A 241,769-nucleotide genomic window follows, 5' to 3' on the forward strand; every position below is an offset into this window, starting at 1 on the left:
CCCTCCGACACTGTCAGACTTGCAGATGCATGGACGAGTGGGCAGCAGTGAGTGACAAGCGGCACAGCCGCTCAGTTGACTCATGTGGGAGGCGGAGCTGTTCGTCACTCACTGCTGCCCGATTGGTTACGTTGGGGCCGCTGCATGCTTGGACATCCACTCAATCTGCTGCAAATCCAGCAATGGGCGGCCCGCAACATTACCAGCTAGAGCGGCCCGGGGGGCACATGGCACCCTTCCTCCTCGGCCCAGCCCACCCCTGAGTCCAGTGGTAGTGCTATATGTAATTCCAGTCCAGTAATACTGCTGCATAAGTCCAGTCCAGTGGTACTGCCATTAAAGTCCATTAAATTCCAGTCCAGTGATAAATCCAGTCCATTAAATTCCAGTCCAGTGATACTGCCGCATAAGTCCAGTCCAGTGGTACTGCCATTAAAGTCCAGTGGTGCTACCATTAACGTCCAGTGGTGTTGCCGTTAAAGTCCAGTGGTACTGCTGTTAAAGTACAGTGATACTGCAGTTGTGCATTTTGGGGCCCTGTTTTTCAAAATGCCATCCTGTCTGCCGCTGCAATGACACTTTTAGATGGGCCACTTGTTTGTGCCGCCCACTTGTGTTAGCTTAGCATAGTCATCCAGCTACCTTGGTGCAACCTTTGGACTAAAAACAACATTGTGGGGTGCAAGGTGTTCAGGATAGACTGGAAATGAGTGTAAATTAATGTTATTGAGGTTAATAATAGCGTAGGAGCAAAAACAAAACAAATTCTGCGATTTTAGCAGGGTTTTTTTGTTTACGTAAAATCATAAAATAATAGTACTTTAAGCTAGAGATGTTCACCCATCTCCTTTTTTTCGGTTTTGGTTTTAGATCTGTATCTCCCTCTGGTATTAGATCTGTATGTTGGTTTTGCCCTGTATTTTTTTGAAATCATAAAAAATGCTAAAATCACATAATTGTGGCCTGTTTTGTTCCTGAAGTATTATTAACCCAAATAACTTTCATTTCCATTCATTTTAATTTTTCAGTCCATTTTGATCACTCCACATCTCACATATTGGGTGACATTTAATAGGATGTGAGTTTTAGTTACTTTTCAAAATCCCACCTTATCGCACCGTATCGCACTTTTTGAAATCACATTTTTTTCTCCAAAACTGATTATTCAATGGGATGCAGTAATGTGCCCAAATAGTGGGGTGAAGTGAGAAGAGATGCTATGTGGTGCGAATTTATGACACAGTAATGTGCAATTTCCAGCGCAGGTCATGTGCGATTATCTGACCAACCGGAATGCGAATTACACTGCCTCTGCATGCCAAACAACCCCCTAACCCAGGGCTGGGCAACACCGGCCCTCCAGATGTTGATGAACTACATATCCCAGGATGCTTTGCATTAGTTTTGCTATGTGGCCATGCTGAAACTGATGCAAGGCATGCTGGGATGTGTAGTTCATCAACATCTGGAGGGCCGGTGTTGCCCAGCCCTGCCCTAACCTATTGGCCCACCTAAGTCCCCTACAATATCTCACCCCCTATATATAGGGGCACAGGTGCCATTTTGACCTTTGAAAGGTAGAAAGGTGATGAGGATGGACAGAAGAGGAGCAGTGTCAGGGAGTGCAGGTGGCAGAGGCAGCAGTGGACCAGTTACAGGCAGCAGCAGTGCCAGAGGAGCCACGGGGAGAGGCAGCAGAGGCACAATAAGAGCCAGCAATGTCAGAGGGAGAGGCAGCATACAAGTGTATAGTACATTAAATGGCATTGCACCCTATAAAATCGCATGCAATCGCATACAATTTTATGTGCGGTGCGATCGCATGCGATGCAATCTCATCACACCGCCCCAGGCCAGAGAGCAGTGAATAAATTACATAGTAATATCACATTGCATGCGATCGCATAAAATGCGATCGCATCGCATGCGATCACATCGCATGCAAAAATCGCACGCATCGGTGGCGTACGAATGTTAATTGGGCACCCAGCTAATACATAAGTAAACAATGTAGTACCATAGGTCAGTGCCACTCTCTTTTTTTCAATAGCAGGAAAAAAGTGTCTACCAAAGGTGTGCCCTAACCTCTGTATCTGTAGTATACTGGATGTGTAGCAAAAGCCCTGAGGAAATTCTTCCATGCTGGCCACACCTTCTAGACAGTAAAAAGTATTTATCACTTCCATAATCTTTCTCCAGTTACCGTAACCAGGAGACAGGTTGAAAAATATTTAGAGAGCTTGGCGAGTGCCAGAGTTAATTACACACTGGCAGAGGCTTTCTTTTGTCTGTCGGAAATATCAGATGAGTCACCATAAAAGATAATCTTAACAGAAATATTTAACATTTAACCTTAATACATAAATACATATTAGTTTTCAAATTCAAATCTGATCATGTTTCATAAAATGATTAAAGTCTTTAGCTAGTACTGATAATTAAGTCACCCATATGTTTTATTCATTCAGAATTCTTACGCTAATGAAATAAAGACTCGGACACAAATAACTTGACTCGGAGACAATAAATAATGACTCAGACAACTGTGTAAATTGGAAAATTAAGGTCACAGCCAGAATTTATTTAAACGAATGGCTGGAAATTTAAGGATTAATCAAAAGTGGCCCAAGAAGCATGGCCCTCGGCAATCGCCTATGTATCAATGCAAAAAATGGGCGTGGCCATAGCCACGCCCTGCGTAACCTAACTGAGTAGCTCAAATCTTCCCTTAACTGGCAGAGCACTGGTCCCTCCCTAAGATGGTGACCTGGTCCTCCCCTAAGGTAGTGACCGACTCGCCTCTCTCCCAGGGAAAATGCTAGCCAATTTCTGTCACGCTAATCTCTTTCAACCGAGGAGCCATGCTCTCCGCCCTCCATCACTCTTGCAAGGTCCTAAACCTTTGCACTTTTCCTTCGCCCTTCAATTTGCAAGGCCCTCAGCCCATGCAACTTCTCCTTTACCTCCTCCTGCAAGGTCCTAAACCTTTGCACTTACACAACAAAATTTTCTTACTTCGGGTGGGTGGGTGGGAATCCAAAAATGGCAAGAGGGATAATTTACCTCAGCCAAGACTTATATAACCTTCCAGACTCCTCCCCCCGCTCTGTCACTACTGGCTAACCCACCTGACCTGCAACCAACCAGCACCTATGACTAAACCACCAATGACAACTGCTCTACTAATTCTTACCACAAAAACAGGGTGCTTATTTCATCTCAAGCTTAGGTAAGCTTTCGATTCTATTAAGTCACCCATATGTTTTATTCATTCAGAATTCTTACGCTAATGAAATAAAGACTCGGACACAAATAACTTGACTCGGAGACAATAAATAATGACTCAGACAACTGTGTAAATTGGAAAATTAAGGTCACAGCCAGAATTTATTTAAACGAATGGCTGGAAATTTAAGGATTAATCAAAAGTGGCCCAAGAAGCATGGCCCTCGGCAATCGCCTATGTATCAATGCAAAAAATGGGCGTGGCCATAGCCACGCCCTGCGTAACCTAACTGAGTAGCTCAAATCTTCCCTTAACTGGCAGAGCACTGGTCCCTCCCTAAGATGGTGACCTGGTCCTCCCCTAAGGTAGTGACCGACTCGCCTCTCTCCCAGGGAAAATGCTAGCCAATTTCTGTCACGCTAATCTCTTTCAACCGAGGAGCCATGCTCTCCGCCAAAACGATGGCCGCCCCCGCAGGCCAGAGTCCGCCACCCAGCTAGAAATCCTCACAAACCCAGCGCTCCCAACAAGGCTGTGACAAACAACTTCATCCCTTCCTTATTCAGATGCACTCCGTCTGCCCTATAAAGCTCCTCCTTCTCATATCTGATCCCCGGATGCCTAATCACAAAACCTCCCATGCTCCAAATAAACTTGGACACTGCTGCATTTAGCTTCCTCCTCACCCTATCTAATGCAGCTCCTCCTTGTGTCCCTCTCCATACCCTCCTCGGAATCATCTCCGACCAATACAATCTCACTTCGGGCCATCTCTCCTTTATGCCCTGAAGATCAATCTTAATTGCTATAATTAATTCAACGCCTTTGCACGACCCTAAGTCGTTGCCACCTGCGTGAATAATCAGCACATCTGGAGCACCCCACTTCTTCTCCGAGATCAATAATAAGTCCCATAATCTAAACCAGGAAAGACCTCTCACCCCAATCCACTTCCCTCTACCAGCCCCTTTGGTCCTATTCTCATGCCTTCCTGCCCAATATATATATGAGTGTCCTACAATCCACACCCTACCCACCACATCAGCCGAACCTAAAATAAAATTATATAAGATAACCATTAGAAACTTAAATTACTTAACATAACTAAAGCAACTAGCCAAGGAAAGGTAAACTGAGTTGTTTAGGCTACCCAGATGGATGTGAACAACACAAAACCTCAGATTTTAAGAGGAAAAAAGTGAAACGCCATCCAATCCCCCTTTATAAAAGGCAGGCGGCTTATGGCCCTGGGTTACCTAAAAAACAAACTCGCCAGGAGCGCGCTCTCTATAACTTATCCCCCCTTATGTACGCCTTGAAAGCTGACGATCTCCACCTACCCAGCCGCTTTATCGCCTCCTCTGAACTGCCCGCAACCGCTGCGCAAGTTGCTGCCCCAATTCTAAAGGAGTGAGTACCATATTCCTCTTCTGGTATGCCCAAGGCCACTAAACACTTACCAAACACACTAGAAAATTGAAATTTAGTTAATGGCGTACCATCCTTATGCACTAACCACTGAGCCCCCTCTTTTGGCCTAACCAAATTAAATTTGCTTGCCAACTCAACCGGACAGATCCCTTTATTCCCCTCTGCCTTCAAAGAAATCCAGCGCCCCCTACCCATCTGATCCGTTTTTGATCTCTGAATCTTTATCAACACTAAATCGTTTTTAATCACCACATTCTCTTTCAAAACCCCAGACACCACACACGATTTATTTCTCGCCACCAACTCTCCGATCCTAAATGCCCCAAAAAACGCCAGCACGAATGCTAAACCAAACATGGCTGATTCATACTCATCCACTGCCACCCCCGAAACTGCCGTAACTAAATCCTGCAGCAACCCTTGATCTATCGGCCTTCTCAAATCTCCCCCTGCCCTCTGCTCCTTGGCCCACCCCTTCAATGCCTTAGCCAAAAGGAATGACTTAGTAGGGTCTTTTTGACCCTTCAATTTAGCGAAATAAGCTATTCCCGCCAAAGCCCCAGACATTGCAGCCCTAGATCTACCTTCCTGGTGGCAAGCCCAAACGAACTCTAACATAACTTCCTCCTGGCACTTACCCACACCCCACCTTGCTGTAAAAACCGACCACTCGTTCCAAGCCGCCGAGTAACTTCTCAGCGTACTTGGGGCCAAAGCCTTCATGGCTAAACTCTCGATGCCGGCTCGATGATCTGCCATAATTGAGAAGGACATGACACACCATCAATATCAGCTGTTGGCGCGAGCCTCCTGAACCTATCCCATTGGAACCTTGATAACGCGTCCGCTATTTCATTCTTTACCCCCGGGACGTGCCTTGCAGAGAAAGTAATATTCTCCTGCAAGCAACGCAGAATAAGATGCCTAAGTAAACGCATCACCCTTGGACAATCCGACCTCTGATTGTTGACTGAATGAACTACTCCCAAATTGTCACACCAAAAAACAATGCTCTTGTCCGCAATCTGCTTAGCCCATAGCTCCACTGCCACTATTATTGGGAAAAGCTCTAACAGTAACATACTAGCAGTAAATCCTTTCACCCTCCAATCCTCCGGCCACTCCTCCGCGCACCAGTGCCCCTTAAAATAAGCTCCGAAACCTATTGCCCCAGATGCATCCGTGAATAATTGCAGCTCGTCATTTGCCACCGCCTCCTGCCAAATCCTAACTCCATTAAAATCCTTCACAAAACATAACCAAACTTTTATATCTTCTTTTAACTCCGCAGAGATTCTAACTTGATGATGAGGTTTCCTAACCCCGGCCGTAGCCCTTTCCAATCTTCTACAAAAAACTCTGCCCATTGGAATCACCCTACAGGCAAAATTTAACAAACCCAGCAATGACTGCAACTGCTTTAAAGTGACCCTTTTCACCTTTAAAAAATCCTCCAACTGCCCCTTCAACCTCGACACCTTTTCCTCTGGAAGCCTGCAAATACCCACTACTGTATCTATCTCAATGCCCAAGTAAGATAGCTTACTAACGGGCCCCTCTGTCTTATCCTTTGCGATCGGCACCCCCAGCACCCAAAACAATGCACTGGTTGAAAAAAGTAACTCGCTACACACCTCACTATCCGCCGGACCTATTAACAAAAAGTCATCCAGGTAGTGGGTAACCCCTTGCTGCTTACAACCTGCCTTAATACACCACTGTAGGAAACTGCTAAAACGCTCAAAAATTGAGCATGAAACCGAACAACCCATCGGTAAACATCTGTCTATGTAAAATTCTCCTCCCAACTTAAAACCCATATATTTAAACGATTCCGGGTGCAAAGGCAAAATCCTAAAAGCTGATTCCACATCTACCTTAGCCATCAAAGCTCCCTTACCGAAACCCTGCACCAAGCTTAACGCATGCTCAAACAATTCATAGCTTACGCTACGAAATTCCTGATCTAACGCCTCATTCACTGAGCCCCCTTCTGGATAAGATAAATGCTGAATCAATCTATATTTCCCAGGCTCTCTCTTAGGCACCACCCCCAGCGGAGAAATACATAGATCCTCTATTGGTGGTTCCCTGTAAGGACCCACCATTCTGCCTAAGTTTACTTCGCTCTGCACCTTTTTCTTAACCACCTCTGGGAAATCCCTAGCTGACTTCAGGTTCCTGTTTGCCGATGCAATAACCCTATCTACAACTGGTAAACGAAAACCCTCTGAAAACCCTTGCAACAAAAAGGCTGCTTCCTCCCTAAGAGGATAGAGCCTCAACCACCTCTTTAACTCCTCAATCCTAACTGGCGACTCCGCCTTGCCTATTGCCAGGCCCAGTCTCTCCTCTCCCAGCTGCTTGCCCCCTTGGCCTTGTACACTCTCTTGCCTGGTGGGCCCCACTGCATTGCAAACACACGTGCCTGTATCTACACCCTGCTCCTTTTGAGCACTGCCCGTTGTTATACGCATAGCATTTTCCCCTCCCGGGCACACTGTACCCGGGCCTGTTAAGAAAAAACTGCCTTCGCCCCCCCCCTACTTCGCCCCCACTTGACCCCCTCATTTGTTGGGTAACTTCCAACCACACCTCCACGTCCTTAAATCCCAAACTAAAGACTTTCTCCCCATCCTGCTTTTTCCTAAAAAGCTCGTCGTACTGCCTCCATGCATTAACCCTGCCTGTTGAATACATGTTATGTATTAGATGAAAATACTTAAACATATTCATATGCTCCGATGGCCTGGTCTCAGTGTAGCATGCTGCAAACACGTAAGCCCCCGCCAGCCAGTTGGTATAAGACCTCCTAGCCTCCTCTGCTGCCGGGCCTTTTGCCTTGGCCGCATCCAATTCCTTCTTTGCTTCATGCGTTATAGCAAACATGTCCACGAACCGTCCCTTCCTAATTTTGTCCCTGATTTTTGACCTCACACCCCTTAATATGGCCGTGTTAGAACAATGCACCGCGTCACCCGATGCATCCGGACCTACCCTGGCTGCGCTGCTAGCTACGCTCCTTGAACCCCCTGCTCCCTTTTTCTTTCCCCTAATCTTTTGCGCAAAGTACTTCATCAGCTTGCGCGGCCTACCATCCGAGCTGGATGAATCAGATGAACTGTCTGAATGCGACCCTTCCGCTTGCTGCTGCACTGAGCGCGAGATCTCACCTGCTCCTGATGTTGACGGCCCTGCCTGCTCCTCAGTTCCAACCGACTGTCCCACGTCGCGCAGTGCGCCCACTGCGACTTGACTCGAAGACTCCAGGACTTCAGATACGCTCCCAGGCCCTGCTCCATCCGAAATCGCCTGCAAAGGAATACTGACAGGCACAGAGCTCATAACATTCTCCTCATCAGCAACCAATGTGATAAACTCCTCACCGCCACCCTGCGCCCTGACAGGGTCCCCTCCCTGCCCTACTTGCTGAAGCGCTGCAGTTACCCCGGGTGGTGTGGCCTCTGGCACGGGCGGGGGCGGGGGCGGTGGTGGGGGTGGCACTTGAAAATTACCTTGGTGCATTGAGGTGATTACTCCCTGCTGCCCGCTAACGCCATAAAAGCCACCTGCAGCCTGCCCAAATCCCTGATTTACTGGCCAAAACTGCTGGCCCAGGTTACCAGGGACCGTGTTCACCCAAGCCTGACCCTGCGGTTGATAAAATGGCTGCTGCATGCTCCCCCACTGCGGCACCACTGGCCACTGCCCTTGCATCCCCTGCTGCTGGGCTGCTGTGTTAAAGTATGGGGACCAACTCCTGAACTGAGCTGCCTGTGCCGCTGCCACATTGCTCCCTACCTCACCCACTGCTTGCAGTCCTGCCGGCTGTACTACCGTCACCGGCCCCTGTACTAACACTGGTGCAGGTGGGGGCTGGGCGAAGCCCGGCAAAGGGGAGGACCTAACCCTAACAATGGGTGAAAAAGCACCTCTCCTTGACTGAGGTGACTGCCAATCGCTCACCCTAAGATCCCGCTGCCTGCTGGCAGGGGACAAGTTACTTGACTGCCCCCGCTGCTGGAAGTCCCCAGCTCCTGAAGCTGTGGGACTGCCCCTTGCCTGGGAATATTCTGTGGACAAAATGTCCGCCTGAGACAAGTGGGCGGGGCTAGCCGCCGTCTCTGTACCTCCACTGTCCGACCCGGATCCCCCCCCTAGGTTACTAGTAACCAGGGAAGGTGACCCCCTGCCCTGCGCCCCCCTAGCCAACCAAGCCTGCAGGCCGGAAGGCGAGGGGGACGGGCGCGGCGTGCCTACTCCCGCGGCCGCCATTACAGGTCCCTGTACCCCGGCAGAGCGCGCAGCCGCCCGCCCCGCCGAACTACTTCGCCCACGCGCCCTCCCTCTCACTCCCACCAAGTTAGCTGGGGGAGCGGGGGCCAGGCGCGAACCCCCCACCGCCGCCGCCGCCGCTGACAAGCGCGCTCCCCTGGAGACCTGGGAGGACGCGGCGGCCTGCAACGGCCTAGCCGCTTCCACCAGCCGCCGGGGAGGGGGCGCATTGCGGCGAGGGCGAGACATACCACTACCTACAGAAAAACTTTTACCTCACAAACCCTGAAAGAACCCGCAGGCGCAGCAAATGACTGCAGCAGCAGCCAGCCACTGGAGCGGGGAAAGAGGACAGAAAATTAAAAGTGTAAAACGAGAAGAAAGCTTTGCACAAAGATATAGAATAAAGAATATGCAACTCAGAGCGAGTAGAGTTATAGAAAAATAGCAATTAAATCGATACTTAGCCTATCCAGACTCCAGAGGGACCGCAATCTCCAGGGAATCCAAAAATGGCAAGAGGGATAATTTACCTCAGCCAAGACTTATATAACCTTCCAGACTCCTCCCCCCGCTCTGTCACTACTGGCTAACCCACCTGACCTGCAACCAACCAGCACCTATGACTAAACCACCAATGACAACTGCTCTACTAATTCTTACCACAAAAACAGGGTGCTTATTTCATCTCAAGCTTAGGTAAGCTTTCGATTCTATTTATGTTATTGCGGTTAGATTTACTAATTTACTGTAAGACAAGTACCATTTTGCATTTCTATTTTGTAATAGAGGAAATTTATGACTGGTATTGCAGTGCTTGAATTGTGCTTGCTATTCGCCATTATTAAGTTATAAATGTTGGTTTATTTTATTACTATTCTATTTATTAAGTTTCTTATATAGCGCATACATATTCCGCAGCGTTTAAGACAGTGGTTCCCTTTTTTTCTCATGTACCCCTTGATAAGGATTTTTAGTTATGAGTACCCCCTCCTTTCAATTTAAAGTATCCACATAACTTATGAGTGGAGTGGAAGTGAGGTGTATGCGTGTCCTTATGCGTGTTCTTATATAAAGGTGTAGTGGAGGAGTAGTGTGTGGTCAGGAATTGGGCCCCTCTGTGTCTGGGAGATGGCTGTTTCCAGGGTTCCAGCTAAGGCCTGTAGGATGAGTGCTGCTGCTTCCACCACCTATGTCAGCACGGGGCAGATAATCACTGATGTCTGAGGGCAGCATGGGTAGCTTCCAGTGGATTGCTAGTAGGGCAAAAGCATGAGGAGATGCTGATGATGCACAGCGGCATAACTATAGCACCACAGCCCCCGCCACCGTGGGGGGGCGCTGTGCATGTGGGGGCGCCGGGGGCTGCGGTGCTATAGTTACACCCCCCAATCCCCCGCAGACTTACCTATCTCGCTGGTCCCGGCGGCTCCGTTCTTCTGCTGAGGACCACCACAAAATGGCCGCCCCCATATAGTTCTCTGAAACTGTCTGCTGTATGGGGGCGGCCATTTTGTGGTGGTCCTCAGCAGAAGAAGAACTGAGCAGCCAGGACCAGCTCGATAGGTAAGTTTGCGGGGGATTGAGGGGGGGTTTGCATGGGCAACGGGGCGGCGGGGGATTGGGGTTGCTTAGCGGGGCGGCGGTGGGGGGGGCGCCCCCCCTAATGGAGGGAGGGCGCCCAAAACTTAGTTACGCCACTGATGATGCAGCAGACAGAACCAGAAATTATGCAATGTGGGTTATATCCACGGCAATGGGAGGCATCTTTTTCTTCCGTCCTTATTAATATTATGGTCTGTAGCACACCCCAGGATTACAAGTACCCCATGTTGAGAACCATTATTTTAACATTTTATCATAAAGATTGACAAATAATACATATACATTGAAAAAGGACATAATGTAGAGGTAAAGAGGGTTCTAAATCCGAGAGGATTTATTTGAGGTGCATCTTGTCTCACTCCTGTCACTCTGGGCCTTATTCTGGTCTGTGCGTACTTTCCCGAACTCTTTCGGATGGCGTTTTTTAGCCGTCTACGCATGCGTGGGCAACGCTATGCGCATGTGCCACGCAAGGTCTCCGTATTTGTACTCACTAATACCGTACAGAAATGTGCACCGCATTCACTCGGGAGATATGGGCGTATTAAGGGCGTCATTCGGAAGTACACAGGGGCGTAGTTTCAAAGTGGGCTAAACTGGGCGTAAACATGGGCGTACACGAGGGAGTGCAATAATTCTGGTATGCGTACATTCGGACAGCACACCGAATGCACATGAACAAAAAGGCAGGAAATATGCGGTCTTCATAAGCAAGTATTGCTTTGTGGACACCACTCGTCATGCGCTAGGCATTCGAAACGCCCAATCAGTACGGGCGCACCTCAACCAATGTCAGCTGCACACAATACAATCCACTCCTTTACTCATTACTCATTAATTACACTCTTGTGATTTCTTCAGTTGGAACCATTGCAGCTTAAATGGATCATTACTAAACACACAAATATATGCTGCATTTTTGACACACATTTACACTGCAAGCAATGGACAGGACTTCCTATCACTAATATAAATATACATGTCACTTGTACATTTACCAATAAAACCACACATTTGTTGATGAAAATATAAATTTATTACACGAAGGTCAAACACAAAATAGAAAAAGCATGTTTTTTGACACATGCAACAAATTAAAGGTACCATACCAGGAATGTATAAAAATAAATAAAAAGAAAACAATGTATTATTTACATACATAGCCACAGCAGAATCATTAGGAATACATCAGGTGGCTTCACAACAAAAGTATAGCACCAACACTTCAAGTACAGCACACGGTAATGGTAGCCGAAAGAGGGCAACAGGGGAACCAAACAAGACATTCGAACCGAGGGCAAATGTGGGTACCCTGTGCACGGGATTGGACACAGGAAGCTGACACACACAGCTAAATGAAAGATTTGGGAAGACATAAGGGTGGAGATTAATGCGGACACAAGTTCATTTGCGGCACTTTTTGGCCGTGGTAGGGCCCTTGCCACGTGCAGCAGCTCCTCGGCCACGGCCCCTTTGGGATGGTGGCCCAGGTGGAGCAGATGCTGGTGAAGGGGGGGATGGTGTTCCCCCTCTGCCAGCAGGGAGTGCTGGTGTTCGAAATGCACCAGAAACGACTGACATTAGGGCCCTATTGGTTGTAACTAGCTCCACCATAAGCTCATTATGGTGGAGGAGGAGGTCATTTTGGCGCAGGGCTTGATCTGCCAGCACCTGCAGGTTGGCAGCTATGGACTGATGGGTACCAGCCATGGCTTGCTGGGTGTCAGCAATAGCCTGCTGGCTCCCAGCTATTGCCTGCTGGGTGCTGACAATACCCTGCATGACCTCCTCGGTCCTACGCAGCCACTCTGATGCTAACTCTCCCTGCTGGTGAATCTGCCCAAGCATCTGCACCCACCTCTCATAATCCGGTGTGGCCGTTGGCTGCTACTGCTGCACATGGCTGCCACTGGTGGCAGGTGGCACTGACTCCTCCACCTCCTCAAGAGATTCTCGACCAAACGGTAGGGTTGCTGCTGAAAGAAAGAGAAACGTACAATTACAACACATTCCTGGCAAAATAGTACAAACCACTTATGCCATGCAAACAAATTACCTTCTAAAAGAGAAACAAAAACGTCCACTGGGGCCTCACTATCCATGGTGCTCACCCAACGGACCTCCTCAATTGCTATACAGCCCTCAGCCATCTCCTCCAGGGGGGTAAGCTTCAGGCGGCCTGGCATGGGGCCAGCCCCAGAGGTGTGGCTGTGTTCCCACCGTTTGGTCAGTTTCTTCTTGAGGTTGGTTTTAAAGTCGTGCCACCTGCAACCAAAGTTTACATATTACTACATGTCACTCCTGATGTTTGCTGTAGCAGCCATTGCAATCTGCAACAGTTTACAACATGTGCTTCATTACACAAAACTTACATTCTATTAAACTATAAAACCAACCCTTAGAAGATACATTCACACTCACCCTACAATAACTATCGACTAAGTGACATGGCAATCATGTCTGTTGCTCCTAGCAACGTGACCGACCATTTACCAACTCCATCTAACATCTAATAAAAACATTACTGGTCTTGTTCTGCTCAAATGTAACACACTTGAACTTGCTTCTTCTTCACGTGCTCCGCCTCACGAAATTGTGGAGCTACCGCATTAATCTCCACAGTTATGTCCTCCCAAATCTTCCATCTCCTTGTGTGTGTCAACCTGTCCTGTGGACACTCTATCCAATCCCGTGCACGGGGTACCAGTATGGCAAGCTCCTATGGTTCGAATGCCATGTTCCTGCTGCTTGGTTCCTCTGTTGGCCTCTTTCAGCTGTACTTGAAGTGCTGGCCAGGCTACTCTGTTGGGAAGCCACCTGCTGTGTTCCCAATGATTCTGCTGAGGCAGAGGATGGCCCAGCTGCAGATTGGGCATCTTTAGATTGGCCTGATGTTGCTGGGCCAGCTGCCTGCTCTTCTCCCACTGGCTGGTCTGTGGTGAGGGGCACATAGGAGGTGCTGGAGTCCAGGCGAGCCATGAGTTCCTGGTACTCTTGGTCTCCCTCACATTGAGAACCAGCCATGTTTGCAACAACATTTTGTTTTTCTAGCACACCTTTATATACTATTTCTGTCATTGGTGTACATCAGCCACACCCTGCGTTCTTTGCGGCAGCGTACACCGTGCGGCGCGTAGGCCACGCCCATACCAGCGGACAAACAAAAGTTCAAAACCAGGCATAGTTTCTAAGTCTGATTTTGTACTTATTGGCAGATTTGAACAACAATAAACACCTACAACTTTGGCCAAACATAAAATGTATATGTGAATGTTCATTTGTACTATGCACTTGTTTGTTATGTACAACAAATGACACTAACCCATTCCATATGTTAATCCACTCCACAACTCAGGCAATAGTAATCAGTGCTTGCATCCAAATCACATGTGATAGGTCTCTCAATACTGGCTTGATGCTAGGTACATTTGAATCCACATCTCTAGTGTGGGCCTGTATAAGGTAAGTGTTTACATGGCACCATGGCCTAATATTGGGAAAAGGTATTGCACTATTTGCTATGTTTCTGGTGTATTGCTTTCACACTAATAAGGCTGTCTAATTTAGTACCTTGTAGAGTTATGTGTAACTGGATATTGTTGCAAACTATTTCACCTGTTGTTTTCAGCCATGTTTGGTGAGTATAATGGTTTCCCAACTTCTTTCACCCTGTCTGTTTTGTAGATACTAAGTAATGCCAAGGTCAGCTCAGCAATGCCAACCTACAGCAAGTGTTGTTTTGCGATGCAATGTTTTAGCCGTTTGTTGTGGCGCATACACGCTGTTAATGTAAAAATGAACAATAAAGTTATTACCAAACATCACTGTGAACAACCAATTACAGGACATGATTGCTTGTATTGCGCCATTGCTAAGATGGCGGCCTACGGGAGAGCAGCCCCATTCTCTCCTGCGGAGCTCAGGGCACTGGTCTCCGTTATGGAGAATAGGCTGGGCCGTGCGGGGCCTTTCATAACAAATAGGCAGAAGCGCAGTGCTTATGCTGCGGCCCACCGCCGAATATACGCCCGCACCCAGGTGCGGAGGACCATCGCCCAGCTGGAGCGGCAGTGGTCAGACCTCAGGAGGCAACAGCCAGATTTGCTCAAGCAAATCAGGGCCAGGAATTGCTCAATGTGAGTGTTTACACAATAAATGGTCATTTTTACATGATTGCTTACATTAACTTTTTTAAGCCAATAAGGTAAACTGGCTGATCATGAGTTAAACATGCCATACACTATATGTGTGCTACTTCCTGTTTGACATCCTGTAATGTGGATATAATATGTAATTGTATAGGATTATTGTTTGTGATGCATACAATGGGCCAGATGTCACATCATAACTGCCATGTTACAGGCTGTGTTTGATAAAAGCCAGTAAGGAGCTGATTGGCTGGACATTTATCTCTACTTATCACCTTTGCATTTATTGCTTGTTAAGGCTTAATACATCTGCCCCAATGACCCCTAATTGGCACTAATGTTTCTTTTCTCCAACACAGCACGGCATCGAGCACGACAGGCCCGGGAGGAGGCAGAGGCGGGGCAGGCCCAGGAGGAGGTGACGGAGGAGATGGTGGAGGAGGTGGTGCCGGAGGAAGGGAAGGCGGAGGAGGTGCCGGAGGAAGTGGAGGCGGAGGAGGTGCCGGAAGAAGGGGAGGAAGTGGAGGTGGCGGAGGAAGTGGAGGAAGTGGAGGAGGGGGTGGTGGCAGTGGAGGAGGCCAGGGATGAGGAGGAGGAGGTGGAGCCGGAGGAGGAGGAGGAGGCCTGTGAGGTGGTGCAGGCGCCAGAAAGTGGTATGTATACATAATGAATCATTATTCATTTTTTCGTCTACTATTTGCTATGTAGCACTGGTGATTCAATTGTGTTTTACAATAGTATAAAGTCATAAAACAAACTGGGTACCAACAGACACACTTAGGGGTTAGATAGGGTGTCCAAACCATCCCTTTCATCCTGGACACATGTTAATTACACAGGTTCTGGGGATGGCTTTCAGCTCGATTTTAACTGCCACTGAACCTGTGTAGTTAATCTGTATCCTGGAATAAAGGGATGACGTGCTCATCTAAGGGTTACATGTCCCTGCTGCAAGCGTACAATCTGTAGGCTCATATAGGTGCATAGAGTTTACAGTTGATTGATATTTCTAAACTATATTAAGTATGGCATAAATGGAGTATGGACAGGCGTGGCTTAGAATGGAGTCACAAGTAGTCAGTGCCCCTGGGCCCTCCTCTAGCTAACCACCCCCTGTGGTTTGCATGTATTTTTGCAAACATAATTTTTGGTTGATTTTGTCTTAATAATGATTTTGTGCATGGGAGTGGGTTAGTGCTGCAGCTTCACCTACCTGCCATTATGACAATGATTTATGGAGCAGACCATCAGCAGCCAAGCCATGCATGATTGCACAAATTTACTGTGCATTCCTGAGAGTTGAGTAAGTCCCATGCCACGTTGCATCATAGAACAGACACTGAGCGGTTTTTGATGAGTTTTTATTGGTGGAGCTCATTACATGCTTCTCATAGCTTAGTCATGTGGGTGGGTTTGGATTCAGAAGGAGCACTATGACTGTGAGGTGTTCTACAGAGTAAAGGGTAGAGGGAAAAAAACAGGCTTTCCATTTAGTATGTATGCATCTATGTATAGATGTATGTGTCATATATATTTATATATGTCTCTATATACATATATATATATATATATATATATATACACACACACACACACACACACACATGTCACCTTGCATTTCTTAGATTTATGTATGACTATGTTAAATGTATTCATGATTATCATTACTAATTTTACACCCTTTAACATACCCACAGATGAGCCTACCCAAGCAGATAAGGGTGTACGTGGGGCCCTCCTCAGACTACGGGAACACCTGCACCTGGTCCTGGCGGATCTGCAGGACCTTACAGACCTGCTTCTATGATTTGGTTTTCCCCCCTTTTTTCATTTAAAAAATTTAGTTTAAAAAATGTATTGTTCATTACAGTAGAAGATATTTGTAAGTAGCAAAAGGTACATACTGAATATATAGCACTTCACATGATGTAAGGGTTAATGTCTGTAATGAATGTGGTAGTAATGTGTCTAAGTATGTATTAGGATTTTATTGATTCCAATTCCAAACAAACACTTTTTAATGAGGTTACCTTATTGCATAAGTGTGTCATGTGACCGATTTCGGAGTTCAGATAAGAGTGGTGAGTTTGGCGAAAATACACCGCATCGGTGCGTACGGCCAGGTTCCCGTCCGTTCTGGCGCGTTAAGACCGTGCAAACGCTGTAAGACCGTGCAGAATATGTGTGTGTCCACCGCACATGCAAGGTTTGGATGTCGTCCGTAAACACGCCCTGTTCTTCTAGTGTGAGTCCGTCCGTATGCGGAGGTCCGGTGGGCGTTTCTTCGGACGATGTCCGCACAGCGTGGCGTGCGGACCGCTCCGTAAGTTTTGGAAATGTACGCACCAACCAGAATAACCTTCTCTGTCTGGCTAGTTCTGATCTTTGGCTGCAGGCTGAGTCACTTGGGCAGGGGTACACAACTTTTCTGGCTCCACCACCCGCAGTGCTGCCCCCATAGCATCTCGATTGCTGCTTATAAAACATGGCAACAATCTCGCAGGTCTGTGCCTTAAGACCTTTCAGGTACTGGGAGCATGTCATACCATGTTCAACTGCTTCAGGCCTTTGGAGACGGGGCACACCATGAATACATTGTATGTTGGATGGCCAAAGAAATCACCCAAGATTTTTAGTGTGCACTGCAGGTGTTTACAGCCAACCCCATTGATACAGGTGAGTCATTGCAGGTCCCTTCAATTATGTTACCTACCAGCAGTGGGCTTTGGGTGGCCTGTTATATGGTGGGGCTGTGGGGGCTATGCCCAATATTAGTGCACACATTGCAGACTGCATCTGCTATGGGGGCTGAGTCTGCATTTCAAGTGAGCTCTACTACTCAAAAGGCTCCTTATTTGTCTAACATAACTACCCCGGTGGCATACCTGGTAGCAGCCATGGCTCCTATAATGACCACCGGTCTTATGGTAAGGGGACCAGTACATCGGCCACTGTATGTACTGGACCCCTTGGAGAGAGTCCTGTTAATGTAATTTATGCATTTTGCTGCATAGCTGATGTACTGTACTTGTGTTTTGTCAATGCATCATCATCATGGGTTGCATTTGGCCTCTCCTGCACCACCATTATCTAATTTAATTTTGTCCACTGTGAAAATTGTCCCCAAAAGACTCCAGGGATGTTTAGCTTAATTCTGCCTCAGTCTTATGTAGGGTACACACCACGACGACCCGCTCACCATGCACATTGTGAGCGGGTCGTCAGTGTTTCTTCAGACCCGCTCACGATGATGTGGGGGGGCACGACCCGCTCACGATGTGCACCGTGAGCGGGTCCGATCCAATGGCGACCCACACCCGGCAGTATGGTCGTTATTCAGATCCTACCTGCAGCAGGTAGGATCTGAATAATGACCGACCGACCCGCGGGACCGCGCATCGGATCGGTATCGGTCCACACCAGGACAGAAAAGGGCCCAATCACCACACAATCTACATCCAATTGGTCGGAATTGGATCTAGATTGAGGGGATCGGGCCCTAGTCGTCCTGGTGTGTACCCAGCATTACCCTGAGGGCTCATCAATTAACATTGTGAAAGATCTCTGTAGAGTTCATTATTTATTGGATGATGATTTATCTTATTTGTGGTCTTTTTAGTTTGGAGCCTTATAGATACAATTGATGTGGAATCCGCCTTTTGGTTGTTGAACCTGCATCCTGATTCATTAGGTTTATGGGTTTTAAGCAGAATTATATGTTCTATTTGAGTAGATGACATCCTATGAATTGCTGCCTACCAGACTAACAGTAGAAAAGGACACATCTGTAGGCGCGGTCCCTACTGGGTCTCTTTAATTCTACTGCCTGAGATATACCAATAGACAGGATATTGTTCGGAGAATTTGAGCGTGGTGCTGTTTTTTAACCCCTTCATGACAGAGCCAGTTTGTGCCTTCATGACAGAGCCCTTTTTTTCAAATCTGACATGTCTCACTTAAGTGGGGATAACTTTTTTTTGCTTTTACTTATCCCAGTGATTTTGAGATTGTTTTTTCGTGACACATTGTACTTCAAATTAGTGGTAAATTTGGGTCGATACAGTCTGTGTTTTTTTGTGAAAAATACCAAAATGTCGTGAAAAAATGGAAAATTTAGCGATTTGCAAAATGTTAAATTTTCTGCTTGTGAGACAAATAATCATACCACTCAAAATAGTTAATAACTAACATAGACCATATGTCTACTTTATGTTGCCATCATTATTTCAACTTCCTTTTCATTTTTTTGGACACTAGGAGGCTTACAATATGAATAGCAAATTCTCAAATTTTCAAGAAAATTTCAAACACTGATTTTTTTAGGGACCAGTTCAGTTCTGATGTGACTTTGAGGGACTTGTATGTGAGACACCCCCATAAATGATGCCATTTCAAAAACTGCACCCCTCACAGTATTCAAAACAGCATTTTGGAAGTTTGTTAACCCTTTAGGTGTTTCACAGGAATTAAAACAAAGTGTAGGTGAAATTTCAAAATTTCTTTTTTTTTGCAGAGTTTCAATTTTAATACATTTTTCTAACGAATACAGTAGATTTTACTAGAGAAATGTGACTAAAAATTGATTCCCCCAATTCTTTTGTTTTCAAAAATATCCTATATGTGGCCCTAGTGTGCACGTTGACCAAACCACAGGCTTCATAATAGAAGGAGCACCTACTTGATTTTGGAGCCTCCTTTTTATGAGATTTTTTTTTAGGCACCATGTAGGTTTCTAGGCACCATAAGTGCTAAAAGTTAGGAACCTCCCCCACAAGTCACCCCATTTTGCAATCTACACCCCTCAGGGAATTCATCTAGGGGTATAGTGTACATTTCAAACCCCCAGGGGTTTCACCAATTTTGGTACAACTGGGATGTGAAAATGGAAAATTACATTTTTTTACACAAACATGCAGTTCTGGCTCAAAATTTTTCATTTTCACAAGGAATGAAGGAGACAAAGCACCCCAAAATCTGTGCCCCAATTTCTCCCGAGTACGGCAATGCCTCACATGTGACCAAAAAATACCAGTTGGGTGCATGGCAGGACTCAGAAGGGAAGGAGTGTTTTTTGGATTTTGCAGCACAGATTTTGGTGGAATGAATGGTGGGTGCTATGTTGCACCAATACAGTGGAACCCCCCCCACAAGTCACCCCATTTTGCAATCTACACCCCTCAGGGAATTCATCTAGGGGTATAGTGTACATTTCAAAGACCCAGGGGTTTCACCAATTTTGGTACAACTGGGATGTGAAAATGGAAAATTACATTTTTTTACACAAACATGCAGTTCTGGCTCAAAATTTTTCATTTTCACAAGGAATGAAGGAGACAAAGCACCCCAAAATCTGTGCCCCAATTTCTCCCGAGTACGGCAATGCCTCACATGTGACCAAAAAATACCAGTTGGGTGCATGGCAGGACTCAGAAGGGAAGGAGTGTTTTTTGGATTTTGCAGCACAGATTTTGGTGGAATGAATGGTGGGTGCTATGTTGCATTAGCAAGACTCCCAAAGCACCAATACAGTGGAACCCCCCCACAAGTGACCCCATTTTGCAATCTACACCCCTCAGGGAATTCATCTAGGGGTATAGTGTACATTTCAAACCCCCAGGGGTTTCACCAATTTTGGTACAACTGGGATGTGAAAATGGAAAATTACATTTTTTTACACAAACATGCAGTTCTGGCTCAAAATTTTTCATTTTCACAAGGAATGAAGGAGACAAAGCACCCCAAAATCTGTGCCCCAATTTCTCCCGAGTACGGCAATGCCTCACATGTGACCAAAAAATACCAGTTGGGTGCATGGCAGGACTCAGAAGGGAAGGAGTGTTTTTTGGATTTTGCAGCACAGATTTTGGTGGAATGAATGGTGGGTGCTATGTTGCACCAATACAGTGGAACCCCCCCCACAAGTCACCCCATTTTGCAAAGTACACCCCTCAGGGAATTCATCTAGGGGTATAGTGTACATTTCAAACCCCCAGGGGTTTCACCAATTTTGATACAACTGGGCAGTGAAAATGAAAAATTACATTTTTTTACACAAAAATGCAGTTCTGGCTCAACATTTTTCATTTTCACAAGGAATGAAGGAGACAAAGCACCCCAAAGTCTGTGCCCCAATTTCTCCCGAGTACGGCAATGCCTCACATGTGACCAAAAAATACCAGTTGGGCGCATGGCAGGACTCAGAAGGGAAGGAGTGATTTTTGGATTTTGGAGCACAGATTTTGGTGGAATGAATGGTGGGTGCTATGTTGCACCAATACAGTGGAACCCCCCCCCACAAGTCACCCCATTTTGCAAAGTACACCCCTCAGGGAATTCATCTAGGGGTATAGTGTACATTTCAAACCCCCAGGGGTTTCACCAATTTTGATACAACTGGGCTGTGAAAATGTAAAAATTTAATTTTTCATTTTCACAGCTCAGTTGTATCAAAATTGGTGAAACCCCTGGGGGTTTGAAATGTACACTATGCCCCTTGATGAATTCCCTAAAGGGTGTAGTTTGCAAAATGGGGTCACTTGTGGGGGGGTTCCACTGTATGGGTGCTTCAGGGGTCTTGCTAATGCGACATAGCACCCACCATTCATTCCACCACCAAAAATCACTCCTTCCCTTCTGAGTCCTGCCATGCACCCAACTGGTATTTTTTGGTCACATATGAGGCATTGCCGTACTCGGGAGAAATTGGGGCACAGATTTTGGGGTGCTTTGTCTCCTTCATTCCTTGTGAAAACGAAAAATTTTGAGCCAGTACTGCATTTTTGTGTAAAAAATTAAATTTTTTTACACAAAAATGCAGATCTGGCTCAAAAGTTTTCATTTTCACAAGGAATGAAGGAGACAAAGCACCCCAAAATCTGTGCCCCAATTTCTCCCGAGTACGGCAATGCCTCATATGTGACCAAAAAATACCAGTTGGGTGCATGGCAGGACTCAGAAGGGAAGGAGTGATATTTGGTGGTGGAATGAATGGTGGGGGAGGGGGGCTGGCGCTGCGACTGGTGGGGGGTGGGAGGGGTGCTGGCGCTTCGGCTACCGGGTGGGAGGGAGGGGGGGCTGCCGGGTGGGAGGGGGGGGGGCTGGCGATCGGTGGTGATCGGTGCTGTACTTAACAGCACCGATCACCACCGATCACTGTGTTACCGAGCGACTTAGCCGCCGGTAACACAGAAAACGCTGCAATTGGCTGTTCACATTTGAACAGCCAATCGCAGCGATCGGCGGCGAGGGGGGGATGTCTGCTGTCAGGGACAGCAGACATCTCCAAACTGTCACCGCGTCTATAGACGCGGTGACAGTTCAAAGCCATGACGTATATATACGTCAACGGTCGGGAAGTACCTCCCGACCATGACGTATATATACGTCATATGTCTGGAATATCTATCTGTCTATATATATATATATATATATATATATATATATATATATATATATATATACATATATACATATATATATATATATATATGTGTATATATACATATATATATATGTGTATATATATATACATATATATATATATATACATACATACATATACATATACATATATACATATATATACATATATATATATATATATACATATATATACATATATACATATATATACATATATATATATACATATATATATATATATATACATATATATATATATATACATATATATATATATATATATATACACATATACATATACATATATATACACATATACATATATATATATATATATATGTGTATATATATATATATATGATTTCATTTTATTCCTTTTGAAGTTTTTTACATGCGGGGGGGGGTTTGAGCTGGGGGGGAGCGCTGCTGCTGCTCCTTGATGACAGTGACAGGGAGCGAGCCAGCGAGGTAGGGGGAGCTGCTGCCGGAGTGAGCGCAGCTGCCGGGCGGGTAGGAGGGAGGGCTAGAGCGGCTGCCGGGCGGGTGGGAGGGAGAGCTGCGGATCGGTGGTGATCGGTGCCAGCACCGATCACCGCCGATCCCTGTGTTACCGAGCGGCTTAGCCGCCGGTAACACAGGAAACGCTGAGATTGGCTGTTCAGATTTGAACAGCCAATCACAGCGATCGCCGACCGGGGGGGGCACCCCTGCCCCCCCTGGGCGACGAGGGGGGATGTCTGCTGTCAGGGACAGCAGACATCTCCTAACTGTCACCGCGTCTCTAGACGCAGTGACAGTTACAAGTCATGACGTACATGTACGTCCAATGTCGGGAAGTACTTCCCGACCATGACGTACATGTACGTCAAATGTCGGGAAGGGGTTAAAATACTTGGCAACTATGCATTTCTTCCCCTGTATTTTAGAACCAGCACTGGCTCAAAGAGCCCGGGGTTGGTTATGCTAAGGAGGGGACCCCCCCCACAGTTTGTTTTTTTAATTCTTTAATTCACTTTTACACACAGAAGCAGTGCACAAATCTGACTGATCCATGCATGCTTTTCCAAATATGCTGCACAAAAGGAGTTCTATTTGAAAAGTGTATTTTGAGCCAAAATACAGTTGTGTTTGCAGAAACAAATCTTGGTAAATATTCGTGTTGTGGTGGTGCCTATTGAAAGTCCTTCTGAGTTTGGCTGATGATGCATTGATTTGAACATGTGTGTTCTACTGGTTTTTTTTTTAAGTATATCTTAGAAAACTCAGCCATTTTCTTTCTAAAACTTCTTTTATATGTTTAATGTTTGCGAAATATCAGCTGTTTCTGATCATGAAACCAGGAATGTCATTTATACAGTAGCTGCCTGAAGGGGGTTTATATTTTATTCTCACATCAGCCACCAATTAGCAATGAGTTGAAAATATTTCACTCCCACCCATGTGCCTGTGATACTTGACACAGTAATAAACAACTTCTATATACCACAGTTCCCCAAATATTTTCAAAAATGTTATCTCTAAAAACATTAGGTACATGTGTAGTTTCACGGCGCCAGTATGGCGCAGTGCATCTGAGTCCCCTTGCGGAGCTCGCTTCGCTCGCCCACGCTGCGGGCTCGGTAGCTCGCTACGCTCGCCACCATAGGCGTGCGCAGCACATTTTATTAGGGGGTGCACCACCTATTGTGCATCTCTAACAACACCCATTGGGTGCGTCTAACGCCACCAATCAGGCGTGTCTACCATCATCTTTTGGCACTCACTACAGTATAAAAGTCTCTCAGCCACAACATAATCTCCTGCCTAGTTCAGTCAGTTTTTAATCTAATTACTCTCTGTAACAGTTCATGCCAATAAAGTCAAAAACATATATGGATGACACAGGTATGTAGTGATATGGTCTAGTACAATTAACAATGCAAAACACACATAATTGAATGATGGGCTCTTCTTTTAATAGAATACCGTTCTAAAAAGCAAAAGTCTTTGGTAAAAGGTATTGCTGGTTGCTAGCGGCAGGGAGTTGTTTATAAGGGCGGGCACAGAATTAGGGGGTGCCTGTGCACCCCTAACACTCTATGTGCGCACGCCTATGCTCGCCACGCTTAAAATCAACTCCATGCCAACATGTATAGTGGGGGTATGAACTATCCATGTTGGCATGGAGTTAAGTTACTTTTTTAACATAGTTTGTGGCGAGCGTAGAACCCGGAAGTATGCTGGAGCCGTGAAACTACACAAGTAACAAACATATTAATATAATTTTAACACTACAGTACTGTATAACAGGATTAGATTTGTTTGTTGTTTTTATTCTATGATACAAATTTCTGTAATACAGGGCTTGACATTTCTTAAGGTGGTTCGCGAGCAAATCAGAGTTTGGGGTCTAACAGCCAATCAGGTGCTAGTGCTAACACGGCTGCTCCTGATTGGCTGCTAAACCGCTAGCTCCGATTGGCTTGTGAGCTGGCTCAAGTTTTAAAATTGACACTTTGATACAGCCAGGTGGGTTGTTTTCTGCCCGGCTGCCATTACCGCACGTGCACCACCCGGGCAGCAGGGTGCACCTTTCAAATTTGGTTGCCTGGAACTAGAATCAGGTCACCATGGTGACCCCCCCTGCGGGATTTGTCGAGCCCTGTTACTGTATTATTGCTTTCAACTGTGTTGAAATACCCTTCTCATCAATTATTTAGTTCAACACAGGTGATGGCAATCATGCAGTAAGATAGAAGGCCAGGAGCAGAGCATTTTGTACTTAATGGAATGGGTCATTTTGGAAGGTATATAATATGGCAACGTGACACTATGCATAATAATCATTTCTATGTTTTTATAGTGTATGTTGCTCGCTTCAGCACTGCATTACTGAGTACAGCATTACTTGGTAAAACAAAAGAGTGGAAACGTGCCCTGATACTGAGCTAAAATTCTAGGGAAACAGTGGCAATCTGACAGTATAACCGTACTTTTGCAGTCTGAAATCCTAGGGCTATATTTGCATAAGCAAGCTTCACTATTTTCTTGATTTCAAAATCGGGACCTGCCAAAAAGGGGGAATAGCAAATGGATGAGTGGGCATAGCCTCATTTAAAGGGGCGTGGCCTAGCACAGCGACTCACCATTTTTATAATTTTCAGGGATGTACCCAGAACTCCCCTAGTCCGTGCACTCCCTCCCTCCCTCCCTTCACTGAAGATATGCAATGCACATAGCATCTTTTCACTGATCGCCGCCTGCTCTGCAGAGCAGAGTAGCAGTTACAACTGGCTCCCCCCAACTGCCCCCCCCACACCACACCACCACCACCACGGGAAATTGCCACCCATGGGAGGGACAGTGGGACAGTCTCCAAATAGCAGGACTGTCCCACTGTAATCGGGACAGTTGGGAGGTATGGGAAAGGCAGTAATATGTCTTCCCGCCTGCATGCACATATGGGTATCACGTCCAGGACCTGGGGTATGCTACCCTCTAGACCCCCTCCTAGTTGCATCCATGACATAACACATCAATCATTTATGGGATATATACTATAATGCATTTGTTTTAACCCATTATTTTAATTATTTAAAAGTGTGATTATTTTTTCTTTGAACTGGATTTTGTTTTCTGCAGCTACAGTAATGCCTGTTTATTTATGAAGACAAACAAAACTTAAAGCTTATATAACATGAAAAGTGGAATAAAATGAAACTATATACTAACTGTATACTCTTGTGAATGTTAAATCTATCTTTTCCTTGGCTGTCACCATATTGTGCTATTTTATCTAGCCTTAGGGGGATATTCAATCCCCCCGGGCTATTTCTGACGGGGTAAATAGCAGCAGGTGCCTTTTCAATACTGTCTTGTCTGACAGCATAGAAGAGGCAGATCGGCAGAACGGGCCTGACTTTGAAAGCATGTTTTGTCGATTACGGCCATGAATTGTCACGATCGCGGCCAAATCTCGACAATCCATGGCCGTTTATGCGGCCACGCCCCCTTTTCACCGACCGCCAAGCAAGCACATAGACAATAGACAATAGGAATAATCTGCTACTTATACAGTATGCAAGAAGATCTTTTATTATGAGATTTGACAGAAAAAATGACCAAACAGTGCTTACAAACGCCACAATACAGCATTTCACAATAGAAGAAGCACATGCCCTGCAATAATGGCAATGACTACAGTGTTTGCAATATAGGGGTAAAGATGAGTTGAGTGCAGTTCATGTGATATAGGTGGTTGAGCAAATGGGTTACTAAACACATTGACAATGGCAGTTTAGATGTTTATTTTTGAATAATCAGTAGCCCTAGATGTGTCTATATGGAGGAAGATGTACTAAGCCTTGGAGAGAGTACCAGCCAGTACGCTCCTAACCACTCCACAGGCTGTGCTTGAAAAGTGACAGGAGATGTTGGGTTGGAAGTTTATCTCTCTCCAAGGCTTAGTACATCTGCCCTCTAGTGCGGAATGGCAAAGGAGAAGTGAGCCAGAGGAGAAGTGGCCCATGACAACCAATCAGCGGCTCTGTATAATTTTATATTATGCAAATTATAGATGTTACTTCAGTGCTGATTGGTTGCTATGGGCCACTTCTTCTCTGGCTCACTTCTCCCTTATCACTGATTAATACATCTCTCCCATTATGCCATGAGAGTCTCTGTGGACATGTTTTGCTCTGTCTTTCCCTAGTTTTAATCACATTTGACAAAGTGAAAAAAATACTGTATTTTATCTGATGTTATTTAGTAATTCTGCTTGAAAGGAACAAGAACCCAAGAAAATATTAAGAAGGCTGAACAAAAGTTCTGTTGTGTGCCTTATAAACGCATGTGACAAGGCTCACATTACTGTGCCAGATATACTAAATCTGTTTGGAATGAGAGACGTCTTCCACTATAGTTCTTGGTTTTCCAATACCAGTATGGTTCATTCCATTCGTTCCTCCAGAGCCGCTTGAGCCTGATGTGACACTAGTGCTGTTTCTGGAAGAATACCAACTGGCCCGTCTGTAAAGAAACCCCATGATTAGAAACAATAAAGTAAGCACTCTAATGCTGCATACTGTATGTGTCTTCATACCGCTACATATGTGTCTTCAGTCATGGAGGCTTCAGTCATGCTAACAGCCCTTCTTGACGCACTAGGTGCTGGGCAACTGTGGCATTGAGCATATTTCTAGCACAATATTTGCATCTTATTTGCTTAAATAAAACATCTGGAGCAACAAAAATACATAGCTAGATGCAGTGATAAATTTATTGTGCAACATTTGTACATCTGTGCGTAACTACTGTAAGTCTGAATCTGCAATTGAAGGGCAACAATACAACAGACTTGTAAACCGACTTGGAGCAGCTCAGTCTTGCTCCATATAAAATATTTGCGCTAGGGGTGCGAGGACACTTCAGTATATACAGTATTTAAGTCATGGCCTAGACATCACTTCTACATGTGTATTTTCTATGCTTTTGCAAACCTCTGCTTTTAAGTGTGTTGGAACCGCAAATTTAAAATGTCAATGATATTAAAAAAAAAACTATATAAGGTAATTTTTTATTTACACCATGCGTTTTAATAAAGCCTGGAGAGATACCAGCCAATTCACTCCTAATTGCCCTGTTGCAGTCTGAGGGGCAGATGTATTAATGTCAAGCAAGTGAATCCCAAACTGTCATTTTTAAAACACAGGCTATATCATGACAGTTCGGAGCTGATTGTTGAGTGTTTCTCTTTGTTCCTTGTGCTTATCTTGTTTTAAGGCATACTACACCTGCCCCTGAATTTGAACAATGGCAATTAGGAGCTGATTGGTTGGTACTTTATTGCTCTCCACTTTATCTCTCTCCAAGCTTTAACAACTCTCCCCCTATATGTTTCCTACTGTAATTAAGCATTTTTAATGCTATATGTTATCCTGACCACTGTTTCATTGGAGAGTATATAGAAACCTAAAAAAATGGGAAGATTGCTTTATAGTACAGTCTTATATTCCCATCTGTGTGCCTAACTCTATATGACAACAAGAAGTGTCCCTTTTAAAGGCATTATGTTTAATTCAGCTAGATGTATCAAGCTTAAAAAAGTGACAAAATGGAGAGTGATAAACAACCAGCCAATCAGCTCCTACCTGTTATTTTTCAAACCCAGCCTGCAACATGGCAGGTAGGAGCTGTATCACTCTCCATTTTATCACTTTTCTAATCTTGATACATTTGGCCCAATGTGTGCTGACTGAAGAAATAAATCTATACAATGAATATAATTTACTGTACAACAACTAATTGCAAGGATTGATAGGTGGATACATACTGAATGTCTTCTCCATCAAGCAGATGTCGGTATGTTGCTATTTCCTTTTCCAGATGTGTCTTCACATCCATGAGAACTTTGTACTCAAAATTCTGTCTCTCCAGGTCAGACCTCAGCTCAGCCAGTTGCGCCTCAACATTGGAAATCATATCCTGCAGCTGAGCTAGCTGAGCACAATAACGACCTTCTGTCTCGGCCAAACTGTTCTCCAAGGCGGCTTTCTAATGAGACAACATGCATTAGCCAGGTAAGAACAGACAGAGGCCAAACTGTAATAATCTATTGCATCTACATATAGACTTCTTGGGACCCAGCACTAAGTTTTACTTTAATTTTAAAGCACCAACTTTATTCATGTTGGCATGGAAGTTCTAAGGTCAACAGGTGGAGCTAAATACTTCACTTGTGATTCTTTGAGGAGACATGGAAAACGTTAACTGTTGGTAGCTCTCGAGGACTGGAGTTGGCTACCCCTGCTTTAGAGCATAATATAAAGATGTACTTGCCATGCTGTTTTGCGTCTGAAGATCTATCTCCAAGTTTTGCGTTGTGTGTTTGAGTTGGAGGATTTCTGTGCTATGTGTCTGGAGCTGCTGAGCACTGCTGGACATCTGCTGGTTCAGCTCTTCACTCTACAGAGAAAGCACAAATACTTATATTCCAATGCAATACAGTAGCACTGCTGAGGGCCTTGTCTGCCTCTTACCTTGTCCACGAACCACTTCTCAGCCTCCTTTACGTTGTTAGCCATCATAGTTTCATACTGATCCCTTATTTCTGTCATAACTTTGTTCAGGTCCACAGCAGGAGCAGCATCCACTTCCACATTGACTCTGGCACCCAGCTGCGAACGTAGGCTGTTCACCTCCTGCATGGTCAGAGAAGATGATAAAAAATTACCACAATATTTCCATGATTGGGACTGTGATACAAGGCTTGGTGGGGCTACATGAGAGATGTACTAACACACCACTTAGCGTTAAGATAAAGCAACTCCTTATTCACCTGCTACCGCTGTGAGCCGGCTTTGGTAAAAGTTACTAAAAATAGAGACCTTTTTTGTAAAAAAAAAAATATTTACAAGCAAGCAAAATAATAAAAATCTCCTCCTGCTACTCTAGTGAGGGGAGGCAGATATCAGTCGGTAAATACACCTTGATGTTAACCTCTCCTCTTAGTAACACCTTAGAAACGTAGGTGCTTATTTATTAACATGGTACTTCTTTTGAAGATGGGTTGTTGCACATAATGTAGCATCCATTCAGAATATACTTTGTATTTATTAAACTCCATCTAGAAGATTATAGAACCTGATTGGTTGCCCGTTTTCAATTGGACTCCCATCTTAGTAAGTAAACCCCTTTAGCGCTTATTTCACTGCTAGTACCAGAGAAAATCCCTTCTCTAACATAGCCAAATTATACATTTAAAATAAATCTACTGCATCATTTATAGTTTATTGTGTTGTAATAAATGTGTATATTTTCATTCTATTTATCTTATCAAATAAAAAGCTACAGTAATTTTAGTCAGATAAGGAATAATATAGAAGGATTGCTGGCAAACATGTCATAGAAAACTAATTGTTGTAGTGGAATGCTGGGGATTTATTGATGCCATTTTACTAATACAATTTGTTGAATTCTATGGAAATGCACAGAAATGCAGAAAATGGGAAATATTCTACCTTTATTTATTTATTTCAGATATAGCAGAATTGGGCCTAATCAATGCACATGTTTTAGCATGTATGATTTCCTAGGTTACGGAATTGCTAATGTTAGCAATTAAAGCTACCGCCCTGTAATGAAAGAGATGCCCACCCAAATGATAGCAAACTCATTCTGTACATTTCCTCTAAACGGTCCCTTCATGTCAATCACTCTATGATTAAGGGCCTAATTCATGTATGCAAATACTTTAGTTTTCTAACCACTCCCTGTAAACTCCCCATTAACACCTCCAAGCAGTCACTACCTCTCAATCATTTTTCTGTGAAATCCTCATTGCAAGCAAAATCACAGTGGCATCTTGAGATCGCAGCACATGCACAGTCTTCCAGTAATTGCTTTGTTGCCATTGGATATAACCATGAATTAGGCCATGTAGACTTATAATCACCAGGGGCTATGAGGTCCCAGGACACTGGGATTTATTTAGAGTTAGGGGATTATTTTTCATAAAAGGAGCAACTTGCTCCTGGAACAAACCATGTTGCAATGTAAGTTGTGCAAATGTAGTTATTTTTTTGTGTGCAGGGAAAATACTGACTGTTTTTGCATGTAGCAAAATAACTAATACAAGGCAGCTTTTATATTACCTAGAAATGTTCAGCTCAGTTTATTTAGGACATGCCCTTTCTAACTATAAACCTCTGCACATTAAAAATCTGCCTTCTGTGCAGTATGGTTTTGTCAAGGTGAAAATTGGTCCTTTGTTATTTGTTCTTCACCATGAACAAGGCCCTGTATAGCATCCAGTTTCCTTCTTACCTCGGTATGGTTTTTCTTCAGGTAGGTCATCTCCTCATTCAGAGTCTGCAGTTGCATTTCTAGATCTTTCTTAGCCAGCTGCAGCTCATCAAGGACACGGCGAAGCCCATTGATATCGGCCTCTACACCCATGCGGAATGCTGCTTCATTTTCAAATCTGCCAGAATTTTTCATAATTTGGTCAGAATGATTGCAAATTAATACTGTAGAATATTATTGGCTATAAACTGTCGAACGCATCCTATCCTGCACCCAGGAGCTCTAGCAATGCTGATTCAGACTGCACGTATCAACACAGGCCATAATATTGACAGTAATACCAGCAATTATTATAAAATTAGGTTGCAGGGACACAATACATAATATGTTTGGGGTTCTTCTGGTTGGTTGCAAAAGCAAATTCCTTCTTTAATGGCCAAAACCATGTGCACTGCAGGTGGGGCTGATGTAACATGCACAGTGAGAGTTACATATGGGTGAGTTATTTTGTTTCTGTGCAGGGTAAATATTGCTTGCTTTATTCTTACACTGTAATTTAGAATTCAGTTTGAACACACCCCACCCAAATGTAACTTTGCACCTGTTACATCAGCCCCATCTGCAGTGCACATGGTTTTGTCCATTAAAGAAGGAATTTGCTTTTGCAAACCAACCAGAATAATCCCCTTTATGCAATTGTTTACAAAAACATAGAAACAAACAATTTGGCAATAAGAACCGGTTTCACCAGCAATTTGTATACCTTTTTGATAGCAATGTGCAATAAATCTATGGTGTCATATAATCTAAAATCCCATTTGTGTTAGGCTTTATTTGTTCACGTTATAATTTGAGCATTATAGAATACACATGATCCCACACAACATATTGGAACCTACTTGGTTTTGAAGTCATCAGCAGCAAGGCGAGCATTATCAATCTGAAGCAGGATGCTGGCATTGTTGGTACTTGTTTGCAAGATCTGAAAGATGTTGGAGAAAAAAGATTTGTTAAGTAGAATATTTACTGCTTGAGGGAATAAACCAATCTGAATAATGCTAATTATTGTCATATAGTAAGTTCTGTAGTGGACACACAATATTTTTTGTACTACATTTTGAATATTACGGTATAATCAAAATAGGAACTTTCTAAGACACAAAATTAAATTGTACCTTATTTTGAAGGTCCTCAATGTTCTTAAAGTATGGATGGAAATCAGGGGATGAATATGGGACCTGTTTGTCATACCACTCTCTAATATTCTTCTCCAGTTGAGTGTTCTCCTGTTCCAATCTGTGGACTTTGTCTAGATAGGATGCCAGTCGGTCATTTAGAAGCTGCATAGTTTCCTTCTCATTGATATTCAGAATGTTGTCACCTCCAGTAACATGTACACTACCAAGACCAAACCCGGATCCATAGCTTCCACCACCACCTCCAACAGATCCAAAACCAGAGCTTCCAGCATGGCCACCACCATAAGCTAAACCTAAGCTGACACTTCCAGCAGATGCACCTCCATAGCCTCCATATCCATGGGAACCACTTAGGCTTCTCCCGCCAAAGCTGCCATGAACACTGGGTGATCTGTAAGATCCACTTGATTGTACATGTGAAGTACGGGTTCCACTAGAACTTCCACATCCCAAGCCTCTCAAAGAACCAGAAGAAGATCTGTGGCTTTGCCTGACACTCATGATGATTTCAATCTACAAATGCAGTTGATGACAAATGCTTAGTACAATCTTCCAGATTGAGCCCTATTATATACCACTGCCAGGGTGTTGCCCACTAAGGGTCTACTCTCCTTTGGCAACATGTTCTATCACATGTGTGCAATAACAGCAAAATTATTTACCTATAAAACTCCTAATTTTGGGGTACCTGATTGCTTTTCAGAGAATTATATTTTATTTATCCTATAAAACAGGTCTATGCCACACCCGGCAAAGAAATAACATTTTATGGTAAAGTATAATATAGTTTTATTACATTGGGATGGTACCCATTCATTATTTCTCTGCTTACACTGACACAATGACGTATACAGTATTTCTTACTGCATGTACCTACCACCTTATTATCATTTATTTCAAACAATGTACATATACTGTAATAGCAAGTTTTTCTTTCCTTAATGTCTCACATGTTCCTACTGTATATCTCTTATCCTTGGTAGCCCTCTCTATCACTACCCACATGCTCTCTTTTTTTAATTATATGATTCTCTCTCTCCTTTACTTACAGTACCCCCTGCACATCCATCTCACTCCTACTATTTATCCCCTGTGCCTCTCATCCCAATATCCTCTTTCACCCCTATAACCTCTAAGCCCACTCCCTTTCTCTCCCTTGCACCTCTCACTCCCTGCTTCTGTAACTCATTCCCTGCTTCCCTCTCACACCTACACCCTCTCCCCTCCATGGCGGTCTTACCAATCCCACCTCATCTGTATAACTGACTCCTATTTAGCTGTCTCACTGAACCCTCAAATTGACCACAACATTTCCCTGACATGCCTTAAAACCAGTAGCCTACTTCCGTACATGACCCCTTGTTTGCCTCATGTGTTCCCTATTTCCTGTAAACAAATGGCAACACATAGAATAGAATCAACTTTATTGGCCATGTATATTTGTGAATACTAGGAATTTGGTTTGGATTGCTGTCAAACAGCCAGTTAGGTACAGTTAAGCAGTGACAGTACAGATATACATAACACATACAGGTGTGGGCTAGATGTAAAGCCTTGAAAAAGCTACTCTGCCAAGCGTATGCGGCTAGCGGTGTGCTTGCAGGGTGGCACATTGTAAACCATATAATACTGTATATGTAAATCTATGTGAATTATTGCAGAAACTGTGGTAACATATTCCTATATACCTGAGGAAAAAGGTACGCTATTTATGTAGCAAACTCTGCACGATTTGTGAGCGTTCAGCACCGTGCCTGCTACCAGAGAGGGTCAGGGTGCAATACACCGGTAAAACTGTGCCGCCAAAGCATAGCTTACCGTTTATACGGCAACTGACTGCAGACCCACTCACTCACTCACCAACTGCTATATATATGTGTGGTGTCTAATCCGGCATACTGCACCAGTTGATATATACACGGACAACCTTGCACTGACAAAGTGTGCTCGCCGTGTTTATAACAAAGAGTGTATTTAAAACAGTGTTAAGCTATGCACATATGCAATGTCTGATCTGGCACATCGCACTAGTTGAGATACACACGGACAATCTTGCACTGAATAAGTGCACCCGCCGTGTTCCTAACAATCAATTTGTATTTGAAATTGACATATCAACTGTGTTCATCTATATACATGTACTTTGTCCAACCTGACATATTGCACCAGTTGATACACACATGGACAATTCTGCACTCGCCGTGTCCCTGACAAATAATGTGTACTCTAAACTAACATATTAACTGTGTCCATTCACGGATTTATCCCCTTGGGAGCTGATAATCATTTGGGCTGCCCATAGAGATTTATATGAATACTCCAGACACATGTAGTCTGGACGTTATAACATTGCCGGACGAATGACAAATAATAAATTCCTCCCCACAACAGGATAATACAAAGAGAGTGAGATATTAGCCTTCTATATATTTAAACCAGTATATCTCTAAGACACCCACTCAAACTGATATCCCTTCAAATCCAGCACTTGAAACAAATTGTTGCAATTTTTCCTCTGCCAATAAAATAGGATACTTTATGTTCTTATAAGTTGCAAATAACTCACAGGCTACATAGCCAGTACTAATAGGGAATACATTTGAACACTGTAAACCAGTGGTTCCCAAACTGTGTGCCGTGGCTCCCTGGGGTGCCTCGGGACACATGCAGGGGTGCCCTGGGTTGTTGGTCCAGGACCAACTCAAATTATGAATGGTTAGTTATTTTTGAGCAAAACCAGTGCTGGTGGCTGCCAATCATAAAATGTGTACAAACAGAAGCAAATCCTGCCCTTTACCACATAACTGATCCTAAGAATCGCATATAAACCCAATCTAATTAAATATTTTTTGGGCCTAGGGGTGCCATGAAAAAATTCTGATACTCTAGGGTGCCGTGATTCAAAAAAGATTGGGAACCCCTGCTGTAAACTATGTACCATCAAAGCATCAAAGCAAAGCATCAAAGCAATTTCACAAAATAAAAATAGTCATTGAGACTACATCAATTTAAAAGGTTTATTACAAATGCCACCTGCTCGCCACCTTTTTTTTAAAAACACTCCATTGTCTTTGTTGCGTCCTCTTTTCACTCCGTGTTAAATGTGTTTTTTATATTTCGCAGCTTTCTTAATGAATACTTATTAAAAGTAACATTTTAAGCAATTAGGTGCACAACATCAAGGACATACTTTTCTCTCCTCTTGTGGGCTAGATGTACCCTGGGAGTTACAGACGCAGGGAACATAAATTCGCTGGGCAGTACATTGCAGCAGCCAGGTGGGTAAACAATAAGCTGATACAGTGCAGATGTACAGTGCAAAAGACAGGGGGGACACGGGTTACATGGCTGAGTGCACAGTTCCTAGGCAGCCATTTGCGGCGCCATCTTGCACATGCTGCTCACAGCAGAACGGCTCAACAGGCCATCTTCCCAGGAGGGAGAGTTAGCATGGGTGGGTGGGTGGTGGTGGGAGAGTGAGTCCAGGGGGCCAGGGGAGAGTAAGGGGTGGTGTTGGTCCGTGAGGCCGGGTTGAGGTGGCATAGCCATACCTCCTCCCTTTGGAATTTCACCCGAAGCTGGTGCAGACTGTCGGGGGGTGCCTGCAGGCACCACCCGAGCGATGTTGCTGCCTCAGGGGCTCTCAGCGCTAGGATCCTTCCTCCTCCGGGGGTTCCCTTGGGACGGTGGTGCTGCCACGCTGCCTCAGGGTCTCTCAGGGCTGGATCCTTCATCCCCTGGGGGTCCTCCATGCCGATGGTGCTGTTGGGGGCCGGCGCCACACTGCCTCCGGCTGTCCAATGCCAGTGCTCACTGCAGTTCTGCCAGGGGGGGTGCAGTGCTGCCCGCCTCTGGCCTGGTTGTGCTGCATCCTGTTCCAGGGGCTCTCGTCGCTCACTTCACCAGCCTTGCTGACTCCGCTCTACTCCAGCCTTGCCTCCTCCGCTCCCCTTCACCGCTGCCACGCCACTCCGGAGGCCGGGGGATGGTGGAGCTCCGTGGATGGAAGGTCGGAGCTCCACACGTGTGCGGCCATCCCCAGCCTCCACATGAGGCATTTTAATTTGACACCATCTGCAACTAATTGTGGCTTGCAGAATGGCATTCAATTAGAAGCAGCCATGGTACACATCTCCACAAAAGATTACACATTCTGCTGTTGCTCTCTGGAGAATGTGCTGTGTGTGAAGAAGGTGCTAGTCAGTGTTGGGACCAAGTAGGGGATCCCTTCTCTACACTGTGGCAAATTTAAAGTGTATAATGCCCAATTCCAATCAATATATATATATATATATATATATATATATATATATATATATATATATATATATAGTAGTAAGTCTGCATGAAGCAAAAGCTTCGAAAGCTCGCCTGCTACCTTCTGTGTTTGTACATGTGTGAGAAAGAGATGTAGTTTTACTCTCTGCCAACAGATGGCAGTGTTTTGGAGACTAGACATATACATTATATAGAGATTTTATATATATATATATATATATATATATATACATATATATATATATATATATATATACATATATATATATATATATATATATATATATATATAATCATGCATTTAGAGAGGCAGCAACATCTTGATGAAAAAAGTGTACATTTTAATCTTTATCAAAAAACATCAGCATAAGTGCAATCAAAAAAGATACTTTACAAAAGTTTAAAAGGAAGGAACAGGTACTTAGCATCCTCAAAGCTTCAACAACTGCATAGTGATAGTGCAGTACAGTCCCCTCCGGGCAAAGCATACAGGCGCCGACAGCTGTTTTGGTGCGCTTAACGCACCTTACATAGTTGCATAGTAGGTGAGGCTGAATAAAGACTTGCATCCATCTAGTTCAACCTATGTTTATAATAGATTATCCCTAGTTGTATAGTATGTTCCGATATTTTAAAGACAGATTATGTTACTTATTCGTAAACCGTGGATGTTTTTAACCAATAAATGTTTATCCAACCTTATTTTAAACGTATGTATAGTGTCTGCCGACACCACTTCTTCAGGAAGAGAGTTACAAAGTTTGACTGTAAAGAAATTTTTTCTTCTAGATGAACAAAATCTTTTTTCTTCTAATCTAAACTCATGCCCTCTCGTCCTAGATTCCTGTCTAGCAGAAAAAAAGTGTGTTTGACAATTCCTTATATTGGCCCCTAATGTATTTATACATATTGAGCATGTCCCCCCTTATGTAGCTTTCACATCACACTTTTAAAACGGTATATTGCCGTTTTTTTGCCTTTTAAAACGTTTAAGGCTGCAGTGTGAAAGTGTCATAGTTGAAATACCATTTAAAGTTAACTGGTATTTCAACTTGTTTAAAAAGCAGAGTCCTACCCGTTTTAAAGCCAATTCAGAGCCGTTTTTTGTGCTGTCTGAATGGCACTGAAATGGTATTTAGTAAAAAATAAAGGTTAGAGCACTGTGATAGGCTGTCCCTTGTCTTGTGTCCCTTCCCTGAACCAGGAAATAAGCTGTGGGTAGAAACGTGTTCAGAGGTTAAATGGCTTGACTGGTGATGTGAATGGTACTTAAACTGTATTTTTAAATGGTAATCTGCTGCAATATGAACACTAGACCCGTTTAAAATACCATTTAAAATTACAGTTTTTCAAAACGTTTCAAAATGTTTTATGTGATGTGAAAGCTACATTCAACGTCTCTTCTCTAGTGTAAATAGTCCCAGATTGCTTAATCTTTCCTCGTAGCTTAAATTCTCCATCCCCCTAATAAACTTTGTTGTTCTTCTTTGGATTTTTTCTAAATCTATGATGTCCTTTTTATAGTGTGGGGCCCAGAATTGTACTCCGTATTCGAGGTGCGGTCTAACCAATGATTTGTACAGAAGCATAATTACTTTTGAATCCCTAGTTTCCATGCCCCTATTAATACATGCTAGAGTTGTGTTGGCCTTTTTTGTTGCTATATTACATTGAGCACTACACCCTAGTTGGTTGTCTATTTGGACTCCTACTGTAGATCCTTTTCGAGTACTGAATTACCCAATTCATCCCCGCTTAGGTTATAATTAGCACACTGGTTATGTCTTCCAAGGTGCATGACCTTGCATTTGTCCACAATGAACCTCATCTTCCACTTTTTTGCCCACTCATCTAGATTGTCAAGATCATTTTAAAGCGTGGTGACATCTTCTGATGATTTAATAACTCTGTTCAGTTTTGTATCGTCTGCAAAGATGCATACATTGCTGAGTAACCCCATCCCAATATCGTTAATAAAAATGTTAAATAAAATGGGCCCTAGAACCGAACCCTGAAGCATCCCACTTAGTACTGGTGTCATATTTGATACGGCACTGTTCACGACCACTCTTTGTTCTCTATTACACAGCCAGTTCCCTACCCATCTACAGATATTTGCCCCTTATCCCAGTTCGTCCATTTTATTTATGAACCTCTTGTGTGGTACGGTGTCGAAGGCTTTAGCAAAATCTAGGAAAATCACATCTACTGTACAGCGTTTCCATTATCAAGGTTTTTGATAACCTCTTCATAGAAACCAAGTAGATTAGTTTGGCATGAACAATTTTTCACGAACCCATGCTGGTTATTACTGAGTAAACTATGAAGGTCTAAATATTGCTGGATACCGTCTCTTAAAAATCCTTCAAATAGTTTACCCACTATTGATGTTAAACTAACAGGTCTGTAATTAGCGGGATCCTCCTTTTTTCCTTTTCTGAATAATGGCACTACCTCTGCTATTCTCCAGTCTTTTGGTACCTTTCCTTATTATAGTGAATTATCAAAGATATAATGTAGAGGGGAAGCTAATTCCTCCCTTAATTCCATTAGTACCCTAGGATGAATCCAATCTGGCCCAGGTGATTTATTTGTTTTGATTTTGCTGAGCCTCAATATTATTTTCTCGGTAGAGAAATCAATATTGAGGTCCAGCTTGTTCCTCCCATTTGTGGTATGTGTGCGTTCCACAGTCTGATCTCCCTTAGTAAACACTGATGAGAAGAACTCATTTAACAGTTCTGCTTTTCCCTTATCCTCCGTAAAACTTTTTCCAGTGATATCGGTTAGTGGGCCTATGTTGTCCTTAATTATAGGTTTACTAATTATGTATTTGAAAAACTTCTTGGAGTTAATTTTGCTTTCAGTGGCTATGCACTCTTCATAATCCCTTTTAGCTACTTTGATTGCCCCTTTGCAAATTTTGTTTGATTCTTTGTAATTGGTGAATGCCTCCTCATTTAAGTTATTTTTATAGAATTGAAATGCTCTTGTTTTATTGTTGATTGCTGACCTAACTTTTTTTGTCCAACCATGGTGGCTTTTTTTTTATTGAATTTACCCTTATTTACTTTAGGAATGTATTTAATAGTCAATGATTCGAGTCCATTTTTTAGAGTATTCCACATTTCCTCAGCATTTTCCCTTCAAAAACCGATTCCTGCACAATTCTTTTTAGGGCTTCTCTGAATAATTGCCCTTTGTCATGGGCAAATGCTAGCCCAATATCATGATCTTAAATAGCCCCAAGACATAATTAATGGAATATCACTCACCTGCCATACTGTGTAAGTCGGCGCGTACAAGCCGCCATAAAACCGGAACAAGACTACATAAGAAACCGGATATGACGTGCACAAGCCTAACATAGTGTGGATGGCTGCTTGCGAGTTACCAAGGAAACGGTCATACACAAAACCGCTGCAGCATGTATATACTGTAGCAGCACAGTGCATTAAAAAGCAATACAAAAACAGGGAGACAGCAATAGTGCTGTTACTTACCCTACTTACCCACCGGTGTCCGGCACAGCCACTTGAGAAATTGCTTTGTTGGGTGCACTTATGGAAAGCAACATACACGAACAAGGATACAGCACTCCAAACTTCTTATAGCAGGTTATTTCAGGTTTAATATTAGCAACGTTTCAATAACAATGCATTATTTTCATCAGGAATACAAGAATGTTACAAGCGATTACCTTATATAGCGTATAAAGTAAATTTGAAAATAATACGTTTAAGTTTTCTTACCACTTGGTGGCACCTACCGGAACATAATTATTAAGAACAGTGCCTGCCCTGAGCAACAACTCCACAGTGTTATTTCCTTTAACACTGTAGTAAGTACAGTGGCTAATCCTGTCCTGAACACACACACACATTTTATTTAACTTTTCTTAAATGAGGAATTTTCATACACCGACACAGTCATGTTGCTGCAGCCCACAGCCTTAGTTCACTAATGATGATGATGATGATAATGATGACACTGACACAGTACTCCACATCCCTTACAATACAGACAACAGCATACCCTCCAACATGACCCATTCCATTAGGTAAAAAAGCTCTATTTCTGGACTTCCCTGCTAGTGGCAGTTGATGAGGTGGGGCTGCAGCACAGTCCAATATTCAGAAAGGGGAGCCACACCTAATGCCACCCCAAACATCACTGTCCTGGACTCACTGGCAATTGATGTGACCCCCCTCTTTGAATTTTGGACTGTGCTGGAGTCCAACCTCTTTAACTGGCACTGGCAGGGAAGTCCAGGAACAGAGCATTTTGTACCTAATGGAATGGGTCATGTTGGAGGATATGAATTACTAAATAATACAGATCCAAAACCAAAACACAGGGTTGACACCAGGGGCGAATTTAGGGGTCAGACCGCCCCTAGGCACAACATTTTTGTGTCCCCCCCCCCCTATTTTAATGTAATCATATATGTATATACATTGTTATTTATATATTTCATTCAAATTTAACTGTAGCCCACCTCAATATTTTTTTAAGACTGCTCACTGTACGGAGGACCCGAAGGGAGGGAGGCACTTATTAGTACAGTGATTAGCACAGTGTCTCCATCAGTCTCTCTCACACTGTGACTGACTGAGCGCAGGGAGGATCTGCGTGCCGCTCAGCTCAGCTGCTGGATACACAGCGGCCAATAGACTGTGTGTGTGTAGAGTAGCCAATGGGCAGGCGTCGGCAGCAGTGAGCCTGAGCCATTTCCAGATGGGAAATTTAACAGAATGTCAGCCTGCCTGCCGCCCTTAATTGGTGCCGCCCTGAGGCCGGTGCCTCATGGGCCTAGGCACAAATCCGGCCCTGGTTGACACACATCTCTAGTATGGAAGAGACGTCACTAGATTAGGTTGTGGAGGAGGGTGTAGATTCAAGTAAATTTGAACTTGGTTAATAATGAGAGTGTGAGACTGGGGGTCTGATTCAGACGTGTTTGTACAGGTCCAAATTCGACCCTGTCTCTGATGGTCGGGGACGCATGCGCATAGTCACTCATGCTCATGTGCAAAGCCCCAGAGCGAACGCCTTCGGCAAATTATTCACTCACTGGGGCCTTTGCTAATTAAGTGACAGGCCCCCTGCCGGTCACTGGGGTCTGTGTTTACCTGCTCGCTAGACAGCAAAAATATGCAGCTTAGCGAGTAGGTCTGAATTACTATCTGAGTGCTACAATATACACTATTTTAAAGGTTAAACTAACATCCACGTCAGGGGTGTGATTGAGAACTGTTTCATGACAAAAAGCTCTGTTTCTGGACTTCCCTGCTAGTGGCAGTTGATGAGGTGGGGCTGCAGCACAGTCCAATATTCAGAAAGGGGAGCCACACCTAATGCCACCCCAAACATCACTGTCCTGGACTCACTGGCAATTGATGTGACCCCCCTCTTTGAATTTTGAATTTTGGACTGTGCTGGAGTCCAACCTCTGTAACTGGCACTGGCAGGGAAGTCCAGGAACAGAGCATTTTGTACCTAATGGAATGGGTCATGTTGGAGGATATGAATTACTAAATAATACAGATCCAAAACCAAAACACAGGGTTGACACACATCTCTTGTATGGAAGAGACGTCACTAGATTAGGTTGTGGAGGAGGGTGTAGATTCAAGTAAATTTGAACTTGGTTAATAATGAGAGTGTGAGACTGGGGGTCTGATTCAGACGTGTTTGTACAGGTCCAAATTCGACCCTGTCTCTGATGGTCGGGGACGCATGCGCATAGTCACTCATGCTCATGTGCAAAGCCCCAGAGCGAACGCCTTCGGCAAATTATTCACTCACTGGGGCGTTTGCTAATTAAGTGACAGGCCCTCTGCCGGTCACTGGGGTCTGTGTTTACCTGCTCGCTAGACAGCAAAAATATGCAGCTTAGCGAGTAGGTCTGAATTACTATCTGAGTGCTACAATATACACTATTTTAAAGGTTAAACTAACATCCACGTCAGGGCTGTGATTGAGAACTGTTTCATGACAAACTGGTTTACCAGACAGTCCAATAAATGTCCAATCCACATTTTTTTAGCTAAAGAAGCAAAATTATTTTTTATGAAAATGAATGGTTACAAAATGATGGTATTTTTATGAGCTTTGACACCTGTTACTACTAGCTCTTATGGTTTTATAAGCTTCTCTCAGAAATGTATTTGAGGACTAGAGCAAGGAGCCAACCATTTGATAAAAGGTTATGGCATACTTTGTTATTTTATGTCGCATATACTGTGTTCTTTAAAAACGTTATTATTATTATTATTATTATTATTATTATTATAATAATTTTATTTATAAGGCGCCACAAGTGTGTACAAAGGAACAATACAGGGAGACAAAGCTTGGCATAACATTGAATAAATAACAAGAATACAGTACAAATAAAGAGCGCACAGTTCAATACACATTACAGCTTGGATATAAGTAGTGAGGACTCGATCAACATACAACTAGAGGCTAGAAGCCAATGATGGAGATGAGTATGCGGACAAAGATGGTCACTGAGTGTTGGAGTATAGAAGAGCTGTGAGTGACATGTGAAGAGAAGAGGGTTTTGACAACAGGAGGGAAGAGGGCCCTACTCGGAGGAGCTTACAATCTAGTAGGAGGGGGAGACTGACAGATTACAAGAGGTGCAAGCAAGTGGGTGGTGGTTAGATAGCAGGATGTAAACAGGCAAGTGGTCGGAGAACCATCTGGTTTATGCAGTGGAAGGGTACGCTTTGATGAATAGGTGAGTTTTCAGTGCCCGTTTGAAGCTTTGCAAGGTCGGGGAGAGTCTAATGGAGCGAGGGAGTGCGTTCCACTGAAGGGGTGCAGCACGGGCAAAGTCCTGTACTCTAGCATGGGAAGCAGTGATCAGGGTGGAGGAGAGACGACAGTCGTCAGCCGACCATAGAGGGCGGGAGGGTGTATGAATGGAGATGAGGTTAGAGATATATGGAGCAATGGAATTAGAGATGGCCCTGTATGTGAGTGTGAGGTGTTTGAAGAGGATTCTGTAGGGGAATGGAAGCCAGTGCAGATTTTGTTGAAGGGGAGTGGCAGAATTAGAGCGGCGGGAGAGGAAGATAAGCCTGGCTGCAGCATTGAGGACAGATTGGAGAGGAGCCAGTTGGGATTGAGCGAGGCCGGTGAGGAGAACATTGCAGTAGTCGAGCCGTGAGATGACCAGTGAGTGGATGATCAGCTTAGTTGCACTCTGTGAGAGAAAGGGCCTGATGCGAGCAATGTTGCGAAAATGGAACCGGCAAGAATGGGCCAGGGCTTGGATGTGGGGTGCAAAGGAGAGGGAGGAGTCAAGAGTGACACCCAGGCAGCGGAGTTGGGGAACGGGGGAGATGATGGTGTTGTTAACAGTGATAGAGATATTAGTAGGGGGCATAGCTCTGGGTGGGGGAAAGATAATGAGTTCGGTTTTGTCCATATTCAGCTTCAGAAATCGCTCAGACATCCAGGTGGAGATGGCAGAGAGGCAGTTGGAAACCTGAGAGAAAACAGTGGGGGATAGATCAGGAGAGGAGAGGTAGATTTGGGTGTCATCCGCATAGAGGTGATATTGAAGGCCAAAGGAGTTAATGAGTGCACCCAGAGAGGAGGTGTACAGAGAGAACAGAAGGGGGCCAAGGACGGAACCCTGAGGGACCCCGACAGGAAGGATAGAAGGTGGTGAGGTAGAGCCAGAGGCAGAGACTGAGAAGGAACGGTTGGAGAGGTAAGAGGAAAACCAGTTGAAGACTGTGCCAGAGAGGCCAATGTTTTGGAGTGTGTGGAGGAGGAGAGGGTGATCCACAGTGTCAAAGGCAGCAGATAGGTCCAAAAGGATAAGCAGGGAGAAGTGACCCTTGGATTTGGCTGACAGCAGGTCATTGGTGGTCACTAGGGCAGTCGCAGTGGAATGAAGTGGGCGAAAGCCAGATTGAAGGGGATCAAGGATGGAGTGGTCAGACAAGTAGCTGGTGAGACGCCTGTAAACCAGCCGTTCTAGCATTTTAGAGGTAAATGGGAGAAGAGAGATAGGGCGGTAGCTTGTGGGAGATAAAGGGTCCAGGTTTGGTTTTTTAAGAATAGGTGAGACCAGAGCATGTTTGAAGGGTGAGGGAAAGCTGCCAGTAGAAAGAGATAGGTTAAAGAGGTGAGCAAGGTGGGAGCAGCCAGTGGGGGAGAGGGAACTGAGGAGACGGGAGGGGAGAGGGTCCAAGGGACAGGTAGAGGGGGGAGAGGATGAGATGAGGGAGCGGACTTCCTCAGCTGTAGTAGGGCAGAAGGATGACAGAGTGGGGTCAGAGCCGGCCCTAGCCTAAATGATGCCCTAGGCAAGATTTTGGCTGGTGCCCCCTAGCACTGCCACTAGTTCCGCCTCTGACTCTGCTCCCCTTTACCAGCACCATCAACCCTCATCATAGCAGTCATCATTTTGGTGCTCCTACCCGCTATATTTTGAATAGAAATAGTGCACACATTTGGTGCGCAGCCCAAACAGGGAAGGGGCATGGTCACACAATTTTGCCCCCAATTCAAACTATGCCACACAGTAGTGCAACTTTATTCACATTATATAATTTGATGGTGTCCCTTATTCACGTTACATCACACTGTAGTACCACTTTACCTTATATACATTACTCCTCACATTATACCCTTAGAAAAAAAAATCTGAGAAAATATTGTATTTTAACCACCTCCATGGCCACACTGCAACCCAGCACAAAGCAGTGTGTGCTGGGCAGAGGAGAAGAGCTGCAGCTGCTGCTGTCACTTAAGGGGAGGGGGCCCAGGGCCACCACTGGGCCCTCCCATCAGACTTTGGCCTGGGTAATTTGTACCCCCTACCCCTTTCTCTCAGCACCCCTGATAATACCACACAGTAATGCCCCTTACACATGACACACATTATTAATGTCCTTATAACCATAATGCCCCTTACACATTATGCCAACCTTTATTAATGCCCTTCATACACATAATGACACACAATGCCCCTTACACATATGTTGCACATTATTAATGCCCTTATACACATGACACACATAATGCCCATTACACATATGTTGCACATTATTAATGCCCTTATACACATGACACACATAATGCCTGTTACACATATGTCACACATCATTAATGCATTTATACATGACACACATAATGCCCCTTACACATATACCGAACACTATTGCACAACCAACCCACCCGCAGTCAGCACTCGCACAGCCGCTAACACTGTGACCTCTGCTTCTGCTTGGATACAGATGTTTCCTCATACATCTTGTCTCAACAGGCCATGCAGCTCCTGGCCAGTTCTGCTAACGTTGGGGGCCTTTTTTGCTGAAAATTCGTCTTCTTTGCATTGTTATGACGAGCACACACAAGGAGCTTCCGATGATTAAAATGATATGTGGCATGCCTATATTCTGTGTGCGACTGTGGCTGTACCTGCATACGGAATGCTATGTTACAGTGATTTCCATGAATATACTATTTCATATGCAGATACAGCCTCACTCACACACAGAATATAGGCATGCTGCATATCATTTTAATCAGCAGGATCTGCTGATGCCCATAGGCATTCCAAATGCCCTAGGCAATTGCCTAGTTTGCCTATGCCTAAGGCCGGCCCTGAGTGGGGTAGTTGGGAGGGGAGGATGATTGGGGTGGGTGGGCAGCAAAGGGGGTATGGGAGGAGATATGATGTCGGATTATCTCGATTTTAGAGAGGAAGAAGGAGGCAAAGTCAGTGGCAGTGAGGGATGAAGGGAGGAGGGGTGGTGCAGGGCGAAGTAGAGTGTTGAAAGTTTCAAAGAGACGTCAGGGATTGGAGGAAAAATTATTTGGCTTTGGCTTAAAAATAATTTTGTGTTTATTTTTATTAACATAATTTTTTATTATATTCTGTAAAAAGCATAATGGAATGTTAACCCTTACTGGTATTCTACAGTATGTATATCAATGTATGAGTAATGATATTTTGCATGTAAGCATGATCTAGAGTGTCCTCTAGTGGATATACCCAACCCTGCCCCCTACTGTACATCTCAAGAGTACTACTGTATATACCGCAGTAAGGGGATGCAGTCAAAATATCGACGGTCAAAATCCCGACAGGGTCAAAATCCCGAATGGGTCAAAATACCGACAAGGACAAAATCCCGACATGGACAAAATACCGACATTTAAAATCCCGACAGGGTCAAAATCCCCACATGTAAAATCCCGACAGGGTCAAATTCCTTACATATAGAATGTACAAGTGAAACAGTCTACATGCCTTTCGGTCAACAGGTGCGAGGTCGACATGGGCTTTTTCACTGTTTTTTGAACCGACATGTGCCGACAGGCGGTATTTCATGCCCTACCATCCACTACGGCGTGGTGGGAGAATAAAATAGTGTGCCGATCGCAGCGAGGCACCGCGCCCGAAGCATTGCGAGCGGCTGCGGTTCACTTGCAACTGTGTCCATGTCGACTGTGTCGACATTCGGGTAAAAAAACAGTGAAAAAAACCATGTCGACCTCGCACCTGTCGACCGAAAGTCATGTAGACTGTTTCACCTGCAGATTTTAAATGTCGGGATTTTGACCCTGTCGGGATTTTAAATGTCGGGATTTTGTCCATGTCGGGATTTTGGCCTTGTCGGTATTTTGACCCATTCGGAATTTTGACCCTGTCGAGATTTTGACCGTCGGGATTTCATACCGAATCCCGCAGTAAGAACCTGGACAGGGGGTGTCAGGGGAATGTGTGGTTGTTGGCTCTTATCTTGTGCATTCTCATGGAAGTACTAAGATTGTAGCAGACCAGGCCACCCATGATGCCACAGAGGTAATTACAAAAGGAAGTCTTGTTCCCTGTAAACTCCATGGTGGTGACAGAGTCAAGCAAATGAGGGGACAACAACAAATATACAAGCAGACTGCCTTAAAATATGTGTAACTAACTGCTTCCTCATATTGGGGGGGCCATGGGCTAAGCAGTAAAGTGGAGTAATGCTATCTTGGAAGCTATAAGACAGTTCACCAACCATTGTCCTTCCCAGGAATAACCCATTTTTCACTCAGTATGTATTTTTATTTTATTTTGCCAATCATGGAGCATACAAGTTTTGTTATATTACTTTGTTACATTGTAAATCCACTAGATGGCCTCAGCTACAACTAAAGAAGAACTGATGGCTGAATAAGCACAGAGGTGGCATACACCCCCGAACAGGGGCGAATTTAGGGGTCAGGCCGCCCCTGGGCACAAAATATTTGGCCGTCCCCGCCCCATATATACATGTGCGCAAACACACCCCCCCCCCCCCCCACACACACACACACATAAAAAAAAAAAAAGAAAAAAATCGGCACATGCCTGCGGCACGCAAACTGTCCCTCCTGGCTCTGGGCAAATGTTGGGTAGTATGCAAACACGATAGATAGCTCTGGAACACAAGGAGACACACACTTTTAACATGAAAATGCATTAGCACTTACAGTTTTTTAATAGAAGGGTTTCAAACAGTTAAACTGTCTGCTCCCGACACATTCCTCTCCGTGCAGCAGCGTGATGAGAGGAGGGAGGGCTTGGTAACCTGTGTGAACTGCAGTGAGAAAAGTTCCTTGCCTCTTGTAAGGAACATAAAACACTAGTAGGTAACACAGTAGTTTTGTACAGCCTGACGCCTGTGTGGACGGACTCCGGAGTTTCCGGTGCAAGTATGTGAGCAGGCAGTAAATACTGCCTGTATGCACTGCTCGGATGGAGGGATGAGACTGTAGCTTCAGGCTGCCCAGAGTGTAACGTGCAGTAGCGCTGAGCGCACAGGCACAGTAGTGGGTAATAGTGGGTAATTGAACGCCAGCTACGTAAAAGTAACGGAGCTATCTAGGAACTGGAAGCCGTGCTGAGCACCGCATCTCCCTCGGTGCCGGACTGAGGTGGCTGGCCAGCTGCCAATCAAAACTAAGAAGTGACGCTGCCCCTTCCTTCCGGCGTGGTCGGAGACTGATGTGAGGGAGCATCCTGGAGGCAACGCTGCAGAGGTGCTCGAGCAGGCTGTGAGGGGGTAGCCCACCGTTACCTTGGCTACTGCACTCGCCAGCCAACAGCTAGCTAGGCTGATTGGCAGCAGGTGCCTGGCGGCTGCCGCCCATGACAGGTGCCCCCTCTAGGCCCGTGCCTCACGGGCCTAGTGACAAATCCGGTAGTAGTATGTAGATAGTGGGTGCGCTCTCCCAACATCAATTGTCATTAGCCCATACTCCTGGATGAGAGATGACTACACCACCTTTACGGTTGGGTTGTGCAGGTAGAGTTGATCACCAGCGGTGTAGGAATTGTGTATGGTGATGTTACCCCTTTCCCCTGACCATTCTTTAGTGCCGCCACCATCTATAGTTAATAGTCAAGTTGTCAATTAACAAATTTGACATTCATTTTTGAAATGCCAGCACTTGTGTCTGTGTCTTATTTTAGTGTTAAGTTAAGGTTTAAGTTTATTAAAGTGTAAGCATAAAGATAACCGATGGTGAGTTTACTGAAAATCTCTGTCAGACATAAACATTTTCAAACTATACAGCAACATATTCACCTCCATTTATCCACAAAATATTACATGATTACTGGCAGGATTTGACAGTTACTGTTCTTAGATGGTAATTCAGACCCCATAGTTGGACTGCTAAGTTGCAGAGCCTTGAAATCAAGTAATCTGTGTAAGCCTGCAAAAATCTTGCAAAAATATTGCAGCCCTGCAATTAGCTGCAAATCCATTCTCAACTGCTCACCATCTAATGATCTTTCCAGTGTGTGCAGTCTGCAGTGTGTGCATAGCCCAGGACTGACTGTAAATTGGTCCCCACCTCCACTATACCGCAACCAGCCACTACAGCACAAGCAGCCGCCACAGCAGGAATCTAAGAATGGGCTGCCTGAAGTGCCACATCACGGAGAACCCTACCCGGCAGCAGGAACTAACAGCGGCCAAAGATCCTGGGGCCAGATGCAATAAGCTTCAAAAGTGATAAAATGGAGAGTGATAAACAGCCTGCCAATCAGTTCCTGCCTGACATTTTTCAAACACAGTCTGTGACATGGCAGGCAGGAGCTGATTGGCTGGCTGTTTATCACTCTCCATTTTATCACTTTTGAAGATAGTGCATCTGGCCCTCTGTCTGTTAGCAGTAGGAACAGTCAGCGCAGTGTTATCTTTATTTTGAAAATTGGGATACGTTAGTGGATAGTAAAAGGGTCATGACCAAACCCCCTTTACCGATATGCACACCCCTCTATCTATGACCACACCCCCTGTACCAGTTTTTGAGTTGGAGATGTTGGAGGGTATATTGCAATTAAAAAAGGAGCTGGATTTTATCACAGGATGTCCTCACACATGCGTACCTATATTTATTCGGTACTTGTTTCCTATCTGGGCGCCCACGATCAAAATCGCGGTCATCGGGGGTAAAAATCGCGGTGATCGCGGTCATCGCGGTCATCGCGGGTAAAATTGGATGGTCGCGATGCCCGCGATGACCGCGATCACCGCGATTTTCCCATAGGGATCAATGTTAAAAAGGCTGATTGACCGCGATTTCACTGTAAAATGGCTCAATTGACCCGATTTGGCCATATTAACCCTGAATTAGGCCCAATTAACCCTTAAATGTCCCCCCAAATTTTTGACGCCACCCCACGATCGACGCCAACCCGAAGCGTGGCGAGCGCAGCGAGCCCGCGAGGGGCGGCGGTACGCGTCCTCCGACCTTTTCATGCCCTACTATCCACTAGGGCGTGGTGTGAGAATATAATAGTGTGGCGAGCGCAGCGAGCCACCGAGCCCGAAGCGTGGCGAGCGCAGCGAGCCCCGCGAGGGGACGCGGATACCTTCACTGTGAAGGCCGCGAGGGGACGCGCATAATTGTGAAGGTATCCGCGTCCCCTCGCGGGGCTCGCTGCGCTCGCCACGCTTCGGGCTCGGTGGCTCGCTGCGCTCGCCACACTATTATATTCTCACACCACGCCCTAGTGGATAGTAGGGCATGAAAAGGTCGGAGGACGCGTACCGCCGCCCCTCGCGGGCTCGCTGCGCTCGCCACGCTTCGGGTTGGCGTCGATCGTGGGGTGGCGTCAAAAATTTGGGGGGACATTTAAGGGTTAATGGGCTCTGTGGCCCATTTAACATTGATTCCTATGGCCAAATCGGGTGGATTGAGGCATTTAACAGTAAAATCGGGTCCATCGCGGCTTTTAACATTGATTCCTATGGGAAATCGTGAGCATCGCGTCGCGGGCATCGCGGGTACATTTATGGCCGGCCGCGACGCGACCGACACGATTTCCAAGTTTAACATTGGTTTCAATGGGAAATCGCGGGCATCGCGTCGGTCGCGTCGCGGCCATACATAAATGTACCCGCGATGCCCGCGACGGGCGCCCAGATAGGAAACAAGTACCATTTATTCTTTTTTCAGTGCAAACTTGCTTTAGGTTTGCCTTTTGCATAATGTATAATGGTTTCAATACTGAGTCACAGTGAGGTGCTATATGTCCTTGAAGTGTTGCTTGCCTATTAAAGTAATTCCATAGGATAACCCTTTGCATGAAAGAGAAAAAGACTTTAATAGGAATACAATGACATGGAGACAATGCGGAACCAAATGCATTTAACTGCGGTAGATTACAGGCTGTAATATATATTAGTATCATAATATGCAAAAGAACCCTGGCATAATATTATAATATTATCCTATCAGTGTCAGCATAGTGTTTGCCGAGTTGAGTCATAATGTCTGCACCAGGAAAGAATATGACAACAATTATATGAAATTGGAATCTCCTGGAAATATTAAACTAGAAGATAAATGAGAACGTTGATATTTGATCTATAACATCAGCCAAATCATGCATAAGACAAACAGTACCTAATAATTTACTTACATAATTTCAAACCTATTGTATTTAGAACAGACAGGGGGCCAGATTCTCTAAGCTTCAAAAAGTGATAAAATGGAGAGTGATAAACAGCCAGCCAATCAGCTCCTTACTGCCATGTCACAGAGTGTGTTTGAAAAATGTTAGCCAGGAGCTGATTGGGTGGTTGTTTATCACTTTCCGTTTTATCACTTTCTGAAGCTTAGTGCATCTGGCCCAGGGGGAGATGTATCAAACCTAGAAGAGAGATAAAGTGGAGAAAGCTAAATGACCAGCCAATCAGCTTGTAATTGTTATGATACAGACTGTGTTTAAAAATGACAGGAGAAGATTGGCTGGTTATTTATCCCTCTCCACATTTTCTGACTCCAAGATTTGATACTTCACCCCCATAACCTGTAAAAATATAATTTATATGGAGCTCAGTATATCATAATCATGTCTCATGTCAATGACATTCCGGGAAAGCATAAGGGATAACTGGTGATATCCATAAAGGAAGATGACTCTGGAGATAAGAGATTTTTTGTATCTTCCACAGCATCTCTCTGGAAGATTAATTAGCATTTGTTGTGATGCACATGACTTTTGACATGATGAGTCTGCACTGCATAATGTGGTCCTGGAGATAAGAGATAATATGTATAAGGTAGAAAGACCAATGGTGGTGAAATAAGGTAGACATAGATTCATGAAAAAGCAGCGCTAACAGTGAAAGACAGCCAATTAGTGGATAAAAATTATCAATTTAATACACAATAAAACAATATAATGATGATATATAAATAAATAGCAAGATATGGGCAAGGTGTTTGAATGGACCAAGGTTTGGGGGGACCAATGTTATATAAACCTGCACTACACAGTGCAGGTTCATATAAAATTGATCCCCCCAACCCTTGACCACTCGCTTTTCTAAGTGGCTGCTATAAGAGAACAACTCTGGTACTAGCGCTCAATTTTTAACTTCGGTTAAACCCTTTCCAGACATAGATTCATTGCTGTATAGTATATGCCGAAATACTGGGTAAGTGGTGTGTAGTATACCTATCCAACTGTACAGTATATAAAAAATACAGTATATTATAATATTTATTAATATTCTTCTCTTTTTTTGTAAATACATCTATATAATATGCTAAATAGAGATAGTTGTGGGATGCTTCATAGTTTTTTATGATAATATAAACTCTCTTTATTTCCAAAGGTTACAAGAATTTGAGTAATCTAAGCTTGGAACATTGATGACAAATTTAATTGGCAGTTAGAAGTTGAGTACACATACTATTGTCATGTTACTAAAATCTGTTACTAATATAATTATAAAATGTACACCTAATAAAGTCATTGGGTGGGATATTTTAAAGAGAAAATGCAATAAAAACCCAAATTTCAAGAGTTTTACCGCATTTTCCTGTGCACTAAAACCCCTCCGTCAAGGCACTGCTGTAGAGGAATTAGCCAACTTTTGCTGGTGATACCCTATAGAAGCCTATTGGCTTCTCTCTGCAGCACTGTGTGGGGGTCCCTCACGGATGTCCCCAAGCATGAACGGCAGGCAGCTCTGTCACTCTGTGTATGCACAGTGGGATTCCAAGGTCACAGACCCGGAAGTCCACAGACGGTGCTGCATCGCAACTCTTATCGCAAGAGGTGTCCTTTGCGTTACTAATCCCATATGTTAGTGCATATGCAATTAGTATGGATGCAATAACAGGTGATGTGTGGCGAAGAGGGGCAGAGGATGTTAGTACATCCTGCCCATTGAATACTGTTATTTACTAAATAAAGACTATGATTCTGTTGGATATATTCTTATTTTTTTTTTGTATTGACAATTGAGGGGTTGATGCAGACAACACAATTGTGCTTGATTTCCTAAACAACTACAATTGTGAGCATATACTAAGCGACATATTTATTCATTATGTGCCAGCACATTTTCTAGTTGTTTACATATGGCTTTAGCCTTCATATATATGCCCATAACAGTCATTAACAAAGCACCACTGAGTAAATGCCATTTGGTGATGATCTACAGATCCCCTGTCATAGCTTTAGTGCACTTACTGTAGTAATTTAGGTTCACATACATGGCTTAGGTCAGTGGTTTCCTAACTTTTTAAATCACAGTGCCCTAGAGTATAATTATTTGTCCACATATTTAATGATTGACAGCTCTGGTTTTGCCTATCACATTGGCCAAAAAATAATTTAGGGGTCTAAGCCTTGAAGAGAGTTAAAGTGAGCAGGGTTAAAATACCAGCCAATTAGCTCCAGTCATTTTCATACACAGCCTGTTAAATGTCAGTCAGGAGCTGATTGGTTGGTACTTTATCTCCATCCACTCTATTTCTCTCCAAGGCTTAGAACATAGACCTCTCAGTTTGGTACTGGATTACCAATCAGCGTCACCCCTGCAAGTATGGTGTGGGAAGCAGAGTCTTAAGTGATCAAGATTTTGGCAAACTTTGAAGATAGTGCAGATGTCTGCTTATTTTTAGAAGTTATTTCAAACACCTGTGAATTTTTAAGTACAGTAACAGTTTTCAGGAGAAACATGTAACATTATTAACTTACCAATGATGCCATTCAGTTGCTACTTGTTAGGACTTTAATGTGTTTTTAGTTATACACACACACACACATATATAAATATATATATATATTAATGAAAATAGATAGCTTCTATGCGTCAAACATTTATTTTATTAATTTCTGAAATGATTTTTCTATTTTCTTTCTGTTCGCACAACTAGATTTAAGATTTAACTAGCGTAGACTGTAAAAAAAAAAAAAGATTGATTTTTTTTTTGAGGTGAGGATCATTTACAACTCATTGTTTTCCCATGTAAATGATTGCGCCTTTAAAAAGAACGTCCAAGATTGTCTGGCATCCAGCACCTCCAGCAATCCCAGAAATTTACTTCTTCCCATAGGCCTGTGAAAGAACACTATGCATAGGCTCTCCAGAACCTACAGTACTGCACATGGGGGGGTATTCTCATTCACTCGGAAAGGCACAATCACTCTCTAATGGACAAAACCATATGCACTGCAGGTGGGGCTGATGTAACATGTGCAGAGAGAGTTAGATTCGGGTGGGGGGTGTACTTCAAATTGATATCTATATTGCAGTGTAAAAAGAAAGCAGCTAGTTTTTAACCTGCACAGAAACAATAAAACACCCAAATCTAACTCTCTCTGCACATGTTACATCAGCCCCACCTGCAGTGCATATGCTTTTGTCCATTAGAGAGTGATTGTGCCTCTCCAAGTGAATCAGAATAAGCCCCATGGTCAAAGTGGCAGTGAAGGTCATTGTTATGTGCTCCCTGGGCCCATAAAAACATTTTTAGATGTTTAAAACATGGCACATATACCATGTTTACAATTGGCAAAAAGGCCTAAGAAACTGCTGATAGAACACACTAGTGATTAAAATAATTTCACTTACCGTCTTTGCCTACTGCAAAATGCTGACCAGGAGCACTGAAAAATATAAAGTGTAATAGATACTTCAAAATTTAACATTCTGTATACAGTGCAATTATGAAAAGACAACTGTAAAAAAAAATCTAAAGCAATTATTAAAATACTTCTTTTCAATGGAAATCTGATTAATTTGCATAAAAAAAAACTAAAAACAGACTGACTGTACTGATACATTGTCAGTGTTGTTCATAGTTTTCTTGCATTATTGATCTAAAATCCCAATATATATTATACAAATACATACTGTATATCATGACCATCCAGAAGGCGTTTATACGTGGCAATCTCCATCTCCAAGTGGGACTTCTGGTCCATAAGGATCTTGTACTCATGGTTCTGACGTTCTAGATCGGATCGGATCTGTGCCAGCTGAGACTCCTTGTCATTGATTAAACATTGTAACTGGGCAAGTTGGGACCTATATGTAGCTTCTGTCTCAGCTAAAGTGCCCTCCAGAGCAGATTTCTAGTCAAATCAAACAGGTATCATTAATAAATAGTTGTTACTTGCTGAATACACGTTTTCTCACAAGACCCAGGAGTGCCAGTCCTTTCTTTCATCTATCGTCGATCCACCGGTACAGGCACCCGGGCAGTCAAACAGGAGGGGTGAGTGCCGGGCCGCAACCCAGATATATATATATATATCCGTAACACTGCTTTCAATGTAATAGTACTAGTTAACAGCCCATCAAAATGATATAACAATATAATAGTATTGTCAGCATCGGCAGCAGTAAGTGCTCCAACAAAACAATTTTTGTTGTCCTCCATCAGTTGCCATACAGTGGCCACAACCTCGCAAAAGTCTTGAATTCCTCCCATAGAGTTAAGGAGCAGAATTCACCTTTTACGATATATAATATGTGGCATATTGTGTTTTTTTTTCATGAATACAGTTAACATTGATAAACATCCTTACCATGCTAATCTGGCTCTGTAGTTCAATCTCCAATGTTTGGACGTTGCGTCTCAGGTCAATGACTTCACTCTGCACATACTGCAGTTGCTCAGAGCCAGAATCGACCTCTCCATTTAATTCTTCAGTCTACATGTTTGTAAAAAATAACTTGTGAGCTGGGGTCAGGGAAACTTTAATGTAAGTTACAAATAAAGGAAATTCATGTAATCCTTTTGAGTGCCAAGGGAATTTATCAAATTATAACCTGTAATGGTTACCTTATATAGGAAATATAATCTTTTTTTTTTACAAAACCTTATTTATTTGCATTTATATAACAAATGTGGGCGACGATTGCATTTTTAGTGGATATTTTGAACATTTCTTACAGAGATGTTGCCACACATAGGATTAAGACAAATAATTTATTTATTTAGTTATTTATTATTTACAAAACCAACATAGAGGTAGGTAATAGGTAATTGATAATGATATCAATTGCTGTCACTTGCAGATCTGTTATGGCGTGTACACACGGGTACAATCACCCTGCGATTCTGACTATATAGTCAGAATCGCATCAGTATCGCATGCAGATCGCAAGGGTTTTAACTCTTGGGATCCCACTGCGATCCCGAGTCTTGGCTGCCTTGACTATAGAGTGCAGATCTGCACTCTATAGTCAAAATTGTATGCCATCGCAAGCATGCCGTGCTATGCGTTGCAATCGCATCGGGGATCGCATCGCACGGCACATCTCACCATATGGACACACCATTACTCTGCTGCATGTATCTATGAGGCATTGTGGTTTTAGAATGCAGCACAGTATTTATGCACATCAAAGGCGTACCCTGCAGTTTGCAGGGCAAACAAACATATCCACCTGTATTTTGACTGAACTGTATGGAAAGCACTCACATGTACAGTAGAACTATATCTGAAATGAGGTGTTTCTTGCTAAGGAAATCTTGTGATAAGTCTATAATCATGGAAATATAACAATGTACAATGGGCCTGATTAAGTATCAGTTCCAGTTTCGCAAAAAAATTGCAACTGCAACTGGTTTCTTCTTCATTCAGCTGAGGGCCACCCAGCACAGGGTGGGGCCGCCCAGGACAGGTTGGGGCCACGCCGGACAGAGTGGGACTGCCCAGCATGCCGGATCCCTCACTGTGATGCAATTGCAAAAAGTTGCAACCGCATCATAGAAATGAAAGTGTATCACAAAATTGCCACTTGCTTGCGCAGGCGTTCGGCCACCATGTTTTTCACATGCAGCCACCACAAACTGCTGTGCAAATGGTCCAGACATGGCCGTGATGTCCAAACCATGCTCACTTTATGATGCAATGCTGCCAATTGCAGTCACTTAGACTGCGGTCATATTTGTGCATGCTTGCACCATATACTTAAAAATAAATTTTTTCACTATTCAGCGAGATATGCCAGGTTATCTCTGGGGACCAGGCTTGTATGGCTGATCAACCCCACTTACAGGACTCTTAACACCTAGTTTATGCCAAGATCAGTAGATGGTTTGTAGCCATGCTCCTATTTTAACATTACCCCCAACAATTTCAGGGCCCAACCTAACAAGTAGCTTTGTAAATATATTTTCATGCTCTGAACATTTATCAATTGTTTATCACAGTAAAAAGAATGAAAATTATTGAACATAATTCATTAAGAATTTACTGATACTACTATGTCATTCATAAACAAATATATGCCATGGGCTAAATCTGTAGATAAATTATCGTACAAAAAGCAGTGTTATTCACAGAATAAATTACGTACTCTTTGCCGGAACATTGTCTCCACCTCTCTTAGGTTTCTCGCCATCATGTTCTCATATTGCTCCCGGATCTCAGCCAATGTTTTGTTCAAATCTACAGATGGGGCTGAATTTACTTCTACATTGACTCTGGCACCAAGCTGAGCTCGCAGAGCATTTGCTTCCTGAGAATAGTGTAAAATAGATTCATTGATTATGATTTTGTCATTGAGGCTACATATAGAATGACAGAAAAAAAGATTAAGGGGGTATTTATCAAAGCAGGGAGACTGCTTAAATTGTTAGAGATAAAAAAAAAAAAAAAGCCATTCAGCTTCTGCCATGTCTGCATAGTATATCTACAAGTACTGCAATGTAATCTTTGGTGTTTGTGTAATACAGCTTTATATCATTTAATAGACCATAGATACCATTTTACCTCCTCTTGGTTCTTCTTTATTTGCTGCAGTTCATCCCTCAAGTTTTGAACCTGAATCTCCAGGTCACATCTTTCACGTTTCAGTTCTTCCAGGAGAATACGCAAGCCATTCACATCGTTTTCAACACTGTTACTTAGCTGACGCTCCATATCATACCTTATAGAAAAATAAATCTGCATTTCATATGTCTTCCATAGTCCATTGGTAGTAAATACGTGATGTTTAAAAACCTACTTGTTTTTGAAGTCATCTGCTGCCAGGCGCTCATTGTCAATTTGTAGTATAATACGAGCATTTTCCACAGTGGTAGCTGAAATCTGTGGAAGATACAGTAGGCAACTGTTAATAAGTTCACAATAAGCATAGTGTATAATGAATCACAAATTATGAGTAATTATGTCTATCCTGAAAAACATTGAATATACTGTAATGAAATAGTTTTACCTGGCTTTGAAGCTCCTCAATGGTTCTGAAGTAGCAGCTAAAGTCAGGCAAGGCACTGGGTTGATTCTTCTCATACCACTCACGAATGTTCCTCTCCAGCTGGGCATTTTCTTGCTCTAGGGCGCGAACCTTGTCTAAGTAAGATGCCAAGCGATCATTCAGAAACTGCATGGTTTCCTTCTCAGTGCCACTAAACAGACCATGACCACTAAAACTGTGTCCATGACTATGATGACCACCGTGAGTGCTTGCATGACCAAATGAAGCATGTTTGGAGGTGGAGATTCCTTTTCCTCCTGACCCTCCATGTACACTTTGGGCTCTGTAGTGGCTTCCATGATGGACTTTATGGGATTCCCCATACTGAGAAATATGGGAACCTCCATGATTGACATTCTGAGATCCTCCATGATTAGAAATATGGCGACCTCTATGATGGATTTTCTGGGACACTATATGATGAGATCCTCCATTTTGAGAAATATGGGATCCTCCATGATGGGTTTTGTGGGAGTCTCCATGATGAATACTGGATATTCTAGGTAAATGGCTATCGAATTTACTGCTTCCATGGTGTAACCCAGAAGAAGAATGAATGCTGTGGCTCATGATGACTAAATATCAGGAGTTTAAAAATATGTTCTTGATGTAATCGCTCTTCACTATGTGTTCTCAACATCTTCTGGTCCTTATATAGGGAACTATGGGAGGCTTTTCATGTGTCTGGCTTCATGTTCTCCTAGCCTTTATTTGCTTAGCTTTGGGATTTAACATTAAAGATTTTATGAGCTACTTGGAATACATCAATGGTTAGTAAAAGTGTTTACAATAATTAAATTCTTGCTGCCCAGTACATAAGAGAACCATACTCTCTCCACCCTGATAATATAACACTTTATCCATGCACACCTCAAATAAATCATTCAAGAACATGATTAAATAACAAAACTTTTATTGGAATGCATATGTAAGTTATACTGTGAGATATTCATGTAATGCTAAAATAGCTAAGACAAGTGTAATAGAAAATAAAAGTCCAGACGATATACAGGAATAATTGATATAGCTCAGTGGTTCCCAAACTATGGCCCTTATTCTGATCTGTGCGGATATTCCCGAATTCTTTCGGTGCGGGCCGCACGCATCGCTGTGCGGCAGCGTGCGGCCATCGTCCGTAGAAACGCCCACGTGTCCTCCGCATTCGGACGGAGTCACTCTTTAAGAACAGGGCGTGTGTACGGACGACATACAAACCGTGCGTGTGCGGGGGAAACGTACAGATTCTTGCACGGTCTTCCCGCACAAGCACGGTCTTACCGCGTCAGAACGTACGGAAAGCTGTCCGTACGCCCCGATGCGGAGTATTTACCCACAATCCAACACTTTTGTACTGAGTACACACAGCGATCACATGACCCACTTAGGCTATTAGGCAACCTCCTGAAAAAGGGATTGTTAGCAATTTCAATCAATTAAATGCTCATCTATACTGACCCACATTCCTACTACATTCATGACACACATTAACCCTTACAGCATGTGACCCTAACATACATCTATGTACACTATTTACATTTAGCTTATTTAAAAGATTTTAAACAAGTTACACATAAACTTTTGCATGTTAGAAAAAAACACGGACAACTTTGAACTTTAAATAACTATTTATTAATATAAATAACCAAAAATAAATTCTAAAATAATTAATTTGGGCCATCTATGAGCCGGTCAATTTCGGCCAAAATCTGCCGCATGTAGGCTCTAATTCTTAGGAGGGCCCCACGGCGACCCTCCTCTGCTTGGGCAGGCTCATCTGTGGAGGAAATTCAAATTGAAAAATGAATAATGATATTCATGCATACATTTAACATAGTCAAACCTACATTTTAAACATGCATTGTGACAGGTGTGTGTGTATATATATATATATATAGTGATACAACTCTGCCGGCACTCTAATTCCCAAATTTGCAACTGGCCCCGGTGCCCGAAAGAGTATACAATAAATATAAGTCCAAGATAAACGGCACTCAGGAGGCAGGATGGTGAAAGCAAAAAGGTGTATTCAAAGCATTAGGACAAGCTTTCGGGGTATTAGCCCCTTCGTCAGGTCAAACACCTACAGCAAATGACATACAGTGCAGGACATACCTTTATACTGCCACAAGTTCCCGCCACCAGCGCCACGCTGTGCACGCTCTGACCCCCGCCGGCCGGAAGCAGGAAGCACACGCACTTCCGGATAGACGCAAGTACTGGTTGCTAAGCAACCGCACAGCGCGTCATACCGAAAGCCGCAACTTCGCTGCTAACAGCCGAAGGGTACATAAGCAAGTGCATTGGGGCGCAAGATGGTTTATAACTGTGTCACTTTACTTACCAGACCCATAGAGATCCTGCTTCAGGAGGCCACGATCGTCCGACCGCGCACCAAAGTCTAGCAGGGATTCCAGTTGCCAAGCAACATGAGCGTCCCTACCTACTTCCGGTCGCCCGTCAGTTCCGTTCCTCCAGGAACATAGATCAATCATACAGGTCCTGGCAAGAAAAGGATATACATCTTAAATACAGTATAAAACAAAAACAAACAATAAAACATAAACAGTGCATATACAATCAAATACAAATTATAGTATCTAATCAAGAAGAGGATAAATATCAAATCAGACAGTTCCAATTTAATTTTTCATTTAGACCATTAGGGTGTATGGTATCAAGTTTCAAAATCCACCTTGCTTCAAGTTGAAGCAAAGCTTTAACCCTATCACCTCCACGCATTGATTCTTTCACTTGATCGATCATGAAGTATTTCAGTGCTGCCAATGTGTGCCCTTTGGCCTTAAAGTGGCGGGCGACCGGCTGGTCGACATCCTTACCACCCAAGGCCTGACCGATGGCTGACCTATGGAGGCCCATTCGCTCACGAAAAGATCGCGACGTCTGGCCTACATAGTATAGCCCGCAGGGACACACTATCACATACACAACATGTGTCGACCTGCATGTCAACACTGACCTGATGTCAAATTGTTTCTGGGTATGTGGATGGGCAAAAGTGCGGCATTTAATCAAATGACTACAGGTAGTACATTTGAGGCAGCTATGGCAACCTGGTGGCTTAAATGTAGTATTTGGGGCCCTTGGGATACCTACTCCTGAAATATCTGTGCGAACCAATCTGTCTCGCAGATTACGTCCGCGTTTGAAGGCCGCAATGGGCCGAGTATTACGGAGGCCTGGAAGATCAACGTCAGACCTAACAATAGGCCATAATGCTCGTGTTGCTTGGCCAATTACAGGGCTGGCAACAGTATACATACTAGACCAGGGGAGTGTATCCTGTTTCTTTTTAGTATTCTGTTTCAAAAGTTGGGTCCTAGGCATGGCCAGTACTTTAGCCTTTTGTTCCAGTAATATAGCCTCATTATATCCTCTTGCCAAAAACTTGGCAATGAGGGTATCAAGCCTCGCTGGTAGATCCATTCTATTGCTCATAAGTCTGGCAATCCTCATCATCTGTGACAGGGGTAGACTTTGTTTTAAAGATGGTGGGTGATGACTCGTGGACATCAGGAAAGTATTCCTGTCCACATCTTTAAAGTAAGCATCTGTCGAGATCTTACCATCTTGAATCAACACTGTCACATCTAGGAAATGGGCAACAGTTTCACTACATGTGAACGTAAATTTAATGGTGGACTCTTGTTCATTGATTGATGAGATCAATGTATTGAGCCGTTCCATGCCCCCAGACCATAAGATAAAAATGTCGTCAATATAGCGCGTATACGCCACTAAATATTGACTGACATTAGGATCATTCAAAAATAGGGTTTCTTCATGCTGAAACATAAAAACATTGGCATATGTCGGAGCCACTGCTGACCCCATGGCACAGCCGCGAAGTTGCAGGTAATAGCTGCCATCAAATAAGAAGTACAGTAGTTACGATTTAACGTTAAATGTAGCAGACACAGAAACAAATCATGGTTAAACAAATCACTACTCATATGTTGATCAATAAAACTTCTCATAGCTGAAAGGCCTCCTTCATGGGTGATTGATGTGTACAAACTGCACACATCAAGACACACCATCATGGTGTTAACAGGAACCTCATCAATGGCAAGCAAAAGATTTAAAAAACTTGTTGTGTCCTTCAAAAAGGATTTTTTTAGAGGGAGTAAGGGTTGAAGGAGGAAGTCCAGCAATTGTGAAGTTGACTGATACAGAGAGTTGCGTGCTGAGATGATAGGGCGTCCGGGTGGTCTATTGGCATCTTTATGTAATTTTGGAAGAGTGTAAAGGACAGGGATCACTGGATGGTCACAAACCAAATTGCTGGCTACTTTTTTGGACAAATGTCCATCAAGTACAGCTTTCTTCAGGATACTGCTTAATTCGATGGAATATTGTGCAGTAGGATCCTCTTTGAGCTTTTTATATACTTCAGTAGCCCCCAACTGTGAGTAGATTTCTGCCCTATAGTCCTGGATATTCTGGACCACAATGGCCCCGCCTTTGTCAGCCGGTCTGATGGTGATGTCATCGTACCGGCCTAACTGACTCAGAGCCATGGATTCTTCTCTAGATAAATTCTTAGAGACCATACCTGGTGCGGCCAAAAAACGATTGACGGAGTCGTCCAGTAAACGGCCAAAAGTTTTTAGTGAAGGGTTAGTCGAAGTTGGATCAAACTTTGAGCGGGACTTAGATTTTAAAAAGTTCACAACTGGATTAGATTCAGGTTCTGGGTGATGTGCCTGAAAATGCTCCTTCAGGCGAAGTTTCCTGAGGAATCTGTGATGATCACATTTCCAGGTGAATGTATCATGGAAATTCGTAGGAACGAACGACAGTCCTCTGTTCAACACACTAATTTCAGTGGGCGAGAGTATCCTGTCGGACAGGTTGAATACTAACGATAATTCTTCCTGCCGTCCCGTTCCCGAGGTGGATTTCTGCGGACCTCTTTTGTTCTGCTGTCCCCGGCGGGTGGCCGGCCTGTTGTGCGAGTAGGCTGGGAAGCCTGGCCTAAAGGGACATCCTGAGAACTCGTTGCCTCATCCGACTCTGAGATGGCGAATTCACTATCGCTCGTCATCAAACTTTGATTGGTACGGGTACGTGTACGGCCTTGGCCCGTCTTGGATTGCCAAGGTCTCCCACGTCTACCCCCATGCTCGGGTCTTCTTTGAGGATTGGGCGAGTTTCCACCAGTCAACCAGTGGTAAACGTGGTTTTCTTCATAATCGAGGTCCACTGTAATTTTTTTGTTCCTTTTGAATTTCAGAAGGTCCCGCTTATAACCTTCACATTGATGTTCCAGTTTTGTAATCCAGGACTGGTTGGCAGGATCTTCAAGCTGAGGTTTGAAGGAGAGGATAAATTCATCAATTTTGGTTTTAGCTGCCTGTAATTCACGGCCTGATTCTTCTATAACTAAAATCATCAGGTCCAGTGAGCAGCGATTCAGGATACCTATCCATTTACGGACAAATTCCGGATTGCGCCTCCCTATCGTGGGGGTATTTTTAACCCGGAATCCTCTTGGGATTTTTCTTTGTGGATAATAATCGGATAGCGAGGTTCCGTGTAACTGATAATCAGTTTCTTTCCTGCGCAATCTGAAAAGTTGATGGTAGATTTCTTCCATATTAAGTTTGGAATCATCTGTTGTTTCATCCTCCTTGAAGAGAATATTATCAATTTCAGCCGGTGTGAATGTATGAGTACCTCCTGGTAGCACATCGATCATGCGACATCCAGGGGCATCTACTGACCCCGATGGATCCATTTCTGGATGGGTGTCAGACAGTACACCGGCACCAATGAACAATATGCAGATAAAAGGTTGCTCCTGACAGTCCTTAAACAAATAGAACGTCCACAAAATAGTAGAGGTGCCTTGCAACAACTGGATACGATTCCTGTATAATTCAGGCTGGTCTCCAATATAGTGATACAACTCTGCCGGCACTCTAATTCCCAAATTTGCAACTGGCCCCGGTGCCCGAAAGAGTATACAATAAATATAAGTCCAAGATAAACGGCACTCAGGAGGCAGGATGGTGAAAGCAAAAAGGTGTATTCAAAGCATTAGGACAAGCTTTCGGGGTATTAGCCCCTTCGTCAGGTCAAACACCTACAGCAAATGACATACAGTGCAGGACATACCTTTATACTGCCACAAGTTCCCGCCACCAGCGCCACGCTGTGCACGCTCTGACCCCCGCCGGCCGGAAGCAGGAAGCACACGCACTTCCGGATAGACGCAAGTACTGGTTGCTAAGCAACCGCACAGCGCGTCATACCGAAAGCCGCAACTTCGCTGCTAACAGCCGAAGGGTACATAAGCAAGTGCATTGGGGCGCAAGATGGTTTATAACTGTGTCACTTTACTTACCAGACCCATAGAGATCCTGCTTCAGGAGGCCACGATCGTCCGACCGCGCACCAAAGTCTAGCAGGGATTCCAGTTGCCAAGCAACATGAGCGTCCCTACCTACTTCCGGTCGCCCGTCAGTTCCGTTCCTCCAGGAACATAGATCAATCATACAGGTCCTGGCAAGAAAAGGATATACATCTTAAATACAGTATAAAACAAAAACAAACAATAAAACATAAACAGTGCATATACAATCAAATACAAATTATAGTATCTAATCAAGAAGAGGATAAATATCAAATCAGACAATTGTTTGTTTTTGTTTTATTTTATTGTTTTGTTTTATACTGTATTTAAGATGTATATCCTTTTCTTGCCAGGACCTGTATGATTGATCTATGTTCCTGGAGGAACGGAACTGACGGGCGACCGGAAGTAGGTAGGGACGCTCATGTTGCTTGGCAACTGGAATCCCTGCTAGACTTTGGTGCGCGGTCGGACGATCGTGGCCTCCTGAAGCAGGATCTCTATGGGTCTGGTAAGTAAAGTGACACAGTTATAAACCATCTTGCGCCCCAATGCACTTGCTTATGTACCCTTCGGCTGTTAGCAGCGAAGTTGCGGCTTTCGGTATGACGCGCTGTGCGGTTGCTTAGCAACCAGTACTTGCGTCTATCCGGAAGTGCGTGTGCTTCCTGCTTCCGGCCGGCGGGGGTCAGAGCGTGCACAGCGTGGCGCTGGTGGCGGGAACTTGTGGCAGTATAAAGGTATGTCCTGCACTGTATGTCATTTGCTGTAGGTGTTTGACCTGACGAAGGGGCTAATACCCCGAAAGCTTGTCCTAATGCTTTGAATACACCTTTTTGCTTTCACCATCCTGCCTCCTGAGTGCCGTTTATCTTGGACTTATATTTATTGTATACTCTTTCGGGCACCGGGGCCAGTTGCAAATTTGGGAATTAGAGTGCCGGCAGAGTTGTATCACTATATTGGAGACCAGCCTGAATTATACAGGAATCGTATCCAGTTGTTGCAAGGCACCTCTACTATTTTGTGGACGTTCTATTTGTTTAAGGACTGTCAGGAGCAACCTTTTATCTGCATATTGTTCATTGGTGCCGGTGTACTGTCTGACACCCATCCAGAAATGGATCCATCGGGGTCAGTAGATGCCCCTGGATGTCGCATGATCGATGTGCTACCAGGAGGTACTCATACATTCACACCGGCTGAAATTGATAATATTCTCTTCAAGGAGGATGAAACAACAGATGATTCCAAACTTAATATGGAAGAAATCTACCATCAACTTTTCAGATTGCGCAGGAAAGAAACTGATTATCAGTTACACGGAACCTCGCTATCCGATTATTATCCACAAAGAAAAATCCCAAGAGGATTCCGGGTTAAAAATACCCCCACGATAGGGAGGCGCAATCCGGAATTTGTCCGTAAATGGATAGGTATCCTGAATCGCTGCTCACTGGACCTGATGATTTTAGTTATAGAAGAATCAGGCCGTGAATTACAGGCAGCTAAAACCAAAATTGATGAATTTATCCTCTCCTTCAAACCTCAGCTTGAAGATCCTGCCAACCAGTCCTGGATTACAAAACTGGAACATCAATGTGAAGGTTATAAGCGGGACCTTCTGAAATTCAAAAGGAACAAAAAAATTACAGTGGACCTCGATTATGAAGAAAACCACGTTTACCACTGGTTGACTGGTGGAAACTCGCCCAATCCTCAAAGAAGACCCGAGCATGGGGGTAGACGTGGGAGACCTTGGCAATCCAAGACGGGCCAAGGCCGTACACGTACCCGTACCAATCAAAGTTTGATGACGAGCGATAGTGAATTCGCCATCTCAGAGTCGGATGAGGCAACGAGTTCTCAGGATGTCCCTTTAGGCCAGGCTTCCCAGCCTACTCGCACAACAGGCCGGCCACCCGCCGGGGACAGCAGAACAAAAGAGGTCCGCAGAAATCCACCTCGGGAACGGGGCGGCAGGAAGAATTATCGTTAGTATTCAACCTGTCCGACAGGATACTCTCGCCCACTGAAATTAGTGTGTTGAACAGAGGACTGTCGTTCGTTCCTACGAATTTCCATGATACATTCACCTGGAAATGTGATCATCACAGATTCCTCAGGAAACTTCGCCTGAAGGAGCATTTTCAGGCACATCACCCAGAACCTGAATCTAATCCAGTTGTGAACTTTTTAAAATCTAAGTCCCGCTCAAAGTTTGATCCAACTTCGACTAACCCTTCACTAAAAACTTTTGGCCGTTTACTGGACGACTCCGTCAATCGTTTTTTGGCCGCACCAGGTATGGTCTCTAAGAATTTATCTAGAGAAGAATCCATGGCTCTGAGTCAGTTAGGCCGGTACGATGACATCACCATCAGACCGGCTGACAAAGGCGGGGCCATTGTGGTCCAGAATATCCAGGACTATAGGGCAGAAATCTACTCACAGTTGGGGGCTACTGAAGTATATAAAAAGCTCAAAGAGGATCCTACTGCACAATATTCCATCGAATTAAGCAGTATCCTGAAGAAAGCTGTACTTGATGGACATTTGTCCAAAAAAGTAGCCAGCAATTTGGTTTGTGACCATCCAGTGATCCCTGTCCTTTACACTCTTCCAAAATTACATAAAGATGCCAATAGACCACCCGGACGCCCTATCATCTCAGCACGCAACTCTCTGTATCAGTCAACTTCACAATTGCTGGACTTCCTCCTTCAACCCTTACTCCCTCTAAAAAAATCCTTTTTGAAGGACACAACAAGTTTTTTAAATCTTTTGCTTGCCATTGATGAGGTACCTGTTAACACCATGATGGTGTGTCTTGATGTGTGCAGTTTGTACACATCAATCACCCATGAAGGAGGCCTTTCAGCTATGAGAAGTTTTATTGATCAACATATGAGTAGTGATTTGTTTAACCATGATTTGTTTCTGTGTCTGCTACATTTAACGTTAAATCGTAACTACTTCTTATTTGATGGCAGCTATTACCTGCAACTTCGCGGCTGTGCCATGGGGTCAGCAGTGGCTCCGGCATATGCCAATGTTTTTATGTTTCAGCATGAAGAAACCCTATTTTTGAATGATCCTAATGTCAGTCAATATTTAGTGGCGTATACGCGCTATATTGACGACATTTTTATCTTATGGTCTGGGGGCATGGAACGGCTCAATACATTGATCTCATCAATCAATGAACAAGAGTCCACCATTAAATTTACGTTCACATGTAGTGAAACTGTTGCCCATTTCCTAGATGTGACAGTGTTGATTCAAGATGGTAAGATCTCGACAGATGCTTACTTTAAAGATGTGGACAGGAATACTTTCCTGATGTCCACGAGTCATCACCCACCATCTTTAAAACAAAGTCTACCCCTGTCACAGATGATGAGGATTGCCAGACTTATGAGCAATAGAATGGATCTACCAGCGAGGCTTGATACCCTCATTGCCAAGTTTTTGGCAAGAGGATATAATGAGGCTATATTACTGGAACAAAAGGCTAAAGTACTGGCCATGCCTAGGACCCAACTTTTGAAACAGAATACTAAAAAGAAACAGGATACACTCCCCTGGTCTAGTATGTATACTGTTGCCAGCCCTGTAATTGGCCAAGCAACACGAGCATTATGGCCTATTGTTAGGTCTGACGTTGATCTTCCAGGCCTCCGTAATACTCGGCCCATTGCGGCCTTCAAACGCGGACGTAATCTGCGAGACAGATTGGTTCGCACAGATATTTCAGGAGTAGGTATCCCAAGTGCCCCAAATACTACATTTAAGCCACCAGGTTGCCATAGCTGCCTCAAATGTACTACCTGTAGTCATTTGATTAAATGCCGCACTTTTGCCCATCCACATACCCAGAAACAATTTGACATCAGGTCAGTGTTGACATGCAGGTCGACACATGTTGTGTATGTGATAGTGTGTCCCTGCGGGCTATACTATGTAGGCCAGACGTCGCGATCTTTTCGTGAGCGAATGGGCCTCCATAGGTCAGCCATCGGTCAGGCCTTGGGTGGTAAGGATGTCGACCAGCCGGTCGCCCGCCACTTTAAGGCCAAAGGGCACACATTGGCAGCACTGAAATACTTCATGATCAATCAAGTGAAAGAATCAATGCGTGGAGGTGATAGGGTTAAAGCTTTGCTTCAACTTGAAGCAAGGTGGATTTTGAAACTTGATACCATACACCCTAATGGTCTAAATGAAAAATTAAATTGGAACTGTCTGATTTGATATTTATCCTCTTCTTGATTAGATACTATAATTTGTATTTGATTGTATATGCACTGTTTATGTTTTATTGTTTGTTTTTGTTTTATACTGTATTTAAGATGTATATCCTTTTCTTGCCAGGACCTGTATGATTGATCTATGTTCCTGGAGGAACGGAACTGACGGGCGACCGGAAGTAGGTAGGGACGCTCATGTTGCTTGGCAACTGGAATCCCTGCTAGACTTTGGTGCGCGGTCGGACGATCGTGGCCTCCTGAAGCAGGATCTCTATGGGTCTGGTAAGTAAAGTGACACAGTTATAAACCATCTTGCGCCCCAATGCACTTGCTTATGTACCCTTCGGCTGTTAGCAGCGAAGTTGCGGCTTTCGGTATGACGCGCTGTGCGGTTGCTTAGCAACCAGTACTTGCGTCTATCCGGAAGTGCGTGTGCTTCCTGCTTCCGGCCGGCGGGGGTCAGAGCGTGCACAGCGTGGCGCTGGTGGCGGGAACTTGTGGCAGTATAAAGGTATGTCCTGCACTGTATGTCATTTGCTGTAGGTGTTTGACCTGACGAAGGGGCTAATACCCCGAAAGCTTGTCCTAATGCTTTGAATACACCTTTTTGCTTTCACCATCCTGCCTCCTGAGTGCCGTTTATCTTGGACTTATATATATATATATATATATATATATATATATATATACACACATATATAACTATATATATGAGACATACACCTATACATACATGCATACATACTACATGGAAAGCCTGATTTTGGCCCTCTACCCTTTACTCTGTCAAACACCTCACAGTCATACTGCTACTTCTCAATCCAAACCCACCCATGACTAAGCTGTGAGAAGCATGTCACGCGCTGCACCAATCACAATTCGGCAAACAAAGTTCAGTGTCTGTTATATGATGGAGCCTGGCAGGGGAGTTACACAACTCTCAGGAATGCTCAGTACATTTGTGCAATCAAGCATGGCTTGCCTGCTGATGGTCTGCTCCAGAAATCATTGTCAGAATGCCAGTTAGGGGAGGCTGCAGCACTAACCCACTCCCATGCTCAAAACCATTACTAAGACCAAATACACACACAATTATGGTGCAAAACATACATGCAGGCCGCAGGGGGTGGTTAGCTAGAGGAGGGCCCAGGGGCTCTGACCACTTGTTACTCCAGTCTAAGCCACGCCTGTCCATACTCCATTTATGCCATACTGAATCTAGTTTACAAAGATCATTCACCAGTAAACTCTACTCACCCTATATGAGGCTACAGATTGTAGGCAAGCAGCAGGGACATGAAACACTTACATTAGCAAGTCATCCCTTTCTTCTAGGATACAGATTAACTACACAGGTTCAGTGGCACTTAAAATCGAGATGAAAGACATCCTCACAACCTGTGTCATTAATATGTGTCCTGGCTGAAAGGGATGGTTTGCCCACCCTATCTAACCCCAAAGTGTGTCTGTTGCTATCCCGTTTGTTTTGTCATTTTATAGTATTGTAAAAATCAATAGAATCACCAGTGCTACATAGCAAATAGTACATGCCAAACGGATAAATAAATCCTTATGTATACATACCAATTCCGGCCGGCTGGACAACCTCATCGGCCTCCACCTCCTCCTCAGGGGCCTCCAATGCCCCATCCTCGGCCTCGCTGACGTCCTCCACGGGTGCCAGTGCCTCCACAGCCCACCCCTCGTCATCATCAATTTCCTGGGCCCCCTCCTCCGGCCTCCCTTCCTGCGGCTGGTCCTCCAGGGCCACCGCTGCCTCCTCTTCCTCCATTTCCTGCGCCCCCTCCTCCGGGCTCCCTTCCTGGGGCAGGTCCTCGAGGGCCACCTCTGCCTCCTCCCGGGCCTGTCTTGCGCGAGCACGTGCTGTGTATGTGAATAATCAAAAAAGTGTCAATTAGTGGTAATTACTATTAAGCCTTATCAAGCTATAAATGCAAAGGTTAGAAGTACAGATAATTGTACAGGCAAACAGCTCCTTAGTGGCCTTTACAAAACACAGCCTGTAACATGGCAGGTATGCTGTGACATTTGGGCCATTGTAAGCATCACAAGCATTAATCCTCCCCAATAACATATTTTATGACCATTACAGGGTGTCAAACAGGAAGTAGCACTCATATATTGTATGCCATGTTAAACTCATGGATCAGGCAGGTTACCTTATTGGTTGAAAAATGGTCATGTCAGCAATATTGTATAATTGGCCATTTAATGGGTAAACACTTACATCGAGCAATGCTGGCCCGTATTTGCTGGAGCTTATCAGGCTGGCGCCGCCTTAGATCAGACCATCGCCGCTCCAGCTGTGCGATGGTCCTGCGCACCTGGGTGCGCGCGAATATGCGCCTGCGGGCCGATGCATATGCCTGGCGCTTCTGCCGGTTAGTAATGAAAGGGCCGGCACGCCCCAGCCTGGTCTCCATAACGGAGACCAGAGTTCGCAGCTCCGCGGAAGAGAATGGGGCTGCTCTCCCATAGGCCGCCATTTTAGGAGTGGCACAAATCAAACAATCATGTGCTGTCATTGGTTGATCAGAGTGATATTTGGTATTAACTTTATTGTTCATTTTTACACTAACAGCGTGTATGCGCCCGACCAGACGGCTAACCCATTGCATCGCACACCCATCCTAAACAGTGTAAAATAAGATGGAAACATATTATATCTAATCTATAACATTCACCAAACATGGGTATAAGCAACAGGTGAAATAGTGTGCATCTCTAGACACTTACACCTAACTCACTGATTATTTGTGGCTAAGTGGTGGACTGGATTGACATATGGAATGGGTAGTGTCAGTTGTACTACATAGCAAACAAGTGCACAGTACAGAAGTACATTCAAATATACATGTCATGTCTGACCTCAGTTGTATTTGGTCATTGGTGTTGGAATCTGCATTTAGCAAATAAATTAGACTTACTGAGTTTGCCAGGTTTTTTGGGAATATTTTTCCACACCAAGGGGCGGGCCGTATGCGCCGCACGGTTGACGCTGGCGTACGGAACGCGGCCGTACGGAACGCAGCTTGCAGCTGATTAACGCCAATTACAGAAATAGTATTTAAAGTGGTCCTAGAAAGGCTAACACTTGTTGCAAACATGCCAGGCTCAGACTCAGAGGAAGAGCAGGTGGTGCAGAATCTGTTGTCCCGCATGGAGGCCAACACCACCTATGTACCCCTCAACCCAGAGGACCGAGCTGGCCCATCAACAGCAGGCCAATCAGCAGCTGGGCCATCCTCAGCAGAATCATTGGGAACACAGCAGGTGGCTTCCCAACAGAGTAGCCAGCCCAGCACTTCAGGTACAGCAACCGGTGGGCGTGGCCGTGGCAGTGGCAGTGCCCGTGCCAGTGCCCGTGGCCGCAGTGGGGCAACACGGGAACCCACAACAAGAAACATGGCATATGAACCGCGGGAGCTTGACATCCTGGTGACCCGGGCACGTGATTTAATTGAGTGTCCAGCGGTGAAGTTGACACACACAAGGAGATGGAAGATCTGGGAGGAGATAACGGCGGAGATTAATGCAGTGGCTCCACAAGTTCGACAGGCAGAGCATGTTAAGAAGAGGCAAGTACATGTGTGTTACATTAGAGTAGTACAAGTCCAGTAATGTTTACATTCAATATTAGATCTAGTTGGGCAATGGGTGTTCACGTTGCTTGGAGGCACAGACATGTTGGCCATGACATTGAATTGATAGTTATTGGAGGGTGAATGTTTTTGTATCTGCTAAGGGTTGGTATGAAAAATGAATATAATGTAAGGTTGGTGTCAGTAGGCACATGTTGTATTATGTATCATATTGCAATGGGTGCTACAGCAAACATGAGGAGTTACATGTATTAATATGTACACTTTGATTGCAGGTGGCACGACTTCAAAGGCAACCTCAAGAAGAAATTGACCGACCGGTGGCAACACAGCCAGATCTCTGGGGCTGGCCCCATGCCATCCAAGCTGGAGCTCACCCCCCTGGAAGAGATGGCCCAGTGCTGTATTGCAGTGGAGGAGGTCCGGGGGGTGAGCACTATAGACAGCGAGTCCCCAGCGGAAGTGATGGCTTCTACTCTTGAAGGTAATTATTTGCCAGGCCATAAGTAGATGTTTTAAATGTTGCATGGAATGTGTGGTAATTGGAATTTTCTTGTTCAACAGCATCGCCACCGCTTGGTCAAGATTCTCTTGAGGAGGTTGTGGAGTCTGTGCCACCTGGCCCCAGTAGCAGGCCCGTGCAGCAGCAGCCGGTGGGATTGTCCGCGGCTGAATTGTCCATGTGGGGCCGTGTGCTGAATAGTATTGTGCAGCAGGGAGAGTCAGCATTCGAGCGGGTGCGTAGGGCCGAGGAGGTGCTGCAGGGTTTGACCACCAGCCAGCAGATTATTGCTGAGAGCCTGCAGGCTATGAGTGCCAGCCAGCAAGCTATGGCTGCCAGCCAACAAGCTATTGCTGGTAGCCTGCAGGTGCTGGCTGATCAAGCCCTGCGGCAAAACGACCTCCTCCTCCGCCATAATGAACTTATGGTGGAGCTAGTTACCAGCAATAGGGCCCTAATGTCACCCGCTTCGGGTGCATTACCAACGTCATCACTCCCTGCTGCCAGAGGGGGAAGAAGATCCACCCCCTCACCAGCATGTGCTCCACATGAGCCACCATCAGCCTCTGGCCGTGGACGAGGCACAAGAGCTGCTGCACGTGGCAAGGAGCCTGCCAGGGCCAAACGTGCTCGCAAATGAACTTGTGTCCCCATTAATCTCCACCGTTATGTCTTCCCAAATCTTCCATTGAGCTGTGTGTGTCAGCAGCCTGTGTCCAAATCCGTGCCCAGGGTCACCACTTTTGCCCGCGGTTCAAATGTCATGTTTGGTTCCTCTGTTGCCCTGTTTCAGTGTGCTGTACTTGAAGTGTTGGTGCTATACTTTTGTTGTGAAGCCACCTGATGTGTTCCCAATGATTCTGCTGTGGCTATTTATTATTTATTATGTAATTTTTGTCCTGGTATGGTACCATTTGTTTTGTTATGTATTTTAAATTTGTGCCAAAGTTTGTTTAATAAATGTTATTTTGGCCCCACAAATGTCTGTATTAATTTATACATGCAGAAGTGGCATGTGTATTAGTATTAATAATATTAATTTGTGTGCATTATTTGCAGTGTAAAAGTGTGTGACAAGTGCAGCATGTAATGTTCCCTTTAAGCTGCAATGCTTCCAATTGTAGCAGTGAGAAGCGTGTAATTAACAAGTAATGGGTAAAGTATGTGATTGTATTGGGTTCAGGTGACATTGGTTGAGGTGCGTCCGTCCTGATTAGGCGTTCCGATTGCCTAGCGCATGACCGAGTGGTGTCCGCAAAGCAAGAGTAACCTTTTGGACACCGCACATTTCTTCCCTTTTTGTTCGCGTGCATTCGGCGTGCTGTCCGAATGCACGCCTACCAAAATATGTGTACTCCCCCGTGTCCGCCCATGTTTCCGCCCAGTTTAGCCCACTTTGAAACTACGCCCCTGTGTCATTCCGCATGACGCCCATAACACACCCCTATTGCCCGAATGTATGCGGTGCACATTTCTGTACGGGATTAGTGAGGACAAGTACGGAGACCATGCGCGGCACATGCGCCTAGCGATCGCCACGCATGCGCAGACGGCTAAAAAACGCCATCCGAAAGAATGCGGAAAAGTCCGCACCGATCAGAATAAGGGCCTATGTGCTGTGGCCCCCTGGGGTGCTTCAGGACACTTGCAGGGGTACCCTGAGATGGTGGCCTAGGACCAAATAAAATTATTTATGATCAATAACACAGGCGAAACCAGTGGTGTCAATGATAACATGGACAAACAGTAGCAAATACTGTCCCTTACCATGTAACTGACCCTAAGAATGACATATAAACACAATTTACTTAATGTAATAATTGTTTTTGACTTTATCAATATTTAACATTTGGCCTAGGGGTGCCATGAAATAATTTTGATGATCAAGGGTGCCGTGATTTAAAAAAGTTTGGTAACCACTGCTATAGCTGTAATACAAACTCCTAGATAAGATGCTGATATAGACGAATACAGTGCTACAAATTAGTTTTATAGAGTGGTGTAAACAGAATTGATAACAAGTGTTTTTTTGCTAGCTATGGTTATATTTTAATGTAGATTGGTTGTTTAGAATTTTTTAATACTTGATTTTTCTAATAATCAGCATTACTATCCTCTATGTATGAGGTTAAAGCAACGGTTTTAATTGTATCTTAATTGTATCTTATTCTGTCTAAAAAAAACATCTTGTTTGATTGAGCAGATTAAAAGTACCTTATGATCTGGGAATAATTTAGCATTAATAATATATAATATATTTATTATCACATATAAACAAGTGAGGAAATTAAGCTGTTTTAATATTAAATATAACTTATTTTTATTATAATAATTGATGGTGCACAATCATTTCCCCCAAATATGTTTTAGGATTTAATAGAATATGGCTACCAAAGGTAAAAGAATGGTAGTCAATTGTTGTGTTCCAAGGTGCAAATATATGTGCCTTGTACTACATACATGCTATCTCAGAGTAGGCACACAGACAAAATACTAATGTGGAATGGAAATTTGTAAAGAAAGGGAGTGATTCCAACACCACCCGCTGGAGGAGTGAAAGCCAACCCCACTTCACTGACCAAATGCCCGAGCCGGCATGCAAATGGATGTGTTCGATGACACATCCATTTGCATGCGGGCGTGCGGGTGAAAATAACTTTGATGGTAGCCAACCATCGATTGATTTTTCGCCCACTCGCAGATCAAAGTCAGTCTGGTCTCACTTTTATCTGGGCTGGAGAATGGCCGAGAACATCACATGAAGTGAGACACATGCCTCGTGCAGGCTTTGCCATGGGCCAGTGTTTTTCTGGGCGCACCCACCGGGTTTTTTTGGGCATGCCCAGGAAACGCTGGGTGTTCCCATGTGACAGCCCCCTGCTCAGCCACTACCCGCTGCACTGTGTGTAACCGCCTCGGTAACTGTGATAATAGCCGAAGGCATTTGCACATCGGGTGTGCATATACGTATATCCACCGATATGCATGCGCAAACCCAAAACATTGGTCCCTGCAGCAAATTCAGGGACCGATTAAACCAGAATCAGGCCCAACGATCAGTAGCAGGTTCAAGATCCCAAAACGTCAAAATTTAGAGCAGCCAGCAAAAGACAATCATTCATAAATGTTGCTGAGATCAAATCAGAGAATTTATATTATTATTTGTATCCTTTATATGGCACCACAAGGGGTCTGCAGTGTCTTACAATGTGCATACTGTAAAAAGAAAAAGTATGAACAAAAATACAAAAAAAGACGGTGGAAAACATTGAAGAACATGGACAAGCAATAGAAACACGGCTGAATCAGCAATAAAGAAGCTTAAATAAGGATACAGTAGTTGGCTGAATCCAAAAGTTTGGTGCTATTGTTGGCAGTGGAGAGGAAGTGCCTCTTTGGAGCGTAGAATCTGAAAGGAAAATGAAGAGTTCCAGTAGTGGTAAGCAGCATGGGCAAAATCTTGGAGGAGGGAGTTGGTGTAAATAATCCTTTGGGGAATAGGCACCATTTATTTATGAAGCACAGTGGGCTGACAGGAGAATAAAGGTGAGATGAGGGATCCGATACGATTTCCCGGCGGTCGGGATCCCGGCGGTCGGAATCCCGACACTGGAATCCCGACCGCCGAAATCCCGACAAGGGGGGGGACATGGATCGCCCCCCCCTTGCGGGCTCGCTGCGCTCGCCACGCAGCGGGCCCGGTGCCTCGCTACGCTCGGCACGCTATTTTATTATCCCTCTATGGGTGTCGTGGACACCCACGGAGGGAGAAAGTTTCGGGATTTCGGCGGTCGGGATTCCAGTGTCGGGATTCCGACCGCCGGGATCCCGACCGCCGGGAAATCAACTGCATCCCGAGATGAGGTTGGAGATGCAAATATGAGATGATTTTTTGATGACGTTATACTGCCTTCAGGGTGAGAAAGTGTCTTATCATCTATAAATATGTCTAGTGTCTGTGAGTCTCTGAAACACTACAGTCTGCTGGCAGAGAGTGAAACTACATCTAATTCTCACACATGCACAAACACAGAAGGTAACAGACTAGCTTTCAAAGCTTTTGCTTTGAGTGGGCTTACTAGTCCTGGGAATATTTCTGAGGTGGAAACTAATGACTTGTGCTTTGAAGTAGAGGGTGGATTCAAGGATAACTCCAAAACAGTGCATGTTGAAGCTAGAAGAGATGGTAATGCTGTCAATAGATAAAGAAATTGAAGGAGGTACAGGCTGGCAGAGAGGCGCTCCATCTGACGGAGACATGTAAGCATCTCACACGCACGCATGTCCGCATCAGTACGGCACAGTACGGTGGCGGGGATTGCTTTCCCTGCCTGTCTCTGCTTCAGGGAGACAGGCAGGGAGTGGGGGGAGCTGACAGCTGGGTGATGCAGCCGATTCGCGGCAGGCAGTGGAGGGCTCCGACAGAACGGGGCACACAAGCATCTCATGCACGAGCACCCCCTTCCGTCGGCTGGTGGGTGCCGATTCTATCACCAGGAGCATCTCCAATGGGAGCTGCTCCATCTGTAAGACTTTTCTTAAGTATGGGAATTAGCTTAGTCTTAGAATTGTTTAAGAAAGTGCTGGGGCATCCAGGTGGAACATTTTGAGAGACAGCTAGAGATACAAGGAGGAAAGGTTAGGGGAGGAGAGTTATATCTGAGTGTCTTCAACATAGAGATGATATTAAAGGCAAAAAGAGCTGATGAACTCACCTAAAGAGGATACATATACTGTAGTAAATAGAGAATAGAAGAGGTCAAATAACAGAACTTGGGGATGCCTTTTAATAGTGTAAGTGAGGGAAAATGTGCAATCATTACAGGAGAAAAAGAAAGAGTGATCAGATAGGTAAGTTGACAGCTAAAGAAGGGCAATATCATCCAGACCCCCAAAAATGTTCAGAAGGGGGAGTACGGCTCGTGGTGCCAAAGGCAGCAGTACGGTCAAAGATAATGAGCATTGAGGATTGGCCCCTTGTCTTAGAATTAAGGTTTTAGTGTGGGCAGTTTCTGTGAAGGGGAGAGGATGAAAGAAGTCTAAAAGGGATCAAGCAGGGAAGGAGAGGAAAGAAATGTGGAAAGGATGATTAAGACAAGTTCCTCAAGGAGCTTTGAGTAAATTATGGGTATTGATGTGGCAGTTATTAGAGCAGAGCCGGCCCTAGCCTAAATGACGCCCTAGGCAAGATTTTGGCTGGTGCCCCCTAGCACCGCCACTAGTTCCGCCTCTGACCCTGCTCCCCTTTCCCAGCACCACCAACCCTCATCATAGCAGTCATCATTTTGGTGCTCCTACCCGCAATATTTTAAATAGAAACAGTGCACACATTTGGTGCACAGCCCAAACAGGGGTGTGTTCTTGCTGGGAAGGGGCATGGCCACCCAATAGTACCCCCAATTCAAATTATGCCACACAGTAGTGCCACTTTATTCACATTATATCATGCGATGGTGTCCCTTATTCACGTTACATCACACAGTAGTACCACTTTTCCTTATATACATTACTCCTCACATTATTCACATTATACCCTTAGAAAAAAATCCTGAGAAAATATTGTATTTTAAGCACCTCCATGGCCACACTGCAACCCAGCACAAAGCAGTGTGTGCTGGGCAGAGGAGAAGAGCTGCAGCTGCTGCTGTCACTTAAGGGGAGGGGGCCCAGGGCCCCCACTGGACCCTTCCATCAGACTTTGGCCTGGGTAATTTGTACCCCCTACCCCTTTCTCTCGGCACCCCTGATAATACCTACTGTAATGCCTCTTACACATGACACACATTATTAATGTCCTTATAACCATAATGCCCCTTACACATTATGCCAACCTTTATTAATGCCCTTCATACACATAATGACACACATAAGGTCCCTTACACATATGTTGCACATTATTAATGCCCTTATACACATGACACACATAATGCCCATTACACATATGTTGCACATTATTAATGCCCTTATACACGACACACATAATGCCTGTTACACATATGTCGCACATTATTAACGCATTTATACATGACACACATAATGCCCCTTACACATATGCCAAACACTATTGCACAACCAACCCACCCACAGACAGCACTCGCACAGCCGCTAATACTGTGACCTCTGCCTCGGCTTGGATACAGATGTTTCCTCATACATCTTGCCTCAATAGGCCATGCAGCTCCTGGCCAGTTCTGCTAACGTTGGGTGCCTTTTTTGCTGAAAATTTGTCTTATTTGCATTGTTATGTGACCAGGACACACAAGGTGCTTCTGATGATTAAAATGAGATGTGGCATAAATATATTCTGTGTGCGACTGTGGCTGTACCTGCATACGCTATGCTATGTTACAGTGATTTCCATGAATACACTATTTCATATGCAGATACAGCCTCACTCACACACAGAATATAGGCATGCTGCATATCATTTTAATCAGCAGAAGCTGCTGATGCCCCTAGGCATTCCAAATGCCCTAGACAATTGCCTAGAGTTTGCCTATGCCTAAGGCTGGCTCTGTATTAGAGTGTCAGGTACAGGGGTGGATTTTTTTTATGAATGTTACAGTCAAGGGAATGCTTGAATGTAGATGGGATAGTGCTTTATGATGGGGAAAGATTAATGAGATACTGTAGGTACTGTAAGATAGAATAAGAGGGAGAGGCCAGAAGGAATAGAATCAAGGGGGAGATGGAAGAGGCAAAGGATTGGATTGGGGCCATTACTTTATATCCATATACTGCAGAGAAGTAAGTCATATTTGGTAATTTGAATGGAGTAAGAGCAGAGGCGGAACTACCATTGGTGCAGCAGGTGCATTTTACCGAGGCCCCTGGGGTCTAAGGGGACCACTGATGCCCAGACCAGCACTGTTTTCCCCTGGGCCACCACACAGCCATTTTGATTAGCAAAGGGAGCAGGGTGGGCCCTACTGCCTGAGGAACCTGGAAAGCAGGGTTGACCATATTTGTGTGCATAGGAGAGTTCAGCGGCTTTTCGGTGCTTATGATCCTGCCTCTAATTCACAGAACTGTGAATTTTAATTGAATCCCTGCTGTCTGTGAATTAAAGGCAGCCCATGTTATGTAACTGGTGTTGTCAGAGCCTGCTTGACTGAATTCTAAACAGAGGAAAGCACTGGGGACAGGGACTCCTCTCACAGACAAGGCAGTGACTGCTGTGTTTCCACTGTTGGATATTATTGTTCGGGTGTTGATAGGACAGGATGACTATACAGATTGAGCCTCTCTCGTTAGAGCGGCTCATGGCGATGCGATCACCAACTGCCAGCCCCCGCCAGCCTGCACTGCCCCGGCCCCATTGACCAAAATGAGGCGTGCATGCACGATTCTTGGCAATGGAGAAGCTTGCTTGTCCTCGTCCATCCCTGTCCGCTGGCCACACCCCCTATCTAACAAAAGAGGCTCCATCTGTATAGTCTGTATCATCATCCTGTCCTATCAACACCTGAACAATAATATCCAACAGTGGAAACACAGCAGTCACTGCCTTGTCTGTGAGAGGAGGCCCTGTCCCCAGTGCTTTCCTCTGTTTAGTACTCAGTCAAGCAGGCTCTGGCAACACCAATTACATGACATGGGCTGCCTTTAATTCACAGACTTGAGTGGAAGAGTCAGATAGCATGAACCTCAAATTAAGAGAATTAAAGGGAACATTCTGAGGGCATGAGTTAGAAGAAGCAGCAGGGGAATAAAAGTACCCCTATGCAGGTGCATGCAGATCTTCCAGGTATGTGGTAGGGGGATTGGTATGACAGAATATGAGGTTACAAGAGGAGAGTGCAGCAGAAGAGGTGGTGTCTGATGGGATTCTGTGATGGCTAGAAGATGAAATGGCCATGAGTAGGACCGTCTTGTTACCATCATAGTTCACATTAGAGAGGACAAATGAGAGAGGAAAGAGTTAAGGAGAGAGACGTGAATGAGGATTCTGCAGCATAACAGTGAAATTGATGATTTGGAGCAGGGAGATGAAGATAACATTGGGATTATGCATGCTTCTGATCAAGGAAGGAAAAATGCCAGTGTTAGATGAAGAGGGAGTTTATTGTGACACGAGTGGAGGTAAAGGGCTATGGTGGAAAAGAGGTGAAGGAAAATGGAGTAATGGGAGATTAGGGGAGAATACCAGAGAATAGAAAGAGAAACATGGGAGGGGAGACAAGGGGAAGAGAAAAGAGGTGGCATCCGTTTGTAGAACAAAAGATAATCAAGATGCTGAGTAAAAGAGAGAGTTGAAAAAATAATTAACATTGTGTGGATGAGTGAAATAGGTGGAAGATAAATTGTAATAAAAAATGGAGACCTTGTGGTGCAGAAACAGCTCAGCTAAAATGTAACATTGCAGATAAATATGCATATGAAAAGAACAATGCTGATAAATATATTAGTACAACTGCAATAGTGTATTATGAACATAAATATTCAAATGAATTATGAATATATGAGGCCAGGAAGTGTTATAAAGTTATGCATACATTGCATGCTTAATATGCGATGAAGGCCAAAAAATGCGATACATATGGATGACCAGCGGTTTGGATGCCTGTGCTCAGAATACTGATGCCGGCATCCCGAAGGAGGGAATCCCAACAGTGGTCAAGTAAGTATGAGTGCCTCTCTCCTGCTGCCCCCCAACCCAGAGCCTCCCTGCCTGTAGCCCAGCCCTACCACCACCACCCCCTCCAGCATTAGCCTAACCCTCCCCACTAGTACCTAAACCTTCCTAGCTTAGTCCCTAAACCCCATATCCTTTTACTGAACCTAACCTCCCACCCTGCAGCCTAACCCTCTTTCTGAGTGCTTGACCGTAAGCCTCGCCGCAGCCTAACCCTACCCTTCCCCTGCAGCCTAGCCCTAAGTTCAGCAATAGTAACCTCCCCCCTCCATAGCCTAATGCTAGTGCTCCCCACTTAATTACTGTTCCACATCCTGGCAGTCATGCTTCCAGCATTCTCTTTGATGTTGGTATTCTGGCGTTAGTCTCTTGGCAGTAGTAGGGATGCCAGCATCGGTATCATGAATGCCGGCATCCAGACCACTAGGATGCTGAATGCATTATATATATATATATATATTATATATATATATATTTATATATATATATGTATATTAAAGATGAGCGGGTCCAGTTCTCCGGGATCCGTCAGATCCGAATATGGTGATCCGAGTCAGGGTCCGAGCCGGCTCGGGAGTTCCCGCCTGAATTCCGGACCGAAAACGAGGCAAAACGTCATCATCGCTCTGTCGGATTCTCGCAGGCTCTGGGTTCTATATAAGACGCACGCGCGCCCCGCCATCTTCACTCCATTATAGGAGTGAAGATGTGCTCTGTGCTCCGTGCCCTGTGCACTGTGCTGTGATTTATTTAGTGACTGATTTTTTATTTTGTTGTAAACTAGGTGCTGCAGTGCTCACACGTAGGGCTGCAGTGCTGCTGACTGTACACTCAGTGTACAGGGGCTGCACTGTCCATAATACAAGGGGCTGGGTCCAGTGTGTCCGGGGCTGTGTCCAGTGTACAGGGGCTGTGTCCACTGTCCAGGGGCAGTGTCCACTGTCCAGGGGCTGTGTACAGGGGCTGTGTCCATTTTCCAGGGGCTGTGTCCATTGTCCAGGGGCTGTGTCCATTGTCCAGGGGCTGTGTCCATTGTCCAGGGACTGTGTCCAGGGTGACAGGCTGTATCCAGGGTCCAGTGTAACGGGCTGTGTCCAGTGTGAGGGCATATATATCTAGTGTCCAGTGTGACGGCCTATATCTAGTGTCCAGTGTGACGGCATATATCCATTGTCCAGAGTGACGGCATATATCCATTGTCCAGTGAGACGGCATATATCCATTGGCCAATCTCAACTTGCACATCTTTGTATTATTTGCTCTTTTTTTGGGGGGTAGTTTATTAAACTGCCACCCTGTCTGCCTCTGCAGTGCCGCTCTGCTTCCAAGATGTGCCAGGTTGGAAGTGTAAGGTCCACATATATGTGATGCCCACTGCTGTCGCCTAGCTTAGTCATCCAGCTTCCTCGGTATAACCTTTTGGCCCAACTACAGTAAATGAAAACAATTTTGTGAGCTGTGAAGTTATCAAAATTGACTAGAAATGAGTGAAAATTAATGTTGTTGAGCTCAATAATACTTTAGGGGCATAAACAGGCCCAAAATCTGTTATTTTAGCAATTTTTGGCATTTTGCCCAAAACATCCAGATCCAAAACCAAAACCCGCAAGGGTGGTTTTGCCATAACCAATCCAGATCCAAAACACGAAGGGAGATCCAGATCCAAAACCAAAACCAAAACCCAAAAAAGTGCCCGCCGCTCATCTCTAATATATATATATATATATATATATATATATATATATATATATATATACTTATGCTCTAAACTTGGTAATGTAAAGGTCATACATTAAAACATTCTCTGTTTTTAAACAGTTAAATACATGTTTTGGATTTGAACAGTTACATAATTGCATCTGCCTAAACTTTCAAGAAATGACTTCCCTTAGTAGCACAAGCTATGAATCAAGTCTACTTTGATGGGCTAATGATTGGAAGAAATAGGGAGGAACAAGAGTTTTCTTTTTAGCATTTTCATTTTAATTATGCTTAAAAGACACTAATGATTAGAGCCATAACTGTGCATGCCTTTGTTTCTCTGAAGTTTCCAAAATAGCCAAATGGGTCTAATATTTATAATTTGCTAAATAGTATTGAAAACAAGTGACTGGGAGACGCACAGTCAGAGAGAAAATAGCAAAATTATATGCAACACCCTTCAATGTTAATGCCTATAAAAAGAGAACCATGTATAGTTACATTTATACTTGTCTTCTGAGCACGATACATTGATATCAAATCCGAGAATCCAGCTTTATCACCATGAGCCACAGCCAGCAGAAGCAGAACCATCCTTCCTCTGGACACTTCAAATCAAGTGTACATGTCAGCAGTCACTCTCCCAAACTCCCCAGCCATGTACCCTCCATTCACCATGGAAATTCTCATCTTATGCATCATGGAGGATTGCACAAGATCCATCACACAGCTCATATTGCTCATGGGGTGCCAAGCAAACCCAATATCTTCACGAAGCACTCTTCTTACAATCATGGATGTGGCTATGGAAGTGGACACAATGGCCATCATCACGATAACCACTTTAGCAGCCTGGGGAGCCACAGCGGTTGGAAGAATGAGGGTGTTTTCAATGTCAATGAAAAGGAAACTATGCAACTGCTAAATGACCGACTGGCTACTTATCTAGAGAAGGTCCGCTCTCTGGAGGAAGAAAATGCCAACTTGGAGAGAAAGATCTGTGAGTGGTACGAGAAAAATGCTCATGTTTCATTACCTGATTTCCAGCACTATTACCAGACCATTGAAGAACTCCAACAAAAGGTAAGTTAAATATCTAACATAAAAAAAATCCGCCCGTTGCCCCGCCGAACGTCCACCCCTCGCCGACCATTAAATGATTTCTCTACCCTTAAGTAATAAATGTCTGCCTAAACTTACATTTATTTCCGCCACAGATCGCCGAAAAAGGGGGTGGGTGCTGATGCCATGTGACATCAGCCACCTGCTCCAAACAAGCAGGCGGGTCGCCAGTGTTCCCAAGGGAACACACAGCATTTTCATGGGGATGCCCATAAAACATTGGGCATTCCCCTCCTCCAGCCCCCTGTCCGCCGAAGTGAACAGGCCGGTGAGTGTGAAACTTGCCAAAGCAGTTTGCTCCTGGGGATTGCACAAGCACATCTCCCCCCCCACCACCATGGGACACTGGGGCCGAATTGGACCCAAACTGATGGGCCAAATGCAGTAAGGATGTGCTTGCATAAGTGCGACTGAAGCAGACCTGAACTTGCATGTAGGCCTGTTGGAACCGGTGCAAGTACATATCTCCTGCTGCCGACCCTGGCCCACCCTCTCCCGGTGATTGTGATTGCAGCTTTATTGATTGGTATATGTTGTTTTATATAAAGGTTACTGTATGGTTCAGAGATTGTGTCTAACATACTGTATGTGTTTTTTTTTTACACTTTTTATCATAATAATATAGGGCCTAAATCCAATATGTAAGTGGAAATTGCCTGGTGATCACACTAATCACCAGGCAATAATCTCTAAGATAATGCAAACAGTTAAAAAGATAGGACACTCCTCTTTCTAATGAGGGTGTTCCATCTTTATAGAGAGACTTCAAGTCCATCTCCCCATATTTTTCATTCATTGTTCATTCAAAAGTAATTTCCCGATCCAAAGTCTAGCTGTATATACAGCAAAACCATTAAATTATTCCTCTCTAGAAGTCGCTGGGGATTATAGGTGATATTAGGGGGATTAAGCCATTGCCTCTCTGTCCTATATAATAATTTTTGATGAAAATAATGGTGGCTGATGGTAGTAATGTTAAGGCGACAGAATGTTTGACATCTTTGCCTGCCTATATGCCAAAACAATTAACCATGTTACTGCATTAGGTTGGGTGTCCTTAATAAATACTGTAGCTATAGAGAATATTATGTATAAAATAGCTTTTATAATAAACCTTTTTATTACAGATTTTTGAAGCATCTGTGGAGAACGCCAAGATTGTGCTCCAGATAGACAATGCAAGACTGGCTGCGGATGACTTCAAAAACAAGTAAGTAAACACATCTGCGTGTCCTACATTCAGGTGTAACACTGTCAGATAACCTCTGGGACATACAAACTACCTGGAAGTGTGCCGGAATATCACTAGACTGCAATAACAGCTTAAAAACTTCTTATTTATTATATATATAAAAAATGTACAGATACATCATGAATATTACATTATAATATTAATAATAATAATAATAATAAGGTACAGTATTTTGGATATTTAATATCAAAAAGTAACATTTGCCATCTCTCTGTTACATTGTTCTTGAATCAACTTGAACTACAGGAAACTGTGACAATAATTTGCTGGAAGGTAATTGTCAATACAAGAGACATCATGGCAGATATATTAAGCCTTCAAAAGAGATAAACGTAAGGGTGATAAAGAGTCATAAATGTCCAGCCAACCAGCTCCTAGTTGTCATTTTTCAAACACAGTGTGTAACATGACATTTAGGAGCTGACAGTGGTTGTTTATCACTCTCCATGTTATCACTTTTTGAAGCTTGATACATCCTGCCATCTTTCTCGGACTTCCATACCGGTGACAGGGGCTACAGCACAGTCAAAAATACAGATAGGGTAGCCAAACCAACTGCCACCTCATACACCGCAGTCTGAGGCTCACTGGTAGGTGTGGCTCCCCTATTTGACTTTCAGATAGTGGGGCAGACCCAACTCTGCAACTGCCACTGGCAAGCAAGTCCAGGAGCAGAGAATGTTGTCCCTCCTGGAAGGGGTCATATTGGGAGCTGTGCTGGTTACTATAGACAACATCTCCACTTTTCCTCTTTAGAAGGTTTGCTGCATCCTACCTTCAATCTCCTACATGTGTAATTAAGGGACAACTGGTATTGAAGATAAAGCTATTGATGATGTTACAGTTTGGAATATATGAGATCAATTCTGTATAATAATTATTCTTCCATAAATTGTTTCTTCTTATCACCCACCAAGATACGAGATGGAAGTCAGGCTGAGAAATTTTGTTGAGACTGACTTGAATGGATTACGCAAAGTTCTTGAAGGGTTGAACATAGAGAGAGGAGACCTGGAAATGCAACTTGAGAATTTACAAGATAAATTGCTTCAGATGAAGAAGCATCAGGAGGAGGTAATCTCATTACACTGAGAATTAGGCACACACCGTTTGCAATGGTTTTTCTCTAAAGTGTGGTCATTGTCTAGATCATGTTAAATAAATGTTATTATTAAGTAAAATACATTTCCTCAATACAGTACATATGATTTTCTAACTCTGTCTCCCCCCTAAAGGATGTCATCTGCCTCCGCAATCAGCTGGGTGCCAGGATCAATGTGGAAGTTGATGCTGCCCCATCTGTGGATCTCAACAGGGTCCTGTGTGAAGTTAGAGAGCAATATGAAAATCTGATGGACAGGAATCTCAAAGAAGTTGAGAGCATGTTTATTGCTCGGGTAACTGTTTTTATATTTTTATTGAAGCATTAAATGTCATGTTCACATACAATGTGTCAACAAATAATTCATACATTCACAAGCATTGACATACTATAAGTATAACAATATGTTAGAGTGGTAAATTACAAAGCATAGGCATTGTACATGGTAAAAGTTTACACCAATAACTCGGGAACAATTCAATTGTTTAAACATTTGGTGGTATAATTTGCTGCAGAATGACTTTCTTAATGTATATTGCATTTAGCCAGACATCTGCATTTTAACTGTGGCTTAATGTCAATCTTCTTTCAGAGTGAGGAACTGAACCGGCAGGTGGCATCTGGATCTGAGCAACTGCAATCAGTCCAAACTGAAGTTATTGACTTAAAGCGCTGTATGCAGACCCTGGAGATTGAGCTGCAGTCTCAGCTAAGCATTGTATGCTATAACTTCCTTCCAAAATAATTTGTTGTTTATTAATTAACATGTACTTATTTAATGACAGCATGCACTATTTGTTGGGAACAACCACAGTTATAAAACAAGACTGGGGGCAGCTGTGCTTAGGGGGGATGGGTGCATGAATTATCTGGACCTGAGAAGTATATCTCTGGCCAGGGTATTGTCCCAGTGATAATCTCAGGAAGATGGTGCTGCACATTGAAAGCAAGTGTCTTTACTCTCTAGTGAGATTGAAGGAAGATATTTATGAGTTGGAATATATTTGTAGACAAGTAAGTATTTGGACTTCCTCTCAAGCACAGCCCTCCCTACAATGTGTTTTCATGTCTGCATTTTTATTTTCATCTACTGTGTATGCCCTTTTTTTGTATTTGTCCTTTTTACCCTACTGACCATTGTGAATGTTTGATAAGAGGAGGAGAAATAAGAAGGAAATTAATATGATATTGTTTCAAAAATGAGGTCTATGTAATTATATTGTAGCATCACTATATACTGTAAGTGCAGTAATATCCTGACTGACAATTTGGAATGAATTTGTGAAAAATTGTGCATTTACTAGTTTGTAGTTAAGGTTCTTTAATCATGGGTGGGGTCATATTAATCTCTACAAACAAAGAAGCTAAGAATGACAATTATAGGAACAGTCTAAAAAAGATACCTATATCGTTGATGGGCTCCAATTGGGCCTATGTATAAATCCAGTGTGTAAGAAAACCACAATTGTTTAATAAAACTTTCTATAATTTGACAACAGAAATCAGCTCTTGAGTGCACTTTAGCAGAGACAGAAGCAACTTTCAGTTCCCAACTTGCCCAGCTACAAATCTTTATTGACAACGTAGAAGAACAGTTGTCACAGATCCGATCAGATCTTGAGCGCCAGATCCACGAGTACAAGATTCTTATGGATCAAACAACCCACCTGGAGATGGAGATCACTACGTATAAGCGATTGCTTGAAGGACAGGACATGCAGTATGTGAATTATTTATTAAGTTCAATCATATAATTTATAGGAGTTGTAGGAGCATAATATAACTTTATAATAAGTGTGCTTACAAGAGTAATTGATTATAAGATTTCTATATGAAATTGCCTATTGAAAATGAAAAAACATACTTTTGGTACCATTTAATTTCAATTTCATTTCAACCTACATAACATAATATCCAACTATAGAAACAAACTGAGGATTGGTTGTGTTCACGTGTCTAGAGGAAAGTACTGTATTTAAAGTGTTCCTTAGTTCCACAAGCAATTGCAAGAAGTCCTACAGTATTTCAGTTATGGGGTGTTAATTCAGAAAATATAGTACCTATTATAATCATTTTAATTGGGCAAATCCATATTTGATTGGTGTTACAAATTGATAAGAAAATGTAGGTATGTTTGACCAGTTTGCAATTCAGTTGCATTATTTCAGCCATATTTGTTCTTGAAATGCACAATTATAGACTACACGGTGTAATGCGGCGTACACATGGCTGTCGCATGGGTTGTTAAGTACTCTGACTAGATCGCTTAGAAATTACACACCCCAGAGAAATCTGGTCATTACAGATTGCTCAGCACACATCACTGGCACCAGCAATGTAAGCTGAGCAATATGTGCTACACTACATCGCTCAGCACAGAGGCTCCGTCACCCCGTATTTACAGTATGGGGCATACGTCAGGTCTAAATTTTTGGGCAACTTTTTTTTTTTTTTTTTTTTTTTTAATAAATGTTATTGAATAGTACAAATTTTTTACTTAGGCATGATCCAAATCTTTGATAATACTAACTGTTCAGGAAATGGGCAGAAATTTCAGTTACTGTTCTTTTGAAAAGAAAATCATATTCTCTATTAAATAATAAGAATTATTTGTACATTTCCCACTTTCCATTCATTTTAATGCATGTAATACTTTAAATGCATATATTTTCTGCAGCATTCCAGAACATCGCCATCATGACAAGGCCAGCAAGGACAGTAAGTATGGCAGTATTGTAATTAATCAAAGGAGTGTTTGATGTAGTAAGCCATTGAAAAAGGACATACATAATAATCTACAACATCTGAATAGTTGACATAAAAACATTGCTTGCAAGTACTTCAATTACATTGGTGTTTCACATAAATACTATAATGGAGAGGTTTGCAACAAATTGTATAGACAGGTTATAATTATAATATTCTGTATAATACGAAAATGTATAAATGCACCATTCAGTTGGCTTTGATGTTAGACTAGCCAATGAGAAACATTAAGAAAAAAAAAAGTGGAATGAGGTTGCACTGAACAAAACACTTACTGTAAGCATTTGTTTGTTACCAGTTATTGATATAGATCACATTCTACATAGTCTCATTCAATAAGACCCCTTTCACACTGCACAAATTATTGTGGGTCCAGCAACATGGCAACCTTAGTCCTGTTCACTTCTGTGGAGGAAACAGCAGCATCAACTCAGTGCTGCCTCTTCCCCAGCCCCCGCCTGACACTCCACCACTCAGCCCCTGGATGACGCTGCCGAGACCGATCTGTATCCAAATCCCAGGTGCGACCTGGCATTTATTAGTGGGACTGACCATCTTTATTCCCTGCCACATACAATATACACTACAATTACATTTTATTGGGAGCCAATTAACTTACTAGTATTGTTGGGGAATTGTGGGATGAAACCAGAGTATCCTTAGGAAATCCACCCATCACAGGGTGAAAATACAAAACCCACAAAATTAACATAGTAATATGTAGTAATTAAGGGTTTAAAAAGATGTTAGTCCATCGAGTTCAACCTATCTAACTTGTAACTACTGACTTGAGTAAGTCATATCTATAGGATTCCCTTAGTGGCAAAAAAATGTTCTACAGTAAGTGTAGGCCTAATAGTGAACTAATCATCTCCCAGTTCCATATGATTCCCAATCCTATATTTGAGCATACTAATCATATCACCTCCCAATTAATTATTCGGTGGGACTAAAACCCAAGCTTTTAATGTTGTCAGGCAGTAATGTCAACCATTGCACCAACTGTGATACAGTACATTATAACCTAACTTATTTCTTCATCATGAAGCATAAACAGAATTAGAAAAGCATGTGATTGATATGTTCTCTTTGCAGTATCTCACGCAATCAACCCAAAGCAACTCATCAGTTCCCATGAATCTGAGCATGGAAAAGGAGGTCAGCAAAGCAAGGAACATGGTCATAAAAGCAAATGATACATATAAACATAATAACTCACATACCAGGGAAAAATATGGCCATAAATGATATATTACTAGTAGGAGAAGATGGGCTTCACTTTCCTAGGCCAAATTTTAGTACTGATATTCACAAGGCCTATAGTTCTTTTAATATCTTTAATAACTTTAAGCAATTATAATATAATTAATGGTGAATTCTATTTTTAATGGTGGTTGGAACTGGGCAGTGAGCAGTGGGCACAGATAAGACATCCTCTTTTTAAATGCATGCAACCACCTGTAGTGTTCTGGTTAATCTCTAATTAATTATATATATTTTTAGTATAGTATTTACACATGAAGGGGGATATTCAATCTTTGGTGAGCACCTCCTGTCGGGGAGATGCCCTCCGGGCCCTATTCAATGCTGTCTTCCCCGACAGCATTGAGCAGGGTATCTCGGCAGAACGAGCCCGACATCACTAGCTGTCGGGCTCATTCTGCCGAGAACAGTCGGCTGCAGCTCGACTCTTCCCGGCCGCAACTCACGGCCACGCCCCCATCTCGCTCGACTGCCGTGACCCTCACATTGAATACCCCCCGAAATATATTTTCTGGGTTGTATGGTGCCATTTTCATACCATATTGATACACCATAGTGTTCTCAGACCCATACTACTGAGAAAAATCCTACAAATAGGTTGTCCAAGTCAAAATCAGTCTTGTCCAAGCTATATTTGGAAAATATTGTTTAGATTAGAATGATCTTGTCATGTACAGGTATGTACACTGAAGGAGTCCATTTTGTGGGTTGGACAAAAAATCAGAAAGCAGCAACAAGATCTGTTGACATGAGTAGTGCAAAAAAGAAAATGGTGCTGGTACAGTAGCTTGCTTTATCATTATTGTTCAAGCCCACAAATGCTGCCTCTATTGGGTTGGCCTGCAAGTGCATTATTTTAGGTTTGTTAACTCCCTATAATATTAAAGGCTATCAAATCTGTGCTGTTTAAGTTCTGCTATAGTATCTGTTTAAGTTCTGTTATAGATGTATTCCTGTATTTGTGTCAGTTATAACAGATGAAAATGTATAATATACTCAATATCCCTCAGTTATTTCACAAACTTGTCTAATGATGAGGCATCTAAATTTAGATGTACGTGCTATTATCCATCCATTGCTATCTTTTACATTATACATATTTGACATACGGTATTGTATGCTGTGTATACTTGTCGCATTTCATGAATAAAATATTTCCGTGCTTCTTGCAAATTGTTGTACATTGATTATTGTATAAGGTTCTTTGATTCGTGCCAAATTAGAGGGTGAAAGTTATGCTCAAATTCAAACTAGAAATTCAGTTAGGTGAGATTCGTCCAGCAAATCTGCCTGACACTGCTGCACTTTACGGCGGCAGGACTCTCTCTCTAAAGTGCTCACTTTTAGGCAAATCTGGTATTTAGCTAGACAGCCAAAGGGGGCATATCCGACCGCTGTGGCTGGCATTGAAACATTATGGCAATGACTGGTTCAACCAATTTGCATCTAATTGAGTTCCATGAATAAGACTTCATACTATTTTACAGAAAACATTACTTAGCTACAGTACTCAAAATATAAATATGCTTACTTTTTAAACATCTCATATATAAACAGCTCTTAGGACCTTATTCTGGTCCATTCGCAGGCAGGCGTGCATTCGCACGGGGCCGATGTTTTTGAATTGCGCATGCACATTTCTGCACATGTGCATGTGCTTAGTGCGTGCGTCCATGGTGACCAAACTGGTTGCTGGGTGCATGCACCCATGCTTGCAAATAGAGGGCGGGGGGACAGGGGACTTATGCATATGGGGCTTAGCATATGGGAATGCTTAAAAATGCTGGGCATTCTCATGCTAATGGTGCCAAGACAGACATGCGGGATGTCAGCTGCCCGCCCACTTCCCCCAAGTGTACACACATATGTAAGGTTGCTCAGGGGAACATTACATAAGCATACACCTTCCACATCTTTCTATGGTCAGCGGCCATCAAAAGATGTGGGATGGTCCTAGTTGTTACAACTCTGGGTACAGGTTTTACTTTGTGTATTTTCAGCATAAGATACCATTGCTGAGAAACAGATAAACGACACTACTTTTTGAGGATGTTTATCTCAAGACACTCATGCTGTCTTGAGATAAACATTGATATTGACAAAAAAAGGAATAATTGTGCTTAAATTTGAAGAAAGTAGAACTTGACTCAAACATTCATCATGATGTAATTATTAATAAAACTGTAACTAGTTAATTAACCATCTACATAGAACCCAATTAAACGTTTCTTCTAAGAACCTTGCTCTATTTGCACAAATAAGACAATACGACAATACTGACCAGCCCTTACAATATGTTCCACTAAGCTCCATATAGTAGAGGATATCTTCACTCCTCATGTACATTTGCTTTACAGCTCTTGCCCAAAATGATTGATATTTTCTTACTTTGAATATGATGCCATTAGAATTTGAACCATCAAGATGGAAAGTTTAGTTGGACAATGACTCCCTTCACCCTGTGTATAAAGTAATCTATTCATTTGTTAGTGGTGTGAAGGCTGTAATCAAATTTCCATAATGGCCAGATTGTTTGCCCAAGACTATTCAACACATTTGTTGACTATTACTGTCTAAATATGGGACCAGTGCTTGCCAGCTGGACATATATATTCAATGTGCCATGGTTTCCTCACACAAATAAATTACATACATAATATTGTCATTAAATGTACTAAAAATGTCTTGACGGACATCAGTAACCATTTATAGTTGTTTCATGTATCCATTAATTTGGCTTTCAACCTTTTTGTGTTAGCTCCATAGGTGTGGCTTATATTACTCTGTTGCACAGCATTGCAATAAACTTGTCACTTCTTCAACATTCCTCTGATCTTTCTTAAGCAATCACACAAATGTCCATAATAAAAATCACACCAACAACTAAATTAAACAAAATATGATGCTTGTGAATTTCTCATAAAATAGTTTTGCATTTTGAACGCCCCATGTGCTTTCTATAAAAAGGCACACATGGATATAAACACTTGCACCTAACTTTTTTCAAGAGGCTATTGTGCATTCTGTTGATTATCATCATGAGCCACTGCATAAAACCAATCCACTCTTCCACTGGATCTATAAAGGGAACCAACCATAAGTTCTCCAGCCATATCTCAACTGTCCATCACAAGGTCCATCATGCTGATTCACACAAAGTCACCCATCATGGTCAATCTCATGGTTCACTTCATGGAGGATTCCATAAAGGACATCATGGAAGTTCCCATTTTTCCCTTCATGGAAGCCACTATAGAACACCAAGTGTTCATGGAGGATCTGGAGGGAAAGGAATATCTGTTTCCAAACACACATCCATAGGTTCAGGATGTGGCTTTGGAAGTGTTCACAATCACAGCAGCCATTTTAGTGGCTTTGGTGGTCACAGTGGTTGGAAGCGTGAAGGCCTCTTCAATGTCAATGAGAAGGAAACAATGCAACATCTGAATGACCGATTGGCTTCCTATCTAGAGAAGGTTCGTTCTCTAGAACAAGAAAATGCCCAACTGGAGAAGAATATCCGAGAGTGGTATGACAGAAATCAGCCCAGTACATTCCCTGATTTTAGCTGTTACTTCAGGACCATTCAGGAACTTCAAGGCCAGGTAAGCTTGTTAATATGGTTCTATTTACACATAAAATTCTGTAATTTGAACAGTAATTACAAGTAATAAAAATGATAATCTAATTACAAATCAATATTTTATAATATTTAGACCAACTTTATTTAAAAATAGCACATTATCTCTAGCACAATAAAACTGCCATGCATTTTTGGCCAATAAGTTTTCTATATCAATTACATTATGACAATATCTGTTCTTGTGATAGTAATACTATTTTGCAACCTTTAAACTTTCTAATGAATAAAAATGACACTGATGTGACCTTAATTATTCTCAGTTCATCCCTGTCTTATCATACCACTTCTAAATTAAAAGCATATGTCAACGTTTCGAGCTTGCATGCTGGTGGCGATATCGGTGGTGTCTTGAGAAAGGCCGCCTCTGGCGCAGTCGAAACGTTGACATATGACCTGAACCTGTCGCTGTGACCTATGTGAGGAAATAAAAAGCTTTTATTGAAGTCCTGGTGACTGCATCCATGAATTACCCGCTGTATACATTTTTGGCTTTTTAAGCCATTGGATGGACACCCTAGGCAGCTGCTATTATTAGGAGGAGTGTGCCAACCCACATAACTGGTATATATATATATATATATATATACATATACATACACATACCGTTGTGGTCCGGCACTCCTTAATCCTTCCAATAATGCTGTGGTGCCATCATAGGGAACCCCAAAGGATCCCATCCATATATTGCACTTGAAAGCAGCACTCCAACAGACTTGCTAATTGTGAAAAAAATCTGACTTTATTAGTCCTATGCCATTACGGGCTAACACCCGTCTTCAGGGACACAAAAAGAAGGGTGTCCCTGAAGACGGGTGTTAGCCCGTAAATGCGTAGGACTAATAAAGTCGTTTTTTTTCACAATTAACAAGTCTGTTGGAGTGCCGTTTTCAAGTGCAATATATGGATGGGATCCTTTGGGAATTGCTTTCAAGGTCAATGTGTATATATATATATATATATATATATATATATATATATATATATATATATATATATACATATATACAGTGTATGTGTTGCCTGATGAAGGGCTGGAATAAAGGCCTGAAAGCTTGTTAAGAAAACTGAAAGTGCTGAGTCTTGTTTTCTAAAGTCCATTGGTGCCCGCTGGAGGTTGTTTATATATTGTTTGGCTGGAAGCACCGTGGCAGTTGCTACATGCAACTGCCACGGTGGCTATATATACATATCAAAAAGTGGTGAACCAACAATATGCTTCAAATGCTTTTGGTACTTATGTATTTGCCGGGCGCCCACTAAGCAAATAGCAAATAGCTTAGTGGGCAATTCTGCGTAAGAAAATCGCATGCAATGTGATGGTCCTATGTAATTTATTCACTGCTCTCTGGCCTTGGGCGGTGCGATGAGATCACATCACATCACATCGCATGCGATTGCACCACACATAAAATCGCATGCGATCGCATGCGATTTTATAGGGTGCGATGCCATTTAATGTACTATACACTTGTATGACATACAATGGGATTAAGGCACCCCCCACTATCCACGCCACCCCGAAGCGTGGCGACCGCAGCAAGCCCCGAGAGGGGACGCAAATTATGTTACATGTATTCCACGTCCACTCGCCACGCTTCGGGCTAAACAGAAAATGATTCCAAAGTTGAAACAATATACAATTTGCTAATGGTCAATTTCTTGGGTGGGGGGGTGGCGCGGTTAAATCTCTTGTGAGGTCAGTGAATCATATGGCAAGCATTAGTAATGTTAGGGGTGTGATTCAATAGGTGTCCACTTTGAGGAAATAGATGAATTATTGTATGCACACTACCAAGAAATGGCATATCTCCTCCACCATTGACTCAGCCCCCGCTGGGATTATAATGCAAGCCCACATCTAAGTAATGAGTACACACTCCTTTAGACATTATTTGCATATTAATCTGGATGTTTAATTACTTTTAGCATAACATTTTTAATCCACATCCATTTCTTTTATTTTTTCCTCAGATATCTTCAGCCACTTTAGAAAATACCAGGATTGTCCTGCAGATAGACAATGCCAGACTGGCTGCAGATGACTTCAAAAACAAGTATGTTAAATAAACATCTACACCAGGGGTTCCCAATCTTTTTCTAATCACGGCACCCTAGAGTATCAGAATTTTTCCACGGCACCCCTAGGCCCCAAAAAATATATATCAAATTAAGTAGATTGTGTTATTATGTGCTTCTTAGGTTCAGTTATGTGGTAAAGGGCAGGATTTGGTTCCGATTGTACACATTTTATAATTGGCAGCCACCGGCACTGGTTTTGTCCAGAAATAATTGATCATAAATAATTTGAATTGGTCCTGGACGACCAACCCAAGGCACCCCTGCAAGTGTCCGGAGGCACCCCAGGGAGCCTAGGCGCACAGTTTGGGAACCACTGATCTACACAGTTTGTTGAATAATAAGAAATAACAATACAAGTCTAAAAAATGTCAGCTTTAGTTGACTTCTTTAATACATTTATTCCTTCAGGTATGAGATGGAGTTCCAGCTTAGAAACAATGCAGAGTCTGATGTGAATGGCCTGCGTCGGGTCTTGGAAGAGCTGAACAGGGAGAGGTGTGATCTTGAGATGCAAGTCCAGAACCTCCAGGAGGAACTTCTGCAGATGAAGAGGAACCATGAGGAGGTAATACAGTAACTTGATACTTTTGAATTTTGAAACATTTTTACTACAACAAATCTACAGCATAAGTAAAGATACAATGAAACCTAAGAGAAAATGTATAAAATCTTCTATAGAGTTGAGAAGTAGACTAGTAAAGTTGTGTTAGCAACCAACCAGTAATATAGTTGTTTTGTAATAGAGACTTTACTTCTGTTATTTTTGTAGGAAGTGAACTCTCTACGTGCTCAATTGGGAGCCAGAGTAAATGTGGAAATGAACGCTGCTCCATCAGTAGATCTGAACAAAAATTTGGCAGAAATCCGAGAACAATATGAAAACCTGATGGAGAGGAACATGAGGGATGTTGAGAACATGTTCCTTCAAAGGGTATTGGAATGCTTTTACTTTGATTCAAATAAATAGGGTAAATGAGTGCTTCTCATATAAAAGCACAGTACATGGATGTCTGATATGGAAAAGATACAACTTCAACTTAGCATAATGTCAAGTTAGCATATATATGAGGCTAAATTCTCCTCACCTTTATGAGGTGAAGTACGGCCAGTGACCACTAGAGGCCACTCAACAGACCAGCTTACTCCTTAATGGAATGTGAAATCAAAAAGCTATGTTTTGAACTTCCTGGATATGGAGAGAGGGAGCTGTCAAGACAGAGATTGGAGGTAGTAGCAGATATTATTATTATTATTATTATTATTATTATTATAATTTTATTTATAAGGCGCCACAAGTGTTTCGCAGCGCCGTACAAAGGAACAATACAGGGAAACAAAACTTGGCATAACATTGAATAAATAACAAAAATACAGTACAAATAAAGAGCGCCACAGATCAATACACATTACAGCTTGGGTACAAGTAGTGAGGACTCAATCAACATAGAACTAGAGGCTTGAGGCCAATGATGGAGAGGAGTATGCAGACGAAGATGGTCACTGAGTGTTGGAGTAAAGGAGAGCTGTGAGTGAGATGTGAAGAGAAGTGGGCTTTGACAACAGGAGGGAAGAGGGCCCTACTCGGAGGAGCTTACAATCTAGTAGGAAGGGGAGACAGACATATTACAAGAGGTGCAAGCGAGGGGGTGGTGGTTAGATAGCAGGATGTAAACAGGAAACAGGCAAGGGGTCGGAGAACCATCTGGTTTATGCAGTGGAAGGGTACGCTTTGATGAATAGGTGAGTTTTCAGTGCCCGTTTGAAGCTTTGCAAGGTCGGGGAGAGTCTAATGGAGCGAGGGAGTGCGTTCCACTGAAGGGGTGCAGCACGGGAATAAGCCATCATTTTTACAGGCTTTTAACGTGTGTGTGTGTGTGTGTGTGTATGTGTGTGTGTGTGTGTGTGTGTGTGTGTGTGTCTGTATGTATGTATGTATGTATGTATGTATATATATATTATAAATATACTGCTCAAAAAAAATAAAAGCACTAACATAACACATCCTAGATCTGAATAAAATATTCTTATTAAATACTTTGTTCTTTACGTAGTTGAATGTGCTGACAACAAACTCGCACAAGCATTATCAATGAAAATCAAATTTATTAACCAACGGAGGTCTGGATTTTGAGTCACACTCAAAATTAAAGTGGAAAAACACACTACAGGCTGATCCAACTTTGATGTAATGTCCTTAAAAAAGTCAAAATGAGGCTCAGTAGTGTGTGTGGCCTCCATGTGCCTGTATGACCTCCCTACAATGCCTGGCATGCTCCTGATGAGGTGGCGGATGGTTTTCTAAGGGATCTCCTCCCAGAATGCTAAGATCTAGCATTGTCTTGCATTAGGAGGAACCCAGGGCCAACCTCACCAGCATATGGTCTCACAAACGGTCTGAGGATATCAACTCGGTACCTGATTGCAATCAGGATACCTCTGGCAAGCACATGGAGGGCTGTGTGGCCCCCCAAAGAAATGCCACCCCACACCATTACTGACCCTCTGCCAAACCGGTCATGCTGGAGGATGTTGCAGGCAGCAGAACATTCTCCTTGGCATCTCCAGACTCTGTCACGTCTGTCACGTGCTCAGTGTAAACCTGCTTTCATCTGTGAAGAGCACACGACGCCAAAGGAGAATTTGCCAGTCTTGGTGTTCTCTGGAAAATGGCAAACGTCCTGCACGGTGTTGGGCTGTAAGCAAAACCCCCACCTGTGGACGCTGGGTCCTCATACCACCCTCATGGAGTCTGTTTCTGACCGTTTGAGTAGACACATGCACATTTGCAAATTGCCTATAATTTCCACCTGTTGTCTATTCCATTTACACAACAGCATGTGAAATTGATAGTCAATTAGTGTTGCTTTCACAGAAGTGTGCTTGACTTGGAGTTACATTGTGTTGTTTAAGTATTCCCTTTATATTTTTTGAGCAGTATATATATATATATATATATATATATATATATATATATATATATATATATATATATATATATATATATATAATGTTAGCATTTAATTTAAACAAGACATCTAATGTAGGGGAAGCAATATGAGAGATTTCTTTCTTTTTATGAGTTTTTACAACTTAATGCCAAATTATTGACGTCATTGTGTATAATGTGAAATTTCTTAGAGTGAAGAGTTGAACCGCCAGGTTGCATCTGGCTCTGAACAACTCCAGTCTGTCCAAACTGAGGTCATTGAACTTAGACGTAATGTCCAGACCCTAGAAATTGAGCTGCAAAGCCAACTGAGCATGGTAGGTATCACTTAACAGATATAACATTGTCATACTTATGGAAGGATAGATCAACTGTAATGCTGCACAACTGATATCTCCATAGAAATCAGCACTGGAGGGCACTTTGGCTGAGACAGAAGAATCATTTGGTTCCCAGCTTTCTCAATTACAAGGTCTCATCAACGATATAGAGTCTGAGTTGACGAGAATACGTGCCGACCTAGAACGTCAGAACCATGAGTACAAGATACTAATGGACCAGAAGACACATCTGGAAATGGAGATTGCTACATACAAGCGTCTGCTTGAGGGTCATGATATCCAGTATGTTATAAAAGTTTTTAAACCTTTCCATTTATGGCCATTTGAGATGACCTTTGAACATACATCTGTAAAATGATTGACTGGATTTTTTTTTTCTTTACTTAAGCCTCTAATAACATTAGTTCTAAACATTTGGAAGGTGGGATTATAAAATCAAATCCATTCAATGAATAGCTCAATTTCTGTATTTGTTTAACTTATCCAATATCTTGTCTGTCTAACTAAACTGTTTTGTTTCTTTAGTGTTTCTGGACATAATTTCTCTAACACCAAAGAAGGTAATTTTTTTTTAACAATTATGAGCCTAATTTAGATGTGATCGCTGCTGTGTGAATTTGCAAAGGAATGCGATCAGATAGCCGCCGCCCAGGTGAGGGAAATCCCGCCTGGTGCAAATATGCAAATGACTTCCAAATGGATCACTGATCACATGCCACCTGAAAATCTATTCGCAAATCACTTAGCATCTAATGATTTACCCAGTCTGTGCAAGTGCATGTAACTCTGACTCTTTGCACAACTGTGCGACAGAGATAGTCTGGACAAGGCCAGAGCTGACGTCACACAACCTCCCTGAAAATGCATGGGCATACCTGCTTTATTTCTGACTCCCAGAAACAGACTATTACCACCCCCAAACGCTGGCTTCCTGTCAGTTAAGCTACAAGGGTATTGCGATTATATTCATCACTGCTTTTTGTTGCTGTTAGGCCTCGCGCATGCATGCTATGATCCATTCACTTGTGCAGTCTTTCAATAATACCATGTTCTCATTGCCGCCCCTGCAAAAACCTGAGTTTTTCTTGCCGGGTTTTTGGAGGGGCTCTACAGATCTCATTCATACTGCACCTTAGACCTGGGAAGTTCCCGTGTCTGCCCTGTTCACACTGCTTCCCCTGGTCTGCCTGCCAACAAGTGTGTGGAATCTAAGAGCAGCTTTGATAGGCTGTTGAAAAAGTAGCTTTGATTGGCTGTTTAAAAAGCAATGCAATGAGCTTGCTTTCTTGCATCTTGTGTGAAAAACCCGGGTCTAACCTGTTCACACTGCCATATACCCGTGTATTTCCCAGGAAAAACCCTGCAAAAAACCCATGTGAAATTACACCCGGGAATTTCACGCACACTCGTTCACACTGACACAACAGGAAATTACCGCTTGCCCTGCCAAATACACAGGTTTTTGCGGCAGTGAGAAAGGGTATTATTGATAGGATTGCAAATTTGCGCAACAGCGATCAGGTCTGAATAACCCCCTATATATATATGTTGTAGCCTATTTTAAACCTATTTTCGGCTAGTTTGTTTACCTAGTAAATAATATGTTATTTTTCTTATTTTACCCTAATTGAGCTGTTTAGTAGTAATACTGGCAGTGACAATGAATATTATAGCTGCAGGAGCAACAGCTTTTATTCATTTATTTATCTATTATTACTTTCTGAAAAGCGAGTTTAGAATAAAGGTGCCCATACACGGTCCATTTATTTTTATGCTTGTTTGACTAGATAGCATTGCATTGCATGTCATTTGCATGTGATTTACATGCAATTTGCATGCAATGCGATGGATCTACTTCAAAAAGTATGTGCAGCACATACTTTTTGAGCTGTGCGATGGGATGTGCGCACATCTCATCGCACCCGGCAATTGTACAATCTATGGGCATCTTAAGAAATGCCATACAGTATATACACTATATTCTAAATATTATTGCATATTATAAATAGTACTCTGAGGCTACACAGTATATGTAACTATTCTAATTGCATAATATAATAAAGGATACTATAATATATAAAATGTACATTAGTTTATTGCCAATACAGTAAGACACAAGCTTAACAAAGCATTGCCAAGTAAAAAGACAATACAAAGTACCTACTGTAAGGTAGAGGTTACATTTAAATACAGCTACAATTTTCATTTTGTAGATATTGAAGCTATGAGTTACCATAAAATGAATGATCCGGTTTGAAGGGTAGTTCAAAGGGTTAATTTTGTATTGATGATATCCTTATCAAATTGATGGATATGCAATGAAAAGAAAGTGCATATAGTGCATTACTTTAAAAACAATGAAGTTTAATAAGAATGTGCACTTACAATTTCATGGATGAATACAAGCATATCAAATAAAGCCCGGGCCACAACAGGAACAGGTGTCAAAAGGATGAGGCAGTCCAACTCTGGAAATTGTTGGCGCCGTCCTTCGTGACCACATGAGGTCCAATCAGATCATTCATTTTATGGTGACTCATTGCTGCATTGTGGGAACCTTCTCTGCTCTATAAGATCATTTTATTTATTATTTCATATGTATTTACACCAGGTGTTTTGTTGAATGCCAACCTTAATGTGATTTAAGCTGCTCCGAAGTAGTTGTGTGAGCACTATTATCACAAAATCACTTTGTTTTGCTATTTTGTAGATATTATAAATAGGTCAAAAAATAGCCAATGAGAAAGGATACAAATAAAGCTTATGCAATAAGTTTCCTTGGCTAGTCTGTCATCTAAGGACGTGTTAAACGTTTCCAAAATGTGGACAAGTGGGGAATCTGCCTTTAGCAAGCCATCAGCTTCTAAACAGCATTTACAAAGAACATTCTACTGCCTAAAGGAAAGGTAGAAGTGTATGGGTTGCTATGAGCAACTTCTATACTTCTTCACTCTTTAGATTACTTGACACATACATTATCTCCCTCTATACCTATGTGGTCATGTTGCTTAAAACTGCAACAAATCTAAGTTTCTAAATGATGTCTTTCTTTTCTCTTCCATACAGTTGCTCACCATTCTGTGAAAATTCTACACACTCCGGAGCACCTCCATCACACTAAGTGCCAGTAACTGCCACGTGAAAGGATTTACAAGACAGCTATTAACATGTCTTTGGATGATGGCTGAAATAATTCTATTTTTCCTTGGTTTTTATGTTTCCTTTCTAAACAAACTTATGGGTCCTTTTCTTCAATAAAAATCTTTCTATCTCATGCAGAAACAGGGGTTGTGGTCAAGTGTTTTTTAGTCATTAATGCTATATGCATATATTTTAGGAGATAAGTACTGTAATATCTGGATACATCTATAATCGCCGTGGTCAAGGCCAGTGTTCTCACAGAGGTCCTGAGAGATCACTCAGCACACACATTGCTGTGCAGCGCTGTGTGCTGAGCGATTCTGAGCGATACAGCATTGCAGCATCTCCCAGTGTGTAGGCCTTATAAAACTTGTCACTATAGGGTTGTGCATACCTCCCAACTGTCACGATTTCCGCGGGAACGTCCCGATATTCGGGGACGTTCCCGCGTCCCGCCCAGGGCCGCCATTGTCCCGCGGTGGGGGGGACAGTTGGGAGCCCCCCCTGCTTGCCGAGAATAGACGCTGTGCGCATGCGCACAGCATCTATTCAGCACCGACGAGCGGTGAAAACGGGGGCGTGGCCGGAGTTCACGTCACCCCGTGAGACCACGCCCCCTTTTCGGGAGCGCGAACGTCCCGACCTCCCAACTTCAAAAGTTGGGAGGTATGGGTTGTGGGTAGCGGTGGCCTCCAGCTTGCAGCGCACAGGAGAACATTTTTAGCGGACGCTAGTGTGCTTGGCGGCAGTGATATCAGAGGTGGTAGCAATGGTTGCCTTTTCTCCCCCCACGGTAGCTAGTTTAAATGTAAGGGAATGAAATAAACCAAAACAAAGGAGAAACAAAGGAGAAAGGTAAGATACTGGATGCTGAGTGTCACAAGTATTAACTGCACAGCGCCACCTATAGCTGTCAGTAAGTGCTCTTTCTTGGGGCAGGTAATGAATGTAACACTCAGCACCCAGTTTCTTCCCTTTCTCCTTTTTTTTCAATTACTATGTTTCCCTTTTAAAAATTCTGTAGGTATATACTATGCTAAAAGGCTCCTATAATGGGCAGGTGGCCACACCCCTTCCAGCAAATGGCCCCACCCCTTAGTGGGCCTCTGTGATTGCATTACCTTGGTGGGCCTTTCATGATCCAGGCCGACACTGAACACACTGCTCAACTGACCAGGAGTATTAACCCAATCAACTGAATGAACGTAAAGCTGTGTACCCAGGTTAATGTTGATCACACATGGCCAGATAACATGCCTTTCAGGCTGACAAACCTTTTATCTGACAGACATATCTATCAGAAATGATGAGCATACAAACTTGTGCCAGATGCACTAAGCTTCAAAGTGATAAAATGAAGAGTGATAAACAACCAATCAGCTCCTGCCTGACATTTTTCAAACATAGTCTGTGACATGGAAGTTAGAAGCTGATTGGCTGGTTGTTTATCACTCTCCAGTTTATCACTTTTGAAGCTTAGTGCATCTGGCCCACTATCTAACTGTTAGATGAGCTCAGTATCCGAGTGGTGTGGATGCTGGTGTTCACGACAGTGATGCCGACAGCCCAACTACCGACAGGAGACCAATAAGGATGCCGTTTCCGGCTTGCCTGACCATTGTTAGGATTTCCTCTATCTGGATGCTGGCAACAGTATGTATCTGTATGTATCCCCTCACAGTGTATAAACCACAATATTTAGGTTCCTTCCCAAGGTACAGAAGAAATGTGCAACATCAACAAAAGGAGTTCATACAATGCCTGATGCTTTCTTGTCATTTAAAAAAATATTGCATTAAACGGACAAGCTGAATGATTTGGCATGACTGACTGCTAATTAAGGGTCGATCATTTACATACATATTGCAATTATCTGGATAATCTGCAGCTATATTAGGTCGATCACCCAGATACAGTATCTGTTTTCTATATATCCAGCTTTAGTACACAGCAGAGCAATGATATCAGGGCCGGCGCCACCACTAGGCAGGACTAGGCATTTGCCTAGTGCGCCGGCCGCTGGAGGACGGTACTGAGCCGCTGAGGTACCATAAAGAGGTACCCGAAAGCAGGGAGCGGGGAGCAGGTGAGTCTGTGATCCATCCTCCCTCTCCCCTCTCCTATCCCACCCATGGCATGCTCCCTGCTCCCCCCGTGCCGCCCGCTCCCCACTGGGGGGATTTCAGCGCGGCACCACCTACGCTCCGGGGGGATAGTATCGCCCGCCGCAGTATCGCCCGCCGCACCATCCCCCCCCGTGCCGCAGTATCGTCCGCACCCGTGCCCCCCCCCCCCCCCCCGGCGGGCAGGCGGCGCGGTTTTTTTTGCCTGGGGCGGGCGGGGGGCTTGCACCGGCCCTGAATGATATCAATAATAATAATCTAGTGCATTTGGATTTGTAAGAAGTGGCCATGGAGTTATGTGCCCAAACTTAATATATATAATAGTGGTCAACCTATTGACTTTCAACCTAATTACTGTTGATCCTATGACTCATATATAATTATATCCCACCAACTAGTTCTTCTACTGTGTCACACTCGCTCTCTGCCCCCTATGACAAGCTACGCCTCACATATCACCCACCACTATGCTGGCCTGGCTACCCCCATCCCAGGCAGCCTTAAAGTCAGGAACTATGGTTTATGTAGCTATTTGGACATGTTTAAGCAGCAATCATTTACAAGGCAAAGCCATGCATCCTGCAACTCTCAGACCGTATTATATATGCCCCCAGATGTTCAAATCAGAAAAAACATAAATGTATACAGCAATAGCCAATTCAATGAAAATTGACTTCGGTAGTGGTAAGGACTCATATGTAATACTAACTGGGCTACAATAACCATGAGTAGGCTGCCTCAGACAGTATTACATTGTATGAAGTAGAGCAAGTAAGTAAATAAGTTTAATTTATATAGCGTTTTTTCTCCAACAGGACTAAAGTAGAGTATTGACCTCAAGGGTGTAACTACCATAGGTGCAAGGGGTGCAGCTGCTATGGGTCCCAGAGCTGAAGAGGGCCCATCTTTGATGTCTAACTAATATGTTTTACATACATTTATCACCATCAGTTAATAGGGGGCCCTTACAAACTTTTGCTATGAGACCTACTAATATCTAGGTAAGCCTCTGATTGACCTCTTCCTGCATTTGCCAACTACTCTTTGTGGAGAAAAGATATTCCAAAAAATAATACTCAAAATAATAATAATATTTTGGAATAATAGTGTAAACTGCTTGGAATGGACCATCTTTCTTGGTATTAAACAAGCAAACAAACTGCTTTGTGGGAGCCTTATTATATGGTCTCAGTTCATTGTAGCCCATTGTCTGTAATTCCCAAAAGCTCCTGAAAGCCACACAATGTGTGGTCAATGGGGCATCAGTTAATTACAGTCGCCCACAAGTTGGAGTTTGGTGCCCCTCACCCCAACATTCCCCTGAACGTATAATTTCAGAGTCCAACAGAGTGGTACCAGGCTCCTGGTATAGAGCCAATTAACTACAGGTACACGGCAGAGCTCCCTTGCATGAGCAGACCCGCTATGAACCACACAAATGCTGCTTTACATTCAGGTGCCCCTTCAGGGCTTGGTGCCCAGAGGCTGGAGCCTCCATTGCCTCTGGGAGTTACACCCTGGTCCTGATAGAGGAGCAAAGACACCACTGATGGACTTGTTCCTGCGGGTGTAAATCAATATGTTTGGCAGCATTTAACTTCCTTTTGTCATGAATTTCACCAATAAGAAAGTACAATTATCAGTTAATTTAATAATTTATATATATGTGAAAGCAATACTTGATACATTTTATGAATAACCCAAGTGATCTGAAGAATACAGCATTCGTTTACTTTACAATTTTTATAAAAAAAACCTCAAAAAGGTAAATGAAACTCATTTGTTTGATACACACCTCAGACAATACTTGATTTAAAGGGCGGATATTCAATTATCCGTGTTAAATTACCAAAGCTAATGGATACCCTGGGAGCTATGCAATTAGCCTCGATCACCGTCATTAACCCGGGATTATGCTTTGTGTCAAATGAAACTTATCTTGGATCCCAAGTGTTATCACATTAAAATGGGTAGTTGTTTGGCAGATAAAATAGGATAGACCGTTTGGCTAAAATCACCATAATAGCCTGCTTTTATTGAAAGAAATTGGAACCCTCAAACACTTTAAAAAATGATCATTTACATTTGCAAACAAAGATAAATTAAGCTAAGAAAATATGAGACATTTGGAACAAATAATAATTTTATAACATGGTGAAATTACAGGCAAATTGGTACATAAATGTGCAGAGGAAATTAGCCATTGTATAAACATTCCATGGACAGACAGTAGATTTTCAATAAAATAATGTAACTCCTTCCCCATCTATCCTAAGCAGTGGCAATAATAAGATAACACAACAAACACAAACTGCTGCACTTTCCTAACAATAGCTACACCTCTTCCCAGTAGCTAAATACAGAATTTGATAAACAAGACGGGAGAAATAGGAACTGTGCGCTTTTGGTTGAATGCAGAGTGACAATATATACCCAGGCAGTTGGTTCTAAAAATATATAAGGAGACACACTGTGATAAGTATCATGCAAAACAATTGAACAGTACTTCTCTTATTGTCTTTGTCTCCTCATACTGTATATTTTTAGAACCACCTACCTGGGTATATATTGTCACTCTGCATTTAACCAACAGCGCACAGTTCCTATTTCTCCCTTCTTGTCTATCAAGCTTTGGGGTCAATGGCCACTACATTCCCTAACAGATAGGCACAAACATTCTCCTATAGGTCCAATTGGTTTTGGTATATACAGTACACACACACACACACACACACACACACACACATTGTGGAAGGTCTGTCCCATATCCTCAATAGGCATGCAGTGGAAGCATGGGTGTGCCTTCGATTGGTTCCCACTGCGAGGGAGGTGGATCATATTCAGGAGAAGACTTTCCAATTGGTTAAGAATGAGATGAGGGTGCAGAACAAAGCAATGGGTGAATGGGGGAGTGATGGAGCAAGAGAGGGCAGAGCTAAGTGGGGCAGAGAATGAGTTGATACAGTATAAGCTGGATTCGTTATCTGTTATACTGAAATTACTTTATTTATTGAAATCTATGCTTGTAAGCCAAATTCAGATCATATGTATTGAAACAATCTTACTGTAACATCCCTCAAAAGACCCAGTACACTATATATCAGGGCTGGGCAACACCGGCCCTCCAGATGTTGATGAACTACACATCCCAGGATGCTTTGCATTAGTTTTGCTATGTGGCCATGATGAAACTGATGCAAGGCATGCTGGGATGTGTAGTTCATCAACATCTGGAGGGCCGGTGTTGCCCAGCCCTGCTATATGTACTAAATGTAGGTGCTGAAGCTAGATATTCTACTGTATATAATTGTCTTTTTGGATCAGGGGGCGCCGATTTACATTTTTTTCTGGTGGGTGCTCAAGGGGGCGTGTAATGGCAGAGACCCACCCCCCCAGTCCGGGACGGAGGCATATGGGGATCCAGGCAGCGCTGTAGTGGGGTCCGTCCCTGCAGTGCTGGAGAGGCAGCAGGGTCCCAGCAGTGGATGAGCAGTCAGCCGCCGGGGTCCCTGCAGCGGATGGGAACTAGTAGCATAGGGTTGTCGGCGAGCAGCGGGTGAGTTCCGGCCATGGCCGTGGGTGCTCATCACTCTCCATGGGTGCTCGGGTCCCAGAGCACCCACTGTTTCGGCACCTATGTTTTGGATATGTTGGCAGTTCTCTCATTGTAAACAATCAGAACAATCCAATTTATTGCTATGATGATGTCAGTGGCTGTCTAATCATTCATGATGGACTCCATTAAGGAGAAGTTGTTTTGTATCTCACATGTTTTTCTTTGTCAAGTTCCCTAGTATGGCTACATGGACCAAATAGGGTCTTCTTACTGGATATAGTTAGTAAAACATGGATATATTAGAAGTGCAGTAAAGAAATTTTTTATTTCACCAAGTGTCCAGTGTATGATGTCCGTGACCTGTCAATGGGCCAGATGCACTAAGCTTCAAAAGTTATAAAATGGAGAGTGATAAACAACCAACCAATCAGCTCCTACCTGCCATGTCACAGACTATGTTTGAAAAATGTCAGGCAGGAGCTGATTGGTTGGTTGTTTATCACTCTCCATGTTATCACTTTTGAAGCTTAGTGCATCTGGCCCAGTGTACCAGCAGGAAATCAGTCTGTCAGTAAATGCTGGTAATTGTGGTTCTGCAAATTACAGTGGGGTAGATGTATAAGGCAGTGGTAAGGGAGGAAAAGTGAGCCAGATGAGAAGTGGCCTATGGCAACCAATCATCTGCTCTGAATTATTTTATATTTTTCAAATTACAGATGTTACTTCAGTGTTGATTGGTTGCCATGGGCCAATTCTCCTCTGAGTCACTTCTCCTCCCTTATCGCTGCTTCATACATATATACATCAGAGATGGATGCAGTAGCATTTCACCTTTGAACACAGAGGCGGCGCTAAAATATGCTAATGTCGCTGGAGGTGCCTTTTGTATGAGTGCTGAATGAAAAATAATTACCCTCCCTATGTTTTTCCATCCCAAAGGAAGTTGTGGTAATGCTGTGCTTTAAGAGAGGAGGAGGCTCGTGTGCAGCTTCCTCCCTTCGATCCATCTCCTCTCTCCCAGCTGCAGCACCTCTCTGCGTAGCTGTGTAGAGGGCTCAGACTCTACTGCACAAGTGCAGGCCTCCAAAAAAATGTCACCGCGGACATTTATTCGGTGATTCCAGCACTGCTGCCTTCATCGTAGGGCTCCGAATGGGTACGTTTTATAAATGGTGCTGTGCGTCTGTGGGCACATTGCACCCATTATAAATGAACCTCTGGCAGTGATGGATATTGTGAAGCTCATTTATGCATGTGTCTGAACCTTTGATTGGACCATCATAGTTTTCTTTTTTAGCCACAGCAAATGCAAGATCTTTGATCACTTTATAACTGAGGATGATAATGATCTGTCTGTGAGATTACGACAGTAAAGTGTGATTGAATTTTGTATTAAATGTGAAAAGTGGAAAGGAATCTCAGGAAATGTTGCGGCAAGCATATGGTGGAGAAACAATTAGCCGTGCTTCAGTATTTTGTGGGTGGAGGCATGACTTTACATGCTGAAGGAATTACTCAGATTGGTACTCTTTACCTAGAACAAAGTTAAATGGGCCACAGAGCCCTAATAGTGCCCTTGAACTGTGAAATGGCCCCCACAATTGTTAACGCCACCCCACAATCAACGTCAACCCGAAGCGTGGCGAGCGCAGCGAGCCCGCGAGGGGCGGCGGTACGCGTCCTCCGACCTTTTCATACCCACACTATCCACGTCGGCGTGGAGTTGAGAATAGAATAGTGTGGCGAGCGCAGCGAGCCACCGAGCCCGAAGCGTGGCGAGCGGACGCGGATACCTTCACAGGTAAACGCGTCCCTTCGCGGGCTTCACAGGTGTCCGCGTCGCCATGGACACCTGGGAAGCCCGCGAGGGGACGCGTATAACTGTGAAGGTATCCGCGTCCCCTCGCGGGGCTCGCTACGCTCGCCACGCTTCGGGCTCGGTGGCTCGCTGCGCTCTCCACACTATTCTATTCTCAACTCCACGCCGACGTGGATAGTGGGGGTATGAAAAGGTCGGAGGACGCGTACCGACGCCCCTCGCGGGCTCGCTGCTTTTGCCACGCTTCGGGTTGACGTTGATCGTGGGGTGGTGTTAACAATTGTGGGGGCCATTTCACACTACACGGTGACTATTTGGGCTCTGTGGCCCATTTAACATTGTTTCCTATGTAAAAATCGCGGGCATTGAGGCATTGAACACTAAAATCGCGTCCAATCTCACTTTTAACATTGATCCCTATGGGAAATCGCGGCCATCGCGGGCATCGCATCGCACCCGTTTTTTAGTGCATTCGATGGTCGCGATGGTCGCGATGGGCGCCGTTCTAGGTAAAGAGTACCCTCAGATTTTGTTGGGGGCAGAGGCAAATAAGTGTATATATAAATATTATATATATATATACATACAATTTACCAATCTGCACAAAGTCTTAAAACATATATGAGTCTCCGTCCCAAATAGGAATATGGTGCCGCTTAACTCCAAACAAGGCTCTCTCAAGCCCCAGAATCGGGAAACATATAGGAAAAAAACAAAAGGAGCGCACAAATGAGCAATCGTATCAATCTTTACTTTAAAAAATGTAATAAGCTCACATACATCTCAATATATATATACTGTATATATATATATATATATATATATATATATATATATATGTATATATATATATATATATATATACATATATATATATATATATATAGTACACTTACCCCTCACAAGGTGGGATTCAAACCGGTACTCAGACTTTTTTAAAAAGAAATAATGGTGTTTATTCCATGTGCATGAAAAGCAACAATATCTGTCCCGACAGTCATTTCAACTGGGCTCAGCCAGTTGTCATCAGGGGAGATGACAACTGGCTGAGCCCTTGGGAGGGGGGGGGGGGGGTAAGTGTACTGGCTGAGCCCTTGGGGGGTAAGTGTACTGTATTTCTTCTTTATAGACCAATCACCGGAATTAATAACTCTGTGGAGTGCTGCCCCACTACCCACCATTTTATATATATATATATATATATATATATTCATACACTGGACTGTTGTATAGACTCTGGATCATAATGACAAGTCCATGATTCGTCACACGTCACAATCAATGTCCGGTTTCCTCTCCGACATTCATGCTCATTCAACTGGTCATCGTTTCTGTTTTATTTATTTTTAGGTTTTCAGATACCCACTTGGTGCACACACAATGTGCTGAATCCATTATAAAATTTGCATAAAGTTCACCTCCTGTCATTTTGCAACACTCAGCAGCTGGCAAGATGACATCTGTAACTGTGGTGGATGGTGTACCAAATCATACTTCAGTAGGTCACTGAGTTATTACTCTCTTTGTAGTGCTTAAAGCACCAAAATACTGCAGCACTGATCATCTCCACCATAGAATTGCCGTAACATTTTATGAGTTTCATTTCTGCTTTTTCCAAGTTTAACACAACATTTAATCACACCTGAAAACAAAAGAGTGGGGCTGAAGCGCTGCCTCTATGTGTGATGTTATAATGATGAGGAGAGAATTGGTTGGATGTAAAGAAATGATCTTTATTTGTAATATACAGGTATATCGTGCGTAATGTAGAAGGGTGTTGCCAGTAGTTACTGGTTTAGTCTTCCACTGTTTGTAGCCCGTCCGTCTGTCAGTGTTAAGAGCCCCAAGGGGAATGAGGGTGTCAACAGACCCCTTTACACCATAAGCCCAACTGGGTTTATGTCTCTTAGGCAGTTCACAAAGACAGTTCTAGGACTTGTTCTGGGTATAGTCTGGCACAAAGTGCTTGAATGGGGTTTCCTGCGGGAGTGTGCGGTACATGGGTGTCGGGATAAGCGAGATGCGGCGTCCCGCTTACTCGCTTCTAACCCTGTGTGGCTGGTTGCCGTTGTACTCGTCCGTGCTCCTGCCGTTGGTTTTTAATGCTCTACCCTTCTGTGGGTGCAGCCGCGCTTGGTAGGGGAGCTTGTCCGTGTGCTCGGGGAGACGCTCTGGTCCCCGCTTGGTTGTTGCCGCTGCTTGGCTCCACGGGCGCTAGTCTGGACGGGACTTCCGGGTCTCAGGTCTCGCGAGACCAGCTGTGATCCCCGCAGTGACGTCAGACAGTGCCGGTGCGCTCTACTCACGCCGGAGGAGACAGTGCCGGTGTTGGTACGATAAGCAGGAGCTGGTGCTTGGTGCTGATGTGTCTTGTGTCCAACGCGTTTCGGCCAGTAGGCCTTTTTCAAGGATAGTGTTGGTGCTTATCGGTCTGGGTTTTAAGGTTCTGTTCAACGTTAATTGGTTGCTGTTCCTGGCAATGTCATTGGTCCTGTGTTGCAGTGGGAGGCGGTATGCAAATTCCTCCCTTCTGATACGCTCAATTTGCGTGATGTGTGGTAATGAGTAGCCTGTACTGTGGGTTTTAACCCTTGCATTTCATGTTTGTTTTGCTTTGCTTAGTGCTGCAGTCTATGACATAGCATGTTAGTCTGTAACTGTAACATGCATAATCAAGTGTATTGCTCTCTGGGGTTCCCAGTTGCTATAGTCATGCTGTTTTTGAGTAGTGTTGTCCTAACTGCTGTGTTTATAGTTTAAACACAGCAGTTAGGACAACAATACTCCATTTGCATACTACTCGGAATTTGCATACGGCCTCTCACTGCAACACAGGACCAATGACATTGCCAGGAACAGCAACCAATTAACGTTGAACAGAACCTTAAAACCAAGACCAATAAGCACCAACACTATCCTTGAAAAAGGCCTACTGGCCGAAACGCGTTGGTCACAAGACACATCAGCACCAAGCACCAGCTCCTGCTTATCATACCAACACCGGCATTGTATCCTCCGGCGTGAGTAGAGCGCACCGGCAGTGTCTGACGTCACTCCGGTGATCACAGCTGGTCTCGCGAGACCTGAGACCCGGAAGTCCCGTCCAGACTAGCGCCCGTGGAGCCAAGCAGCGGCAACAACCAAGCGGGGACCAGAGCGTCTCCCCAAGCACACGGACAAGCTCCCCTACCAAGCGCGGCTGCACCCACAGAAGGGTAACCCCATTCAAGCACTTTGTGCCAGACTATACCCAGAACAAGTCCTAGAACTGTCACTGTGAACTGCCTAAGGGACATAAACCCAGTTGGGCTTCTGGTGTAAAGGGGCCTGTTGACACCCTCATTCCTCTTGGGGCTCTTAACACTGACAGATGGACGGGCTGCAAACAGTGGAAGATTACACCAGTAACTACTGGCAACACCCTTCTACATTACGCACAATATACCTGTATATTACAAATAAAGATCATTTCTTTACATCCAACCAATTCTCTCCTCATCATTATAACATCACACATAGAGGCAGCGCTTCAGCCCCACTCTTTTGTTTTCACTTATGACCCACAGGGGAAACGGGTAACCCCGGAGGCTAAGCAACGCCTAAACCCCAATAATCCAAGGCGAGCGCAGTATACACCCCAAATCATTTAATCACACCTCCCTGATGTAATCTCACAGACATGTCTTGCTCATCCGCCATGATGAAATGTACAAAGATCTTGTACTCACTGTGACCAAACAAAGAAGCCAACTGCAGTTCAACAGGGTCAGATACATGGATGTATGAGCTGCACAACTATTAGCATAGTGTTTCCATGTCTACCAAATAGACAGAAAATCAGAGGCAATGTAATGACTTTTCAATCAGCCCTAAAAAGTAGATGCTTCCTGTTGACTTATTTAAACTGCTGCTGTGTCCAAAGACACAAGAGCAGATCACTTTGGCTGTCTGTATAACCCTTAGGTTACTCAGAATAGCAAGCATTTTCACACAGCTGGGACCAGTGATTTTACATCCAGAGACACCGCCAATGGCCTCAGCAGAAAAAGGGGCAGACACAAACATATTTTCAGGAATGCTGGCCATTGCCGCACTTCCCCATCCAGTTTTGGGTCACTGCAATCGTCACAGACAAAGATCTGCACATGTGCATTACAGATCCTGCATATGTGCAGATCTGAAAACATTGGAGAGGTACCGAAACCATCAGGTTTGCATATGTTTCAGAATTTAGCCAACGGTCAAAATTTATGGTTAATGCACAGGTTCTCAAAGTCAGTCCTCAGAACCCCACAGAGTGCATGTTTTGCCGGCCTCCTCACAGAATCAAGTGAAATAATTAGCTCCACCTGTGGATCTTTTAAAATGTGTCAGTCAGTAATAGAGATGGGTCGTTCGCGAACGAAGCAGATCTTTTGGACGGATCCCATTAAAGAGTGAGTGAGCCGCCAGTTTGTTTTCCATTACAATGCATTTTCCTGAGCTCAGCACTGTCACCTGTGGCAGCTGAGATGTACTAACTCAGGAGACTGAGTACAGTGCTGCGACTGCAAGTAAAAGAAAGAATAACAAGGCTGCTGCTGCTAGGGATGGCCATCGCTGCAGACGCCATCGATGGCAAATCTGCACCCAGCCATCGATCAGTGTATGTTCTTATTTGTTCAGCTCACTGTTTTAAAAAAGTAAAGTAAAAAAAAAATGTCAATAAATGATTGTAAAACGAATTATGCTTCTCTATTATCAAATTAGCCCTTTTTTTCAAAGTTAGTCGAGGGCCCGCCTAAAAGATCTGGATCTTTTCACAGATTGATTCGCTGGATCGCGGCTCGTCTTAGTGAACCGTTTTGGCCATCTCTAGTCAGTAATGAGTGCACCTGTTGGGTGACTTGGAAAACATGAATTGTGTGGGGGCCTGAGGACCGAATTGGAGAATCACTGGGTTTGTGTATATTGTCTAGTGGCCACTAAAACCACTGGTGGTACCCATGCAATTTAAAACATTGACCAACCCAATCCTTATAATTTGTAGAGGTGAGTGATTTGTCCTTAAAAATATTCTATATAAAGTTCCTGTAATAGAGAGCAACTAGCAGAACAGATAATAATAACTTCAGGATGATGAGCAACAGTTTTGTGTATGTCTTTCACTGTAACATCAAACGACACTAATGACAGTGACTCGTTAAAATGCCGCCCACCACTCTATTCATATTTTAATGCTTTAACCTCTCCCTAGTATCAAAGTTTAATAATGGCTTTGACATATTAAATAATCAAGTGAATGCCAGAAATAAAGATTCACTGCTTTATGAAAATTGTCCATTTGTGTATATATTATTGTTACATTGTCCTAATGGGAGCTGGGTCCTCTTATACCTCCATGCCCCCTTACCTGTCAGCAGAAGCTTTGTTCTCCAGCCAGCACATGCTTCTGTTTGCTGGCTTGGCTGTAGTGATGCAGGGAGGCTGCTGCTTAGCAAATCTGTGCTCATAAATTTGCATAAGGGGCGTGGTCACACCTACCACATCCTAGGCCACGTCCCTCAAAAAATCAACTGGGCCTGACACAGCTCTAGTTAGTAGATGGACGATATGTACAATATCCCATACTATATATACACACTATTCTAATTCCCAGGCAGTAGTGGGCAGAAGATCATGGAAGCTGTATTTCAAGTGCAGCTACAGACTGGCAGGTTGAGGACAACAATCATTTCTAACATTTTTCTCTTGGGGAAACAATTTTTCTACTTTCAACTTCTTCGGTAATTGAGATGACTCTAACAACTTTTGTCGGCCCTAAAAGAATATAACAAACATAAAAACGCTGTAAGTAAAGGTAAATCTTTTTTTTTAAATAAACAAAATTTTAAATGTTTAGTGTGTAGTGTGGTGTATAAAATGTTTAGATATTATTTACATTATGTTACAAAATAAGTGTTTGTATATGACTTTTCTTTTTCCATTTTTCCATGGCAATGACAATACAAGTGATTCGCAAACATGGGTAATAGTACGTCCAAAGGGTTCTTGCTCTGAAGTTTGGGGGTACTTGAAAAAATGTTTGTACAGGTGGGGCACAAAGGCAAAGCAATATCCCAGGGATCTCTAGCTCCGTGCGTTACAGTAGGACATTGTTAACATAGGACCTAATTTAGTACTGCTCGCTAAGCAGCGGTCATTTGATGCTTAGCATGCGGCTTAACGTCTCCAACCACCCTGCAGAACCCCTCGCCCCCCGCGCCTCGAGATTCCCTCTCTAACATGGGAGGGGATGTACGCAAACACATCTTGCATGTGGCCAAAGGGGAGAGAAATCTTTCGATGGTCGCCGACCATCGAATGATATCTCTCCCCTTAGAAAATAAACTGACAAAGTGGTTACTTAAATTTCAAAATTCCAGTAATGCGCATGGTGAACATTAACACACTAACAGATAACTAACGATAACAAGGATTTAACACCAAGTATACTAACTGGAAACATTAATCTGATTATAACTAACTATTTATTATACCTCTTGTGGAACACTCATTAACCCTTGTACTATATCGGATATATGTAGGAGACTAGTCATCCCCGTTGGAGTACAATTTAGCGAATTATTGCTATTCATTATTTTTTTATTATATTGTTATATGTATAGTAATTTTTTGTATTCATTTTTTCAATTAATTGATTAGCCTGACATCATGAATATTAATATAAATTGTGTCTAATAGAATATCTATGACTCTTTCCTTAAAAATTTTCTTCTTTTTAAAAAAATAAAGAAAATGCCATGATTTTATCACAGTTTACTCCATTATTTGTCTATTTGTTTATTTGATTGTGGTTGATTATCCATGTCCAACTGCTGCTTGAATAAAGGACCAGTGTTAATATATTGGGGCTGTAAAAACTTTCATCTATAGCGCACAGCCATATTCTTGTTTGGTTTTCAAATGTGAGTCAGTTTGACCCTATCGCTCGTCTGCGATAGAGACAGGCTGATCAAGACTGAAGCTGAACTCACAGACCCTACCTTAACGCCTGGGCATGAGCTTTTTGTGACACTCACAGAAAATGTTCGGTTACCATCCACAAACATCAGATTTTGTATAGTCAAAGTGAGAGGGGATTGCACTGACGATCCATACGCTATTTCTGTTGCTGTTTGGGCTTACACATGCATGCTACAATCTGTACACATGCACAGTTCATTGACTGTACTGTACTGTACTGTATACAATTTTTTTCAGTAGACTGAAGAAAGGTTGCTGTTCATTTTGGGTTGTTCATTATTGCTACTTACCTTCGAATAAAGCTGATGAGGGTCTTGGTACACTGCAAAACAAGTGCAAGATTATCAGGAATTGTCTCATATATACTGCACATGTGTTAATCAGTAAAATATTGGTTAGAATACGACTAATGTTTCTACAAATTATGCAGCACTAATATTTGTTCCATTTATATAATTACTGCCTTACTTGGTCAACAATTTTTTGGTGGATCCAAATGTGGATCTGCACATTGGCCCTTATTCGGATCTGATTGCAGTACAAATTCGGTTGGAAAATTGGCAAAATCATGTGCACTGCAGGTGGGGCAGATGTAACATGTGCAGAGAGAGTTAAATTTGGGTGGGGTGTGTTGAAACTGAAATCTAAATTGCAGTGTAAAAATAATGCAGCCAGTATTTACCCTGCACAGAAACAAAATAACTCACACAAATCTAACTCTCTGCACATGTTACATCTGCCCCACCTGCAGTGCACATGCACAGATCTGAATAAAGGCCATTATGTGGAGTGTTTATGTTAAAGCAGTGGTTCTCAACCTTGGTCCTCAGGACCCCCTAACAGTGCATGTTTTCCATGTCTCCACAAAGAATCACAAGTGATATAATTAGCTCCACCTGTGGGTCTTTTAAAATGTGTCATTGAGTAATGAGTGCACCTGTGCACCTGCTGCTTGACCTAGAAAACGTGAACTGCTGGTAGTATTTGAGGACTGAGGTTGAGAACCACTGCCTTAAATCACATTTTATGGCCTGTCACTCCTGGGCTCAGCTAACAAGTCTTGCACTTTTTTTTCTGCAAAGCCAGGACACACCCAGCCCCTTTCTTTAAAAGCATTAACCATATAGTAGCAGACCACACTTTATCTCTCATAATAAGGCTACAAAATTAGCTAGGCAAATTTTTATCTGATAACAATACTGTACCTATTGCAAATGTAATGCTTTGTAAATATTGTGGGGGCACCCCAGTGGAAAAAATTGAGAAATACTGGTCTAAACATTCTTGTAAGTATACAATAGGTGTATGCCCTGAAAATACATTTTTGTAATATAACAGCACACTTAGGCAGGCTTTCCTACCCTCTCAAAATAACCGGGAGGCTCACGAAAATCGCATCCCCCTCCCGGCCCTCGGAAGGGTGGGAAAGCCATCCGACTTCCGCTGGACCCCCACATTACCCCTCAGCATCCCCCTATCTTGACAGTTAAATACGGCATTTGCAGGTGTACGGGGCTAAGAATATGTAAATCGCAGGTGAAGGGGCGGGGCTAAAAATATGCAAATCATGTCATTTAACCCTGTTCCCTCTCCGTACACCTGCAAATAGCGGCATTTCTAAGGACGGGGTGGGTCTTGATGACAGCAGGCTCTGGCCCCTCCTCCAGAAGCTCTGCTGAAGATCTTCTCTCCGGGCTTCCTCTCCTTGCTTCTCCAGTAGAGGAGAACCTAAAAGTCAGCAACTATGCACTTGCAGGTCTCCTGTACTGTACCTGGTTTGTTAATGACCCCTAGTGTGATTGTCTCTTTATTAAAGGTACAATATGCCCATTGTGTAGTTTTAACTATAACTCTTGCTAATTGACTGAAGCAAGTTTGTTGTTTATCAGGTGTTGATTCTTGAAATGGAGGGCACTTATGTGTAATTCATAACTCCTACACATACAACATATATTTAAATAAGACATTTTACATGCACAGTGTCTTGTTAGGTCGGAACAAATAAGTATGTTTCACAAAATTAAATAATCTATGTGCTCAGAAACCTTATGGGATTTATTTACTATGATGAGATGTTGCTATGGGCAACCAATCAGATTGTTTCTATTATATTCTAGAAGGTGTTAATACATTAGAAGTAGATTCTGTTTGGTTGCTATGGGCAACATTCCATCTTATAGAACTCAATAGAACTCCCATCTTAGTAAATAAACCGCTATGTGTGTCAACTACAAGCCAATGAGTTACGTTTTACTTGAACTATGATAATAATAGATTTTTCAAGTTGAATTTGAGTTCTAATTACATTATCTGCACTTGCAGAATACAGTCTATTAAATAGAATGAGTTACAGTATTGATAACTGTATCTGTTACAGCTATATACCTGCAGTACCACTGCTTAGAGTTCAGTGGTCAGTACTTTTCCTAGGTAATCAGTATGACAAATATGGTAGCTGTGTTCCTTTACTTGGCAATGGTGATGGCCATTCTGATTACTTGGGAAACAGTTAAATTAATACACAGAAAGGAAGACAAGTAATTAAGACATTGGACATGATTGGCACTTTATTTTTAAAGCGCCAGTTATTTACAAGTTAAAACCAGGTTGATTTTGCCTGGTCATTCACGGATGTAATCCCAGACCTGAGGTAACTCGGACCCTATTACATTTACCCCTACTTCAGTACACTAGAAATACAAAGATGTCTATTACAGTATGCTCTTTATATCTGTTTGAATTATTTCATTTATAAAAAGACTGTAGAGCCCTGCAGAGCTAAGCACATACTGATATCCATACAGCTGTGTAAACTGCACTGGATTGGTACAAAATCCCGACGCTGGAATCCTGACCACCGAAGTCCCGACAAGGGGGAGACGTGGATCGAAACACCCCCCCCCCCCTTGCGGGCTCGCTGCGCTCGCCACGCAGCGGGCCCAGTGCCTCGGCACACTAACTTGTCCACGACACCCATAGAGGGAGAAAGTGTCGGGATTTCGGCATCGGGATTTCGGCAGTCGGGATTTCGGCGGTCAGGATTCCGGCGTCGGGATTTTGACCGCCGGGATTCCGACCACCGGGATTCCGACCTCCGGGATTCCGACCGCCGGGATTCCGACCGCCGGGATTCTAACTGCATTCCAGCAGCACAAAATGCAATCCAAAAGTCTTACTACATTAGTCCCTGTAGGAGAAGCAATGTACAGTCAATGCATGGATTTACTTACTGAACATCTTGCTTATCCATCAGGAGTCGGTATGTACTGATTTCTCTTTCCAAATGCATGGTTTCATACATTAAAGCCTTGTGATCCTCATTTTGCCGCTCACGTTTGGCTCGTATCTGGGATAAATTTGATTCCACTTGATTGATCAAGTCCTGTAACTGTGACAACTGCATACTGTAACTGCCCTTTTTTTCTGTCAATGTGTTTTCAAGTGCCGATTTCTGTGGTAGCATTAACAAACAGTAGATTATTCAGAAAGGAGCAAATATAAATAGTAAAACAGACTCCTAGAACAGATGATTGTGATAATACACATAAACATTTTAAGTATAAGATTGCAGGTTCCAATAAATCAACTGTCTAGTAAGGATTAATCTTTCTTGACTAGACCAAAGTTTCAGAATCATAGTACATTATGGCCACAGGAATGACATCACTTTTGACAGAAACATAAGCATGACATTACATGGAGCATCACAAAAGCATCACGTGGAGCTCCAATCTCCCATCCGCGGAGCTCCACAATTCCCGGCCTACAGAGCAGAGTGGGGGAGGAAGCGGCGGTGGTGAGCAGTGTGGAGGAGGCGATCGGAGTGGAGCAGAGCAGAGGAGGCGATCAGAGGGAGGAGATGGGAGGAAGCGAGCACTATGTCCCCTGGCAACACCCGACCAGAGGTGGGCGGCGCTGCGCACCCCCCCTGGCAGCACCAGCGGCCCGGGGAACCCCCCACCCAGGAAATAAAGTACACCAGACGATCACCCTGCACAATGCAGTTGGGGGAATGACAGGACCTGCATCACACCAGCTATCACCCGGCCAGGTCAGGAGGCACATTGGCCATGGGGCCCCCGCATGACACCCAAAGGCCGGCAGGAATCCGGCCCCCGGCCGTGCACAGGATTTCCAGCCTGCAGCCCCCCCCCCCAGCAGGCCGTACCAGCTCAGCGGCAGTGGCACCAACCTGGCCTTATTGACTCCCACCCCCACACTGGCTCTCCCTACAGGAAGATGGCGCCGCAAATGGCTGCCTAGGAACTGTGTAGTCATTGTAACCCTGTGTCTCCCATGTGATAAGTGTACTGTCTCTGCTATAACTGTGCTGTCCTTGCTCATAGTGCTACCTACCTGGCTGCTGCAACAACCAGTGGAGCCACAGATGGCTGCCTAGGCGCTGTGCAGCTTGGCGGGTATATGTTCTCTATGTGCCACTATACTGTCCCTGCTTATATTGTTACCTACCTTGTTGCTGCAATGACCAGTGGCGCCGCTGATGGCTGCCTAGGCTCTCTGCAGCCTGGCGGGTATGTGTTCTCTTTGTGCCACTATACTGTCCCTGATTATATTGTCACATACCTGGCTGCTGCAATGACCAGTGGCGCCATGGATGGCTGCCTAGGCGCTGTAAAACTTGGTGGGTATGCATTTCCCATATGTAATGTCTTAATGTAATGTGTGTAATATCCTCACCCCCCCCCCCCCCTCATCCCTGCTTGATGCTGCACTGCAATCCACAAAAAAATTCCTAGTGTGCTCAAGCATACATGGCTAAGGCCAATAAAGTTGATTCTAGTCTATTCTATTACTGAAGAATGTGAAAGTATATGACAGTGGCATGAATAAACTGGAATGTGAAAGAGGTACTTTGTTAGAGGGGAATACGACAGAGGTATAAAATCACTACTAGGGATGCGACAGAAGGGTAGCTTCACTGTGAAATGTGGCATGGCATCGCTGTGAAATGTGGCAGGGGCATGGCATCAATGGGGAATGTGACTGAGACATGGCATCACTGGGCAATTTGGCAAGCTTTTTTTATTGCCATAACCCAATTTAAAATTCTCAACATTTATCTTCTAAACCTATGTATATTCTGAAAATGGTAATTATGAGGTAAATATATCACTGAAATGATATCATTCACATTGCATAATGGTTACAATGTCTTATATAGATGTACTATTTTCTTTTCCTACATAATATTTAATTCCAGATAACTTTCTGATACACCCTTACATGTCTCCCCACACACCCCCTATATACTGCATTTATTGTAGGCCCTCTCAGGTTTTTTTACCATGCTTATTTGGCTCTGGTGATCAATTTCCAAGGCTTGGGCAGTTCTTTTCAATTCAATAATTTCACTCTGTGATGAATGGAGGTTCTCAGGAGAGCCAGACTCCACTTCGGATTTCAGTTCATCACTCTGGAAATAAAACAAAGGTTATATGACCTATATAAATACAAGGGCTATTAGTACGATAAATTGATTTGTAGCCCATTCAGTCTCGATAACCTAATGTACATTTATGTCATGCAATGATTAAACCACTGGGATGTTAACTTGGGAAGCAGGTACTCAGCAGAGCACCTACCTGCAGTTGAGAATTTGGACACTATTTACTAAGATGGGAGTTCTGTTGAAGATGGGATGTTACTTTGGGCAACCAATCAGTTTCTATCTTTTATTTTCTTAAAGGTGCTAAATAAATATGAAGTAGATTCTGATTGGTTGCCCATAGTAAAAATCCCATCTTCATTAGAACTCCCATCTCAGTTATCAACCCCTATAAGTGATAATTGGCAAACTACGCATGTGTGAGAAAAACCATTATCTACAATATCACTATTATTGAGATGTCTTCTTGGATCCATGGGTATTTTAGGGTGGAAACTGTGAAGTGACCTACACTCATCTCAAAAAGAGAATGTATCACAGGTGTTTTATGGGTATGCCATGTGCTTTATCGATGTTAGGCTGCAGTCTTGTTTGCAGCACCACAGTCACAGTAGCCATATCTTAAGAAAGTCGGAAAGGAGGCTGTGGGCTAGGCAGGGGCTGCTTGTGGAGCTGATGTTACCAGTGGCAGTTGCAGAGGTGTTGCTGCAGCACATTCCAATATTCAAAAAGGGGAGCCACACCATATGCCACTCCAAACATCACTGTCCTGGACTTACTGGCAGTTGATGTGAACCCCCTCTTTGAATTTTGGGCTGTGCTGGAGTCCAACCTCTGTAACTGCCACTGGCAGGGAAGTCTAGGAACAGAGCATTTTGTACCTAATGGAATGGGTCATGTTGGAGGGTATGATGTTATGATTGATGGTGCATCAATGATGGAGAGGTCAATGATTTCACTCAATGATATGCTGCTTGCTATATTTTGTATTTACAGTATTAAGACTACTGGAAAGAAAATTATACCTCTTCGATAAATTGTTATATAAAATATATGAACCTTTGCCAGGAACCATTTTTCTGCTTCTGTTTTGTTACTTTCCATCAGGTCTTCATATTGTTCTCGAATCTCAGACAACAGCTTACTTAAATCCACAGTTGGAGGGACATCTACTTCCACAGTGACTCTGGCACCCAGCTGGCTGTAGAGGCTGTTCACTGTCTGTCAGAACACAGGCAAACATATTAATGTAATAGTGGTTAGGTAACCTATGACATTCCAACTATTGTAGAAGACATAGGTAGGGGCAGATGAACTAAAGCAAAAGAGAAATTACCATAAACACCTGAGAAAAGGTTGTTCAGAAAAAAATTGGTTAAATATATTTGATTTTACCAATTTAAGGACAGCTAATTTAAAGACAGTTTAAGGCTGCACATCAGAATGATGTGAGGTTATCTGTTCCAAAGGGCAAAGGGAACATCACCAAATGCATACACATGTGTACAATTCAGGGCAATACTGTGTGATTAACAGTATGACACCATGGTGCATGGTAATATACACAATATCGTCTGGTTGGCCGAGCACCATCTAAACATTGGCGAGATATGTAGCTGAAAGAGATAAACTACCATCCAGTCAGCTACTAACTGTCATTTTTAGTTACAGCCTGTAACAAATCATCTAGGCATACATTTAATAGGTTAGGAATTTTAAAATTGGAATCATTTTTGTCAGATTAAGTATCAGTATGAAGTAAATAATGTATCATCACATTTTGTATCTTTTATGTTGTGCACTTTTGCCCTGGTATATTACATCCTCATTCGTCTTCTTCTTATGAAGGATGTCTTGTTGCAGATTCTCATGCTGAAAATTTAGTTCATTAACTTCTTGTTTGAGACTCTCTAGGTCATGACGCAGGACCTTCACATCGTGTTCTATATCAGCTCTTAAGATGACCTCCATCTCATACCTTGAAATAAAGTGAAGATAATAAGGCAAGCATTGACCTCAGGTACTATAAGCAGTGCCAGTTTTTACCTATGGACTGCAAAACTCCAGCCACCCAGGTAAAATACACCACCGTGCGCAGCCTAAGTGAAGCAAGATGTAGTCTTTGTGACTAGCAATGACTTCATATTGGAAGTCCAACCTGCCATTCACCCAAGGGAGGTGTTCCCTCCCTCCGGGCTGCCTTTTTGGCTTCTATGGGAAGCAGCCGAAGCAGCCCATAGAACCAGGGGCATGCACCTAGACAGTACCTAGGTTGGTACTGCGCCCTTTCATCTGTGTTGTACAGGCCCGGGACCATGATTTAACTTTTATAAGCTTCTGCCAAAGCAGCCCATAGAGGCTGGCTGGGAGCATGAGCATGCACAGAAGAGGTCATTATTGCACTAGTCCCTGTGCCTGTCATCATTCTACAGGCGTCGGGAACGCGCGGGGGGGGGGGGGGGTAGGGTGCCAGTATCGTGGCCAGCGGCAGCTCTGCTCTTACTTTAAGGGTGGAGCTGCCACTGATTATAGGTATTTATTTATGAAGAGTCACAGCCCCATTATGCCAGCAGGTTATCCCAGAATTGCATATATTTATGTTCAGGGCTATTTTTGTGCAGGCTCCAGCAGGAACTGAGGCCATTATCCTAGTTCACTCTTTCAGACAAAATATTTCTTAGATGGACAAAACCATGTGCACTGCAGGTGAGGCAGGTGTAAAACCCCACCCAAATCTAATTATCTCTGCACAAGTAACACCTGCCTCACCTGCAGTGCACATGGTTTTGTCCATCTAAGAAATATTTTGTCTGAAAGAGTGAACTAGGATAAGGGCCTCAGTTCCTGTTGGAGCCTGCACAAAAATAGCCCTGTTTATGTTACTGTATATATTAGTCTTCTTTTTACATAAAAGTAAGATAAAGAGCAGCAGAAAATACGTTATATATGTTTTTTGGAGTTAAGCAAAATGTTCACAGGACTACAATGGTGACTGCAAACATTATCATCTACATACATATATATATATATATATATATATATATATATATATATATATATATATATACATATATATATATATATAACTATGGTGTCCGGGCCGGCAGAGCGCAGTGATGGCCACAGGTGAGACAGTCAGCAGGGGAGCTCGCAGGTGAGAGTTGTTGTGGGCTGATGAGGCGGGGGGCGGTTCTCTCTGCTTGGTTTGTGTATTTATATGTTCACTTGCACTGTGTGGATTGTTCCCTGAGGACGGGCTGCGCCCGAAACATGTTGGAGCCACAATAAATGTTTCTTTGCTTCACTAAATCCGAGAGTGCCGCCTACATCCATCCCAGCATCTACAAGAGCTTACTAAAGCTATAAGGAAGGCACCGGGTCATACTAAAAGACATCCATAGGAGTGCCGGGAACTTGGAATGATATATATATATATATATATATACATATACACATATATGCACACACAAATATATCCAAATGAGGTATCGTCAGGCTCTGATCAGACCAATAAACTGGATGCTGACACGGATGACATTATCAAGAAGTCTGGTGAGTGCATCTTTCTACCTAGGAGAATTGTCTGTATATAGTGTATATAGTACTGTGGGTGACTACATTTCTATTTATACTGCACCCCAGCAGTTACCATATTTGAGGGTGAGAGTGCAGGTCTCTTTTGTGTGTGTGTGTGTGTGTGTGTGTGTGTATATATATATATATCCATGAGTCTCCGGAACACTGCCATCTGCTGGCAGAGAGATAAACTACATCTCTTTCTCACAGATGCACAAACACAGATGATAGCAGACTAGCTTTCGAAGCCTTTGCTTGGAGCGGGCTTACTAGTGTTAACATATTTCTACAGTCTGGAATCTAAGGATTAATGTTACTTTAAAATGCAGTAGACTTATTTCAATATTGTTATCATGTGTTTATCAGGAAGTGATTACAATTAGAGAAAGTACTGTAACTTCCTAAATACTGTAGTTCTCACATCATTACAATAAGCAAATAGAATGTACAGTAGTAATATAAGGTAAGAGAGTATACTGTATTACTGTATGTACAGAAAAAGGGCTATAATAATTTCTTGGGTTTCAGTAGGACACATTATTGGGGGTAGATTTCAAAGATGTGTGTTATTTGTACTGATAATAATTATTTTGTGTATTGTTTTTATTTTATTTTATTAATATGGTTGTTGGTGTTATTAAAAGTCCCTAAAAAATGAAATTACTTTTACATATTAAAAAATCTTTTTACAATACTAGTATCACACTACGATTAAGAGCATTTACAAAGTATAAATAGCTTAAAATTAACAGAATCTATTTTCTGCTTCCTGTCTTATACAAAATAGTGCATCATTCTTTTGGTCACATTATTGATACTTACTTATTTTGGAAATCCTCTGCAGCCAGGCGAGTATTATCTACCTGCCTAGAGACCCTTGTGTTCTCCGTGGTATATTTGAAGATCTAAAAAATGTAAACCCCCCCCCCCCCAAAAAAAAAATATTAGACAAGCACGTGAGACACGTTTTTGAGTGTTCAGATTCACCATACATCTGGTGCAAATTGTTGGTAGCTCTACTTTGCAAACATAAATCTAGCAGTATATTTATATAAAGGGTCAATGTTGATTAAGTTAAATTAAAATAGATCTTATGTTGGGTTTGCAGGGCTAAAATGCACATTTACTGACATTCATTTTTATATTAATTTTTAAATGTTACAAAATGAGTGTTCTAGCCCTGGAAGTCCAACATCATCCAACAATGACCACTAGTAAATATACCCCTTGTGCGTGGAGGGGAGAGATGTTACCTTGCTTTGTTTATGCACTAGAGCCAGAGCTAGTGATGCGTTTTATGGGTGGGATGTTCTAACATCCGCAGCCCTCCCCCCCCCCTTCGCTGGCCACCGCATTCTTAATGATCGCATATGCTCTAACATATGCGATCATTAACGCAAGCAATGCAGGGCCGGTGCAGGACTTCCAGGTCTGAGACCCGGGAGTCCAGCTGCGCATGTGCAGAGTATGGCGCCAACCGCAGGGCATGCTGGGAGGGATCCGTGACGGATCCCTCACACAGCGCTGCGGTAAGAAGCCCATAGGCTTCTGCAGGGAATCGCCAGCTTCTGCTGGTGATTCCCTCCGCAGCGCTGCCACCTCGGAGGGGGGACAGAGCAAACAGAAATGCGGTAAAATCCCGATAACGGGGTTTTACCGCATTTCTGCTTTAGAGAATCTCCCCCAGAGTATTTTACTTTGTATTTTATGTTACTTATCTTTATTTTGTCATCAGCTGACAGTAGCTTTATTATGCCATTTTATGCAAATGATGTACAATTCTCACATTATATGTTAAAAACATACAACAGACACAATTACATATGTGTAATTGTGTAAAAGATTATTAACCCTTTGAGTACCAACATCTCTAAGAGAGATGTTGAAAATAGCCGCTTAAAAATGCCAGCGTCGCTTACATTTGTTAAATAAATTCAGATTTTAAAAAAAATGTGTAAAAAAAGATTAGATTTCATATAGAAGGTGAAACATTACAGGTCGTTATGATGAATAAAAATGTTTGCTTGGCAATTTTCACACCTATTTAAAAAAAGTCACTTGGCACTCAAAGGGTTGAACAAAAACAACATGTGGTGAACTTCACTGTGTATAATGTGTACATACTGTACTGCTATATAACAGATCTGTAACTTAAATAATTTTTATGCGCTTTAAGTGCTTTTTCTGATACATACAGTAATACAGTAACAACAATATTACTATCAAACTGCTGGGTTTTAAGTTACACATAGCTGTTACTGTAGCATTGTTTAGTCAATACAGAGAGGGGTCTTGGGATTCAACCAGCTCCTAACTGTAATTTTTTAACTGTGTACACACGGTGCGATTCAGGGCCACTTTGTAATAGAAAGTGACCATGAATCACACATGTACAGCCAAATTTGATCCAGATTTGATTCCGATGCACAGCCCTGCGGCATCGGGCTGTTTACAGCCTGAATTCACTGAAAATTGCTTGCTTCCCTTTGGATGCCACAAGCACTTTTTTATGAATTCCGGCCACCGTAATGTGCAGCCGCAGCCACGGTGAATCACAACCGTGAATCTCCGGTTGCTTAGTGCAAAGAACCCTTAGTCACAATGAATGGTCTGTCCAGGGCACAATGAAGGAACATCCTTATGAGTTGCTCTAAAATTAGACAATATTTTTAAAATAATGTTACCTTGTTTTGAAGTTCTTCAATTGACCCAAAATAATGACTGAAATCAGGCAACATCTGGGGGTGGTTTCTATCATACCAATCTCGAATCTTTCTCTCCAGATGAGCATTTTCATCTTCTAGTGTCCGCACCTTTTCCAGGTAGGATGCCAAACGGTCATTCAGAAGCTTCATGGTTTCCTTCTCATTGGTATTGAACAAATTGTGTTTCTTGGGTTCATAACAAAGAGACCTCTCTTTACCAAAACCCCCATGTGTACATCCAATGTCAGATACATTATTAAATGAATGATGTCTGGTGATAGGACTTCCCGGAGACTTCACTTGGAAACTTATTGGCCTCCAGGTAACAGCATTGTTGACTTTGCTGAAACCTCTAAGTTTAAGTGAATTTATCTGGGTGAGAATATTTGGCGACAGACTTCCCTTTAGTTTTTTAGGCTCAGTTTGCTTGCTGATGTTGCTCATGTTGTCAGAATATATCAGAGCTGGATAGTTTGACAGTACAAAGAATGAGTTTTGGAATTGAAGAGGTCTTTTAAGAAGCATGGTAAAGGGCGTTGAGAACAAAGCATCCTCGTCTTTATGGGCAATATAACATAATCATTGTCTTTCCTCATCTAGTAAGGGGATTTGTCAGACAGTGTAAAACATCTAAGAACATGGGGGCGGCTAGTTAGCCTGTAACATTTACAAGTTTCAGACGCTGCTTAGGAGATGCTGACACACCCAGCTAAGCAAAAAGGGAAAAACAGTATCACCATTAAAGGAAGCTGGTTAAATGTTCAAACACACCTGCAATAATATCCATAATTGATACACAGGTTTTTACACAAAATATATGTATATCTAAATTGTAGACCATAGGAAGGTGATTCAGCATAGAGGTGAGGCTAAATACCATTATTAGGTCTAAATTGCAGAAAAGTATATCTGTAATGATTTAACAGAAAGTTATAAATGTTTATAGTGTAATATTTTCACATTATGTTTTCGTTATTTCTTTAGTCTGTGGTTTTCCTTATATTTCTATTATTTGTCATACTACACATAAAATTTGTATATTATCTTCTTATTTACAATGGCTCCTCCCGTTCCTTAGTGGGTTTGTTCCTTTAATTACTAGCAATAAGAATTCTGCTGCTGCTGCCCTAGATGATATGCATGATAATGACCAGTTATAACAATATTTTCCTGCTCCCGTGCGCATTCAATGATATCCTCCACCAGCACTGCATGCACCATGACGGAAGACATTACTTGCAAAAGCCGTGCCACAGAAAGCACTACTCCATCCCCCACTTGCCATGTCCAGGATCAGGAAGTGTGTAGGCATTTGCCAATGCTGGCACCGCCATGCATGACCTCACTGGGCACACATATCGTGTAATGTGTACCCAGTTTCTCATAAGAATATGGTTAAAAATGAGAGTTCTACACATAATTTTAGATTTTTTTATAATAACTACTGTTCATCTATATTATTCTCTGACAGGTGCTTTTGGGTTCTTCCAATAGAGCACCACTTTATTTACTGATTTAAATTTTTAAATGTGATTTATTATACTTAATAAATAAATAAAATAAAATGGTTTCATATCACCAGCCCTCTCTCTGTGCCACTACAGCAGGCTGTTGTATCAAGCGGCACTTGGAGACTTGTAGCGGGTCAAAAACACCTAGTGGTTCAATGATCAATTTTCAACGGTCCTTTTCGTCAGGATACTGAATATGGTGCATAAATTGTCTAAATAGCAAAACAGAATCTTAGCCACTCCTCCGGTCTCCGTCTTCCACTGTACGACCAGGTCCGGCATCCTGGCAACGGGGGAGAGGAGACCTGTGGAACGCAAACAACAGTATTAGTCCAAAGTGACAACAGTGCAATATTGTGATCAACAAATATATAAATCAAACAGTGTATGTTAAGAGGACATGAACACATCTGTCCAGCAGTGGGTGGTCATGTCGCATGAACAATATATGCAAAACTGGGTTCAATAAGCAGTGTATATATAAAAGAGATAAATATGGTATCTAAAATTAAAAAAACTCAACATCAGGAACATTCTTGCCTCATTAACTCTCAGTTAAACAAAGGTATGTAACTGTTGGTAACCTTACCTCAGCTAATAGTCCTATTTTACCAGAATTACACAAAGTTTATGAGCCCTAGGGACTCATTCAGACCTTTTGGTTTAAGTATATCTAATTTGAATATCCACTTAGTCTCCAATTGGAGTAATTTTTTACCCATGTTTTCACCCCTTTTGCTGAGCGGGACATGGTGTACAATTTTATATTTGAGTGTTGCCATCCCATGTTTCAGGGTGGCAAAGTGGTTTGCCATTGGTTGTTCACTTGTGCCGTGTCGATACCCCAACTGTTCATACAGGATTGTGACTGCCGGATGTACCCCAACTGTTAATGCGGTACTGTGACTGCTGTCCATCCCCTAACTCTTAACACAGTAATGTGAATGCTGTCTACTCTTTATTATTATAAAAAATAAAAAGTTACAATAAAATAATTTTTATTTTTACATTTTTTTACTGTCTGTACCCCAAATGTTAACAACAGTGAAAAACCCCATGTCGACCTTTTGACTGTCGACCTAGCCCATGTCGACCTAATGCTTTGTCAACCTAATGTCATGTCAACCTAGACCCATGTCGACCTAGACACATGTCGACCTTGACCCATGTTGACCTTGCTGCATGTCGACCTAGTGGTGTAGACCCAATGTATGTCGACCTAGTTATTGTAGACCTAATGACCGTATCCCCTGTTAATACGGTACTGCGACTGATGTCCATACACCAATTGTGTATACGGTAATGTGACTGCCTGCCTGCCATATCCCTACCCTTTGTAAAGCCATAGTAAGTAGAGGTAGGGACCTTAACCATCTAGAACCCTCCTCCCTGTTAAGTAATTTTCAGCGCAATCATAAAAAGTTTTGACAAATTCTGAAACTCTAGTCCATTGTAACCTAACTCTGTTCCCTCTGTTAGAGCCAAGTGCTTGCAATCTCCACCCTCAACACCCTCATCATCAGTATCCTCAGTCATGTTTGGAAGTAGTCCTGCATCCAATAAAACAGGCATGAGTCCTCACAAATGCAATCTAGATTTCTCTTCACTAGGACATTAAAAAAAACCTAAATAGAGTCCTCCGAAATGCCGTTGGCCGACTGTCCAGCTATGACACTTGTATGCAGCAATTCTTCAACCATGCTTGCATATGCTGTTTACCTGGTATACTGTTAACTGCTACAAAAATAAAGAGAGACTTCATCTTATCCAGTGTATGTGATTCTTTGTCACATTTGGTGCACAAACAGGGACTTGCACCTCAGCTAGAATCTACACAAAGCAGAGGAACTTGGTTAAGACAGATACCTGTGTTAAAAACTAAATTTTTTTACACATTGTGCAGCTGGCCTGGGAGCCAGGAAAGGTTTTTTGGAGTGTGCCTTTAGTTAGTAACTGGTTAGCCTGTTCAACCTCCCCAGTTTGCGCCTATAGTGGAATAACAGGGCAACTTGGAGTTGATAGGGAGTTGTGTGGAAGTTACAGTAGCCAGCCACATCATTAAAAAAAAAAAATTGCCACTTTGAGTTAAGTAGCCAGAAAAGCAGGCAAATGTTGGCTTACACTGTTTTTGTGAGTCTGGTATATTATATTAAGCCTCCTAATTTTTTCCCTTAAAGGGGAAATGCTGGGTAATACAGTATGGAGAAATTACTGAAATGGTTCACTGAACTGGCTGTTGGCCAGCAGCATCTGGCTGAAAGGCAGCAAGCTCAGATGCAGATGTTTCATGAGGAATTGAAGGAGCTGAGAAAAGGTGGGCAGGAGAAGGAGAAATTACCGAAGCTCACTCCAGCTGATGACATTCCTTTGCACATTTGAGCGCACCACTATGCATTTAAAATGGCCTGCAGAGGATTGGTCTGATAGAATGGCTCGGTGTTTAACAGGGGATGCACGGAGAGCTTATATGTATAGGATGCATGTGCTTTACGTGTATAGCATGCTCCTACCCTGGCTTTGAAAGAAGGCCATGGAGTGGCAGGGCCCAGCAAAGCCCTGGCCAAGGTAGCCCAGCCGGCAAGGGCCTGGCTGTAACTGAATAAAACCTCTGCAGTGCAAATTGTGGAGATAGTCACTCTGGACCAGGCTATGTGGGTGTTAGACTGCTCAGTGTAGCATTGGGCCCTTCAGGCTGATCCCCAGACATTTTAAGAGCAGGTAATAGTGATTGAGTGGCAACTGATCCTGGGAGAATTGAGTAAAGCCAGGTCAGGATTCGTGCCAGTACCAAAGCCAAAGGCCCTGCCTCCCATGGTGTGCTTTAAATGCAGCGAGCCTGGGCATATGTGGTGGGACTGCCCAGCTCAAGGAGAGCTGATGGATTGCACTGTGGGAAAAGCTGATGGTCAGCATGGCTGCTGGAAGTGTATCCCAAGCATAGTCCACTCTGTTCCGGATACTAGTTCAGTTGGAAGGACGGGACATCTGGCCACTGGTTGACACTGGTAGTGCGCTTACCATTGTCACTGCCAATGTGGTTCCTCCAGGAGCTGATCAGGTGCTGCCTCCTATCATGGTATATTTTATACATGGCAACGTTGAGGAGTGCCCTTGGATGTACCTGCCACTAATAGTTCAAGGCCGGCCACTGAGGGTGGTAGCTGCTGTGACCTCCCGATCACCTTAATTGATAATCCTGGACATTGACTGCCACTGCTCCAAGAGCTGGGTACATGATATGACACTAACAGACAGTCAACTGCCAAGGCATCCCATGGGCCAGAGACTACTTAAGCTTCGCATCCGAGGGTGCTACTGCAGCTACTCAACCACCACAGGAAACAGAGGCTGACTCCAAATGGAACCTTGTTTTTGAGAAGATACAGCATGACTTTTGAAGAGTCCAAGGCATGCCAAATTGTACCATACATGGCACAATTAAACAAAGATGTATGTGGACACATCTGTATCATTGCAGGACTTTGGGCCAGAAAAACATGATGACAGCAATCTGGTACATGCTTTTGAGACTGTAAAATTGGTTAATGGTAGGATGGTTGCTGCTTTACCACCAGAGGGTGTGCCATATTTTGTGTTAAAAAATAATGTGCTATTTCATGTTACCACTTTTACAGGGGAAAAGAATAGATTGAGGGTATGGGTCATAAGGTTGACATCATTGGGTCAACATCATTGGGACGACCACTATAGGTCGATATGCATCAAGGTCAACATTTCTAAAGTTGGACATGGGGTTAGTCCGACAGGGTCATTAGGTTGACACATGCATTAGGTCAACATGGGCTAGGTCAACAGTCAAAAGGTCGACATGGTTTTTCAATTTCTGTTTGTCACAAATGTTGACACAGTCGACATGGACACAAGAAAGGTGCACCGTGTCCCCTCCAATGGCTCACTGTGCTTGCCATGCTCGCACCACAACCTAGAGGACGATATGGCATGAAATACCACCTCTCGGCACATGCCAGCTCAAAAAAAGGTGAAAAACTCCATATCGACATTTTGACTGTTGACGTATACCATGTCGACCTAATGCATGTGTCGACCTAATTACCATGTCGACCTAACCCAAGTCGACCTTGATGTTTCCTGAATGAAAGACATTGGTCACACCCTTCTCTTTTGGTTTTATGAAACTTGATACCAGTTCTTGTTTAAGTTTTTTGCCTTTTTGTAAATCATTCATGGTTTGTCTGTTAATAGAGGTCTCAAATCTTCGTCTAATTTTAGGATATGTTTTTTTCTAGAATCTTTTCGAATGTTCAATGTTTACTGTTTAGTGTTTGATCAAAGTGACCTCTTTTTTTTACTTTGAGGATTACTTGTTTTATATTTAATAATCTCTTGGCATTTGTTACTGACTATAGTTGGTTCTGCAAAACTTCTTCTTTATAGACTTTTTGTATAAAGGTGTCTTTCATTATGTTATTCTGTTCTGTTAAGGTGGTTTGGCTTGTACAGTTTCGAAGTAGTCTCTTGTATTGTCCCAGTGATATATTCTTAACCCAATTTCTATGATGATTGCTGTTTCCGTCAACAGGTTTTGTATATGTTTTGTGATAATGTTGTTTCCTTCTATAGCAATCTCTAGATCCAGAAAGATTACTTTTTTCTTACTCGTGAAGGTGGTGAAGTGGAGATATAGTGGGTTCATGTTTAGATGACTTTTGAACTAATTTAATTCTTCTTCAGCCCCCCCCCCCCCTCCCACAGATGAAAAACATTGTCAATGAAGCATTTCCAAAATATGATGTTATGGAGTTTTTTATTGGGCGACCATATAAAATTGCCTTCCCACCATTAGGATAAGAGGGTGCAAATGACATGCCCATGGCTGTCCTACACATTTGTATGCAGAATTCACCATTGTTCCAGAAGTAGTATATTTTCAACTCCTTCCATGATGAAATTAACTTGTTGGTTTGATAAAGATGATTTTTTGAGATAGTGATGAGTGTGGTTACATCTTTCTTGGTCTCTAATTGATGTATAAAGGTTTGTAACATCACTGGTTCCCAAGATATAGTAGGCTTTCCAGTCTAACTTGTCCAAGATTCGAAGAATATGAATCGTGTCCATTAGGTAGCACTGTTGTATGGATACTATGGGTTGTAAAAATGAATCTAGATTGCCGGCAAGTTGGATGAGATGGAATTTTTACCGGAGACAATGGATTAGCCAGGTGGATTTGTGAGGTCTTTATGTATATTTGGCAGACAGTAAAAGGTGGGTATTTTTGGATGATCGATTTTAATAAACTTGTATTTATTTTGATTTAGAAGTACTAAGGTGAGGGCTTCATCCAAATTAGCTGTCAGCTTTCTTTGGAAGTTTTCTGTTGGCTCGTCCTGTAAGACATAACTCGACATGAAAAAAAGAAACAATGAAACAATGTGCCAGCGCTGGCTGTTTTAAGAAAAACAATACGCGGTTCAAAAGATACAAATTTACAAATTTATTAATAATAACAACATCATATTAAAACACTAGCTAAAAGGTGAATCGCTCTAGATGGTGCTATGTAGCACTGTATTGTGGCATCACTTGCACAAGAATAATGAATTGAAAAATAGGCTGTATATTACCATCCCATTGCACCTGGTGGTATTTGGAGCCAGGGTATAGTGATATGTGTCCGCAATATGTCCTATAATTTCAAGGACTCAAGGTTCCCAATTAGGATGTCCTCTGGTTGTCATCTGGAAAGGATATAGGGACAAAGCAGATATCCCAAATTAAATTGTAGTCCAGGAATTCTTGAGGATCGTCTAGGGATGAATGGACACGTCACTTGTGGGAGGATGGATGCCAATCGTACAGCAGGTTTTTAGTGGTGCTCAACGCGTTTCCCCGGTATCACCGGCTTCATCAGGAGCAAGTATAACTCGACATGAACACTGTATAATTGTGCCACGTACCCGTGTGCTTTGGGCACGGTGCCTCGCTATGCTCAGCACACTATTATAATCTCCCTCTATACCCACTTAGATAGCAAAGTATGTAAAACCACCTTTTTAAAAAAAAAAGTGAAAAACTCATGTCCGCCTTTTCTATGTGGACCTATTGCTTGTGTCAACCTTTAGACCATATCAATCTAATATATGGAAATATGATACAGCGCTCGGGTATTACTGAATTTATTACAATGTTAAAATACAAATGATAAACAATACATTGCATATGAGAATTCTCAAAAATGAAAAAATAATAATGATAAAAATGTTTTAAAAAGGATTTTCCCAGCTAGCAATCAATAATGGGTCCAAATGAGTATTTTTAGTCCAAATCAACATCGGGGTGTATAATTACCATAAGTTATGGATGACCTTAATTGGAGTAGGTTTTCAGAGTCCCGGAAATTTCCCAGTGGTGGATTCCTGGATCTCTCACAATAGATGGAATAATGTACGGCTGGTACCAAGATGTAATGGCTGCAGATTCCAGGAAATCCAAAGCTATGGATACAGCAAAACTGGTCCGGGTATGGTGTCCTCTGCGATTGCAAGGTTTGAAAATGGAGCTGGGTGTGAGCTGGATGGCTCTCCAATAGAGTGCTAGAGCAGGATGTGATGGCTCAACGCGTTTCGGCGTGTTCACACGCCTTCATCAGGAGCTCATGAGATGATGCAATCGACGAGATTTTTACATTGGAATCAATGTAAAAGGCCCCAAAACCCCAATTTTAATTGCTTACCCCCCTCATGGGTGAAATGGCCCCCCCCATTGTTAACGCCACCCCACTATTGACGCCATCCCAAAGCGTGGCGAGCGCAGCGAGCCCGCGAGGGGCGGCGGTACGCGTCCTCCGACCTTTTCATACCCCCACTATCCACGTCAGCGTGGAGTTGATTTTATATAGCCCGAAGCGTGGCGAGCGCACGCGGAATACATGTAAAGTAGTCCGCGTCCGCTCGCCAGGCTTCGGGCTCGGTGGCTCGCTGCGCTCGCCACACTATATAAAATCAACTCCACGCCAACGTGGATAGTGGGGGTATGAAAAGGTCGGAAGACGCGTACCGCCGCCCAACGCGGGCTCGCTGTGCTCGCCACGCTTTGTGTTGGCGTTGATAGTGCTGGTGGCGTTAACAATGGTTATTGGGGGCTCACAATTTTTTATCTCATGGATCTCATGCATCTTATGGATGCATAAGATCCATGAGATTAAAAAATCGGGTCCATCGCTTTGATTGTATGCCTTAAGTACCTTAAACTTAAGGCATACAATCAATGAGAAGGGCGCCATGCTAGGAAAGCAGTACCAAACCCATTTTTGGAGGTTGATGGAGGAGGAAATAGTGGGAGATCAGCAACCTTAAAGAAGTGCTGAAGCTGCTACCACCAGTCATGACAATGATTGGTTTGTTAAACTGTGCATGTCCTGTATACAACATAAGGGTGGGTGGGAGGGCCCAAGGACAATTTCATCTTGCACCTCTTTGTATTTTTTCTCTTTGGAGCATTTCTCTTTTTTGGGGGTAGTTTATTAAACTGCCACCCTGTCTGCCCCTGCAGTGCCGCTCTGCTTCCAAGATGTGCCAGGTGGGATGCAGTTTAAATCCCGGCGTTCAAAATCCTGACGCCGCAATCCCGAATGCCGAAATCCCGACACTTTCTCCCCCTGTGGGTGTCCACAACACCCACGGAGGGAGAATAAATTAGTGAGCCGAGTGTAGCGAGGCACCGGGCTCGCTGTGTGGGATCCACGTCCCCCCCTTGTCGGGATTTCGGCGTTTGGGATTCCGGCATCGGGATTTTGAATGACGGGATCCCGACCGCCGGCTTTTCATGCCGAATCCTGCCAGGTTGGAAGTGTAAGGTCCACATGCATTTGATGCCCACTGCTGTCGCTTAGCTTAGTCATCCAGCTACCTCGGTATAACCTTTTGGCCCAACTACAGTAAATGAAAACAATTTTGTGAGCTGTGAAGTGATCAAAATTGACTAGAAATGTCTGATTCTCCCCTACTCTCCGGTGGCACAGTTGAGACCGATAACACCTGATTACTGTGTCGGTTGCCTTGACTGTGGTGGAGGCCGGTGTTGTGGACGCTGCGCTGGATGCCGACTCCATCTTTACCGCATTTTTTCCCAGCCAGATTAACACTGCTCAAGATTGCCTGGCCCCTGAGGTCTCTGACTGCATTTATATTTGCTGGTGTCTGCAGCTACTGGACATCTCTCGGCACTTGGTGGTGTGCTAGCCACCGCCATCTTCGTTTGCGGCCCCTCCCCAGCTGTACCATCGCAGCTTCCATTTCAAAAATCCTGCATGCAGTCTATTCCTCCGCTAACAGGCTTATTTCCCAGTTGGATGGCATGCAGGGAGTTGTCCCTTCTTTCTCCAGCACCCCAGAGAAATGTGTTGCTGTTCCTGAGAGAGTTATGCCTCCATGTACCGATCCTGTGGCCTTTACAGCTCCTGTTTTTGTTCATATTCTGGACACGTATTTTCATGTGGAATTGACCAAATTTTTCTTGCTGTATATTAAGAGTTTCCCCTCTTTTAATTTAATTTTATTATTTTTATTTTATTTCTATGTTGAATGTAGTGTGTAGCAGGCTCTGCTTCCAATTGATGTATGTGACAAGGCATATACAGTACATACCTATATTTCTTTATCTTCTTGGTCATATGTTGACACTACTATATAATGCTTCTAATAAGAGGATCAACCACTATACTATAACAAAGCTGGTGAATTTTGACTAGATGTGGTCATTGGCCAGAATTTGCCCCAGTTAGTCCATGTAACTGTTATCCTTATTGGGTTGGTGGGTGGTTGGGATGGGTGGTTTAGATTAGTATAGTTTAGTCTAGTTGTGTGTGTGTGTGTGTGTGTGTTTGTGTGTGTGTGATTTGTGTTATGGGATCCAGGTATGCCTATGTTGGGGTGTAGGTTATACAGGGTGGGGGGTTATGGGAAGGTTTATTTTGAGAGGGAATTTTATTTAATTTTAAGCTAGACATGTCACTGTCAGTATTTTATTTTGTTATCACATCCTGCTTGGTATATGTTCATTCTGATAATTATTTTGTACATTACATTATGCTAAGACTGTCACCTATTCACTCCTGATCTTCTATATTTTCCAGTTGCCTGAATGGCGCCTTCGGGCAATTCCGTTTTCAAAACTCTTCCAGGTATTGGGGGTTATTCTAGTTCACTCTTTCTTACAAAATCCTTCTTAGATGGACAAAACCATGTGCACTGCAGGTGGGGCAGATGTTACTTGTGCTGAGAGAATTAGATTTGGGTGGGGTTTTACTTCAAAGTGAAATCTATATTGCAGTGTAAAAATAAAGCAGCCAGTATTTACCCTGCACAGAAACAAAATATCTCACCCAAATCTAATTCTCTCTGCACAAAGTGCGTACATAAATAATAGACATATAGGATATAAAAAGTGACCCAGATGCCAACCCCAAATTTTTCTGACACATTTAAAAAAAATTAGGGTTGGCATCTGAGCGTGGGGGCCCCGGGCTGCTCTGGCTGGACTGTCTCAGGGCATCACAACTTAAATACACAGTCACTTTTTATATCCTGTATGTCTATTATTTATGTATGCACTTTTTATTTCACATACTCTCTACCTTCAAACATATAGTAGGGACCTCCATACTTATAATTTCACCACTTTACTATCACTATTCTTTATTGTGATGCCCTGGGGGGTCCTTAGCTGGATCGTGTTTCGGGGTTCCCTGCGTCCCAGGTGGTAACCCCAGAGTGTTAGGGACCTGCTCGACAAGAGGTGACCTGGACGATTAGTGGGCAGGCCAATATCACTGGCCAATGATATACCAACAACCTCTTATTATATATTATATTATAATGTAATGATAGCATAGTGCATTTGCACCCTCTCTCTCTGTGTAATACAATTTTTAACCAAGAGATGATCATAGAAGTAAGAATTTACACACGGTTAAATTGAATTTGTAATTTATTGTATAGGCCTCACATTTATTATCATGCATATTGTGCTGAGTGAGAAAATAAATACTGTATCATAACAAATACAGATGTAGTCACACTTATCGTGTCTCCGATGCAGCCGCACAGACACTCCCTTAGTTGCACCAGCTACTCCATATGCTGGGCTGCAATTTTTACATGTACAGTAAAGTAATCTTAATGGTTGTAGGTATGACTAAGATGCATGTGCATGCCAGCATGCACACACATTGCAGAAAATTAGTTGCACTCCCAACTACTGGCTACATCTGTAGTTGCAAACAAATTTATTCAATATTTTAAGCAGCAATGTTATCAGAAATACTTCATTTTTTTTAAAGTTTATCGAGTTAATAAATATCTTGCAACATGCATTTGAGCATATATATGGTGCTGTTATACTGCTTTAAATACTGTTTAGAAATAAATCAAGAACAAAAGTCTGCACCTAAATAGTTTATTGTGAAACATCATCTACTGTATAACACACGATACAATACGATAATAAGACAGACATTGCAGTCCTGGGTCATTCTATATCACGTCTTCATACTTATATGAAGCTCTAGTCGTGATTCCTTCTAAATCACAATGGCTTTACATAGTGGGAAACATTAGACAACTATTTTGTACTCCTGCTTATTAAGCCCTTTGGAAAAAAGGTACAATATGACATCATTAATAGAAGAAGTATGATCATTAAGGTACATGAGGCTGTATTGAGCTTAGTGGTTAGTCTTAGATTCGACAGCTGGTTTAAGTTTGTTTAATTTCAAATAGTTTATTGATGGTATTAGTGGGCCCAGTTAAACTATCATAACACAGGAAAGAGAAGGTCTTCTGTGATTTTTTAGCAGTGAGGGTCAAATTCTTCTCTGTTCCGCAGCATTCCGCTGCCACCTTCCTGTTTTGTGTTTTGTAACCTATCATGTTGTGATTATTTTACGTCAATTAAAAGTTATCAAGGCTCATTTGGGCAACAAAACATTGCTTCTACGCAGTTAATGGAGGCAAAAGTGGTATCTAAAGGGTCAACCTTCCTTTTGATGGGTGAGCTGTCTTTGACCAAAGTGGGACCTGAGCTTCTCCATTAAGGTTGGGCTCCAGTAGAGCTAGGCAGATAGAGGGGGGAGTGTAAGCTTTCACAACTCACTTTGCTTTGGGGGTTCAGCCATCCTCTGTTGTTAGTGAAGTACATCTTGGCTTGGGTTGAATTACATAATTCTTCATTAGGCCACTTGTATTGATATACAGTAGGAGCAAGTTTCATCTTTGCTCCTTTGGTCATGGCTAGCCATGGCTATTCTATTGTTCTCAGCTGCAATACGTATTGTATTGCAGCTGAGAACAATAGAATAGCCATGGCTAGCCATGACCAAAGGAGCAAAGATGAAACTTGCTCCTACTGTATGTCAAATTCAACAAAGCTCTGGAACCTTATTTAAATTATAATGACTGTTTAGTCTAATGTTGTTATTTCTGGTTAATGGTTTTGCTAATTATTATATCTACAGTAGGTAACTAATCCTGAAATTATCATTAAAGACAACATAGTTTTCTTACATAAAAAATGGTGATCTTTCTAACACCATCTTAAAAAGAGTTTTAAAAACAAGTAAAATCAAGCACTTAATTAGACTTTTGTACCAGCTACAGACACAATACAGCCTCCTATCTATAACTTCATCAGATATGTATATAATGAACTACTTCTCATATGATGTCTGCAATATTTTTCAACACCTGGACATTAAACTTGCATACTTGAGCACAAAGTGAACATAGTTCTCACAAACCATTGGATTTATCACATGCTATTTACAAACTTTTTGCTTAAGTCAAAAAATGATTGTTAAAACTTTAATTTAGTGCAAATCATAAAGTTATTGTTCAAATAATGATATCAGGTTCTCATTGTGATGGGACATGAGAGTCTTGATGAAGATGGGGAAGACCTATAAGCTTACAGTAACATTGTATTGGCTCACAATAAATGATGATGCTGTTCTGCATAGCAGGCCTCTCTTTTGGGGCTATCTTAACAGCAGTGCAGGCACTGGGTAAATCCGTGCACTGGGAACCCAACACACCCATTCGTTGGTATAAAAAATTTGTTGATATAAATAAATAAAAAAATCATAATTTTTTACCATCGCTTTAGTTCTGCAACATCTCTACATCTCTCCACATGCCTTGATACAGTGAATGGTCAGAACTCTGATTGGTGGATAGCTGCAGACATCAAACTCTTACTGTTGGCTGCAGGCTGGGAGACAGGAACAGTATTGAATGCTACCTGACCACTCAGATTGTTTGCAAATCACAATCAGAATTGGTGGACAGAATATTTTACCTGTCTCCCAAGAAACTCTGCTTGTACCAGACTGGGGGAGGGGGGGGGGAGGGATGGATATGTCCTCCAACCAAGCCCTTCCCTGTTGCAAAGTCCCTAAAATTCAGAGGCCCTATGTGGCTGCCCATATGTTAAGAAGGCCCTTTCCTCTTCCCAGTTCTCTCCTGGACAGCCACAGTGAAACCAGCAATCAGCACCTAAGCCAGTAATAATGGGCAACACATTTAACCAAAATTAGTTGGACTAATGCTGAGTTGCTAAGTATAAAATGCCTTCTTTTTAATGCTCATGACAACAAAAAAGGGCAGATGCCTACATCCTTGGGCATATCTTGTACGTTATGCTTCCTTATTCTTGGGGATGTGGAAGTGCATGCTCATCTAATTGTAAAATGATGCATGAACTGCATATAGATGAATGTGCATCTGTCAGAAGCCATATCGTTGACAGGTGCCTGAGGACTAGTGCACATACACACTGATGATGGTGATGTTGATGTTCTCCAGAACTAGCTAGCTGCTTCTGATTGGCTGATGACTTTACCTCTGAAGTTATGAAGTATTTTTTTTTTTATGTTTCATATATTATATGATTTTGTGAGCATACTTTTATTCTGTGCATTGCTTTTTTCATTTGTGCATGAAAATATAGTTGATCCTAGCTGTATTAAATAGTGCTTATTTTATGTAAATTAAACCTAGTAATAAATGTATGTTTTACAATTAAAATACATGTTAAACTTTTCTTGTGTGTGACCTGATAGGTGTACCTCAGTGTTTGCATGCCTTACATAATCCTGGCGCCTATACTACTGGTACAGGACTGGAAGCATCATCACATTCCTACAACTCAGCATGTGAGTAAAGATAGATTATTTGGGTAGCACGCACAGTGTAAGGGTTAGCATTACTACCTCACAGAAGAGAGGTCATGGGTTCGATTCCCACCATGGCCCTAACTGTGTGGAGTTTGTATATTCTCCCTGTGCTTGCATGGGTTTTCTCCCACACTTCAAAAATATACTGGTAGGTTAATTGGCTCTCAACAAACTGAACCCTAGCATGAAAATGTGTGTGTGCATGTGGTAGGGAATATAGATTGTAAGCTCTACTGTGGTGAACACATTTTCTCTGTAAAGCATTGCAGCATATATGTCTGCTATAACTGTTAATAAATATATTTACCTTTTTTAGAGATTATTGTATTAACACATAGTTAGCCCTTATTCAGATCTGATTGCAGTACACATTTGTTTGGAAAATGGGCAAAACCATGTGCACTGCAGGTGGGGCAGATGTAACATGTGCAGAGAGAGTTCAATTTTTTATTTTTTTTTTGGGGGGGGGGGGGGAGTGTTGAATCTGAAATCTAAATTGCAGTGTAAAAATAATGCAGCCAGTATTTACCCTGCACAGAAACAAATCAACTCACACAAATCTAACTCTCTCTGCACATGTTACATCTGCCCCACCTGCAGTGCACATGGTTTTGCCCATTTTCCAAACAAATTTGTACTGCGATCTGATCTGAATAAAGGCCTTACTGTAAGTGTCCAACTCAGCATTAGCCCCTATATTTATAAATGTATAGTTCTGGCTTATCAAATGCATTCAATTGTTTTCTATACAGATGGAGCCAGCCTCTGCCAGCCCACCAGTGCGACATATCCATAGTACTGGCGTAGGGTGTGGCTGGCGGATGTGGACGCGGGAGCAGCTATCTCGCATGTGCATCCCATCAGCAAGGCAGCATGGTGCGGGGATCGGGTGCTTCCCTGCCCTTCTCCACTTCAGGGAGACAGGCAGGGAGCGGGCAGCTTGCGGGGAAGAGCGGGCGAGACAGGCAGATGGCTGTAGGGGCTTCCGTCAGAATGGGGCACACGAGCGTCTCATGCGCTCTCTCACCCCATTCTGTTGGACTCCGGCGGAGCTGCGGGGGAAGGCGAATGGCGACTCTATCGCCAGGAGCAGCTCTAATGAGAGCGGCTCCATCTGTAGTTAACTTTCTTTTTCTTTCACAAATATGCAGCATTTTGCTACACATATAGACATAGACACGAGTGGACACTACAAGCATATTAGTACACAGATAATCACATAGTCTTGATTCCATTTTCTTTATGAGTAGCCCAAATATTCTTGTTCAACAGTTGGTCTCAGAGGGACATTCCGCTGCCGGGTGGGACTCGGCTGGCTGATTATCTGGGATTTAATAAACTCTTCATTAGTAGGTGAGGGGCATTTGTTGAAATACTATACAATTACATTTACATTTGTATTTTTTTCTTTTTTATTAATGTAGCGCCTACTGATATCCCTGCATTACACGTTATAGCAATGTATTTCTAAGCTTCTTCTGATTTTGCTAAAAGTATATGAAATAGGTGACATAGGGTCTAATTCAGATCTGATTGCTCATCTGCATATTTGCGAGTAATTAGCCACCGCCCAGAAAATTAACACCCGCCCTATTCAAATAAATTGCGAAATCCTTGCTATTTGCAATTAATTAACCATCGACTGGTTTTCCGAGTCTGTGCAAATGTGAGAAAGTCTGACCCTTCCACAACGCTGCTACAGAATCAGGCTGAATAACTGACTTCACACCCTCCCTTTGAACACCTAGGCAGGCCCAGAAAGTGGTAGGTGTGCTCCCACTAATGGTGACTTCCTGTCTGTCAAATTGCGAATGGATTGTGATTAGCTTTTCTTGCTATTTCTTTTGCTACCTTGTCTTGCGCATGCGAACAAGGATCTGTATGCATGCAAAGGAATTTGATAATCCATAGTATAGGAAATAGCGGTCAGGTCTGGATATCAATCTACAATATTACACTTGTCTTAGAATGCTTTTTTCCAGGCATGACAGTGCACCTTTATTATCAAAGAGCAAGAAAAGTTTCTTATATCTGTTATCACTTCTCTAACATCGTAACATCAAATATGGGTGCATTTTTTAGCAGATATATTTCAAGTGACATCTTTGTTTTAGTTGGTACCATTCCGGTGAGGGCCAAGGATGGTCGCATTCACAGGGAGCTCCGACCTCCGTGCTCCGATCCTCGGCCCCCATCCCATCCTTGGCCCCCGGAGGAGGAGAGTGCAGAGACAGTGGAGGGAGAAGCGTCTGGATGGTGGAGGTTGCAGAGGGGTACAGAGGAGGTGGAAGGGGGGCAAAGAAAGCACCAAGGACTGCTGAATTAACCCTGGTGCAGGACCCGATCATCAGCGGCCGCGTCACCAGGCTGCGCCACTCAGACAGGCGGCATCTGCGACGGCCCCGGCGAGACCGGGAGTGAGTGACCACCAACAGCAGGAGCTGCGGCATCTGCGACGGCCCGGAAGACCAGGAGTAAGTGACCACCATCGGCCGCAACACTAGGCCGCGCCACCCGGCCGGGACTGGGAGTGAGTCCTCCAGACTGCAGGAGCCCGCCAACCCCCCCCCCCCCCCGATGCTCCAGCTCCGGCCAAACTCGGTGAAGGTGGCACCCCCTTGGGAGCAGGTACTGCCTATCTATCAGCCCAGAGAGGGCCCAACTGCACCCCTGGCTTCACAGACTCTTCCCCCGGCCTCACTGACTCTCTCCCCCCGCCCCTGCCATCACGACCACCTACGCTGGCTCTCCCTCTGGCCAGGCCTCTGGCATGCTGCCCCCCCCTCCCCTAAGCCCCTCTAGAGGACAGCCTCTAGATCCATCCAAGCTGACTCCTATGGGTGCTGAAGGGAGATGGCTGTTGAACTGCTGCTGCCTGTGAGTAGCAATGTTAAGATGGCGCCGTTGAATGGCTGCCTAGGATCTGTGCCACTAGCCAGAACATGTACCCCGTGTCTCCCCTGTCGTGTTTTTACCTGCTACCTATCTGGCTGTGCAATCACCAAGTGGCGCCGCTGAATGGCTGCCTGGGTGCTGTACTGCTCAGTAAATATATGTTCCCCATGTCCGTGTCCCTCATCAGGATACATTTAGTGCATATCTGTATGTGTGATATATATGTCTGTACTGCCACTGTTTTACCTGTTCCCACCCTGGCTGTTGCAATCCAAAACAAATTCCTAGTCATGAGAGCCCTAAATATAGGTCAGCGGTTCTCAAACTGTGGGTCCTGACCCCAAAGTGGGTCGCGACCATCTCAGCATGGAGTCGCAACTCCATTTTGCTGACCATCACACTGATTAATTACTCAGTCAGTGATCCAATCAGTTTGAAAAATTACATTGAATTGCCTGTTGCTTCAGACCCCTCACATCACTTTGTGCCACCACAATACTGCCATGCATGTGCCATCTGCTGACCACAGGTGTGTGGTAACCTTCTGGTAACATGCTGGGGTCCTTTAGCAATTATTATTGTCTGATGGTGTCCCAGAGCAAAATAATTTGAGGAACCCTGATATAGGTCAATGATAGCCACTTTGTACTGTATTTCCAACTCAAAAGGACTGAAAGTTAGAATACAGTACCATTATTATACAGTACATTAGAAAATAAAATTAGGCAGCCTTAAGTGGACAGTGATTGTTGTCATTAGCAAAAAATGTGCCCATGAAAACTACAGCAAAGTGACTGTAATTAGTCAAGACAATAAGGACATAGTTTATATATCTACCAAATGCATCTTTCCTTTTTTATTTTTTAAGTTTAACTTATTAATTACAAGGGCTGTAATTAAGTAAGAACATGTTTTGCTTTTTTATTAACTACATCTATTGGGCCAAAACATTTATTATTACCCTACTAAAATTCTGCTTGATTTATTAGTATAATATATTTGCAATTGTTAAAGGAGAACTACAACCTCACTAACATTTACTTAAATACCAATTTCTCAAATTAGTAGTAACTGTAGTAGCCAAGTTCACAAGCTGTGAGGATACAGTAAGTATATGATTGTCTGCATCTGTGGTACGATTACGGGGTGGAAGATGTACTTAAGGTATGTTTATGAGAATCATGAGGTACCCGCTAATCGAGAAATATTGTGTAAAAATCTTTTTAAATATTCTACAATATTGTAAAAAACCTAAATTAAATGAAATAATAGCATAGTGTTCAAAAGTTATTATTACAGGAGTAGAAATGTGCCTAACATTTTACTTACCTCCTGGATCACAGGGTATGGATTCTTTAACACTGCAAAATATAAAATGTGAATAAAATGGTCACAAGTGCTTAGAACATGCTTTTGTGGTCATTGTGTTTTGCTCCTATGTCCCTATAGATTGTAAGCTTGCAGCAGGGCTCTCCTACCTCCAAGTTTGTCTGTTGTTACCCAGTTTGTTTTATCACTGTCTACTATTGTAAAGCGCAATGGAATATGCTGCGCTATATAAGAAACTGTATATAAATCAATAAATAAATAATTGTAATAAAGCCTTTTTTTACACCAGGAAATCTAAAACAGAATACTTGCCAGTGGCGTAACATAAAAATTTGCGCCCCTCAGCAGGAAAATTTTGTCGCCCCCTCCCACCCCAGTTAAGAAACAAGACCGCCCCCTCCCTCCCCAGTTAAGAGACAAGACACCCCCCCCCCCCCCCCAGGGAGCTGGTGGGGTGGTCAGTGAGGCACGGGGGTACCTGCAATCATAGAGGTCCCTGCGGAGCTGAATATTAAGTTGGCAGGGTTGTCATGGGTTTTTTCACTTTTTTTGGAGCCATGTGCCAACAGGCAGTATTTCCTTTCCTAACTAGTGCATGGTGGGAGAATAAAATAGTGTGCCCAAGGCATGGTGAGCTTAGCGAGCTGTACAAAGGTGACGTGGTGCACATTTTTAGTGTCCATGTTGACTGACAACATTTGAATAAAAAAAAGTGAAAAACCCCCATATGGTCCTTTTGATTGTCAACTTTCCCCAATGTCGACCAAATCCTTGTTTTGACATAATGACCATGTCGACCTAACCCATGTCGACCTTCAGTCATGTCGACCATCATGCATGTCGACCTTCGCCAATAGTGACTGATCACACAATGATAAGTCAATAATATGAATAATATCATTTTAGGAAAAAAACAACACAATGTACTGGTCAGTTAATTATAGGGGAATTGTTGCAGAGACACTAGGTTTAAATAAATTGTGAGTTCTATTTAAAGAAGTGATTGTTGGCTGCAAGGTGACCAACTGAAAAGCAGGAGCCTAGAGTAGTTGCAGTGGGGGTCACACATCTGTGCACCTACTGTTGACAAATATTGAATCAAATGTTGGACAATGTTTTAATGTAGTTCCAAAAGTGATATTAAATGGTTGGCATTGCTGCACTGGAACATTTAATAGTTAAGTGCGCAGTTGTAGAATTGCATAAACATATTTGCAAATATATTCAATGTATACTTTTTGCTCATAGCATTATTGTGCCGTGTTTGTGTTCAGTGGAAGCCTATTTTGTCACACAGACACAATAACATGTTACTTAGCCATGTGATTAATCATTTGTTGTGGAACCAGTGTTGTCTGTATCCTTTGCAGTGGCAGTTGGAAGCCTTGGGCTGCAGCGCAGTCTAAACCTACTATAGAGTAGCCATCAGTGGTGGCTCCAGAGGTGGGGCTGCAACACAGTACAAAATTAAAATAGGGGAGAAACACCAACTGCTAATGAGTCAGTCTGTAATGGCAGTTGGTGGTAGTTGCTATGCCTCCTTTATTGAATTTTACAATGTGCTGCAGCCCCTCCTCTGGAGCCTTCATTGATAGCCACACCTACTGCACCGCCAAACTCTCCAGTATGACCGGGACTAGTGAAAAATGCATTGTCTTGTGCTATTAGCTTATTAGCTACTGAGCTAGGTATACTTAAAGGACCAGATATACTAAATGGAAACTAAAGTAAAATCCCTATTTTAAGGGTTTTACCTCATTTTCCATATGTACTTAATACATCCGGCCCTTTGGTTTAATACATCTAAGGCCTAATTCTGGTTGACTCGCAAAGCTTCAAAGCTCGCAGCTTACTGAGTCCCAGAGTTGATGTCCCACTAAAAAAAAATGCCACCCCACCACCGCTGTTACCCTCACAACCATGCGAGGGGAAGTGTTATGAAAACACGTCCCCCTCGCAGGTCCCAGACCAGGAGAAATCATTTGATGACCAGCGACCATCTAATGATTTTTCCTGGGCTCGCAAATATAAGTCAGTGAGACTGACTTATATTTGCAGCCTCCGGAACGAAGACAGGGCCCGCAAGTGTGACTTCAGCCGCCTGAAGCTGCGGTGTTTTAAATGAATGCCAACATTATCTAGTTACAGAGATGCAAGCTGCACTGCTAGGTAGTGGTTAATGTATATTTTTATGCCATAAAGATGAGGGAACTATTGTAAAGTATTGTACTTACAGGTTGTCCTGTGCATCAAGTAAGCTTTTGTATGTAGTGATTTCCATTTCAAGATGGTTCTTCTGATCCATAAGATACCGATATGCTGAGTTTTGCCGTTTCAGTTCATTTAGAATATCCATCAGTTCAGCCTCTACTGTGTCAATCATTCTCTGAAGCTGGCAAAGTTCTGCACCATAATTGTTCTCAGTCTCTTTCAAAGACCCTTGAAGTGCTGATTTCTGTAATTAAATGATTTAGACACATTTTATCTCACTGTTTTCTATCAATTTAAATGAGAAATATAGACCAGAAGAAAAAAAGGTCCTTTGGCAGAGATCAAAATGCAGCCAATAAACATGGAAATAACCATGTGGGATAGCTGAGACAAAATGCACAAGTGATGTACAGTAATTAGTTTACAGTAAATTAACAGTCTACATTCGTATAAATATGAACACAGTTTATCTACTGTATATAGGTTACAGTATAGGTTATAGGAAAATCACCAATCATGTGGTAATGGAACCATTAGGTTAGTGGAGAACATACCATACTCAACTGGCTCTGCAGTTCATTCTCCAGATTCTTTACACTGCGCCTCAAACCAAGCATTTCAATTTGAGATGACTGTAGATTTGCAGAGCTTGACTGTACCTGGCGATTCAGTTCTTCAGTCTATGAGGACATGAAGAGTGCGGTATGAATTATTTCAGGAGGAAATAGTGAATTAAAATGTTTCTCTTCACTCATCCCGGTGACACAGCTCAACATCGTGATGTAGGAGGGTCCGAAGGAGCCAGGCACCTATGCTAAAGACTTGAGAGGCAGGCTCCTCCCTCCTGCATCCCGGATCTCTTCAGTTTAATTTTAGGTGCCCACCCAGTGGGTGCTATGCTGAAGGGCTGCTGGAGCAACCACGAAGAGAGCTAGCTAGGTTTTTTTTTTATTAATTTGACACTTTAGTTAGGCAGGCAACAGTGTGAGGACTATTTAATAAGTGGGTTGTCCTGGGCCCTGGGCGACCCCAAAGCTGGCTCCCTGCATAGGGGGGATCTTGGGCAACCGGCACCCCGTGATGCGCCCACCGTCTTGGATTGGGTTTCCTGGCTGAACTCCTATACAGAGGTCGCAACCAGGTACAGGAGCTCACATAGTGGGCAGTTCCATGTGATCCCTGGAGAAGGGGAGTCACGAGAATGGAGGAATCCTCTATAGGGAGCGGCTGACAGGGGGAGTTTAGGCGGCAATACCTGGTTCTCCCCGCTGCAGCAGGGACTTGGTCTCTTCCCTCACTCTGCACTTTGGAGCCTTTCTATCTGCACTGTGTGGAGCTGAGAGGAGTGAATTCTCACTGCTACAGAGTGGCTGGATTCCCTGAGGCGACGCTATCCCCAGGACCACAGAGGGCCCTGGAGCAGACAGCTAAGTACACTGCATATATTGCCTTGGTACTGACACCTGACTTATTTTGCACTGGGGGAGATTCTCTAAAGCAGAAATGCGGTAAAAACCCAGTTATCGGGTTTTTACCCACATGCGGCGAACAGAAGAAAAATCATTTGATTGTCACTCACCATTGAATGATTTCTCTTCCATTCGCTAATAAAAGTCACTGACTTTTATTTTGCGCAGAGATGGCCGAATTCAGGGCGGGTGCTGACATCGTGTGATGCTGGCTGCCTATCCCAAGCAGGCACCGAAACACTTGCATTCACAGGGAAACAGACAGCCATTGGGACACCGATGCTTGCCATTCCCCTGCTCCGGCCACCTGACTGTCTCCAGCACTAACTTCCCAGTACAAAGGGCTCAGCGAGTGTGAAATTCACCGAAGCCATGTGCTCCCAGGGTTTGCGCCCCAAAGATTCCCAATAAACACACTATGTTGAGTGTTGAGATCTCAACTCACTGAAAAAAACATTATTATTTATACATATATTAACATCATTTGTTATTTTATAGGATAATAATTGTAATATTAACAATTTTATTTATATAGTGCTCTTTCTCCAACAGAACTCAAGGTTAAGGTACATTTTACTGTAAAATATATGTGTGGTAAAATACATCAAAGTATTCCATGATCATATGGGTTAGTCTACAAATTTGTTTGTGGACCACTCCATTTGATGAGAGTCCTGATGCAATGTTGTCATTAATCTTTAATTGTTTTAAAATAAAACTGTAATGCCCTATGATCAGTTCTTTTTACATGGTACCACTCCTGTGAGAATTGTGATCTGATTGCCTGGGTGACATCATTGTCTCTCCATATGCGATTTCTGTCTACTTGACTGTAGACCACCTGAATTGGTACTGGTCTATACCATTTATTGGATATCCATTTCTATAGAAAAGGAAAGTACTTAAGAAAATCCCACAGTACTTCACTATTATGTCTTTCCTGTTTTTTCTTTTTTGGGAAATACTCCACACGAGATACATGGAACTTCAATGAACATCAGATGGACGCCTAGGAATACTCTTTATTTTGCATTGGTTTTGGTATTACTTGTTTCTTGCAGTATAAAAGCATTTTTAATACGCTATGGTGAACAATTTAGTGGAGAGAGAGATAAAGTACCCACCAACCAGCTCCATTTTTCAAACTCAGCTTGTAACTTGGCACTTAGAAGCTGATTGATTGCTATTTTATCTCCACCGATTGTATCTCTCTCCAGTGCTTAGTAGATGTACCCACTAGTTTACCAGAAAAATGTAACCTCAATACTCCTTAAAAGTAAATAATATCATCTCTGTTCACCTACACTGTATATAAGAACATATGTTATATGAATTTTTGTATGTTACTTGTATGTCTTACTGAAATATGTAATACGCTTATTGTGTTTACTTATAGATTCAATTGTGGTGTATTAGTGGAACAAAAGGGTTGCAAAATCAAACATACATAAATGATAATATAAAAAAGATGGGTACCCTTGCTTGATACATGACTTCAACATCTTTCAAGTTCCTCTCCATCAGGCTTTCATATTGTGCACGAATCTCCATCAACACTCTGCCCAGGTCTTCAGCTGGAGCAGCATCCAGTTCCACATTCACCTTGGCACCTAATTGACCTTGCAGGGAGTTTGCCTCCTAAAAACATCCAAATCAAATAACATATTGCCAATTGAAAATCTTTTTTTCTATACATTTGTTAAGGAGGTTTAGGAAACATAATTCAGGTTAATTAGTCATGATCTTAACATTTTAGTATAAGAGGACTCCAGTCAAAACAAATAATAATAGTCCTATACCATGAGTGTCACCCTGTCCCATCAGGTGCATTTTTTATTTTTAAAACTGTAAATGTGGTGTATCGTGTGCGTGTAACTTTCATCACCGGAGATTACTCTTACTCAAAGAACTACTTATTTTGGTACTTGTTTCCTAGCACGGCCACAATTGCGGCCATCGGGTGTAATTTTTAGTGGCCTGCGATGCGACCGACGCAATGCCCCTGATTTTTCCATTGAAATGCATTGAAAACAGTGAAAATCGCGTCGGTCGGGTCGTATGCGGCCAAAAATGCTTAAATGGTCCACACGCGATGGCCGCGATTTCCCCATAGGGAACAATGTTAAATGCCTCAATTTACCCGCGATGACCGCGATTTCCCATAGGAAACAATGTTAAATGGGTCAATTTACCCAAATCATCATAGGGAACAATGGTAAATGGGCCAGAAACCCCAAAAAACACCCCTGAACATTGACATGTCCCCCCAAAAGTATTTCACGCCACCCCGCGATCAACGTGAACCCGAAGCATGGCGAGCGCAGCGAGCCCGCGAGGGGCGGCGGTACGCGTCCTCCGACCTTTTCATACCCCCACTATCCACGTCGGCGTGGAGTTGAGAATAGAATAGTGTGGCGAGCGCAGCGAGCCACCGAGCCCGAAGCGTGGCGAGCGCAGCGAGCCCCGCGAGGGGACGCAGATACCTTCACAGGTAAACGCGTCCCTTCGCGGGCTTCACAGGTATCCGCGTACCCTCGCGGGGTCGCTACGCTTCTGGCTCGCTGCGCTCGCCACTCTATTCTATTCTCAACTCCACGCCGACGTGGATAGTGGGGGTATGAAAAGGTCGGAGAACGCGTACCACCGCCCCTCGCGGGCTCGCTGCGCTCGCCACGCTTCGGGTTCACGTTGATCGCCGGGTGGCGTAAACTACTTTTGGGGGGACATTTAAATGTTCAGGGGTGTTTTGGGGCCATTTACCATTGTTCCTATGATAATTTGGTTAAATTGAGCCATTTCACATTGTTTCCTATGGGAAATCGTGGTCATCGCGGGTAAATTGAGGCAATTAACATTGTTCTCTATGGGGAAATCGCGGGCATCGCGTCTGGCCCATCGCACTCTATTTTTTAGAGCATGCGATGGCCGCGATGCCCACGATTTTACACCCGATGACCACGATCATGATCGTTGTGGCCGTGCTAGGAAACAAGTACCCTTATTTTATAAAAAAGTAATCAAATAAAATGTACAAATAAGCATATACATTGTAAGTAATATGCAAGGGAGTGCATGCATATGGCCTAATTGCTTTATTTATCAAATAGACTAGGATTGTGGTAACATTGGAGCATACCTGGTGAATTTCGTGCAAAACTACAACTGAACCTGAATCAAGCCCAATGTTTATTTACTGTGCATTGCCTTATCTTATTACTGTCTGTACACACAGAAAACATAAGACTGGCTACATCTGCAAACATTACCTCTCCATGGTTTTTCTTCATTTGATTTAGTTCCTCCTGGAGCTCTTGAAGTTGCATCTCAAGGTCACATTTTTCCTTATTTACTCCCTGCAGGACATTGTTAAGTCCATTTACATCTGCCTGAACGTTATTCCTCAGCTTAAATTCAATATCAAACCTATTGATTTAGAAAGAAACAATTAAAACTATTTGAAAAATCCTTTCTAGAGCAGGTTCCACCAAATAAATGATAAAAAAACAAAGCTTTAAAACCTGTAGTATATTAATAGTCATGATAGGGACCATCAAATTCATTGTTGGCAAGCACTGCTGCAGTCTATGGGCGGGATGTATTAAAATACATCGCCGCCCTTCGCCCCCCCCCGCCGCGATGCCGCCGCATATGTACTAACATATGCGGCTGGCATCGCGGTGCGGTGACGGAGGCCCCCCGCGATACCTGGAATGTGGTGTGCGGGGGGTCTTCGTCACCTACCAGCCGGCTCCTGCATCCCTTAGCTGTCCCCGGCGCCTCCTCCTCCCCCCTGCAGCCGGAAGGACGTCCGGCTGCGTCACTAGGGGGAGGAGAGGTTTACCTTCCAGGGTCCAGGAGGACCCTTCAGGAAGGTAAGCCAGAGGGGAGGTCGGCAAGGCGGCGGGCGGCGAAAATAAGCCCATAGGCTTCTATAGGGTATCGCCACCCAAAGGTGGCGATACCCTTCACTGCGGTATCATTTTGTATACATAGGAAAATGCGGTAAAACCAGGGTTTTACCGCATTTTCCATTTGATACATCTCGCCCTCTGTCTGCAAGGGGTTGGGGGAAGAACTGCACTAGAGAGGGTTCCAAAGTTCCTAGTTCCATAATAAGCCACACTTGCAGAATCATCACAAAATATTTTAGGAAACAAAAAATGATATTGTCGAAAAAAATATTTTTTTTTCAATTTAAATAAATTTTCTGCCGATCCAATTTACCAGTACTTTCTTTTGTACAATTGAACAGAATCATGCATATTAGCTGCTATCATTGACAATATATACTGCTCTATTTTGTAAAGTACAGATAAATTTTATACAAAGCTTTCCTATAACATCATATCTTTTTATCAACTAACACTGTGTGACTGATCCTGGTACACATGGAAGTGCAAACGTAATTACAGTAACTGGTACTGTAGATATATCTGCAAACTGTGCCTGCGCAATAGAAGGATGTCAGTGATTACACATGCGTCGGATTTGTACTATGCACATAAACAGATATTGTAACTATGAACTGGTTTATCCATATGTTGATGAAATTTCCTTTTCTGTGAAATAGGAGCTTCTGGGTAGTGCTTATGTAGACGCACAGAACGGCTTCATGTAGTGGGAGTATTATGGGAGTGTAATAAATTGATATCAGGTGCAATCTATATTACCACATTATTGAAATAAAATGTAAAAATAATACTGCTCCAATCTAATACTGCTCCCAAAGAGTTTTTGGATTACTCAGTAACACAATATGAATAGTATTTATTAATAAATGTAAATAAAGAGACCAATGAAATAAAACATCAGATTATTTATTCTACACAATTTACAAATACAATTGATTACATAAAGCTGGCCATACACTTACTCATGTCCGAGATTTTGGGAGAATTTACCCATTTTTTTAAAGTGGCAATCATTCAAATTGCAAAATCAACCTGTTTTTTTAATGTAAATGATTTCCACTTTAAATAAATGGAAAAACGCTTCCAAATTCTCTCACTTTCTGATTCTCACCCCCTATTACATTTGGCCATAAATCTTTAGGTGTTTGGCCAGCTTTACACTGTAAAACTCACATATGTCACAATATTATTAGTAATAATCGCTAGCTCAGTTACTCAATTGATATATTGTCCTTAATCTGGGTGTCCTTTGGCTCTATGCTCCACCTACCCTTGGCTAATGAAGAAGAAATTGATATTAGGCCCTCCCTTACCGTAAAGGACAGTTTTATTGCTGAATACTTTTGGTATTATGGGAGTGTTGTGGGCTTGCTCAGAAAATGTCATACTCATTCAAGGCGCAGGAACAGTGCCTGCATGGATTGAGTGCAATTCCATATACTAATAATGATAGTTCCAGCTAGTATAGTGGATTGGAGAGCTATGTGCCATCTGAACCAGGGACTATGGGGGTTATTCAGACCTAATTCCTTCTCTGCCCATTTGCAGAGCCCAGTGATCAAATAGCCGCTACCCCACAAGAGAGAAATCCCACCACATGCAAGACTGTGAAAGGCCTGCGAAAATATCACAGATCGGCAAATATCTGCAAACCCATTAACAACTCACTCACCATTGAATGATATTTCTGGTGTGTGAAGTCTGTGTGTAACCCAGGACCTACTCAGCCAGTAACAGAAACAGGCTGATTGGGGCCCGGAGCTGATGTAACAGGCCCTCCCTGAAAATGCTTGGTTATGTCTGTGTTTCCCCTGACACTCCCAGAAAATGGGCAGATGACATCCACAAACACGGGATTTCTGTTATTTAACCTGATAACAACTTTCGATAAAAAAAGTCATTTTATCACTAGATGGCCTTGCACGTGCGTGCTATGATCCGTAGGGCATATGCAGTCATTTGATAATCATCGTGCCTGCAAATTTGCAGCCCAGTGATCATGTCTGAACAACCCTTTATGAGACTTTTGGTTATGATCAAGCATTACTTAAACACAGCATCAGCTTCTACTTACAGTTGGCAGAGGGTCTGCCGCTACTCTCCCTTTCCAAAGAGGCCCCCTATCTCAGTTCCTGATATATATATATATATATTATATATATATATATATATATATATATATATATATATTAAAAAAGTGTATGTTTGCCCCTGATTAAATCTACTACACGTTATACAGTTATAGCATTTCCATGTCCTTGTTCCTCTTAACTTCCCCATGTAATTAAAAAACTCACAGTTTTCTTACGCTTACTTGTTTCTAAAGTCATCATTAGCCCATTTTGCATTGTCAATCTGCAAGGCGATTTTGGTGTTTTCTACAGTTTCTGCAGTGATCTATAGAAAAATGAAGATAAAGTTATTATACATACATTAATAGAACATATTTCAGAAATGCAGCAAATGTGGCGGCATTAGCAATTATTTACAGTGTGCAGGTGTCCACATGCTCTGCAGGCATAGATACACATATAGACCCATCTGTTGGCTCGTCGGGATTGCACACAAGTCAGAACGTTCTCCACCTAAGGCTAATTTGGCAATATTGGGTGGGAACAGGGATCTTTGCATAAGATCTGCGTTTGTAGTTATACATGTACATTTGAAACATTGGGGTAAATACAATTAGATGCAAAATGGGTAAGTTGCCTTTGAAACTGAGTGGTAATATTGCCCCACAATTCGCCTTCTTCACTGTCTGATCTCATTCTGGACTGTTGGATATTTCTATGCTGCCATAGAGGGCTGCAAATACATATCCACAATGCTATCAGTACTGTAATTGAGGCAAACAGACAAACTTATTCCGGACACAACTAAGTCACATCTAGTTGGACTGGCCAATTGGTGTCACTATGAATCAGGTTCATAATCTTTAACATTTTTAAATAAATTCACTTACTGCCAGATTTACATTATTTATTTATTATTTATTTACAGTTTCTTATATAACGCAGTATATTCTGTTGGGCTTTTCAATTGGAAACAACAGTGCTAAAATAATCTGGGTAGAAATAAACCCACATAGAGGTAGGAGGGACCTGCTCGCAAGCTTACAATCTATAGTGATAATAGGAGGGATACTTAGGGATAGAATTCCATAGCATGGCAGTGTCACCAGATAACTAGACGGTCCTGATGTGATGCAATTAGATATGAATGCTACTGGAGGTTATGTGGGGGGTTCCTGAGTATGATAAGCTTGATTGGAATGGTGATTTTTCAGGGAATGCTTAAAAGTTTGGAGGCTAGACTCTTAATGTATGTGGAAAAGCATTCCGTAGGGTGAGTGCTGCCCAACAAAAATCCTGCAAGTGTAAGTGGGAGCGAGTAATGAGTGTGGATGAGAGATGCAGATCTTGTGCAGAGTGGAGAGGTCCGGTGGGGATATATTTTGAGATAAGCAAAGAGATATAAGTCAGTGTAGTCAGAGTAATGGCTTTGTATGTAAGTAGAAGTATTTTATATTGAATACAGTAATATACAGGCAACAAATGGAGGGACTGACAGAGTGGATCAGCAGATGATGAACATCTAGCCAGGAATATCAGCCTCGCAGCTGCATTCAAAATGGACTGTAGTGGGGAGAGTCTTTTCTTGAAGACCGGTAAGGAGACTATTGCAATAGTCAATGCGTGATATAATGAGTGTATGGATTAGAATTTTTGCAGTGTCTTGTGTAAGGTACAGACGAATTATGGATATGTTTTTTAGATGCATGTAACATGATTTAGAGACAGATTGAATGTGAGGAATGAAGGTCAGGATGAAGGACAGGATGACCCCTAGGCAGCGAGCTTGTGGAGTAGAATTAATTGTTGTGTTATCAACAGTTATGGAGATATCAGTTTGTAACTACTGTACTCTTGGCTGGTGGGAATATAATAAATTCTGTTTTGAAAATGTTAAATTTGAGGTGGCGAGATGACATCCAAGATAAAATATCTCAGATACTGAGATACTTGATACATTATCAATTAAATGCATTTGTTCAGTGTAATTATTTATTTTGGTGCAATATTGATATATGCGAGATAAAGTTGCAAGCAGGGTCATAACATTGCAGTCTAGGCAAACTTTCATCTTGGCTGGAGATGACCGAATTTGGGGTGGACTCTGACTTCATGTTACGTCAGTTGTCTGCCTCAAGCAGGCATCGAAATGCCTACGCATGCAGGGTATTTCCCTGCTCCAGCCTCCTACCCGCCCCCAATCCTCCCACTATGGAGTGAATGGCCACTCGCTCAGGGAGTTTTTATATGCACATACAGTATTCGTGCATATGCAAACTCTGACCATCGGGAACGGGGCCAAATTTGACCCATGATGAAGGGGTCTGAATCAGCCCCTTAGTATGGAAACGTGTTTTATGCCCAAAAATTGATTTCTAGTCTAAATATAAACCAGTTAAACAATATCAGATAACTTAATGTGTATGCAATGTGTAACAGTGTTGCTAATTCTTCTGTTTTTCCAGATGAAACACATATACTAAAAAATTGATGCATTCTATAGTACTTATATTTTTAAAAAAATTAATCGAAATTGCATTTCAAATAAATGTACTAAAATCAGATCAATTCATTATATTCTTATTTTACCTTATTCTGGAGCGCCTCCATTGTCTTTATGTATTGGCTGGAATCAGGAAGTGTGTTGGGGGCATTGTTCTCATACCAGTCACTGATTTTCTTCTCCAATTGGCCATTCTCTTCTTCCAGAAAGTGGACCTTCTCCAGATATGAAGCCAGTCGTTGATTCAGATATTGCATGGTTTCCTTTTCATTGATGCTGAGAAGGCCACTGCTTTTCCAACTTCCATTGCTCTCAGAGTGAATTCCATAGCTTCGATCATCATGTGGATACCCCGGATTCTGTCCATTGCCCAAATAAGAGTGAGTTATTTCTTTATAATCAACACCATGGTGAGCAATGGAAGATCTGTGGTGACCACAGATTCTCTCATGGTGGAACAGCTTAGAATGCCCATGGTGGAATTTTCTTCCTCCACTGAAAGACCGAGGACTTCCTAGATTGTCATGATTGTCAGATAATTTAGAGTGGACTTTTTTGAATCCACCAGGATGAAGGAAATAAGAGCTTCCATAAGTTGACACATTGGATGCATTTCGCGAAAAACTTTTCTTGACGTTATATCTCATTGCTTTAGAGAATTTGAGCTTAAAGAGATGTGTCAAGGCTGCCTAATAAGAGAACATATGGCCCATATTTATGGAATCCTTTTATATTAAGTATAAGGGTGTTGTGGAATACTAAATAATGTTTATAGGCTTTTTATAAGCATCTAATCCCTTTATCCCTCGTTGCTCACAGACTTGTGTTTGAGCAGCAAGTGACTTGTCATATAGAATGAAACATAAACTTTAAGGAAGGCGTAGAACATGTAATACATTTATTATTCTCAATAGTTTACATGTTTTAGGGTTATGTCAACATCTGGTAATTGCTTCTTGGAAGACTATGGATGATGGTGCAGTTCTAAACTCCCACCAAAGGTTCCGCTGTGTGTTGACTTTATGCTATTATTGGTAATTATGCTATTCTGTCAATTGAATGGTTAATATCATAGTCTCGCTAGTATTACAGCGCTTCTGTGATTGGCTTTGTTAAAATACCATTTTTTTTTTAAATCCAAATGAAACCACAGCACAATTCACGTTCACTCATTAATAATAAATCATCTAGGTCACTCATTCATTCCGATCCAATCCAATCATCTAAAGTACTGGTGCCAGATTAATCAAGCATGCAACATATTGTTGTTTTTTGTAATCATGTTGCCAGTCTACTAGGGTCCTATCAGTGTGGAGTTTCTATGTTCTCTCATTATTTGTATGATTTCCCTGGGTAAAATCCCACTCAGTCCAAAACATAATGGCAAGTTAATATGAGCAATCAATTGGATAGTGCTGCTCTCAGCTGCTTTGTGGTTGTGTGTGAATAACGATCAAAAATGCCGTGTAATGGATAAAGCATGGTTTGCTTAATAAAACAACACACAATCATGCATAAATTATACAATACAAGGGGTACAAATTTTTTGTACAATTTGATTGGGTGCAAATAAATTGGACACAATTAGCATACAATATAATTGATGATAGTAACAAGAAAAGTGAGAGATTTTAGCTCTGTTTCAATGTACAGTATGTGGTTCAATTGGGATGCGGTCACTTATTGCAGTTGTCCAAGGGTACTGGTGGGGGAGATGGAGAGTGAAGTAGCCTACAATCCAGTTGGTTACTGGGTTTGTGATGAATGGCAAGTTAATTGGCTCCCTTTCCAATAGTTAATATATAGTTAACATAGCAGCCATAAGCTGGCTTTCTATTTTTTCTCTATTCATCTTACCACATTAGGGGAAATGTAATAGACCGCAAATTATATAATTAAGCCACATATTTCTGCCATTCCACTATGTTTCCAGAGTGGTTATTGTTAATCAATTAATTAATTCATTCATTCATTAATAAAAAAGCATAGTGGGTTCACCCAAAAGTTCAACAAGCATGAGCGTTTCTGCCTAGGCTGGTAATGGAAAATCCTAGGTAGTGAGGGCACAAAAGAGTGGGATCCACACATATTTTCCATTACCAGTGCTAGGCATTATTAGCCATGAATGATGTCCCGCACTGTCCATGCACTATAAGCTTTGGCAAAACACTGCTCAGCACAGTGATATGTGCTGAGTGATCTCTGCTTAGGCAGCTCGCTCCGCACATTGGAACCGTTTCCTTGTGTACATGGGTCTTTTATCAAAATTGCATTGCCTGAGCAGTTTATATATCTATATGAACCAGCCTGTAACATGGCAGGTAGGAGCTGATTGACTGGTATTTTATCACTCTCCACTTTATCACTTTTTGAAGCTTGGTGCATCTGGCTCATAATGATATACTACTCAGCTTACTACTCATTATGACAAACATTTGGGTATGTTTATAACACAATGAACTATCCAATAACTATATTGAGTACAGTGTTTAGCGTGACAGTAATGTGTAATACATTTTATTGATTTTGTCATGTATACATTTTGAAGCAATGGGATAAAAATATCCTTGACTTTAACTGTTATGGTCAACATATGAAATATAAAAGTGTGCCTCCTATTACATTGCACTGTAGTTATCTACAGTAGTTCTGCAATGCAAAGTAAATTATAATGACATTTATCCTTTATACCCACCAGATTGCCAGTGTGTCAAAAGTGTGCGTGTGTTATCTTGTGAAAAATAACTTTACGTGTAGTAACACTAGTCCAATAGTAATGTATATAAATACATATACATGCATTAATAAAGCTCTCTGCTCCTCACTCAAGCCTTCCACACACACACAGCTCTTACCACTCATTCAGATCCTCCTGAAAATATAGCTATCTCACCACTAACACAGCTCTCCCCCTAGTATAGTTCCCCCCCTTAAAATAGTTATCCTCGCCTCATGTAGCTCTTCCTACCATAGCTGCCTACCCTCCTGCATTCTGCAGGAGACTCCCTGAAATAGCAGCAACCTCCCTCTCTCCCTCATAAGTCTAGCAATCTCCCTCATTTCACCTAGCCCACATTACACTGTTACATTTTTTGGGGAAAATGGAATGAGAAATAGATACATTTACAATGAATCATCAGCGCCATTTCCTAGCACTTTAGCAAGTATAGTAGCTCTTACTAACTGCTTTGGGGCTACATTTGGATATAAGTCATTTAAAAAGATTCCCCTCAGATGCAGTACACACCAACGCTTCTAGGTGCCACATTCACAATCTCTTTTCACAATCTCTCCATATATGGAACAAGACACGCCCTTTGGGAGGAGCATGACATGCCCCCTCATTGGGCTGCTTTGCAAAATTATATTACCAATTATATTCTCCCTGAAACTAGTTTTCAAAAGTATGCTTCCCACTCACTCAGATCCTGCCACAGAGCAAAATAAAGCTATTTATATAAATAGCCAAAAACAGTTATACAATATGCATAACAGATAATAAAATGCTATACAGTATGTCTATTAGTTAAACTTGGCACGAAAACCACATCACTCCTTCAGTGTTTCTATGGTATTGTTACCAATGTTCCCTAAAGTGCATACACACGGTGCAATTTTGATTATGCGATTTCCCTTGAACTCCCCGGAGGCCAGAACCAATGATATTGACTATATACATTGCAATTTTGATTATGTACATTTTTGACTGTATTGTACTATAGATTGTATACTTGCTAGTAACTTTTTTCTTGTGACACCAACCCGGCGGTGGCTGCATACACATGGTGAGATATGTACTACTGTATGTTTTCTACCAATACTGACTATGCACAGTAATCCATATCGGTAGTTCATATCATACCGTGTGAAAGTTCTCACTATAAAGGTTAAGCCTGCTACCCATAGATTGCCTGGGAGGATCCCATATGACCCCAATTTGCCCTGGAGAGATATGTACCATTTGGAGGAATAGATAACCCCAGCCCAGCTGTAAACACTCCATCAACCGTGAGAGCAGTGAATTTGACAGCAAACAGCAGGTGGAACATATTAATTCTTTATTTATTATTATTGTTATTATTATTATTTATTAACATATTCATATACAGTGCAGCAAATCCCTTTACACTTAACAATTGGAAACAGTGATAACATAAGACAAAATACAAAAATACACTTTCTGGCAGTGTGCAGTGGGAAAGCGATCAGTGGTGTGCAGCCTGCAGGTGCCTATCAAATATACCTTAGTAGACATTGGACATTAAACATGAGGGTTGTGGGGTGTACTACCTGGTATCGTAAGCAGGTGCTGCCAGGGGAGCTCCGTTAGTAGCTGCCACTTAAAGATGGGATTGTCAGTCCCATATACAAGGCAAAAATATACAAAGAAGTGGCGCTTGTTTGATATAAAAAGATCAAATGTAATAACAATCATTAAAATACATTAAATCACATACATAAACATAAAAGTAACAATTAAAAAGAAAACCACTGTGATGGTCGGACCAAGACATAAAATTTACTAAGGGAAAATGATTTGGAATCAGTATCTCAACTGTCGTTCTGCATGATGTGTGACAGATGAAAAGGATGTTTAGAGCATTTGTTGTATCCTAATGGACTAATAGTTACTCAGCGCCACTAGAGGATTCCAATCAGAGCAGGTCTCCAACTATCCACCTACCCAACCACAGCAGGGCAGAAGCTGCTGCAGCAGCCAGAGCAGGTCTCCAACTATCCACCTACCCAACCACAGCAGGGCAGAAGCTGCTGCAGCAGCCAGAGCAGGTCTCCAACTATCCACGTACCCTACCCAACCACAGCAGGGCAGAAGCTGCTGCATCAGCCAGAGCAGGTATCCAACTATCCACCTACCCTACCCAATCACAGCAGGACAGAAGCTGCTGCAGCAGCCAACGCAGTTATCTAACTATCCACCTTCCCTTTCCAACCACAGCAGGGCAAAATCTGCTGCTGCAGGCACAGCAGGTCTCCAAATATCCACATTCCCTACCCAACCACAGCAGGGCAGAAGCTTCTGCAGCAGACAGAGCAGGTCTCTAACTATCCACCTTCCCTTCCCAACCCCACAGCAGGGCAGAAGCTGCTGCAGCAGCCAAAGCAAATCTCCAACTATCCACCTACCCTTCCCAACCACAGCAGGGCAGAAGCTGCTGCAGCAAGCAGAGCAAGTCTCCAACTATTCACCTACCCTTGCCAACCATAACAGGGCAGGAGCTGTTGCAGCAGGTACAGAAGGTCCCAAAAATCCTCAATGAATAAGCAAACAATCAAGAGAAAAAATAACTGACTGGGGATCGATATCTCTGCCCATGAGTTGCTTATCAATTTCAGTTTTTAAACAGTTTTGTATAGTGAAGATGTTTTTAATTTAATTTAATGGGCCCTTATAGGCCTTTAAGGGTTCACTTAAGGGGGTCCATTTATTGTGTTGTATTCAGAAACTCATACACTTTCCAACAACATATCCCAATGCATGAAAACAATAGAAATAGCATGGACTCTTATGACAGCACCCTCAAGGGATCATCTGATTAAATCCACCTTCAAAACTTAGATAGTCCCTTAAGATGATAAGGTAGTGTGCAAAGTTTGAAGGCGATTAGTTAAAGTGTTCGAGGGTTATTGTGGAACATCCTTACACACACACAAACATCATTCAATTATACTTATGTAGGATTATAAAGGGAAATGCGATCTGCGAATTTACAAAAAAAAGTGAAAAAAAAAATCACAATGAGTTCTGTGATAATAACGCTAGTATCAGCTGGCGAATCACAGGGCTCACATGTGAATATGGGCTTCTGCACAGTTGTCCAAGGGAAACACAAGATAATCACTTCCCCAGTGTCTGGGGATCGCTGCTGTATGGTCATCCAATCCTCATTGAGCCACCCAGGACCTTCCTTTTGCATGTGATGTATCACACGTGACCCCATTTCCAGACAATGGGAGGGCAGGTCCAACAATCGATTCCGATCCTTTGCGCAAGAGACCACACTGAAATATGTCGACATAGCTAAGGCTACAGGGTTGGAAGGTCGACACAAGCACTAGGTCGACAATGGCAAGGTCGACAGTCCAAAGGTAGACATGAGTTTTCACCTTTTTTTGAGCCGACATGTGCCGACAGGCGATATTTCATGCCTTACCATCCACTTCGTGTCTGAAGTATGGCGAGTGTAGCAAACCATTTGAGGGGATGCACTACCCTTTTTACGGGGTCCATGTTGACTATGTTGACAAAAAAAACATAAAAAACTCATGTTATCCTTATGCTTGTGTCAACCTTCCAACCCTGATGACCTAAGCCATGTCAACCTATTTCAGATTTCGACCTAAGCCCTGTCGACCTTCAGTGATCGACCAAATGCATGTCGACGTAAATAGGGTTGACACCATGCCCCATACCCATGCAGCTGATATACAACTGTACCTGTCCTTTGCTTCAGGTGCTCATAACCCAATAACATCCCTACATAGCTGTTTACCTGGGCTGCAGGAGTGGGTGAGTGTCTGTTGGCTGCAAATGAAACGTTAAAAAACAGAGGTCACAGGACAAGACTGCAGCATAGCCTACCAACAGAACTTACACTTGGGGGTTCAGAACTACAAAACACTGATCAAGTGTGGAACCTTGGTGTTGTCCTCCTCAATGGCTTGACACTTAAACATCAGGGGCCAAATGTAATAGAGTGTGATTTTTTTTAGCACCAAATCGCACAAGTGACACGTTCGCTTTTTTCCCCAAAAAAAAATTGCACATGTAATAGGGCGCAATTTTTAAGGGTAGGATAGAAATTGATTGTGATTTCTGGGATTTTATTTAGTAATGGGAATGTGTGGATTTTTGTACAATGTTAAAATAAAACAGCGTGGGGTCTCCACTTCCAGGCATTACCTGCCCCATTTGAGCCAGTCCTGGTTCCAGAAATAGGGGAAAAATATTTAATTGGGTTCCCTCATATTTCGAAAACCAGCACCACGCTCTTGGACTAGTCCTGGTTCCAAAAACACAGGGGCCAAAAGAAGTAGAGACACCCTTATTTTTGAAACCAGCACCTTGCTCCAACAGTCAGTAGGGTAATGCTATAGCCAGGGACTTTTCTATATAGGTCCCCTGGCCTTTCCAATAACCCAATAACTGGTCCGTCCTGGTCGGGGGGCCCTGGGGAGTGGGGACCCCCAATAAAGACCCCAAGGCCAACGAAGGCCCTTGGTTGAAGCCCAGAGCTATCTCCATCATCCCCGGGCAGTGGCTTCCGGGTTGTTAGTAATTAAAGTGTTAAAGTTAAATAGTATCGGTTTTGGCTATGGAATTACAATTCCCAGCAAGCCTCCACAAGTACCAGCATGTGGGCCATTAAAGGGCCTACATGACCTGTAGTTCCTCAGCCGAACCAATACTACAATTAAAACACAAACACACCGTGAAAACACTCACATATAAATGCACATACTTACCTATGTTCCCATGTAGATCAGTCCCCTTTTCTAGTACTTATCCAATAGAGAGCTGAAGAACTGTGTAGATCTGTCCTCTTCATTCCGTGAAGGCATCCAAAGGGTTAAAAAAATCTGCATGACATGATCCATTTGGGCTAAGGAGTACCATGTGTTAACACATTATTAAAAAACAATAGATGAAAAGCTCATATAAACTATCACAATTATTTAATAAAATATAACAATAAAATCAGTTATAAGTTCTTCTGAGGAAACCGTCTGATCCCACGACGGAGAAACGCGTTAAGACCGGGAGGACCACCCGGCACTCACCTTTACCCACCACTTTGCTTCAAATCACCAGATTTATTTCCTATCCTCGGGGCCGATACCTGTGAGCAGAAGGGTGACCTGCGGCGATCCCGGACTTTACCATCCACAGGCTCCCCCGAGAGGTGTGACTCGCTCCAGACCCCGAGACCAAGTGCGGCAGGTACTCCGTCACTCCCACCGTTGGCTCTCTTCCCCAGAACGTCACGGTGGTAGATGAGACGGTACTCTTTACTTAGAACGGCGCCCACGATTTTGATCGTGGGCATCGTTAGTAAAAAATCTTGGGCATCTCGGGCATTGAATGCACTAAAAAATCGGGTGCGATGCGACCGACGAGATGCCCGTGATTTCCCATAGGGAACAATGTTAAATGTCTCAATTGACCCGATTTTCCTGTTCAATGCCTCAATTGACCAGATTTTTCCATAGGAAACAATATTAAATGGGCCACAGAGGCCAAATAGGCACCTTGAAGTGTATAATGGCCACCCGAATTGTTAACGCCACCCCACGATCAACGTCAACCCGAAGCGTGGCGAGCGGCGGCGGTACGCGTCCTACGACCTTTTCATACCCCCACTATCAACGTCGGCTTGGAGTTGAGAATAAAAAGTGTGGCGAGCGCAGCGAGCCACCGAGCCCGAAGCCCACCGAGCCCTGTGAAGGTATCCGCGTCCCCTCGCGGGGCTCGCTGTGCTCGCCACGCTTCGGGCTCGGTGGCTCGCTGCGCTCGCCACACTTTCTATTCTCAACTCCACGCCGACGTGGATAGTGGGGGTATGAAAAAAGGCCGTAGGATGCGTACCGCCGCCCCTCGCGGGCTTGCTGCGCTCGCCACGCTTCGGGTTGACGTTGATCGTGGGGTGGCGTTAACAATTCGGGTGGCCATTATACACTTCAGGGTGCCTATTTGGCCTCTGTGGCCCATTTAACATTGTTTCCTATGGAAAAATCTGGTCAATTGAGGCATTGAACAGGAAAATCGGGTCAATTGAGACATTTAACATTGTTCCCTATGGGAAATCACGGGCATCTCGTCGGTCGCATCGCACCCGATTTTTTAGTGCATTCAATGCCCGAGATGGCCATGATGGGCGCCCTTCTAAGTAAAGAGTACCGATGAGACAGACTTCTCCAACATACACCTAGCCACGCCGCTGGTTCACTATGGAGTGCTCCCGGCTCATTACCATCATCTGCCGGTTGTAGCACAGATACATCTATTTCCAACAGCGAGGCTGCTCTGCGAGTCACCTTTTCATCTCTACAAACCCCCCTCCGTTTTTTTCCCCCCAATCAAACATCACATATTTCCATAAACTTACTGGATGGACTTTGTCTTCTCATATCTCATCAAACTCAATTACAAGTTCCCCGCTACTGGACATAACATCATCCTTTAGTGGGTAAGAGCAACTGGACATTATTCATATAGCATTGTGTGGGGCATCAGTGATTGCCCAGTGGTCTATAACTATTTTATATCATATTGATTTTATTGTTATATTTTATTAAATAATTGTGATCGTTTATATGAGCTTTTCATCTATTGTTTTTTAATAAATATTTGTGCTTAATTCAGTGCGCTCTCTATAATTATTTGATTAGAATAATTATATCCCCTAGATTTTGTTTCATTGGATCCCCTGCTGGGAATCCATTGGGAGCTGCCATTTAATATATTGTTTCTTATATTAATTATTTAATTAACCACTTGCGCCCGATTATATATTACATATATATTTCCCCTTGTGTTAACACATTATGCTCCTTTACATAACTGACAGGGAACCCATAAGTATCCTGTAAATGAGTGCATAATCGTAATCCAGTGCTTATGTACAAATCAACAAGCCAGCTTCTTGGAACTGCATTGGCTAGGTGTGGGCTCTATAGGCCAGGAGACAGGGGGAAGAAAGTGAACACTTGTACTGAGCCCTGAAATTCACGGGGCCCCTGCCCATCAAAAATCTTAAGGGTCTAGTCCCTGTCACCTGACACTGACAGCAGTAGAAATCTGTCATGCAACCATCTGAATAATGTTTTTTTTGTTCTTTCGATACAGCTCATATGACATCATGCATTGGATTAGAGAGAAGCCAAGCTGATCCACTGCCAACCATGAAGAGGACAGTGTCCATTTCATGGGGCAGCATCCTATGCGGGCAATAGAAGGTAAGTCAAGGGCTGGCTGGGCTGGAGAGAGTTACATTGGTTGGAAATAAAGTGTAATGGGGGAAGGAGCTGAAAACACAATGGGATTTGTTGGGCCGACATGGGATGATGAGGGGTGTAATGATTCTAAACGTATATTTCTGTAAACAATATATATATTACAAAGCATTTATTTAGTGTTCAGCAATGATCTACTACTGTATTATCAGTTTGTAATTTTTGTGGTATTTAGTAACCACCTTCAAACTTTAGCACATAGACAAGCCTACGTTGTTCTCGAACCACATCGATCTGGCATATTTTGATATAGTTTCTGAATCTTTCTCTCACAGGGTTGTGTAGCAGTATGCATAATGTTGATTTGATGCCAGATATATCAAGCTTCAAAAAGTGATAACGTGTAGAGTGATAAACAACTAGCCAATCAGCTTCCATCTGTCATGTCAGAGGCTGGGTTTGAAAAATGACACGTAGGAGCTGACTGGCTGATTGTTTATAACTCTCCATTTGATCACTTTTTTGAAGCTTGGTGCATCTGGACCTTGGTCTTTTTACGTTCATGATGTTGTTACTTCATGTGTAAAACTGTTCAGCATCAGTAAAAGAACCAGGCACTGGGATGTACTAATACTTTTGTACTGTAGTTATGTTATCCATTGGGTTGGCTTAGCAAGCTTTTGCATATTGGCAACTGCTCCCTTGAATGTTTCAAGCCCTTTCATGCATTATACAGTAGGCACACTTGCGGAAAACATATTTAGTTGCGGAACCGTTGACCTTTAAGATCTTCACTCTATTGATAATAAATTGATATTTGTTATTGCTGGTATCATTATGTAATTATGCTTATGGGTTTTATCTCTTATCATTTTTTACAGTTCCATGAAGGGACCCTGATTCTCAGACACAACTCACATTCATACAGTATGAGAATTGCCATATGCAATTAGTGGGCTTTTTATCAAAATAAACTTTAGGAACTAATAATAAATTACTGTAAGTGTATAATTAGAAAAATCCTATTTGGCATTCCATAAGACAAATTATTTTGCCTCTATATGTTAAAGCAAGAACGTTGACTGTTAATGAGGTACTGTAGGAGCATTATTCCTATTAATGAATGTTCAAAGGGGTTGCTACAATGAGGAACTTGTGATTCAAATGTAATAGGGCGTGAGAATCAGAAAGTGAGAGATTTTGGGAGAGTTTTCCAATTTTTTACAGCAGCAATCATTTACATGGCAAAATCAACATGTTTTTTCCAGTGTAAATGATTACCGCTTTCAAAAAATGGGAAAACTCTCCCAAAATCTCTCATTTTCTGATTCTCACACCCTCTTTCATTCAGCCCACAAAAGGTATTGTATTGTCATTCCGGACTGAGCACTATGAATAAAATGCAGATGCATGCAATTATTGTATTTGTCTATTCAGTCCCTTTAACAAATATTGGCATTCGTGTTACTAATTATAAACACATTTGAACCCTCTAAGAGAAATAATCCTTATAAAAAAAACCATACTCAGCAAAGAACACCCTCATTTTTCATGAAACAAGAAAAGAATATAATTTATTAGAGAAGTTATAATAATGAACTACATAACTAACAGGAAAGTAAAATATTGACATTACTGTCCGATTTCCATCTTTATGTGATGCCTGAGCCATGGGGCTTGCATGAGAGAATTCTCACAGATCACATTCTCATCACAATAGTAACCTTATAAGGGGATCTCCATATTATACTGACATTCTGGACATATTACTTATACCACATACTATTTTCTAGAGTCATTCACTAGTTTACATGTCCTTGGTGCACCCTTTCAAGCTTTCATGTTTGGTTGAAAGAGATCTAGAAAACAATTTTAGCAATGTGAACTAAATATGTACATCAGTAGCCAGCAGGTGTCTGTAAAACACATTAAAAAGGTGGGTGCAATATAGAACAGAATTATGGGTTAAAGCACTACCTTATGGGGTGGGGTGTATCAAAGATCGCATTTTGCATGCAATACATTCCGACACTCATTTCTAGCATAGGAACACCAGTAGCTTGTGCAATTGCGAGTAAAATCACAAAGGACAGCTTTCCCAATAAGAACATGAGAGGCCTACTGAGCAATCCTTGTCCAGAAATTGCTACTGTATGAACAGAGGCCTGTGTTGTATGTAAGAGAGAACATAATTCCCACACTACTAAACAACACATGTTCTTTTACTATGCCGCTATGGCCAGACACATATCTGATACAACAGCCTTTGTACCCAATATACTGCTATTGATCACCAACATACAGTATAGAGAAAAATGTTCCCAACAATATGCACCCTCATTATAATCCAATTATTTAGTTTTATCAGGACACAAAGTAGATGCATTACCCCAAACCATTGGATGATGTGTAACGTACAATTTCAGTCTTCCTTTAAACATTGTATATACCGGTAAATAGAAATATTACTAAAAGAATCACTAAAGGTTAATTTGAGACATAGAGTATGACAGCAGATAAGAACCACTTGTCCCATCTAGTAGTTAGTGTCTGTTATCATTGGGAGAACACATGATTTTCTTCTGGTGATACTGTATAGTTGTGCGTTCTCCAATACTCAGTGTTCTAACACGATTTATGGCCTGAATGGTGGTTTCCTCCACTGTGGTGTCCTGCATAGTGATGGCCACCACTTTGGTGAGACAGATGTTTGCCACCTTGGGAACCAGAAGCGTGATGTACCATGCTATGACTGTGATGAGATCCTGAAAAGAAAATATGGATTTTTTAAATTTAGTACAGTATAGAATATAAAGTTGAGCTGACTGGAGGATCGATATTTGTGATGTTTGTTGATGGTATCATTAAAGCCTTCAAGGATTATATGGATATGGGTATATAATTATTTTCAAGTTACATTGATAAGAATAAAAAGAATAAAAACTAGTTGCATTAATTGATTGGGTTTAATCAGTAAATAATAGTTTTATTCCACTGACCATATAAATATGCTTATTGATGTTTAGGTGCATGGATGACATTCTTCATAGTGTACAGAAATTAGACTATACTGTACATGGAAAAGCAAGGCTGGCAGAATTGCTAAGACCTATAGTTCTACAACTACTTGTGAGAAACAAACTGTCTAAGCTTGTTCTAGTGTAATTTTCTAGCCAAGATCTACTTTCATTGGTCACTTCAATATTTAAGTTTAAATGATTTTGTTTCTTAAACTTACCATGCATACCATGGGCCATGCTATGTTCAGAAACACTGCAAAGCAAAGCAAATGCAAGTTAGTGTTAACGTGAGCACCTATATTGCACATGTATGGAGATGTAAGTTCATCATACTAAACAAAAATATATATTTGCAATTTTTAAAGAATAGTGTTATTTTTAAATCAGTGCCATACTGTATGTGTATTCTGTGTTTTTACTCTTGCAACATGCAAGCACTTAAAAATTGGATAAAACAAACTTGCTATTGAGTTTACGAGTGAATTGTGATTTATTCTGCTTTATAATGGAACATAATTTGTTCATATCCTATATGTAAATATACAGTATAACCATTTAATACAGTACATAGAGGATTGTTCAGCTTTTGCCCAGCATGCCCTGTCCCTCCCCATGATGCAGTTGCTAAATTTTGCGATCCAATAACCAAGGTACTGTAGCCTCTCTACAAAGGCAGGCGTTGGGTACCATGTTTTGGATGGCAATGGCTGTGTGTGACATTACGCAGCCACTGCTCATCCAATAGGACCCATCACCACCCACCACCATTACTTTGACTGCATTTGCAATTACAGAATGTAAAGGCAGTTTAAATCCTCACACATGCATGCAGCAGCATGCGTGTATGCGCAAAATTGCTAAAATTGCCAAGCGGAGATTTTAGCAATTAAGCGATGGGTACTGAATCAGGCTCATAGTCCTCAACAGATAGTTTAAGATATCATCAGTGACATGAACACACAGTTTAACCAATTATATTGCTTGTTGTTACCTAGATAAGACTCATGTTAGAAGGGTTGGTCAAGAATAAGTTTGCTACATATGTTGTATTTGAATATGTATTAATGGATATTGACACTGTTCTACTGTATTTACTTTATGTCATGGCCTTCAAGCAGTCGCTTATATGTGGCTATCTCCATCTCCAGGTGGGTCTTTTGGTCCATAAGCATCTTGTATTCATTGTTAAGACGTTCTTGATCAGATCGAATCTCAGATAGTTCAGACTGCATATTGTTGATCAGGCATTGTAATTCAGCGAGCTTAGACCCAAAAGTATCTTCTGTCTCAGCCAAAGTGCCCTCCAGTGCTGATGTCTGGAATATAGTTTATATAATTAACATGAATAAAATAAACTTTCTATATAGTCAGGTAATAAGTAATACGTTTTTATGAAGAACCTAATACTCATACAGTACCATACTAAGTTCACTTTGTAATTGGATTTCCAGAGACTGCATGTAGCGCTTCATTTCGATGAGTTCAGTTTCAATAGACTGCAGTTCTTCTGAGCCAGAGGCCACCACACGATTAAGATCCTCACTCTGGAAGAAAATGAAAAGGCTTTCTTAAAAATGGCCATTCTGTATGGGACATTTATACAAGTTTTTTTTTTTTTTTTTTAATAGTCTAGTTGGCTTTTTAAATAATTTTTCCAATATATAAAATATTATGGGCTGTATTCAATGTAGCCGGCGAGGGGGTTAAACAGCGGCAGGGATCGCAGAAAACAAGCGATCCTCGCTGTTTAACCCCAATGCTGGCCGCTCACTCTATTTAATGTTCATGGGGAATCCTCCCTGTCAGAGGACAGCGAGGGTTCTCCCAAACAGCAAGGCTCACGGCTAATGCAGGGAGCCCGCTGCATTTAGCCACAAGTCTCGCTGTTTCAGTGGCCGCATACACCAATTCCCTGTCGATCCAAAAATGGAGTGAGGGGGATCAGTTGAATACTGACTGGGCGAGCTGTGACAGCGAGCAGGAAGCCCTGCTTGCTGTCACAGCTTGCCCCCAGCATTGAATACACCCCTATATCACAAAATGTAATAGGTCAAGCCAAGCTGACCATCACTTTGTTAAGGAAGTTCTACTTGATAATTGCCCTCAATTTCAAATTAAAACCCTATGTTATTTATTTCTGGAAACCTATGATAAAGAGTTATAATTTAACTTGTTAACATATGTTGAAAACTCAAAAAATACATAGATAAATACAGTATTAACTTTTTTACTCATTTTCATGGAAAGGCCCATAACTAAAATACAGATAGAATCATAAAAGAATATCAAAAGTATATTTCAAGTTGATCACTCATGGAATTATTGGTTTGGCATTTGTTTTAGACAAAATTTCCCTCTAATGTGGGCCAATAATATCCATTAATTCTAAGGCAGTATTGATAAAAATGTATACTGGGACTATGTAAAAGTTTGTCATCTGATGACTACAATATAGTATGTAGGGTGAAGTGATTGTCTGGCCACAATAACGGTGCTGCATGTACTGTAATCAAATTTGGCAGGTAATGTGGGCCTTAAATGTGCAATATTAATGTATGGCCCTTTTGACCAATATCCAATATCATATATGCATTAAACTTTCTAAGACATACTTAAATATGTGCATATATGACCATAATGCTCTCTATTGTCAATTTTAAGTATTTTAAAAATCACAAAGGAACATGTAAAGATTGCTATGGAAATGAGGATGACTTACCCTTTCATTGAACATGTTTTCAGCTTCCTTAAGATTTTTCTCCATGAGGTTTTCATATTCATCTCGAATCTCTGACAGAGCTTCATTAAAGTCAATTGAAGGGGCCGCATTCATTTCTACACTGATTCTGGCACCCAGTTGAGCAAGAAGGGTGTTTATTTCCTACAATGACATAGGTATGTATATTAGAGTCAAATTATATGAATTACAGGATCCCAAAAACTCAACATATTTTCAAATATTTTTAGATTTGATAAATAACCTCCTCACTGTTGTTCTTCAAACTGTCTATTTCATCTTGGAGGTATTGGACTTGCATCCCCAGTTCCCAAGCTTCCCCACTGATCCCATCCAGAACTCTTGCCAGATTGTTTACATCCATCTCAGCATTGGTACTTAGAGAGCTTTCCATCTCGATCCTTTGAGTAACAAAACATGTATTATTTACAGGTAAATATATGCATAGCATTGGATAAATATATTTAAGGTACTATCAAAGGTGAAAAGCTGCTTCTAATTTTAGCTACATATGGAAATGTTTAGATCTACTGTACTTCAGTGATTTTCAACTTTCTTCAACTCATGGCCCACCAAACAAGATTTTAAAATTACCAAAACACACCATCAGACCCCCACAGGGAAAGACACTTTGGCCACCACAGGACAAAAAAAAACAAAAAACCTATTCACCCTTATATGAAGAAAAAAAAATAACTGGTCCCCACAGGTAACAAGAAGGAAATTCATTGGCTACACATGAAAACAAGAGACCAGTGAATAACAGTTTAACTGGCGGTGACTGCAAACTGGTGTGGACATGTCTAGGTCTGGTGGCACACTTGAAAACAGCTCAAGGCACACCAGTGTGCCATGGCACAGTGATTGAAAAATGGTGGTCTACGTGGAAGATAGTCTACTTAAAATTGTGGTCAATTATTGTAAATGTATAGAATGCTTACCATGCAATCAGATATTCAACACTGATTGTTTAAGGAAAGCAAGGGTCTGACTGACTGCTACAGGTTACCTGACAGTGCAAAGTTGAACTGTTAACTAATTATTGTGGCAGTAGTCATTTTGCGAATTGACATTGCATTAATTAAAAATAACTGGTAATGCTATATGTCAGAAAAACAAGGCACATTATATTATATTTTATTTGCAAAACTTACTTATTCTTGTAGTCATCAGCAACTAGCCTGGCACCGTCAGTCTGAAGCACAATCCTGGCATTTTCCATATTAGCCTCTGCAATCTGCACAGCACATTTTACAATATGTTAGCATTTATTTAATAAAATTTGTCAGCATTGATATGTCTCTGAATATATAAATACAATAGTTTATCAGTATATTAAAGTGTAGATACTAATACATAATTAATTATATTACTAGTCTACTAGGAACTGTATATGTTTTCACCTTTATATCATAATGTAGTTCCTTGTGCTGTGTGTGTTTTACCTGGTTCTGAAGTTCCTCAATGATTCTGAAGTACTGAGTGCCATCAGGAGGTGTTCTTGGGGGGTTGTTTGCATACCAGTCACAGATATTTCTCTCCAACTGGGCATTTTCCATTTCGAGTGAGCGAACCTTATTGAGGTAGGATGATAGACGTTCATTTAAAAGCTTCATTGTTTCTTTTTCATTTACACCAAACAGAGCATCTCCCATCCAACCACCATTGCCTCCAGTGCTACAAAAATGACCGTTATGACTATGATCCATATGCTTTGAAAAAGAAACTTCCTTTTTATGGTGACTTCCAGGATGAGATGTATGGTGGCCTCCATGATGCAACATGTGCTGGCCTCCACGATGAGACATGTGGTGGCCTCCATGATGAGACATGTGGTGGTCTCCATGATGAGACATGTGGTGGCCTCCATGATGAGACATGTGGTGGCCTCCATGATGAGACATGTGGTGGCCTCCATGATAAGACATGTGGTGGCCTCCATGATGAGACATGTTGTTGGTTCCATGGTTTGACATGTGGTGGCTTTGATTATGAGACATATGCTGACCTCCATGATGAGACATATGATGACCTCCATGATGAGACATATGATGACCTCCATGATGAGAAATGTGGTGGCTAGGATGAGTAGAGCTGTGGTGGCCTCCATAATGAGTCTTGTGGGAGCTACCGTGGTGAGACATGTGGGACCCACCATGATGAGGCATGTTGTGTCCTACATGCTGAGAGGCCACATGATGTGAGGTATGGTGGTCCCCATGATGAGATATGTGTGAGTCTCCATGGTGAGATTTGTGGCATCCTCCATCATCATGAGACTTGTGAGAGTCTCCATGATGAGACTTGTGGGAACCTCCATGATGAGACATGTGGGAGCCTCCATGATGAGTCATTTGGGATCCTCCATGATGAGATATAGCAGATAGACCATGATGGGAGATATGGGATCCTCCATGTTGGGACATATGTGAGCCTCCATGTTGAGACATATGTGAGCCTCCATGATGGGAGGTATGTGATCCTCCATGTTGAGACATGTGTGAGCTTCCATGATGAGAGTTATGTGATCCTCCGTGTTGGGACATAGGTGAGCCTCCATGATGTGAGACATGTGATCCTCCATGTTGGGACATATGTGAGCCTCCATGATGGGACATATGTGATCCTCCATGTTGGGACATATGTGATCCTCCATGTTGGGACATATGTGATCCTCCATGTTGGGACATATGTGAGCCTCCATGATGGGACATATGTGAGCCTCCATGTTGGGACATATGTGAGCCTCCATGATGGGACATATGTGATCCTCCATGTTGGGACATATGTGAGCCTCCTAGATGGGAAGTCATCTGACTTTTTGGATGATTTACACCAACACCACAACTTCTATTATAAGATCCAGCTGAAGAATTGCTGTGCTTGAGGCTGTGGCTCATGTTGAGTTGAGAGCTAGATCCTGCCAGCACCACTACTATAATGGTTGTCTATCCCTGTGTCTCCTTTTATAATATACAATGTGGGTGGTATATGTAAATAAACAACATTTATGGGCATTATTCAGGCATGTACAGTAACTTTTTTTTAATGTAGCATTAGGTTGTTCTCGGATTAGATTTTACTGTGTAATAAAAATATGTTAAACGTTGTTTATAAAAAATGTACTTCAAAGGGAAAATGTGCTACTATAATTTAATTGTGGTGATACACAATACAGCCAAATATTTAGTCATTTTTGAGAACCTGCTCTTTGTGTGAGCATTATGGACACTTTTGTGTTTAGCCAGTGATAACACCCTTAAAGACCATAATTATTGTTATAGATAAAAAATATACACAGATTGTATATATGTTCTTAAGTGTAATGGCTGTGATAATAGCATCATTTGGTTACGGAGAGAAAACTTTATTTTGACCAAAAAGTGTGAATTGCCATACATTGCTTTGAGATGTATACTAGTCCATGTCTTAACTGTACAGAAAATCCTGTCAAAAATATACTTTCCTTTGAGTCACACAGTCAATCATTAGCTGTAAATTAAAGCTAGAGGGGGACTGCAAATGTAAGCCATTTTGGTACTTATGTATTATCTGGGCTCCCATGTTAAATGCACCCCATTTTTTGATACCCCTACTATCCAACTACACATGGAGTTAATTTTATATAGTGTGGCGAGCGCAGCGAGCCACCGTGCCCGAAGCGCGGCAAGCGCAGCGAGCCCCGCGAGGGGACGCAGTCTCAAAAGAAAAACGGGAGCCCAGATATTACATAAGTACGGCCATTTTTTCTAAGGTGTTCTTTTTTCTCGTATGCAAAGCATACCTCCCAACTGTCCCGATTTTAGTGGCACCATCCTGTTTTTTGGAACAGTCCCATGTCCCGCCCAGGGCAGGCTGTGTCCCATGGTGGGAGGAGAGGGCAGTTGGGATACCCCCTGCCCAGCACTGAATAGATGCTGTTGCATGAGTATAGACAACGCCCCATTGCCGATAGGCCACATACCCACATACTTCAGATGTTTGGAGGTATGCACACAGTGACTAAAGTTGTGGCCAGCTGCAGCACATGCATGTACTGGACAACCAGACACACACAAACACATACACTTATATACTTATATATAAGTATCTATATACTTATGTATATACATATATTTATATACTCAGTATGGGCAGCACGGTAAGCATTACTGCCTCACAGTACTGAGGTACTGCCTCACAGTCATGGGTACAATTCCCAGCATTGCACCAAATGTGGGAAGTTTGTTATATTTTCCATGTGCTTGCTCTGGGTACTTTGGTTTCCTCCCACAATCCAAATATATACTGGTATGCTAATTAATGCCAGACCACATCAACCCTAGAATGAATGTGTGTGTGTGTGTGTACGGTTACGGTATAAATCAGTGCTTCTCAACCTCAGTCCTCAACTTGCCCCAACAGTTCATGTTTTCCAGGTCACTCAGCAGGGGCACTGGTGTCATTACTCACTTACACGTTTTAAAAGCTCTACAGATGAAGCTAATTATTATTTTTTTCTTTTACTTTCTATAATTTCTATATATAGCTTTGGCTTCCCATCACTAATATTTATTAACATTAAAGTTTTTTCACTGGTTTGTTGCTCTAGGCTTTCTGGCTTATGCTGATTTTTTGGGGGTGCCGCACCCTGCTAGAGATATAGCACTAGGGACCCAATATATACAGAAAAGCCTTGAAGATGGCTTGGGGGATTATTCATACATTTGCGCAAATATATGTAACCAATATCTCTGAATTCTATTATCATGTAGTGTTCAAGACTGGTTACTAATACCATTCAGTTAGCTGAGGGAACAATGCATTTTTTTATTTACCCAGTATTAACCCCTCCCTTTCATGCACCTGAATGGTATTACTCTATGGCAGTGGTTCCCAACCCCAACCCTGTCGAGCATTAGTGGTCGTCCTAATGACTGCCGACCTAGAGTCATACCATAGAGCAGTGGTTCCCAACCCTGGTCCTCAAGTACCCCCAACAGTGCACATTTTCCAGATCTCCACACAGACTCACAGGTGACATAATTAGCTCCACCTGTGGATCTTTTAAAATGTGTCTGAATAATGAGTGTAGCTGGTGGGTGACCTGGAAAACATGCACTGTTGGGGGTACTTGAGGACCAGGGTTGGGAACCACTGCTCTATGGTATGACTCTAGGTCGGCAGTCATTAGGACGACCACTAATGCTCGACAGTGAGTAGACACCCTTAAATGGGCAACATACTTAAGGTAGACCTTGACAGGAGGTCGACACAGGCAAAAGGTCAACATAGACATGGTCAACATGGGTTTTAATGGTATTAGTGTCTATGTTGACACGGACACCGTGTACCGCATCCCCTTGGCGAGTGTACCTTGCATGACTCATTGCACTTGCCATGCTTCTGGCATGGTGTCTCACTGCACTCGGCACACTATTCTATTCTCACTCTATGTCCACTTGGGTGGTAAAGAATGTACCAAGTCAACCTTTTCAGTGTCGACCATGTGTATGTCGACCTTTTGCTTGTGTTTACCTTCTATCAATGTCGAACATGAGTATGTTGACTATTTTAAGGTGTTGAACTACCCACTGTCGACCATTAGTGGTCAACCTAATGACTGTCGACCTAGAGTCAATCTATCATGAGTCCGGATACTGGACCTTATTCAGGGTCCAGTATTTAGACGTTTTCTCCTTTGTGTGCTGGAACAATTAGGGATCATGCAGATATCCCAAAGCTTGGGGGTCCAGATAATTCAGGAACGCCAGTGGGACAGGTCACAGAGTGGACAGGTCACACAATGTGGATGGATGATATCAGCAGGGTATAAAGTAGCTCAATGCCTTTCCCCGGATAATATACCCCCGGCTTCCTCAGGAGCAAGTGTAGACTGGGAGCCCAGTGCTCAGTTTTATAGCAGAGTGCTAATTGTTCAATTGATTCCCTTGTGTGTTAATTAGATGCTAGGCAAACTTCAAATGTTAAAAATTAAGAGAACCGTCTTAAAAACACTTTTCTGAACAATCTGATTAGTATAAGAAGCAGTATAGATTAAGAAAAGTGTTTTTAAGACGCCTCCTATACTAATTAGATTGTCATGTCGACCTTACAAAAACCTGCAGACTGTAGTCTCCCAGGAACTGCATCAGCCTCTCCATCTTGCTCAGTGCCATGTAGCTCAGCCCCTAGAGTTCAAGTAGCCTGCCTCCACTGAGTCCCATGTAGCTCTGCCCCCACCGAATCGAGTGAAGCTCCGTCCCTGAAATTTCCCATGTAGCTCCACCCACATGCCACCGGCTATCTGACTGGGCATCTGAGCGAGGGGAGGGGGGGCTCAGAAGGGAGCTGCTTTAGAGCCCCTCAGGTCGCTGGAGCCTTAAGGTGCCCACACACTAGAACGATTTTTTTGCAAATTGGCCGATTTCCGATAAATCGGCCGATATATCGTCCGATGTTTACCGATAATCGGTCGACAATTGGCCGATATCGGTCTGATGCGTGCTCCCGTGGATCTTTAGCTGAATCTTCTGATCTTACGTGCTGCACAAAAGATCAGAAGATTTAACAAAAGATCCATAGGAACGCACACGGGATCTTAAGAAAAATCTTTGGTGAAGACGTGCGCTTGCCTGAAATCTTTTGTCCAGGACGGACAAAAGATTTCAAGGCTAATTTATGCGCACATCTTACGATCGCAGATCTTTCTAGTGTGTGGGCACCTTAAGACAGCTGTCCTCTTTGACCCCCTTTGTTGTCAGGCCTGCAGTTCCCAGTCCGGACTATAATCCTGCAGTCTCCAACCAATTGTGAAAACCCTTACAGCTAGTCTCATGTTTTGCAGAGTCTCATGTTTTGGCCCTGTTTGGAACTCCTATCCCCTAACCCTCCCCCTCCTTAATTAGGCAGAGCCTAAACCAGTGCCAGGGAATTTGTGCCCTCACTGCCCTCCCTAAGGGATAATGGTCCCACAAGGAAGGGGTGTGGTCACACAATAGTAACTCCAATTAAAATTAGAACACACAGCAGCACAATCATATACACATCGCTTGTGGGTGCCCTTGATTCATATTAAATCACACAGTAGTGCCCCTTATAAACATAATGTCCACAGTTGTGCTGTCTCTGTCAATCCAGCAACTCACTGTCCATGTCCTTCAGCAGCTCCATGCCCTGTGCCCCTCCAACAGCTTTCCACCTCTGAGTTCCTCCAGCCCCCTCTCAACCTGTCTTCAGCATGCACAGAGCCTGCTCCTCTTATACCTTTTATACCCCGTTCTCATTGCTAGGCAAATTCCTGGGTCGACCCGGTAACTTACCTTTTAACACAGGGGTTTTTTCTCAGTGTGAACCCGTCAACACGTGTCAAAATTCACAGGTTTCCAACCCTGCTTTTTACCTGTGTTTTAGATCCGGGTATGCAGACACGAGTTGACCCATTCACACTGCACTTTAACCTGTGTTAAAAGGCAAATTACCAGGTAGAACTGCTTCACCCGGGAATTTGCCTTATCAGTGAGAACGGGGGTCCGTTGCTGCAGACCCCGGCATGCCGGGTAAAAGCCAGGTATTTCACATGGGTAGTGTGAACACGGCATTAGCGACTCTTCTTCACTTCAGCGGTGGTGATGATATGACATCACATAATCCGTGCCAGAAGAAGAAGCTGCTGGGACAGGCTTTTCAGTTGGAATTACTCTTCAGGGCTGTGGTAGAGGTGGAACTCAGCTAAACTCGAATACCTCCCAAGATTAGGCCATGCCTCCAAAATATTACCGGGGCCCAGCAAGCCTCTTGGCGGCACAGGCAAATGGTAATGGTGAGATTTGCTTTGTTAAATGGCAAAGGCAGCCCCCATTGGCTTTCTGTATGTAAAAGCAAGAATTTACAGCCTCTGAAAAGCATAAGGTTGTTTTGTTGTTTTTCTTTTTTTGGGGGGTGGGGGTGGGGGGTGGGAGTGGTTTACTACCTTTATCAAACACCATTTAATGTGTTTATGTACAGTATGCAAATACTGATTAATACCACATATTTGGATATTATATAAAAATGAAACTTATTAGTTTATTATAAACAACAGACCATACTGAGGCAATAATAACCTCTGTTTTTTTTTATTTTTTTATAATTTTTTTTTTGTACATTGCTCACCTAGTCACGGGTTCTTAAACTTGGTCCTCAGGACCCCACACAGTTCACGTTTTCCAGGTCACCCGGCAGGTGCACAGGTGAATTCATTACTCATTGGTAAGTTTTAAAAGATCCACAGGTGGAGCTAATTATTTCCCCTGTGATTCTGTGAGGAGACCTACAAAACATGCACTGTGTGGGGTCCTGAGGACCGAGTTTGAGAACCTGTGACCTAGATGAATCTTTAAATACAGTATATAAGGAGAGCTACACATGGAGCATATGGTTAGATCAACAGTTCCTGTAATGTGGTACTCTCCCCTGATCATGTACTTACATAGTTATACTGTGCTGTGTCTATGGTTAATACTACATATGTGCTGGCTCGGTTTTCAGAAAATCCTGCATACCCGAATTTCTGGTTTCTGTGAATCTGAGCCGTGCTCAGCTTTTCCCATCAGACTCAGATTCCAGAACAAGGCAAAATATTATCTACCTGGCATTGGAACTATTGTGTTTTGGAATTCAATATAATTCCCTCCTGCCAGATGCATAAGTTTGTCCCTATTGCCCGGAGGCAAGATAAATACTGGTGCCCCACCCCACCCACATACACCACCTTATATAAATATATGTATGCATGTGTGTATATGTATGTTATGTATGTATGTATGTATGTATGTATGTATGTATGTTATGTATATTATGATTAAAATAAAGAAAGTGTGACATCTATGGTCCTCCTGAGTGGTAGAGTCAACCACAGAAGTATATTGACAGCTTTGAAATAACTGATTAAAACTTGGAGAGGAGGAGAGGTGCCCCCTTTGGGAGCAGGAGAACGGCGGCAGATGACTCCATTGCCTCCCAGCTCAGATTCACACAGGATGCTGGTGACAACTGAGCTGACCGTTGACCTATGTGACTGTCAACTCCTCACTGATCCTGTAAGTACTGGCTGAGACAGATTGATGATAGGCAGTTAGTAAAACATTTATGCTTTATTTTTATAGTGCAGGAAGTTACATCTATATTGTCTAAGTGTGTCACACTGTACTTTAAACCTAAGTGTGTCACACAGCATATGCGCACACAGGGGGGGGGGGGGGGGTTTCTAAGTACCTAGAAACCACCCCCCACTCGCCGATTTATCAGTGCCTCTGACCGAGTTTAATTTATTTATTTTAAACGGAGCCTCAACTGTTGGCAGGTGCCTCCTCTTACAGTTACAGGCTGCCGCTGCTCTAGCTGAAGGTAGGGGGAGCTGCAGATGCAGAGTACAGCTTCTTTCAGGCAGGTCTACCTGTAGCTGTGTGAGAGAGCTGCCAGATGATGCAGGGGTTGTCCTCTGAAGCAACAGGCAGGTGGATGTGTTATAGGCTGTGTGCTATAATATTTATGCTGGTGTGCATGTGTATATGTTTGCTATGTATGTGTATATGCTGTATGTTTATGTGTGTATATATATATATATATATGTACTGTGTATTTGCTGTGTGTATACAAGAACATGCTGTGTGTACATGTACTTGCTGCGTGTGTGTGTGTCTATGTATGCTATGTGTGTACATAATGTGCTTGCATGCAGTGTGTATGTATGCTATGTTTGTGTGTCAGCAGTGTGTATATATGCTAAATGTGGTGGGAGTAGGGCGCCATACACAGGAGGGTTGATTGGGATGTATGCTTTATAAACTGCTCATTGTATTTTTTATTTGAATGTTACTCTTTTGAAAAAGGCAATTGAGTCCTGAGACAGCCATCAAGGGATTTCTGGGGAGTGACCCATATGCCCTAATGTAATGTCTTTAATACCTGAACGGTGTTTGACTGCTACCTATGCTGTTATATATTGCAATTGAGCGGAGCTTGTACTCTTTAAAATGTCACTTTTTGATGGATTCCGGTGCTGGTTTGTAAAGTGGATGGATCTTGTGTATAATATTTATCTGATTGGCACAGGCTGATTCTTTTCTGGGTATGAGTAAAAACCAGGAACCAGGAATGCCTGTGACACCTGTCACTAGGGAGAGGCGGAGGGAGAGAATAAAGCCTGCCTGTATGGTCCGGGCATGTAGCAACAACCGGAATGTAATTTCCATGTCCCCGGTGAAAGCTATCATAGGCATCCCCCCCGGACAAGACAATTCCTGGATGGTACACCCCCCCAGATCGGACACTATAAGTTCTGGAATGCAGCGTTTGATGTCCAGTCCGGCGTTCCGGGATCATGTCCGGGTCCGTGTTTTAACTAGGCCCTTATTTTCTGTTTTGTGCGGACTTTGAATCTGCTTTTCTATATATATATATATATATATATATATATATATATATATATATATATATATATATATATATATATATATATATATATATATATACAGAATAGAGGTGCGCTGTATCACCAATACAAACTACTTAAAAGGTGACTCTTAAATTCAATAGATCAGTAAATAAGTAAAAACATTTATTAGAAGTTTTCCCCAAAAAGTATAATTCCATCGACATTTTTTAAAATGTCACATACAATCCGCAGGCCAACGTGTTTTGTCCTTCAGGACTTCATCAGGGGCATTGAGTAAAATTCTAGAGGCAATGGTTCCTCTAGTAACAGTGGAGATGGAATGTCCATGAAACCAATATTAGTTTTGCAGTTATTAGTGCAAAAATGGAGGTAGTTAATGAACCACCTATTTAACAAAATGATAAAAAGCAGTCCTAGACTTTAGACTTCAGCAAGACAGTGGTAGGCTGTAAATCACTCCTGTCACAGATTTCAATAACATTTCTCAGTAGGAAATAAACAGTGTAGCACAGGTACTCTGAGAGCCAGATACACTGTATCTATAGGGAAATAGGAATTGATACGTAAGGATAGATACTGTATTCTTTATTGCATTGATTACACCAGAATGCAAGGTTCCGTGACTGGTTCTGGAATTTGATAAGCTTGCCTGAAGAGATGAGTTTTCAGGGAATGCTTATAGGTTTTGAGACTGGAGTAGAGTCTATTTGTGCTTGGGATGGCATTCCACAGAGTGAAAGCAGCCCGAAGATAGTCCTGCAATCGGGAAATAGAGCGAGTAATGAGTGTAGATGAGAGACGCAGATCTTGGGAGGAGCATAGAGGTCGGGTTGGAAGATATTTTGAGATAAGAGAAGAGATGTATGTTGGTATAGTTTGGTTTATGGCTTTGTGTGCAAGTAAAAGAAGTTTGTATTGAATACGGTAGATTTCAATGACAGGACACCAGCGTTGGGGTGGTAACTTGCCAGAGTAGGTTTCTGGGTTATGCACGCTGCACAAGATTGATGGTGATTGAGTTGCAAATGGTTTTGCAGCTATTTGTGATTTCTTACAAGCCATTCACAGCCTTGCACGTGGTTTTCACTCTAACGGGGCTGTGGCTATGCGATTACAGTGCTCTTCAATTATGTAAAAATGCTATCAGGAGAGTTGGTATGGATCATGATCATGATCATAACCCGGAGAGTTGGTATGGATCATGATCAATCAATGGAAGAGTGGGAGCAGCAACCAACTGCTAGTGCTGTGGCTGCTGCCAGTAATCATGATCATGCTGAAAAGTGTAAAATTGTAAAACACTGATATCCACAATTAGAAAAGTCTCTGTACTTAGATGATTTGGGCAGCAACGCTCATACTCATAGAATGTTAGTTAAATTTTTATAATTTTATTAGTTGCTGTCAGTGTATTGCATAAAACAGACAGAATTATCCAGTGTGCTGGAATAAGATACAATCATTTCCCCTTCTCACTATTTGTTATAGCTACTGTATAGGATTTGATGGTTTATTGCTGTTCCTACATTCAATGAAGCATATAAAGGGTAAAATTCCACCTGGTCAGTGCCTCTTGCTTCATGGAAAATTGAAGTGATCTTGACCACCAAGTTTTTTTTGTGTGAGCAAAACGTTAGATGTTTAAATTCATCCAATTGTAATGCTCTCACAATGCATTATCAGAAATGACGAATCCTAAGGAGAGTCTTAACTTGTGAACCATCTTGCTATGACATCCCTGAGATGTTATAACATGATGACATTAGTATGCCTCATGCTGAAGTCAGTGATACAGAGGTAGCCTGCTTGTAAATGAGCTGTCATTGTGTGTTAGATGTTGCTAATGCTGAAAATGGTATACCAACCCTGTGGGCTGTCACAGCCATGTCATCTTTAGCTTCACCCAGAGCTGGATGATGGCTCCAGGGGGCCCAGGGTACATAAGACAAGGGGCCCCCTAAGGACTAAATAAACCAACAAACACAGTAAACATACACCCTAAACAGATGAACAAAGCTAATGTATACCAAAATGCACACATAGCATGCTTACATACAAGCAAAACACACACACACACATATATACTGTACATATCATACATAAATAAAACACACATAACTGAGACACAAAAATGCATGCATTCATACACACACAAATACACACAACCATAGGCGTGCGCAGCCCATTTCCTTAGGGGGTGCACCATTGGAGGGGCGTGTTCATCACGCCTACTGGGCGTTCCCATTACACAGTTCGTAGTGATCCATATTCACATTACACAGCACAAACTGACCCTATTCACATTATACAGGGGTTCGGCAGGCGGTGTTCCACTTGCTAAGCAGCAAAAGATTGCTACTTAGTGAACAATCCTGAATCAGGCCCCTCTCTTCCCCTCACTGCATTCTCACACACAGCGCACTACTCCCTCACAGTATACAGTATGTCACACACACCCTTATTCACTTGTCCCCAGTCTCTGCACGCATCCCCTGCAGGCTTCAGCCAGGAGCCAGCCTGCCACAGTTCACTAGGTAGGCTGCAGCTTCACTAGTCCGTCTCCACTCTCCACCCCAGCACAGGACATGTCAGGGGCGTGGCCTAATCACGGACCTCAGTGGCCACGCCCCCTTTAAAAAAAACTCGTGCTGAAGGAGCCCAGCCACTGCAGCCAGGCCAGCGCAGGTACTGCTAGCCAGCCGGGGGAGGGGGCACTGTCGCCGATAGTCATTAGAGGTGCTGCAATTGTGCGGGGGGTGCCGGTCATTAGGAGGTGCCTGTGCACCCCTGGCACCCCCTGTGCGCACGCCTATGCACACAACATAAATACACACAGCATACATACACAACACACAGCATACATACATACATACATACATACATACATACAGTATAATACAAAACATACATACACAGCATGCATGAATGCATTAATTAATTAGGTATTACAATAATATGTAATTTTTATTCATAAGATAATGATCAGAGTATTTAAAAAAGGCAATTAATAACAACAAGTGTATTTAGCAATTTCAGACGTAAAATATATTCAATTTAATAACAGATCGGTAAAAAAGAACATAAGAGGTTATATACTTATACACTGGAAAGACTCAAAGGTCCTTGCAGTGCTCTGAGCAGGGGCAGATTGAGCCGCCGGGAAACCGAGTCATTTCCCGGTGTGTCAGTCCATATTTGGCCGCTTTCCACCAGACGCCGCTGTCTCCCCTGGCTGGGCCGCGGCCACTAACCGCAGGAGGGTGACTGGGAAGGCTGCCAGTGATGAAGATGGTGGCTGGTGGTCCTAAAGGAGAGCTACTGCCCATGCCCAAATGCAGCAGCTCCTCCTGTGGCCCTTTTGTGGTGCTTGAGACTCGTGAAGTCCTGCTGCCCAGAGTGGCAGTGCCCGGCTCTGTCTCCTACCTTATCTGTCCCCTTATCCCAGAGCCCGGATCTGCTGCTTGCTGCTATCAGAGCCAGGTTGGCCTCCCCTGCTGTCTTCCCCTGCCGCTACCAGAGCCAGACTGTCCTCCCAGCCACCGCCGGAGCCAGACTGACCTCCCTGCTCCCACTGGAGAGAAGCAGCCTGTCCCCCCTGGCCTGGTAAGTGAACAGCTCCTGCCGTTAGCACCCACCCCCTGACAACCTGTTAGCATTCCCCCAGCAACCTGTTATCACCCCATCCCCCTCCCAGGCTGCTCTACCGGGATGAATTTAATTACCAAACTGCCCCTAGCTCTGAGAAGAAGTAATTTGATCCTCTGGTTGTGTCCATTCTTAGTGGTGTATAAATTAAGGGAGTCCATATACCTCGCAAGATTAGGTGTACCGCTGGAGGGTATTCGCAGTCCCCAAATTTAGTGGTGTCCTCTCGATAGTGCGATAATTGTAATCCGAATATGTGCAGGTGGTGGTATCCAAGTTGAAATATTAGTCAACTTTCCAGACCAAATTCCAGGGATGCTGCAAATTAGAACCAATAAAATATGGGAAGTCCAATAACCTCAATAGGTCAAAACACAATTTAAAACAGGCAGGTGCTTCCTAACATGCTTCGTTGTCATCTGACAACTTTATCAAAGGTGTAGCACCCTGTGTGGAGGTTGGCTTTTTATAGAAAGGAAAAGACACTTTACATAATTTAACCAATTTACCTAATTGATCCATCAATTAAGTTATATGAGCATATTTCAGCTTATATAGTTAATATACATCATTCTCGAATAGTATGATAAAGGAGGCAGACCTATATCGTATAATTAAAATTCATATTTACCTTGTTTATAACAATTTTTAAGCTATGGGAGATAAATGACATACAACGCGTCCCACAGACACTGCACCGTGATCAGTGCCGTGGAGGGGACGGATAACTGTTCTATCCCGACAACTGTCATCCACTCAGGGTTTCAGCAGCGTTACCCAGCTGCCCGCTGACCTAGAGTCACTGTGATCGGTGTCGTGGAGGGGGGAGACGCTTGTCCCACCCCGGCATCTGTTGCTAGCCCGTGGTTGTAGCGGCGCTACCCACATGCCCGCTGATGAGCACTTGCTTATTTTACATGAGTACAGCAGCACTGTATTACAGGATGGTGTCACTTACACGCATATATTTACTGAGTGTCATATTTATACCGTTATCGTGAGTCTCATACCTAAATCATTCCAGTCCCATTGTGGTTTCATTCATGAAAGGAAATAAAATTGTATTGAGACATAATTGCAACAAATTGTATCCACCAGTATACTGTATATGCTTTTACTGTGTAACCTGTGAGTTCCCATCTGAGTAAGACTCACCAATGCACACATGAAATCAGTGATATATAATAAACTGTAGTGACACTGGACCCGCCCTACCAAGGACTTCTCATCCTTTTTTAAATACTCAGTTTTTTTCATGTTCCATATTGTTTTGAAATATCGCAGAATTTTCTTCCTGTCTCTGTCTTTTGTTAGCTTATTAAACTATCATCCTGTCTGCCAATGTTTCTTAGATATGTCTTGTTTAAGGTTGAACTTTCACATGTTTTGTGTTGCCCACTGCCGTCCTTTAGCTTGGTCAGCCAGCTAGCTTGGTGCCAGAGGCGTACCTAGATAATCGTGGGCCCCATAGCTAAAGTTTGTAAGGGCCCCCTATTTAGCAACTGATGGTGATAAATGTGTGTAAAACATATACTTAGACAGAAAAGATGGCCCCCCTTCAGCTCTGGGCCACATAGCAGCTGCACCCCTTGCACCTATGGTAGTTACGACCTTGCTTGGTGCAACCTTTTGGCCTAAACTGGATGAAAACCATATTATGAGCTGTGAGATGGTCAAAACTGACTTATATGACTGGAAATTAATGATATTGAGGATAATTGTTAGACACCAATTTGTTTGCTTTCTCAAAAGAAGTGTGCCATGATCCAGTGGCGTAACTAGATGTTAGTAGGCCCAAAAGCAAAAGTTTATAAATAGTTTCACCTATGTACAACCCAATGGTGAAAAATGTATATAGAACATGTTTATTTGACAGGGAAGGTGGGGCCCTTATCAGCTCTGGGCCCCATGGTAGCAGCGCTCCCTGCACCTATGGCAGTTTAGCACTTGTCAAAATGTTTTACCAAGGTACTGTATAAATCTTTATAATAGCAGCACATTTTTATACACAGTCTAATAAAACAGAAGAGCATAAATTGATAGTCATACAGAAAATATATCAGTGACAATGCAGTTCAAGAACCATCATACAGACAACAGAATATGGTTGCTCTGAAATGATTTTGTGTGAACATTTGAAATGTGTCAGATTGTTTCACTTTAATTGGGATCTTCCACAATTACATACTGTACTTTGCACCATCTTAAAAAAAGAAAAGAAAGATATTATAGGGAAAAGCTAGCAAAAAGAACATGGGAATTGTAAATACTGTGTTCTGTGATCTTAAGATGGACAATTCGTCATATATTTTTCCTGTACAATTTGATGTGTACGATTTCCTGCATCTCCACAAAAGAGTCCACATTATTAAAAAGCAACATTTTAATATGTATTTTCATTTTTAAACTAAAAGTGTGTTGAAGTTTCTTGTGTTCCATGTCTTAGTTAGAATTTTCTGCAAATCAAAAGCTTGAAGAACAAAGATTAAAGCAAAGATTATTACATCACTGAAGTCAGATAAGTTCTGCACAAATACATTTAGAAATATCTGTTATATGAGGTATTTCTCTCATCATTTATCCTGGAAAAATTGGAAAAATGAGCCCATCCTTGCTTCCCACTATATCATACAGTACAAGGTGGCAAAATGACAAAATATACAGTTTAATGTTGAAGGAAGACACCATGGGGACAAATGTAATAGGCAAATGCATTTTCTGGCAATTCTTTAGTAACTGGAATGTGTGATTTTTAAGGCAAAGTGCAATTTTTTTAGTAACAGTAATGTGCACTTTTTTTCTCGAAATGTAATAAAAATGGCGTGGGGTCCCCCTTACTAAGCATAATGAGCCCCAGGCTCTTTGAGCCGGCCATGGTTCCAGAATTATTATTTTTTTTTGGGGGGGGGGGGGGGCATTAAATAGGGATCCTCCATATTTCAAAAACCAGTACCGGGCTCTCGGACTGGTCCTAGTTCCAAAAATACAGGGGACATAAGATGTAGTGGTCCCCCTTATTTTTTAAACCAGCACCAGGGTAATGCCACAGCCATGGGGACACTTTTATATAGGCCTCACAATAACCCCCTAACTGGTCAGCCATGGCTGGGGTCCCTGAGGGGTCCCCCCAAGCCACCCAAGGGCCAGTGCTGAGGCTAACCCCGGTACCTCTGGGTGTAGGTGCCAGGTTAATAGTCATGAAAGGGTAAAAAAAGTAGTCCCAGCAAGCCTCCCCCACAGGTACTTGGATAACCAGAAGTACCAGCATTAAGGGCATTAAAGGGCCTGCAGAGACTTGTTGTTCTAGAACTAAACCAATACTTCATTAAAAATGCCAACACCCAATGACCCTTTGTGGTTTAGCTAAACTGCTAAGTTTTTTTCAGGTAATTTTACTTTTTAAGTACGGTGAGCTCCGCTTTGACTAACAGGTCAAGATCTATCCTCTGACAGGTAGAAGAGGATAGATCTACACTGGATAAATATTTAAGGTACTTGTGTAGTTTCACGGCAGCACTTCTCAGCAGATTGTATGCAATTTGTATGCAAATCGTATGCAAATCCCATGCGATATTCGATCTGCGATGTGATTTAGCACATCCCCACTATCCACACAGTACACGTCTTCCCAACCTGTTCATACCCCACTATCCACATTATTTTATAAAGTGTGGCGAGTGCAGCGAGCCCCACGAGTCCCGCGACGGGACATGTAAAACGAGCCCGAAGCATGGTGAACGCAGCAAGGCCCACGGGCCCCGCAAGGTTGCATGGACGCGTACCGTGTCCCCTCGCGGGGCTAGCTACGCTCCCCACTCTTCAGGCTGACGCGGATAATAAGGGTGTGCTAGATCGCATTGAGAATTGAGTTGTATGCAAATCGTATGCATATTGCATGCGATATTTGCATACGAGTTGCATGCAATATGCATATTATGCGATCTGCGGGGAAGTGCCACCGTGAAACTACACAAGTACCATATTTAATTCCCCCCAGCTCCCTATTGGACTCTACTGGACAAGGGGCCCAATCTACGTGTGAACGTAGGTAAGTCTACTGTGTGTTTGTATATATGTATGAATGTATGTATGTGTGAGTGCATGTTTGCATGTAGACATGTATGTATGCATGTAACTTAACTAATTATCTGAAGGATGTTCCCTTAATGTCACTATTATTGGTCATAGAACTATCGGCCTGATTTAGACCTGATCGCTGGTGACTGCAAGTAGATAGCTGCTGCCTAGACAGATAGAAAACCTGCCCTGTGTAGAACTGCGAATGATTTGCAAAATTAAATCAGATTGCTATCCAATTGCAAATTCATATGTATATCCTGAACCATCAAATTACTTTTCCAGTCTATGCAAATGTGATGATCATCTGTGACACTGGCTTCCTGGTCGAGGCCGGCACTGACGTCCCAAACCCTCCCTAAAATGCCAGGGGAGGTCTACTTTTTGGTGCACTCCCTGAGAACACAGGTATCCATCCCCTAAAGCTGGCTTCCTGTCAGTCAACCTACAGCCACATTGTGTTTTACGCAATATCTGTTACTATTCACCCTTGTGCTTGCTCGCTACGATCAGTACACATGCACAATCATTTGCTAATCACTCTATCTTTGAATTCGTTATTCAGCAATCAACTCTGAATAAGGCCCTATATACAGTATTAATTGGACGGTGGGGTTTATCCAATTAGGTGCTAGTCTATGAGTGCAGATCTGTTTCCTGAAACTCGCAGACTTTGAACAATCGCACTCACCAGAGAATTCAAATTTAATTTGATTACAAATCAATTAAAGATAAATTGCTAATCAAAATAGAATAATGGGGCTTTTGGAATAATAAACAGCCATTTAAAGTAAATAAATGATCCAAAGCAATTGTTTTTGGGTAAAATAAGGGCTTTCATTAAATTTGGGTTGAAATTTCAAATGCCTCATAAGTCATAAGGTAGGAGGTGTCCGTCCAACATTTTTATCTTAAAATAATAATGTTCCCTACTGTACCTGTTTACACCCTCAGGGGGTAGCAAATAAAAAAAAAAACTGTGAGTTTACTCTGACTGCTTTAATGTGAGTTTGTAAATGGACTGTGAAATTCATTTGCATTGCAAATTTTTTGTAAAAATGGCAACTTGCAGCTTGCACAAGGCGACTCAAATGTCAATATGAACACAACAGTATTGGCATTTTATGCTGTATGCCATGTCCGTCCAACAGATTTTGACACATGGCAATTTCGGGCTCCAGATGGGTCTTCTGATCCATGAGAAGTTGGTACTCTTTATTAAGGCTCTCCAGTTCAGATCGGATCTGCCCCAGCTGGTCCTGAACACAATTGGTCGTATTTTGCAGCTGAGCAAGTTCCGAAGCACGCACAGCCTGTGTCTCTGCTAAGACGTCTTTTAAAACTGATACCTAAAATACAAATTACATAATTACTATGATACTTACAATCATCGAGAATATCGTTTGTTAGAGCCAAGTTACAATATTTGTCTGTGTCTCCATCAGTGGTGCCACCAAAGGTGCGGCTACATTTTAGACTGGACTGCAACCCACTGGTCTCCAGTGAAAATGAAAATAAAATAGAGACTACCTGTATATTGCATAGAGAATTATCTATAAACTAGGTTTTTTTACATATAATTTGCAAAGAAGTAATACTTTTCTCTATAGAAATCATCACTTACATGAGGTTCTTGTGATCCTTAACCTTGCAAAAATATATATGAAATTGTAGTATTTTTAATAACAATTCGAATTGTGTAAAAAAAAAAGTTTTTGAGTGTGCATTTGCTGATAACACCAATCATTAAATAAGATTCCATTTTATTCTAGGAAAGTAATACCCCTTTTACACAGAGGCAAAAACCCGGGTTTTTGCCTTGTGGACCTGGGTCATTGTCGGTGTAAAAGGGTTAGTGAAAAAAAAACTTGGGTCCATTTTCCCAGGAATCCTAACCTGTCCTGACCAGGGTGGAACACGGGGACCCATTCACTGCAATGGAAAAGTGGCACTGGGAGATGCTCTCATCTCCCAGCGCCAGACCAGGACCCATCCCCGGGGACATCACCCCCTTGCATTATGCAGGGTCGGGAGGTGATTCTAAAGGGGTGACAAGCCAGACCGCACCCAGCTTGGAGCCGAGTCTAAAATCCCTGGTGCAACCCAGCTTTTTAGACTAAAAGAGGTATAAGAAAGTCTTTTTTTCCAGCACTGGAAAGTATATACACTTTGTAAGTGTAAGGAAAAATCCCCTCAGATGATTGCTCTAACACAATGGAAAAATATATGACTCGTCAGGAATATTATTTTATTTGATACCTGCCCTCAGAAGGATTGTTAGCTGTGGTGCTAGGGAGAAGGAAGTTGCTGGATGTGCAAGGTGAGGGGAGTCAGAGTTAGTGGTGCTCAGCTGCTGTGGTGGTGGGATGTAAAAAAAAGCCTGTTTTCTGGATTTTATGGCATTTTCATATGTACTAAGCACCATGGACATGCGGTGAAGTAAATGGCAAGTACCAGAGCCAGATATGCACACAATATATGAGCCATTGGGTACATGCCAGCATTGTACACATGTGCAGCAGTGTGTACTGCTGGAGATTCACTGAGTTTTGATAGGAGATGTGCAGAAAAGGTAGCCAGGTGAGGCACTGCCTCACCTGCCATAGACTTTTTACTCCAGCGTTTTGACTAGAAATATTATTACAATAATAAAAATAAGATTTTGTTTATAAATTATTTGTATGGTTGACATACTTTATCAATTCAAAATGCTGGCATATGCGCTAGTATGACAGGAAAGGCTGTGATTCACTTGCCTCACCCCACCGCACGCCAATGCTAAGCACAGGGCGGTGACATACCGGTGTGGAGGGTAATGTCAGCTTTTGCTGGCATTGCTATATAGAATCCTACAGGATGTTTACATCAGTCTTCCTTTAGTACATGCCAGCCTTTGTAATATAATTTGCTGTTAGTTGTTACTCAAAGAGATAAAGGCCAGAAAACAGCCATTGTCTATTTTCATGTGCTGTCCTATATTGATTTGATGAAGTACTGAAAATCCAACATACCATGTTCTGCTCATGATGCAGCTCGATCTCCATGATCATCAAGGCGTGCTTTAATTCCATGAATTCAGGGTGAACAGGCTGCATCTGATCTAAGCCAGAGGCCGCCTTATAAATAAATTCTTTACACTACATGACATGATACATAAGATAACAATTAAGATACACACAAAAGTAAGTAAAAATGCAGATAATTTTAAAACCACAAATTAGAGAAATGCTTTTCTTTAGAGATCCGAACCCACCCAAATTTTGCAGATCCAAACCAAACCAATCTTCTTCAGATTTTAAATCTGAATTTTAGGTTTTTGATTGGAAAAAAAGTAAATGATTTTATTTGTGTTTTTTTTTTAAATTTCAAGAAATCAAATATATAATATTCCCATTTTAAATACAAATTCAAATTAAATCACTTGGTGGTTTTTCAAAAATAAAATAAAACTAAAACACTATAATAAAATTATAACTACAACTCGATTATAATTAGGTAACCAAAAATGTTATTCCATTTACCCTCTTTTTATTCACTGACTTTACACTGGTGTTAGAGAATAGTTAGAAACTATTATAAGTCCATTAAACCCTATTATTTAGTTACCTTCTTTATGAACAATTGCTCAACTTCTTGACGTTTTTTCTCGATTAACTCTTCATATTGAGCTCGAATCTCACACAATGTTTTGTTCAGTTCTGTATATGGGGCTGCTTCCACCTCAACACTAACTCTGGGACCCAGCTGAGCAGTTAAAGCGTTTATCTCCTATAATATTAGATAACACATGAATTACACTTCATTTTGTAGGACCACATAAAATATAAAATGTTTTGCATGGAAAAAATTATTTCAATGGACCAATTGTCCTTCAACTGTGATATGAATAAATAGATTATTATTTGTATTTAGCAAAATAGTTTCAGTACATCACCCTTTCACTGTGTCTCCGCAGCTTCAAGAGTTCTAGTTGAAGGTTTTCAACCTTAGTTTGCTGGTTACTTGTTTCATCATTAAAGCTTTTCCATGTTTTTTGTAGACCATTGACATCAGCCTTAATCTTGAATCTCAAGCTAAGCTCCTTATCATACCTGTAACAAAATATGTATGTGTATAGACAGTCACAATACATAAGTTATGGGTGTAATTAAATAACATCTGTATGAAGAAATCCTTGCTTTTGGTAATTACAGCAGGAAGTACTGTATAGTACCCGGCTAGAGATTGTGATCTTTATTCCAGTAGCTATAAGCTTGAAACTAACTTCTGATTTTTGTAAGACAAAGCTTTATTTAGCTGTCTGTTGACAAGTATTTTTACTCTTTAAATGATTTAGCCTAGTTAATGTTTGTCATGCTACTGTGCTATTATGTATTTTTATTTATTTTAGATCAATTCATCTAACATGCTGTAAATAGTTATACTTTGGGTACAATTTTATAAAACAATTTAAATACAGCATCCTCCATACTGTATGCCACACCTTACTAATAGCCATAACAGTACTCAGCAACTCCTTTCAAATCTCCACTGCTCTGTGAACCAGCACAGGGCTTTTCTCCCTGACATGGTGTGTACAGGCCCAGATTAAGAGCCACATGGCAATGGGGCTGTAAATGATCAAGGTCCTATAGTGAGAAGCAGATAATCTGTGACCAGTGCTGTGTGCGTGTGTGTGTGTGTGTGTGTGTGTGTGTGTGTGGTCAGAACTATGTGGGCATGTACATCAGCCCCATTGCCAATTTGGGATGTGGTATGAGCTGCCGACAGGTAGGATTCCAATGGTTATTAGAGAGCTACACACTCACCGGGCGTTTTGCAGCGCGGAGGGAGGGCTGGGGGCAGTCTGCGGCATGGACGGGGAGCACCCATGAGAACGCTCAGCGTTTAATGGGCGCACCAATGAAAATGCTAAACATTCCCATGGGTACATGAGCGGACCGATGCCTGCCAAGGTGGGTGGCTGAAATCAGATGTCAGCCACCCACCCAGTCTGCCCGTCTTCAACCATCACATCAGCTATCTGCCCGTCTCCGACCAGACACACATAAACAGTTCCGACTGACTTTCATTTGCAAAGGCAGGAGAAATCATTTGATGTTCAGCAACCATCAAATGATTTCTCCTGCAACAGCGGCATTGTCTTCATTACACATCCCTTCACATGGTTGCGAGGGGAAACGGTGGCATGAGGGCGGGTATTCGGCAAGGTGGACACTCTGGTGCTCGGTCTTGGCAGCTTACCGAGCTATTCAGTATCTGATATTTTATCTCTGATGAAGCTGTAAGTGGATCCATCGAGAAATATGTTTGGTGCATTCATTTCTATCTCGATGCTATGAAGATTGCACCTTTCATAAACCAGCTTCAACATGAGACACAGCATATCACAAGGATTCCAGGACTTTTATACAACTGTGTAAAGGATCACCACCATACTGGGACTCCCTCTTCTCAAGCCTACAAATGTCCTTCTCCTATTTTTTTGAATAATAGAAGGTCTTGACGCCCTTCCTAACAGTTGCTGGCTAATAGCGTAGCAGCTTCTTCTTGAGGATTATTTTTATATTGCATATTCACTTATGTTGCATTGACTTACTTGTCATTAAACCCATCAAATGTCGTCTTGCCATTTTTAATCTGCAGAACAATACCTACTTTCTTTGTGGTAGCTGCAGAAATCTGTAAAACAGACAGGGACATAATATAAAATTACAATGCAAAAAAAACAAGTGAAGTCAGAGCACACATCCTGATAATCTTTACAGGAGCATTGTGAACTGTCCTTGGCCAAGCAACTAACTGTTACACCTGGCATTGCCAGGTCTTCTCCTTTCTCTTTCTCTACTTATCCCTCTTTTCTCTTTTTTTCTCTTTCTTTCCTCCACCCATCTTTCTCCACAAATCTCTATACCTACTTCTTTTTCTCCATCCTTCCTCCTCTCTTCCCATCTTTCCAGTTCTTAGGAAATCTATAAATGGTTTATGCATTCCCAGAATTATCCATTTAGACTTATTCTGTTAGATAAAAATTTCTTATATATTATTGGAAATATTCTAAGCAGTGTTGGACAGATGCATGAAGGGCCCAGAAAGAATGCAGTGATAGGGACCCAGATTTATGGGTGCACACCATAGGTGCTGATTCTGTGGGTGCTTGAGGGCCCAAGCACCCACGGAAATTGATGAGCACCAACCAGCTCAGCAGTGGCCCACCCGCCCATGACCCACTGCACTTCCCTTTATGTATTTTGCATTGTTGCCATAATTTGAATATTGGAGACAACTGTGCTGCGTAATATAAATCAGTATTATTTTGTGGCCATGCCCCTTTCTCAGGAAGCCACTCCCCTATATTTTTGGCTTGACCACCCACCAGCACACAGTCTCCAAAAGGGTTGTGCCAGCTTCCACAGAGGTCTGGCTAACTGTTCGAGTGCATGGTCTGGGTAACTTAATAAAGTTATATAGTAAATACTGCTAGTGCATGCATGATAATGTACCAGATTATTAAGAGCAATTCGCTGTTGAAAATACACCATAGTCCTTTGCAGTATAAGGTAACTGCAAAATGCATAATGTGTAATTCAAGTGTACAGTCTGGAACCTGATCTGTAGAGAAGGAGATGGCTCTCTAGGCAGTGCGGCACACTGCGGGTTTTGTCTGTACTACCTGTGAACCAGTCAAACCCTGGTTTTAGGTCTATTAGAACCTTTTTATAGGCTATGCTTTAACAGAGCAGATCAACACTTTTCTTTTTATGAAATTGACACTAAGGGGTACATTAACTAAGATGGGAGTTATATTGAAGATGGGATGTTGCCCATAGCAACCAATCAGATTTTACTTCTTATTTGTTTAGCACCTTCCAGAAGATAATAGATAAAATATGATTTGTTGCTACGGGAAATATTCCATCTTCAACACAACTCCCATCTTAGTAAATTTACCCAAAAAAGTGTTGAGTTCAAAATAAATGTCATCATCACTTCTTCTTACACACAGTTAAATCCTTAAATACTGGAAACACGTACCTTAAACTTATGGAGAAATTGTAATATTTGTAGACCATAGTTGCCTACCCTCCTGTATTCTGCAGGAGACTCCCTGAAATAACAGCAATCTCCCTCTCTCCCTCATTAGTCTATCAATCTCCCTCATTTCACCTAGCCCACATTACGCTGTTACATTATTGGGGAAAAAAGGAATGAGAGATAGATACATTTACACTGAATCATCGGCACCATTTCCCAGCACTTTAGTGAGTATAGTTGCTCTTACTAACTGCTTTGGGGCTCACCTACATTTGGATCTACGTGCCACGTTCACAATCTCTTTTCACAATCTCTCCATATATGGAACTAGACACCCCCTTTGGGGGCGGTGTGCAAAATTCTACTACCAATTATAATCTCCCTGAAACTAGTTTTCAAAAGTACGCAAGTATGTTCTAGACACAGTTTAGGAATATCATCCACAGTTCAGGAACTGTTTCTGCTATTTTACAGATATGTCATTTTATTGATGTCAAACATTTATTGATATTTACCACTTTGTGTATGAATTTTTTTATATATATATAAGCAATTTGCACCTGTGATAATGCACCAATCTAGAAGTCTCATAATGCTCCTGCCTAATACACCCCAATTGCTTCCAACTAAAAGAGTAGGTTGACTGCCATTTACTGACACATTCAGTGCGCCTCTTAAAAATCTCTTTATAAACCAAGTTTATTTAACACTTTCTATACAATAAAATGAGATCTCTATTCAGCGATCAGAGATTAGGTCAATAACCCATGAAGTTCCCCATATCATTAGATATTATATTTTGCAGCATTAACTGTCTGCCATTTGAGGCTACTGTATGCTATGGTGAACTACAATTTCAAGCATGTTCTGTGAACTTCTAGGTCAGTGGTAGCTACCAACAGTTCACATATTCCAGACATCCTAGCTGCTGCACAGCTGCACCCATTACTCACTAACACATTTAAATGATCCACAGGTGGAGACTATTGCTTCACTTGTGATTCTGTGAGGAGATCTGGAAAACATTAACTGTTGGTCAGGGCCGTTTCTACAGGCGGACAAGCCGTGCAGCCGCCCGGGGCGCCGTGTTTGCCACCACGTGACTGCACGGCTTGTCCGCCACTGCTAGCTGCCGGGGCGCTGCACCAGCTCCCCCATGACCCCGCCGTATCACTTTGCTGGAGCGCCGGGTCAGCACGGGGGAGCGCTGCGCTACTGAAGGGACACCTGACAGCCGGAAGGATCTCTCCCTGCCTTCCGGCTGTCAGTATGAGCAGGGGCGGAGCTTGACCTATGGACTCGGACATTGTAGCCCAGGCCACATAGGCGTGCGCACGGGGGTGCCAGGGGTGCACAGGCACCTCCTAATGACCGGGCACCCCCCGCACGATTGCAGCCACGCAGACACAATGGGGTTAGCGGTGGGCGCCGACGCCTGTAAAGGACAGGCTGTGTGTTTAGCTGCGCTGCGCTCTGCTCCGGGTCCCGGGACCTAGTTGCTGCTGATTGACAGCACCATATAGGGTGCCGGCGCCAATCATATCTGACACAGCAGCCTGCGGCTCAGTGACTGGCTGAGCACGCAGGCTGCAGGGAGAAGGAAGGAGGCGTGGACCTGCAGGTCTCTAGGAGATGTTGTGCACAGCCTGTCTGCCCTGCCAGGCATCTACATAAGTAAAAGTAAGGCACACTACAAGTACGGTATGAGTATATATATATATATATATATATATATATATATATATATATATAGTGTGTGTATATATATAAATGTATATACACACAAATACTGTACTTACATATATATATATATCTGTAGAGAAAAAACAGCACTCCCAAAAATCTTCAAACAACTGCTGGGGTGTCCATGTAACTCAGACCACAATCCAAAGAGGCCATATATATCCAAGGAGATAAAGAGCGCACTCACCAGACTTGAATTAAAACTTCAAACTTTTATTTGATCCTTTAAAAATTCCACAAGGCAAGGTCGACGTTTCGGGTCATCGCATGACCCTTTTTCAAGACAACAGACGCCTGGATCCCTGTCACACTGCTTCAGGGATCCAGGCGTCTGTTGTCTTGAAAAAGGGTCATGCGATGACCCGAAACGTCGACCTTGCCTTGTGGAATTTTTAATGGATCAAATAAAAGTTTGAAGTTTTAATTCAAGTCTGGTGAGTGCGCTCTTTATCTCCTTGGATACATATATATATATATAATCCCCCCTTGATCTTCCCAGCCTTTCCTTCCTTTGCCCCCCCAACTCTTCCTTCTGTCTATGCTGCCTCTCCATCCGTCAGTCTGTCCCCCAATATGGTACTTTGTCCCCATCTGTCTATCCCCCCCCCCCATCTATCCATCTATCTATCTATCTGTGCTCACCCCTCCTCTTGTCCATCTGTCTATCTATATTGTTTTATCTGTCCATCTTTGCCCCCTGTCTGTCCTGTGTTATATAATATGTAATGGGCATTACGGTGTGTGTCATAATGTGTAATGAGCATCACGTATGTCAAATAATGTGTAATAATGTGTAATGGGCACGACGGTGTGTGGCATAATGTGTAATGGGCAACACTGTATGTGGCTTAATGTGTAATGGGCATGACGGTCTGAGACGTAATGGGTATCATGGTTTGAGGCACAGCGTCTAATGGGTATCACGGTGTGAGGCACACTTGTTATGGGTTTCATGGTGTGAGGCGCAACATGTAATGGGCATTATAGTGTGTGGCATAACGTGTAATGGGCATCACTTGTGTCAAATAATGTGTAATGGGCATAACTTGTGTCAAATAATGAGTAATAATATGTAATGGGCATCACGGTGTGTGGCATAATGTGTAATGGACATCATGGTGTGTGGCATAATGTGTAATGGGCATCACGGTGTGTGGTGTAATGTGTAATGGGCATCATGGTGTTGGGCTTAAGGGGCATTATAGTGTGGCGTGTAATGGGCATTATGGAGTGTGGCGTAATGTATAATGGGCATCACAGTGTGGGACGTAATGGGCATCATGGTGTGGGGTGTATTGTGTTAAGGGGTGTAGTTTGTAATTGGCATCACGGTGTGCGGCATAATGTGTAATTGGAATTAAAGTGTATAATGATTTATGTAGCCTGTCATTGTTTGGGCTTGATCTCTGAGGCATACTAGGTCACTGTGTGGGCATTTAGGTTTTTATGTCACTGTGTGGCCTTTAGCCCGCCAACTTGAGTGTGGGAGGACAATGACCATTACTGCGGTAACCAATGTTTGGTCATGCAGGTTGCAAGAGTGAGGTGTAAGGTAATTGTTTTCCTGCTAGACCACGCCCTTATATTAAGCCACCCCCTTTAACTAAGCCACACCCCTTTTTCGCCGTGCGCGCCTTTGGCGCGCACAATTTAGTCTCTTTCACATTATGAATGGGGGGGGGGGCGCATTTTAATTTCTTTGCCCTGGGAGCTAAATTCTCTAGAAACGGCCCTGCTGTTGGTAGCTCTCGAGGACTGGAGTTGGCTACCACTGTTCTAGGTTTTATAGGCTTATAAAAGATTGCTTATTTTTATGTTATATGAATTTATTTCCTAAGACGATGGCAAATTTGCTGTAAGTACAAACATGTATGCTATTAGCAGTATGTTTACAAGCAATACATGTTTGCTAAATAGTCTCTGACTTTATACAGTATCCTGTACATGCATAATAAGTATTTTAGCTTGTTATTTTTCTATCATGTTTTCAGGAACCTGTACTATTTATTTACTCACAGTATTGCAATTTATTGCAAATTTTCTAATTGCGACACAGTACTTGCATTAGACATTATATTATTTCATTATATTATTAAGCCTTAGAAAGGTCTCAGAAATCACAAAGATATGAATAGAAATGACAGACAGGTTTTCAATACTGTATGTGTCTCAGTCTAAAATAATATATTGCATTAACTGTTTTGCATCCTCTAGTACAGACATCACCAAACTATGGCCCTCCAGCTGTTGTGAAACTACAAGTCCCATCATGCCTTGCCACAGTTTTGATATTTGGGAATGCTAAAACTATGGCAAGGCATGCTGGGATGTGTCATTTCACAACAGCTGGAGGGCCATAGTTTGTCCATGCCTGCTCTAGTATGTCCAAATATATTCTTTCAAAATAGTGTTTATATTTTGTTTTAATGCCATACCTGGTTTTGGAAATCCTGAATTTTCCGGGAATAATGACTTCGGCCAATGGTCATGCTTAGAGCGTTAATCATATACCACTCACTGATCTTCTTCTCCAACTGGGCATTCTCTTTTTCCAGAAAATGTATCTTCTCCGTATAAGATGGTCGCCTTTTATTTAGGCTTTGCTTAGACTCTTTTTCATTTAGGGTGACTTGCTGATTATTCAAACAACCACCATCCACTGTACAGGTACTTGTGTGTCCACGGTTTAAAGCAACACAGCTTGGATTCTTCTGAACATGCGAAGGTTTGCAGTAGTCATCATGCTGTGAAGTATAAAAAGCTCCATGATGAACAAAATGTTTTTTTCCAGAATGGGATACATGAGGTCCTTCCCGAAAAGAAGAAAGTTTTGGCTCATTCTGTTTGTAGACTCTTTCATGATGAGATTGATGAGAACCTCTATGACACATTTTAGTGCACATTTTTTGAAAATGAAAACGTGCATGAAAAATATGTCTGTCAGATCCAGCTGCAAAATAATTATGTTTCATCCTGTACACCGTCAGCAAATGTGTGTGAGCAGCCAGACAGGTTCAAATATTTCAACATTGTCAAATGCTTTGTGTCTGTAGTACCATTTTTTTATAACATGATCATCACGCCTCATAAAAAGTTGATTAGTGTTTATGGCTTAATACATAAGTTCTAACAATGAATATTCTTTAAAAAAAAGACTCATGCAAGGCAAGGTCACATGATTTTTACATTGTTACTCACCTGGCTGTTGTAGAGTCTGAGATTATCCAGTCAACTTCTTCAACATTAATAATATACAATATTTTATATAAATGTTCATAGTATATTTCAATAAGGGAGGATCCCTGTGGGGTGCTCTTGTCCAAATTTACAATTGTTACATTAAAACCTAAGGTTTGACGCTCATAAAATAGCACTGTAGGACACTTGTGAACAAGAAAATAGCATAATAAATAAGGTTATAAATGTGTCTATCACTGTATCAAAGACAGTAGTATGAAGCAGATTTTAACCAAATTTGTTTTAATATGAGTCTTGAATAATTTGTTACTGTCCACATATGTGTCAGGAAGGTATATATGATAAATATAAAGTAGTCAAACTGTCTGGAATGTACCTTATTATATATACAGGGTGAAATTTAATAGGATGAGAGATTCAAAAAGTGAGAGATTTGGCAAAAATCTCCAGTTTTTTTTAAAAGCAGCAATCATTTACACCTCAAAATCAATCTGGTTTTGAAGTGTAAATGATTTGCACTTAAAAAAAAAATGAAGATTTCTTACCAAATCTCTCACTTTCTGAATCTCTCATCCTATTAAATATCACCCTTTGTATACAGTAAGTAGGAAATTCTGGATTCTGACCCTAACCATCCCCTTTGGCAACATAACCCTACCGTCCCTTCCTGCAGCTTAACCTAGTGCTAGCTAACGCTAGTGCTCCACTCCAACCCTAAACCTAATAATAACCCTAAAACTCACTTGCTTGGCATAGAGGAAGCAATTGAAACCACACCAGCAAGTGCATTACCAGATGTGGTTGCAAACACTATGACCAGACAGATACATAGCATGGATGGCTGCAGGAAGATAATCTTGCTTCAGCCATCACTCACAGAGCTACCTCCCATCCCCCTTGCACCCTCCCCTAGTGTCTTCCATGTTGCCTATTACTGCTGAAGAGAGTGCATGGTAGTAGGACAAGTGGGAGTAAATGGGAGGAATCATTGCAATGGTCTCATGTTTTCCGATGGTGGTGATCTGATGTTTCAATGTTTGAAAATAAATTCATGTTGGATAAGTTTAAATTGGTGTTCACCTTATTCACTGATATTAAAAAAAACTATTACTAAGCGTTTTTTGTAAAAACAAAATTGTTAGTTTAGTGTTTAAGCATTGGCACTCCACAGTTGCATTCCGCAGATACTAAAGTAAAAAAATGCTCAAGCAATGAATTATCTCTTGGGCCACTATTAACCATAAGTAGTTAACCCCTTCCCGACATATGACGTACATTTACGTCATATGTCGGTTGCGGGGGAATCAAGCCAGCTCACGGAGTGAGCTGGCTTGAAAGAGAGCAGGTAATGGCTGTATATTACAGCCAGGCACCTGCTCTCACGGCCACGAGCGGCGAGTTCGCCGATCGTGGCCGTTTAACCCTTTAAGCACCGCGGGCAAAGCGCCCGCAGTGCTTAAATAGCTGATCGGAGGGGGGGGGCGCCCCCCTCCGGCGCCGATCGCGGCCCCCGCGGCGAGATCGGAGGGTGCCGATCAGTTGCCATGGTAGCCAGGGGTTTAATGTAGACCCCTGTGCTGGCCGTGTCAGCATTCCTATTACATCCTGCCTGAGGCAGGATGTAATAGAAAGTGCTGAAAATCACTATGTTCAGCCATAGAGCTCGATGGCTGAACCTAGTACAGGCGATCGCGCCCCCTAGTGGTCAAGTACACTAGGGGGCCTTGTAGTAAAAGTAAAAAAAAAAAAAAAAAAAAAATATTAAAAGTTCAAATCACCCCCCTTTCCCCATTTCACAAATAAAAATAAATAAAAAATAAAACAAATAAACATATTTGGTATCGCCGCGTTCCTAAAAGTCCGATCTATTAAAATATAACATTAGTTATCCCGCATGGTTAAAGGCGTAAACGGAAAATAATTCCCAACGCCAAAACTACGTTTTTTGGTCGCATCGCCTACCCAAAAAAAAATAACTAAAAGAGATCAGAAAGTCGCCCATATCCCATAATGGTATTAATTAAAAAGTACACTTCAGCCCGCAAAAAATGAGCCCTCACCCAGGTCCGTAGGTGGAAAAATAAAAAAGTTATAAGCCGCAGAACATGGCGACGCGACGCAAATTAGAAAAACCGTAAAAGTTGCTATTTTTTTTTTTAGTGGTAAAACATAACGAAAACTATATAAGTTTGGTATCACCAGAATCGTAACGACCCATAGAATAAAGATAACCCATCATTTTAAACGAACTATGAACTCCAAAAAAAGCGTAACCAGCGCAAAATTGTGGAATGGTGTTTTTTTTTTTTTTTTACCCCACATTGAATTATTTCCTGATTCCCCAGAATATTATACGGTATAGTAAATGGTACCATTACAAAGTACAACTTGTCCCGCAAAAAAAAAAGCCCTCATGTGTCTATATAGCCGGAAAATTAAAAAAGTTACGCTTATTTGAACGCAAGGAGGAAAAAAAAAAAAATTAACAAAAAAGGCAATGTCGGGAAGGGGTTAAAGGCTAAATTACAGTAGAAGTAAATTGGTTGAGCACACATTATATTAAATCCCCTTAATTGGTGTGGGCTTACAATTAAGTTACAAAACATCTAGGTGTGTGTCACCAAGATAGCAATTATAAGTTAAAAAAGAAAAAAAACCTATGCGCTATAAATATACATGTACAGTATATTTACTGAAGATGGTAACATAACTTTCTGATGATGAACAATGAGTTTAAATGGCTTATCATTTGTCCCTACAACTAAATTTGATCCTTTTTAGTGGCAAACTGAATGACAATTGAAAATCTCAACTGACAATTGAAATTACGTGAAATATTTTTCAAAAACCCTGTCTATTTCCTAGGATGAGCCTATATTCATTCCACAAAAGCTTTTGAGGTTATTACCAGGGTCATCATTTAACCCTCAATCATATAACGCCTCTATAAAACTTATACAGTATGTCACTTATTGATGAAAAACTTCTTGGATTGCGGCACACAAAGGATACAATTTAAGCAAGGATAAAAGGAAATCTCCTGCAAATAGCCAGGATCTTGTTTTCTGCCTGGCAGACAAGGGTGTGCCTTGAGTGATACCGTTCATGAGTGATTATAAAGCGGAGATAATGAGACAACTCAGTGATACTCATATGTATAGGATGTTGCCTGGAGATCAAACTTAAACCTTTAAATAAGAGTCAACAAGCGTTGTCCAAAATGCGATTTCCACCATTATCATTATCATTTCATCTCAACTTTGAACATCTTTAATGCCAGACCTTCCGATTGTGCCAGTCCTGTATACAATTCCCACTGTGTACAAGTCACTACAACAACCACCAAGATGTCCAATTATTGCCGCCAGAAATTCTCTTTATCAAGCAGCAATAAATATATATATATATATATATATATATATATGTATATATATATATATATATATATATATATATATATATATATATATATGGATACACTTCTTCAACCTTGCATCAGGGATCATCCATGATATTTGTTGGACACTACATACCTTTTGCGAATATTAAAATCTTTGCCTCTATTGGATTATGATATATGAATGTTCAGCTTAGAGGTACACTATCATTCTGCATCAATAGCATTACAAAAATTATTAACCAATCATCCATCATATAATTCATTGTTGAGTTATTGAAAATTCTTCTTACAAAAAAATTATTTGTCTATGATAATCAAGTCCTTTTGCAGCTTACTGGATGGGCCATGGGTTCGAACAGGGCACTTTCATTTTCAAATAAACGTATGTATGTAATGTATATATGTATGTAGGATTATTTTATACTTATGGTACATTGACAAATTACTGTTATTGTAAGGTCCTAAGGAGGCTTTTATTAAAATCATTGAGTGATTGCCCTGTCAAGTTATTGATTACTGTCAGTGATAAAACGATCAATTTTATGGTGTTTTTCTTGCGACTGACACTGTTTAGCTTACCCTATCATATGGTGGTGGCTTGAATGAGGTGCTGGTCAAATAATGGACATTCAGGTAGGGGTGTAACTAGATATTCATAGGCCCCATAGCAAATAATTTGAAAGGCCCTTTACTTAGCAACTTATGGTGATAAATATATGTAAAACATATTACTTAGACAGTAATAAACAACTTAACAAGGGACATTAGTGAAATGCTTGGGTGAACAGTCTATTTTTGAATGTTTCCAGAGTGGAAGCTTCTCGAACTGAGCGGGGAAGTGAGTTCCATAGAGTTGGAGCCACAGCGCTAAAACCTTGACCTCCAGATGAATTCAGGGAAACTCTGGGTACTGTTAGTAGTCCTTCATCAACCGATCGCAGTAATTGAGTGGGACAATAAGGGATCAGAAGCCGCTGAAAGCTCGACCCCCAGATGAATTCAGGGAAATTCTGGGTACTGTTAATAGTCCTTCATCAACTGATCGCAGTAATTGAGTGGGACAATAAGGGATCAGAAGCTGCTGCAGGTACCTTGGGCCCTGGTCATGTAGAGCTTTAAAAGTCAGTAAGCCAATCTTGAAAATTATTCGGTACTCTTTACTAGCACGCCGCCCATCGCGGGCATTGCGGCCATCGCATGCACTAAAAAACGGGTGCGACGCGATGGCCGCGATGCCCGCGATTTCCCATAGGGAACAATGTTAAAAGTGTCAATGGACGCGATTTTAGTGTTCAATGCCTCAATGCCCGCGATTTTTCCATAGGAAACAATGTTAAATGGGCCACAGAGCCCAAATAGTCCCCCTGAACTCTGAAATGGCCCCCACAATTGTTAACGCCACCCCACGATCAACGTGAACCCAAAGCGTGGCGAGCGCAGCGAGCCCGCGCTGGGCGGCGGTACGCGTCCTCTGACCTTTTCATACCCCCACTATCCACGTCGTCGGAGAATAGAATAGTGTGTCGAGCACAGCGAGCCACCGAGCCCGAAGCGTGGCGAGCGCAGCGAGCCCCGCGAGGGGACGCGGATACCTTCACAGGTAAACGCGTCCCTTCGCGGGCTTCACAGGTGTCTGCGTCCCCTCGCGGGGCTCGGTGGCTTGCTGCGCTCGCCACACTATTCTATTCTCAGCTCCACGCCGACGTGGATAGTGGGGTATGAAAAGGTCGGAGGACGCGTACCTCCGCCCCTCGCGGGCTCGCTGCGCTCGCCACGCTTCGGGTTCACGTTGATCGTGGGGTGGCATTAACAATTGTGGGGGCCATTTCAGACTTCAGGGGGGCTATTAGGGCTCTGTGGCCCATTTAACATTGTTTTCTATGGACAAATCGCGGGCATTGAGGCATTGAACACAAAAATCGCGTCCATTTACACTTTTAACATTGATCCCTATGGGAAATCGCAGGCCTCACGGGCATCGCGTCGCACCCGGTTTTTTAGTGCATGCGATGGCCGCGATGCCCGCGATTTTTTACCCCCGATGACCGCGATGCTAATTGCAGGCGCCGTGCTAGGTAAAGAGTACCAATTATTCTCCATATTATAGACAGCCACTGAAGGCAGTACAGAATGAGTGTTATGTGGCTGGAATGGGGCTGATTGGTTAATAGCCTGGCAGATGTATTTTGTACCATCTGCAAGCGGTGCAATTCTTTTGCTGTGAGACCGAGGTAGAGGGCATTGCAATAGTCAAGGCGTGATGATACAAATGCATGCATGGCTTCTGAGGGAGATCTTCTGAGGGAATTAAGTGCTTGAATCTGGCTATATTCCTTAGATGATAGAATGAGGATTTAATTATGGCTGATACCTGATGTTTAAGTGTCAAGCCACTCTCCAGGACAACACCAAGATTCCGCACATGTTCCATATTTTAAAGTTCTGCATACCCATGTTTAAGTCCTGTTGGTTGGATCTTCAGCAGTCTTGCCCTGTAACCTATCATAAGCACCTCTGTTTTATTAGGGTTCAGTTGAAGCCAACTGGCACTCATCCACTCCTGTAGCTCAGATAGACAGCCATTTAGGGTTGGTATTGGGTTCTCAGTTCCTGGAGCAAAGGACAGGTATATTTCTGTATCATCTGCTTAGCAGTGGTAAAGCAGGCCATGACGCCTGATTATTTCACCCAGTGGTAGCATGTAAACAGCAAAAAGCAAGGGAGATAATAAGGATCCCTGTGGGACACCACATGGAAGTGGCACTGGTGATGATGAATACACTCCAGATGAAACTCTCTGTGACTTACCAGTGAGAAATGATTTGATCCAGCTGAGAACTGTGCCATCTAACCCACAGATATTTTTCAGGCGTTGAATTAGAATATCCTGGTCCACGGTATCAAAAGCTGTTGAGAGATCAAGAAGGATAAAGATTGAGCAATCACCATTAAATATGGTCCCCCTTCAGCTTTGGGCTCCATAGCAGCTGCACGCCTTGCACCTATGGTAGCTACGCCCTTGCATGCAGGACAGACGAATGGCCTTTTATGAGCTCACATTTGCTTGTGGTTTCATGCAGCAACCACAACATATCCCCCTCATCCTCTTGCAGTTCTACCCATGACATCCTCAATTTCTACGTCATCAGCAATACTTATACTGTTCATCCCCACATATACAGAGGGAGTAAAAACAATGGAAAGGTCAGGCTCCCACATAGCAGGACACATTTAAATTCTCCTCAGGGATTTTTTAGTGTTTCTGAAAACCCAATCTGTTCTACTGCCTTAGTGGTTTTCAGTTTTATTTACACTTAACTTGGGCCACAGTTCTTGTGTGCTATAAACAACACACAATGGGGTACAGAGTGCAGGATCACAGTACAGTATACACAGTGGAGTAAGGCCTATAGAATCACAGTACTTGTATACACAGGTGGGTACGTTGGACACTGTGCTATGTTATGCTATGACATATCATGGGTGCATACTATTTTACGCAGCTATGCCATTCCATTCTTTTGTGTTACCATCACTATCCACGATGGCGCGGAGTTGATTCTATAAAGCGTGGTGAGCGCAGCGAGCCACCGATCCCGAAGTGTGGCGAGCTCTGTGAGCCCCACGAGGGGAACCGGATTACTTTACATGTATTCCGCATCCCCTCACGGGGCTCGCTGCGCTCGCCACTCTTTATAAAATCAACTCCACGCCGACATGGATAGTGGGGTATCAAAAGGTCAGAGGACACGCTCCAACGCCCCTTGCGGGGCTCGCTGCGCTCGCCACACTTCGGGGTGGAGTGGATAGTGGTGGTGTTTTAGGAACACATTCACACCTGCAATATCATACAGCTGCACACAGTAAAGATGACATGTGTTACCAATTAACTGTATTTTACCTAAATAATTCGATTGAAGAAGCATAATTAATTAATTACATTGATTACAATAAATAATGATAATAATAACAATATATCCACTTTAAACATTACAACATTAATTTGTAAAAATCATGAAAGCAAATCACACTCAATCATCTTTAGGGAGGAACTTAAGTGCTTGGAGTATGCGTTGGAATGGGTCATCAGCTCCCAATGTCTTTCTCCACACAAATTCATGTAAATACGATTGCAGCTCGTGTCGTGCTGTGCCTCTTTGGCGCATATTGCGCCATTTACATGCGCCCCAAAGTCTCTACACATTCTCGGTATGAACCCCTGTGACCGGGTCAATGAAATTGAGCCTATGGTTTACTTGAAAATGTTGATAACCTGCCAGTTCCAGCTGTTCAGTGCTGTACGCCCTCAAGCAGTCCGTATAAATAGTGGTGCCTGGCTCAATATTTTCAATTATACACTCCATCAAAGTGGTGGCATCACATCTGGGCACCCTTTTAAGGAAACAATGTCCGGTTTCCCGACATATTCCACCAAAAATACACTGCTGTTGCCAAAGTCTTCCCAACGTTACTTTTGCATTCACGAACAAGGTTTCATCAACCTCCACATTGTGGCCAGGTCCACCGATCCACCGCTGGGGCTGCGCCATAATGTCCATGGTGCAAGCTTCTCGCATCCAGCGGTTATACAGGACCGCAGTTTTCTTCGATATGTCAAGCTGCTGCACACAATATTCAATGGAGGTGAGCTCCTGGGCCCAGGAATAGATGAAGTGCACCAAGGTGACAAAGGATAAGCAGCACCCTGGAAACCAGTGGGCCGCTCTGAGGTTCACCTTGAGCCGGCATGCTTTCACATGGCACCGCCACATACACTCCTTCACTGAGAGGCGCATTGCGTGCCCATTCATGCAATTCTGCATCAGCGTAAGGAGTTCATGCTGTTGGAAGAAGAGTATAGCCTCCGTCTGAGGCAAGCTGAAGATGTTAATCAATGCAGCAATTTGCAAAACTTGCTATAGTTCTGCGATATTTCACCAGCACCTCTGAGGGATGCTTCCAGTCCTGTCAGAAAATCACCTCAGCGTGAGTCTGAGAGGATCTGACAGGGGGCGGGAATAACATGAAGTGGGAACGGGAGTGGTACTGAAATCGCATCGCATGCCACTATAATGTGACATGCGATGCAATTTCAGTACGGTACCGTACGTAATGAAATTGAGCGCCAAGCTAGGAAACAAGTACCAAAGTTTTAAATAAATGATAGTGATGATAGCAGGTAGGACTCAGTACCAGATTGGCCCAAATTGGTACAGGGAAAAACTCCCGGTGGGCTCCATTTACAAAGAATCCCCCCCCCTCCAGTAGGGCTTAGTTTCTGGACTGTGCACCTGAATTATACATTGTTAAACTATTAGAGACTAATACCCCTTTTCCACTAGCTTTGAATATCCTGGGATTTTGCACGGGAGCACACAAAACCAGATATTGCAGGCAGGTGGAATCACTCCCAGTTCAAATGCATTTCAACCCGGGTAGCAAGCAAGGTTGAACATGGGTTCAACCTGACTGTGCAGTGTAAGCAGGCAACACGGGATCTGTTCAATGCAATGGAAAAGGGAAAGGCTACCAAACCCCTCTGGTGGCTGGCCACACACCTTGACCATGGGTCCCTACCACTGGGTGGGCCATTCATGACCCAGTCAAACACTTGTCAGACTTTGTGGTCCATTTTTAATATTTCCTAAATGCACATCTTCTGTATTAGTATGCTAGCCAAAACAGACATCAATTTTACGGTTTTGTCTTAAAAAGCACTAGGCAGAATCATTTATGTACTTAAAGGAAAATTATAGGTTCATTCTCTTTACAGTTGTAAATTACTCTATATAATTTTACTGCTAACATATTTTATGGATATTTGGTACACACTAATTCTGTAGGTAAAATGGTTACAGGATGTCCACGGTCTTAAATGTACAGTGGCGTAGCTACAATAAAGGCAGCCACCGCAGCTGCTTGGGGGAGCCGCCTGCGGTGGGCGCCCACCCGGCGTACTGAGAAACTAGAGCAGAGACTGAGATGCAGGGAGGGATGTGTGGAGGCTGAGATGCAGGGAGGGATGTGCAACGTGTGCAGGGAGGGATGTGCGGAGGATGAGATGCAGGGAAGGATGTGCAACGTCTGCAGGGAGGGATGTGTGGAGGATGAGATGCAGGGAGGGATGTGCGGCGTGCACCTGTCACATCACAGCGTGTGACAGGCAGCAGCGCCGGCCGGGATGAAAGCAGCAGCTGGACGGGACTCTGGAGCCGGGGCTTACATAGGAGGGCAGCAGCAGCAGCAGGGAAAGGCCCTTTACTTTCCACGCTGCAGTTCTGAGCCCCGCCTCCTCCCTCCAGTCACTACTGAGAGCAATGAGAGCCGGAACTGCTGCTACCTGCTTCTTCTCTGCAAGTGCCAGTGGACAATTACCCTGGCCCCGGCAAACACCTGCTGCTGGTCTCCCTAGTGCTGCTGCTGCTCCACCCAGCGCCAGTGGTATGTTACTATTATTATAATATCTTGGGATATATGTATGGATGTGATTTTGGGGACATATGGATGTATGTATGCATGAGGGTGCAGTGTATGTATGTATGTATGTATGTATGTATGTATGTACGTATGTATGTATGAGGGAGGCAGTGTATGTATGTATGTATGCATAAGGAAGTCAGTGTATGTATGTATGTATGTATGTATGCATGAAGTAGGTAGTGTATGGATTGTTGTATGTATGTATGAGGTAGGCAGTGTATGGATGTACTGTATGTATCAGGGAGGCAGTGTATGTATGTACTGTATGTATGATGGAGGCAGTGTATGTATGTATGTATGTATGTATGTATGTATGTATGTATGAGGTAGTCCGTCTATGCCCGCCCCCCAGTTCCATCCCAGTGCCTACCCCCACTCCCTGCCCAACATCTGTCCCCACTCTACCTGCCCAGTATCTGCCCCCTTCTTCCTGCCTAGTATCTTCTGCCGACTCACTGGCTATCCTCTGTCTCCACCAGCATCTGCCCCCCCCCTTCTCTCCCTGCCAACCATCCGTACCCCTTCTCCCTGCCCACCATCCACCCTCTGTCTCCCCTGCATCCATCCCCTCTCTCCGCCCACCATCCGTTCCCCCTCTCCATCAACCATCCGTCCCCTCACTCCCTGCAAACCACCCCCTCTCTCTGCCCACCATTCATCCCCCCTCCCTCTTCCCAGCACCTGTCTTCCTCTCTCTGCCCAATGTCTGTCCCCCCCATCCCCAGCATCTCTCCCCCTCTCTCTATCCAGCATCTGTACCCACCCTCTCTTTACCCAGAATCTGCCCCATGCGCACTCCTCAGCATCTATCTCCCCTCTCCCCACATCTGTCTCCCTCTCTCTGCCCAGCATATACCCATCTGCCCCCCTCTCCACAGCATCTGTACCCAGCTAGAACTGTATCCCATGCACCGGGAATGATGAAAATGAATTTGTGGCTCCTGGGAACAGTATTTCCTTTGAGTCCACAACCCGTTTTATTAGGCCATACACACATTTCTAGGAACCTGCACGAAACTGCCCCCCCATTTACTTATTGAAGTGCCCCCATTGACATTTTTTCTTGATCCCTTTGTGTGTGTGTGTATGTATGTGTGTGTGTATATATATATAGTGGGGGGGGGAGCAAAATTTACAGTTACGCCACTGTGTGTCATATAATGTTTATTTGATCAGATGTAAAAACAGGGATAGTAAGATATATGCAGACGTACCCTAGAACAAGTATTAATACATCTCACACATGTGCATCTGCAGAAAGCAAAGTTTATTCAAATAAAAAGAAAGTAAATGATTGACAATACAGTCCAAGAGCCAACATCATCTGTGATACACAAGCCCACTGTGGCCTATGAGTATCTTGGTTTCTGTGATCACATAACTATACAATGGTTGTAAATTAGTGGGTTACAGCACAATATCTTCATACTGTTGGGTGCTAGAAGTATCTGTTAGGGTTTATTTAAATATTAGAAACACGTACATTGTTAAGTTAGCAGATATATAGAACACAAATATAGTGAGAAACATGTGGAATTTTAGGTTTCTATATTATGACAGTATTTTACAATTATTACATCCTTAAGTCATTGGTTTCCAAACTATTCCCGGAACTCTTGAGTGCCACAAGATGCACGGATGCCTTGGGTTGGTGGTCCAGGACCAAATCAATTTATGGTCAAAGTAGTAGGCAAAAACAGTTGGCTGCTGGTTATAAAAATAGATAAGGACCACTTGGCCCATCTAGTCTATTCATGTACACACTTACACTCTAGGGTAAGTTTTCGTTGGGAGTAAATTAACCTACCAGTATATATTTTTTGGGGGTTGTGGGAGGAAACCGGAGTATCTGAAGGAAATCAAATAAGAACTGAAAGAATATACAAAGTCCAGACAGTTAAAATCATGGTGGGAATCGAACCCATGACTTTAATGCTGTAAGGCAGTAATTCTAACCATTACACCAACCATACTGCCACATGTGGTAATAAGACGCAGTGCTTAGCACATATAAACATGATGTATGTGACATATGCCCCAGGGATTGACAGTGCTGTGTTTATCAGAAGCAACATGGCACCTAGAACTAAGCATAAGGAATAATACTTCATCTAAGCACACCACCAGATGAAAAATTAGTCAGTGGGAATTGGGGGTTGGGCATATAAAGTGTGTGATGCCCATTTCCTGGCACACACAGAGAACTGCCAATCCCTGGGGGACTAGCAAGCACATATATTACATACATTACATATATCAGAACATGTATTTTTAGATGTGCAACTGTACAACCACCACATCATTGACCATAAGGATTACAGGTAGGCACAGAATACATCATTTTATATATTTTTCCAAAGTTTTCAATAAAAACTTTCAACACAGGGTTGCCGTAAAAAGAGTATTGATACTCTAGGGTGCCATGATTCAAGAAAGTTTGGGAACCACTGTGTTATATCAATGTACAATGTACAAGAAATATAACTTCTCTATGAAGGAGTAATGTCTTTATTGTCGATTACTATACTACGCCAGCCCGAAACAGCCAATAAATATTCTAGTGTTCCAGCTCAGTAAGACTTCCTCAGGTAAGTAGACATATTTTTTTGTGTCAAATTGTATTTGAATCTTAACAGAATATGTTTCATAAGAAAACACCCCCACTGTACTAGAGAGACCTCCACTGTACCTACAATGCCTCTTCTATTATTCTAAAAGAGCAGAACACATTTCTTGGAATACATATAATATTGATAATGCTCTTCGTACAAGCCATTGCCATCACTTCCTATACAACTCCACTGATTAATAAAAGAAAGGTACAGTAACAGTATAATTAGTAATAATAACAAAAGAAAATTCTATGATATTGCTATTAGATTCACACTGGGCCTTCTCGATCTTCCAGCATGATTCAGGGATCTTTTAGCATTTGGGCTCATGGGCATGCTCAGTGGCATGGTGTGCCACTCTGTGGTGAGAGCCTAGAAACAATAAACATAAAATTAATACAAGTTTTTCATCATGGAATTTTGACAAACAAACAAGTAAACAAACAAACAAGTTTTTGTGGTAAAAAATTCCTATGAAAGGCAATCATAAAGTATTCATACTGTAGGGTGCATTAAGGGCCAAGTCCATTCACCTGCACTGCAAAGGGTTTTGTACATTTGCTAAAAAAATTGCTTTGCGATCAGGTCTGAATTATGCACTTAGATCATTTTATATATAGCTAATAAATATTTTATTTTTCCCTAAAAATATTTTTTACATATGCATACATTATAGATAATGGTAAAGTAGAACAAAGGGTAACTTAGGTATATTAGAGTCATACACAGGCCTGATATATGGTATGCAAAAATGAGATCTTAGCTCATAATGAAAGCGTTAGCAAAATCATTTAAAAAAAAGTTTTCAAATTCAAATACTTGTAAATGTAAAAATGTATGTAGAAAATCATTTAAGAATTGTCCTCTAGTTCTATGTGTGTAAAATTATATATATATATATATATATATATATATATATATATATATATATATATATATATATAAACTTGTAATGAAGGAAGCGTCACTCCAGGACTTCATGCAATATTTAGAAATTTATTTCGTCTAGACGAAATAAATTTCTAAATATTGCATGAAGTCCTGGAGTGACGCTTCCTTCATTACAAGTTTGCATACAGGGTAATTCACACCCAGGAGCTGGCACCCAGGCGAGTACCGGACCCGATAAGTCGGCGAGTGACGGCCTAAACACACAAGTATATATATATATATATATATATATATATATATATATATATATATATATATATAGGGGTTGGTGCGGCCCGGCACTCTCTGCTACTTTTCAGCTGCCCTGGTGCCCATCCATATATCTTTATATTGAACAGAAGTTGTATACAGTTTATAATTATGAAGAGGGTACTAAATCACAAAAAAGGATCTGGTGGTTATAAAGTTAAGAAAAGAATACATAACAGACAGCAAACACAACATAGAGGGTCACCTCCAATGATTGGGGAAGAGTGGCATTGGATACATCAAGAGGCTTCAGGGGGGGGGGGAGATTTCAAGGGGGATAGTGGGCAAAATCTCCCCTCCCCTTGTGTGTGGGGGCTTTAAGCTCTTTTTTATGAGTCACGAAAGCAAAACAATAGATATAAATTGCACTCAAATAAGTAACAATTCATGAATAAAACCAGATTTATGTTAGGAAATGGAAGGACCCAAATATATAGACATGGCACAGATAATGTGGGCCAAACATACACAATTTTCATATGATTATTTCAATGGTTATGTCCTAAAATATGCAACACTACTATTTTTATGTGCATAACATAATAAACACAAAATTAATTAAACATGGGAGTTGGGATAATACTGTTACAAAATAGCCATGGAATGTAGTTATTTTACTTGGCTGTAACAGCTTTCACAGATAGTGATAGATGTACAGTAAGCTTTGGATGTCTGTATATAATTACAATATTTTAAAAGTTTCAGACATTTTCAACATGTTTAGCAAAATAAATCTTGCTTTCCATTCATTGTTGGGATACATTTTGTCAAATATATTTTTCAAGTGTAATGCATTTCTGCCACAGTCATATATAGGGGGCGATGCTCTAAAACTCTCCGCCCCCCTTCTCCACCCATCGCAATCATAATTATCGCATATGTTCTAACATATGCGATAATTATAGCAAAAGATAGCTCTTGCGTTAAGAGCTGTCCTTTGCGGTGAGAGTCGCCGGGTCCCAGCAGGTCCCGGCGGCTCCCCCCCTCCCTCCCACACCCGGCAATGCTGCTGCTGCGCCGGGCTCTCCTCCTCCCTGCACCCGGAAGAGGATCAGTGCAGGGAGGAGGTCACAGGTCCGGGCAGCACAGCGCTGTGCTGCCCGGACACAGGTGAGGGGGCGATGCGGGGTGGCGGGGGTCTGCGCGGGGTCATTGCGGGTGGGTTCGCGTTAGAAGCCCATTGGCTTCTATGGGGCATTACCAGATTTTTCTGGCGATGCCCCCCGCCGCGGTAACCCGGCGGGGGGATGCTTAGAGATCCCGAAATGCGGTAAAAACCCGGATAACGGGGTTTTTACCGCATTTTTACCTTAGAGAATCTCCCCAATAGAGAGATACTATGGAGCATTAGAAAGAAACACTAGCATACACAGATGGTATTTATCAGACCTAAAGAGAGAAAAGATTGTGACTGATAAAGTACTAATTTACATTTTAAAGGCCATGAGTAAAATATTACATAAGCTGATTGGTTGGAAATTTATCTCTTACAATTTTCTCTCTTTACAGGCTTTCATAAATACCCCCCATAATCTTCACTTATAAACTCACCATGTTTTCCACTTGACATGTGATAATCTGATAAACTGAGGGATAAAACAGAACATTAGACTATTGGTTAATCAAATACATACATTATTCCATAATTCCATGAAATATCTAATGATATCTAGTACAAACAAATTGAAACACTTCTTGTGCAAATGAAAATAGGAGTTCTACTGAAGATGGGAAGTTTCCCATAGCAACCAATCTAATTTTACTTCTTATTTATTTAGCACCTTCCAGAGGATAATAGAGAAAATCTGATTAGTTGCTATAGTCAACATCCCATCTTCAAAAGATTTTCACCTTAGTCAATTGACCCCAAAGAGTCTGAATCTAAGGCTTAAGTCTAAATGAAGATGGATCTTGCTAGTACCTCCAAACTGTGCATGTGCCATACTGGAGTTACCGGCAGCTTTATAATATGTTTCTGTACTTACTTGATGTCATGTCCATCCAGAAGGCGTTTATAAGTGGCAATCTCCATTTCCAGGTGTGTCTTCTGATCCATCAGGATCTTGTACTCATGGTTCTGACGTTCTAGATCAGATCTAATTTCTGCCAACTGACACTCCACATTATCAATCATAGCTTGCAGCTGGCTGATTTGGGAACCAAAGGTACCTTGTGTCTCTGCCAGAGTGGATTCAAGGGCTGATGTCTACAATAGTGATTGTGAAAAAATAGCATAAGAACAAATATACACTGAGAGAATGAATGCACGAAGGCTACGTGTTTTTTGCCCCATTAAATGTAATTATTTTAGCTTAGCCAAGTACTTGACAGGGTTTGAGTTTAGATTTGATATATTATTAACAATCAACACACTAAGGGGCCCATTTATCACCATGCGCATCTGAGGATGTGGGTGTCATAATATTTGCAATGCTGCACCCTCTCCCCATCATGACCCCCCCCCCCCCCTGCACGCCTCGACCCCCCTCTATTGACATATACTCACCAACCCCCGGGGATCAACTCCTGCAGCTCTGCCAGTCTTCAGGGCATTCTTCTCCTGTGACCCCTGGTGCTGTAAAGGGACTTGCTGCTTTGCAGTGTCATTTTACTGCAACAAGGTCACAGGGCGGCATGAAGACAAGGAAACCTGCACACCCTAATTGAGCAGCGATCCCCGTTCCCCAAGGAGGTGAGTGAGGTTTTTTCTAGTTTGTTTGTTTTAATTTATACTGTGATCAGTCTGTGTGTCCATCAGACACATATAGCTGATCACCGTGGCCCAGCTCCCACATTGCTTTCTCTGCCTAGGAGCAGAGAGAGCTGTGCAGAAGTTACCAATTCACATCTGAGCCCTGTGTTTCGGCAGCTGATGCTGGCGTTATCACAGGGACAAATGCAATGTAAATTTGGCAAGATCACGTTTCACATTATAAGTATGAATAATATCAGAAATATATAGACAAAACAATGTGAATTAACCACTTCAGTGGTGGTTTTTTAGGGTCCGCTCCCCACAAGGCAGGGTTTTTTTTTAGAGTGCACCATAAAAAAACACACAGCTGAGGGTCCCAGGGTCGGGCAGTGCTGCTGTGCTCTAGATCAGCTGCTGCCCGGCCCTGCCCCAGGAAACCTGTCTGTGTGGGGCATTACATTGACAAGGTCACGCTGCACACAGCCAGCAGGAAGGAGCCGGGCCAGCGCAAGGAGGGAGACAGTGTCAATTCTGGAAATTTCCGGGAATGTCAGTGTTAGCACTTGAGCAGAGATTGGAAAATTTTGGGATTACCAGGGAAGGGGATAAAGGGTTTGGACCAGGTTTTCATGACAACTGCTCCAAAAGCCCAAGTGTACATTCAGATGAAACTAAAATAATGTGAAATGGGTGTGAAAACAACCCTTTTCACATTGGTGTAGTAAAAATAATGTTAGTAAATGGGCCTCTAAGGGCTAGATGTACTAAGCTATGAGAAGTTATACAATGGAGAGTGATAAACCACCAGCCAATTAGCTCCTAACTACACAGTTTTCAAGCGCAGCCTGTAGCATGGAAGCTAAGAGCTGATTGGTTGGTGGTTTGTCACTCTCCATTTTATAGTACATCTGACCCTAAATCCTTATTGTGCCTCCACATCAGTGCTAGAAATAGACAAGAACTACTATTTGCCCATACTGTACCATGCTCAGCTGGCTTTGCAGCTCAATTTCCAGGGCCTGGACAGTGCGCTTCAGCTCAATGACCTCGGTTTGCACAGATTGGAGTTGCTCTGATCCTGAGGCCATCTGACGATTTAGCTCTTCACTCTGCCAGGACATTGCAAAATGTTACCAAGGCAATGAACACATGCTGATAATATACAGACAGGTTACATTTAGTGGGGTTCTTCTAACCCAAATAAGTGCAATAGGGTGATCACTTGAATTGGAACTGTAAATTATTTAGCAATGAATTATTATTACAAATGGATTTAGCCTGATATACTAATTAGTACAATTAATACAAAAACAGAATCACACTGAACCCCCCAAAGAATGTTACCCTTTGTCTGAAAATGTCCTCAGCATCTCTCAGGTTCCTGTCCATGAGGTTTTCATATTCATCTCGGATTTCAGACAAGGCTTGGTTAAGGTCAATAGATGGGGCAGCATTCATTTCTACATTGATTCTGGCTCCAAGTTGGGCACGAAGGCAATTTACTTCCTAAAGAATATATAGACAATAATACATAACTATAAGGATAATTCATAGATGTATTTAAAAATCCATTAGTTCTCTGACTCCAAGAAACTCTCTTGTTTTGTTCTTCTCTCAAGGTTATTTTTTTTAAATGACTCAAATGATTATACGTAACCATTACCTCTTCATGATTTCTCTTCATCTCCTGCATTTCCTCCTGGAGGTTCTGAACCTGTGATTCCAGTTCCGCTGTATCCTGATTCAGACCTTCCAGGACTCTGCACAGAGCATTCACATCAGCCTCAGCTTTGTTAGCCATGTGCCGTTCCATCTCGTACCTAGGGAGGACAAAGGAAACTTACTACAGTATATACAAATGAATTACCATACAAGGGTCAATGTTTTTCTTTATTTTCTCTTTTCCACCCACATTTACTGCATGCTCTACAAATTTCTCTATACAGTATTTCGCCTTCAAGGTCCACATGTAATGTGAAGCCCCATACCCACTAGATAAATTGCTCAGAAGGGACCTACAGTGCGATATCTTAAAAAAAATAGTTTAGTGTGTACACTCAATATTGTTAGAGCTGCGTGTTCCAGTGCATCATTAACAACCAACCCCTTTGTCAGCAGAACATGCTGGTCAATTTTGGCTATGCAGCCAACAACCTGCATGTTCAACAGCCGCGACAGACGTCACTGAACAATATCAGTAACCAATATTGGTCAGTTTGTATGTACTATCTAGTTTGAGTAGCGGCACGGCCGATATAGTTAACTATATCGGTGGTGCCCCTAGTTGTCTAGTCTTTACTGGGCTTTAGTCATATCACCTACTGAAATAGTAGTAACAGGGTCATCCTCCCTCTTGTAATAAAATCTTTTGATGTATTTATCTCAATTTGTGTAAAAAGCAGCCATGTAGAAAGAAAAAAAAATCTGCACATAATAATATATACTCTACTTGTCATTGAAGTCATCAGCTGCTAGTTTGGCATTGTCAATCTGTAGAACAATCCTAGCATTGTCCATCGTAGCTCCAGTGATCTGTAAGATATATTACAGTATATCATGTTACTATAATGCATGACCTAATATAGTAAAGGGATGCAGTCAGTATCTCAGCGGTCGGAATCCCGGCGGTTGAAATCCTGACACCGGAATCCGGACCGCCGAAATCCCAGCACTTTGTCCCTCTATTGGTGTCCACGACAGCCATAGATTGAGAATAAATTAGTGTGCCGAGCTTAACGAGGCATCGGGCCCACTACAAGGCGAGCGCAGTGAGCCCGCAAGGGGGGGGGGCTTCCATATCCCCCCTTGTCGGGATTTCGGTGGTCAGGATTCCGGCGTCGGGATTTTGATCCGATCCCATAGTAAATTACTGCAATCATAGAGGCTCTCATGTACATTTTACTTGAAAAAAAAAACATGTTTATGTTTTGCTCAGATAACAAAAAATGTGTAGACTTGAGCCAGAAAGTGAGAGATTTGGAACGAAATCTCCAGTTTGATTTTGCAGTGTAAATGATTGCCGCTTTATAAAAAGGGAAGTTTTTTTACCAAATTTTCTGTATCTCTCATCCTATTAAATTTCCCCCATTATCTAAAGATACAGGGGTAGATATACTAAGCCTCTGAGATTAATTAAGTGGAAAGAGAAAGTACTAACAAAAAGTTTTTCAAACAGCCAGTAGCATGACAGCAGAAATCTGATTGGCTGGTACAGTACATTATCTATCTCCAATTTATTAATAACCAAGACTTACTATGTCTCCTCCACAGAATGTGCATACTGTAAATCAGTACTGGCCTTTTCAGTGTAAAAATAAATAAATAAATACTAAATAAATTTCCCCCACCTTCACCATCACCAAAGTGTGCTAAGTGCCTGCACTCACAGCCTGATCTGGTTATCACTAATGCTGGGGGCAACCAAGAATGGAGGCATGCCCACAAAGCTGCAAGCTACACTAGACTATTAACAATTAATTGTTCGCACTATAATATGGAAACCTCTATTGTAGTGTCCCTTTGTTATAACTTGAAACAGCCAAGGAATGTATTTCCAACAGAAATCATACCTGCAAAAAAATGAAAATAAAAAGTATGGCCCCAAACCTTAAAAAAACATATGCTGTATGCACTAGGGCTGCTCATAACAACTGGTGCGCTGGGCGTTGGGGTTACAGCATAGCCAATCCGTGTATTGCTGCTATAGCTTGCTGGGACCAGGAGAGGTGTGCCATGTGCAGCAACTATGTTGTATTTTTGCCAGCCCAGCCTGTCATAGTTTAATACTTATTGATTTTTGCAGGTGGACCTGCAATTGAGGTACCCATACTAGTCTGGGTCTGATTTGTGCTCAATGCATCTCATATTTTATTCTAAATTTTGAACATAAACTTTACATTAGCCAATGGTGTCACTATGCGGAGGAAGTAGGCAGATCCCAATTAGTTTTAATTTATATTTAAACACTAATAAGCTTAGATTTCCAATATTGTGTATACTTATGTGTCAGAAATACATACAATGAATGGATATTTTAATATTACATATTTATGTAATTGGTTTCTAATGAATCTTACTAATTTTTAAGCTTGGCTTTCATGTTTCATCAGATTTGGTGTAAAAAATTAGTAAAAGGTCATATGGTTCAAACTGATTACTTAATATGTGTACATTACAGACATTTCCTAAAAGTAATTATAGAGTACCTGGTTCTGAAGATCTGAAATTACTCTGAAGTACTGGCTGGAGTCAGGCAGTGAGCTGGGAGCATTGTTTGCATACCACTGACAGATTTTCTTCTCCAGCTGGGCATTTTCCTGTTCTAGAGCACGGACCTTATCCAGGTAGGATGATAAGCGTTCATTCAGTATCTGCATGGTTGCCTTCTCATTGATGCTGAGCAGGCCATCATTCTTCCATCCACTGTGGCCCCCGGAGCTGCTAAAGTGTGTAGCGTGACTCTGACCACCATGATGACTGACAGAAGGATGTTTAGAAAAAGAGACTGCTTTACAATTTGATCCACCATGGCCACTGGTAGCTTTGTGGTGTCCATGATGATGGGACATATTGGAACCTCCATAATGAAACGTGTGGGTTCCTCCGTGATGTGAGCCTTCATGATGGGTTGCATGAGAGCTTCCATGATGCTTCATGTGGGAACTTCCAAGATGGGATACTTGAGATGCTCCAGTATGAGATTTATGAAAGCCAACATGATGGTTGGATTTTCCATGGTGGCTTGCATTAGATCCTCCTCCATGATGTGATGAATAGTGACCTCCATGTTGCATCATGTGGGAAAGATGAGATGAGCCAATATGGGATTTATGAAAATCACCATGGTGAGATGGATGTGATTGCCCATGGTGGATCAAATTAGATCCTCCCTGATGGGATAAATGGGGGCTTCCATGATGTGAACCATGAGAACTTCCATGATACATGTTGTGGGAACTACCAAGATGTGATTTATGGAATCCCTTTCCATAATGTAACAAAGAGGTGCTTCCAGAATTACTCAAATGATGTGACAATTTCAACCCTCCATGATTGGTTCCTCCATGATGAGCTGTAAAAGAATGACCGGACATTCTGTGAGAATTCCCTCCTTTGAAGGCTCCAATTGAAGAAAAACTGTGCTTGGTGCTATGTCTCATGGTGATGGTGGAGAGCAATGGATTAGGAAATACAGCATACAAGATCTCAGTCTGTATATGAAGTTCTGTGTTGCTCTCATGGCTTGTTATTTATAGACAGAGGTAGGGGCGTTGAAGACATTTATGTGCTTTTGTTAGCATCTAGTATGGGTTCAGCTTTCCAAAACAATCATTTGTACAGTACATTGAACATTTGCAGCTTGTTTTTTATAGTGTATATGGAATAGTGCTACAGCAAGGTGGAGAGGGATTTTGTACAACATGATGCTGTGCATCAAACATTTCCACACCCTGACATATTACATAAAATATAAGTTTATTTCAAGATGAAAGTATTGCAAAACTATAACAAATGGTATTATCTTAGTGATATATTATGAGGAATGCTTTACATGCTTTTTTACGATCGATGAGTAATGAAACGCTAAATATATTACTGAGGAAAGTTATTTAAGAAATGTATTTAGAATTTATATTATTGATTCACAATTTGTATGATCTATCTCTCTCGCTATCTATCTCTCTATCTCTCTCTCTATCTCTCTCCCTCTCTAATAATCATCTACTGTATATGACTTTTATAAGAGTTAAGCTGCCCACACATGGTAAAAAATTTTAAGTGATATGGCTGTTTTCGAAAACTTTGGGAATGATAATGATCCAATGTACGTTCCTGACGTTCATTCATCTAGCTCACTGATCCCTTCAACATGCAAAAAAATGAATGTCCTGTCATGTGTGATTGGCACATATTGTTCCATGTGTAGCCATGATGAAGGATGTGGCAATGAGGTGTGCGATTTGCAGTCATTAAATGACCCATCTAAGCCTCTGATCATTTACTTGTTCTGTATGAGTGCATGATATGTTTAGCCAGGAGGGTTCTAGATTTCAAGGGAAATTAGGTAAGAGATTCAGTATATGGGCTCAAAAACATTTGCAGCTACTGTAGTTGGAAGTCATGGGCAAAAGTGGGAAATAGCATGTGCTAATTTGATAGAGAGTTTCACCCCAGTGCGACCTGCTCTGCCCTAGTTGAGGCTTTGCTCATCAAAACCTACATGCACACTCGCTCAAAGTCTATTAATCTGTGACCAGTGGTGACACATGCTGGAGGTGGCCAGGGCTGCCAAGAGAAATCCTGGACTCCGATACAACAACTTTCCGGGGGCCCCCCTGGAGGGAGTTATTCTCAAGACTCTAGGGCGTTTTTCTCAAGGCTTTCTGTTCACAAAGAGCTTTGAGGAAAAATGACCTACGTGGTGCTAAAATGTCAGCCCACCTATGTTTGTATTGCAATAATACACTTTGGACCCCGGGCTACTAAGTTAATAGGTAAATGGGCCAGATTATTGCTTGAGGTGGGGGGGGGGCAGTTATGGGGGGACCTGGGGTACAATATCCTCTGCATCTCACCCCTAATCTGACTATGGAAACAATCTGTTTGGTTGCTCTGGGCAATGCCTCTATTACTGTAAACCCTGCACATTAGTAAATGTATTTCTAAATCTGAGAAGTGCTGCGCAGTGTTACTGTATATAGGTATAGGCGTGGGCACATTGAGTGTTAGGGGTGCACAGGCACCCCATAATGCTGTGCACACCCTTATGATCACCTCCCTGCCGCAATTCCAGCAATACCTTTAACAAAGACTTTTGCTTTTTAGAACTGTATTCCATTAAAAGAAGAGCCTGTCAATCAATGTGTGGTTTGTATTGTGAATTGTACTAGATCATTGTCATATCACTACATACCTGTGTCATCCATACAGTATATGTTCTGGATTGTATTTGCATGTACTGTTAAACAGAGTACTAGAAGTTTAAGGGCCAGATGTACTAAGCTTCAAAAGTGAAAATTTGGAGACTGATAAACAGCCAGCCAATCAGCTCCTACCTGCCATGTCACAGACTGTGTTTGAAAAATGTCAGGCAGGAGCTGATTGGCTGGCTGTTTATCACTCTCCACTTTATCACTTTTGAAGCTTAGTGCATCTGGCCCTAAAACTGAAATAGGCAGGAGCTTATGGTGTGGCTGAGAGACGTTTTAGTATTGTAGTGAGTGCCAATACATGATGGTAGACACGCCTGATTGGTGGTGTTAGACACACCCAATGGGTGGTGTTAGACATGCCCAATAGGTGATGCTAGACACACCCCATTGATGGTGCACCCCCTAATGAAATGTACTTCTCACGCCTATAACGACTTATTTATTAATAAAACTTTGTGCGATATCCTCTGAAAACATGGGGGTTACCCACAAACACTAATTATCCCCCAAATGTATACAGGTATATCGGCACCACAGCTGATATCTACACAACCTACGGGTCGCAGCAGAGGCGGAACTACCATTGGTGCAGCAGGTGCATTGCACCGGGGCCCCTGAGTACTAAGGGGCCCATTGCTGTCTAGACCAGCAGCTTGTACCACTGTCACCCACTGGTGTGGGGCCTAAATTATTCTTTTGCACCTGGGCCCACCATTCACAAGTTCCGCCACTGGGTCGCAGATAGCAAAAGGTACCAGAGAATGATCCATAGGATCTCTCCCTGGCTCTGCGTTGTACCACTTCATCACAGCGATGGGTTAATTTTGAAGTTGCTGTCAATGCATATTTTATTACATCTGGGCAATATTTAATTGGTCACTGCCATGATAAGTGACAATTGGGCCTAGAGCCAGATAAATGACAAATATACCCCACAGTTTACTGTTCTTGAATTTAAATTAAGACAAATTGCTTTAGAGTACAGGTTATCAAAGTCGGTCCTCAGGACCCCACGCAGTACAGGTTTTGCAGGACTCCTCACAGAATCAAGTGAGATAATTGGCTGCACCTGTGGATCTTTTATTTGTGTCAGTCAGTAATGAGTGCACCTCCCAGGTGACCCGGAAAATGTGAACCGTGTGGCGTCCTGAGGACCCAGTTTAAGAACCACTGCTTTATAGTAATTCTTAGGTGGTACTTCCATAGAAACATAGGAGCATCTGCTTTGAGAGAGGTAAACATTTAATTGTTCGCTGTTCTTTGAAGGATTGGTTTCATTCTAATCCTACAGTAGCTTTTATTTGAATCTCTGTAATATCCTAAAAGTGAGTTTATATTCCTATAAAAGCTGCTGTAGTCACACCATCCTAGTCTAAATAAGCATGCAGGTGTGGCTTCTGCAACATATAAATGTAAAACTCCATGACTTAGTGCTACAAGTTAAAGCAGCTGTTGCCAATCTGTGTGCCGTGGCACCCTGGGGTGCCTCGGGACACTTGCAATGGGTGCCTCGGGTTGGTGGTCTAGGACCAATTAAAATAACGTATGGTCAATTTATTAGGAAAAATCCCATTCAATCCTAAAATACTGTATGTGGACAAACCATAGAAAATCCTGTCCCTCACCACATAGCTGCACTGATGACATGTAAAAAATGTATTTAATTGCATTTATTTTTCTTAATAACAAACTATTGTACTAGGGGTGCCATGAAAAACAATAGTGATACTTTAGGGCACCTTGATTCAAAAAAGTTTGGGAACCACAGGGTTAAAGTATGTGGGGAGTGAGGGTCCACAAACTCTCCCATTGGTAAAAATGGATCAAAAATATACATTAAAAAAATTAAATAAAACATTTTACATTTCAATTTTTATTTCATTAATTAATGTATACTTTTTGAGCCATTTTTGCTGCATCAAAAGATACAGGTCGAGTATCCCGTATCCGAATATCCGTTATCCGAATTATTCCGAAATACGGACATTCCAGAAAGTGAAAAAAAAAATATTTTTTGCTAAAAACTCACTGGGGACATATGTAACAGCATCACTGGGGACATGATATGTAACTGGCACTATATATGTGCAAGACAATGATTGCTTGGCATTCAAATTCAGTGCTGAGATAGTACACACATTTTGTTTCACGTTTTGAAACCTTGTTTTTTGAACAATTAAAATATGTTTGTGTGTATTTTATGTGGTAATAAAATATATTTGTGTGTATATTATAATAATAATAATAATAATGATATTTATATAGCACTTTTCTCCCAATAGGACTCAAAGTGCTTCACACATTGTCTTTACAGCTCGAAATACAAAACAAGCTTAACAGTAGATGTCAGTGAAATGCTTGAGTAAATAAGTATGTCTTTAGTCTATTTTTAAAGGATTCTATAGTGGGCCCTTCTCGCACTGTGCGAGGAAGAGAGTTCCACAGAGTTGGAGCAGCAAAGTTGAAAGCTCGACCCCCAGATGAATTCAGGGAGATTCTGGGTACTGTTAGTAGTCCTTCTTCAGTGGATCGTAGTAATCGAGTGGGACAGTAAGGGATCAGCAGCTGTTGCAGGTACCTTGGGCCCTGGTCATGTAGGGCCTTGAAAGTGAGTAAGCCAATCTTGAAAACGATTCGCCATTTTACAGGTAGCCAGTGAAGGGCGTAGAGAATGGGAGTTATGTGGCAGGAGCGGGGCTGGTTAGTTAATAGTCTGGCGGCTGCATTTTGTACCAGCTGCAAGCGGTGCAATTCTTTTGCTGGAAGACCCAGGTAGAGAGCATTGCAGTAGTCTAGTCGTGATGATATAAATGCATGTATGACTTTAGGAAGGTCTTCTGAGGGAATTAAATGCTTGATTCTGGCTATGTTTCTCAGATGAAATATTATGTGTTTATACAGCATAAATGCAAAATACTTCAAAATACATCATTGAAATATTAAAATATTCCGAAATACGGAATAATCCGTTATCCAAAATTCTCCTGGTCCCGAGCATTTTGGATACGGGATACTCAACCTGTACATTATAATGTGTATATACTGTACATAATTTTTGTAATACAACAGAGAGATATATCTCTTGTTTTTTTAATTGAGTTTTTATTTGTGAAAAAGACAAACATTTTTAAGACATCCATTTACATACATAACAAACACATAAATATACAGAATTTTACTATACAAGTCATTAGCACATTACAACTTTGGAGACGATAATTTAGTATCCTGTGAAAAATGGCAATCTACTTCCTATCTTATTCCTAGCGGGGTGAGAGAGAGCGTTTATTCTATACAGCAGTGGTGGGGAACCTCAGGCCCGGGGGCCATATGCGGCCCCCGTAGCCAGTCTGAGTGGCCCTCCAACCCACCCAGCGGCTTTGCCGGGAGTCAAGTACAGGGGAATTCTCGCAAGAGGTTGGTAGTTCTCGCGAGATTCCTCTTAATCAACAGCAGCCGGAGACTGTCAGTCCTATTCTGCGGCAGCCGCCGGAGCGTAGGGCGGCTGCAGCAGGACAATTTGTAAGAGAAATTTTTAGTTATGGCCCCCGAAGGATTTTTTCCCCATACAAACGGCCCTTGGCACAAAAAAGGTTCCCCACCCCTGCTATACAGCCTTGTTAATTTCAATTACATAGATATTTGATCATACTTGCTCGAGATTATTTAGTCGCTACAGGTCTATTGGCCAACACTGGTTACTCCATAACACCCTTATAGCCATCTTTAGATATTCAGACTTATTGACCTTACACTAGACAGGGCCCGTAAGATGAGTTTTGTGGCTTACTATTGATGTACATAATATACACAGTAGGGGAATATATAAATACAAACAAAGGAAAATAATAAATATACTAAATATACAACATAGGTCGTGTAACCCCCCCCCCCCCCATATATCTTGATTATTACCTGTGTCCTTACCCCTCGCCAATTCTAATCAATAAATGTAACAAAAAAAGGTACTTCTTTACTTTCACGGCACCAGCATGGCGCCGCGCGTACTTCCGGGTTACGCTCGCCACTAATTAAGTTAAATAAACGGAGTTAACGCCATGCCAACATGGATAGTTCATACCTTCACTATCCATGTTGGCAAGGAGTTGATTTTAATTAGCGTGGCGAGCGTAGCGAGCCACCGAGCCCGCAGCGTGGGCGAGCGAAGCGAATCTGGCGCCGTGAAAGTAAAGAAGTACCCAAAAAAATTCTAATTTAAATAGCATAAAATTTGGTGCCAATGAGTCTTGAAGCATACATAATTTTTTTGTGTTCATACGTGACATTGACCAAATTAATCCATTCCTTTACTGCTGGGCCATTCGTTGCCATCCAATTACCTGCAAGTGGCCCCATCTTTCCCACATTTTGGACATTTATGTTTTTTTGAACTATTCATTTTATTTAGTCTAACCGGTGTTATGTATGTCCTGTGGAGTATATTAAACTGAACTTGTTGTGTTCTTGTGGAATTCGTCGCCCTTCCTGGACAAGCCAGGGCCAATTGCCAATCATTTTCGTCTATATTTGAAATATCCCTTGTCCATCTCTGCCTAAGCTGGAATAGGCCTGCGTCATTAATAGTAATCTGCAAGTATCCATATAGTTTTGAGATCTGTTTCCGAGGGGTTAGTTGATGAATACATTTTTTAATTGGAGTTTCCTCCAGCCACCCTTCCCTTCCTCCACTATACTGGGTCAGTGCACTCCGGACCTGTAAAAATCTGAAAAACATATCTCTAGGTAGTCCATATTCGGCCTGCATCTGCTCATAAGATTTAAAGACTTTCTCTTGATAGAAATGGCCCACTGTGAATATACCATAATTTGCCCATATTTTCCCACCCTGCTGCTTCCTGACTGTTGTTAGAGACAAAAAAGATGTCTCTGGATCCACCCCTATATATTTGTCCTATTTACAAACTGCTCTCCAAATTCTGATGGCTTGATTAATAATAAGAGGGTGTTCTCTGGTTGTACTATTTGATAACAACATCTGTAGGGGAGTAATGTTCATATCAACACTTTTTATTAAGCTACTGTATTTAGCTCCTTAGTTGCTTCTTCTCTCTTAACCCAGGTTTTTAGATGTGCTGTTTGGGCTGCGTGGTAATAATTTTTAAAGTTCGGTAGTGCTAATCCCCCTTTTTCTTTTGTTCTCCAAAGGGTAGCTAATTTGACTCTGGGTCTTTTATTGCACCATATGAAGGAAGATATTATACTGTTTAAGTTTCTAAAAAGTTCATCTTTAATATATATTGGTGAGTGCTGGAGTACCGTATTTTCCGGCGTATAAGACAACTTTTTTCCCCTGAAAAACATGCCTCCAAGTGGGGGGGTCGTCTTATACGCCGGGTACACTTCAGTTGGGATCAGGCCAGGCTGTGCAGGGTTAATGGAGGGGAGCCGCAGCAGCATTCCTGAGTGACAGGAAGAAGATGAAGCCACAGGATTGGCTGGCGCCGGGAGGAAGAGGCGGGCAGTGGAAGAGAGGAGGAAGAAGCGTGCACCGTGCAGGGAACTCACGTGTAGCCAGAGAGAGGGTGCCGCACTAGTGCCGTGTTGACCGTTTCCCACACCGACGCAGCACAGCCGCTGAAAAGGGAGACCACACAGTGTAGCCGAGGCAAGAGCAGACAGAGGCGCCGGGGACAGCAGCACCAGGGACCCGCCACCCGCCGCAGCACACGTGGAGACCGGAGCCATGGCACTCAGGGGGAGAGGCTCCCCACAGGTACAGCTCCCACCCACTCGACCACGCACCACAGCAGAGGGGGATCAGGGACAGGCACTCCAGTTAACAGCAGTAGATTATGCCGGTAGTCGGGGAACCCCTCCAGCCTAACCCTCTGCCTCCAGTTCTAGCACCCCTGCCTGAGGGACACTAGGTCCTCCGGACGCCCCCTGTGATTGACAGCCCAGCATTATTCCCTCCAGGATACACAGACTGGCTACTTGCTATATCCCATCCAGTATCGCACGGTACGTTTTATTTGGTGTGTGGAAGATGTGTGGAAGAGGGGGTAGTCTTATAGGGCGAGTATATAACAAACTCTACATTTTGAGTGGAAATGTTGGGGGGGGTCGTCTTATATGCCCAGTCGTCTTATACGCAGGTAAATACGGTATATACAGGATCTTAGGCAGTATAACCATTTTAACTAAGTTTATCCAACCGATTAGTGTTAATGGCAGTTTTACCCAGCATTTACATTTCTTCCTCACCTCCCCCATTGCTGGGAGTAGATTTTCTTTCACATAATCTTCAAGCTGTCCGGAAACTTCAATCCCCAAATATTTAAATCTATTTACTTTTTCCAGGGGGTGTTTACACATTCTTCATCTAGCCGGTCCTTGCCTAGTGCCAAGAGGTGGGATTTGCTCCAATTGACAGTAAGCCCAGAGAATTCCCCAAACTGCTTAATCTGTTCAACTACCACATGCAGTTCCATTCCTGGACTGGCCAAGCCGACCAGGAGATCATCTGCATATAGGGAGATCAAATCGAATTTCCCGTCCGCCCCCACCCCTTGGCAGTTCCGCCTTGATCTTAATAGGCATGCTAGCAGTTCAATGGCTATCGCAAATATATAAGGTGATAGAGGACACCCTTGACGGGTCCCTCTATTCAGCAAAAAAGGGGCAGATGTAAACCCATTTATAGAGATACGTGCACTTGGGTTCCTGTACAGTATCCTCAACCATTTGATAAAAGTTGATCCAAATCCGAATGCCTCAGGAGTACCCCATAGATAACTCCATTCTATGGAGTCAAATGCCTTATTGGCATCAAATGAGGCCAACGTGGCATCTAACCCCACCCTGTTGACATACTGGATGTATGAGAATGCCCTCCTTAGATTGATCATTGTAGACTTCCCACTCATGAACCCTGTTTGATCAGGGTGGACAATACTCTGGATGACGCTACTCAGTCTGTTCGCCAGAGCTTTAGCGATGATCTTTGCATCTGTTGGAATTAATAAAATCTCTGTATGATTGCACCCTGATCAATTCTTTGCCCTTTTTTGGTATGACGACGATGGACCCCTCTGCCATTGAGGATGGCAGCTCGTCCTCTTCCATCATATTTCGATATACTGTAACAAGCTGTGGGGACAGTATTTTTTCGAACTTTTGATATACCTCCCCTGGTAGCCCATCTAAACCTGGGGCTTTCCCTGCAGGCAGGGTTCTGATTACTTTTTCTACCTCAGCCATTCCTATGGGGGCGTCCAGAAGAATTCTGGCTTCTATCGAGAGTTGTGGGTGATCTATTTCCCTTAAGAAAATCCCTATTTACTCCTGATTTTTTGTTATGTGGGATTGGTACACTGACTTGTAATGATTCACAAATTCGTCTACAATCTTGGGGGTGAAGGTCAAGATTTCCCCTGAATCCGTTTTTAATTTTAGATATAGTGTTTGACGGTCTATCTTGTCTTGTTAAATATGCCAGGAATTTACCGACTTTATCAGAGCTCGAATACCATTGATGCGAACTTGATATGAGCCTGCGACTATTTATATCCTGCATATACTCCAGCCACTCATCCTGTGCTTTTTGCCACTTGCTCCAATCTGTGTCCGTTTTACTGGATTGGTATACTGCCTCAAGCTGCATCATCTGTACCTCTAGATTATGGGCTCTTTTCCGATGTTCTTTTTTAAGGAAAGAAATTTTATTAATAAATATTCCTCTTAAGAAGGCCTTAAAAGCGTCCCACAGACACATATTTGAGGTGGATCCTTCATTGGTTTAAAAAAACCCATCATTTATCGTTCAATCTCATCTAGATTGAATTGTGAAAGCCAAAACGGTTGTAGCTTCCATGATCGATCCCCCACGGATTTCTCCAGGTCTAGTTGTATTATTAACTGGGAGTGATCCTATATTCCTCGCGCTTTGTACTCTATATGCACAATTTTATTCATTATTTTATCTGATGTTAAAATCATATCTATTCTGGAGAAACTCCTATCGGTTGCTGAGTAGCAGGACAATTGGGACAGATCTGGATATCTAATTCGCCATGGGTCCTTCCATAGGTCCTTCCATCCTATTCCTTCTATAAATTCTGCAAATCTGTTCTTCTCACTATAGGATTTGCTATTTACCCTGCTCCATCGATCTAGATGAGGGGAGTGAATGTTATTGAAGTCTCCAAGACATATCACGTGATTCTCGGGGTATGACATGGAGAAGTCTACTGCGGCCCTTATTACCTCATATGAGAATGGCGGGGGGGATATACACATTCATCAGACAAAAATCGACATGGTCAATACTACATTCAATGAATATAAATCTGCCGCCCGGGTCCGTTTTAACCCTTTGATTTACAAAGTTAACAGATTTCTTCACCAGAATTGACACCCCTCTAGATGTAGATGTAAATGGGGCATGAAAAACTGCTCCAAACCATGGACGTTTTAGGGCCATTATCCGGTCCCCACACAAATGGGTTTCTTGAAGGCATATAAATTCGGCCTCCAGTGTTTTACAATGATTTAAAACTAACACTCTTTTAATTTTATTATTAAGACCCCTGACATTCCAGGTAAGTAATTTAATCATCAAGGCATAATTTCATCTGGGTTAATCCCCACCCCTTCTCTCTGATTTCTGATTGTCGTTTTTATATCCACTATCTCCTTCAGTGTCTCTAATTGCGTGCCTATTTTTACATTGTACTTTAACCTATACAAAACATCCTGACAAGACATACACAACATGTACCCCATCCCCCCTCCCCCACCCTGTACCTCCTGAACCCCCAGGTGTACCTACTTCCCATAACCCCCACTCCCCTTCTTATACTCCTATTACCTCCTAGGAGCAATTAATTAATAGCTACCAAACGTGTGGCCGGCTCTCCATATCAATATCATATTTATACTTTTTCCCTCCCTTCCCCCCCTTCCCCCACATGCGGATGGAGAAAAAAAAAACACATGCTTGAATCAGATGCCCTGAAACACCATCTTTGCTTTAAACTATCAAAGTAGACAGAGAAGAGAAGAGACATATCCTATCATATCTCCAATCTTTGCTGAGGGTTGGCTAGTTGTCTCCTGTCAGGGTAGGATCTATCCAACCATTCAGCAACTTCTCTCCATTTACTTCGATCCTTAGTTTAGAGAGGCATAACATTGAGTATTTAATGTCTAGTTCTCTGAGCCTTGACTTTATTTCTCTAAGCTTTGCTCTTTCTCTTTGGATCTCAATTTTGGATCTCAATCTTTGGATCTCATCCGGAAAGGCAGAGATTTTTTTCCCTTGTAACCAAAATCAGGTTTAAACCATGCTAAGCGTAGAATACAGTCACAATTCTCAAAGTGTAAAATCTTGACAATGATGGTCCAAGGTGGGCCTCCTGGTATGGCGGGGTGAGCTGGAACTCGATGGGCTCTTTCAATTGCAAATTGTGCAGAAAAAGCCTCTTTCCCAAATTCTTGTATCAGCCATTCCTCCAGGAATTTTTCTATCTGGCTGCCCTCTGCCCGTTCTTCAAAGCCAATAAATCTGATATTATTGCGATGCAGTCTTCCCTCGAAATCTAACATTTTAAGTCGCATATCCGCCATTTGTACCGCCAGAGTTTTGACTGGAGATTGGAGGGGGACCATTACATCCTCCATTGAGGAGACTCGGCCCTCTATCTCTGTAACCCTTTCCCGTGTTTTCTGTGCATCATTTCTAAGCAGCATTATGACCGATTGGACCTTATTTATTTGTTCTAGAAGTCGGGTTTCACAGGTGTTAACGGCTTCTAATACCTGCTGCAATGTAACATCAGTCGGTCGCGGATCATTAGAACCCTTAGCTGGGGCTGTCTGGGGAGTAGTCACCTGGGAGCTATTCCCTGTCTGTGTCTGGGAACGAGCGTATTTCTCCAGCCGTGCTGCGGCTGTGTTCTGACCAGTCTTGCCCATCTTGTATTATACACCACTGCTTTGTTACACAGGGGAGAGAATTTTTTTTTTTTTGGGGGGGGGAGTCTTAGGCAGGGTGGCACCGAGGCCCAGCTGTTCTATTTTTGCCAGATATGTCTTTTATTTGTCTTTGCAGATTATAGGAGGAGAGACTCTGGTATCTTCTGCAACTTATGTCCCGCTTGCCTTTGCCAAATACACGGAAACCCGTGAAGAGATAAATTTTATGTGGCTCAATTCCAATTACTCAGGCCATCTGTTATTTGACCAACAGTCTCTAATCCTTTTTACCTAAACTGTCCACCAATATGGGTTTATATGTGGTTCATATGGCAGTCTCTGTGCAGTCAGTTACTAAGCAGCATTTGCTATGCACAGGATAGAAGACAAAAAAAAAGGCACAGTTCATGTTTATACAGGCTTATTCGCCTCTGGACTTTTCACTAGTTCGCCCCCTCTTGCCTGCTACCACCAACCTTATTGACCGTTTCTGTGGGTCTAGGAGGGGGGTCTGGCTGCGGTCCCGTGTTCCAGCAGGGTTCCCACACTGGCTTGTGCTTTATCTTTAGCGGGAGCTGGTATCTCTATTCGGAGCTCTCTTTGTGTGCCACACTCGATGTCCTCAACCGGGATGCATATGCAGCTGAACCCGCGGCGACACCTGCGGGGATTCAGGCCTCCTTCTCCACTCGCTCTGTCTCCCCCGTCTGGCTTCCCTCAGCCGCTCTCGCATCACCCGGAAAGCACCGGGGGTCACGACGGGGTCAGGCAGGAAGTACGCGGCTGGCCGGGCAGACGTCACACACCACTACTCCGTCTCCTCCAGCTGCCGGGACAGGCTGTTACTCGTGATTGCAGCCAAGCAGGAGATTCCAGCGGGCCTCAGCAATCACTCCGTCTCAGACTTCCCCAATCACGGTACCGATAGCATGTGGGTTTGGGCGTTGGGGAGCCATTATTTCTCGTGTAGGAGAGCCGGCACAAAACCTCCCTCACTCACTCGCGCGCTGCCTTGGCCACGCCCCCAAAGATATATCTCTTGAGTTATAATTGGAATATATGAGAATGTCATAGTGAGCTCAGTGTGATTCCTATATATTGCATTGATGTTTGGCATACACGGATGGATTCCTGTAAGCTGGTAAGTGGGCCACTAGGGCATGGTGGGAGAATAAAATAGTGTGATTTTAGTAAAGTAGGGGCTGCGGTGCATGTTTTTACTGTCCATGTCGACTGTGTTGCTATTCAGGTTGTGAAACCCCATGTCAACCTTCAGACATGTCAACCTTGATGCATGTGTAATGCTTTCCGGGGTAAGTATCTTACTCAATATGTTACTCCAGGTAGATGACACAGGTAGACAACGGTGGACTACCAGGAATAACCTTGTCCAGTTCTAAACCCCCTTATTGGTGGACTACCAGGAATAACCTTGTCCAGTTCTAAACCCCCTTATTGACCACTATTTGGATCCGGACCAGTCTTCCATTCCTTTTTCTCCTCCTTCCCGTACATCCGGGAACTCCATCGACACCTTGGGCAAAACCATCTGAAGCCATCTATTCAGAGGCCTACACTTGCCCTATACAGGACATAAGGTGATACACCAGGAGATTGCCTCTCCACAAAGTGCCTGCCATCTGGACACATTGGACCCACTATTTACATCCTATGGAAGACACCTAATAGGAACGGACCCACACACTTATGGTAATAAAAATACGGTACCGTATGAACTGGACTTTTTAAATCACTTTTTTAACTATTAATAATATTTTTTTTTTTTTAACAAATCCTCTTTTCATTCATCTTCCCTATATTTTTATTAAAAGTGATACTTTACCTTACCATTGGCACATTATTGGCAATTATTGTTACATATTTAATTTTTATATTGTCATTTAATTGTACCTAGCGCAGTGTTCTTCGCTTTTTCTTTAGATGACACAGGTAGTTTAGATTAAAATTGATGAAAGTGAGATTTATATTGCAGTGTAAAAATAGAGCAGCCAGTATTTTCCCTGCACAGAAACAAAATAACTCACCCAAATCTAATTATCTCTGCACATGTTACATCTGCCCCCCCCCCTGCAGTGCACATAGTTTTGTCCATTTGAGAAGGAATTTGCCTTTGCAAGTGAATCTAAGGGCCTTTCTGTGTAATGGGCACTACTAATGTAGACAATGGGCGCTATTCTGGTTCCTACGTAGGGCTGCATTCGCATGGGGGAGCCA

The 241,769-nt window shown here is 42.5% G+C and overlaps 9 protein-coding genes across 9 annotated transcripts; 2 read left to right on the forward strand and 7 right to left on the reverse strand.

The window, feature by feature from the left end:
- Positions 1-26,730: 26,730 nt before the first annotated feature.
- On the reverse strand, positions 26,731-32,588 carry LOC146008216 (keratin, type I cytoskeletal 19-like). The gene is made up of 7 exons (XM_083147290.1): positions 32,064-32,588; positions 31,788-31,870; positions 30,910-31,066; positions 29,124-29,285; positions 28,920-29,049; positions 28,418-28,634; positions 26,731-27,114 (listed from the first exon to the last, which is right to left on the reverse strand). The coding sequence occupies exons 1-7, from the start codon at positions 32,586-32,588 to the stop codon at positions 26,970-26,972; spliced, it is 1,419 nt and encodes a 472-aa protein (XP_083003416.1). The 3' UTR covers positions 26,731-26,969.
- A 19,035-nt stretch (positions 32,589-51,623) lies between these two features.
- LOC146008215 (keratin, type I cytoskeletal 19-like) lies at positions 51,624-59,073 on the reverse strand. The gene is made up of 8 exons (XM_083147289.1): positions 58,352-59,073; positions 58,142-58,224; positions 57,907-58,063; positions 57,491-57,652; positions 55,711-55,836; positions 55,034-55,254; positions 54,752-54,786; positions 51,624-51,916 (listed from the first exon to the last, which is right to left on the reverse strand). The coding sequence occupies exons 1-8, from the start codon at positions 58,958-58,960 to the stop codon at positions 51,855-51,857; spliced, it is 1,455 nt and encodes a 484-aa protein (XP_083003415.1). The 5' UTR covers positions 58,961-59,073; the 3' UTR covers positions 51,624-51,854.
- A 25,316-nt stretch (positions 59,074-84,389) lies between these two features.
- Positions 84,390-90,944, forward strand: LOC146007087 (keratin, type I cuticular Ha6-like). The gene is made up of 8 exons (XM_083145470.1): positions 84,390-84,560; positions 85,727-85,809; positions 86,769-86,925; positions 87,087-87,248; positions 87,546-87,671; positions 88,453-88,673; positions 89,631-89,671; positions 90,815-90,944. Exons 1-8 carry the CDS (start codon positions 84,390-84,392, stop codon positions 90,913-90,915), a joined length of 1,062 nt encoding a protein of 353 aa, XP_083001596.1. The 3' UTR covers positions 90,916-90,944.
- A 3,289-nt stretch (positions 90,945-94,233) lies between these two features.
- LOC146009643 (keratin, type I cytoskeletal 42-like) lies at positions 94,234-103,113 on the forward strand. Its single transcript, XM_083150096.1, has 8 exons — positions 94,234-94,587; positions 96,597-96,679; positions 97,113-97,269; positions 97,474-97,635; positions 99,843-99,968; positions 100,054-100,276; positions 101,397-101,472; positions 103,059-103,113. Exons 1-8 carry the CDS (start codon positions 94,417-94,419, stop codon positions 103,111-103,113), a joined length of 1,053 nt encoding a protein of 350 aa, XP_083006222.1. The 5' UTR covers positions 94,234-94,416.
- A 13,234-nt stretch (positions 103,114-116,347) lies between these two features.
- LOC146009644 (keratin, type I cytoskeletal 17-like) lies at positions 116,348-129,768 on the reverse strand. Its single transcript, XM_083150097.1, has 7 exons — positions 129,380-129,768; positions 124,865-125,021; positions 124,103-124,264; positions 122,942-123,070; positions 120,867-121,087; positions 117,927-117,958; positions 116,348-116,430 (listed from the first exon to the last, which is right to left on the reverse strand). Exons 1-7 carry the CDS (start codon positions 129,766-129,768, stop codon positions 116,348-116,350), a joined length of 1,173 nt encoding a protein of 390 aa, XP_083006223.1.
- A 2,459-nt stretch (positions 129,769-132,227) lies between these two features.
- Positions 132,228-173,657, reverse strand: LOC146009645 (uncharacterized). The gene is made up of 12 exons (XM_083150098.1): positions 173,646-173,657; positions 173,025-173,172; positions 166,868-166,979; positions 166,609-166,690; positions 160,522-161,124; positions 158,175-158,257; positions 155,216-155,372; positions 153,426-153,587; positions 151,035-151,160; positions 150,504-150,724; positions 148,270-148,301; positions 132,228-132,385 (listed from the first exon to the last, which is right to left on the reverse strand). The coding sequence occupies exons 1-12, from the start codon at positions 173,655-173,657 to the stop codon at positions 132,228-132,230; spliced, it is 1,896 nt and encodes a 631-aa protein (XP_083006224.1).
- Positions 173,658-174,518: 861 nt separating this feature from the next.
- LOC146009646 (keratin, type I cytoskeletal 19-like) lies at positions 174,519-178,518 on the reverse strand. Its single transcript, XM_083150099.1, has 6 exons — positions 177,610-178,518; positions 177,319-177,401; positions 176,409-176,565; positions 176,147-176,308; positions 174,846-174,971; positions 174,519-174,743 (listed from the first exon to the last, which is right to left on the reverse strand). The coding sequence occupies exons 1-6, from the start codon at positions 178,516-178,518 to the stop codon at positions 174,519-174,521; spliced, it is 1,662 nt and encodes a 553-aa protein (XP_083006225.1).
- Positions 178,519-195,397: 16,879 nt separating this feature from the next.
- LOC146009647 (keratin, type I cytoskeletal 19-like) lies at positions 195,398-212,807 on the reverse strand. Its single transcript, XM_083150100.1, has 9 exons — positions 212,738-212,807; positions 212,488-212,586; positions 206,280-206,316; positions 205,517-205,961; positions 199,903-199,985; positions 198,238-198,394; positions 197,910-198,071; positions 197,315-197,440; positions 195,398-195,652 (listed from the first exon to the last, which is right to left on the reverse strand). Exons 1-9 carry the CDS (start codon positions 212,805-212,807, stop codon positions 195,398-195,400), a joined length of 1,434 nt encoding a protein of 477 aa, XP_083006226.1.
- A 9,145-nt stretch (positions 212,808-221,952) lies between these two features.
- On the reverse strand, positions 221,953-227,042 carry LOC146008217 (keratin, type I cytoskeletal 42-like). The gene is made up of 6 exons (XM_083147291.1): positions 226,872-227,042; positions 225,116-225,198; positions 224,330-224,486; positions 224,011-224,172; positions 223,650-223,775; positions 221,953-222,177 (listed from the first exon to the last, which is right to left on the reverse strand). The coding sequence occupies exons 1-6, from the start codon at positions 227,040-227,042 to the stop codon at positions 221,953-221,955; spliced, it is 924 nt and encodes a 307-aa protein (XP_083003417.1).
- Positions 227,043-241,769: the final 14,727 nt, after the last annotated feature.

The sequence above is a fragment of the Crinia signifera genome, chromosome 6 (assembly GCF_055691185.1).
Source record: "Crinia signifera chromosome 6, ASM5569118v1, whole genome shotgun sequence".
Taxonomy (NCBI): Eukaryota; Metazoa; Chordata; class Amphibia; order Anura; family Myobatrachidae; genus Crinia; species Crinia signifera.

What these genes read in the sequence shown, in the direction of transcription:
- LOC146008216 (XM_083147290.1), bottom strand. Translation starts at nt 32,588, where the DNA reads ATGAGTGTCAGGCAAAGCCACAGATCTTCTTCTGGTTCTTTGAGAGGC. An exon ending in TTGAGGACCTTCAAAATAAG is followed by an intron (nt 31,871 to 32,063) that starts GTACAATTTAAT and finishes AACATCTTTCAG; the next exon opens with ATCTTGCAAACAAGTACCAA. An exon ending in GACGCAAAACAGCATGGCAA is followed by an intron (nt 28,635 to 28,919) that starts GTACATCTTTAT and finishes CTCATTAGAAAG; the next exon opens with CCGCCTTGGAGAACAGTTTG.
- LOC146008215 (XM_083147289.1), bottom strand. Translation starts at nt 58,960, where the DNA reads ATGAGCCACAGCATTCATTCTTCTTCTGGGTTACACCATGGAAGCAGT. An exon ending in GCAGATGACTTCAAAAACAA is followed by an intron (nt 58,064 to 58,141) that starts GTAGGTTTTTAA and finishes TTTTTCTATAAG; the next exon opens with GTATGATATGGAGCGTCAGC. An exon ending in TTTTGCAGTAGGCAAAGACG is followed by an intron (nt 51,917 to 54,751) that starts GTAAGTGAAATT and finishes TCTTATCTCCAG; the next exon opens with GACCACATTATGCAGTGCAG.
- LOC146007087 (XM_083145470.1), top strand. Translation starts at nt 84,390, where the DNA reads ATGCAACTGCTAAATGACCGACTGGCTACTTATCTAGAGAAGGTCCGC. An exon ending in TGCAGTCTCAGCTAAGCATT is followed by an intron (nt 87,672 to 88,452) that starts GTATGCTATAAC and finishes ATTTGACAACAG; the next exon opens with AAATCAGCTCTTGAGTGCAC. An exon ending in TGACAAGGCCAGCAAGGACA is followed by an intron (nt 89,672 to 90,814) that starts GTAAGTATGGCA and finishes TTCTCTTTGCAG; the next exon opens with TATCTCACGCAATCAACCCA.
- LOC146009643 (XM_083150096.1), top strand. Translation starts at nt 94,417, where the DNA reads ATGCAACATCTGAATGACCGATTGGCTTCCTATCTAGAGAAGGTTCGT. An exon ending in GCAGATGACTTCAAAAACAA is followed by an intron (nt 96,680 to 97,112) that starts GTATGTTAAATA and finishes TTATTCCTTCAG; the next exon opens with GTATGAGATGGAGTTCCAGC. An exon ending in TGAAGAGGAACCATGAGGAG is followed by an intron (nt 97,270 to 97,473) that starts GTAATACAGTAA and finishes TTATTTTTGTAG; the next exon opens with GAAGTGAACTCTCTACGTGC.
- LOC146009644 (XM_083150097.1), bottom strand. Translation starts at nt 129,768, where the DNA reads ATGAGCAACATCAGCAAGCAAACTGAGCCTAAAAAACTAAAGGGAAGT. An exon ending in AGAAGAAGACGAATGAGGAT is followed by an intron (nt 124,265 to 124,864) that starts GTAATATACCAG and finishes GTGTTCTGACAG; the next exon opens with ACAGTGAACAGCCTCTACAG. An exon ending in CTCATCAGCTTTATTCGAAG is followed by an intron (nt 116,431 to 117,926) that starts GTAAGTAGCAAT and finishes ATATTCTTTTAG; the next exon opens with GGCCGACAAAAGTTGTTAGA.
- LOC146009645 (XM_083150098.1), bottom strand. An exon ending in AATGATGACTTTAGAAACAA is followed by an intron (nt 155,373 to 158,174) that starts GTAAGCGTAAGA and finishes CTAAATCAATAG; the next exon opens with GTTTGATATTGAATTTAAGC. An exon ending in CTTGATGCACAGGACAACCT is followed by an intron (nt 148,302 to 150,503) that starts GTAAGTACAATA and finishes TATATTTTGCAG; the next exon opens with TGTTAAAGAATCCATACCCT.
- LOC146009646 (XM_083150099.1), bottom strand. Translation starts at nt 178,518, where the DNA reads ATGACTCATCATGGAGGCTCCCACATGTCTCATCATGGAGGTTCCCAC. An exon ending in TGAAGAACAACAGTGAGGAG is followed by an intron (nt 176,309 to 176,408) that starts GTTATTTATCAA and finishes ATGTCATTGTAG; the next exon opens with GAAATAAACACCCTTCTTGC. An exon ending in AAAACATGTTCAATGAAAGG is followed by an intron (nt 174,972 to 176,146) that starts GTAAGTCATCCT and finishes ATTTTCTTCCAG; the next exon opens with AGTGAGGATCTTAATCGTGT.
- LOC146009647 (XM_083150100.1), bottom strand. Translation starts at nt 212,807, where the DNA reads ATGTCATGGGTAGAACTGCAAGAGGATGAGGGGGATATGTTGTGGTTG. An exon ending in TTTGATGGGTTTAATGACAA is followed by an intron (nt 198,395 to 199,902) that starts GTAAGTCAATGC and finishes ATTTTGTTACAG; the next exon opens with GTATGATAAGGAGCTTAGCT. An exon ending in TGCATCATGAGCAGAACATG is followed by an intron (nt 195,653 to 197,314) that starts GTATGTTGGATT and finishes TTTGTATTTTAG; the next exon opens with GTATCAGTTTTAAAAGACGT.
- LOC146008217 (XM_083147291.1), bottom strand. Translation starts at nt 227,042, where the DNA reads ATGCAGATACTGAATGAACGCTTATCATCCTACCTGGATAAGGTCCGT. An exon ending in TGAAGAGAAATCATGAAGAG is followed by an intron (nt 224,173 to 224,329) that starts GTAATGGTTACG and finishes TATATTCTTTAG; the next exon opens with GAAGTAAATTGCCTTCGTGC. An exon ending in AGGACATTTTCAGACAAAGG is followed by an intron (nt 223,776 to 224,010) that starts GTAACATTCTTT and finishes ATGTCCTGGCAG; the next exon opens with AGTGAAGAGCTAAATCGTCA.